At 39.8% G+C, this 288,358-nt stretch overlaps 3 protein-coding genes and 2 long non-coding RNA genes across 10 annotated transcripts; 3 read left to right on the top strand and 2 right to left on the bottom strand.

The window, feature by feature from the left end:
* Positions 1-22,670: 22,670 nt before the first annotated feature.
* LOC116784385 lies at positions 22,671-54,333 on the bottom strand. Of its 3 annotated transcripts, none has more exons than XR_004356039.1 (3): positions 54,187-54,333; positions 23,676-24,070; positions 22,671-22,867 (listed from the first exon to the last, which is right to left on the bottom strand). It is a non-coding gene; the product is annotated as an uncharacterized LOC116784385 (long non-coding RNA). The 3 variants fall into 3 exon arrangements; XR_004356040.1 differs by lacking the exon at positions 54,187-54,333 and adding an exon at positions 49,350-49,375; XR_004356038.1 differs by lacking the exon at positions 54,187-54,333 and adding an exon at positions 27,036-27,139.
* A 445-nt stretch (positions 54,334-54,778) lies between these two features.
* On the top strand, positions 54,779-68,164 carry MAP10 (microtubule associated protein 10). Of its 4 annotated transcripts, XM_032682775.1 has the most exons (3): positions 54,779-57,688; positions 58,643-58,747; positions 64,700-68,164. In XM_032682775.1, exon 1 carries the CDS (start codon positions 54,863-54,865, stop codon positions 57,314-57,316), a length of 2,454 nt encoding a protein of 817 aa, XP_032538666.1. In that variant the 5' UTR covers positions 54,779-54,862; the 3' UTR covers positions 57,317-57,688; positions 58,643-58,747; positions 64,700-68,164. The 4 variants fall into 4 exon arrangements, with proteins under 4 accessions (XP_032538666.1, XP_032538667.1, XP_032538663.1 ...); XM_032682776.1 differs by lacking the exon at positions 58,643-58,747; XM_032682772.1 differs by having other exon boundaries at positions 54,779-58,747.
* A 45,747-nt stretch (positions 68,165-113,911) lies between these two features.
* Positions 113,912-127,314, top strand: NTPCR (nucleoside-triphosphatase, cancer-related). The gene is made up of 5 exons (XM_032682777.1): positions 113,912-114,003; positions 116,586-116,748; positions 117,852-117,945; positions 120,682-120,891; positions 125,437-127,314. The coding sequence occupies exons 1-5, from the start codon at positions 113,970-113,972 to the stop codon at positions 125,503-125,505; spliced, it is 570 nt and encodes a 189-aa protein (XP_032538668.1). The 5' UTR covers positions 113,912-113,969; the 3' UTR covers positions 125,506-127,314.
* A 2,318-nt stretch (positions 127,315-129,632) lies between these two features.
* LOC116784165 lies at positions 129,633-143,067 on the top strand. The gene is made up of 3 exons (XR_004355984.1): positions 129,633-129,809; positions 134,106-134,110; positions 142,943-143,067. It is a non-coding gene; the product is annotated as an uncharacterized LOC116784165 (long non-coding RNA).
* Positions 131,672-285,246, bottom strand: PCNX2 (pecanex 2). The gene is given in 35 exon segments (XM_032682450.1): positions 131,672-133,299; positions 135,352-135,800; positions 141,472-141,659; positions 142,662-142,936; positions 143,284-143,514; positions 144,536-144,680; positions 152,118-152,221; positions 154,389-154,622; positions 158,996-159,249; positions 170,286-170,501; positions 172,837-172,895; positions 186,940-187,069; positions 191,730-191,838; positions 204,011-204,188; positions 207,649-207,790; positions 211,525-211,675; positions 212,174-212,266; positions 218,921-219,017; positions 221,341-221,450; positions 230,879-230,970; positions 232,209-232,319; positions 236,665-236,836; positions 243,034-243,066; positions 243,161-243,314; positions 244,645-244,787; positions 247,777-247,912; positions 260,391-260,484; positions 261,706-261,851; positions 262,020-262,167; positions 272,287-273,576; positions 273,911-273,947; positions 276,279-276,393; positions 278,817-279,016; positions 285,095-285,222; positions 285,225-285,246. Coding segments are annotated over 35 exon segments (6,360 nt in total). The 3' UTR covers positions 131,672-133,125.
* Between the last annotated feature and the right edge of the window lie 3,112 nt (positions 285,247-288,358).

Raw genomic sequence — 288,358 nt, 5'->3', positions numbered from 1 at the left:
TCTTGGTACATCTCTGTGTATCTGAGTCATGAACTGGCATGAGAATCAGAAGTCGAGGATCCTTGACTTTTCCTCACCCACTCTTCTGACTAGAAAAACCAAGCTTGTACTCAAACTGCTCTCTGCAGCAGGACCAGTTAAACTCTTTCTGATAATATTTGTGACAGAGGCACACTTTCTTTATTCTCTGTAATGCAGAACCAAGGCCAAGGCCAGTCAGTTTCTTTATCTGTCTCCTTGCTCTCGGTGCCTCCCTTGTACCAACACCAGTGTTGGGCAAGTACATGCAAGTGACCTGGCAGATCGTACTTTCAGGTGAGGCACTTTTCCATTCCATCTGTTCTCTCACCTGATTCATCATGAATCATATCAGCATTCATGTCACCACAAAGGAGGTATCAGCAGGCACAGGTAGTTAGTAAGGGTTACAAGGTGAAACATGACCCCATGGCAGCCCATATGGCAGCACAAATGGCAGCACAATTTCATGTCAGATTAAAATGATCATTTAAAGCAACATGCTCAGTGAAATCCAAACTTTTTTCTTTTTAATTAGCTTTTAAGACAACTTCTATTGCTATAGTTCACATACTGTCCTAGAGAGACTGAGAAATTCCTCCATTCGGAAGTTCCGCAGCAAGGGCATTTCTTCTGCTCCCCTCCAGGACAGCTGCTTGTATTGTGCCATTTTAGTGGGGAAAATGCCAATGAATCTCATGACAGTCTTTCAACTTCTCCCTCCCAGTTCTGGCTGACAGACCACAAATTCATAGAGCTAGTCAGCCAGAAAGTGCCATTGCCAAATTCTGTACCCACTGCTACAATCTGAACTGATTCTTGTATTTTAAAGAGGAATTTCCTGCAGGAATTTAATATGAACTATTCTATTCTTCTGTGTCTCTCAAACAACACCACACATTAAATAACACCTATAACAAATGCAATTTCAACTGAAAATTGGTGTGCATGGAATGTGTCACATATAAAAACAACTAAGATTTTAATTTCAACTTCAAAAAGCCAGAAATCCTATGGTTTATTTATCTTTGCATTGCAGGCACATCCTGAGGCAAATAACTCAAATGAAGGATTTCCAAGAGCCAGCCCTTATCTAGAGGACATGAAATGGAAGTGCTAATAGCACCAATATACAGGTGTTGGTGTCATGGCAATAATATACTACAAGTCAGAGACTGACACTTTCATAAAAGAAAGTGTCAAAACAGTAGAAATCAAGGCTGTGAAATTCTCTTCACTTACAAAAACAGGTCTCAAACAGGTATTCAAATGTTCAGCTGGAATTTGCAGCTATATTTAAGATGGCAATTAAAACTGGCCTCTTTTCACTAAAAAAAAACAATGCATGGAATTTTCATGCTAGTATCATCAGGACAGAAATAAAAGGAATAAGTGCAGTAGGCTTATCTGTTCCAGGTGAGAGGTGCTCATGGGCTGTGAGCCACCTGTTCTCATGCTACAAAAACTTCAGCACATTTGCAGAGCCCCAGAGCTAAGTTACTGATGCAACTCATTAGCATGCCACGCTATGTACATCACCTCCCAGAAACACCATCAAAAGTATAAACTAAGGAAGATGACTTTTTTCGTGTATGTCTCTAGCTGGATGTTCAGAAAAATGCAGACAACCCTCACCCCATCACTGTGCTTTCTAATTGAAGAGTGCTTGTGGAAAAATGACTCATTCATTTAAGACCCTAAAGGACACTGAGCGCTTTCAAAAATCGAGGGAATCCTGTTGTAGGCTAAATCAGTCAGACTGGAACTAATGAGACATCCATTTCAATTCAAATTTCATGTGCAATTAAAGAAGTCAATGCCAAGAACTTTGATTAGTGCAGAAACGGGGGATCATCAGAAGCGTGGTGTGTTTTGCAGGTAGCAAAGGCCAGTCTGGCCTCTGCAGCGTGGAACAGACTGATGCTTTGTGTGAAGGTGACACCTTCAAAAGCAGCAAATGGAGAACTGCAAGTGTAACTCCTCACTCCCCAGACCTTGCTCTGTTACTGCACTGGTGAAATAGGATTTATTTATTTATGGATGCATTTCTAAAGTGAGAAGTTGCTCTTTCATTTGAATATATATTAGAAAAAAAAGCTGTGAGTGGGAAAAACTCCCTAATGTTCCTCACACTGCAAATGGCCATTAGATTAGCTTCCAAGGATGCAATTAAGTTTCACCTCAGTCTGTTTTATAGTCAAAAATTCAATCCTGAGGTTTATTTAAATTTAATCTTTTTTCCCCATCTCTGAATATTGCATCTCTGAATCTGCTGTAATTCTGCAGATTAAAATTTTTTTCAGTAAGCACAAAGTTTAGTTAAAAAAAAAATTGAAAAAAAAGAAACCACCAAAAATGGCAGGGATTTTCATAGAAGTGCAAGCAGATATTCCATTATATTTGGGATTTTCTATGGATTTTAAACATCTCAGCACCTCATAAGGATTAATTAATTTATCTTTACAAAACCAAGTGATGTAGTCTGGTTGACTTGGGCCTTTGTGTTCATCTTATCCCTTATAGCAGTTTTTCTGCTTTCCCTCTTATTTATTGCCTCCTGCACCTCAACCAATACACAATTTCAGCAGGATCTATTTGCTGGAAACAAGTTACCCTCTGTGAACACTCCTGTAAGTCAGGGCAGAGTTCTTGCTCACAACAGTCACAGAGACACTGACAACTTCTCCAAGATCAGAAGGAACCTCTATGGCTGCGGCAGGAGTTACTTTGTCTCTCTTGGATCTCAGTTCAGTGTTTTATCCACAGAACTCCACTAAATAATCAGAGCAGTGAAGTATGGAGAGAGAACAGTGAATGTCAGCCTCCCAGGTGCTGACTGTACCAGCACCTCTCAATCAGAAGAGGACTGTATGGATGACTGTATGGGCTTACAGATTATTTTATCCAGTGTCACAGCTCCAGAAAAATAAACTGAACACATTTTTACTGCTGTGTGCCTATATGAAGCTCTGCCCTAAATAAACTGGTAGTGTCAGTCCAATACAAAGTAGATAGGTGGTCAAGATGCAGAAACTACTGTCACAACAGGTGCTCCCTGGCACTGTCAAATGGTCACTTAAGAGGACAGGGGTGTGTGGATAATGGAAAGTGGTGACCAAAACCAAAATGCTAGGATGGAACATGGAAGCCTGCATCTATGTGGCCAGTGTCACAGCTTTCTGTGCATAAATAAAAGATCAGTATCATGGACCAGGAAGCACAAGTATGAAGTTCACCCCAGTAGAAAAAGGAAAATTGAAGAATTTAAATAAACAAACCAAAGAAGGCAAATCAAAGCCAGTGAGTGCCAAAGCTGAACGAGCTTCCCAAAAGAACTGCATGCAATGATAGTTTGGCACTAACAATGCAAAAAAAGCATTAATTTCTTAAAAATCAAACAAATATTCTTTGAGTGCTGCTGTCAAGATCTCTGTATACAAAATATCCAGTGATTTGCACAAAGTTAAACAGTCATGCTTTTGTCTTCCTCTAATTAGATTGTCCCAAACCTGAGCACAAATCTTGTTTTCCTTCTGAGATGTGTGCTTTGATTTCTCAGGCCTATGTTATTGTATTTTCTCTGCCCTTCCTTCCTTCTAAGCTTTGGTCCTTTTCAAATCATGTAGAAGAGGCATCATCTATAGTAGAAAAATGTTTAGCTGCCATTACTATCCAAATGGATAGTAATAGTTAAATCAGTATGAGACTCATTGGCCTAAAAAAAGGTATGACTTATAGCAGTTGAAACACAGTCTTATGTTTTGAGACTATCAAATACCATTTCTAAATCAATGTGTCGTTTAACATTTCCTACCTCTGTTCAAATACATGACCTACTCTGTTGCAGCCTGAAGGATTGCAGCAGTTGAACATTTATTGTGATTTTAATGTAGCAATGCCCAAGGGCCTCTACCAGAATCAGGATCCTGCTCTTTTTAGTGCTTTTAAATGCACAAGAAAAGGAAATGGGTCACAAAAAGCTTACAATCAAATGAGTAGGCAACACCATCAGGCTGTTCAAATGAGTGAACTGGGAAGCATACCAACAGTTTTCAGGCTAAGTTTGAAACACCATTCCACTTGGTAAAATGTAAAGGAGTAGGAAAACCTGCCAGTTCTTTTAAGCAATCATATGTACTTACCCCAAAAGCAGAACTTTACACTCCAACTCAACTTACTGAGTAGAAAACTCATGAGTAAAAAGGATAAATTAAGATGTCCTTTCTCTCCAGGATTGCCCATTAAGTTTCTTATGAAAAATGCCAAAGTAAAATAATTATAGCTCAAAATAGGAAGTCCTACTGGTGTGAAACATGAGGATCTTTTAAAAGGCAAGTGTTTCGATGGGAAAGAGACACAGAAGTTAAGGAATTTTGACTAATATCTGTCAGCTTCCCCTGGCATGTTCAAGGTACCCACTAATATGCACACCAATACAACAGCAACAAGATCACACTGACCTTCTTTTTAAAGATGTAGCTTAGAAGGCGCAAACAGTATCAAGAAAATTTTGCACAGTTAACTCTTTTTCAGGTACTTTTCCCTGGATTCTAGTAGCATCAAATACCTCTGTATCCTATCCTTATGAGGCAATAAAGCAAACAGCTTATTCTCCTATACTTAATTTTATATGTCTGTGTAGCTTGATTTATATACAGGGAAAACAAGACCATTAAGGATGAAAATAATTGAACACAAGGGCAACAAGGAGGAATGATGTAAACTCACCTGATGGAGTGATTTTTCTCTTACAATCCTTACCACTTGCATGATATTTATGAACTTGAGGAAATAATAAATCTAAGGGTGCAAAGAGACAGGCTACTGGAAAGAAGAGGAAGAAGATTTAGATCCCTTGTTGCAAAGGCTAAAATAAAGGGCATAGAATCAATGATCTTATGTGTTATTTTTCATTTTCAAAGGGGTTTGAATCATTGTCTTATTCATCCTCATTACCACCTTCAGAGAAAATAATAGTGTAATGTGGTTACAACAAAGGCTTTGGACAATTGGTTCCAATGGTTTCTCCATAATAATAAATAAAACTACCGTCCACTTACTGCTTGTAACAATTTGAAATCATTCTACCTACAATGCACTATTTAATATCTATGAATGTTTGATAGGTTGGAGTCTGAGTGTTTTGTTCCACAGTCTGCTTAAAGGTGAATAAGTCATGTCTAAATCAATGAGATATCACTTCAACATGTAATTTAAATATATGCCTGGCTTTAAGTTATGTACCTGATTCAAACTGGGCCTCTTGAAAGCATTTTTTCATGTCACCTGCTGGCTAGAGAAAATTCAGCAGAAGGACTGGGAAAATTGTAGGAAAGTACTTCATAGCAGATGAACATTGCTATCTTACTCAGGTGCAGGGATAGGGAAGGGTCCTGGGACAAGAGGTGCACCTCCCTTAACCGCGGAGTATTGCAGTGTAGACATGCACATCTCAACTATCCTTCAAGGTCTCTCTGTAGTCAATGGAGAAACAGGTTTTTGTAAGTGCAGCTGTGATCAATCTCATCCTAAGACAGATGATAGGACAGGGAAAATCAATTATGACCCTTAGACCCCTCTTTCTCTCTACTTACAAAGGAGGTTATCCCAAAGGCAGATACCTACACTGCAGTTGTCTAACATTAGGTAAGATTAGATCCACTTTTTCTCTGCAGGAGGAAACTCTTACACAAAGACCTGGAATCACATTTGTCTTTTCCTTGATATAGTTTCAGATTCTACTTTTGTCTCTAGTCATCCATCTTCTTAGGATCCTTCCTCTGATCCCATGCCATTAAAGATATCAAAATGTGAGCCTGACACTGGCAACATGTACTTGACCACTCTTTCTTTTGTGACAATGACACTACTAACTGCGGCAGCTGAGACCAGATGTGTCCCCAGTGTTCAGCTAGAAATTCTGCAGCTGCAAGAAGACTTGGTAAAACATTTAGAAATAAAATAATTGTCAAATGCAATGAAGTGCTGCATTACTTGTATGGATTACTCTTCACTACCAAAAATGCAATTCTGTCAATAAATAAATAAACAAATAAATGGCCAATTGATTTCGTGTGATTTATTCCTACTTAAATTCAAAACATTTATAGAAGCGTCTATTGTACTTTGAGTATAATTTATCCTAGACATTCAATTCGCTCAATTTAGTCAAACAGCATACGTTCCTTCTGGGATATGATTCATTTCCCAGGAGAGGTAACATCTGATCTAGAGCTGAATGGAAACAAGAACCCAGCCTTTGTGAGGTTCAGTGCCGCTTTTAAAATATACATTTCTCAACTTGAAAGTTTAAAACTCTGGCTGGCCAAAGACTTTTACAGGTTCTTCCCTGTATGATGGGCATCCGTCTCCAGAGATCTCAATAAGATTGTGCACAGTGCCTGATGTTAATTGTGGGTATGAATCTTGTCAGATTGGGTCTAGATACTCAATTCCACAAGGTTCTGGCCTTCTGGCCCTAGTTTATCAATCAAGAGAACTATTCATGTAATCTACTCTTTTCACTGAAGTACAAAGAACTAATAAGTACAAAAAAATCTGTTATTTGAGGTATAGTATGATTTGCAGTGTAGTCAAACAGTAGCTTAGATCCCATCCTTTATATGGTAATATTTTCCTTCTGCAGAATTAAAACTGAACTGTATGAAACTCAGGTGAATCAATGAGATGAATTGCTAGCAAAACAAACCATGCATGACAATGTTTATTTCCCAGAAGAAAGTAGTAAGCAAGGGTACTATACTCTGGTACTCTTTCTGTATTCACTGAAATTACCATTTTATTCAGTACTCTGTTGGGTTTTTTATGCCATAGCTGAACCAAGTCTGTTAGAGTGAAGGCATGTATTTTACAGACAACTTATTTTTACTTCTGCCTTGGTGGGGATATTAAGTTGCATCCTGCCAATTTTAACATAACTCATCAGCTTCATCATATGCAAAGCACATGATAATACACAGATGCACAACTATATGGATGCTGATTGTGTTTTTTTTTTTTAAAAAAGAGGGTCAAATGCAGTCATGGGAATTTCCTTTAAAACTATATAAGGTATCAGCCATATGCAGTCTTCTGTGGCAATTTTATGCTATATCAGAATTTTTCCCATGTCTAAAAAAGCCTACGGAGTACAGGAAACATCGTGTTCTTTTAGCACTGAATGTGATGTTACTAGCAATTTGCTGAATTAAGGCTGATTTGTCAGTTGTATCTAATTTCAACAGCTATTCCCTTGTTCTAAATCTGGTTTTGGCACTTCCTACAAACTAAGTATCCTCAGCTCCCCTTTGCATCCTTAGAGCTATCAAGAGTGGGATTCACCAGACCTTAAGGCATCTGTCAACATACATTTACAACTGGGCTAAGCTAAGCTAGGTTCTCTTCATAAGCTTTGGAGAGAAATAAATAGTTTTAGGGAATGAGTCATCCAATCAGTTTTGGATATATTAAAGGAAAACTCTTCTTCTTTGACTTTAAAGAGAAGTTAAGGTTACTAACTCAGAGATGCCTATTCAGAGTAGCTATTCCCTAGTTTAATTTATGAACTACCTCTATTGATTTCTAATAGCCCAGCACAAGCTGAGATTGATTACCTAGAAGATGGAATTTACTTTCCTATAGACACATGTAAAGTGACATAGATTCAAAGAAGACAAGCATCCAGTCTATAAGACCAACAGCAAGCAAGACTATATCCAGACAAGGTAACTAAAAACAAGCTAAAAAGAAGGTCAGAAAAAGCTTTCCTTATACTGCCTACTATTTCTCTCTCTCCTACTTTCAAGACCCCTCAGAATGACTTTCAGGTCCTCCTTCTTTGCCTTCTGAAAAAGCTGAAGTTTCCATGATTCAAATGTGCTTTTGCCTCAGCAGAATTCTCAGCCTCAGAAAGAAATGGCAGTCAGAAAATGTCAGAGGTTGCAGAAATTTGAAATGTTCAGGTGACACCGGAGATCAAAGGGAGCACAGGAAAATGATGGCGTCTCTACCTCCATTGCTAAGAGCAAGGCAAAATTATCTCCTTGTGTGCATAGCTAACCTGCATTGAACAACTGTCCTCCTAAATAAAAGTGAGTTTTCAAACTGAAAGTTCTGCTAGGCTTTTGTCAGTAGTTATTTCACTTTTTCATTCTCCTATTTGACAAGGAGAGTCTCAGAAACTGTGCGCATAAAAACGTTCTGGAAAAAACTCTGGAAGGCAACAATAGGTTTACTCCAGAATCCCAAAGTCAGTTGGGGAACTAATGAAACAAACATCAATTCTTTATATGAATATTCAATAATGCAACCATCCTGCTAGATCAAGTACCATTCAGAATCAATGCCAAAGGCAATCAGGCCAAATATAATGTAAAGGTGTTTTACAGAAAGAAAAAGAAGAAGTAAGTCTTGAAAACAGTTAACCAAACAACCCAAGTGCTGTGTAATGGAGACTGACCTCAGAAGCTACTTGCTTCTGAAGCCAAGGGGAGATCAGGTAATAAGAAAAATGAGGACTACTAGGCAATAAAAGAGTTACTGCACATTTGATATTTGTAGTGGGTTTCTGTGGCTGGGTTTTGGTAGTAGGGGGTGCTACAGGGGTGGCTTCTGTTAGAAGCTGCTAGAAGCTTCCCCTATTCCATGGACCCAATGCCAGCCAGTTCCAGAATGGACTTCCTGCTGCTGGCCAAGGCCGAGTCAATTAGGAGTAATGGTAACGCCTCTGTGATAACATATTTAAGAAAAGAAGACTGTTGCGCAGAAGAAATTCCAGCCAGGGAAGAGCGGTGTAAGAACATGGGAATAACAACGTAGACACCAAGGTCAGTGCAGAAGGAGGGACAGGAGGTGCTCCAGGTGCCGGAGCTGTGGCCCCTGAAGCCTGTGGTGCAGACCGTGGTGGAGCAGCTGTGCCCCTGCAGCCCATGGAGGACCATCGGGGTGCAGAGACCCACCTGCAGCCCATGGAGGAGCCCATGCTGGAACAGGTAGATGCATGAAGGAGGTTGTGACCCTGTGGGAGGCCCAAGATGGAGCAGGGTCCTGCCAGAGACCTGCAGCCTGTGGAGAGGGAAGCCCACACTGGAGCAGGTTTTTCCTGGGTAGGACTTGTGGCCCCTGTGGGGAACCCACACCGGTACAGCTCATTCACGAAGGACTGCACCCCATGGAGGAGTGACCCACAGGACAGCAGTTTGGGAAGAACTGCTGTCCGAGGGATGGACTTACATTGGAGAGGTCCATCAAGAACTGTCTCCCGTGGGAGGGACCCCACAGGACCAGGGGAAGGACTCTTCTCTCTGGGCAGTGGCAGAAACAATAACTGACCGTAACCCCCATTCCCTGTCCCGCTGCACCACTGGGGGGGGAGGAGGGAGAACGTGGAAGGAAGGAGGGGTGGGGGGAAGGTGTTTTTAAGACTGTTTTATTTCTCACTCTTTAGCTCTTATCCTGTTAGTAATAAATATAAGTACTATTCCCACTTTAAGTCTTGTTTTGCCCATGAAGGTAATCAGTCACTGACCTCTCCCTGGTCTTATCTCTACTCATAAATTCTTAGCTGTTTTTTTTCTCTCTCCTCTGTCCAGTTGCAGAGGGAGAGTGAGAGAGAGGCTTTAGTGGGTACCTGGTATCTGGCCAGGGTCAACCCACTACAATATTTCATTTAAATTATCTTCCAGCAATGACCTCTTACTCTTTTCAATGGAGAAACCCATGGATGCATCAGTAGAAGACTGGCCCCAAAGAACCAGCTGCTGTGCAAAAACTATTCAGTTTCTTCTACCCAAAGGTATGGATGCATTTCCCACTTGCATTTCAATTATTTCCCTGGGTATTTACAGATGAAATACACAAGGCACAGCAACTACTTTTTGCAGATTTTGTTTCCTAAGGTCATTCTCTAAAAGCCATCTTTCTTTTCCTCCACATTTATCATCATTTGCCTGCAGCGAATCTGAGATGGAGGTATGTACATCTGTATATACTCTAAGTGTGGCTAGCCCTCTTGCTGTAATGAGTGAGCAATAAGAAAAGAAAGAAAAATAATCTGAAAAGCACTCAACTTCTCAAACTAGCAAGTACTTTTAGACTGGGACAAATGCTTGTTTGCACAAACTGGTACCTGAAGTAGCACTGCCAGTGTGTTGTGGCTTTATTCCAGACTTACATTACCATGAAATGAGAGTGAATTCTTGTGCCCAAAAAAGTTGAAAAAAGTGAAGCAAGCCTGAGGCTCACGTAATGTGCTGAACTGTTAGAGTACTGCACTTCAGAGGCATTGTACCAAGGCGTACCAATAATAATCAGTCATCAGCAGGGAATATCCATCAACTTAAAGCTTTTAAGGCCTTGAACTGGATGGCTCAGTGGTGCACATTGCCACAGCTACATTTAGTTCAGTGAAATTGCACTGACTTGTGCCACCTTGCCGGTCTAGCCTCTTCTCTTTTATTGCTGATTCTTAAATCAAGGTACTGAAATGAGCCAAATTCCTAAGGGCAAGCAGGTTTCATATTTGTTATTGGTTTCTGGATATGGTTTTCAAGAGCTTTTTCAAACCTTTCAGCAGTTTGGATGGCAAGAAGCAGTGTGTCATACTCCTCAGAACAGGCTTGTTCTATACATCGTGGTAATTTCCATTACATACTTGTACAAGGCTCTGGATATAGATGTGGTCCTTTATCACATCCCAAAGGAGGCAAACATGCACAGGTACCTACCCACACTCAGTCTTCACACTGCTGTCTGCCAAGGCCTTCGGGCACAGACCGATTACTGCCACCTACGGCTCAGACACCACAGCTCACTGAACTGCACTGAATCCTGCCATTACAGGACAAAGTGCACCCTCCCATATGCCACCGTGATTAAAGAGAATACAATGAGAAAGGTAGGCACCCCTCAGAGAAGTATTTTTGCTCTCCCAGTTTAGCTCAATCCATAGTCTTCCCAACTACAAAAGGTACCTGAAAATTAACAACACTCCAAGCCCTGGTCATTGCAAGTCAGGAGGAAGTAAAGATCTAAAGATATTCCTCAGTATACGTTAAAGCAGATACTGCTGCTACAGGATTACTTAAGGAACACATCTCCACTCCAAATTCTTCCAAAAGAGCTGCTTGCAAGCTACTAGGAGCAAGTGAAGTTTTTGAATGAAGCCCAGAAATTGTTTATGAATTGTGCTTATCCTTGAGAGAACTGGATGACTGATAATGGTCTGCAGATAACTCCTTAGGGGTTTTATCAGGACTCCGTAGAGGCTCCAGGGGACAGCGAGGGATATCTGGGGTGAGAACACCAAGCTGCTGCCATGGACATCCCATTGCCAAGACTGGCGCCTTCAGGACAAACACTTATTTATACAATCAGACGTAAAAGTATGACTTCCAAGATTAATTTTTATAGCATGACTCTCACGTTGCCATTTCACCCATGGGGTGGCTCTGTACCAAGAGAACTTAGGAAGCTCCTAGACTAAAATTATTTTCACTAAGATAATGGGGTTAGAGTAGTCACTCAGAGTCCACTGGAGACACACAGGTCCTGCTTTGACATCATCATAAGTGAAAAACTCAGGCAAGCTAAGGCAGCGTAGTGACAGAATCATACCAATGTGGACTCAAAAGCAACCTTGGAATTCCAGTTTCTGAGTCAGTGGTGACTGGACACACTGGGCTGGTAATGTGCTTCTTATCTAAGGATGAGCTGCCTTTCTATTGCAACAGTCCAGTGACTCATACTGAGAGTATCTGCACTACTGTTTGTCTAGCAGGGAATGCTGATAGTTTGTGGGGGGAAAATGGCCTTGTTCCAAAGGAGTGAAGTAATGGTACGATAGTAATAATAATTTACTTCTGCAAAGTGCCTCTTATTGTGAAGAATCACTCAACAAATTATATACGTGTATATGTAGGGATCAATCAGCCCCTCCACAGGGGACGTGGTAACCATTCTGCATCAGCAATGCATTTTAGAGGAGAAGTGAAGAACAGCTTCTCCAAACAAGCACACAGAAAGAGGGTGTTGTGCAATAAAAAACACCAAGACACATTTGTCCATATCTTTGAAGAGGAAGCTCTCTTATCTTCTTTCCTAATTCCAGGGCAGTGTCAGAGCAAGGCTTTGTGTGAGCTTTAAAAAACACCCGGGACATGCAAAAAACCCGAGGCACAAAGGAAAACAATAAATACATGCACATTAGAGAGATGAGAGCCCAGCAGCCTAGCCACACTGTTACATTCAGTCTCACCCCCATGGAACTGCACCCACAGTGCCAATCACAAAGCCTTGCCTTGACAAAACATGAAGGCATTGCAGTTTACCCCCTGCTCAGAGGGCCCAGTTAGATCAGATCAGCAAAGCGGGAATCCCACGTGTGAAAATGTGCCTTCCACCCATGCAAGAGTGGCCACCACCTCTCTCTTGCACACTTCCCCCTGCTGCTCAGCAGTGCTGAGTTTCACACAGCCATAAAGAGGCATATTTCAACTCACTGAGATGGGGTAACTCCTCTGAAATTAGTAACTCCTAGTAACTCCTCTGAACTGTCCCAAGTTAGGCCAGCTGACATTATCACATCTCAGCTCTCACCAAATACCAAGGGAGGAGCCCAAGCAGCCCAAGCCCAAGCCCAGTCTCTGCCCATCCCAGCAGTTCTCTTAAGTTGGGACCACTCCACTGGGGACCAGGGTCCTTCTGCACCCTCCCATGCGGTGCCCAGGCTCCTACACCCTTGATAAACCCTACTTTAGCTTTAGGGCTGCTGTGAAAGGGGGTGAGCCTACCTTCCTTCCCACCTCACCAAACACCCCACTCCCTCCTCTGCTCTGCCATTTGTGATCATCTGGCTGCAGGGTAACCAAGGAAACAGGCAGATCCAGCTGAGAAAAATCAAATAAATAAAATAAAATAAAACAAAATAGTTGTAAACTCTTTCAATTCCCCAACCCAACTCATAGTGCTGAGGTTCTTATGCTGACACAGCGCAGCCTCTGGGACCTGCCCTAGTCCACACATCCTGCTTTACAGCAGATGAGCGAATCCACAACCCTTGGTCCATTTCTTACCCACACCTGAGGAACCTGCGAGGATAACATAAGCAGGTGCAAGTCACCACTAGATAGTGTTAAAAGTGTCTCAAAGGAGGGTTATTTCATATCTTCATGACAAACTGCTATTATCTTTCTTTTCACAATAATCATACAGGAAAGCACAGTAAGATTTAAATAACTGTGCTTATTAACTCTGGGCAAGGTATTTCATGAACACTTTGCTGTGCTAGCAGTCTTTTGAACCACAGTAGGGCCAGCAAACAAGTCCCATACAATTTAAAAGTTGGCCTATTCCCGCCCACTACAAGTAGGCTTTAGAATAATAATTACTGCAGTTACATATGTAAGCAACCCAGAACAAAGAAAATGCATCTGGTTTCTCAAGACAATGCCAGCCAAGGAAACAATAGATATACCCAGTGTGGGAATTCAAAGACAACCAACAGTGACCTAATTGTTCACCTATCAAAGTCTATAAGGGTTTTGCTATTGATTTCCAATATAGCTACTGTTTGCATAGGTTGAAATTTAACAGCAGTGCCTCTACCTTCAGTTTTACAGACTCTCTTCCTGTTCATAACTATGCTTTTTCTTATGTCAGCTCTGGAACTTTTTTATATAGAAAAGTCATAAACATTCAACCATATTGAATTTTCTCTTGGTTCAGTTTGAAAGCTGGAAGCGAGGCAGGAAAACTTTTATCATAGACTCAAAAAAATCAGCAAACATTGGGGAGTCCCTCTGCAGAAAATCACATCTACTGTCTGATACACATTCTTTTCAGAGTGTTGCAAGAAATTTTAATCTGGGAAGATATAAGGTTGATTCAAGAAATGTCTGACTTGTTGGGCAGAAAGAATAGGTAGGAGCCTAGACTGTGATGCTATAGTAGTCCAGGAACCATCAAGACCAAAATCCTATCTGATTAGCAGTGTAATTTCATTGACATACACACACTCACCTTTAAGTATATGGGGCATCACACCCCCAAAGCTCCCATGAAAGCATATTAGATATTCATATTACAGTACTGGCTAAAAACTGTCAGCAGTGGTATTTTTTAACCTGTTTCCTGCCAATAGTAATGCTGTGCTAGATGGTACACGAAACAATCACCCCACTACAAGTAAAGGCAAAGACAAGACACCTCAGAAGGACAAGATGAGCAATTGAACAACATTTAAGTATTGTGTTTTGCTACCCCTCTGTTTGCACAGTACAGCTCACCACCCACCCAGCAGACATTTTTCATATGTTATTTAGAATATGTCAACAAATGCATGTTTATGTAAAAATGTTAAACATGCCAATGTGAAGGAAGCCAAGATGATATCAGCTATCCTCTCTGCACCTGCTTTGATTTTGTTTTCATTTGTTTCATTGAGTTTCCTCACTGTGAGTGGCAGGGTAGCTGAGTCTTAAAAGCACACATGATGGATCTCTCAGACTGAACTACCCAGCAGTCTTTGTAGCGAAGGTCACATCTTAAACCATTCCCTTGCTCGTAATCATGTCAGAGTCAATAAACATTCATATCTGAATACCAAATGTAGCAGCGCTGGTGGTTTAGATTAAGGAGGAAGGAACACAGGTCAGGCAAAGAGACCGCTCTATTGGTTTTCTCTGCCACAATGTCTTTGATCAATACAACTAGCATCTCTCACCACCTGTCCCACCACCATAGTAATATCATTCCTATCTCTGCAGAATAGCCTGCCTAAAGTCTCTCATAAAAAAAATGTGATTACTCTCTTGATATTTTTACAGAACCTTGAAATGTGATCTGTTCAGGTCTTTCTTCAAGGTGAGACCTGATCTTTTCAGCCATGAATTTGCAAAGCTAACAAAACAACTCAGACATGTTCATGAGGCTGTTTCCAATGTCACCAGGACAGATCATAAATTTTGTCGCCTCTGCCAAAACTAGGAGATAAGCTCTAGGCTAAATTGCAAAGTCAGAGTAGTCAGCTCAAGGCTGAGCCTGAATGCTTCTGACACCCCCATACATATGTTGAAGTACTTGTAGTTAGCCTCTGGCTTTCAAAATTGCATTTAAGTAGCTAGAGTTTGTACTCCTCTGGGTCTCAAATAAATTTTACTGAGTAGAAAATAGAGTAAATTATTAGTCCCGATATTTGGGTAATTAGAAATTTAGCCAATTTATATCAGCAATTGCAACAACAAACAGAATGCTGCAGTATGCCTTCTGCATCTTGCCGGACCAATTGGTACCTCACAACAGCAAAATTCAAGGTTGACTGCTGACAAACCAGTGCTCCCAACTGACAGCCAGAACTTCTATGATTTTTCTGCCAATGCTATTTGCAGGTTGTTTGAAATCTCACTTTTGTGGGAAACTGGGGGAAAGGAGGGACTCGTGACTGACTATTATCAGACTAAATTTTTTCTGAAGCAACATCTGCTTTTAAGTGGTTCCAGTCACCTACTCAGTCACTGGTGGGATGAGTTCACTGTGGCAGAACAATAACAGTTTAGGAAACAGTAAGTTTCGGTAAATTTTGAGTACCCTTCTGTGTGTCTTTCCTCTAAAAAACTGGTGATCTAGATAGTTTTAAAGACAGAAGTAGAGAAAAAAGAGTAAGCTGAGTTTAAAATTCCAACGTGGTGCAGTGCCCATGTGTAATCTGGGTGCACCAGACCTAAATTAAATGTTGTGATGGCGCAGCCAAATTCTTCACTGTCCTGGACTTTACAGAGATATTAATGTCAAGGAAAAATTTTAAAAATTACTCTCCCACTTTGCAACATCATACAGGATCCCTTCTATGCCAGTAAAAATACTAACATAAAATACAGAGCAGTAGCAATCCAGGCCAGTTGCAGTGATGGCTGTTCACCTGAACTCCAAACATAGCTCATCTTGACCACACACAACTCTGCTGTAAACTACTACTTACTCACAAGAGAGTCCATTTCACCTCAAAGCTTGGGAAGCCCTGGAAAAATTGACCAGTGCTCACTCTTCTATGCTGGCAAAGACACCAATGACACCTGAAGTTACATCTTCAGCTGCCTTGAAAAATCATACCTTGTGAGGATTTGCATCCATGCCCTCCCATTACTGGTGTTTTTTGATTTCTTATGCTCTTCAGAAAGTTTTACCCATCAGCACCATGTAGTTCTGTTAAACAATTCTACCCCATGAAGTAGCTAATTTGAACACCATGAAAATGTGATATTTTCTGCCATGCTAGTAAGAGCTGCATTTAGGGGAAAAAAAAAAAGGAAAGAGAGGAAAAGAAAGAAATTAGAACTTCCTAATTGATTCACAAACCAAAAGGATCAAGAATGCTTTGGACTATTTATTCACAGTTAACGATTTATCCAGCCCTAATTACAACCGCTAGAACATTTTCCTAGCTGCAATATTAATTATACTTCATTCATGGCTGCTATTTATATAAGCAGAAGATGAAACATGCAATTAGGTGATCAAATGCTGCACTGGTATCATTGATAATAATTTTTTTTACAATAGGTATAATTATCTCCTTAAAATCATGCTACAGGTTGCTTGTAATTGTTGCCCATCATTTACCACAGAGTTCAGAGAGAGTTCCAGAAGAGCCTTTATGGAATCAGAGAGCACAAGGCATCCCCTGTCCCACAGGCAAACTCAGGTCTCCCTAAACAGACACGGGTGCAGAAAAGTTTCTCTATTTGCAAAGACTTGAATATCAATTACAAACATGGAAAGAAACAGAGAAGCTAAAGGACAAGGCTGCCAAGAAACACCAGATCAGAGTAAGGACAACACTAGGTGCACAGTCCTCAGAAAAACTAAAACAAAGAAACTTCTACACCTACATGCTGAGCCTAAAGGGACTCAACACTGCAGGCAAGGGCACCAACCAGCTGGAATCCCTGTGCTGTCAGAAAAATAAGACTCTGTCTTGACAAAGAAGGAGAAATTAAAAGAAACCCTTGATTCCATCACCATTTTCTCCAGCTATGGAAACAATCTATCATGGCACTTTATATTTAGCTGAACACTTGCATCAGAAAGGATAAAAACAGGAAGAGAACTAATATCTTGGTCTTTTATATTGCTCCATGTATACTGCTTTTCATAGGAGGTAACATGCTATTTTCATTTTGTAGGCAGTAAAGTTGAAGTGCAAAAGAAAATAAAAATATGCTAAAGCTTACTGTATGATGCAACAGAAGAAATAATATTTCCATTATAGAAGCTCCTATAAAATCTATTAAAGCAATAAGTTCTTGAAATGACTTTTTATGCCATGTTAAAAAAGGAAAGAAAAAAAAGGAAAAAAGCAAATAAAGCATATTTAATTCCATAAAATCCTGGAGAAAATTATCCGTGTGAAAAGACACATATTAATATTCAACAGAACACATACTGGCAGTATATCTGCTTATTTTACATCTCCCATGCTTTGCTCCCATAAAGATCTTCTTCCCCAGAGAAGAACAGAGGAGATGTATCCCAGGGCTTCAGTTTTCTTACCTGCAGGTTTGAGGAGGGGGTTGCAAACTATTTTTTACTCCATTCTTTCATCAGAAGTCTATTTTGGTCATTTCAGTGAACCTGGCTTTGAAGGTTAGTTGACTGTTCGCACTTTCTGTGTGGAAAATGAGAACACTACCACAGATTCAAGGATCTCCTTTTAGAAAGAGAAGTATAAATATGAGAGGATTATCACATTTACTATTTAAAGTCCCAGTAATCTGCAGGATTTCTTTCTGTGAGTGCTGCTAATTGTCACACTTATAGGAAACAGAGAACTGTAACTAACAGAAAGGAAGCTGGTTAGCTTGTGTTTTGCTCTGAGAGAGAATCAAGCCAAGCCAGACTTTAAGTTATTGCAAGTATGGACAAGTTTGAAGGCCTGAACAGACAACCTCTATTTGCAGAAAGTAAAACAATTTTGGTCCATGATTTACTGCTCTGGAGGGGTAGCTGTGAGGCTGAATCTCAAACTGGTGAAAGGGCACCTAACACTTGCCCATTTGTAATCAGAGTAATCGTGAGCAGCCAGATTGCTGGTAAGAACACCCCAAGTCTACCGTGCACTGGTAGGACACAGTTATTACTCTGGTGTCGGTCATAAAATATTTGGTGGGCAAACTTTCCTTTAAAGTTTCTCCAGAAGTGAAACTCTGAAAGGGAATGCAGTGATTTGGAACAAATTACATATAAGCAAAAGCTTAAACAAATAATTTCCACAGCTTTGCAATTACTTCGCCCATTCCATTTTGGTAATGCAAAATTGGTTTTGTTTTGCAAAAGTGTTTACATTTAACCTGATTATTTTGGCTTTCTATTAAAAATACTAAAGCATTATGTTTAATAATTGATATTAAACTATTGCAATGTGATCAGAATGAGATGATTAAATACTTTCAAATTATTTTAAAGCAGGAATTTCCTTTTAAATACTTTTAAAACTTTTATTCTTATTTAGAATATCAATTTTCAAATACTTGAATTTCTATTTTCTAACCAATTTTTGCCAGTGAAAGCACCCCATGGCACTACCTAATTTTCACTGTTTCTTTGTCCATTTAATAAATAATATCTCTTCTTATAGCTCATTCAGAATTTATTGCTGGAAGTATATTTCTGTAGGGAGTTCTTTTTTTATGGCCATGACACACTTCCTTCCAAAATTTAACTTATTGAATTCCTTTGGTTTTCTTAGCTGACCTGGGTTTTCCAGGAAGAAATATGTAGCTTAATATATTTGTGGCAATAAGAGCCCTCACACAGCTGATGAAGCAGCAGCACTGGCTAAGGTTAATGGAAAGAAACAATCCCCTTAGAGCATGCTTGGTGTGGTACCATGGAAATCAGAATGATTTCGCTGAGCAAAGAAGACATTTTTCTTTGAACATTGCTTCCTTCAAAGTAAACTAAACTCCAGTCCCTCTCCTCAGAACCATGCACTACTTTCTAAGGCTGAGACACATGATGGATGGCCCACATTGTTTGAAGACAAAGCTGTTTATAAATATCTCAACCTACAACAAAGGGCCTGATCTCACTTATAACAATTTTAGCCCAGCTTTACATTAGCTTATGTGAAAGAAGATCCGTACCATTTAAACTCTGGAGAGTAAAGTTTCTTCCAGAAACGTGATCTGCTTCCTGTATTTAAAAGATATTTATGCTCCCCCTGTAGCAGGCTGAAGTCTGCAGAGATTTTTTTTCCTGAAGAAAGATTGATTTATGATGCTCTGTTCATGTTGCTATGTAGTCAGTCCCCTCTGAATTTAGAAGGTCTTTACCTTTTTACCTTCACCAGGAGGACTTAGCAAATGCATATAGAAAAAGGGGATCACCAGGATGAGGCTATCACCTGATGACACCTGGGCCAACATGATATCATACACATTTCTGTATCTCAAAACACAGACTGTGAACAATAAGAGGTATGTTAATAAAATACACCCTTTCCTCATTTTAATGAAAATAAGTTATTAAGATATCTTCTCTATTCCTCCTTCTACACCCTTGCAGCTCGTTACCTGCTTGTCCTCCTTTCCAGGCTTGATGAGAAATATCTATAGTTTCTCAAATATGTACCAGTCAAACTGATGGACTCACATGTCTCAAAAGCAGCGGTGAAGGCAAGCCAGAAGATTAGAGAAATGCCGCAGTAGGTCATCCAGAAGAATCAGCTCTGGAGGGGAAAGCAGAGTCCATTAATAACAAACTTGCTTCTTTCCACTTCAGAGCTCTCAAGGTGCAAAGTTTCAGATGTGCAAGACTTGACAGGCCTGTAACACTCACAATTAGGAAGTGCAGACAGGGGCATTTGGCACCAATGAGATGGTTCATGAAGAAAATGTACCATTTCAGTCATCTGAAAAGGGGAGCATTAGACACTTGTCATAGGCAGAAACTGGAGGAAGATGGCAGCTGAACGAGGGCCAGGACACTTGTAGCCAGGTCACTGAGAAGACTAGAGTTTAGACAGTAGGAGAGGAGTGCCTCAGTGATCAAAGACCCAGGGAAGCAGTGCATCTTAAGAAATGCTGCAGGCAGCAGCAGTGCAGTTGGAAGAGCAGTCAGTATCACTGCGCCAAAATACAAGACTTCTCAGGACCCAGAAAAAGAGTCAGTGAAGTCAAAGTTGAAAAGAAGCAAGCTCCACCATGGCTAGACTTAAAAGAGTACAGAAATCTGGTGAATTTCAAACCTAAGCAAGGGCTCAGCTCCTCCATGGGTGAGTCTCTGAGTGGCTGACTATGGAATGTGAACAGCCCATGCAGTGCTTGGCTCCTGCACCCACTCATAGGCAAGCAGCACTAGGGCTCTGCAAGAGGCAAGCAAGCAGGGGCAATGCCTGATTAGTATGGGACTGATGGGGCTGGTTTCTCCAGTCTGAAACTCACTCTTAGTAAGTTAGTGTTTAGCATTTGTTGATTCAAACAAAAAGAAAGGCAGAAAGTTCACACCTCAGACATAAGCAACATAAGATTACTCAGCTTTCCATCTGAAATACATTGTAGGATGCAAAAAGCTTAGGAGAAACTCACCAATTCAATTTTCGTAATTAAAAAGAAATTAGACCACTCAGTCAAAACAAACAAAGCCTTTGAAATTGAAATTGCTTTCTTATTGCAAATTATTTCCCCCTTCAGCTCATGGGTTTTTTTTTTATTCCTTATTTCAGTGTGGCAAGAACTAGAATTTTAGTTGTGGTTTTTTGGCTGGTTGGTTGGGGTTTTTTTAGGTTTATAATCTCTGCAGGGCTAGATTATTATATGACCATCCACACTAAGGTCCTGTTGGCTTTGTTGGTCTACAAGTAGTCAAGTTTACTTTACAAGAGAAATCTAGCTTGATCCTGTTCTTTCACAAATATTAACAAGTTGGCTTCATTTAAGTCAGCTGTCTAAAACTAGCGAAACAAGCAAAGGAAAATAAAATGTCTGCATTTCTACCATTGTTTGTTCTACAAAACCTTCAGAGACTGAACAGTTATTTTCTCCATCATTTCTACTTGAGCAAAATGTTCCTAGCCATCCACCTAAAGCTTACCATTATGTTTGCTTTTTAACAAACTACGTCATATCAAGGGTTAAAAACCCATCTCTTGAATTGGTTTGGAGCACAGATTTGACTTCTATCTGCTCAAGACTGCTTACTTTAACATATCTGGAACATGCTGGTAAAAATACATCCTGTCTCAGGGCAAACAAACAGCAAAAGACTAGCTGTTGATTTTATCCATGTAATGAGTTAACATAATATGCATGGTAACTGTATATACAAAAGGATTTCCCAGAGAAATGTGGATTTATTTTCCTACAGGAGGAAAATAAGTGAGCATATTAGAGCAGTCAATGTGAGAAACATAGATTAACAATGTGCTTGGCACTGAAATCACACTGGTGTACAGCTGATTCACTTCTGATTTACATTAGTGTAAATTCAAACTGGTTGTGACTTTCTGGTTAATGTGATGGTAAAACTCTCTCCTTAGTCACTGATCTGCAATGTTTCCCTTGAGGCAACTGTGACAGAGTGATGATTTCAAGAAGGCTGTTATCATTATGGCTCTGTCACTGTCCATAGAACAAAATGAATTTCGGAAACATGAACTATTCATTAAACTAGTGCAACATGGAACTGGAAAAAAAACATTGTATGGAGAAAATAACACAGAATAAAAGGCCTTTCATCTTTATACAACTCTGTCCTGCAAATAATACAGAGTAGGAGCAAGGCAGTGTAAAATCAGACCTCTCCATTAGTAATTCAGACAGTTTTCTTGACTTTCTTTATATTTGTTATACTGGCGAATCACTTCTTGCTACGTACTCTTCAGTAATGATGATGTAAACTACTGCTGCAAGTGACAGAAAAAAAAATATTTTCTTTCTTTAGACAAAGAATTTGAGTCCTCATGGAAAACGAAAAAAAATCTGATTATTCGGCACCTGCAGCTATGGCAACCTGCCAAAATAATCATATAGTAAAGTACAGAGCAGTGGTAAACCTCTATTGCAGTCTGCCCAAATCAAATATTTTCATCACAGAACAACATGTACCTAAATCTCTGCCCAAATTTCTTATTTCTTTCCACTGTTTCCTCTCTAGCTGATGCTAAGTGCACCCCGGATGATTCCAATCACAAACCCAGCTGGGAGGCAGCTGGGAGTGACCCCCACCTACCTCTGCTTCACCCTCCCCATCCAGCCAGCAGCAGGCAGCCTGGCCTGCAAATATCACCCAAGTGCACTGCAGGCTGCACCATGGTGCTGAATTGGAAGTCTATGCCAGCAAATTGTGCTTCAGTACATCAGCGAATGCTTTTAGAAACATCCTACTTATCAACTGCACTCCTCACAGTAATTTTTATAGGAAGCCAAACATGGTGTTACAGAATAAAAGTCTTTAAAGGTTTGTTTTACTTCAGAGGTTTGTCTGCCTTCTTCCTCTGCCACAGAAAACCTAACATTTCCCCATATATTTGTCATTCTCAAGGAAAACATGCACATTTGGTGTACTCAGAATATTTGATTTAGAATTCATATGCATAAAAATTCACTGAAATCCCATTTGCTTTTACTAGTTTTCTTTTAATACAAGAAAAATATTACTGATACTATGAAGGATGCGAATGGTTAAAAAAAGTATTTCACAGATGCTACAATGCCATTTCTTTGTCTCAAGCAGAAAGGTTTGGACTTTTTCCGTTGGAGTGAGATGTATAGTATTTCAGACACCTCTAACACCATTTGAGACCTCCTAGGACATCCAAGCCACATCTGATGCAGGACTTCTGGGAGACCATTGTCTGCTGGAGAGAGAGGTAGGAGGTTAAGAAGAATGCCGTTAGAGCATCTCAGATGATGTTAGATGATTGAAAATTGCTGAATGGTTTCACAAATATTGTTTCTTCCAGTGAAGAACAGCAGGTAGTATCCTAGTATAAAAAAATCTCTGCCAATTATCTCTGGAGACTCCATATCCAACCCCTCTCTCACTCTGCTTCATTTTAAAGCCAATTTTATGCTAGGGACAGAAGAACATTTCCTTAGCTGCTAAGTTCATTTGTGTGTTAAAAATCTGAAAACCCCTCAGTCCATATAATTTAGTTCTGAGCTGCCACTGAGGCCTTCACCCTTAGAAAAAAATTAAAAATCTTAACAACCTCAGAGAGATAATTGCCTATAAATGTACCTTCTCAAATTTACGGATGCATGTGCAAGAGTTCTGATGGGTCTTGGATCCAATTTCTTAGAGGCCAGGCCATTAAGAAATTAGACATCTGCCGAAGCTACTTATGGGTGCCCAGTATAATATATATATATACATATATATATATATATATATATATATATATATATATAAAATATATATATGTATGGGTGTCCAGCCTTGTATATCCAGATAGTCTTACTATAAAAAAAGCTCTGTTGAAGCTGAAAGCAAATGTTTTACTTTCATAAGCTGATGGTTCCTGGATCTGAATCTCACTTATTCACAGCTATTAACATTTCTCAAGCTTAAGAGTATAACAATGTCAACGTAACAAGGCATAGCAACTAACAAACCAATTTCAGTGAAGCATTTATAATGACAGATTGTTACCAGTTTTAAAATACCTCTCATACTTCCTTATGTCTGGAGTTAGAAGATATCTTCACAGGCTCCTTGACAGATTTAACAAAACGCAGATCTTTATCCTTGTGACAGCTGCCCTGAGTCTACACAGGCAGCAGAGCAAAAGGACACTTGCAGGGCATGGTGTTGCTGTCCTGATACAGGTGCCAGGATGGAGCAAACAACCTGAGCCATAAAAGGGCCTGTTTCCTCCCTTAACAATAACAGGTGTGCAAGGTGATCAGCTCAGCTCACGGAGACTGGAGATTTTCATGTTCAGCAAGAAGAGTCCCACTGGGGGCACCTGCTGCCTTCATTTTGGTAATGGCCCCAGGCGCTATGACAGATTGAAGGGGAAGATATGCAAGCAGAAGTCCAAGGTCTTGGCCTAGATTATCTGAGACATGGTAAAGAAGCAGATTATACTTGTCACATACATTCTTTTTCTTTTTGAAAAGCAATAAATTAGTGTTATTATTATTTTTTAATGTGGATCCTTTCCCATTACCCTCAACCAAGCTGAGAAGGACAGCTGAGGGTGAGCAGTTACACTAAAATATAGGAGGGCATCCAGTAAGCAAGGCTGGGATGTTTGTAAACAGGAAAACAACTTTGATTTATGCTGTTCGGGAAAAATGTCTTTGTCCTTAAAACTGAAACTCTTTGCAAATCAAAATTTCTGTGGGTAAAAGTAATTTTTCACTTTTTCATCAGACACGGAAATGAAATGCCTTTGAATCATGTCAGCCTTGATAGAAACATCTCAGATGAATTTGTGGAGTGTCAGTTCAACACTAAGCCGTGTCCAACTGAATTGCTGCAGTGCTACACACAAGACTGCAGCACAACATAGGCATTCACATAAGGACACTTTTCATGCTGCCCCTTTGGCTGAAACATTACACATAGGTGGGCAATGCATGGCTGTGGTGTGGCCAAGAAGGGTCAGTCCAATCAAAACACTCAGCCTGGGGAGAAAAATTGAAAGCAGAGGAGCTGGAAGAAAATGTCCCACATGACTCATATTCTCAGTCTTCTGGACACATTGAAGGTAAAAACAAACAAGCAAACAAAGAAAAGACTAAAAGAAGCCTTTTCTTTCAGCACTAAACAAGTGCTATGACTAATTGTGAGACTGGAGAGTTTGTGATTCCCCCAGACTACCTCAACTTTTCACTCCAAGTCATGAGGAATTAAAATTAGCAGTATCAGAATTTTTCAAAGGATGGAAACCCTGGTCTTATGCCTGCCTACAAGAATAACCTCAGGTTTTCTGCATTTAAGATGGATATGGATAGGAAAAAAACTGAGATTTTTCTTTCTTATATTAGTATTTCGATTTGTAAACGATTCATGAAGAATAGAGTCTATTGATATACAATCAGAGGCAGCTTTTTCAAAATAAAAATAGCCAGCTTTTCTTTTTCAGATGAAAAATGACATTTAGCAGAAAATAAAAGACAGAAATCCTGCAGTATGCATTTCTAAGAGCTATAATTATAGCTCACCTCTCTCCAAAATAAATTAAATCCATGATTAACAATACTTTTTCTAAGAACCAAAATGGTATTTAGACAATCTTATGCCTGAAATCTCTTTCTTACCTTATTACATGTCTGATACTTTTTCGCATGTGAAAGATTCCTAGCAGGACAGGTGTTTATAATAGAAGTGACAATGAGAATTTGATGATTTTCATGTTAATTTAACGAGTAATGTGCAATCATTAACAGTAATTCTCTTTAATTATAAAATAAGAACATACTTTTCCTTTGATTTTGAAATAGCACAAATAGAGCTGTTGCTTTAAATTGATGCTTCAGGCAAGCTCACACATTCCCTGATCACCTTAACAACTTATATACAGGTGCTATGCACATTTACTTGCACTACATGCCCAAGGGTGAAAGTGTGGTTCAGGCTGCACAATTAGAGTTATCAAATATTTATATAGATGTATAACTCTGCTGGATATGTTTTAAGTGCTTCAATGCAAGAAACAAAATATGTGTGGAGGAAAACAATCTGCACAATACAAAGGCTATCCACATGCAATAATTCCTGAGATCTTTGTTAAAATAATACTACCCACCTTCTGCCTTTTTTATCCCAGGCTATCAAAGAAATAGTGTTAGTGAAAAAAATGAAAGTAGAAGATCCTAGATTTCTGTCTCACTTAATTCACTCCTTTCTAAACATCTGTATTCTAAAGTGGCAATGCTTTTCTTCCACTTCCTACCGTTGTAACTTGATACAGCGATTGCAAATACAGAGATAAGGTATTTAAAAATGTGCTGCCTTGATCATAGGTAACTTCATATGTCTTGCCAAAGGGCAAGAGGTTTCTTCCCCTGGGATGCAGAGTCATATATAGCTATTTCCAGATAATTTATGAAACAATTTTACAGTCTCAGGATCCCAAATTAAGGTATAATGAAGTGGAGGAGGTCTATGTGCTATCACAGGATTTTGTGATAAGTAACCTTCAAAGGAATGTTAGATAAAATGGTCAGGTGTGTATTTCACGTACACCATCTCTGGGACCTATCCCCAATTTCCCACGTCTGGAAAAAAGCAATGGGCAAATAGCTTGTAAAACTTACTAATTAGCAGGAACTAATGCCTGGTTAAGGGACTTTCAAGGGGCACCTCATCGTGTAGTGGCTTTCAGTCTGGTATCTGCAGACCTGGGGTATGTGAAAGAGGAAAAGCTAAGGAAAACAAGGCTATTAACAAAAGAGGCTTACAGACCTCAGTACCTTTACTGGAGGATGTGTTTGTCCCATCAAATCGGAGTAAAAAGCCCTCAGCCTACTCTAAGTCACTGTGTAGAACAGCTCTATCTTATAAAGTAGAAGGATTGCCTCCAAAAGAGATAGAAAAAACCTGACATTTAATGACATTCATTTCTAACATGTTCTCTAGAATTACATCTTTCATATTGCATACTCTTCATTGTACAGTAATCTTGTCGCCATTTTTATTTCAGAATTAACTGTGCAAATTTACTCTTAATCGTGAGAAGTGATGGATGTTTAATTTTGGTGTCTAGCTGTGAAGGTCAACATTCTCTGAGTGAGAATCTCAGATCCTTTCGACTTTGCACAGCTTAGTTTACAATCAGTAGCTAGACTTCTTTGTGACTACTATGTCTGCCATAATCCTCAATATCATGACACCCACTTTGTTTTATAAAATGCACAGCGATTAATCAACTGAATACATTTTCTGGGCTCTCCACATATATAATTGAGTTTGCATCTCACCCTTGAGTTTTCACTTACTTGTTTTTAGGGTAATTGCCCACTTAGCTGTCTGCAAGCAAACAAAAAGTCTAAAGACAGAGTCACTCTGGTATTTACCACTACTGGGGAGCTGTGTTTGACGGGGCCTTCGTACCCCCCAGAGCAGGGTAGCTGGTGTGATCAGGTCTGAAGAACAAAGCTCTGCTTGGGTTTTCTCACAGCCACAGCTGGATGGAGAAGGGGACTGGTAAGGGATAGAAACCTTCTTCCACTTCACATCTATTTCCCTTCTCTCTCACAGGGAGCATAATGGGACTTATTATCTCTATCAATAATTAACAAACCCAAGGGACTACTGAACAAGTGTCACGACCAGCTCTGGTAAAACCCAATTGTAAATCACTTCTGCTTGGGCTTGCACCAAAACTGGCTCTCACATACCTTTATGGGACTAGTTCCTGAGAGGCAGAACTGAAAGCACTGCACATATCTTCTGGAAGAATCAACACCTTACAGAGTATGCAGAAATGTGTTTCTTTGCCAGAAATTATACAGCACCAGGTTGGACCAAAAATTCCTTGTTGCTATGGTTGCCACTTGCTCTAAATCTTTTTACTACTCCTTGTTGAACAGCAGCAAAGGAGAATAAAAACATATACAACACTTGTAATTGCCTGGTGCATATTTTAACATTTGTCTTTAGTGGCTGCTTTAAATTATGCAGTAATATTGCTGGCATGTTTCTCCAGTCCCTCTTCCCTAAGAGGATACATTTTACAGTGCTGAAATTGGACACTGGGTGTAAGAATCACACATTTGAATATTTTTTTCAGGAGCAGACATGTCACATGCAATGTATTACAACTCAAGCTGTAAAAATTAAGTGGCATTTGCATTCATTAAGCATACATGAAATTTAATTCCATTAGGTCCAGCAACATTAAGGTCTGTCTGTTGCTGCTGATGTTACAGCTTAAGGACATTATATCTTCTGGCTAGATTCTGTTTCATAACCTAATAAAGTCAGGAATTACATCCTGGCTTGATGCCTTTGTAAATCCAGCTCAGCAAACATACGACATGAAAGCTGTAGATGTAAATTATTTATATTCATCATTGTCCAAATTATTAATTTACCAAAAAAGGTTTAACAGATTAAGAAAACTACAGGCACTGTGCCCAGAGCAAAACTAATTTAAAAGACAACAATACGATCTGCTGAAGCCAAACCTCACTTCTAATCTTCCCACTTCGTTACAGATACAATACAGAAGAACTGTTAACATTTCATCGAGGCTACTTAAAGAATCAAAAGCTTACATTACATTTCAGTCAATTTACCAGAAATGTTGATCTGCACAATCCCCCCAGAAAATCATGAATACTTTCCTTTTTAGATTTTTGACTTTTAGCTGGAATTGAATTTAGAAAGAAAAGGAAGGTAAAGTATAAAACTATTTGAATTGCAGCTCTTGTAATTTGTTCTGCTGAAAGGATAGTCTGGGTTCAATACAAGCTCAAACTCAGCAAATAAACATATTTGGACAAATTTCTTTTGTCTGTATGCAGTTTCACAGAAGACATCATGACTGAGAACACAAGGCTGCCCTCCTAACTACTCCAAAATGAAATTTATCAATTAAAAAGCAAAAAATGAATTTTTATTGGCAATTTATGTGACATGAATCCAGGTGCCAGTATAAGTTTTCATCAACAGTCATTATTTTCCAACTATCAAACTAATCAGCGTTCATGAAGTAAAAGTTCTTACCTTCCAAAGTCTTTGATTTCTTCTGTGATTCTTAATGGCATTGTCAGGCTAGTCTTTCTGTTGGAAGCACCAGAAAAATGAGATGAACAACACATATATTTCCATGGAGATGTGAGGAATAGAAAATGTTTACTTAATTATGTACAAATGATGCCTTATTTTCCTCTAAGTAGGTTTCCAGTGGTCTAAGATGTTCTTTTTGCAGAAATCAAGGTTCTTGACTATATCTACAAATCATTTCAATGACATAAATGTTCACCACAGGCAACATATTATCATTTTTGCCTTTTCAAAGATTCTTTGTGGGCAATCTCATTTTTGTTTCCCTTGAAAGCATGCTAAGTGTATATATCTTATTTGTATATAGTTTACTTATGTATGTATATAAATAAAAATATAAAATTAAACTAAATTCATGGGAGCTATACTTCCATTTCCAAACTATTCTGTCCTCTCTTTAAAAAGTGTCTCAAGCTACCAAGATAGCCTTTGAAATTCTTCAGGTCTAAGCTAAGTCACCAAGCTTCCTTCATAGCCAACGGAGAGAGACAAGAACCCTCAGAAACCAAATTTCATCCTAAAATAGATGGCTTAGATAAGAGAGCTAAGCCATTTTGTAGGTTGTCCTCTAGGAAAGTATACGTTGAACAGCTTAGGTCACTAGCTCTTAGAAAGCTCAGCTTAACTGAGATCTCACTTGTTATCTACTTTAACTGGAATCCACTTTGAGAGTACAGTCTCAGCAATATGTTTTCTATGAATTTATTGTAACTTCGGGGGAAGAAGTTCAGAAGCTGTACATCTCTTTATTTATGAGTCAACATAGACTGTTTCATCCATAAGAAAAAACACATCAGGGATGACTTAGCAACAAATGGTCCAGACTGTCTTGTATCCAACTTAGAGAAAAAGCCATAATGTAATGTCTCAGTCACATTTAGGAAGAAATTGAATAAATAAATTTTTAGGAATTTAAAAAAAAAAAGTGGTATTTCATTTTCTGTTTTCTAGTTGTCACATTTTCACATTGGTGTCTGTCTGGAACTTGACAGATCACAAAATATGAACCTATTTCTCTGACACTTAAGGCTGAAGAAATGCAGAAGGCTGTGATCAGAGGCCCCAGTTGCTTTGCACTGCAGAAGTAATACAAAATGTGCAGAAAAGGCTCTTCAGGGAAAGATGATTTTACTCCTGTCTACAGCTCCTCTGCAGAGTTTATATGCATCAGCTGATCCCAACCTTTCCACCACAGCACTCTGTGTCACACCTGTGTAAAAACATCCACCTCGCTGCAGTAGGACTCTGAGCTGGGAGACATATCGGGCCAAGGTGGTAGCAGAGGGGATGGTGATTTTTCATGGGTGCTCATGACTCAACATAGGAAACTGCCCTTCATTTTCAGAGTGCACTTACCTTCCTCTCCTCATCTCTCTAGCCCAGTACAAAGCTCCTGTCTATAACAAGAGAAGCATGTTTTATGTAAATCACTTCCCAGTGGAGTCACTCATTATTAATGTAGACAGCTCTAAAGAGAGAAAATCATGGCATTTAGCAGAAAGAACTGTTAATGAAAATGTCATTAAATAAGTCAATCTGCAAGCCACAAAATGGCCTCTCTACCTTTTTCTTCTTTTCCTGTCTTCCACACCTCTGCATCTCTCGGTGCATTTCACTCAAGTCAATCTTTTTTAGCATCAAGTCACAGCTTTCCCTGGAGAGGGGTATCACTTTCTGGTAAACTGCTCATATTTGAGAGGAGGTGCTATTTAAACATTGTGGAAATATGTCAGAAACACACTGGGTCAGTATGGGACTAAACAGCAAGGCTGAGAAAGAGGAGACTCCAATGACTGGCTGTAGATGAGGCAATTTCCAGTAACACTGATCTGAAAAGTATAATGTAGCCCCTGCTTTGCTATGTATTTTATAGAGTTCATGACTGAGCCTTTCACTCGCTTATATCTTGCAAGTGCTTCGTGCTTGTAATTTCATATTGTTCACTGGAATATCTTTCTGGTCACACGTATGTCATAGGGACCTTAGATGATCCAAAAAGCCTAATCCAACAATTCTGCTAAAAATTTCCCTACTCCTTCAGACCATTTATATTTGAACATATTAACCAGAAGCAACTGTCTGATAAACTGACCCAAACTGGCAGTGAACATTCCTTTTTCCTTTGTTTACTGAGGGCTTTCCACTTCCGCATCTGAATGTTGAGGGTTTTCCTCTGGAAAAAGCAGCTATTGGTATCAGGGAGAGGTATCTCTGGTACAGATGCACATGGCTCACATTCCTAAGTTATGAAGGGATTCACCTTTCTCCATAATTCTGAGGGGTATCAGGATCTGCACTGTAGGCATGTGCTTATATTAAGCCAAAAATTTTGTGTGGATTAAGTTAGTACGTTTTGTTAAAATAAGTACCGTATTTATAGAAATGTCCAATATTTTAGGTGCACAGAAGGTGATGAAAGCATGTATCCAAAATTCTGACCATTTTTTTTTCTAACATTTTTGGTCTATTAAAAATAAAACTTCTCTACTCACAAACCTTTTCTCCCTTCTGACCTGATAGAATTATGGCTATAATAAATAACCTTTAGACTGTAATCACAGGATCATAGAGGGGCTGAAGTTAGAAGGGACCTCTGGAAGTCACCTACTCCAACTCCTCTGCTCAAGCAGGGCCACCTAGTGCTGATTGCCCAGGACCATGTCCAGATGGCATCTGGATATCTTCAAGGATGGAGACTCCACTACCTCCCTGGGCAACCTGTGCCAGTGCTCAGTCATTCTCACAGTAAAAAAAAAGTGTTTTCTGATGTTCAGACAGGATTCATTGTTTAAATATACTGTTTAAACTGTATATCAACCCTTATTTGTGCTCAGTATACACCATCCTGAGTGGATAGTACATTCCTCTTCCCATCAGCTTGGAAACAGACTCAGACTTTTACACTTCAGTATTACAGCCTAGCAGTGGAAAAAGGGAAAATTAAGAGAGTCTGTTTTTTTCCCAGCATAGAGCAGCAATTCAACATGATGTGGCAAAAAATGGCAAAAGAAAGAGGCATCATTTCCCCGTTCTGCAAAGAAGTAGAGGCACAGAGAGACTGCTACCAGCCTAAGCCTGTTCCCCCTCCCCTGTGACTGTACTTGGCAAGAAGAAGGAAAGAGTACTGAAAATATTCATACCAGGCAATAATAGACAGCCAGGGAAAACAGGGAAAAACAAAGCAAAGCTGTTTATTGCTGGAGTGTTAGGAAATAAATGAAAGTCCAACAGACAGACAAAACGCAACCAGCATTTCAGGACACTGCTCTTTTTGCCTTTGAAACTTGAACCCCAGTTTGACAAATGGCACTGGGGGAGGCCACTAGCACATCCTGACTGCTGTGGGAGGCCCATGGGACAGACAGCAGTGCTGTGTGATAGCCATAGTGATTTGCTGTGGATCGCCCCTGTATCTAACTGCTATTTATTGTGCAGGACACATATAACATTATGCCTCAGTGGATGTACTTCACTGTCATGCCTGATCAAAAGTGTTGCCTTGGAGCGATCTTAGCTTGAGAGAACCCCAAGCAGTTTTAAAAGTGAGAAGTCACCCCAAGGTGACACTTGAGAGGAACAACATTAAAGTGTACTCATCTCTCTTGTGTCCCTGGCTACTTCAGAAGCTCACAAAGAAAGCTTAGCTCTGCTAGCTCGTACTCAGAAAGCAAAAGGACCCTTATGCCCTTGTTCATATTTTATCAGTGCTTCCTAAGTGGAAAACTAACTAAAAATGCTGACTCTAGTCATGAACACTGGAGTTTTGAGTAAAGACAGTTAAGTGAAAAATTTGTTTTAAGGATATTTAAGTAGAGATAAAAATATAAGCTAGTGATCTCACTCTCAAACACAGGAAGAAACCAAAAGCACAGAAATGACAGTTCAGGCATGATCTCAAGGCACAAAACAGATTAGTTACACACACAACAGTCATATACCCATGTCCATATGCAGGCAATTCCCTTGATCAATGCAAGCTACAGTCCCCAAAGGATTTTCCTTTAGCCCCAAGGAAATGCCTCCATTGTGCAGGGAGGTGTGCAGCAGAGATACCTGAGCTAGCTCAAGAGGCAGCAAAAGCCCAGGGAGTACAGGGCACACAACATCTGTGCTAATGTGCCTGGTTGACACAAGCCAAGTGCCTGTTTCTCAGGCGCAGGGCTGAGGCACCACCATGCCATCTCTGCACCACCTGTTCTGCAGAGAGACAGTCTCAGTGTGGGGAGAAGGAAATGCTCCCACTTTGAATCCACTGTATGCAAGCAGTCCTTTTGACATATCCTTCTAGCCAGCACTTACAGCACTGCTGCCAAGACCACATTTTCTTGCTCCTTGATTCAGCCTGACTACAGTATCTTCACTGTTCCACCTAAACTAATTTTCTCTCCATTGGTACAGTATCCACAAGCAGACAGGCAGATTAAATTCTCTTTATGCTTTTCACTTACTAGGCTTATTCATAAAAGTAAGGCTCAAGCATTGTTTTACAGCCCTCAGTCAGCTTTGTGTTGATCTGCTGAAATCAGGACCACAAATCCTCTATGACAGTCTGCAGCCAGCAGCTGAGAAGGGGTTAAGTGACTCCCTTGGGCAAAATGAAAAATGCCACTTCTCAGTAGCTGAGATAGGACTTGTCTTGGGCAAAAGCACTTGGAATGGGGCTGCCAGTGTTATTTATGTCTTCAGTCTGACAAAGAGTTGAAGGGAAGGATTTTTTAAAGATTTATCAACATTTCTTATTTGTTTAAGAGCTGAGAAATCCCAGACAGGAGCTCTCTGAGAAGACACGTCTCTTCTGAAGGCAGAGGAGAGCCTTTGGGTCAGAAAACGAGTGGTGCAGCTTGCTTAGGAGCAAGAAGAGCTACAGTAGACCTTTACCAACCAGGTCAGCACAAGAACCCCTGGTCTCTGCTATGCCAGAGGTCAGCACAGGCACTAGAACAGCCTCTCTGCTTTTATAGTTGATGCATTTTTAATCTGTCCACGTGAATGCTAGTAAAGCCACCAAAATTATCATCAGCCCACCGAAATGCTTTTGTGGCATCAAGTACTCTATTAGATTTCTCTTAATTTGCTGTACTAAAAATGGGAGGAAATAGATATTTCCTCTCACTTTTAATCCACAAAGAAGTGTAAATTTTTCATGATTCAGAAATTCTCTTTCTTTATCCTACACAGTGCAAATACTATCAAGTCATAAAAAATTAACCACCCTGAAAAAAAAAAGGGTGTATGAACATCTACCAAAAGACTTTGAAATCCAAAATACAGTAAAATTCATTTAATTTTTCTGAGCTTCTTGGAAGATCCAATGCTGTCAAACACTTTGAGATAGTTCATAAAGTTTTTCAGTGAAATGTTTTTTAATCAGAAAGTAGAAAGTGACTGAAACAAGCGTGCATTTTGCAGGCAAACATAGCGGCATTGCCAGAACTTTTGCCAGGAAAGATTTTTCATCTCTAGGGTGTGATTTACGGTCAAAACTCAAGAGAGGCTTAGAATTGACAATAGCCTGAAGTCCTGGGTTCTCACAGACTTGAACTTAGGACCCCAGTGTACTAGGCAGGTACTATAAATCACCAAGCTATTAACTACCTACCAAATCAGCCTCTGACTTTCACAGGTTGGCACTGTTCCATTTTGCATTTAAAAAACAATTGAAGATTGTGAAGGAGATCCTTAATATTTCTGTGGTCACAGAATTTTTCTGGAATGTGGGAGGCGGGCAATGTTGAGTCTTTTTCACCTGAAGTGAGTTGATTAATGAACTGTTTGCTATGCTAAGTGAGGATCTTGCTTTGTTTCTGCATTTTTTCCCATTAAAATAGAAAGATCTTGGTTTCATCCCTATACAGAACAGAAAAGGGCTTGAGGTTTTTTTAAACTTCAAAGTTGTGTACAACTAGAAAATCATGTCTCCCACAGCTGTATGAGATGACTCATCCCTGTAAGATGGCTGTAATTTTCTTTTGGGACACTCAATAGCTTCCAAGTGAGCACACAGCTTCAGTGCAGCACATAATGGGCATGCCCTGAACTGTAGGGGCTTCTAAAGCAAGCCCAGAGTAAATGAGGCTCCTTGGAGTTTGGGAACAGAGATACAGGTTTAATACAGTCTTGGAGAAAGCTGCAGGAGCTGAGAAGTTGCAAGGTTTGTACTTTGCATGTCTTTTTACCAGAGCTCTACTGCTTCATGCTCAGTGAGGATCAGGATTCACGAACAGGAGGGTTTTTTAAAGCAGCCTGCTTTGAATATGGGCAATGAAATGAAACATTTTTTGCAGAGAGACCACACAGTTTTGCAGTTTGGGTGGATCTAGGTTCCATTTTAACCTTAAATCAACCTTGGGATATAACAGTTCATTCTATTCTAGTGCCCCTGCTTTCACCGTACCACAGGTTAACTGGGGGCCATCATACAACCAGTTATTGTTTCATGTAACCCGCAATAAAACTACCTGTCTGGATCACTGCACACTTATATATCAACATGATATAGGAGTCCTTGGTCCTGCTGTTTCAGAAATGAAACTGCAATGAAGTGTATCCACCATGTCAAAAGCTACTCTTAGGGCCACTTAGCTGCGCAAAGTGGAGTGTACTCAGATTTCAGCTGCACGTATCCAAACTGGCTGTTTCTGAGTTGTGCCATTACAAATACAGTCTGCATACATACTTCTACACACATCCAGCTAAGTGATGTGGGAACAACTGCCTGCAGCCTGGAATTTTTACCTGTGAGTATCCCAGGATTGCTCAAAAGATGGTCAAAAGAAGGCTACCTTCTGCAGCTCATGGGCAACATGGTATCTGTGCAGTCCAATTTGCTGTGGTTTCCCACCTGAGCAGAGCTGGAGGACTTTGTAGCATTAAACTTCTCACAGCTCTTCCCAGAGTATCTGAAATCTCCTCCTTCTCCTCAAGCCCAGGCAAATGTCCCTCCCCAGGCCCTGAGCAAAGTGCCTCTGAAATGGTCAGGTCCAGGAGGGAAATGTCACTTCTTCTGCAGCCACTCAGCAGACATAAGACCATATAATGCCTGGATGTATACTGTGACTCTTGTCCCTTCACCCTTTCACCCCCATTTCCTCAAGCAGTCAAGATTTAAAAAAAAAAAAAAAAAACCAAAACCCAACCAAACCAGTAACTTCATTAAAACTATCTGCTTCACTTGTAGCAGGAGTATATTGTACTGAGAATGTATTCCCTTTGCAGATTAAAAGTCAGCTGCACAATTCTTTAGGATAGAATAAAACCAAGTCCCCTTCAAGTAAAAATGTGCCTGGGTGTCTGGGGATCTTCTGAAAGTCTCCAGCTCGTCAAAGACTGAAATCGGCAGAGAGCTGAGAGAAAACACAATGAAAGCAGATGCTGATCTATCTTTCCCAGTCAGTGCTCACCTACATCAGCCCCAAGGAAGAGCATGTAGCTGCCCTAGCATTCCTCCAGCAACTACTTATCTTTTTCTTGAAGACCTCAGATGGCTGAAGGCACACCATCCCTTTGAAAAGCTAGTGACAGTTGTCCTTTCCTTTCCATTCCTCCAAAATAACATTTTTAGATTGGCTCTTACAAACATGAAATACCATTTTTCTTCTGAAAACTTCCTGTGAACACTCAGTAACTCTTAAGACCTGGGAGTTGGGCAGAAATCCTCTGGGATGTACACAGTGCTGCCTTCATTTGAGGTGTACTGGGTGGTTGCTGACACATACAGACAGCAAACATGAAATAATAAAACTACATTTATCTGCACATACTGTTTAGCTTGTGGCCATCACCACAGTAGATAAAGCTTGCATGTCCCATTTGGAGAGATAGGTAAACAGATTTAGCTTAAAATACGAATATCAATACCTATAGCATTTCCTGTGTGACAGATTGTATGTGGTTGTGCATATATGTATGACAGACAGTGTTGGAATATTTTAAACACTAAATTGCTGCATCCAGAGATTGGTAAATTAAATAATCATTCATTAGTTACCATAGAGATGCAGATGCAATCTCGGTGAACAAAGAAGGAATGGGTCAGGACAGACACACAAACACAGAACAAATGCTGACAGAGGCAAGGCCCTGCATTGATTTTTGTTAATATATTTTTATGTATTAAAGTTCCCTACCTGCAAGATCTTTTTCTTATTCACTGCTGTTTCACTTTCCTGCAAAGGGAGTGGCATATACTCTGAAAGACTCAAATCCTGAGCTGGAGCAAACTGGTATCGCTCTATTGACTTCGGCAGAGAGCAGCCAGTTTACAGCAGCTGGGAAATCTGACCAAAAAAAAAGAGCATCTAATTCTCTTTAGCTTCTGCAGCAACTGAATACTACTGCATCCTCTGTTACTTTATAACTTCTTACAGCAGTACTCTCCTGTAAACAGACAGGGAGAAGCTGGCTTTCCCAAAGCTGGCTGGCAGGTTCAGGCTTGCAACTGTCATTAATTTCAATGGCAGCTATATAGCTCAGCCCTGAGAATCTCATCAATAATCCCTTTGCCACTGACAAGAGAAACAGCATGGGATTAAGAATATCATAGAATCATAGAATGGTTTGGGTTGGAAGGGACCTTAAAGATCATTTAGTTCCAACACTTCTGACATGGGCAGGGACAACTTCCACTAGACCAGGTTTCTCAGAGCTCCATTCAGCCTCTCCTTGAACGCTTCAAGGTGGGGAGCATCCACAACTTCTCTGGACAACCTGTTCCAGTGCCTCCTCATCAGACAGGGTTTAAGCAGGGGGGATCTGACACCTCGCTCAGGGCCTTCAGTCCTCCTGCTCATAGGTAGTGCTGCACTCAGATGCATCATCCAGACACCTGCAGCAACCATGCATGAAAGCTGAAGCATCTATCTGCAGGAGGCTAAATGAGAGAGAGAGAGAAAGATGACTCAGCTCTCCTGCGGGTCACCAGCAAACATGTCCATGGTCAACTGTCTGATGATAACACCAAGTGACTGGCCTTCTAAAAGGCCAGTTAAAACTTAATCTATTTTTGCACATGCATTTGGGTAGAAGAGAGTGAGCTGATAGATAGAAACTGTGCAGAGACTAATGTCAAGGTGTGGGCTAGAGGACAGGGTCTTCCCCAAGCCAAGGCAAACCACTTCAGCTTTCCCCTCCATCATACGCCCCCTCACCCCAGCCAATGGCAACAGGCAGATGAGCACCTGGCCTGTGCTACCCTGCACAGTAAACCAGCAGCAAATATCAGTTCACACTGAAACATCTACACAAGCACCTGATGTAGTTACAGATCTCTTGGTTTACTTCATCACCATTTTTTGGCTGGTGATGTACGTGACAGAGGAACGGGGCTGACTCCTGGGACAGTAATAGCCCAGATAAAGCAAACACGAGGACACCAGAGCACATGTGTCAGTCATGGAGTGGTCTTAGAACAAATCCCCACCACACTCTGAGTTTGTTGCTCAAAGTTTGTGGCTATCTTGTCCAAAATCAGTCTAAATCTCCCAAAAGCTGTGACTAGAGTCAGCTTTTGGCTAGTAATTCTCTAACGAAGTCCATGGAGAATGGGTGATGTATGGAAACCCCTCATAGGAGGTCAAACAGATCTCCCATATACCAGAAATATTATGTAGACGCTTCAAGAAAAATTATTAATATCTTAGAGGAAGAGATGAAAGTAGGAAACTGCGGAGCATTGTGCTAGGTCTGCCTGCAGTCCATCTTCACAGTATTTGAATATCTAGTGGCTATCCCTACTACTAATGGTGTAAGAAGCAGCTGCAACTACCCCCATCATCCTGCAGCAGGCACTTACTTGCAAACAAGCCCCAAGCCAGAGGTGCAATGTGAAATTCTGTGCAGTTAACAGAGGCTGTCAGAGTATGGCTGATGAAGGCACACTATTTTCTGCAGTGTGAGCTAGACACTGGGAGCAAAGCAGTCTTGTTGCATTTTGGGTAGCAATTTCATCCTTTTTCTTACTCTATTAGCCAAAGACATCTGCTCAGTAATGTCCTAAATACCTCAGCATCACACAGCTTTTGTTAAAAGAGCCAGAGTCCTCTAGCGCTTTAGGTAAGTAAGTATTATATCTATTTAGACCTCTTGAATACAGTAAATAATGGCCATCTTTACACAGAAACCATTTTGAGGGGGGTTATCTGGGAGTAAGAGAATCAGTATTAAGCTTTTTCCTACTTCAGCGAAAAAAAAATAACAATTCATTGCAATATTGTGAACTGTGAGAAGAGAAAAGCTTATGTTTACAAATCATATTTTTGCTACATTTTAGCTGATTGTAAAGACTCTCCATATATACTCTGTGTCCTGTAAGCAGACCTCTGTGAAGAATAGTCTGAAGTTGCTAGTCTGCACTGTTTTATTTCTACTATATGTGTAAGTGGTTAACAGCCTTAAAACAACCACTTTGCATGCACAGCACTCTGAAAAGCACAAAACCTTGAAAATATGGTTCGTCTCCTCTCTCACTTCCACAGGTACTAACTGGGAGTAATGCTGTTGAGTGCAAGAGGAAAGAAACATTTCCCTCATACTGCTGCAGCTGCTCTGCCCCCACTGTCCTGTGGGCACCATTGCTCCCTGGGGATATGGCCTTTTACCAAGACTCATACCTCTGGCAGAAAATCCTCCCTCCTCTGCGTCAGATTAAATGGCTCCTCATTTCCCTTTGCAGCAAAGCAAGTGCCTCTCCGCAGACAGGCTCCATCCACAGGACTTGCTGTTCTCCTCAGGCACCAGCAAAGCTGGGGCTGTGAACACTCCTCCCTATAAGAGACATGTCCTGTGTTCTAACCCTGTGAAGTTTTATAATGGAACCGCATATGGGAAGCACATTGACATTGTTAAGGTTAATGGTATAAGAACAGAAAGCACATCTACAGGCAAATGGACTATAATAATTGCTCAAGAGAACAATAAGAGCAATAATTGCAAATGGCCCTCTGGTGTGCTTTAGCAGCATTGTTGTCATCATCCTAGTCTCACAACAGGTAGTACGCTACCTCTGATCCTGAGGGACGCAATACTTTCCACAGAGACTCTCTGTACGTAACTGCTGAGCACATGCAATACCAACACGTGCTCTATAACTTACTGCATACCCTAAGGCACTGCTGGGTGTCCCTCCTGCAGCTTTGTGGCATTCGGTGAAGGGGGTGATTCAGCTTCAGCTTTGCATATGTCTTGCCTTTGACTTCCCAGCCAAATGGTCAGCTACTGATTGCAGGTGTTTGGCAGCAAGAGGCCTTCCGCAGGAATCCAGTCAGGCATTAACTGGTTTAGCACCGTGCACTGAGGGGGCACAGAAAATATAAAGTGACTAAAACAAGAGATTCCCCTCCCCATTCAAAACCCAAGGTGGGGCCATTTCTTGACTTCTTAACTTGTCAGTCCTGTCTCTGGATCTTTTCAGTAGCGGTCATGACTTTTTAATGGTTTTGTGTGATGAAAGCCTTTGACAAGAGCATGTGTCAACGAAAGTGCAGTGGTGAGCCATGGTTTTCATATATATGTTAACCAGCCTTTATAGCATTATGGAGCCTGGGTGACAGAAGAGTAATTCAGTTAAGCTGCAGCAAAGTACATGGATTCTGTACTACGCATCAGAAGGTAGAGGAGCGTGGGACTGAAAGGCGAACAGCCAGAGAGCAGCCACTTCTGTGGCATTCCACAGCACATGGTTAATGTGGAAATGATGCTCTGTGAAACATGTGGGACACACTCTCCTGGGGACAGTGCTGATGATACCACTGCACTGGGAAAGCATGCTGTGAAGAAAAGCCTTTCCTGACAGACAAGTGTTTATGCACAACTTAACGTTGAAGTGAGAATTTGGGACAGCTTGGAGCACTAAAAACATCACGTTTCTGCTGCAGATAGCCAGATTTGCCCACAAGCAAAATTTGCTCAGAGATATATACAAAGTGTATTTGCTTTTCCTCCCTTTCTCTGCCCTCTCCCCCTTCATATAAGAGGAATCTCTAGCTGGCGTAAATCTGCCTTTGAATGAAACTCATGCCTCTAAACTCCTTATGAGTTGTTTTGAAAATGTGACTTAAGCAGTCCCAGTTTTCACCAAGATAACAGTTGTCTTTTTTAGAAAATGACAATGGACTCAGTATCTGTCTACATTTGCAATCTCTAAGTAGAGCTACCAAATAAATGCAAGTATTCTGCTTTGTTATTTTTTTAGTTTAGTATTTTCTAGAGAGGCTTAAAAAGCATCATCTACTCTAACACAGAATCATAAAATAATATGAAATCAAACATTTCTGAATTGAGCCATTTATTTGATTTCTATTTCTAGGCTTCAATTAGAGTAACATAATTTGTAAAATGGTGAACAGGTAATCAAATTGCAATCAGCAAATCTTCTTAAAAAAAAGAGAAAGAGAGAGAAAAGATTTAAACAACAAGCATTACAGATAGGACAAGAAAAGTAAATTCACATCTATGGCCCCATGGGAAAATCTAGATGTAATCAGTTCAGGGTAAAATTTAATTAAAAGACTGAGCAATAGGATGGGGGACAAAATTCAGGTATATAGGAAATCTTTGAGAAATACTCCTGTGAGAACACAGTAAGGTCATTATTATTCTGCTCATACAATTGAATCATATCAGTAAGCAATCCGTATACACGCACTATCCCACTTGCAGGGGAAAAAATATATTCTCCCCCTATGCAAATAACTCCCAGCTTAGAGGGGTTAAAAGACCATAACAACTGCTTGATAGCATTCCAAATATTTCTGTGCCTATCTGTGTCTATCCCCAAAATAGAAGCTGGTTTATCAGTTCTGCTTTATCTAATTCTTAACTGCTCACTGTCCTGCCACGTTGTTTTGGTTGAAAACAACCTACAAATTACAGTAACAAAAGAGAACGAGAAAGACAATGAACACTCAAGGTTTTCTCTAACTAAAACCCAGTATTGAGCTCCCTGGAAATAAAACTGATCCAGTAAGGTACCTAATTCATTATTAAAGACATTTTGTAACTCATAAGGAGCATTAAGTTAATGTACAGTACAAATAGCAAGTTATGCATTAACCTTATAGACCTATTATAATCAAAAGATTTTACAGCTCCCTTAAAAAACACTTGGGAAATGCTAGTCCTTGGAAGATGGTGTGAGGAAAAGACATAAAACATAACAAAAATGGAAAAGCATCTGATGTAGTTCAAAAACTGTTATATTTGATTTGAAAAGCATGCAAAAATTAAGCATAAAATGCCAAGAAATAAATTACTTAAATCCTTTGTTGCAAAGTTCAGATTATATACTGCATTTATTTTTATTTTTCTGCCAGGACACTGAAGCACATGATGGTCCAGACACTCAGCCAGTGAGAATTTTACAAACCTGTGACTCAGCTCAGGTACTGGCACTGAACGTGGGAATGCTGAGAGTGGACCAAAAAACACATAAACAGCTCTACCAAGAGCATGTGGAACAGGAACAAAAGGCACCTGGCAAGTTGGTCAGATACCTCCAGCAGTCTGGAAAGAGCACACAGCACCTTTGTGGCCATGCTACAAGTCCAGATGATGGCCAAGCAAAAAAATTTGGTGTTTCAAATTTTCACCTTAGCAGAGAACATTTTGTCAGTAGAGTAAATATGCATTTTGTCACTCATGGTAGCGAGAGTGAGAATATGCAGGAAGATTTTCACAAGGCTGGTTTGTTCTGCCAATTGTGTGAGGTCACTCAGTGTGCTACTCCCTGAGGTCTCTTTCAACACAGAAACAAGTACAGCCAGTGGTCCCAAGCCTCTACAGTGTGGCATTCTGTGGTCACTGCCTAAAATATAAATAGCCCCTATCCATCCTACCACTCCGTGCAGGCTATTAAATTCTCAGTGATCTTCCTGAGGAACTTCCCTGATCCTTCCATGGTATATCTGTGACTTTACAGAGGCCTTCAGGTCACACTGTAGCATGCAGTTGCAGGAGGAGGGAATCTGTGGGTGAGAACTATCCCTGCCCACATCAGACCTGTTTTCCAGATAAGTAGAGAGCTGTCTAAAAAGTAACCACCAAGATTTTCAGATAAACTAAAAAATGAAACAAAAAACCAGCCCTAATTTCAAAACAGCTTCAGTGCTGTACACCTGTGATTCCTGCACACATACTGGTGCTGTGGACCTCTCTGTTTAAAACTGGCATGTGCCCTTATTGTACAAGGACAGGTGATGGGCTGTAGGCAAACCTTGAGGCCAGGCAGTGAGAAAATCATTGTCAGAAGGAGGAAGTAAAAGTGGAAAACACGGAGAAATCTATCTCCCTAAACTCTCAGTGAATTTCATGCCATCCCTGTAACACTAGGAGGTAAAACATTTCAGGCAGAAATATAGATTTCTTAAGTCAAGAGCATTCCTTCAAAACTCTGTGTTATGAGCATAATGAAGAGTCTTCTGTTTGTATTTTCTTGGCAGAGGTTTCCAACTTTCTGAAGGGAAATGAGAGAATTTGTAGAAGAGAGATGAAAAAGTCTCACATCGATAGATGCAAGGAAGACATTGTTCTGTTTTGTTAAAATGGCCTTTATAAAATGTTCATTGCCTATCAACTGATGTATTAATTATTGATAGGGGAAAATCAGCAGGCAGCACTGCACTCTGACTGAGGGTAGGCAAACACCTTGGCTTGTCACAACAAATGCAGAAAGTGCCTGATTCATAGGAAGCTGTCCCAAATGCAAAATCATTTTTAAGGTGAAATTTCTACATCAAAGGATGACACTTGTAAAAATAAATCCTCTTCCTCTCCCAGTCCCACTTTCTCTGGGTAAATGCCTATACTAAAGGGCTTTTACTTGAGCTGAAATGGTGTATTGCACTAGCATGCTTTATAAACTCATATTCTAACTGCTAGGAAGACAAAAGTGAAATGTTAAAAGCACTTTAAAAAAATGGACATCAAAAACCCTAACACTCAACAAGGGTTCTAATAGGAAGTACAAGAAATACACATATAATGTAGATATATACAATATTTGCTGGAAGCTAGCTGGAATTACGGATGTGGTGGAAAAGCCACAGTCAGATTTTGCTTAAAATCAGATTACTGTTCAATGTGTTGCAGGTTAAATTGTGTGTTACAGAAACCTCCTAGGATTTTAGGACTAAATGAAAAAAATCATGACACCAGCTATATATAAGAAATTTTGCCACCATGGCAAGAAGTTCAGCTGAATAAAAAGTTGAAGTGTATGCTGTGTGTGAGCTGGATAATCAGTGCATATTGGCCCAAACCAAGATGTGTTTTGAAGTTCACTCCCAAAGACAACAATGGTGATGGTGTTTCTTCCAACCTAAAAAATCCTTCTATTGATTTTTTTCTTCCCTTTAAAGAAATCACATGCCTACCACATTTCAAAGGAAACTGTCCATCCTGCAAAAGCTCTTGTTTTTCTGCTGTTGCTTTTCCCTGAGTCTCAGTAGGGGTGCAGCTACACACTTAAAATGTGCATATAGCAGGCCAGCACATTGCTCACCCACTGTACAGTCAAAATCCCAGCAGGGAAGCAGGCAGGCTGGCCTTACTGCTAACAGCAATTGCAGAATAACAGATTCTGAAGTGCTAATGAAAGACCTGCTGAAGAAACTGAAGAACATTTCAGACGCTATTAGAAAGCTATCTGTAATCAGATGTATAATTACACATCAGGGTTCACTTAAGAAGTCCTACCTAAACTTCTGACCTTCCTGTCCTTGCCTTCACCCTAAAATGTTTCTTTCTTCCTTTCCCTTTTCTTCTTCTACATGAACTGTGCTCTTGGCCTTCTGAGTAGATTTACAAGTTCTACTCCTGACCTACTTTTCCATTGTTACTCCTGCAGCTCTTGTCAAGAAAGTTGGCAGAACCAAAAGGCTTAGTAGCAAGGCAGCAAAGTCCTCTCTAATGAGTTACATCACTGAGCAAACCTTCACTAGCCTCATCCTGCCCTTGTTTCAATTCCTTTGTTATTCAGGTCAGGAGCAAGCTCTCAAAGAAAGAAGCCTGATCTCCCTCATGGAGCAAAGACTCCAGAACTAAGGTCTTGAATTTAACCAGAATAGCAGTCCACGGAGGACCCTAGGAGCAAACAAGGACATTTTTAACTTTCACAAAAGAAACCAAAGTTACTTGTCTCATTTGCAGACTTACAGCTTTGAGCAGAAATGTCTGATTTGGGGTACCACTCTTAGAAGCTGATAACATGCCAAAACCTAACAATAAATGCATAGATACAAATACAGTCAAGGACAAGAAAAAAAAGGCAATGTGGTTAACCTGGATATCACACTTGTCCAAAGAAACAAACAAAGGAAGTGACAAAAAAAAAATGAGTAGTTTTGTGTTTCCTTCTACTCTTTTACTTTTTGCATCTGGCAGAACTTTGTTGCTTTTCACTCTGTCAACTTTCAGCTGTTCTCCATCCCTGCAAGACAACCCATACATCAGGTGCCTATGTGTACATACAGCTCCTCCAGGGTTCTGACAGGTCTGTACACCAGCACAGAGAGGCACCCCATCAGCCAGCAGGCAAGATTTGCAACATGATTAATATGTTTCACCCTTGATAAAATGGTCCTTTACAAAGCTCCACTGACCTCTACTATTCCTAACTAACAAAGGAGGGAAGAAAACCTAAGAAACTGAAAGGAATTTTAACAAGAGAAGTCAGTGCATGCTCTTTTTTTACACTGTGTTATATAAGACATGGAAATCTTTTGCAACTTAAGAAGTAGCTAGACAAGGAGCATAACCAATACCAACACTCCTCACACTGGGGAAGCTTCAATTCTAGATCCAGACTTCATCTCTAGCCTTCACACCTCCCATTACAGCATCAGGGCTCCAGAAGGTACAATCACTTCCACAATATAAAGGAAAGTTTTGGTTTTCTGGGCAAAGTTGATATTTCCACCCTCCCTAGTATTCTTGCTAGGTTACAACTATAAGTACTGTTTAGGAAAGAGAAGCCCTTTATTATGAACAGTACAGCATACTTTATTTTCTTCAAGCAAACACAGAGTATGTGAAAGTGGCTGAAATTATTGCTTCAAAAGTTCAAGTATATTTTCATCCACAGTATAACTAGAGTCACTGACACCATGAACTGCACTTGGTGCCTAAATTATACTAATATACATTTCGACCCTGACACAAAGGGAGTACCTCTCAGTGACGCACAGAATTTTTGGCCAGCATGGTCTATAATGATAATTTAGCTTGGTCTTCTGAACAGCACCGGCAATGCTCATTCATCCTTTCAAGAATACTAGCTGAGGAACCAATTAATTTTTTTGTGGCAGCAGTGGCTGTTTGCAGAAAGCCACCTCTTGACTACTAACAACTTCAGAGCAGCAGCCCCCCTTCTCTGAGGCCAAGCCCTTCAAGTCCTTCTTTCTCTGGTGCCAAAAACAGCCTTTTGATACCAGTGATGGAGCTACAGAGCCACACGTGAATCTGTGAACAGCTGAAAATCTCTGTAGGTAGTTACTGGTTCCCTGTGTGATCCAACATGTTAGTGACCAAAAATCATAATCAGCATGTTTTCTCTTAGCTGGTTTAAGTACCTGCAAACTGTGATTCCCTGTTCTAGAAAGAACATATAACCACGGAGCTGTTAAGCTGATAGCCTTGCTTATTTAAGCTCATACTGTCTCCTTTTTGCCTGTGTGATTTCAGAGGAGTTTCTAACACACTTTACCCCATCTGCGCAACTATCCTGCCACAAATTACGTTGTTGATGTATCCTCCAGCTTGCAGATCAGATAAGATCACAGCACATTGTTTAAAGATCTGCCTTTGTATATTATACAGCGACTGTGCCAACGAGCAGTACATTACAAAGCAAAGCCCTTGTTTATTAAAGGAAAAAAATAAACCCCCCACTGGAGATCTTGTGTACATGGAAAACTATAGGAGTAAAATTAGAGTAGTATAGTTTAATAATTAAGGATATATTTGCAGGGCCGACATTTTTCTTGAACTCTTTCCCGATCCCCTTTATCTTTTTTTCACAGGGATTTAACATGTTGGATCAGTTAAGGGTGTAAACATGGTCACTGAGAGATGCAAGGTTCATCATGCTGCTCCTTGAGGTATCAGCATCCATCAGCTGCCTGTGCTTGTTCACATGCTCAGGGCTGAGCTAATCACCAGATTTGGAACAGGAGAGCAATCCCTTTCAGATTAGCTCCAGAGAGACTGCTGGATTTTGTTTGTCTTTCTCTGCAGCATTGTGCAGGGTCCAGAAGCATCTGCAAATGTCACACAGCAAATCTCCTGCTAGCTGGGAGGACTTAGAAGTGCCCTTGATCTCTCCTGTTCTCCTCCTGTGACACAATTATTGTGGCATTTGGTCTTCTAGCACAGACTTAGAGTCTGTTGAGAGAAGCCTGGAAATGTACAGCATCCTAGAGTGAGATGAGCTACAGAGCACATAACTCTGCATCTGCAGCAAGGCTTTCTGCATTTTGAGAGGCACTGACTGGATGACTCAGGTGGTGTCATTCAGTCTTGTATCTTTAGTTCACCTGTGTGCCTAATGCCTTGCTTTGGAATGACTGCCATGGAGGGAGCTCTGCAGGTATTGCAATTTACCCACATATCTCTAGATATGCACATGACCACCCATGAGCTATTGGCTCTAGGTTCATTTATAGTGTGACAAGTGAAACAGAATCTGTTGGGGTTCATATCTTTTCATCTCTATGTTCAGTCTGAGTTTGGTCAGACAAGCACCACCTGCAATAACAGTACCATTACAGGCTCCATCTCAAATTCCCAGTGTCCATGTGCTGGGCTTTGCTTTACACTCTGGTTGTGAAAAAGACTTTTAAATTAGTGTAAGAAAAATAAAGCAACTGACTGCTCTGTTTGCCTGCCAACCTTACCAAAAACTGAAGTGTAGAGATCAAGGTCACCCCACTCAATTGCAGACATTTAAGCAAGCCAGCTAAACAAGTCTTGGTTCCTGTAAAACTAACAGACAACAAGAGGCTCCTCAGAGAGGGAGTCTGTTCATCTGAAGATCTGACACCTTTGGAAGAACCTCTCTTTCCCTGCAGCAGAGGGCTAATGTGGCTAGGTTGCCTCCACTAAGCAGGATAAATGCAGGCCTTAGAGCAGAGATGAACAGGAAAGACATAAAAATGAGAGGTGTAGAGAGTGAAATGAAAGCTGCTGCAAAGTTGACATCTGTTTTGTGCAGCAGGTTTCTCACACACAAATGTGAGGTACAGGTGTAGCAGTTTGCTCACCCCTTGCCAAGAATCACACGCAGACGTGCCCTCTCTTGTGGGCTGTCCCATCAGAGCCAGGCACTCTCACACCATTTCGGGTCACAGCACCATCTGCTCGGTGCACTCAGCAGAATAAGCCTTTTTCCTATTTAAGATCAGCCTACAGAAACACAGCTGAGTTTTCAGAAAGTATTTTACCCCCGCCTGCTTGCAATGATACAGATATCTTTCAACAGAAGTGCGAAAATATTGGGGGGAAGGAATCTTCCTCTGAGAATTTCCAGTGTTAAGGCCTTCATGAAAGATATCATTATAAAGAAATGAATGAATGCATTTGTCAGCCTCTGGGAGGTTTCAGAGTGCCTTTTATTTGTATCTCTTCTTACCCCTTGAAGGAACTGAGAACTAATATTTGAGATGCCTGACTGAGGATATTAATGTTTTCAAAAAGCTCCTATTCCTTCCAGCACAGGAAACAGAGTAACCTGTTTGGGCTTTTTCACTGGTTTGTTTCTTGAAATGAAATTTTGGTGACTGTGTTTCCAGTAAGACGTGCCTGCACAACCATCCAAACCTATTCCTGTCTATTTATCTGGTACTGAACCTTAACAAAACTGAATGATGTGCGATCAGCTAATACATGTTCAAAATACACTTATTTTTCTTTTCTTGAAGTATTTTTGCTATGCTGTGCACTACTGTTTAGTCTGAACTTACAGACAGGCCAGAGACCACAAGTTCATGTAAAATCATATGTGTTTACTTAAGATAAAATGCTGAGCGGAGAGAAAAAGAAAAAAGAGAATGAAGAGGATGTTTTCAGAACAGAAAAATCTCCTGGGTAACTGTCATATTGATACCAAACCCTCTGAGTGTAATGATGTACTTTCCTGGAGCAGAAATATTTTTATTTATAGTCAGCAGAGTGGGAAATCATTAGTCCAGTTACTGGTACATTCATGCCTTGGTGCAAGTGTCCGCAAATATAAGAAGGCTTTTTGAAAAACCTTCACCCCCTACTGCAAGACTCGATGAGACTTGTTTAAAAGTCTGTTGATGTTGCATTTGATGAAGTAGATAGGTCACTGCTGAGCACACATTATTACCTTGCCAGAGGGTGAGTGTATTGTCAGAGTGACACTTCTAGCCTCCATTGGCCCGACCGCAAATGATCACAGTGGAAATTGAGACCGGAGATCCCATCAAAAGGAGATGTCAAAGAGCTCGCTTCATAAGGTTATATTAAGGACCTTTCCTTTATGGAGCAAAGATTTCATATATATTTTCATTCATCGTGTTTCAAATTTCACTCTTCACGACATGAAACCATTACCAGCCTAGTCACACGTTCACTGTCTCAAGACTTACCATCAAGAAGAGGACAAGTCACTGCACCTCTGAGCGACCTAGCACAGAAATAGGGCAGGCTTGCATTTGCAGAACTTTTTCTTCATTATTATTTCCCCTGCAAAATTAAAATAAGCAATTTAAAGGCAAATTTGAATTAGCATAGTGAGGAGAGTTTATTATTTATGAGATGGAAATCAGGATCTTGGATGACTGAACTCATTAAAGACCCTTTGGAATAGTTCCCATCTATTTCTTCCATGGTACCCTCACAACAAATAATTCACACAGTAATTAATGCCACGTCTTTCCAAACAATACATGCTTCCGACAGGAACTGTTCAAATAGGAAGTGCAAGAAACTGCACTAAAATAGCAATAAGCTTAAAATATATACCCATGAAACCAGGAAGCTTTGTGTTAGGGCAATCACAGATGCTTTAGCTGAACTTACTTGGCCAAAGACATCCCTGAATCAGCTCACTAAAGGTCAGTGGAGTTAGCAACAAGGAAGTTTGGCCAGCCAGGCCTCTGCAATGGCACAGCTCTCATCTGACCATGTGTCAGGGGCTTACAACAGACAGCACTGTGTCTTCCTGCCCATGCAGAATACATGGTGTAGCACAAGAGAAACAAGCCTATTTTCCTCCCTAGCTGTAGCCCACGGGGCATTTCGCATTGCAGTGAATTAAATACTTTTCCAGCACATGATTACCTGTGAAAAGTTCCTACAGGCACAGCTACACTCTGCAATGGAGTGCAGTGCTGGGATCCTCCAGACAGCACCAGCCAAGGAACCGGCAGCAGGACAGTTGTGTCAGCACAGTGCCGTGCCTGGACTCGCCCTCTCAAGAGCCGGGGAGATAATTAGCTCAGACAGGATGCCACATTTTCAGGGCCTAACAGCCCTGCGTGGCACCACAGGGAACCTTGTAGAGGCACTGGCCTCTCAGTGCTCCCTTGTGCTGCAGTGCCCACTTCTGAAATGTGGGAAAGAGCTGGTCGGGTCTTGCCATAAGGAATTGCTCACTTCCAGCTGCTCTTCACTGCTTGTGAAGGGCTGGTAGTCTCACTCTGGGCTGTGGTACTGCATTTCAGAGGCAAGCAAAACCAGGGAAGGGGCCTGCAGGGCTGGCAGGAGTGCTGCAAATCAGATATTTGTTCCCTTCCAGGGAGTACTTATCCACTCAGCATCTTTGTGAAACATTGGTCATGTCTTATGAGAGGAATTCAGGCACAGAAATCTTCCTAAAGAAATCTATGTCAAAAGAGAGAGTTGAAGTTAGATCTCCAGATTCTCACATTTATCATCCTAAAATACAGTTTATTCTTTCCTTCTAATCACTCAAGCCACGTAACAGGCCATGATTTTGTCTGTCCCCATATATTCAAGTGTCACATCACAGCCACCACCATGGTAAGTCAGCAAGTTATAGACATTAGCAGGACACCAGTGGGAAGTACACCATGCTTGCTGCCTGGCAGAACGAGAGTAAGGACAGAAGCTTGAAGGGATAAAGCATGAAAGAGGGACATCACTGTTGAGATCCCAGGAACACAGCTGTTAACCAAGAAAAGGACCTCAACTTTTGAGTGGAAATTCCACTGCCAGGCAAGTCAGGCATTCATTAGAGAGCCATCTCTCTCCCAGTCTGCCTTACTGAACCATGGGACTTCAACCACGTCTCCCTGGAAAACAAGAAGGGACATGAAAAATACAGGGCTAATTGATGCCTCTTTTTGCAGCCTCAACAAGCAGGTTCATACCTCCAGTTCACTAAGTGGGATAGAAATTTTCTGTCTCCTTTATACTGGGCAAAGGCACTTGGCTATCACTCAGCCTCATGCACATCCGTGAGGAGAATCTGGTCCAGCTCTGAATAGCAACATTCCTGGCTCTTTTGTTTTGCTCTCTCTAAAGGAGAGCTCTCAAAACAGTCAAATTACTTTTAATTTGTTTTTAAAGGGAAAAAGAGAAATAGCATAAAGGTTGAAAGTGGGCACCGAACAAAACAGCTGTACTGAAAAAAAAACCTCTGAAAAAACATACTTTACAATGGTAATTATGACAGACTAAACAATGAGTGTCATCACCGTGATGGCACAATGCACACAACACTAGCTGTTTCCTACTCAAATATTTGCAGACATCTTCAATTTTTATTTTAATGAAATCTCATCTAACTATTGAACTGACTTTAAGAACCATCCTGAGGCTCACAAGAGCCTTCTTGTCAGAAGCTCTGTCAGATATTGAACTGCAATTTGCCCCCAACGGTTCCCAGCTTTAACTAGAGGAATGCTGTAAACATAACCTTTTAGGAGACGATGAGTCTGAAAAATCACTGCCTAGAGAAAGAATGTCTGTGAGAGGGGCCAAGGACCTCTCCTCCTCTGCAGTTGCAACAGGAATTGTAAGGATCCCTATACCTTGATGAAAACTTCTGCTGCAGGTTTTGTCTGCTTCTCAAACATATACAGGCATATGTGCAGCTGTGTGATTAAGCTGTCCTCTTTGGATGGCTAAGCACCTGGAATCCTTTCCTCATTCAGTATATATGTGCATAACAAGTACAGGCTGCAACCATGGAGCCAAAGAAAATAAATCTATTCCTTTTGAGAACTTTTGAGAGCTCCACAGCTATTGGATGGGGAGTAACACAATTTAAACAATGACATGTTAATTAATGATAAATGACAGCGTGTGAACACATGGGATTTCCATTAATATCAAATGAGTTCATGATGGTTTATATAAAATAAAAAAATTAATAGAAAAGCCTCTATGTGCTCATGACACCTACTTATTTAAGGAAATTAGCTTTGCATGTTGTTGGGTATTATGCAAAGAAAATTCAATGAGCTGAATTCCTGAGATTGACCCTTCACTACTGTTTTAAGCAAAATCATCTATTGCCTTTAATAAGAACCTTTTTGAATAAAGGAAATCACCTCATATGTGACCCTTATGGATATGTCTCATTATTATGTTCAATACAGTTGTCTGAGCTCCTGTATTTGTGACATTCTGCTTCCTGTTGGGTCTCACAGTATCATTCTCTCTCAAGTATTTGCCAGATTTTCCGATGTTTCTTTTAGGTGTCTACTTGGACCAAGTTTCACTGGATCTAAGAAAGATGATGATGACAGCTCAGTACAGAAGGAGAAGCTGTGTTTTGCCGCAGTCCCATTAATCCTCAAAGAAATTTGGAATCAGAAGACAAGCTGGCACAGGTTATATTTTTAAGCTGGCTGTGAAAGCCACAGATTCACATGCATCTCAAAGGCCAACAATTTCCCCCACCCCTCCACGAGGTAATGAGAAAACAACCCTGTGTGCCACCCCTGCTGACTTTGTAGACATAGTTCAGCCATAAGCCGTAACTCTCACCACTCTGAAAAAATAAAATACTAGGGACAGCAATGCAATTTTGTTTGCCAAATGTCTGCCAAATGGAGAAGCGCCACATTACTAGGCAAAGAATGTTTATTTTAACAGTCCCGACGTCTGCTAAAGATAGTAGAGAATGAAAATAAACGTGAGAGCTATCACACTGAAGTAAGAGGAGTTAACAAGCATCTTTAGGGTGGCAACATGGAGGAATTTTGGAGCTGTATGTCTGAGTAAGTTCTATACCAGCTGCTCTGACCACCCAACTGATGGGGCACTTTGTGGATAGGAGGGTACACCCTGAGAAGCAGGGAAAAAGCACAGTATCCTTCATTTTGATAGGTATCAAAATGCCTATGCCAATAATACCATTGCAACTGTTCCTAGACTGCTCCATACATCACTAGATCTGGGTCAGCATGAAATTAAGGTTCATAAAGTAGAATCGGAACACAGGAAACATCAAAGTTCCCTGAAAAACTCTGCACAATATACAGAAACATACGTAAACAGTAATTTCTGAAGAGATTTAGGTTTCTTATTTGACTTTATTCCTTTTCAAAACCTTTTCTAGAGTCTTCAAGAGAGAAATCTAAATATATTGCAAAAACCCTCAAATGCCTTGCCTCTGTATTTCATAAATTTTCATTTTTTTCTGAACTGAAGAAGAGAGTTATCGAAGGCTGCCATGCTAATTCCTGAATTTCTTCCTGTTTATTGCCTTTTCACAAGTGGCTGACTCAACAGACAACTGAGAAAAGACTAAATAAGTTTTCTCTGGGTGGCATTTTAAGCTGGAGTATTTTAAGAACTGCTATTATGTTGCAGCTGAATATTCCAACAGACTGTCTGACTCCTTTCTGAATCAGAGTGCCACCAGGCCAAATATTTGCACAAATTCCAAGCATCGCCCTGCACATTCTTCACAGAGAAGAGCAATTTTATATCCAGGTGAACAACAGCTCTTTACTCCAGCATTTGAGCTGTAAAAAATGCAATCTTTAGAACAACACCAGAATAAATAGATTTAATTGTGAATCCAGAAAAATTCATGTTTTTCCAAGATCTCCTTTTTTTGTCATACTTCATCTATAAACAGGTATGAAACTGTACAGACATATCTCTTTGTGTTGAGACACTGATAAATCTGAAATTGTACAGGAATTAAGGGAAGAAAAAAGGCATTTCAGAACCTTCAAAAGATAGATTTAAACCAAAGTTGCTGAGTTGCTGCTAATGATACCAATTGTCTGGGTTGGGATTTTTTGAGACAAAATGTTAGTACTTCAAGGTACGAACAAAGTCATTGAAAGACTTCACTGAATCAGCAAAATTCCTCAGTCTTCCAGTCTTTGAAAAAAAAAGGCAAAAAATTTGAAGTCTATTTCTAAGAAAGGAAGACTGAGAAGGGCCAGAGCTATTTTAAAAAGAATACTAAATGTAACTAATGGAGATCCAAATACATACCTGCGGTATTTGGGGTGGTAGCAGGTAACGAAACATGGCTCCATAACCCTGCCTCTGCACCATGCCTGTTTCCTAAATTAGTCTTCTGTAATATGCAACCTAAAGTCTTATCACCAGTCTCCTTTAAATGGTGGCTAGTAGAAACCAGGATTGTTGGAAAGTAAAATGCTTTTTTAATTTCTGAGTTGCAACTGAAAACCAAAATGTTGGGTTTTGTTTTGAAAAGAAATATACTCCCATGACCAGGGCATAGTCTTAATTGTGCCACGGAGGTTTAGGCGGGACATTAGGAAGAATTTCTTCACAGAAGGGGTGATTAGACCTTGGAATGGGTTGCCCAGGGGGGGTGGCTGAGTCACCGTCCCTGGAAGTGTTCAGGGAAAGATCGGACGTGGCAATGAGTGCCATGGTCTCATTGAGTTAGTGGTGTTGGGTCACAGGTTGGACTCGATGATCTCAATGGTCTCCCCTTGCGTTGCGGGGTGACGAGGGGGCTGGGGTCCACAGTACAGCCCGCGCCTCCCGGGATGCGACGGACAGGGAGCGGCGACGGAGAACAACCATCCGCGAAGGCTGAGCGCCCGCGGCGCAACTCTCGCGAGAGAACGACCGCCTCGCCTACGCGCCTCACATCACACAGACAGAGCTCTCGCGAGAGGTGTGCCCGCGGGCCGGCATGGAGGGGCTGTTCGCGCTGGAGCTGCTGGTGGAGGCGGTGCGGGTGGCGGGGCCGGGACCCGCGGAGCACCCGGGACCCGCGGAGCACCCAGCCCCCGCGGAGCACCCGGCCGTGGCGCTGCGCCTCTTGGAATTCCCTACCCTGGTGCTGCGCCCCGCCGCCACCGCGCCGCCCCTGCGGCCGGGGCAGCCCTTCCCCTTCGGCCGCGGCAAGCGCTGCCTGTTCCGCTGGCGCCGGGGCTCGCTCAGCGCCGCGCTCCGCCGTCGCCCGCTCCGCGCTCTGCTTCTGGCGCTGCCCGCCGGGCTCGCCCCGGGGCCCCCCCGCCTCCTCGGTAGCTGCGCCGTCCCCCTGGCCCCTGCCGCCGCCGAGCTGCTGCACCGGCCCGGAGCGCCCGCTTCGTACGGCCGTCGCGGCAGCTTCGCGCTGCGGGACACCGCGGGCCGCCCCGTCGGTGAGCTGGTCCTGGGCTACCGCCTCACCTGCCTGGAGGCCGGCAAGGAGCCGCCCCCGGCGAGCCCCGCAAGCCCCCGCGCTGCCACGCCGTCTGCCACCTCCCCTGAGCCGGGGGACCAGGAAGAGGAGAAGGAGAAGGCGAATGAGGAGGAGGAGAGTGAGGAGCTGGAAGCCAACGTCTTTTGCCCTCCGCTGCTCTATTACAGCCGTGAGCCGGCTGAGCCTCAGCGGCCCCCAGCAGCGGCGGCCGCGGCGCAATGGGAGCACGTCGAGGTCAGGAGATCGCAGGAGAAAGACGAGGGCCAGAGTCCCCCGCGTCCCAGTGCCGGGCCCTCGTTGCTGCACCCCGCCAGCTCTCGACAGCTCCCCAACACCCTAGGGCAGCTGCCGCTACTCAGGGCCTTGCTGGCGGAGCTGTCGCTGCTCACCCACAGCGCTGTGCCTGCTGCTGCTGTCCACCCACATCTTGCCTGGCTTTACCAGGCCCCGGGGAGTGGTGGAAGGGTCTCACGGCCTCCCAGCCCCTCTGCTGCCCTCAAGTCTGCAGAGGCACCTGTGGGGCCTGGTAGGAGCAGTGGAGCTGTGAGCCCCCGATTCAAACAAGGTAGGCAAGAGGCCACCCCACCAGTATCTTCTGGTGCTGGGAGAGGACCTAAGAAAGCTGTGCTTCAGGGACAGCCAGCTGCTGAAAGGAACTGCAAAGCCAAGGAGAACAGACCTCCCAGAAAGAAATTGTTGTATGGGCTGACAAATATGTTGAGGCTACGGCTGCAGCAGACCAACCCCGATAAGCTGATAATTCATGAAAGGAGGGAGAAGTACAGAAAAAAGCAAATGGAGATGCTGAAGGAGAGAAGCCCCTTACTCAACAGAAAGCTGCTCAGAAATGCTGGAGAACAGCATGTGGTTTCTTGCAGGCATTGTAGCAAGAGAGGCAGTTCAAAGCGGAATAATCAGTTGGATAAAACTGTCCAGACTTCATTAGAAAACAGTGTTCTCTCAGAGTCCATTTCTGTGACAGTAGATGTGTCCCCAGACCTGCAGGAACAGACTATTGCAAATTTACGGAGGAACGATGCAATTGCAAGCAAGGAGCATCCATACAAAGTAACTACAGCCCCCTTACCGGAGGAAACTGTGTTAAAATCTGCTCAGGAGGAAAAGTATGCAAAAGCTCAACTCCTAGCAGCGTTCCCATCAGATGCTAATGCAAAGGGAAGTAACGAGGAAGCAATATACTTAATCCATCATGAAACTACAGAGCATGATGACACATCTCGTATAAGTGGTCATAAACCCAGCCTCAGCAGGAGTGTTGAAAATGATTCTGAATTCATATACTCGGATGACTTTGTTGCTAGTCCTGAAAACACAGTTTATTCCGAAGATTTCAGCAGTGCTGAGTGTACAGACTCAGAAGCTCTTGACAGCAGTCCTGAACCTCTGTGTCTTGAAAGCCCAAAGCGAGGTAGGTCAGATACAGAGCCAGAATCCTGCAGGTCTAGAATTTCAAAGACAAGTCAAAAAGCTGAAAGTACTTCAGATCTCGTGCCAGTTGCTTCAGCTTCATCTCCAGTCCAGTCTTCGAGGAGAAACCGTGACTTTAAAACCAGCAAAAGAACTAGTGCTGAATCCTCTGACTCACTTAACCTTGCTCAGATGGAGGCATCGTTATTAGATGAAGAGGAGAAAGCCCAACAGATCAGTAAGGAAGAGAACAGGGGTGATCAGCATATTAAACAAATATCGACAAGCAAACAAGTTAAATCTGCTACTGATCTGAATATAGGAAAGGGGCAGACCTCTGCAAAAGAAAAGAAGTCAGTAACTAAAGTTAGCTCTTACTTGCCATCTAACATGTCTGATCTTGAACTTAGTGTCCTGGAAAACAGTATGTCAGACAAAAAGGAGGATTTTCTGGAACAACTACTTGCTCCTAATCAGTACAAAGACATTAGTGAACTTGTAATAAACAAGCTCCCAGGATACACAATGTAATTACAAGTTTTCACTGTCTGGATTAAGATATGATATTTAAACTTTATGAGGCCTGTTACATTTAGCTGCAATATATACAAGATAATTTAAGACTTTATCATGCACATTTAACACATCAGTGAATTTAGTTAAGAGGTTTCTAAAATAAACTACTATTTGAATCTCTGACAAATGGCTCAAGTGGTACCTACAGCCTGATTTAAGTGTCTTAACACAAAAGTAATCCAAACAGCACAGGAAACATAACTTATTGTCAAAGCAGAGATGAAGACAGAAGCAGCAAAAGCAGTCAGTACCCACAAAACTTGGCCATGGTAGAAGTTATACATTGCTACAGAAACAGCCAAGTACAAAATTCCTTCCTAACCAAATGTAAGTTTTTATTCCTCATGAAAATACTTCCATGCTTCATTTTCTTTACAGGTAGTTACTTAAAACATAAGATTCACAGGTCTATACATTATTAGCTAATGTGTATAATGATGTATTTGCTTCCCTGTTCTATCACTAAATATAGTGACCAGAACTGTATAAGCCCTTTTAGAGTTTCTTAAATTGTTAGATTTTCCCAATTTTTTTATAAAATAGTGTAAGAATTATTGGTGACAGTAAATCTATATAATGTGGGAGAGTTTAAGAGGTGGATGGAAGTTACTTGACCTTGAAGATAAAAGGTGTGCAAAGAGTAGGGAAGAGCACAGTAAATTTTCAATGCTTCACAACTCCCTGATTGCATTCTCTGACACTGGGGAAAGAGAGGGGGTCAGCACCCACAGTCCAGAAACTTGGAACAAACAAGCGTATTATGTCATGATTTAAAGATTCAAGAATAGGAGGAATTCGCCATGTTCCCTTTTCTGTCAAGATGGTTGAACTATTACTGATGTTTGCTTTTGATTTCTGGTTTGGTTTTTATGGCTTCCAATTTGATCATTGAACTTAATGCTTCTGATTAACTACTGAGGTTTTCTTAGAGCCCATATCCCTATTACAAATTTTAGAGACGTTCTTTGGCTTCAATCTGAAGAGGACTAAAAATTCCTGCCTTTTTAGTCTCTTGTACACCCCTTTCCATTCTCTTTGAGTAGTACATCTGTGTCAGGTTTACATTCCTAGCTACCTCATCAGTTAGAACATTTATCCTCAGGGTTAAATGACAGACTTATCCACTCCCCTTTTCCTTATAATTTACAATCTGACTTTTTCCACAGCTTTTTTCATTTCCACTGTAGTTTTCCATGTACTTTGCTGCACGTACCCATGTTTACACTTCAACATCTTGGAGGGATTTCTTCCTTTCCATCCTACTACGTGTTTATTTTGTAGGAATGACAGTACCTCTCCTATTTAAAGTATGAACATCTGTGAGGATTATTCAAGTATCTAGTGTTGACTTCTGAGAACACCACTTCTAAAATTTTTAATCTAAAGGTAAGCAGCTGAAATTACCCATATATCAAAGGAATCTATGGCCAGAGCAATTCTTTTATGTTATTTAGGGTGTCTCTTTCATCAGCTACAATTCTAGACCAAAATATTATTTTTCCTTTTTCTTCCAATGCCATGGAATTCTTTGATACACATGGATTCAGCCTGTCATTTGCAGATGGCAGTAACTCTGATTTTTTTGATGGAATAATGTCTTGCACTTCTTATGGGCAAAACTGTCATTAAAATACAATGCTGACCAACCATTTTTATAGTGTGGCTATTTAAATGAGTTGCTAACACTACAAGTCCATGATTTGAACAACATTATTTAAGAAAAGTTTATTTTAAAAATAAAAGTTTATTTTCAACCCCAAGCGGGTTGAAACTGAAGGGCAAGTTTCCAGTCCTTTTTCTATCCCCTATCCCATCTTCACTTTTCAATTTCCTGAAGCAAATATGGTAGGAACAATATTTCTTTTGTTTAAATAATGAAACTATTCTCTTTTCAGCTTATTTTATTTGGTATAACATTTCTAATGTTTACTGTGTAGTAGCATTTATAATTTTATTGAGAGAATGATAAAAATGCATACTAGGAAGACAATAGGAGACATTACACAGGAATAGAACTGCAGCATCGTGCTTACATGTTTTAGTTTGTTTTTTTATTTTCAAATATAGACTCCAGGTAGTTAGTATTGCATGGAGAGGTTAGCAGATAGTTTCTACCATTAGAGATAATAATCTTTTCAGATATTATCTACATTATTGTGAGAGTAAATTAATTTTTACTCAACATTCAAACAGCAACTCTCAGTGAACAAAAGTGGGAAAGAACTTTTTGTCACTACTTTATTATTGAAAACTCATAAACCAATATATTGGCAAGACATATCCGCAGAAGACAAGAGGTTTCCATATGTCAGCCCAACATAACAAAACAGATATGTTTGCTATCAGTACAAAATAAGAAAAAAAATCTAGTAACAAATTCCATTTTGTACAAATCCTGTAGTAATCTGCACTCAACAACATTATACTAGCTAGCCAATTTTATCATTATAACTTGCATCCTGTATCCCCATTATCAGGTTGTTAACATCAGAGGCTTAATAAGAGGTTTCTCTAATGGAAGTATTGTACCATTCTTTCATAAAGACATAATTTCTAAACTGTAAGGGCTAAATTTCATGGATCATGTTTGTGCAGGGGACATGGCAATATGCTGAGAGAAGCAAACAATAGTAGCATATACTCCACAGTTCTTGCACAACCATCCCAGAACTAGCATAAATATTTAAGAATACGTGGTCTCATTGACTCATTGCCTCTAAAAATTTCCTTGCTCCACACCATTAAACAGTAAACTATGATTACTTCAAGTTTTATATTGTTGTAAACTTTAAAACTTTAAACTTTACTATAGTGAAATTAAAATGTGAGAAGTAATTACTTAATATAGATCCTCACTAAGCAAAGCCATCTAACTTCTTACTTTATACTTGTTACTTTAGCAACTTTAGCTCTAAATCTGTACAATATTCTAGAAATAAGGTAGATGGGTGGTCAAAACCATAAATTTGTTGCTTATGTTAAGGGTTGTTAAATCATATAAAACTGAATTTCATGTTTTACAGCAAGACCCAAAATGAGAAATAAACTCATGGATATACATATTAATTCAGAATTTATGACCCTAAAGCAAGTTTTCTATGACTGTTTTTTAAACAGTTATTTCAGCGTCCTATTTATTAAAATGAATTTAGGTAGCCAGTGCTATATAACTGATGGTGCAATGAGAAGAGCAGGATACCAAACACTGATGGTTTCTGCCACTTTACCCCTTCTATTGTAACCTTCCTCCTGCTGGCAAGTACTTCTTCTCAGTCTTAATACTTGGTGACTAAGAACAGTGTTCAGAAGTCCCAGCTAGTCATGTTTCGTCCATTTCTTTATTCCTCAGCTCTCAGTTCTCTGATTAGAGGACACAATTTCTTTTCTGTTTGTGATTTCTCTGATGATAGTTCCTACTGTCTATTTTACTATTTGTAATCCCTTCACCATTTTGAAAGTCCCTTTCCTCAGTTTCCTGAAGTTACATCCAGGCTTGGTAACTGTGCGATTGAACTTGTGACTCATTTTTACTGCTTTCATTTTCCTAGGTTCCAGTATTTTATGATGCCTGGTATCGTAATAATTTTGTTTCTCTTTGTATAAGTGCTGCTCAGAGTTAGATGCTGATTGTTATTTAGAAATCTTTGGGACTTTGCTTTCGTTGTCTCATCATTTGTCACCATTTTAATACTTGCTTAGCTTTGATTGTCTAGAAAGAAGTCAAATCATTGAATCTCATATTCACATCCTTAAAAGGTTTTGTTGACTTCTAGGTGCAGGACCTTCACCAGCTCCTATGTAACACCACTCACTCGGAGCTGCAGAAAAAACAGGACTGTGAACATTTGCCCATGGTTATCAGACATCAGGTTTCTCTAGCTCTACCAAACCCTGCCATTAATCTTTTTCTAAAGTTTTGATTTCCAAATTAATCTTTCTTTTAAGATGACTGAGGCCATATCTGCAAGAACAGATGCTGGCTTTAATTTAACATGCATTTAGAGCTAACGGCACTCACATCTGCTATAGCTAAGGTTTGCTACCAGCTAGCTACTTGCATTTTCTATCCTCGTTTTCAGTCAGTATACTGCTTGATTTTAATTTCAGTTTTGTTCACATTCAGGTTCTTCCCTCATTTTAAATTCCTTGGATGCATGCAGTTCTGTTGTGTTGAAGTCACTCAGACAAGCTGCAGCTTCACTGCCTTTTTCTTGTTTGGCATTGACATTCACCTGTTTAAAACTGTTTTTTGTTTTGGCTTGGCTTTTGTGGTTTCACTTGCCTGAATTTTATATGACAACTGTAATGTAAACCTCCCCCGACTTTACGGAATTGTTTGCCTTTTCCCAGAAGGGTAGTCAGTGTTCTCTATTGTTTCCTAGAGGATGAATTTGAATGTCTCATGCCGGAGAAAAGAGTATTAATCTTCAATCCTGCGGAGACCTCTGCAAGTGATTAATTTACCACTTGTTTAAAATAAAATGGCTTGGCAGAGGAATGTTTAAATAACATTTGAAATACACTTTACTCCTAACTAAATGAACATTTAAAGGATTGATTCAGGTACAGTTTATACAAAAACCCAAAGCCAAACAAACCCACCCTACCTCCTCAAACAACAGAAAAAACCCACAAAACTAACACGTTAATTAGAAATATTCAGATGTCTATTATTTATATTTATTCTAATCATAGACATTTTACAAACATTCTGGATGATAGCCTATAAATTTTCATCCATGCCTTCATGTTCTTTATGTATCTATTAACGGTAGGTAGCTAGGTGTTTTAATGCAAGTAAAAGGTATTTAAAGTATCAAATCCCCTGAAATTCCATGAGAATTAGTCACCTCAAAAAAGGTTGCAGAATGGAAACCCATGCAGAGGACTCTAACCATATTATCTCTTGGAATGCAAAAATGTTTTTGAAAGTAGATAAGTCATGCCTCAACAAATATTTTCAGAGGCATTTGGAAAGATTAGTGGTATCATGATTGAAAGAAACTCCCTTGGTGTCAATGAAATTCCAGCTCCTTTTCTCTTGTCTTTAACTGTTTGCAGATTCAGTATTTTTGTGTCTCTTATGCTTATGAACTAAGAGTATATAACCTTTGACTCTTCCCTAAGTTTCAATGCCAACAGGATATCCAGAACCATATTTCAGGGACATCTCCCACTGCCTGCCCCGTTGTGCCTTTCATCTTGATGCCTTGCCTGTTCCAGCTTCTTCTCATCACGTATTTCATGCCATCTTTAGAATTCATCTTGCCCTACTTATCATTCAGGAAAACTCCAGACACTTCTCAGACACCTTCACTGATTTGTTCTCATCTTTGATATGAAATTAAAGTCCTGCCCATTGTCTGCTGGGCTCTGCATGGTTTATCCCCTTACTGCTTCTATGAACCTTAGTTTCCTACTCTCTACCCATTTCTATGTAATTTTAACTTCACCCATCTTCAAAAAAAAAATCTAGAAATTGCTGTACATCTCTGTTTCCTTCCTTCATGTCACTCCTGCTTTTTCTGCCTGTGGGTAACTGTATTGCCTAGAGTTCTTGTCCACAGGAATATGCCAGACATAAAATTTAAGACAGAAACCATCAGATCATGGTCTGACCTTCTCTACATTGCAGTCCTTAACATTTCTTATGCTTACTCCTGATTGCTGGTGTCAGCAGTGGGATAAGACTAAGCTAATAATAATGCTGATCAAAATTTAATGTCATACGTAGTGAAGGAAACTCTTCAGGATACAGGGTCAAACCTTGCTAATATCAAACACAGTATGAGGGAAACTGATATAACGTGGGATGCAGTTTTAATTTTCTTATCCACAACTCTAACAAGACTCAGCAAAAGAATTATTGTAGGTAAGAGAATCTGTTTGTCAGCAGCCTTTTGATTGTTGTAGGTCTCTCATCTCCTGCTGCTTCTGTAATGCTACTCTACAGCCCTCCAGACATTGTGCATTTTTATTTGTACAGTGGAATAGATGCATAGGGTTTCTTCAAAACAAGCATCCAACCAGTTGTTCAGGGACCTTCAACAGAAAGGCAAGAACCCAAACTCAAGGTACTTCAGTACATTTCCTACATACTCATTCAAAGCCTTTTATCAATAGGAAATCTGGTTAATTTTCAATGAGATCAGCAGATTCACTGACTTGCTGCTTCCCTGGTATTCATCACTGTTACAACACCACTTTTTAACTGCATTCTTTTTGCAAATTTTTAGCTGTTGATTAAATTCTGTCAAATCACACACATGCCATGTGGATTTAGTATGGGTTGATACAGTCAAGGGCTGCATCCAGGAAAGCACTAATTGCAATAGTGTCCTAACTGAAATTTGCCTTCTGTTTTTCTGAAACCTTATAGCAGTACAGTAGTCAGCTAAAGAAACATCCCTTGTCAGCTGCTGGCATTACATTTATATGTCCAGAACAATGAGTCAGGGCCAAACTTAGAGGAGTTTGGTGTCAAGTTGAGGGCTAAGTTTCAGTTGTTCCTCTGAAACTTTATTTGCTTCTTCTAAAGTCTTAAAATGGAACTGAAATTCTATTTCCCCAAGCTCCATGAGATTTCTAAAATACAAAAGGGAAGACAAAAACTAATTTTCTAGAAAGTGTCCCTGTCTTTTTAAACACACACCAAACCTAAGCACAGGAAAATTATTCAAGGAATGTTTGCAAAAAACATTTGAGAAATATTTCTAAGCACTTTCCCATTCCACTTAGCATACCAAATAATTTGAGAACAGCTTCCTTCACTGTATTTATTACTTCTACTTCTAATCTCAATAGGAAGAACTGTGAAGATAAGCATTTTGTTTTGTTTTGAGTTTAGCAATAATGTAGACCCCAGCAGTCCTGCTTTTACTGGAGCTGTCTCACACAGGTCTGCCAACAGTTCTGCAACTGGAGTAAATACCAAAGTTATAGATCAGATGTACAGCATAAAGCAGAGTAAAACTGTACTGATGCAATAACAGCAAGACTTTGATCCCTGCACTCTGGGTCAAAAAAAGTATGTTTTTCTGGAATAGCCCCATAGGCCTTGCATTTTCACCTGCAGGACATTAAAATGAAGACAGACAAGAACAGGAAGGAGGGAGTAAGTTTTAGGGATGAGTCCCTCTTGGACAGAACCTAGTTTCATTTGCTTCTCCCCTGGCTAACTTTAATATCTCAACTTGTCTTTCAATTACCATCCTGATTGTACAAGGAAGAATTTGTCTTCTAAGATAATCTGGATAAAAATTACTTATATATCAGAAATTACATTTTTACCATCCCTACACAAAACACAATTTGCTGATCTTTTCTCTTTCTTTTCAGTTTGGGAGTTGTTCTCGACAAAAAGTTAAAAACAAGCACGAAAACACACACACCATCAAATACCCTTTGATACTGCAGTTAAAGACAACAGAGTAAAGCAAAAGCAACCAAAGAAGCAAAGAGGAAAGCCCTGCCACTCTAAGTTTAGAAACTGATATACAGTCACCAGCAGTGACAGGGATTACTTGTTCTCTCTTTTTTATCACTTCCTGACAGGCATTGGGGAACATCAACAAGACTTTTAGGCACATCTGGCGGTTAAGTGCAAAAATGTCTCATGAAATAAATGAGTTTCTCAAATGCAGCAGCTACAAAACCTCCTGTCCCCACTCCAGCAAGTGGTCAGGCAATCCATCAGATACCATATCATGCATTATTACACTCTATTTTCCAAAAGTTGTCATCATGATTGTCCTCAGTGCCTGTCTCTAAGTAGGCAGCTGGTTCTGTCTTTCAGTACCCTGCTCATTACTCCTGAAGAGACCTAAATAGTTTTGTTCATTTCTGCATGAAAGCTCCCTCTCGCCATTTACTCAGAGCACGCCAGGTACCTGCTCTCAAAAGAATCTTCTGCAATCACTTTACCTCCTACTCCTTCATTATTTCACATGCAGACACAGAACCAGCTACAAGAAAAAGGCCAAGCTACCACTTCTTCACATATATGACCAAAAGGGAAAAGACCTACAAGGACACAGGGAGAGAGGGAAGCAGGGTCCAGCCCGTGCCTTCAACTTTAATGGGCTTCAGTGATCATCTTCCCTTTCTGTCATGGACAGGCCTGGAGCTCATGACACCACACAGTTCTTCTAAGCCCAGTACAGTAAGTATATTTCTAGGCCCAAAAGGTCCTAAGCAAGAATTTCAGAAGTATGAAGTGGATCAACAGATGCACATCCTCTCAGTGTGTATCCTTTCTTGCCTTCCATAAACCTGTGATAGTCAGCAGATTTTCTTCATGTGTTCTGTTAACATCTTCTACTCTAACCTCCCAGTTTGGGTATCCTGTCCCACAGTCTGGAAAGTATTTGCCTCAGGATAAGCGTTCCTTACGTTGCACTTACTGATATGATGAGACTGTGTGATTTGAATTACCTCTCTGGTTGGATTACAGCTTTTACAGTCTCAGAAATTCTGATTTTTTAATAATGACGCACTAGTTTATTGTGGTTAAAAAGCTGTTAGGGTCTTGTGGAAGTTTATTACTTTACATGGATTAGTAAATACTGAAGCAATTCTTTTTACATTATTTAAAGACTAAGATTTGTATAGTAAACATTTGCAAAGGACATGTAGCAATTGTCCCAGTAACATTAGCACAAACATAGTCTGCTGCAATCCAGAACAGAATATGTGGACATAACAATTAGGAACCATCTGGTGACCTGGCACTTGCTGGTACAGGAATAAAATTTTAATTAAGTTGTATTATCAGAAAGTGTAAGTGACAGCTCCCACTTGAAACCCTAGAGCCAGTAAACTGTCCAAATAAAGAGAAGGATGTCACCCAGTTAATGGTTAGATCACACTACTTGATTACATACTTTGTAAGTAATGTGCTTCCTTCCCATGTTCTTGGGCACAGACTACTTATGCATTTGGATTTTTAAGAAGAACTGGTCATATGGCAGGTAAATTGGGAATTACACTGCAATTTACTGAGAACAGGACAATGAATCACCCATTTCCCAGGTTTGACAAGCCAGGACTGCATCTTGTGCAAGATAAAAAGAAAAGCCCAAATGAAAAGCTGTATTCTAACAAGGCTATGCCAGCTAGCACTGCATCTGCATTTGGCTTTTCCTGGAGCTGTGAAACAAAGCTCAGAAGTGCAAGAAAAATTATTCTCTCCTGCCCCAACACTCGCCTTACTATCAGTGATTCAGATGGTGGTCTTCAGGGTCCCAGAGTACCAGCCCATCAGCACTGGATGAACAAGCCCTAGATTTCCCATCCTCTCTTGGCCATTGGTAACTATTATTGCTGTGATTGTTTTCTTTAGCATTTAGTATATAACACTAAGGGTCTGTCAAAAAAAAATATCAGTCACCTCATCCCAAAATTCCTCATCTTTTCTACATTACAGTTGAGTTATAGTTCTAGTTCCATTAAAGACATCAACTCTGCAGGTACTGACCCATGAAAGTTATTACAGATCTCAATTTTGTAGCCAATAAACCAATTTGTGATTCAATCACAAGCACCTGGAGAAGATCTGGTCTGCTTCAACCATCTCCAGTTGTCTAAAATAATCAGAATTTACAAATAAGAAAATTAAATCCAGATTGTGACCCTTTGCACTTTGAGTTAATCCAAGAACAATTCCACAGATCCACTGTATTGAAGAGAGTTACAGTCTCAGTCTTTGGAGAATTTCTCCAGTGCACTTTCACAATATGCGGATGCACTTGACTTTGTAACATTAACCTTAAAGTATCCATCAGCTTAAGATGGAAAGCAGAGAATTTCTCTGCATTTGTTTTTAAAACTTCAGCAATTCTCTTCTTTTAGTAGAAGTGACTGCACAGACAGGAATCACTGCCATCCTCCACCCAACCAAACAATCACAGCCTTTAGACTGAGCGTCATTGCATGAATAAAATATTGGTTATTCTTTATACTTTTGGGGCATGTTGTGTTAAGTAATGTATTTTTCACTCATAAAATTATTTCTCACAGACTTTATGATTGTACAAAGAGAAACTATTTTCAGTGTTGAAAAACCCAACATAAATTGACTCCACTCCTAAATTCAAGCAAACATCAGTAGCATAATCCTTTTCTCAGAGTAAGCTCTACTCGGAAACTAAATGGCCAAAGTGCTCCCAAGGGCAACAATTAATATTTTAGCCAGTGGATTCATTTGGGGAGACTCTTGTAAATTTAATGAATTCCCCAGTAGCCAATCCATCATAGTCACTAATATGCTGGCAATCTTGCTACTGATAATGTTTCCAATACATTATAAGCTCTCATTTATTGCCTTAAATTTTAATTCAATGAATTCTGCATGTGAGCTCTTCTCAGATGGTGATACTTTGTGCTAATGCAATCATAGATGGGCCATTTGGGAGCATAACAAGACTGAACTTGGTACACTTGGCACGATGTCACTGGGAAGGCAGGACATTTCTCACCCAAGCTTCTGTTCTTTATCTCTTACCTCCCTAATATTTGTGCCTCTAAACTAACATATAATTGGATCTACCCCTTCTGGGCTTCATCTTACGGATTAGAGGAAAACACAGGGGAGAGGTCAGAGTGAAAACTCAGGCTCCCTATGTATTCAGCCAGCTTTTGGACATGAATATGGAAGTGCTGAAATCAGCAGTGACATACAGAACTACAGGCAATAGTGCTTGAAAGACTCAAGAATTCATCTAACCTATCCCCTTGCCCTAAGGCAAAAATCAACTTGTAACTATATCAGTCCTGACAGATTTTTGTCTAGCTCATTAAAAAAAACCCAAACAGTAAGAGATTATGCATCTTCCCCAGGCAATATGTCCAGTGCTTAATTATCCTGAATGTTAAAAGTTTTTCCCAGTGTCAAACCCCTGATACGATTTAAGTCCATTATTTTCCATCTTACACACTATAGACAAAAAGAATTTTTTCCCTTCCTTTTTAAGGGAGCTTTCTGTGTACTTGCCATTCCTCTTGGTTTTTCTCTGGACCAAGCAAGCACAGGTCTTTCAGCCTTCCCTCACAGGCCACTGGTCATTCTTCTTGTTTCCAATTACAGCTGTACCCATCTTCCTTGGGATACAGTACCCTGAGCTATACACTGTCACTTCTGTGGAAGTTTCCCTAGGACCTAGTAGATAGGAAGCACTACCTTGCACATATTTCAGTCTCTCCCTGTTTACAGTTATCTGCAAGTGTAATACACATGCTTCCTCTTCTATCAATTAGCTGTTAATGAAAAGATTAAGTGTGCCCAGAGTCATAACAGATCCTTACAGTGCCTCGGTACTGCTTACCACCATTTGGTCAGTGACCTGTGGGGAACTGTGCACTGAGAACACAAAACCATGAGAAATTTCACATCCAGAGCATGTTTCTCCAGCTTATCTGCAGGAATGTCAGAGCATCCTAATGTCAGGGCTCATGACATCTATTGATTCTCCCCTATCAAAACTGCCTGTTACATGGTCATAGAAAAAAATAGATTAGTCTGATATAATTTGTTCTTGACAAGTCCATGCTGGCTAATACTCATTTCCTTGTTAACTTCCAAGCACTTACATAATGTTTATGTGATTATTTGTTGCAACATTTTTTTTCTTGGATTTCAAAAGGAAAACAGTCAAGCAACATGCAGGTAATCAGTAGTAAGAACATTATGTCCAGAAAAACAAATTTTGAGTAAGGGAACAAAACATAACTCAGTGGCATATGTCTATAAGCAACCAAAATTCTAATAGGTCAAAGTGCAGTTGAATGGAAAAAAATACAGAATAAAGGCTTTAAAGTGAGACTAAATAAATCCTTTTATGTTCCTTACTCATCTTTAATCATTGTTAAGGTAAACCCATCAGAACACTTAATAATGATAGCATTAAGCCATAGCAGTATGATCAGACTCCTTCAAATCCCTGAACGACTTCACCTTAACAGGATAATTTAACCAGTATAAAGCTACAAGACATGCAGTTCAAGAAGCTCTAAAGAGAAGTAAGTATTTACATGAGTCAGAATAGAGGTTGTATTTCCACTAATTAGACAATGCATTTCTATGTAGGCTGGAAATGACTTCTTACCATTTCTTCTTACCAGATTTCTTACCATCAGTGCTTAGGAAGAAATTTCCTTCTGGGTGTGGTCAGGAAGAGCATCAGCTCTTGCTGGTAACAGGAAAACTCAAATCAGAAAGGAATTCAAATGCTTATGGGGGCGTAGTACTTAGACTATGTCAAAAATAATACACTAAGCAGTGCCAGAGCACAGACCTGTGCCCTGGTGAATGAACAGCCGTGCTGTTTAGCAGCTTGCACCTCACCAGCTGGCTTTAGTTGCACCCAGCAGCCCTGTCCCACATGTGCAGGCTTGGGCTGGGGGCAGTATGGGCTGGGGGCAGCTCCCAGAAAGCAGACCACATAAGACTGTCCCTGTCTAGAAGAAAAAGAATCTGAAGATATTGAAATGATCACGACTCTGCCACTGGGCTGGAAGATGGAGTAAATACAGCCTGTTGTATTTACTGTTAGATATGTAGCCTTGGAGATCAGCCTGGAAACAGAAAAGGTTTCCCAAAGTGGTATAAAGCACCTCACTGAGAATTTGGGACAAGCTCAGAGCATGTCTCTACCCAGTCCCTCAGTGCCATCTCGATGCTGTACTTTTGGTTTAGCCTGGAAGTCGCTTGCTCTCTGCTCACCCCATCAAAAGGCCAGGCTGGGCATCCAATGGTTCATGCGGAAAGGGCAGGGAAAGGGACCCAAATCCTTACAAGCCTTGCCCATGGATCCTAGTGCCTGCCTGGGTAGAGTAGTACACCTCCCTTTTCTTCCCCATTCAAGAACTGCATATTGCTCTTCAGCTTATCCCAGTATGCAGTCTAGGAGAGATTGGTATAAACCCATTTTCCCTATGAGAACATATCTCAAGTGATCTTTCTTCCCAAAAGGATAGGGCCCCTCCAAATCCCAGCTTTCATGGTAGAAAGTCATGAATGTAGCTGAAGAGCAAACATTGCAGGTCGTCACATGAACTTGAGAAATAAAGCAGAAGGTGAAACTAAAATGTTCATGCTTCCCGATCCCACTGTCTCCAGTCTTCACCTCTTTTTGGATCTGAAACCTCCATAACTCCTCTTCATTCCACCCAGTAGAACCAATTTACTTAATCATTGATTTGAACCTCCCTCCACTATTTCCTTTCACTTTTGTATCCCTTGATTACATTTTACCTTCTTACCAACATTTAAGCATCCTATTTTCAAAACTGTACAAGTGCTTTCTGAATTTTCACAGGTGGACTCGGATTATATTTCCCCCAGATAAAAAGCTGCATCATCCTTTCCTTTTTAATTTTTAAAACTGTTTGGATTCAAGACTGCACTGAGTCACACACCTCATGCAAAAGACAGAAGCTTTGCAAAACTTCTGAGTTTTACATTCCTCCATTTTGACCATGCAGTCAGCACTTTCATGCCTAGAAAATAATTTTTAAAGAAAACATTTTCAGTTTATTTTTATCTGAAAAACTACTATGTATTAAGCGCCAGTATGAATAAAGTTGAGTGACAGACAAGTTGATCAAAGGTAAAAATTAAGTTTTATGTCTCAGCAAACACTGGTGGAGTCTATAAAACCTAAAAGAAGATTCTTCAGAGTGCAAGGAGAGTGTATTTCAAAAAAATTTTATTTTTTTTTTAATAATCCAACATTTAAACAATAATATTGTTAAGAAAAGCATATGGCATACAACAGATGGACTAACATTTGCATTTCAGTAAAGGAATAGAGCTTTAAAAGTTATGGACATTAAAACCAGCAGCAGAATTTGCAAAGCCAGAACAGAACTGCAGCATGCCTTCCTTCATTGCTTATGCATGACTCCAGCATTAGCAAGCTTAATAAATCATTCTGAGCCTTGTATTCATACTGAAATTTTAAAAAGATCTGTCAAATAGATAGTTCTTTAATTCTGTATTTAAAATTAATTGTGCTTTAACCAACCAAAATGTATCCTTTAAATAGACACTTAAACATGGAACTATCAGAGTAGGAACTGCAATTTTTAATTTTAAATATGCCCCACTATGATATCTGTCCATTCCTGTTTCACAATAAAAAAGACAGTACTACCCATAAGTGTACTTTGCATTTGCTGATTCAGTTTGATTTCACCGTTCATGGATAATTCATTAGATGTGATGCAAGAGCTTCATATGTTTTTTCTTAATACCTTCCCTGTAGAAAGCTATTCCACAGCAGCTGTGTTAGCACAGAATACATTCCTGTGATGTGCTCTTTTTTCATGGTCCAGGATAAACTTGGTTTCTGTTCTCAAAAGAGTGAAGTACAATGAGCCAAATCTGAAGCAGATTTGCTCGGGTGGTTCGGGATTTCAGTAAGTATTGCTTTAAGCATGGATATAGAGCTTATAATACAGTTCCTGTTACATTATTCAGGCTTGAATCTACTATGGAAAAGTGAATTTGTAACTTGTAAACAAAAGATTAAAAAATTCTTTACTAAGTCAGATTTCCCAAGTGCTTGGATTGGATGCTCCTTGCCTTCTGAGTTCCTCTCCCTTAGGCAAAAAGAGATGAGTTGCATGCTTTTACAGTGTGGAGATACATTCATTTGATGTCAAGTTCTAGCTGGAACCTATCAGATTTAACAACAGAAGCAACTTTGAATTCCAGGAGTAAGTCCTTACTTAGTGCAAGCAAGGAGGAAGGGAGGTGCAGATCTCAATGTTACAGATTGGCAACAACAAGGAGAATGTCATCTTACTAATACATTTAATAAGCATATTTTTCGAGTCAGCTATTCTTAGATTAATTTCCTTTGGATGCACCACATTTAAAGGTGTTAGCCCTCAGAGCTAAGAGGTTGTAAGAAGTTGTAAATTATGGAACAGATCTCCCTTCAACAGAGGACAAACTGGAGAATTTATCACAGAGCTAGAGCACAATGAAGCCTGTCTTTCAAAGATAAGCTGAAAAGACCTTTCCATTGGGAACTAACCACTTAGTGAAATAATGATATGCCAAATTTTAAAACCTGTTTTATCTGGGACTTCACAAAGTGGCTGTATGGGGTGTAACTAAAGGTCCAGTAAAAACTCTAAGAAAAGGTCACATGTACAGTTGCCCTTCCTCAGTGTACTCCCAGCCTCTGCTGGATGCATTGGCCCAACAACACATCCTGACAACATGCTGATGATTCCTGCAGTGCTACAGTAATAATTTCAGCCAGCTGCACCCCAGACACCCTTGCTCCATCCTTTCATCCTGTGGGAAAGCACACATGGGATTCTCTCGGATCCTGCTGACTTCCTTTATTTTCCAAGGGCCTGTGGTGGAAATACAGCTCTTCTTCCAAAAGAGAGATGGCAAAAGCAAAGGATGATTTACCACACACACTTTAGTTACAATTTTGGAAAAGAAATCCTATCAGGCTAACTAGATTATAGCACTGGAAATACTTTCAGGCTGACCTAATGGTCAAGTTACCCCAGATCAACTAGGAAGGATTATAAGTTTAAATTAAGTTCTTTTAAATGATAGTTATTGTTCTCAGCAATCTACACAAACCATTACTCAGTCGTTATTTCCAGCGCCACTAAGGTGAACTTTGGAGCTTGAGACCACGATATGGATGCTGGATGAACACAAAGATAGGTTGGGAGCCTGTTAGTAGCATCCTTTTCAGCTCTTTCGGCTGATCAAGGATGGCACCCCGTCCATCTCTCAGGTGCCAAAGGCATTGGGCACACAGTTAATGTTATTTTTCTAACTCACTGATTCTTTTCTTAAGCTCCTTCACTGGCATTGGCAATGATGTACATGCCAAAAGGACAATTGCTTCTCCACAAGCTCAACTGAACATGCTCTCCTGAAAGCAAGAGGAGCTCATTTATACGGATGAGCCAAGCAAATGAAGACCTGGAGCTGCTGACAGTGTGCTGGTTTTAGAACAGCTGCTGGCAACATGAAGGCTCAGTGATCAAGCACCTCTATCCCTATGCTCCCACAATGCCCCAACTTGCAGTGAAGTTGTGAAAGGCTGTGAAATGTTGCAAGACTAACCAAAGGGGAAAACAGATCACTAGGCCTTTAAAATGTCTTCATTTTTCTCTGTTTTTCAGCACTAGTTATACAAATAGGCAGAATATATAGTTTTGCCAGTTTCTTTTGGCCCCCTGAGAGTCTCTTCCTATAAAAAGACATTTATTTTTCCCTTAGATACCTCAGAGTTCAGAAACAATACAAGTTATTCATCATTGTCAAGTTTTGAGCTTCTTCCTCTTTACAGTAGATTTTCAAACAATAAATATTCATTTATTGACCTAGAAAATCTGACTTTTTGCAGGCTTTCTCACACATGGCAACAAAATCAAATACTGCATTTTCATCTGCGTGTTCTCCACCCTCAAATATCCATCCTCTAAAAATACTACAGGTAACAATAGTAATAATAAAAAAAGTAGTCTGAAAAATAATTCAGATCCTTGTGTAACCTTCAACAAATCAAGGCAGAAGGGTTACTGTGGGAAAGGCATTAGACCATGAGGGACCAAAACCAGGGTTACTGTGGGAAAGGCATTAGACCATGAGGGACCAAAACCAGGGTGGATGGGATAAACCTCCCTCGGGCAAATTGCCCCACATGGTTACTGAGTCACAAGGGTTCCATTCTTAACTCATAAATTATATCTGGAAAAACAAAAAGCTTCATAGAGAATGTAGCTGTCAGGTAAGCAGAGAAGCAGAAACCAAACACTAATAAGTCCTTTTCAAACCAAACCAAACCAAGCAGCATAATTCCCTTAACTCTCCTTCAGTTCTCTCAGTACATGGAAACAAATAGCCAAGACCTACAGAAACATCCACTAACCCTCCACTCCAGTGGCCCATTGTGCCTTCACTCAAAGCAGTGACTTCTTCCCTGGGCTTTGACTGTCACCATAGGGTCAAGCCATGACCTCAACACAGTCATGGAGAGCTGGAGACCAGCAACACTGCAACATGACTGGAGCAGGAACTGACGGCCCCAAGGGCTGAAAAGTGGCTCTGGGCCATGGGTAGGGTGGTCCCAGGAAAGGCTTATCAGGGCCATTAAGATTTGTGGGTGCCTTCAGGGCTATGATACTCTTCCAAATACCTTTATCCAATAAAACATAGATCTTACCACTGCCAGGACATCTGGTGTCAAATTCAGAGCCTACACTTTGGTGTAGTCTTCCTACTGCCTTTCAAGATGAGATTGTCTAAGGGGTCTCAGGTCTTTAGCCCCATCCACACAGCTCTCTCTAGCATTAGATGCCCTCAGCCATGTGATGGGGAGCAGCTGAAGATCCTTCTTCCCCATCCAAACCTACCTGTGGCTGCATTTACTCCTGGTCTTTCTTTGCCTATTCTGGAGAATGGAGCCAGCACACAAATTCCCCTTCACTCCTCCCCTGTCACCCAAGATAGGGTATGATGTGGCATACCAGCCACAGGCACTTGTCAATGTACAACAGTGCTGACCCATGTAATAACCTGTCTGCAGACTGACCCTCTCAGCTTCATCACCACAGCATTTGGCATACTCTTTTTTCATAGCTTCCCACAAACCCAAGCAGGGGAACAGCAGTGACAGTACCATTTGCCATCTCATGGTACCAGGGGGTTTCCTGCAAATACAGTTTACTTAAATGCCATCTGCTCTCCCACACAGTCAGGAATGTTTTTCTTGAGTAAGGAGTTATCCTGGATCTAGTTTACGTAACCCTCTGAGGCACGCTAAGCCCAATGCCTAATTGTTTTTGAGATTAAGATATATTGTTTAGACAATCAGGGTCTAAAATTGTATGTTCTGAAATGTAGTTGTGGTTAATTATTAAAAAAAATAAAAAGTAGCAAGAAAAAAAATTCTGCTATTTTCTTCTACCTTCGCCTGTGACTGAACTCCCCCAGTTTGTTTGTGCTAGCTCTCTTGTTTATAGGCAATGTGAATCTCACAATGGGTTGTCCCAAGATGCATTAATGATTTCAAAGCATTCTGTTCCTCTGTGTATTCCTCACTCTTGCTAGAAGAGTGTTATTAATCACCTAACAGTCCCATATGTCTCCAAGCTGAAAAGCCCCATCACTCCCTCCAGCAGCACCTCCCTAAAGCCTCACGGGTGAGCCTGCCCATCCTCCCTGTGCCTTCCTCTGCTGACCCCAGAGTATGTACACATTGTGCTGACTTTTCGAAAGAAACGACTGCAGGTGCCTAACTCTTTGTTTATTCTGGCAAGGCTGAAAATAGCAACCACTAACAAATATTTTGCCCTTCACAAGGCTTCTCACAGAGATGCAGCTGTTATCTCATCCAGTAAAAGTGCCAACCCTAAGGGTAAAACAGACACTTAATTAGCTTAGGATGAGCTTCAAAAAGGTGACTATCTAAAATTAGTACCCATAATTCTGTGTGGGCTCAGATCCTTACACCAAATCCTCATTTGTGTGGTAGGGAAAAATTATTTGAAGGTTTTTTTGTTTCTCATGGATTGATGGCTCTGTTTAATCATCAAAAGCAGCATTTAAGAGGAAAAAGTATGGCTTTGTTGAGGTGGACAGACCCCCAGGACATAATGTTAAGCTTCTGGGGAAAATATCACCCTCTGAATTCCTGAATTTACAAACCTGCCAAGGCAAGGTGCATACACAGAGAGTCTGCTGCAGATTTTACAGTGACATCAATGTGTTATGCAGAACTTCGGAATTTTTGTCTGCATCCTGTGAAAATCCACACAACAAATGAGACAGCTTTTCCTCAGTAAACTTTAGCACCCTAACACAAGGAGCTTCCTGTAATTAGGGACACAGTAGTTAGTGCCAAATTTTCAAGGAACAAATTCAGGTCAGATTCAGTTATTAATACACATCCCAAGATATACTGGGATTTGGACAAATAGCCTCCAAAGTGAGATAAGCAATTTTATATTCTGAGCCTCTACCATCCATACTAAAAGGAAAAGTTGTTCAAGTATATTGCAATTTTTAATGAAATAACAATTAAAATAATACTAATATAGAACACAATTTGTTTTGGAAACTGAGCCACATATGAGAGCCTCACTAAGGAATTTCTATCTCGCTATTCCGCTGCAATAGCGTCTACAGGAAAAGTTGCAACAGAGACTAAGCAAAAGGTCATATCAGAATGTTTATAATGTATCACAAAGCTCCAGGTACAATCCATTAATCTGTTTTTGCAACACCCCATCATCCTTTTTTATATATATTCAAGAAGAGAGACATAAATCATGGCCTCCTGAATTCTTTTCTTACATTACGCCTGCTCTGAAAGCAGGCTTGAAAGCTTGCCTCAAAAGTTTAGAAGGACAATTAGGACAGCCTTTCAAGACTATGTTTCCCTGCTCACATATATGAAACTATTTCTAAAATTATGGGGTACTACAGTCTGGTTAAGGGGCAAAAGGGATCAAGCCTGATTTAAAACACTTGAGGCTAAACAATGTTTGATATTTAAACAGAAATTGCCTTCCTGGGATTTCTTAAGGGGCACATCAGTTATATCTGTAGTTTCACGTAAGCACATAGACATACACACAATAACTTACTGAAATTAAAAATAAATACACCGAGTCCTTGCATCAATCCTTGGAAAAGCAATGTAAAGGAGACTACAACCAAGAAGTTCTGAGTTGCTCAGATATTCTTTTTAACAGCTTTGACTATTATTGCATAGGTAGAGAGAAGATTAGAAAGCCAAGAACCGACATCAAATAAGAAAAGACATCTCAACGTTCATCTCTAGCTTTTGATTGTCATCCTGTTTTATTTCAAACTTGCAGACTTCTGTGCCCCGCTCTTGCTTAAGAAAATGCTTATTGTAATAAAGATGGAAATATTCGCCTGCAACTGCACCACGCAGTGTAAGGAAATAAAAGAAATTGCCTTCTTTTCTCTGGATAGATTCCAGCCTCTGTACATTTTTATAGTTAAAACAACAATAAACATTCAGGTCCCTCAATAAAATGAATCATTAAAATCCCACAGATTCTCCTCTCTCACCAGGGGAAGAAAATCAGTCTGAAAATAGGCATTGTTAAGGAAGATCCCAGGGTATGTATAGTAGCTTCTCATCCAGAAAATTTTTTGTAAAGTGCTCGGGGCCAGGGCCATGGCTCTGCTTTTTTCATAAAAAGCATGCAATAGGAAACGTGTGGACAAGCGGTCAGGATCTAGGGCCACAGATTACAGAACTGTAATGTGCATCACAACCATCCCTTCTGTAACACTACAGCTCAGTCCATCAGCAAGGAGGGCTGGAAGAAGCTGTGGCTCAGAGCTCCTTCAGGCCAAAAGCAACACTTGTGGGTTGCTCTGTTGGCTTAGAATGTACTGGAAGATAGCTCATCAATAGGACCTGTCTAGCCCAGTTCCTACTGCTGTTGCAGATAGCAACCCAGTGCTCTCTGCACTGTGTTCCAGTTGCTCCAGTTAATGCTCTTTACTTTGTTTCACAGTGCTGTGATTGATAACTGGATGGAATCCAGAGTTCCACTTGTCCATTCTTACAAAATAATCAGCAAGGGCTGTTTCAGGCGTTCCTGACTGGACTGACTACCAGGCATATTAAGGCCACCCTAACAGTTCTGTTTAAGGGCTCCAAGCATGGTCCATACTGAGCACACTAGGGGAAATAACTCCCCTGCTTCATGAAACACACAACTGCAAAGGCTTCTGTGCCCAAGGACAGACAGGTCCTGATGTTATAACTCCTCAGAGAGCTAGGCAGGACACATCTGTTTCAGTTTTCAAGGACATACCTTGAAGAAATCACCACGTCACAGAATTTGAGAATTTCAACAGCAAATAACAACTCAAAAGCACTTATATTTACTTCTACCAAGGTGTGGAGGGCTAGAAAATAAGCAAAAGAAGAGCCTTAAAATGTTATGCAAGAAAGTAATCACTGCTAAATCTTGCCTGTAGAATATGCATTGCTGCAGTCAACTGACAACTTCAGTCACAAACCTTACTGAGTCTTTTCCCAAAACCATCTCAAATTTCAGACTTCACAGTGAGAACAGCTGAACTTTGCCTAATATCTAGTTTTTGGCACAATTGTTGAAGAGCTTTAGTTATCAGATGCAAATAATTATTATTTCAAGGCAAAAGGTAACATGTATATAATCATTCATGTTGCAAAAGTACAGAAGTGGCTAGAGTTACACTGGGGAACAGTTTGACCCACCATCTTCCAGCCTTAAATTATATGAGGAAATTTCCCATTTTTATATTTTTCTTTTACAGCTCATTAAATAACAATGTAATTGCTGCTCTGTTTCCTTTCTAGAACACGAATTCTAATTAATAGCATTGCAGTAAGTTAATTCAATATGGTAATAGCTTCAGAATAGCTTAATTGTTGTCATTATAGAGCACCTGCAGATGTTCAGCCAATCAGCTCATTCATTATTTGACCATTCTCATGTATCCATACATGGAGAAAACTTTGCCTGCAGGAAGGGTAATGGAATGTTTCCAGAACTACTACTGGAAAAAGCTTTGTCTTTTCTAAGGGCAAAAGGTCTAAGGGGAAAAGAGGTTGTTGTAGCTATATAGAAGAATTTTTTGACATCACTGACATTTTAGGAAATTGAACTATCTCTCAATGTCTGTAGCCAGGATGTCATATCCTATACTGCCTTCCACCTGCATGGCTATTATAATTGTTTCAATTCAGCTTCATGTTGCAGATGCCCACAAGCTCTGTATAAGTCAAGATTGGGCCAATTCTGTATCATTTCAAGCAAATGCTTGTGTGGACATGACTGGGAATAACCAGATGACATTATTCTTGCTCCTCTTAATGGTGCTTACCTAGATGAAAAAGGAGTTATTTCTGGGGACCTAGAAGGGAGAAACTGACATTTCAATTCACTTTATAATTTCAATCCCTCTCATCAAGAAACCTTTTTTATTTAAAGTGTGACATTAGTGTCAGGATATTTGGATTACTGGCCTCCCATGTTTTTTCTAGTATTTGCCTTCCTAAAGACTGGTGTTTCCTTTATGACTTGTATACCTTCAAGCCCACTCTGGAACTAAAAAAGTCAATAAAAATGAAGGACACAAGTTTCGTGGAAATAAAATACTATTTCCAATATGAAAGTAAGGAAGCAGAGGGAAACAGAGTGAAATGACTTTCCACTGTCACTTTAGTTGGAAACAACATAAGTAACAACCTGGAATCAAAGAAGAATTGGGGTGGGTATGGAGCTTGTCTCATTCAACATTCCACTCCCTGCAGGGACACCTTTAAAGTGATAGCAGGTTGCTCAGGGCCTTGTCCAGTCAAACTTTGTGTACCTCCAAGGATGGAGACCCTTCACCTTCCCTAGAAAATGTGTTCCCACGCTGCATCCTTCTGGCTGTGACATTTTTATCTCTGTACCAAGCTGGTGTTTCTCATTGCAGTGTGTGACTGGTGCCACTGCATGCCTGTCACTGTGTACCTCCGGTAAGATCCTGGCTCCAACTCCTCAGCCCTCCTAGCTGCAGGCAGCAATCAGATCTCCATGGGTTTCCTCCAGGCTGAACAAAGTCCCTCCATGTCACTATGCACTGCAATTGCTTCCATTCAGAAGCAAGTGTGCTTTTATTCTTGGCTAGAGCTTTACAGATTTGCCTGTCCTTGTTTCCACATCAGCGCTGGTAGCTTTTCAGGACTGGCATGCAAGACTGTACTTTGCTTTCCTAAATTAGAGACTCTGCATGCTGGTAGGAAGCCAGCAGGAGATGCTTCCTCTTAGGCGGGTGACAGTGCCAATCAACCTACAAGTAGTACTGGGTGTCTGTATGAATGTGTGGCTCCTGGCAAGTGTAGGACCTGGGGCTCCTCTCGTTCCCAAATACTGTCTTTCCCAAAATGCTGCAGGCCCCAACTCTTTTCTCTGCTTGGAAATCTGCCTGCAGTTAGTGCTGCCTGAGCTGTCTCAGTCATAATGACTGAAATAGATGTAACCTTGTTTCCAAGGCATGCTGCAGTTATGTAAAGCATGAAAGGACTGTTCATCTCTTTGTGAAAGGCAATGGGAGTTCTTTACAATTTATTCAGGTTCTTACTCTGCAACTTAAAACTTACAATGTTAATAGAGACTCTATCCCAATAGCCTTTAAAAAAGAAGGAGGATAGATGACCTTTGTGGCATGTGCTAAGTTTCTGCAGTGCAAGAAACATTACAGCACCATTTTTGGGAGAGAAGAGATGAATTTCTGGCAAAGGAGCAAGACTGAGTGAAACAAGCTGCATATGCCATGAGATCTTCTCTCCTCAGTAGCAGAGACCTGATTTTGCTCTCCGATTTGTTCAAATACAGTAAAGTAACAGCAGAATCCAGCAAAGGATAGACCCTTAATTCAGTAATATAAATGTGCCCTTTATTCTGCTTCAGTATAGATCATCCTTATTTATATATTTGACATCCAGGTTCACTTAGTCCAGGGACCATTGTGTCAAAGAACTATAAAAGAACATTCATTGTGATTTAGTTTTGTAATTAATCTGAGGTCCTTGGATCTAACTCAAGGCCATCTCGATCTCTAAGTTTTTAGAGGAGTTGTTCCTATTTTATACCAGCATGTGTTAAAGAAAATATTGGCCTCTTTTCCTGGAGCTGGACATGTGCAATGCTCACATGTAAAAATAATCCCACTGAGATCCCCTTAGCTGCTTTGATTGCAAAAAGCCAAATGTTCCTATCTACTACACAGCAAGAAAAGGAGCAAAGGGCTCTGCAAACTAGAAGAAAAGATAAGACAAAAGCACAGATGAGATGGGAAAGAGCTTTGCCCCATATTCCTGGTGAGTTTGCAGAATTTCTTCCATATTTACACTGCAGTTTCATATCTGTTCAGAGGAGCCAGCCAGCAGTCCCTGGAAAAGGCATAACCCTTAACAACCAGCACATATTTCAGTCCAAGTTAATGCTTCTTGCAGCAATGTTAGCGGCACCTCAGTGCAGCTGCAATTGCCCATTGCAGCACAGAGCAGCAGCAAAGCAGCTCTGGCAGAGAGGATTGTTAAGGGCAGGACTACCACTTCTTGGGACAGTGAGCAACAGCAAGACAGTGACACTGCCACGATGGACTGCCACAGCCCTACTGGCTGGAACAGTGCCCTTGAGCCAAGAAGAGCCTGTGCCAGGCTCCATGGCTATGGGGAGGTGAAGCTGAAGTCTCCTGAGCAGCCGCAGTGCACACTGTGTACCCCAGCTTATCATTAGTTGCTGCAGGGAAGTCTCAGATTTGCAGCATGCGTCAGCTCCATATCTCTCACGCTATCACAAACCTCTTCCCTCTCCAGGAAGGTGCTTTGGGTTTATGTCAGTTTGCAGAGAATTTCAGATAGCTTCTCCTTTCTACAAAGGTAGAAAGGTAGGAGGCATTTCACCAAAATGAGCAGGCACCAGCACAGAAGCAGAGATATGACTCCTCACATTTCCACAAGTACTGTAGTCTGACTAGCTTTTGGCTGGCAACTAGGAAAAAAATGAGAGAGATGTGCTTTCTTTGCCTCATTTTGCTCTCAGGAAAGATCTTGAAAGATGTAACTTCAGTAAGACTGGAAAACTGAAGAAAAGAGACAAAGGAGGTAGAATAAAGATGACCCCAAACTAACTGTTCACTCTCTCCTCTGATTCATTCCAAGTCACCCATCTGACCTGCAGACAGCCCCTTCCAGCAAGGGGGGAAAAAGTCTCTTTAAGGGACATTTTCCACTGAATGGAGAATGCTCAGTCATCTACAGTTTCCTCCCTCACTGTGTGAGTGATTGCAGTCCAGAATGGAAACATGAGGCCTGTCATGGCAGGGATGGTGAATAGGGGAAGCTATCTGCTACTGAAACAATTTAAAAAAAAAAAAAAAAAAAAAAGAGAATCTACCAGATAAGACATGAACACAAGAGTCATTACTTCTCCGAGAAAAGCTACCTGTGTTTCATCTGCTATCTTAGTAATGTCTGAACTATCTCTAAAGGAAAGGATGGCGTGTTAGCATACAAACAAGAAAAGGATTAAGCTTTGTGTGACAGAAATAGGAGACTCAGACTTTGATGCCAACACGCAGTAGTGACAGTCCTTTGCAACTGCCCTGTTTGACATCAACCCCTATGTGTGGTCTGCCCTGTGTGTGGACATCACTAGCCAGCTGGCCATGAAAGGGGGCTGACAGCCAGATGTATCTCCACTGTAGTGGCCTTTGCAGAGGTGGCTGGAGCTGGAAGGAATGCACGGAAGTGGAACTGCTTCTTCTTTTCCTTAAAAAAACACAAACAAAATGGGAGATGTTTGTCTTCCTCTCCCTTTTCTGCATCTGGAAAGAGACAAAGGTAATATAAAATCTGGATCAAAAGGATAAATTTTCAGCTCCAATGAATTATCACTATCATGAATGTCATTATTTTAAATTAATGATGCATCTGAAAGAAACTTCTAAGTGTGCACATTAATCTCTGTTAGTGCATGTGAGTGCATGTTAGAAAATAGGGAATAATCTAGCCAGTCTTCCTTAAATTTATAAGTCTTGTATTTGGAAAACCCTTCAATACTCTGAGCTTCTACATGCAGACTATAACATTTATTGTACCATATTGTATTTTGCTCCATCTTAACACAGTTCTGCAGCAGTCAGCAAAGAGTCTATTCAGAGATCTTCCCAGTTACAAATTTTCCAAAAGGAAATTCATTTTCCAGGGTCATTTTAAAAATATATTATATTCCAAGCTGTTAGAGGATATTTTTCTTTGAACTGATTTCAGTCTTTGTTCTCCAGCAGCCAACCCACTTGCAAAGAGTATTTCCAAGACTTGTTATTCACATGCGAGATGCCAGCAGCACTGCAGAACCCACCAAAGATGTGTGATTTGGAATTGCTTCCCCAGGAGACTGACCCTGCCTCCATAAACGTGCCATTAAAGGTAACTAATTACATCCTGCATTTAGCAATCTGCACACAGAAGGAATGCTAACCTTGAAGGTTCTCCATTTTCTTCTCTGGGAATATTTGAGCAATTCTAATTTGCAGCAAAATTTCAACGACTGTGGAAAGATGCATACATAGATTAAGTAATTGCTCAAGAGCTAAGACTGTTTCTTTTCATTCTCCAGTCAATTCTCAGACCCCTTTAAGTGACGAAAATAGAGTTGCGCCTTGGGATTTAGAATTATACCACATGATGCAGATTCAGCTAAAAATGCTTTAGCTGCTGGACCATGATGTCATGTAAAGCACACACCAATTCCCTGAACGATTGCTCAACCCTTAGACAGGACATTTCTTTTTCTAACTGTGATAACTGACTATGGGCAATGAGTGATTCACGAAGAGAGCAGCAAGCACTGTGTCATGGCAGCAAGAAAGGCTAAACCTGTTTATCCCATGGATGAGTTTGTTCCTTTCTGCTATCTGCCAAGGGTGACAGATGAAACATTGTGTTAACCTGATGTAATTAAAAGATAGACCTAGGGGGAGACAGTACAAGCGACAGCTGTCAAAACATAGTTCAGGCACAATATTTAAGCATCTCTTATCAGTGTTTATTCATTCATAGGTTGTACTAATAGAGAAGAGCTTGTGTACAGCTGTAAATGCATGTCTGTACTTGGGAAGACAAACAGTCCTCCCAGGTTTCTCACGGAGCTGTGCAGCGCTTTGGTGCTGGTTGTTAACACACCAGCTCAGTACTTTGTATCTAGGACTGCCTCTACATAGTGTTTTATATTTGCAGTGTGATGCATCACAGAAGTGGATCCCAAAGATTCTTTGCTCAGCAGTCCTGTTTCTCCATCGCATCACTTACACATTTGAGGACCCAACGGACTTCAGTCAGCAAAAGTTGTCCCTTTGGATATCTTCAGCTTAGACAATTTCTGGCTTGACAGTGCTGCCTTTGTAGTTAAATACAAGTACTACAAATGAGGAGCATTTGGTTGGATTTTACTCTTTGTAGCAGGGACGGTCAGAAAAAACATTGCCCTGTCTTACAATGGTAGCTTGGGTGATTACTTGGCAGCCATCAATTGACAGGATTCATCTCAGTTTCTTCAAGCTCAGTTCTTAAGGAGAACTATAGGATTCAATCCATATTGAAAATAAGTCTTCCACACTTCAGTCTGAGGAACAAATTGTAGTGTCTGAGCCACTTCTGTGGCTCCAGTCACAGGGAATCCTTCCAGGTACCCTATACAGCCCAATACAGGGAAGTGATATGTGATCCACTTACAAACTGCACGTGACTCAGCAACAACAGGTTTGCCATTCCTATTACAATTCTACTCTGTGACAAAAAAGCCATAGGTTATCCTTAGATGGATGAAGCTAAATGTCATACTGAGCTATATAAATAGATTGAAAGAAATTTCTAAAACTTCTGCTCCATGAAATGCTGGTAAGGCGAGGTCTGAATTATTGCATCCAATTTTGGTAGTCCACTTCAAGGAAGAGATCTAGAGAAAGTGTACAGCAGGTTATGATCAAAGGGAGGGGAGATATGTAATCTGGAAAAGAGGAGGCAGAGGGGCAACTCTAAGCTTCATGTGCATAAAATGCTACTGCAAAGCAGGGAACTGACTCTTCTCAATGCCTGTTGCAATAGAACAGAATTAATGGCTTCGACTGCACAAGGGAGATGCAAATTTGACATAATGAAAGCTTTCTAGTGGGAAGGTTAGTTTAGCAGTCAAAAACTGCCTGTGGAGAATGTGGAGTCTCCATCAGTGGTTTTTAAGAAATGATTAGACAATCACCTACTCAGAATAGTTAAGGGGAGTGGATTCAAGAAGCCCTCAGAGTCTCTTCTGATCCCATATTTACAGTCTGAGAAAAGGGTTTTTGGTTTGGTTTAGTAACAACTGTCTGGTTCAAACTCCTGCTGGCAGTGATGACATTCAAGAGAAGTGATGGGTAAAATATCTCAAAATGGGTGTTTCTACATTTGCTTGCATACTACTATGATCACTGAAACTCCCCAATTTGGTGTTTTTCATTTAAAACCTGTGAGTCTGTAAGTGGAAGAAGGTATGGATGTTAGGCATAATGAAACCTCAATCCTAGAAGCTCCTGAGTGGTTTCCCTTTGATTTTGTGATCACAATAAGGTTTAGACACACACACATACACATAAGTATGATACAGAGGGAATTAATTATATGCTTTTATAGCACAAACATTTCATTTGAGCACACACGATTCACGGTTTTCCTCATAATGATCTCAGTTCCATAAGCCTTGCTCATGCAGGTAATCCCCTTAAAAGTAATGGTACAGAACCCATGAAGGAAACAGCACAGCTCATCAGAACAGGAGTCAGGACTATAAGATTTGCAAGGCCAAGGGACCAGTTCATACCAGTAAGCTACTACTCTTGCATGACATCCTTGTAACTACTGGCAGCTGGAAAAAGGAAGATGCTATCTGGAATGAAAATCAGAGATTACGCAAAATTTATTTTCCTGCTGCCAATGAAAATACCAACATAGGAGGCCAGATTTAAAAAAAAGAACATGTGTCAATATGCGGATATGCATGTGTTATCTTTTAACACTGGGTATTCCCTGCTGCTGTATGTAATTTAAAGATCTGTTGCCATCAATAACTTATCTATCTAGTCTTGCACTCCATTACATCTTACTGTTCTTATTTTCAAGGACAGTTTCACATTTTATACATATTTTTGTAAGGGAAGTCCCTGCTGTACTTTTCCTCTAATGCTTTATTTTCTTCTGAACTTTTGACCTAACTATAAAAGGATTTTAGGTTACAATATTTACCGCATGTATCATGACAAGGTCTCATCTGAAACTTCCTCATCATTCCTTTCCCACACCTGCTCCCCTAGGCTCCACATAAGACATCAGGATTAAAATTTTTGTACATGATAGTACAAAGTGAGTCACTCTTTGGAAACTCTTTCTGCAGTGGTATAGAAGTTCTAATGGTAGTGTAATGTGCCTTCACAAAGGCCAGACCAGAGGAATCTCTGGTTTATGCCTCCCATTTGCCCATGCAGCACACGTTTCAGTATGCATTACACACTGGCAAGGGATCTTCTGGTCTCAAAGCGTAATTCCCACTGTGGGCATTAAATGAAATGAGCAGGTGGCAAGAAGTTCAAAGCAAGTGCTTGATGATACAATACGTGGTTAAGCTGCAAAGCATCCTAGCACAGGAAAAAGTAAGTGTATGTATGTTCAAAACTGGAAAATTCCTAATGAAAAATCTGTTAAGGATTCCTGAATACAAAGTTACCACCATTGCCTAAGGGAGTACCTGAGTCAAAAATCTCTGGATCCTGGGGGAGAATTCTGTGGAGGGATCACTACAGGCTTGCTCTGTTCTTACATTCCTCCTTAGGCTTCCCCATTTGGCTATCTCCAGCAACAGGAATAGGTGAACCTTTCATCTGACTTGGGTGGCTCTTTGCATTTTCTTACATAAACTGCCTGTAGCTGATACAGGATGGACTCTGCCCCATACATTCTAGTTTCCCACTGGCAGATTACTGTCAGCTACAAAGCTGACAATATAATGCAGACCCAGGGAAACTCAGGTACCAAGCATAGGACCTACTTTGTGCCAAGAGCGCAGCCTCTCACATGCTTCCAGCACAAAGCCACACCTCACTCACACCCCCCCACAGTGCATCCAGCCAGCCTCAAGGGCAGTGGCTGTGCTGAGTGGTTCCACATGGCATAGAGTCATAGAACCATAGGTTTGGGTTGGAATGAACCTCAAAGATCATCTAGTTGCAACCCCCCTGTCATCGCTGGGGGTTTGGAACTATACAATACCATGCATTGGGGGTTCCTGGAGCAGCATGGACACCAGGATGCTGCACTGTAGGACAGGAGGTACCTTGGCAGGGAACATTGCTCAGGAAAGGCACACAGCAGTCAGAGGCACTCTCCCAGCTGCAGCCTAAGACATGTCCCCACCTTATCATGTAATCCAGTGTGATCATTCTGGAACCCCCTAGGTCCAGAATCTGTGCCTTGGTTTCTCCTGAAAGTAATGTAGACACAAATACTTTGTGATATCACCTCTTGGACTTGACATACTTTCAAAGACATTCAGAAAACCAAACAAAAAACCCTTGTCATAGCAACTACCCTCTTGCTAACCCAAAGCTGAGGCTTTTGAAATCTGTTGTTCCTGGGTATTTTGACTTGGTTCTAGAAATGCTGTGATTCCTACTGATGTCAACCATAATCCCTTAATTCAAAGTCATGCACAGACCATGCATGGTGGGTAGAGAGAACCAAGAGAAGAAGGTCTCTGCTAAGGAAACAACCAAGCCATTCCTTCAGCAAGTGCAATGGGTGTGCCTCACATAGTGTAACTAGACAGATCTGTTTAAAACACAGTGCAGAGATTAAACAGCTGCCTACCGTGCTGGTGCTTGCTTTTTGCTACCTTGCCTTCTCCTCTCTCTTATACAATGAGCACTGTGGAACAAAAAGTGCAGCCAAAGCAAACATCAACTTAGAAAAGAGTTTGAAATAGGAGAGTTGAAAATGAGGCTCCCAAATTCACAAGAAAACACCTACCAGATCTTCAAAAGCACTACTGTGATGACTTTTGCCTCAGCCTATAGACAAGGAACAACCACAACCACCAGAGTTACTGGCCCAGCCTTGAGATGAGGAACCTGGTCCCCATCACTGGGTCTGTCCTGCATCACATCCTTGGGAGATCAGCAGTGGAGAGTAAGCACTCACCCCAAGAGCATCTGATGGCTCTTACCGGTGAATATATATGAGACCCAAATTACTAACTTGAGATGAATGTCAGTGAGAACAGTTAATGCAAGCCCCTGTGACATAAGTTGCCTTTATCACATTAGGGGAATTCATTACTTATATTATTCTGGGTATACTGTGTCAGGTTGTGTTCAGCCTCAGATCCCTGTGCCCTTGTCAAAATAGGCTATTTGGAAAAGCCAATTTCAAAACATTTCCTAAAGAACAAACTCTTATTTGTGCATATTTGTCCAAACAGACTTAAAATGAATTCCCAAGTCTTTGCAGACTTCACACAATTCATCAATTTCTCATGATCAGTGGGGAGGTGCAGAGGAGGCTCATGATACTTTCATGTTTTCTCATTAAAAAACACCCATTGGTACATTAATAAGACAAGAGCATCTCAGCAGGACATATAGCTATGTGACATTTCAAGCCTTTTGAAGAAAATGCACAGAAAGGAAATGAACCCCAGCAGCTAGAGCCAGCAAGAAAACAAGTAAATGAGCTTTTCGTGTGGAGAACAAAGAGGTAGGGTGCCAGGAATGGAAAAAGTGAAGATATGACAGAAAAGGGGATATCATTCTGCCTGAGAACCTCATTAGTATCAACAGACTTGAAAGAATGAAAGATTTCAGAGGCCAAACTGTTCTGATGCGTCCACCTTACTTAGGCTAGGATAAAAAGCACGATCCTGTTCTTTCCAGTGGATCACACTCTGTACTGAGCCCCATTCTGAAAGGGTTAAACAAACTGTTTACATTTATGTATTACACCCTGTTTATTTTTGAAATTTTAGCTTCAGAGTAGCCCTGTAGAGTAGGAAAAAGATGGAGTAAACCCCATCTCATAGGACATCAGAGAGCAGTATTCCTCAATTTTGTTATATCTCTCTTTTTTTTTTTTCAGACATGCCTATCTATTTGGGCCTATCCACCCACATGTGTTTATCCTTCCCTTCTTTCAAACAAACTTCATCTGAGACCACACAAACCATGCCTACACAGTTATCAGCAGTAAATCCCCTGCTTTGATGCTACTGCCATGTTGACCAGCCCTTCACTGGGAGCAGCTGTTAAGCCCCACCAGACTGTGGGAGCGAAAGGCATCTGCAAACGCTGGCTACAAGTCTAAACACGGACTCCCCTGCTCTAGAGCATGAGCAGCTGCTGGCAGCAAAAGCAAATAAATGCATGCTTTCCAGAAATATTTACTAGTAGTGAAAAATTGTTTTTAAAACATAGATTCAGCTGTTCAAGATTGCCTTTCCATGAACCCCACAGTTTGAGAACTATAAGTTTAGTGTGTACCTAGCCTAATGCATTCCCTACCACACTGAACCTGTTTCACCTTTATTACAAGGGCATCTCCCTCTAGCAAAAGGAAAGCAGAAGCATTTTTACGTAGTCACTTCAATAGTTTTCACTTATTCCCATGTGCTTGACAGCCATCCTTCTAAGTAGCTCCATACTTTGTTAGCATACTGGATTTATTAATCCCATTTTACAGTTTGCCAAACTCTCCCTCTATCCCCTCACTTTGACCAAGCAACTCAACTTTTACAGTCAGAGGTAGAGAAATATCTTAACGTCTTATATTTTCCATCATATACCCTCAGGCCTTTTAGATATATTTGCATATTTTTGGCATATAAATTTTGGGGGAGTTCCCATAAAACACATCATAATCTTGATTTTTTTTTTCAATGTAGGAATAAAATGCTCTCACAGTATGCCATATATCATAACTAAAGCTTCCAATTTGTTGTACTGTTTTGGAAATTTTCACTCAGCGAACTGGATAGTATCTATTTTAGCTGCCTAGAAATACTCAAGTACAACAGTACAACATACATTTCCAAAACATTTTCATACTGATCTAAAAGCATCCACATTTAGTTTCTGACAAAGTACAGGGTATTTTACTTGCATGACTTGGTCAAATTACCTTCAGATCTTTAAAAAATGTTTAAAAAATGCTTCAGTTAATGTTAAAAAGGCTTCAGTACTATAATCTTATAAAACATACCTCAATAAACAAATTTTAATACATGTGGATACATTTTTTTCAAGTAAAGGAAATCAGAAACTGAAGTTGCTGGAACTTGCCATAAAAACAAAACCATAAAAAATAATTAAAGAAACTGTATTGGTAAAAGGTAAAAATACAAAACTTTTAATTAAAAGACCTGTTTTTCACCTCAAAGAAAATCCCTTCAATAGTTTTGGGACTTGTGACCTTTTAGGGTTGTTTGATTTTCATAAAAATCAAGCACTTTCATTTATCAAAATCTTTTCATGAGGAAAATAAGCAATTCCCTTACCAGTTCTTTGAAGCATCTTGGATTATCTATCCATATTTGTCACGTACAAGAAAAGAATAAAAATATCCCACAGGTGGCTTCTTCCATACTGACTGTAATATTAGCAGGCAGATGCAAATAATTAATTTGTGAGCTGATATTTATTGTCTTTTCAAGGTGATTAGAAATGTGTGTGTGAAGTAATGGAACTTACTAGCCTGAAGGAACCATTTGGCCCACCCAGCCCAAAGTACAGCACTCACATCCAGAAAACCCAAAAACAACTAACAGAAAAAAGTATGAATGGGAGGCATTTGGAAATAGTATTCCTATATCAAAGTTAAGTTGAAAGAAAATAAATATACACTTGTATTTCAGTATGATACTAAGAAACAAAGTGATTTTTAATACAAAATGCTTCAAGTTGAACCTTTGGTGTTCAACTGCAAATAAACTTTTGTAAGGACTCCCACAAATCCAGGATTATATTTGCAATAGAGCTGACAGTCAGCAGAGCAGTGGTTTACAGTTTGCTAGGCTGGCAGACCAGAACTAGAGATAATAAAGCAAGCATATTTCCAGAAAACTATAACCCGCAAAAAGAATGGTTTAGGTAATATCTAAGCTTGTTTTTCTCAGAAAATACACAATCAGAAAATACTATTTCCTGTGCCAGTTCTTAGAGAAAAAGTATTCATATTTTTCTTCTTTAAAGTTAGGCTAATCAGGGAATGTATTATTAATAATGTTCTTCGTACAAAATTCTGATTTGCTGGATTGTCACCAAAAACTCTCTATAGATACCAAACATGCCATTGGTTTTGATGAGGAATCAGACTAAAAAGTTCACTGAAGTGTTTTCTTTCCATTAAAAAAGAAGTGACTTTCATGATAGTTTAAGGAAGCTGACAGTCCATTTCTACTCAACAGGTACAAAGTGAGCAGCCTCCACATCCCTGGTTAATGGCAAAAACCCTGAGAAGTGCTTCTATTTTTAAGCAGAGAGACTGAATGAAGAAATTGTCTACGAGGGTGCCAGGCTAAGGAGAAACTGCTGGTAGATTGGACATCTGAACAAACGCTTTCAAATTGCTTCCCACCTAGGACTAAATGGCACTATTTGGATAGTAAATTGGAATCCAAACCACACCTATTGTCCTTCCACTGTTCTGAGCTTTTTATAATGTCCCCCTTCAGATACTGAAAGCACACATCACTTCCTCCAAGAAGCCACACCCTATATGCATTATTTAAATACCCTCGAATTATGCTTGTGGCAATTTGAAACTGCTGCAGAAAAAGTCCAGAGCAGGGATATAATGAAGGTAGTTAAAAACAAGGAAGACAAACACTGTACAATACCACACAGCCTGCTCTGGTGAGCAGCACATCTGGGAGGAACTCCATCGTGCTGAAACTACAAGCTGAAATAGTAATATGGTGCTGTCCCAGAGAAATAATGCATCAAACAGCAAGAAGGAAAACAGGGCATGAAATCATATTGGTCTCAACTGCTGTGTGCTGAGAGTACTGCCGCTCTCTAAACCACGATTTTCTGTAGAAATGTTTTATGGCTATTTCCCTATCTTTGTTCTTTATTTTTTAACTGTTGACACATGGGAAATTTGAACTATCCACTGCCAGTTTCCAGAGCCATCTAGTTTACATTTTGAGTCAGGCTTTATATATGTATCCTATGTATGTCCTCTACATAGCTTTGCAATGCCTTGGACAGTTTAAACAAAATTTGACATAGATGCTGACAAACAAAACCAAACAGGCCACTGGGTAAGGGAAGAAGACCACCAAGCGTGTGATGACTGAGGGAATGGAGGTCAGGCAATTTCACATATTAATGGCCACGAGGAAAGCAAATGGGAAAGACATTCTTAGTGCTCCAACAAGGGCAAAGTCTTAACTGCTGCAGTTGCAGTTCAATCACAAGAAACAAATCCAAGGAGCTCCCTTTGAAACCAGACCTCAGTTTATGGTTGCTGGATTGTCAAGTGCCACTGAGGACACAAAAGGGGGGCTTCCACATAAACACTCTTGATGTGTCTCCTGATCTGTGCTTGAAGCCTGGACACAACCATGGAGAAACTTTCCAGTAGAACCAGCAGTAAGGGAGGGCACTAGATTATGCTTTTATCTCCCGTCTGTGCTCTCCCCTTCACCTCACCCTATGCCATTCCCTGGGAACCTTTGGGAGGGTCCGTGCCATCTAAGTTCAAAGTACCATACAAAGTTTCTTCTTCTCCCACGTGTGTCATTCCACAGTTGCATTACTGCTTTACATAAATGTGTGTACAAGAATTTAAAGTAAATATTCATATTTATATTAAATACTAAATATTAAATAACAAATATCTGGTCAGTCAGACTCCTTGTAGGCAAATATTTTAGTACATAGTATTGGGTGGTGCTTCACAGTTCCCTGCTGTCCTGTTGAGCTCACCAGTCAGTAAAGGTGGCAAATCCTTGTTAATGAGGGGTCCCAATATAGAAAATTCGATGGTCCAATCAGAGCAGAGAAAGAAAGGAGCAATCCACATCCTCTAAATATGTGAGATGAAAAATCAAAACATCAGATGTGTCTTGTAGTCCCAAAATGAACAGAAATGCTTTTCTTCATTCTCAGAACCTCCATTAGTGGGAATTACTACAATTGTCTCAATATAAACAAGAAGTTCTATGGGCAGCAAAGCTACTCAAACCTATTTTACTATGAGCTGGTTTTTTGTGGTTGGATTTGCTGATATTTGATAGGATGGGAGAGCTGCTTATATAATCTTTTGCCATCATACTGTTTTTCTCCTGTGTACTCTCTGGTGTCTAAAATGGCACAAATCTGTAACACAGTTTTAATTTTTCTTGTGGAGACACTAATAAGGGCTCTCTCTCCCCTCTTCTTTGGCTTCCTCCTGAAGCTTGTAAGATCACCCTCCCGCTAATCTGTCTGAACCTGTTGGTCTGTCTCAAAAGTTGTTCACGGGGCAGATGGCCATGATTCCAGAAACCTGCTTGACTTAAAAAAAAGCTGTCAGAAGACAAGACAGTTGTGTCTATTTTTGCAGCTTCATTAAGAAGTAGAAGATGCAGTTGTACTCCTTCACACTGTACTGAAATGTAAAAGAAATCCAACACCAGAAATATTTTCAAAATACACTCCAAGAAAACAGCATGACACAACACTTGTGTTCCCAGATGAGAAAACTCTCTGTAGATTTTCCTACAGTCACGCCATTCGTGGGATTTATGGTTGTGTTTTGTGGTTGCTGTGAGATACCAAGAAGTCAGAACTGGCAACCTCATGGAGTCAAAAAACAAAACACCCACATCTACCTCCACCCCCAAACCACCAGACTTTTGCAGCGGGATTGAATTGTTATTTCTCAATTAACTGCAGGACTCGCACTTTCTGTAATTTGTCTGACATTTTCTTTGCTATTTACAGGCACCCATCTTTGATTTCACTTAAACAGTTCCTTCCCTGGCTGAAGGGGCAGGAAATATTTCTTAGCAATCTACATCATCCTGTTTTTCAAAAGCTTGATAGTGCAACAAAAATTGAACCCTAAATGATCGGTATTAAATGAATTGGCAGAAGGTCTCTATAGTACAATACAGTAAATCAATATGTACTGCATGACAGTGACCCCAGAATTGTGGAAAACTCAAAAAGTACTGCAGGAACTTTCTGACAGCTATATGTATAAGCAAGGACTTTTTGTCCACAGAGCTAGAAAAGCCAGATAAAAAGCCACTCCTTCACAGACTCAGGACAGTGAGAACCGGTAAATGTAAATCCTCTGTACCAGAATAGGGAAGATAGCAACTCTTTTTTTGTTTCACATCCTCACTTCATAAGAAAAAGCATAGAATATTCTGACTCTGTTGATAACACCTACTGGTTTGAGGACAGTCAGTTTCTATTAATGGGAATGAACTCACAGCCAAGCAGAGCCAGCTGTGTGCAGTGCTCTGTGGTGTTGGCCTTGCCTTTGAAGAACACTGGTGAAAGTCTGGTGACTAACTGTTTAGCTATTAAATGCTTAAAAGAATGGGGGAGGAGGAGTTCTGAAGAGCTAACATTTTGGTTTATGAGTCCTGACAGGTCACAAGCAATACTGTTGCTTTGTGTTTTTTATAACAAAATTAGACCTCTCAAGGTAGTCAGGGCACATGTTGACAACTCACACTGGGAGCAGTGGGCAGAGATGCTGAAGAGAGAGCAGAGCCCTTACATGCTCTGTATCCAAGTGCAGTGCAAGCATGTCAGCACTGCAAGATACCTTCCTGCAACTTAGAGCCTTACACAATACAAAGACTGTGCTGTTTTTCCCCTCCAGAACTATAATCTGCACATGAAAAAAAGAGAAAAGATAATACCAAATCAGGTCCATGCCGTACTCAATTGCAATTGTAGAGATGTATTCTCTGAGAGCTGCTCAGTTCTCAGACAAGCTCAGCCTGTGATTTCACAGTGGGGAGAGAAGAGCAAGACTATCCACCGAAGGAGACATCATCCTTTGACTGCAGCTGAGACCACTGGTAAGTAAGAGATGCAAGTAACTTAGAAACTACAACATATGTCAGTACACCCATGAAGCTGAATGGATGATTTCCTCCTCTCCTGCATCAGAGAATGACAGAATAATCTCAGTTGGAAGGGACCCACAGGGATCATTGAGTCCAACTCTTAAGCAAATGGTCCATATGGGGATCAAACCTGCAACCTTGGCATTATTAGTACCATGCTCTAACCAACTGAGTTAATCTCAGGGTCTGCATGATCAGTCTTGAAACATGATTAAAACGTGAACTGAACACAACACTGAACAGTACCGTATTAAAGAAAAAGGGAAGAGTCTCTTTGAGACCCTTTTCCTGAACCCCCTCATTCCAAATGTTCAAAGGGGAAAAAGTGACCTCTTTTACTGCACCACTCTCTTTTGTGATTCTGGGCAGCCTGGGGAAGCTACCTCATGCAGCTTTGAGAATTAATGCATTTCCCTGTGTTGCAGACCTTACCAGAAACAATTTCCTCCAAACCAAACTGACTGAAAAAACACTGCTTTTACAACCCAAACAAACAAAAACCTTGCTGTGATGAACCACCAGCAAGTTAGTCCAGAAACCACAATATTGAAATATTTATGCTACTTTAGTCATTCATAAAAGTAGGAGAGATTACTCTGACAGGGAGTAAAGTGGTTACTAAAATTATAGGTAATAAAATCATTCCCCTCACAGGTATTTTTTCTGTGAGATGGAACAGATGCAACTAGAGTTGCTACAGTAATGGATGCTTTGGTATCTTTAGATGACCAGTTCAGCCAAGGTCAGGTTCAGACTGATCCTACCAGAGCCTCTTCTGTGCCCAGTTGTAACTGATGGGGCATTTTCTTGTGGGTGGCATCTCTTCAGCACAGCAGGCAGAAGTGAAGCAGAGGTGCAGAGAGTACAAGTCAAAACAAGGCAGAGGGTAGGGGGGGAAGGGGAGAAGGGAGGAGGGGGAGAAAAACAGTAGTCCTATGAAACACAGTCCCTCTTGAAAAATTGAGCAGGATTTTTATATTTTCCTGGAGCTCCCTCTTGCACTGTTGAGATGTGACATAGGTCACTCCTATCAAATAAAAACCTATCTGTGGGAGGAATACCATAGGGTATATTATCCCCTCACCATTACAATCCCGTGCAAGTAACAAAGGTATCATAGAGCAGAATGTGTCCCACAGACATCCATCTCTTTGGGATGAAAGGGGTTACTTCCCCTCACCACTCTAAGTTATGTGTGCTGAAGTAACTGCAGCATTTGCCAGCAGTTTGTTATAGCCAGCTTTGAAAGTATTAGAATTCTACACTGAACAGAAATGGATTGAAATCTACAGCTATGGAAGATCTTAAAAACGAGAAGAGTCAAAACAACCTCTGAATAGTACAGAAGAGCTGAACAACCTCTCCTGAATTAGCAGCATCGAATTCTTCCACAGCTGCACAGTTTAAGAGGTTTGGATTTGATCTCCCAGTCCGTTACATTATAAGTAGCATAGCAGCATTCAGTGGAATTTACAGCCCACAAGGGCTAAGAACAGTCCAGGGAATCACTCTCATGTGGCCAATTGTTGCTGAAAAATAGTAGCAAGAACCTGGTCATCTGCCAGGTCTCACTGGAGATCCAGTGAGGACACAAGTGATCAGGATTAGGAGAGATGACTTTAGAAAAGTAGTGCTGCCTGAGAGTCAAACCACAATGAGGGAGAAGTGTTCCTGTTCCATAAGTTCCTGTGATCTGCAGTTTTAAAGGGGGTTTGTACTTTTAGTAAAATTGAACCTTGGAACTTTCTGCAGACTAGAACTGTACATCAACTCAAGTAAGTTTAAAACAGAAAACACTCATCTAACCAGAGTAGACACCCTCACACAACAATTCCCAAGTCACTTTAATAAGCTGCAGTCAAAACTAATTGTATGGAGAAGTGCACAATCAGATTTAAGGTCTTGGAAGTGATGGAAAATCCATCATGACTGCTGCGACCCAGGAGCTAATTACCATCCTATTAGAAAATCTGGCACTCTATTTCTAATATGAGTTGGTCCAATTCCCCTATTACAGCTCATTAAAACTGCCCTCCTACAAATCTTCCTGTATGTATTAAGATTGATATGTCACCTCGAGTCACCTCAATGTGTGAATTTGAGAGTTTACCTTTTATTCTGGGAGACTTAATGAGTTTTCTACACCACTGTTCTCTTCCTTCCTAAGTGTATTAACACCAGCACAGGATAATAGAGCTCAGTAACAGGCACACTAATGCTGTATAATGGTGGAATGTGCTTCTCCATCTCTGCTTTGGATTCCTTCTGCCACACTGCCAAGGACCGTGCTAGCTACTCAGCCTCAGTGTAAAAGTAGAAGCATGTGTTCAACCAATTACCCCTCAACCCCTGGCCCTCCCCTGTTATTTCTGAAGCTTTCTTTCTCAAGATGCAGCCGCTGCTATGTAAGTGGGATCTACATCTTTGTGCTTCTGAAACATGAAGCCTTTCATTTGTCACGTGTAAATGCACCCAGTTCATAATGCAATAACTTGTTCATTTATTTCACTCCACCAATTTTTTTATCATCTGCAAACTTCCATGCAATGGCCTTATATTTTCTTCATGCTACAGATGAAAACTAATTCTCTAGATGAGGCATCAGTACTTTCTTAATCTCAAGAAACTGCAGGCAAGACTGGTACCTTTCCTGTACAAAAGATGGCCAGCAGCATAAAGGAAATCAGTGTTTCTATTGACACAGACATGCCACAGTTCCACTAAGCTATCAAACACAGCACAAAAGGTTATTCCTCCCTTCACCCTCATAGCTCATTTCAATTACATATTTTTAAACTCAAGCCTCACAGTTCTTCCTTTGGCTGAGGACACTGCCAAAAGTGGTATTTCGTGGTTACAAGCTGCGATAAGGATACAAAATTCCCAGACAATTTTAATTATAAAGACTTTAAGTTTTGGAGCTATGCTTTCTCTGGTATTTACTAGGACCACAAGATATCTAGGAAAGAGGTAAGGGGAGAAAAATCACTATCATCTTTATTATGGACTATACCCTGAAATAGCTCTTCTATAGGTACAGACTTCTCAAAATCACATGAGCTTATACAAAGGAATATTACTATTTCTGTTGTGCTTTTGTTGTGATTGGGTTTTGTTTGTTTGTTTTAATGTGCATTTAGCAAATCCTTTTGGCAGAAAGTTCCACAGGAAACTCCAAGTTGGTCTGTATTTTTATGATAGGAAAATACAAACAAATGTATAGAATTTATTGTCCATCTGCCATTAGTTTAAATGTATCTTGCCACCAGTTCTCTTTCAAACTATGTCCCCTGACACATGAAGAAGGAGGAGCAGAATGAAATATAGTGATTATTACAAAAAGTTGGCTTTAGTGATGCCATAAAATGCACAGGCTATTACCAGGCATAAGAGAAGGAAGAAATTTTTAAGCTGATTCTGTGTGAAAGGAGAAATCAAGGAAACCAACTTTTCCCACACCATAATTATTCTGGGATTCCATAAACATCCAGTTCACCGTAAACTGTAATTGTGGAATAAATTATAATTCATGGCCTTGTTAATTTCTGAGCACGGGAAGCTCTCTTTTCTTGTACCCTCTCCTCTCCTTGCTCCTGCTGTTGGCTGGGAGATGTAGTGGGAGAAGCAATTGAACACAAGAAGCATCAAAGGAATAATAAGTCAGAGTTCAGTGGCTTTTACAAGATAATCAGTGCATCACACTTGCTAGAAACAAAGATAAGAGGATCAAAAAAACCCACTCCAAATCCACAGTTTTGAAGTGGTAACTAGTTCAGAAAAAGTTACTTGTGGAGACAGAAAATCATTTGGAAAAATTTCCTCCCATGTGTTTTACTGCATGTTTTTGGGTTCAGCATCTTACTGAGAATCCTTTAGGATAAGAAGTCAATACCTACAACTCACAGGAAGATACATCTAAAACTTTGGGTACAAAATTAAAGATTGCACTTTTCAGTAAGGAAAATACAGCAATCCAGCAAGTTTTAACAGTGCAAGGGGCAAAAGACAGTTTAGTTTAAGTGGCATTGAGCTATTCATAACGTCTTTAAATTGTTTAAGTATGTGCAATACTGTAGGGGTTATTCTGGCAAAACAGCAAAAGGCTCAGTAACACCTACAGATTCCTTTTTAATTATTCTTGATGCCCATAAAGCTAAATTGAATAATGAGCATTGTTCACTACTCTGTGATCTGTTATGGATTCAGCCCAATTTATATGTTATTGTGAATTACTGACACACTGTAGCAGTAATTTTCTGTTTATGATAAAGATAAAACACAACATGTAATTTGTTGACTCATTCTCAAAAATCAATTAATCTTTTTAAATGCTGTTTGCTTTGGAGAAAAAGTGTCAAGGAAAGAGAATAACATCATGATGAGGTTATTCAAGTATTAGTGACACCATTATGGAAAAAGTGGTCAAAATATATTGTCTAATGCCCACATCTGCATGCAAGTGCACCTACAACTATGAAACTTGACTGCGTAGCGGCACTGTTACAAAGTTAAAAAATTCTATACATTCAAGGAAATAATTTAGAATATGCACTGCTGGCTCAGTCCTGACCTGCGAACCTCAGACTGTACACTGAATGTCTCAGCTGGAAAAATAAAACTCTTAATTAGAAAATTAACTTTTGTAATATTGGCCCAGACAACCAAAAGAGGTTTAAAGGAACTTGTTATCTCAAGAGAAATAAGGAGCTGAATTTAATGTGTCTTCAGCGAGGAGATACAAATGGAAGAGCGGCCTACGGACCTTGTGTGCAGTTTGTTCATTGTCTTGAGGATTGGTGTCTACATTGTTAACACTGGGAAGTGGGATAGATCTAAGAAGATCCAAGATCTATATGCTGAGAACTCCTAAGAATGTCATGTATGGAGTGGAGAGCACTGAAGTTATTTCCATTTTATTTTACTTGATTGTATGATATGACTGTGTTCTTTCCTTTAAACATTCCTTTTCCACTTCAAGCAAAACCTTCCAGCATTCTGAACCGTAATACTCCTATGCAGATAATTATATTCAGCATATTAAGAAAGTTTTCTCCTACTGACAAGATAATCCTCATCAAATCAAACTGTTCTGATGGACTTCACAAGCCAACTAGGATGTCACATTAGTCAGACTTCTTAAGGGGAACAGAAACCTTTCAGTCTACCAATATTTCCATCATGCCTCACCATAGCAAAGCAACTCGAGACACACACTGCAAAAAAGAGTTAAATTAATTTAGGAATTCACTTAGACTGGTAAAGAATATTTTTTAAACTGTAAACAGACATCTGTTTTGATACTGACAACCATTCATTAAGCCCTGGTGTTTGCCAATATAGTGCAGCAGATGTTATTTTCTTCTTGTATATTTTCGTAAGATGTGGTCATTGTTTAAGCTACATTTTAACAAGGACACAGAATTAAATGGAACTAGTTAAATTAAAAATGGAATGTTATTCTCCAATGTGAATTAATTACAATGTCACATTGAAGTGAGAAGAAATAATTCATATTCCGCAAATAGATGCAAAATGGCTGCAATGTTAACATTTGTCTGATCTTTATGCACAAGTGGAAATAAGAGTATTCTGGAAATCCTTGTTATTGTGTCCCTGAGCATTCGTTTATAACATAGATGTGTTTATAAGTAATGTATATTTGACAGAAGCACATATATATTTGTACAGTCAGGTATTTAAACTCTGGATTTTTGTTCAAGCCAACATATTTAGTGGGAAAGGACAAAATAACTTGAATAAACAGGAAATCTCTGTCCTTTCTTTGTCTCTCTAAACTGAAATGCAGCCCCAGTGTGTTAAAGAAACACCCCAGGTTCAGATGCTTTACTTCCAGTTTCTGTTCTGATACAATAAATGGTGAGATGCAATGAAGAAATTTATTCGCATGCTATTTAATTTTAACAGCACAGGATAGTAAACCTATGTATCATCTCCCTAGATTTGACTGCTTCATCTGACAACAATCTGAATGCTCATTTGGACTGAATTTTAACTCCCTGAAGGTTCATCTATCACCAGCTTATAGACTGCAGGAACAAGAACACTATTTACTTTATATTTTGTTTTTCTTATCTTTCTTCGTCCCCTCCCCCCAAATTTGCTACTTGTGAAAGGTCCAAAATTACTGTAACTGGAGAGTAGACTGGATAAAAAGATATTATCTTTGTCACCAGAAAAACTGCCCTTGTTCTCTCACAAAAACTTAAGTCTGAAACTTAAAACTAGCTGCCAGATTCTGAATACTAACATGTCTTTCATCATTGTGCATTTAATAGAAACTTTATGGCCCAGTTTGAAACTCCCTGTTCAGCATTCAGGGAAGTCAAAATACATAAAGAATTCTACAGCTAAGGACAAGACAAAGCTTCTAGGTCAATGTTACTTATTTTATTAGACCAACAGGTACAGCTTTTTGAAAAACCTGAATAAGCTTTTGGACATTCAATCCCTTCTTGGGGTATGAAATACACAATAGAAGAAGTCTACTTAAGAACTATATAGCAATGGAGAAACCTGAGAACTGTGATAATTGCAATAAAACATCATAAGACCATTGAAGGCACTAAATTGTGCTATTTGCAATTGAGACTACACAAGATAAAGGCAGAAGCCAAGTTAAACGTGACATCTCTTTCCTAAGAGACCATAGAGACACTGCTATTAGCCCTACAGTAAAAAGCATGTGACTAAAAGCTAGTTCATGTCCCAGCTGTGCAACTATGCTATTCTGTTACTATCTGCAAAATTGTAGTAGCAACTTTCTACCTATTCCACCAGAGCAGGTTCACCCCAGTTACATTAATATGTGTAAATTACATCTAGAACTTCAAAGGAAAGCACTGTAAAGTACAAAGGATTGTATAATGAATAGCACTTGAAAGAAAAGCACTAAGAACATACACTGTTAAGCCCTAAATATTCACAATTATCCGACCACCGGGTTTTGCCTCTAGCTAGAGTTCTGCACAAAACTTTAGAAGAAAACAGTGGAAGCAGAAATCATGGATGACATAACAGGAATGGACCTTAAGACCATTTCATTTATTGAGATCAGTGAGTCCTGCTGAAACTACAAGATCTGAGTCAGTACAGGTGAGAAGGGGAGAGAGCACACTTGTAGTTTAAAGAGCCTTTTCCCTTCCAAGGCCAGCAACTATATCAGCCTATTTGGAGCAAAGGGGGGCTCAGACTTGCAAGCACAGGGGCAGCAAGCCTGCTGTCTCTCATGCTGATGGGATGTAACTGCAATCACCCAGAGTTTCCAGTCCTTGAGGCAAGTGGCTCGAGTTTAAGGTAAAGCCCATCCTTTGGTTTGATTACGGTTGCTGGGAAGGAATGAGTTTCCTGCAGTTTTATTTATAAGGGAGGAAGGAGCAAAAACAACAACAAAAAACCCCAAGAATAAAAGTTAAAAAACGCAGAAGAGGGCAATAGGAGGCAGGAGCCAAGAGACAACATAACAAGTTATAGGAGGACAACATGTAGGATATATATGTATGTGTGTGTCAGTGCCTGTGCAGTACTAACCCTTCCCACAAAGTTTAGCTATGTGCCAGAACTTGGCTTACTGTTGATCATGATAATTTAAGACATCAGTGACTGGTATTCTCAGGGGACATTTAGTATCACTGTTCACTAGGCATGATTCCTAAATGTAATTCCATCCCTGGAGGAATTATATGTCAAACTTAAGATGTATATTACTTTAAATAGTGATATATTCTTTGTATGCAGCTTTGATTGATATAGGCTTTAAAGCAGCTAATAGCACCTGCCGGAAAAGGCATTGGGACCAGTTTGTGCTGAAAAAATGGTTAGTTGTTAGAGCCAGGATTCTGTTTATTCTCCTTAAATAAAAACCCAAAACATTAGGATTAAACAAAAGCAGGAAAAGCACTGTAGAACTAGCACTACCAGCAAGGAAAGGGTGTCAGAAGTATATTTAAGACTCTCCAAGCAGCATTCCGGTTTTATAGCAGTAGCGATAATTATCTTACACTTACGGAGCATCTTTCATCCAGAAGGATTCATTTATGGGCTATGTGCATAACATGGGAATAACTGTCCTCCTTTCTGCCAGCTGACACAGTGAAAAGCTGTTTACACCTCTGGAGGAAGGTGTTGTGCTATGCGAATTGCTCCATCACAACCAAAGTGGATTAGGACGGGCAAAGCCAAGTGCTACAACAGTCAAATACAAAACATAGTGGGGAATTTGAAGAAACAGAACATAAATAGTCAAAATCACGTTCTGGTCAGGATGGTGAGATTAACAGAGAAACTTCTAAAATGTATCATAGTATCAGTCATCAAACCTTTGCTTTGAAATCCCCACTGGACCTTTTGGCTCTCAGTTTTTCTCAATGTAAATTCATATAGGCTGCTCTCTAAAACATTATCAACCAATCAGCTGGGCCTGACAGGGTTGCTTCAAAAACTTAAATAGCTACATTACATAGAATAGATGGTAATTGCTAGCTTTTTAGTTGTACTCAGTGTAAAACAAGAAGGATTTCAAATCAAATAACATGAACAAAAAGCATTTATAGAATAGCATTTATATTTTAAATGAATTAGGATAGTTCTCACTAGGTTCAACTACTCTCTTTAATTCAATCTGTTTCTGACTTAGTCCCATTATCTTTACTTACAGGAGTTGTTTTTTCCCTAAAGATGGTAAAGAACAGGACTGCCCACAGAGATAACAGGAGCAAACTCAGGACTTCTGCAACAGAAGAAAGATAATACGAAAATTATGTGGACTGCAACATTGTAATTAAGGCTGGGGTAAATTTGCACTTGTCAGATTGCAGTGAGGCTTTGTGGGAATGGATATGGGCTGAGGCCAGGGCCCTCTTAATGCATAAAGCAGAGGCTGCACTTTGTCACACAGCAACCAACTTCATGGTAGAATAAGTAGGAGACAAAAAGCTCAAATCCAGTCTGAGCTCCTTTTGCTCAATCTCCAACAGAGGGAAAATGTTCTATTTTCGTATAACAAGAAGGAAGCAAAGCCACAACAAAGCTTTTCTGGCCTCAAGTCCAAGCAATCCAGGGTTATATCCTTCCAACTAACCAATCAACCAACCAACCTACTTATAAAGGCCCTGCTCTCAGGTTAGAAACTAAGGACAAGAGCACAGACAGAATGGTTCTTGCTATTCAGCACAACACTAGTCTACAGCACAATCCAAATAAATAATGTAACCATTGATGTTTTCAATGAAGAGTCTTGGTCAAGAGGTTTATGACTGAGGGAAAAGAGAGCATCTTAATGAGCCTTAACCATTTTCCCCACCTCCATCTTTTCTTCCTTTCAAAGTCCCTCCAATTAAGAAAGTACTTTTGTCACATAATCTTCCATTAACTTAACAAGTCAGAGCAGTCAGCTCTGACTTTTGACACCAGATTGCTCAGGTGAGCTTTAGATGTTACTTTCCCAAATATACTTTCCAACACTTAACTCCAAGTTAACATAGATCTTCCCCTCTATGGAATAGGAATAATACTAAATGGGGAAATCCTTCCTAGTGCAAAGGTAGGTATTTTCAAATTAAATTGGAAGGAAGGAGCCTTCCATCACCCCTAGGAACAGACCATGCCATTGCTGGTCCATGAACGACTAACAATAGCAAGGCTGAATACAAACCAAAGTGCTTTCAGAATGATGGCCAACCTCTAGCACAAGGTCATAAGGCAGAGATCTATTCTTTGTTATATTTTAAAACGTTACATGTGTTGCTTTTTGCTGAATTTACCCACTTGGTGTTGATCCACTTGCTTCACTCACAAAGGATTTTTACTTGAAAAGCACCTAAACTACAGATGGACTCCAAATATCAAACATCAGTCATGCAGACAAAGCACATATTAAAAACAAGCAAATAACAAGCTTTTCTTCTGGGAAGAAAACAAATCCTCAGTTCCTGGCAAGGAGGCAAACCACTGTTTCCAGCAACCAAGACTTCAGAACAACAATCTAAGCTGATGAATCAGAATTCATAATGACAGAAACAGAATTATACACAGCTCTTAACAAGGGTTTATAGGAGAAATTAAACATAACTACATTACCAGTAACATGACAAATGCAGCTAGGCTAGAAAACACATGATAAAAAATGGTAACTAAAGCAAATGGTAACCATGAAGATGGTTTTATAATTTAAAAAATTAATTTCAACCATCTGATTGCTCAAATTGTATTTTTTTCCCAGTAATATTGAGCTGAATTGGCTATTTAGCAATGTCAATACCATTAACTGCTAATGCTGAAATAGGGTTTTGTTTTCCACATGAGGCAATAAATGATTGACAGCCATGCCAGAGTTTGTATAGATTTAGGCACAGGAGAGACTGTTTGTTTACTCTCTGTGACTTTCCTCATTGTGACAGGGCAAAAAACATGGTGGCACTAAGAGGAATTTATTTAGCAGACAGAATTTCTTTCCTTTATTTCTTTTCTTGGTGGAAAAAGAAGGAATAGAAAAGTAACTACCATTGACTGAATTTCTTGAGAAAATGTGTTTATTCTTATAAAAGGAGCAGGGGTACAGGATGTCCCTTAAACTAACAACTAGGGTGAGGAGGAAGATGTAACAAGAGAAATGTACAGGCATTCCTTTGATACTGGCACAAATGTGAGTACACATAGTATCAGATAAGTAGAACAGCATCCAGGTTCTAAAATAGACAAAGACATAGCAAGATTCACTGTTGTAAACCAGAAAAATCTGACCAGAAAAAGAAATGCAAATTTTAAATAAAGATAATGAACCACTGGGATATATTATTGAAATGTGTTGGTAGATTCCTTAGCATCCCACTTGGATAGCTTTCTATAAGATAAACCCTCAAATAACAACAGTGCATTAGGGTTCACACAGAATAAGTGGGTACTGGCATCTGTTATAACACAAATATGAGTAGATTTCCATAATGGTCTCTGCTGACTCTGAATGATGAAAAGCTCTAACCTAAAATCAATATACAAAAGAACAAGAAAACTGTGGGGTTTGTTTATGTAGCTTTCCAACAGCTTCAGTTATGCTGATTAGTATCTTATTGGATAATAAAATCTAACTGAAATAATTTTAAGGTATCACTAGTGTAAGTAAGACTGGAAAAATAGGAAACTTCCTGTTTTATGGAAATTAGATTTTGTAGTTATGCCGTCTCTCCATTTCTTCAGATTTTATAACTTTTGAAAGTAATAACTAATTTGAAAAATTAATGGGACACTAAGTGTCAGCAATTAAATTCTTGAAGCTGACAGACGAGGCATATAATTTGCTTTTCCTCATTGCCTTCAAGAATCAACCTATTGAGATACTGTACTGGGTTTCTGTGGCTGGGTTTTGGTACAGGGGGGCAGCTACAGGGGTGGCTTCTGTTAGAACCTGCCAGAAACTTCCCCTCCACTGAAGCCAATGCCAGCTGGTTCCAGGATGGGCTTCCTGCCACTGGCCAAGGCCGAACCCATCAGGAGTGACAGTAACGCCTCTGTGATAACATATTTAAGAACAGAAAGGTATTGCATGGGAAGAATTCCAGACAGGGAAGAGTGGAGTGAGAACATGCGAACAACAATGCAGACACCAAGGTCAGTGCAGAAGGAGGGGCAGGAGGTGCTCCAGGTGCCGGAGCTGAGGCCCCTGCAGCCCATGGAGGACCATCGGGGTGCAGAGACCCACCTGCACCCCATGGAGGAGCCCGTGCTGGATGCATGAAGGAGGCTGTGACTCCGTGGGAGGCCCAAGATGGAGCAGGCTCCTGCCAGAGGCCTGCAGCCTGTGGAGAGGGAAGCCCATGTTGGAGCAGGTTTTTCCTGGGTAGGACTTGTGGCCCCTGCGGGGGACCCATGTCAGCCCAGCTCATTCATGAAGGACTGCACCCCATGGAGGAGTGACCCACAGGACAGCAGTTTGGGAAGACCTGTTGTCCAAAGGATAGACTCACATTGCAGAGGTCCACCAAGGACTGTCTCCTGTGGGAGGGACCCCACGGGAGCAGGGGAAGGACTCCTCTCTCTGGGCAGTGGCAGAAACAACAACTGACCGTAACCCCCATTCCCTGTCCCGCTGCAGTGCTGGGGGGGAGGAGGGAGAACATGGAAGAAAGAAGGGGTGGGGGGAAGGTGTTTTTAAGACTATTTTACTTCTCACTCTTTTCCTCTGACCCTGTTAGTAATAAATTCAGCTAATATTCCCACTTTGAGTCTGTTTTGCCCATGATGGTGATCAGTAAGTGACCTCTCCCAGCTCTTATCTCAACTTATGAATCCTTCACTATTTTTTCTTCCTCTGTTTTTGTACTGTCCAGTTGCAGAGGGGAGCGAAAGAGTGGCTGTAGTGAGTACCTGCTGTACAGCCAGGGTCAAACCACTACATACACTCTTGTCTGGAGACTTAGTACAAGCATATGGTGCCTGGTCCTGGCAAGAAACCAGTCACATTTCACAGATCTCCTAGATTTTGTTAGAGTATGTGGAAATAGATTATCTGAATGAAAAAGTTCATTTGGATTTCCAACAGGCCTTGAAAGGTCACTCACATAAGGTCTTCAAAGAGACAAACTGCCATGGAACAAATTCATCACTAGATGACCATCTGCATCTACACTAGGGGCTATTTTATTCAACTTCATCATAAATTATACATAGAAGAGTGAACAGTAAAGTGACAAAGCTTCCTGTTGATGCTAAATTATTCAGGATAGAAGAAAAACTGAATGGCAAAAATTACAGAATTATAGAATCATAGAATTATAAAGGTTGAAAAGACCTTTAAGATCATCAATTACAACTGTCACCCTGGTATCACCACCATCTTCACCATTAAGCCATGTCCTCAAGTTATCCACATATTTTTTGAACACTTCCAGGGATGATGACTCCACCACCTCCCTGGCAGTCTGTTCCAATGCTTGACAACCCTTTCCACGAAGAAATTCTTCCTAATGTTCAACCTGAATTACTGCCTAATGCACTTGTTTTAGTATAGCAGCTTGTGCCAAGCACTCTGCCAGCTATCACTCAAAGCAGTACAGAAATTCACTTATGTTCCTGCCTATTTAAACCAACAATCACAAGAATGACATTTGCTTGACAAAACTGTTACACCTTAAAAAACAGCAATTGAAAAATTTAGCAATACAATCAAATTTATTCTCTGTTGCAATTATGTTCTTTCTCAATTACAGATTATTCCATTGACATCTGACATACAGCAGAATTCAGCTGAAATTTGAAATTTTCAGGTATCTCTGTCAAAATAACAGATTAACACAGTAAATTTGTTTTTATCATCCCATAACCAACCATGCTGTTTTTTTTTTTTTTTTCAAGTGAATGCATCTTGCTATTTCTACTAAAAATATAAGTGTACTATACAAAATGTCATGCAGTTTCAAGGACACTATTTTAGTTTTCAAGAAGTATGAGATGGAAGACGAAAAGAGCAAACAAGCAAACTATTTCATTGAAAAATGAAATTGAAACCTGCTTTCCTATGGATTTATGCAGTGGATTGAGCTCTATGTGACTTCTTTCCTGCCTAATTAGTACTCTGTTTATGCTGCATAATTCCCCTCAGATCATTAAAAGGGTCTTCCTCTTATATCCAGCTATGTACATTTGAAAGAATGTATCGCAACTTATTAGATTTTTTTACTTTTTCATCTCTGGCTGCAATTGCCCAGAGGGTTCAAAATGCTGTGCTGGAAGAGACAGAGGACCACGGCTCTCCATTTATAGTAGTAAATTCAATTTCACAAATATACCCCATATAAAGGGTATTTACAACATTTGATATCATTTCTTTCTTATGGATATTTTCAGGAAACACTTTCCGGAATTTCTTCTGTTTTGGGGAACACAACTATTGGTGGAACACAAAGGATTTCTACTGCATGACTCACACAAAAAAGTTCTATAGGTAAATCTCTGATAGAGGGAGTACCCAAGCTTTCATCTAGAGGAAGCCCTGCATGTAGCTAATGGTTTATCTCTCTGGGAAGTTTAAGATTAAAGACTAGTAGGCTGTAGATGCTCAGTGTTTACTCTCAGACACCTGTTGATGCTATGATTACTCCAGAGGTAAAACAAAAGTCAACTCAGAAAGACCATCACTAATATCATCAGATGGCCAGTGGTCTACAGCTAGACTCACTATCTGTAAGTCAGAACATTCTCTGCAGGTGAGAACAAGGACAAAATAAGGAACTCTCTAAAATGAAATCTTATTTCTAAAAAAAGTGTACTTCCCTATCCTGATGTAAGCAAACTGCTGTAAAAACTTGAGGTACTGTGAATCAAAAAGACAAGTTCTATTGGAGAGAAAGAAAAGGGTTTCAACCTAACCATTCCCTCTTCCATCAGTGGAAAAGTCTCCAAAACCTAACACCAAATAAACCAAGGACTAGAATTGTAACAAGGTACTGTGCCTTCTTTGAGGCAGTGCTGAAATGTAAACTCCTGCCTACTGAGGCAGGTCAGAGATGGTAGATTACACTCTCATTCCTTCCAGCTTCTACTCTAGGGAATACCATAAATATCATAAATGACCTCTTTTCTTAGTCACTGGTCTGGAAACTTGCAGTTAATTAATTTTACCCCATTCAACATAAAGGTCTAGGACTCTATCCAGGTTTTTTTTAGTGAACATCCAGCAATAAATGCAAATTTCCCCAGGCTTAGCTAACAGTTTGTAACAATGATTGGCAGCTCCTCTGAAAGTCTCCACAGTCACCCAGAATCAGATCCTGCCTGTGGGGGAAGTCTTTTTGTAAATACTTCTTTCATGGCCTTGCCCAATCATACAATTCATTTCATCATGAGCTGAATTTTACTGACACTCACCTAGCAAAACCAGAGTCTAGATAGTTGATCAGGAAAATATTTTGAGCTAAGAATCTCTTAGGAATAAGTAACTACAAATTAACCTCCCCATACCCGCAGAGGAAAAGCTGGGGTTTTCTCTCCTCATCCTGGAAGGAGTAAAACCTACTTACTTATTTTCTTTTAGAGTTATCTATACTGCTAGGGTATGTGCTATTTCTACTTATTTCAGCTAACCATCTCCAGCCAAGCATGCAAAAATCTCAAGATCAGGAGAGCACACAGGCTGGCTCCAAAGATTACTGGTCATAGCATACAGGTACAGAGAAGACAATATGCACCCTGCAGCTCGTGCTTCTTGAACAACCTGCATCTTCTATGCAGTCACTGGATTACAGAATAAAGATATCAAAGGGAACAAACTTAAATGGTAAATCTTTGACAAAACATACATAAAAATTCCAATTCACTTAGCAAACATAAGGTCCTCCTAACAGCAAAACTACAAAAGCACAATTGGCATATCTACTTCCTGGTTTTGGTGCTTTTAAATGACTTTGACCTAGACAGAGCATCCAGAAGGAGAGAACATTTTATGGTAGAAATTACTATGGAAATCAAAGGGAAATGCTGACTAGTTAAAGCCCTGGTCCTGCAACTACTTTATTCACACATTTGTTTGTAAGACGAAGGTCTCAGCCCCACAGTGAAATAACTCTCAGAGTCCTGTATCTGAAAATAGGATGAAATAGTTCTTAGAATATGATACTGATGCCTAAAAGTGCTAAGGAAAAAAAAACTCCGAAGCAGTTAATTGAGGGTGAGATAAGGAAAGGGTTTAATTTGTGCCCAGACATAGATGTTACAAGACGCCCCCCGGCCGTGCCTGAGATGTTACATTTTATAATACTGCCTAACCAATCCAAGTTTTGTCCATCCCGCAGCTTTTGCCCTGGTCCACCCCCTGGCCCACCCCCTGGGAATTGGGTCTGTGGGCTTTTGGGACCACTTCTTCGTCACCTTCAGAGCACAAAGGGTACACAGTCACCTAGTTCCTGACAGTGTTCTGTTGTTTAGGCCACGATATGAGTGTTCTCTAAACAGCGTAGGCCTTGCCTTGACAAAAGACTAAACATTTCTACTGAATTCAGGGGGAGGATTGATATGGGGAGCATGGAATGGGGTAAGAGGGTTGAGGAATGTGTAAACTAAAGGGTGCTAAAGGGTGAGGGATAAGGGCTGCAGCTTCTAAAATCTACTTCTACTTCTTATAAAACTTATAAAGCTTACAAAATTAGAAAAATAAGAAACTAAAAGGGTCTTAAGGCATCAATACCAGAAAGCAAGGGTTCTGTCAAACAGTAGCGATAGCCTTAAAATTCTCCACATGCATTTCTGAAAATGAAAGGTTGATTTGTAAAACCTAGTAAAACTCGGTGTGGAACAAAACAACATTGTCTGGGTCTCTTAATATGGCCTGCCTGGGCGACTAGCCAATAAACTGAAATAGTTCAATATTATACAGAAAACCTACCTGTAAAATCAATCACAGTAAGCTCTGCACAGGAAGTTCAGGGCAAGGGTGAAGTAGCCAGTTATAAAGCGTTGTTTTCGTGTTAATAATCTATTAAATATGCAGTTCTTCTCCATGATTCTTTCTTTAGATTAAAGATGCCCGACAAACCCCACAGGAAGCTGTAAGTTAATATTACGATTTCATTGATTCTAAAAAAATCCACAAAACCAAATACTGGAATGAAAATACAGTTTTCATTTTAGACGACAAGGGAAACTGCCTTGTTACCTCTCGACCCTGCAACCCCACAAAAGGCATGCCAGAGTTGTCCAGTTTTTTTAATTAAGTATTAAGGATGAAACATGTTCCACACTACTCATGCTAAATGAGAAATAAAAGTCATTATGTTTAAGACAAAAATAAATTAACTGAATTGAATCATTGATGAAAGCAGAGAACAAGCAAATAAGAATTTGGAGTTACAATCTCCTTTCTGAAATGACCTCTGGCCACATCCAGTGAAACAGTTAGGCCAAAAAAATGTACAGATGTTCTAAACTATGGTAAGAACAATCCCTGGTCTGCTCAGAATTAACACTTGAGTTTTGCTTCTCATGACTCCCCAAATTTTATGTAAACATAAGTATATTGATTATATCTAACATATCCAGTGAATTGATTATATGTAATATATCCACTGACTGTACAATGTCAATGAGGGCAGAAATTAGGTCTTCCTTCCTCTACATTAACATCTTAACTGTGCTCTGTCTGGCCCAATCAGCTTGAATATGTGGCTCTACTGTGTCTCAGCCTTAACAGGTAAATCTGGTTACAAGGATACTCTCCTGGCATATGGACAATATGGATTTCAACTCCCTTAAGGCCACAGTTGAAGAGGATGCATGCTTTCTACCACCTGACTAATACAAGGAATAGTAGCCATATGAGATGTACACATCAAAAATATTTTGTTCAATTAATGGAAATACCCATCTATTGTGATGTGCAGTCTACCTGCTGATCTGCATATGTCATTTGGCTGTCAAGGATACTCATTATCTTTGTGAAAATGATGAATAACCATTACCTCCTCAGGAAATTACTGAAAATGAAAGCCAGACAAAAATGTGCTGAACCTGAAGAGATCCATTCTAGCTGAAGCAAGTACAAAATGGGATGTATCCTTTTCATAGCCCAGGATTTTTGGGTAACCATTTTAGTGCTTATGGCCAGGCAGGCATCAGTACATCTCACTGGCAGGTCATCACTTCACCCAGACAGTGTACCACAGTCATCCCCACATAAATCCTTTTCCCTGCTCTCTTACTGTTCCCCACACCCAAGTGTAAACAAATACAGAGGCCATAAGCATATAGCATTTGGGGATGCAGATGTCTGTCAGTGTCTTAGTTAAACCTGCCAGACTTTTTCATTTGTGACTCAATTCTCTCAGCTTTGTAACAACCCCAAGGTGTATATTAACCCCCTCTTATTACATTTGGTGTCTACACTAAGTTATCAGACAAACCGTTCCTCTTTTAATTGACGCGTTTGCTGCACCTTCGAGCACATTTCTTACTTGTAACAGGTAAAAAGCTCTAGGGCGAGTTCATTATTATAACTCTACTTTCATGAAACCCCACCTGGAGTACTGCATACAGTTCTGGTGTCCCAAACATAAGGAGGACATAGAAATGTTGGAGCAAGTCCACAGGAGGGCCATGAAGTTGATAAGAGGACTGAAGCACTTCTGCTGCAAAGACAGGCTGAGAAAGTTGGGGTTATTCAGCCTGGAGAAGGTTGTGTGGAGACTCCATAGCAACCTTCCAGTACCTGAAGGGGGCCTACAGGGAAGCTGGAGAGGGACTCTTCATCTGGAATTATAGTGATAGGACAATGAGTTATCAGTTAAAAATTGAACAGGGAAATTAGGTTAGATATTATAAAAAATTTTTTACTGTGAGGGTGGTGAGATACTGGAACAGGTTGCCCAGGGAGGTTGTGGATGCCCCAACACTGGCAGCGTTCAAAGCCAGGTTGCGTAAAGCCTTGAGCAACCTAGTCTAGTGGGAGGTGTCACTGCACATGGCAGGGAGGGCTGGGATGAGATGACCTTTAAAGTCCATTCCAACCCTTAACATTCTATGATTCTGTTATCATACTCAGCAACGTAACAGGTCAAACTGACTAGACAAAGAAAACGCTGACCTCATTTAGGAACTAATTAGGTTGTTTTTTTTCCCTCTCCCCTCACGTTAAGTACGTCAATATCATGGGAAACACCACAGCACCCGCCCACTCTTGGGCCACGCCTCCGAGGCCGCCTCAGGCCGGGAACGGCCCGTCGTGCCTCAGCACTCACCCCCCGACCCTGGGGTAATCTTCTGCTCCGGGGTTTGGGGCTGGGGCGATGCCTGGGTGTGGGGCGGGGCCGGGCCAGGCCGGGGGCGGAGCGGGGGCGGTGCAGCGCCGGGGCGGGGCGAGGGCGGGGCGAGGGCGGAGCGCGGCCCCGCCATGTCGAGGCACGTGTTTCTCACAGGACCCCCAGGTAACGGGGGCGGGAGGAGCCCTGGCAGCGGGGCAGGGGGAGGCGGTGCGCTCGCAGGGCTTGCTCTGGGGCGCGGCACGGCGCGGCCCAACCCGGCCTGGCCTGGCCTGGCCTGGCCTGGCCTGGCCTGGCCTGGCCTGGCCTGGCCTGGCCTGGCTTGGCCTGGCTTAGCTTGGTTAAGCCTGGCCGGGCCTGGCTCGGCTTCGGCCGCCGCCCTGCACGATGCCGGCGGGGCTGTGGGGCACTTGAAGCCGGGTCAAGGCACCTGCTGCCGGGCCCCGCCGCCGGCCTGCACTCCCAGGTGCCCCGGGAGCGCCTCCAGCTACAGCGGGGCTCGGCAGCTGCCTCCAGGGACCCCCGGCGTGTGGGCCCCGAGGTACCGCGCTCCCCCCGTGCTGGGGTCAGAGCTGTTCCTAATGCACTAATTAGTTTGTTCCTAATGAAAGGCAATGTTATCTCTCCATCCAGTCCCCTATGTCATTTACTTCTCCAGACACTACTGATTTGTCCCTGGTTCCAGCCCTGCAGTTCGGTGTTGGGAAAAAACCTCACCTCCCGGACAACTAATCCTGTTTCGTGTAAACTGCATCCATGAATAATTTCTGAGAGCTCGTGTTTTCTGTAACTTAATTGTAGTGATTTAGCACTTGCAACCTAAGTGATGTTCAGATATAGGTAATAATTGATATCCCAGATGGACAGGCTTTGATTGAAGCACTGGAGTAGTTCATCAAGGTAGGGGAATCAGATTATTGTGGAGGCAGAGTGGGGTATAGTATAAGGGTTGAACTATATGGTTGATAAAGAAATTAACCAGTTATTATGATTGCAAACGTTTCTTTTGTGGTGTGGGAGTAAAGCACTGGACCTAATTCTCCTTTCTGTGAACCTCTTGTAGATGCCTGTCTTGCCTGCAATTAATTTAAAATGCTACTGCTAGGCTGAGATAGGGATACATTCTACCCCCTTCATTCTGTCTTTCCATCCACTTGAATAAAGGCAGCCCTCTGGGAGACTCAAAGGTTAGGCCTGCTTAGGCCTTGTCTCTTGTCATTTATCTGAAATTGAATGTGCTGTTTTGATTAGCGAAATGTATAACTTCAAGCTTTCTTAAATTTAGTTTGAATCATTCTAGCTTTCTTCGGCAATTTACTGAATGAAGTTAACCAAATTAGAGATAGCAAATCCACTTAGCCAAATTAGTATAAATTCGCTTATAGAGACAAGGTCTTGGAAAGATGTTAGATGCTGAGGGTGCCACATTTGTTATTTTATTGTTGTTCAACTGCCAGAAAGCCCTTTTCTTCAGTTTTGAAAAGTTTGTTTAAGAGTTTGGCTAGATGCCCTTGAAGGCACAGTGTATTTTGTCATTGATACTGACTGTTAGGAAAAAGGAGAAATTTGGTGTGTGTGTGTTGAAATTATTTCTTTTGGCATCTTTAGGCATCTCACATTTGGTCTGTGTTCTTCGTCTCTGGGAATTAATTCTGCAGGACTGTTTTCTATCTTCAGATTTTTTTAGAGCAATGATTAAAAATGAAGTGATAGCACTAAATTTTGTGAGAGGTGATAAAGATGAGTTTAAAAGGAGATTGTCAAGGGATGGAAAGGAGAAGAAATAGCTCCCTTGGGGGACGTGAAAGGATGCCTGGGACATGACCAATGTTTACACTGTAAAAGGTATATCAGAATGTGCAAGGAGACATCAGGTGGTGAGGCTTTTAAGGACCTGTCTTAGGGTAAGAAAATGGATTAAAGAGAAGGGTACCAGGATAATTCATGTAAAAGGAACTTCGAGAGGTGTAACAGAGGGTCAGCTATGAGGCCAGACCAGGTTGCTCAAGGCCATATGCAGTCATGTCTTGAAAACCTCAAAGAACATGAAGACTGCATGGCCTCTACAGGCAACCTGTTTCAGGCTTCATTGGCCTCACAATAAAAAAAATTTTCCCTATGTCTAGTCAAAATGTCTCTTGATTCAATTACCAGAAGAAGAATTTTTCTGTTGTTGGGAATACTTTTTGCCATGTAGGACCTGGTATCTCACGGGCATCAAGCACTTCTGATTTCTAGGACATCAGGGAAAGTAGTGTGTTCTTTGCACCAGTTAGGCTTCTGTTAATAGCTGTCTGCTTTGACCTTTTGATCTAAAAAGGGGGTAAACTTAGCTCTGTTCTTAAAAAGTAGTGAATATCAGTGGTAGAAAGGGAGATTCATCAGTCAGTCTTCCAGCAAGCTTGGATATCAGTTGTGTAACAGTATGGCTCTCATGTATTTACCTGTCTTGGGGTAAGTTTTGTGGCCTGCCTGTGTGCTATCTAAGCTATTTCAGTGGTAGCCTGGGATATTTTTACCATTCTGTTGTGAACTTCTTAAATGCTAGTAAAACTTTACCGTTTCAGTACAGGATGAACTTTAAAAGGCGCTTCTGTTCTTTCCTACCATTTAAAAAAAATAATTTGCAAACTTCAAAAGTAATCAGTGTTTCTGCTGAACTGAATCATTACTGTGGTGTTTAAAAATGGGCTTTTAGTGCAGAAGAAGATTAATGCTCTGTGCTTTTTTTTCTTCTTTATTTTCAGGGGTTGGAAAGACTACTTTGATCCAGAAAGTCACTCAAGCTCTAAAATCCTCAGGCATTCCCATTGATGGATTTTACACAGAGGAAGTTAGAGAAGGTGGCAGGAGAACAGGATTTGATGTTGTCACTTTGTCTGGAAGCCGAGGACCTTTATCTAGAGTCAGGTACTGAGATTTTAATAACTGTAAGTGGCTTATTGTTTTATGTGTCTGCTTCATCCATCAGCATGTTAAATGCTCTTCCAGAAGGTGATTTCCAGCACACATATGGCTTTCATGGTCAGGTTCATTGTTTAGTTCTTGTGTCCTGACTGATACCTTTATTGTATATGCAGGCAGTGTCTCTGTTGCATACTGAAATATTGAAAATGTGCTGGGGGGATGTTCTCTCTTACTGCTGATTTTACACCAGATAAAGAGTAAGCACTGACGAACCTTTTATTATGAGGCCAAATCTGTTTGGAATACAGTTAGTAGCTTATTATGGGCTGGGAGGAAGATTTCTGTGTTTCCACTGGCTAATTTTTGGAGACAGAAGTAGAAAATAAAAAGGGAAATTGCCTATAACATTGTTTTAAAGAGCCATTGACTGGCCCTCAAAACTCACATGTGAATTTGAAGAAAAAGAGGGTTTCAGAGCCACACTAAGAGAGGGGCCTCTGAAGTGCAGAGGAGCTCACAGTCTCTCCTGATTCTCTAACCTTAGATTTTCCCACTTTGAGCAAAACTTAGTCCAGGTCCACGTGTGACCTTAGCACCTCATTCAGACAGAGTTGATCTGACTAAATAATTTACATTCTGCTAATAACAGAGGTTCACCTACGATAGTGTGGCGCAGCACATGCAAACTGAGTATTTTTCTGAGATTGTTTAAGTGTTTCTCTATACTGAGATTTGGGCTACTGCTGTGATGCTGTCTGTAGTGTTACATTACCAAATTCAAAGATCTGAACTGCAGACATGAGTTTTGATTTCAGTGTAAAAACACCTGCTAACTTTTAGATGTCATTGTCCTTCCTTTACACTGTTCAAACTTGAGCTTGCATAGCTGTGAAGGTAGCTTATGGTATAAATATTATCTAAAAGCAAGCTCTCTGCAATATGACTTAATCATGGTTTGCAGAGTTTATTTCCCATCCTTTCTTAGAAGAATTGAGGGCATTTGATTTATTTGAATAAATTCCCATAAATCCACTTGAAATGACTGCAGTGAATTCTCACTAAACTCAGTACTGAGAAAGAATTTTGTGTCTCTTTTTCAACTTCAGTTCTAATTCTACTTCAAGATGTGAATACCGGGTTGGACAATATGTTGTAGACCTTGTTTCCTTTGAGCAGTTGGTTCTACCTATGCTAAGAAATGTGAGTATTCTATGAAAGCTGCTGAAAAATGTGTGTTTTACGATGATCAGTGTTACTGGAAGGCCCTTCTACAGCACTAGTTTTTGATATTAATAAATGGCCTGTTTCTTGGGTTTTGCTGATTCTGATTGACTTCGGGATGAGGAATCTGGAGGAACAAATCTGGCTTGTTCTCCTGTCATTACTATGGTTTTGCAGAGATTGCAGTCTCTTCTTTTTCTTGATCTGATGTCATCTTGTGAACAAGACCTCCTTGACCTGAAGAGGCAGCTAGTAGAAAGTTTCTTCCTTTGCCACTATCTCACATATTGGAAAGCAAACAAAATGTACTAATGGCTTAACATGGAGAATTGAGTCAGTGGGTGCAAGAAAAAGGCTTTTGCTGCTGCTCTTCTTTAGAGCCCTTTTTCCCCACTTCTCATTCTCATCGTCTTCCAGTAGAAGCATTTGTTTCTTGAATCCGGTGGGTATTTTTGATTACCACTGTATAAGTACCTGCAGACTTATAATAAGCAGCCTCATTATTTGGGATTTAGCCTGCTGCACAAGGAGTGCTCTGACTGTGACAAGACTTTCCACACAGTCTTTTTCCTATCCTTCTGCTAATATTCTGTTACTGCCTTTTTCCTTCTCTTTCCTCTCTCACTCCAACCTTTCACCTCTCTAAAATTAAACGAGAACAGATCTGATTTTGGCAATAACATCACAAACAGTGTGCAGCAGCTGCTGAACTGTACTACTAAAAAAATCCTATTGTGATTTCTCTACACTGCCAAAGCTCAAGGGGACAAGGAAGAAGGGACTTTTTTGATGAACTTAGAACAAAAACCACAGAGGTGCAAGGAGCAAAAATAAGATTGACGATCTGATTCTTGTTTTTGTCAAGGAACATTAAAGTCTGACAGTAGGGAAACAAAGATGTTGAGGCAAGGGAGAAAGGAAATATTAATAAAATGGAACGAGTTTTATATGTTTAATTTCACTGCAACTGTATTTATGATGTTAGTAAGTACAAAGATAGTTTAATAGAAATACTTCATTTAGCCAGTACTGCATGTGGAATCCTTTCACTACTGAATTAATATGAAGTCCAGGAGAGATCTTCCTAGAAAATTGTTAGCAGTGTTGAATTTTTCAGTTTCTTATATAGCTTACTGCAAGTGCAAGAAGGTGAAGAGAAGAACTGGGGCCAGCAGAGTTACACAGTGCATGATCCTGTGCTCACCGGAGGCACTGTTTGTCAGTAGGAATGTGGTCATGCATGCAGGTGGCCCAAAGTGGAACAGGAGAGTGAGGAAGATCACAGAACTGAAACAAGAAGAGACAAATGAAGAATGAGGTCAGGAGAGTCATAGGTATGGTCTGGTTTGATCAGAGAGCAGCATGAAATGGGCACATGCCCATTTAGTCTTGATGGCTGCTCTTACGGCTTTATTCACTCCAGTGAGAATGGGGTAGATTCTGCAATGGAAGATCTCTCCAGTTCTGCAAACTTTACCAGGCAGGACTGATGAAGTTTTTTCAGTTTCTTTCAGAGCAAAATGCTGTGTTTCTCAGTGTGTGACCTCGTGTCTGGTATTGGCTTTTTGGCTCACTGATCTATGAAAGGATTTTAGATAAAACAGCTACTCAGTAGGGACTCAGCTTGAAAAGATTTTTACATTTTATACAGTTCTTTTACTTTCCTGGAAGCAAACATTTTGCCTTCACAAGGGAGAATACCTCTATTTTTTTTTAGGTTCTGTGTAATATGGCTTGTTTTGGTACATATTTACAGATCTGTAGTGATGTTTTGAATTTAGCTCAGTTCCTCCTTGCTTCTGTAAATAATGGAGCACACTTCTGAGTTACTTTTACCAAAACAGGGTAGGCATTGCACTTGTTTTTCTGTTGAAGAGTTCCTTGACTTCAGGAATGCTTTTTCCTCAGTAGCAGTCACCCATCTTTTTTTGCAGACTTCACTGCTGCTTGCACCAGCCTGCAGCATGGTACTGTTTGGCACAGTATTCACTTCATGAAAAAAGCAAACAAACCACAAATGTGGTTAATTGTTAGTATGATGTCTCTCCTACAATCCAGGAAGGTGGCTAGGACTATATAATAAGATAGATCTCAACAAAGAAATGGAAGAGGACTGTTCTGATGTGGGAAGGACTTGCAATGGCTTGGTTGTTATCCAGGTAGCTTTGAAGAAAGCCAGTTGTTCTGAGAGAAGTGCTCCTCCTTCAACCCAACTGAAAGAGAAGAAAATGCCAAATCTAGAGTTAATGGAAGTATATTTTTTAAAATACTTGTTTTGTGTGACTGTTGATCTATTCTGTCTATTCTAAATGCATAATTTGATGGGAAGAATAGAGATTTTAAAGATTGGTGAGCCTCAGAATGATTGAGAGCTGCTAGTAGGCAAAGTGTAGTTCTTAACTGTCAAATAGCTTGTATGGGAACATTGTGAGAATTCTGCTTTGAAGGAAATCTGATATTATGGATATTTCCTATAGCAGTTGGTATTTATACTGTACATATATTTTCATCCTTCCAAAAATCTGTCCTGAAATAAAAATAGTAGATTTCCAAGTCTGTCATTTGCCAGCAGTAGCTTTGACTCTTCCACTTTCCCCAGTATTACAATTGAATTTATTTATTTAGGAGGTATTTCTTTTATCAGCATAGAAATTATTTCTGTTGCTTTTTCTGAATTCTGTTTTACTTACAGTCTCTTGATGCATTTTTCCACAGGTAAACCATGGCAGTGGCACAGAGAGAAGAATTTGTGTCATTGATGAGATTGGTAAAATGGAACTCTTCAGCCAGGCTTTTATTCAAGCTGTTCGTCAAACACTGGCTGGCTCAGGGACTGTGGTGCTTGGAACTATTCCAATACCTAAGGGAAAGCCACTGGATCTTGTTGAAGAAATAAGAAGTAGGAAAGATGTTAAAGTGTTCAATGTGAGTAATATTTAATATCCTTAAAGAGCCTTCTGTTCTAGGTTACTATTTTGTATTTGGCTCTGTTTAAAAACTGTTGCTACCAATTGATAGCTGTGGGTAGCTTGTATGAAATAAGCTTTTTAGTTTCCATTTTATTCTTAATGGGCAGGTGCTCACATTATTAAAAAAAAAAATCCCATTTGGCACTTGATGTAGCAGGCTCACACAGCTGGCTTTGCTTGTGAGGGGCTGCAGAAGTAATGATATAGTTGTGTTAAAAGGTTTTCTTGCTGTAGTATTATTGCTGCATAAGTATTCATTATTCCTCAGAGTTAAATCTTTTAAAGTACAGTCAGATTTTTAAGCTTTTTTTTTTCCCAGACTGGCTTGCAGAAGTATTACCAGTAATCGTATTCATAAAAAAAGGCAGCAGTGGAGTTTGCAGAAATGATTTATAGAAGAGAGACACTTGTAAATGGAGTATACTTTCTCTGGAGTCAGTGAACCAATTTTGGAATTCATTATGTTATTTTTACAGACATAATTTTCAGAATATTAGGGCCTCAAAGTGCATTTCTGATCAGTTACAGGGAAGGTCTCAAAAGCTTACCACAAGCTTTGGTTCATAGGAATACGTGCACGAGGTTTCTTTAACATCTCTAAGTGTCCTGGATACTTCACAAAATCAAGCTAAACACATCCCCCACTCCTTTGACCTATGTTTGTTTCCTCTTCAAAGTTAGGTTAAAAAAGCTGCAGTGCTCAGAAAAGTTCTTCAGCTTTCTTTTAGTTGGGGATCCCATCATCATCTTCAGTTTCTGTTTTTACCTTAAATGCCAGTTTAATTAAGTGCTAAAGCAATTGTAGGAGCAAAGTCGAGAGGCTATTCCTTTTCTTTAATAAGCATTCAACTCCTACTGTTCCTTTCAGAGATGAAGCCCCAGGTTTTCTACTACCAACCTGATGAATGTTTGTTGTCAGGCTATTGAACAGAGATGCACATGAAGATGAGCTCAGTTGGTTAAAGCACAGCACTAGTAATGCCAAGGTTGTGGGTTTGATCCCCATAGGGGCCATTCACTTACCGGTTGGACTTGATGATCCTTGTGGATCCCTTCCAACTTGGAATATTCTGTGATATGAATATGAATTTTGTATGACTTGCTGTACAGTGATAGGACTGGGGAATAGAGAATGGAGAAGCCTCACTGAAAGCAACAGTCACTCAGTGCTTAGGCTGCAGTCACAGCAGGAGAGTAGTGTGTGCGTTTGGTACTCTTGGGAGGAAATGGAGTGCTAGAAAATAGCATTTGGCTTTTCAAGGAAGCTTTTGAGGCTCCTGTTGTCTCTTTTTATCAGGTGGTGTTCCGAGGGCATGTGCTACTCAACACTGGGTTTTTAGCTGTGTCAATGTTCTGACACATCCTTCTCCCAAGTACTGACTGCAGCCAGAAAAAGTATTTCTGTAAATTTCAACAGAGCAGTGTTTTCTCTAGCTAAAAAATTTTTGCAAAAAAAAGTGACCCATCCTGTTTATGCTGCTGAGATTAGGACATGCAGGTTTCTTTGATTAAATAGAGTTCTCTGGTGAATCCATTAGCCAAAAGCACGGATGTGAAATGTGTAAGAGACTGCTGTCATTCCCTGTGACACAGACCTGCTATGCTGAAGTCTTGTGCAGGAGAGCATCTGTCTCTCTTGCTCCAGCGACACACTATATGCTTTTTCCCAACTGGTTAAAACATGTGCATGGCCAGGAACAGAACTGGCCTGTGGGGAGTCAGAAGTGTTAGTAGCTGAAGTGAATGTTGAATCACCAGCTCACATATTCTTCGAGGACTGTGGCATGGGGAGAACCTGGGTTGTCCAAACAGTTCATGGTCAGTAATTTCTTACTAACTGTTATGGTGCCTGGAAGTGTACAGAAGTAGGAGACTACCTTCCGAAAACATGCTTGCTGCTTCATCACTTAAAATGGAGATTGGCTGCGTTCAAGTAGCTCAGCAAAGTTTTTTCATCCTTCTCTTAGTGTCACAAGGACAGTTCTGATGTTTGATGCCAAGAGCACAGAGACAGCTGTTTGGGGTTTTACAGTCCCTTCTGTCTTGAAAGCTTATTTTGTTGGTGAATGGGCCCAGATGCCCTAAAAGCAGTTGAACATTTGTTCTCAAATGTTTAATTTATTATGTTAGGGCACTTAACGATATTTAACACATTTCTTTCCATTGTTGCCCAATTCCATTTTACTGAGAACTAAACTTTACAGTGAAACTACAGAGGCTCTTTTTGCATTGCATGTGTCTGTGTAGTTTTGCAGACATGGTGTCATGAATAGGATCAGGTTATCCGTAGCAGCTGGCAGATACTAATTTTCTCCCATTTTCCCCATCTAGTAATTTTGCCTTCATGAAACCCATTAGTGAAGTTTGGTTGCATATGCCTATTAAGAAAGAAAATAGCTGAATGGATGAGACAAAAAGGTTCCATTTGAACAGATTGTAGATGAGCAGTTTCCTTCACAGTACTTATAACAGGGGAAGAAGGCTTTTGTCCTCTGCAGTTGCATGCTTGTAGTCTAGGTGGTAATTTCCTCCACATTACCTAAATGCTTAGTATAAGCAGCATCTACAGGTTTTTTTAACTCCCTGTCTAAAATTGTACCCATCTGTTTGTACATTCAGTACAGATACTGGGAGATTTGTTCTTTCTGGGAAAGCTGCCTGCACAGAATGTCTCCAGATCTTAAGAGGAGACTTATATCTATAAAGCAGCGTTTGTAAAACAGTTGTGAAAATTTCCCAGTGCTTGGCACTGTCCCTCTGCTGCTCTCACTGGACTTCTGGCATGTAGGTATGGAAAAGGGATAGATAAAATGTAGTATCGTTTTTGTTGGCTGTGAGAGAGTGGGAAGAGCTATTAAATGTGCAGAAGGTCCTTTGAAAGTCAGGATATCAGTACACTTGCTGTGAGATTTAGAGTTTGGCTCATATGTGCTGTTTATTGTTTACTTTGGGGTCTCTCAATAGCCTTACTGAAGAGCATTCTTTGTTGTCTTGCTCTCTTTGTTATTGTGAGGGTTTTTGTTTATCTTAGAACAGGCTTGGAATGATTCTCAGTAAAACCAGGGACATTTTCAGGCAGATCTTCCCTTTCATTACTCCCTCCCCTCCTTTTTTTTTTAATGTCACTTATTCATTAGTCCCATGTTGATCTGCTGTCTTGAAATCAAGTGGGGTAGGTGAGGCCATTGTCTGTAGCTTTTACAGACAACACAGCTTTTACTGTGTTGGTTTCCAGCATTTGGATAGGATGTCTGGGACTGTAAATAGTGGTAGGCTCCTAGGGTCAAATTCTTGAGGTAGGGTTGTCACCTGTTGAATAATAATAATAACAATATTTCCTCCTGTTCATTATTGACTGTAGTACTAGGAGGGATACAAACTCTTGTGCTCACATCTTAAATGCAGATAACAGGGAGTGCGGTGAAAACCTTGCTGGTAGAGAGTTTTATGCTGTGCACAGTGTTATGTCTCTCCTTTCTTGTCAAACAGCTTTTCTCCAACTTTATAGGAATGTCCTTACTCTTTTTTTTTTTTTTTGGCTCATCTGTCTTTGTCTGATTTTTTTCCTGCCCTCTCTGCAGAGGTCTGAATACTGGGGAAAATTTCTTAGACTTTTTAAAATGAGGCTTTTGGTGATGCTTCACAATTGCTTCTTAACCCTTTACCATCCCAGTCATCTCCCAGGTTTTGTTTGAGTTAGTAATGCATGGGTCACTGGGCTCTGGATCAGGACCTGCTCTGTCAAGAAGGGCTAATTTACACACCCAGGGCCCCCCCCCCAGCTCTGTGCCCCCAGGAGCTGAGCTTACTGGCAAGCACAAGCATTTGGTTGGCAGTTTACAGTAATCTGTATGTGCTGGAAAGCAAAAAGACAGGGCACTGGGCTACATGGATTTTCACATATGCTGGTCTTAAAGCCCAGCATTCCATGGACTGGTCAACCGAGGCTGTTTCTCAGCATGCTACAGAAGACCCCAGCTTTCTCAAGTACTCTTATTTCTTTTTGGAGGTGCTTCTATCCTGCAGTACTAAGGTTTCTCAGACTGCAGAGGTATGCTTCTAAGCCTGTTTTAAATTTTTTTTTCTTTGCAGATGTTTTTGTCTGGGTCTGTCATCTTAATAAATACAACCCTTGCAAGTAACGAAGGCATAAGAACACTTTATAGTAGGAAAGTTAAATTTGGTGGTTGAAAACGATTCTAGTAATGACAAAAGTACATGCTAGTTCTTTGAGTGATTCTTGTTAGTTATTCAAGCCCTGAATAATACTGCAAAATGCCATGGATAATTAAATCAAAAAGATCATTGAATATTCAATTATGTGTGTTTGTGGGTTTAGCATATTGTGTTCTCAGTAGCAGAAGAAAGCAGGTGTTTGACACTCAACATTCCTGCACTGAAAAAGAAACGCATTTGAATTTCTCCTTTGATTGTTTTTGAAGTAAACACTGGTATAGAGGCTATTCATCAAATTACATCAGTTTAATTTCTCTTTCTCTAGGTTAGTAAGGAAAACAGAAACAGCATTTTGCAAGACATCTTGGCAGCTGTGGAATCCTGCAGAAAATGAAGACCTTTTCTTTCCTGTAAACACTAAAGCTTTTATTTCAGCAAAACATTTTGCGGATGTTTTAGAGTCTGTCTTTCCTGCTTTAGGCCCTGGAGGCTTTACTGGAGCCTTCAGGGTAGCAAGGTAAAGCTGGTAGTAATCTAAAATGTGAAAATGGGATAGCGGGATTTGTATTTATTTAGTTCACCAAATTCAAAAAATTGAACAGAGTTGTAGCTAACATCCGGTTCTAATCTGGGTGTTTGGAAGTGAAGTGGTCTAACTCTGATCTAGGTCACCTCATGTAAAAACAAGTAACTGTAAAATCTGCTTGAGATCTTAGTCTTCCTGAGTGTGTTTGGGCTGCTCTGCCTAGAGAGTACTTCAGTATCTGGAACTTAGCCCTGGTGTAACAGAACAGAACCCTGTCCCAAATCTATGTGTGTTCTGCCTGCCTTATGTAGAAATGTCTTTGCTGTTGGCAACCCAGTTCAGGTGCATCCAAGTGTGTTTTAGCATGGGTGCTGACAAATCATGAAGTAGAAGGAATAAGCTGATGGTCTCTCTCCCTCTACTTCCAGACACCCTTCCCTGCAGTTGCAGTATAAGAAGGGTTAACTAAAGTTTCAAGAAAATTTCCTGTAGTTCCAAGTGACATTTACAGAATTCCACTTTGGGTGTAAAAATAACCAACTCTAACCTCTCCTGCATGGCCCAGACAATAGTTGCTAAGAGGCTGCATTTTGATTTTATTTTCAGTTTTCTGATGGTAATCCTGTCCACACCCCTTGTAAAATTATATATATGAAACTTCAAGTCTGTGAAGTTCAGTCAAATATTGACTTGTTTTTCATGCAGAGCTTGTTTAATCAGGATTGACTTAATACTGCATTTATCTGTATTTGTTTTACAATCTGTTATGTTTATTGATACTTCTTATTTGTTTGGGTTTTTTTTCCTTATTCAGTTCTGTTCATGTGTAATGGTGAAATAAGAAGTGTTTGAGAGTATTAAACAATGTGTTTCCCTATGAGGTGTGCAAATGTGTTCAGGAAAAGTGCTACCACTTAATCAGTTTTGCATGTTGTGAAAACAGAATTCCCTCCCAGGTGCACACTGTTCATTGTAAAATTTATAGTCATCTCTGGTTGTATAAAGTTCTTAAGAATTCAGTTGTTGCTTAACTTTTTTCTGTTCAGTTTAGTAACTTTTAAAATCACCAAACTATTCAAAGCCATTTTCAAATATAATTTTATTTATTAATATCTGTAGAACTGACACCCACAGTTGTACAGGGCTGGATGGGGACAGGCATTTTTACAGGTGTCCTGCAAACAGCTGGGAGCATGGAAGGAATGTCCTTTCTCTTTCCTGTATTCAGAACAAGGGGGTCTGGTACAAACATTGCCCCTCCCCACATAGTAGGAGGTACGTGCAATGTTGTAGGATGCCATGGCCTCATTCCCTTCTGCCCAAATCCGTTTGGATGGTAATATCATTTTCATCATATTTGGGAAAAAGAAAATTCCTCTTAGGGTCTCACTCCTTTGAGAATGTACAGCTCCTGGCTGCTTTTTGCAAAATAAGGTTGTGCCCTGGAGATATCACTAATCCTTTAATTACTTCAGGCATCTTACTCAGACAAAACACCTTTTTACAGGTGAAGGACTTGGGACCAGTGTAAACCTTTTCAGGGCTGTATGCCATAGATTTTTGAGCAGAAACCTTAAATATTGGATGTTCTCCTGTTTCAATGTCAAGTCTCTTAAGCTGTAAAATATGCTGCAAAAGAACAGTTCATTCAATGATTAAATAAATAACCAAAGTCTAGCAAGGTTTTAGTGGGATTGCTGTTAAGTCTTAAATGAGGATTGACCTTTAAAGCTAAATAAAGTAGAGAGATTTCGCACTTCTCTGTTAGAGGCTGGGGAGGGAAGTTCCTTTAGGAATGATGGCAGAATTGAGTTTTCCAAATTCCAGCTCAGCCAGTCTCATTGGGAGATCACTTAGAGTGGTATTTGTTCCCCATAAAAGTAGATATATTGCCTTGCATATAATGGTATGGTGCCTACTGTAGTCTCATCATATAATAGAGTGGGGAAAAAAACCCCAAACAATTATAACAACACATTTGGGAAACCTGATCAGTACTTTTAAGCCATTGTCTCATGGTGCAAGGAAGACCTTTTGTAGTGAGGCAAGATGGCACTGGAAAATGCAGGTGGATTTTTTCTTCACTGTAACTGTGAATGAAGTATCAGCCCTTTTAAACCAAAGCACGTTTGCTACTGACATCAGTGTCTCTTGTTTTCTGCCACCTATCTCAAGATTGGTGAGAGTCTTTAATTTGGTGTTCATTTTTTTTTTTTTTAAGTCTATTTTCTCTCTGAACTAGAGTGCTTTTCAAGAGAAATAAAGAGAAATTTTGTAGTCTCTGTTCAGCAGGAGATTGTAGATGACCTTAACAGTCATGTCTGGCCTTTAAATGTGAGGCACTCCTGAAGATATGATTTGCCTCTTTCAAATATACTTTGAGTGACTGAGGAAGTAGTACTTCCAACTGAACATAAGTTTTTATGATGACCTATGTTTACTTTAGAGGTAAAAATTTATTGTCTGGTCTTGCACTAGTAAAATACTTGGAAGGCCTTCAGAGCACTGTAACAGCAAACAGAGCATTCACAATTTCCCTGATGGGCCAATTTTACTAATAGCAGACATTTGGTGAAAAGAACCTCTGATGTACAAGCTAGATTCCAGATGACAGCATTAGTGCACCTGCAGGTTTTAATTGGTGCAAAAAAGGGGAGAATGTGAGGTACCAATTACTCTCTCAAAGCCCGAGAATCAAGGATGTTTTTGGCAAGGAGGCTTCTAATTCCAGCATAAAATTGCACACAGCATGGAATAAACAGGGCCTGCATTATTTATCATGCATTAGGCAATTTTTGACTTGTAAAACTTTGAGAAGCTGAGAGAGGGGAGTCTTTGACACTGGACCCACTGCAAAGTTAATTATAAGTGATATGTCTGTGTTGCAGATTTAAGGATGTACAAGCACAGTGAAACATGGTAATTAAATACCAGCTCCCAATTCTGGGAGTAATCTAAATATGGCAGTAATTGGGTAGTTGAAAAGAATGCATTGATGAGAAGATGATTATTACATGCTAGAAGATCTCCCTGGTAATTTTAATCTTCTAAAATGAGCTGCACAAAATTCAGCTAATCTTTAACTTATATTTTCCAGCATGAGAAGAGCCTGGTGGGCTGGAGAGAAATGCAGATGACATTTCTTGCCTTATTCTAATAAACAGTTTTTATAAAAAGCTGTGAATGACATCACAGAGAGTCCTAAGAACTTAATAGTGTAAGAATGTCATTCATAGATATTGAGAGTATCTGGTCATCATGTCGAGGGGAAAAGACTCACACTGATAAGTCCTTTTTGTTGAGATTTGTCTTAAACACCAAGATTTTCTGCCTGTGGGAATGAGGTGAGACTTTGCAACGAGAACTTCAGTTCCTCACAGAGAAGTTTGCATGACAAAATGGAGGGAACAGCCAGGACCTCTGGCTTTTATTTTTGGATGAACAGGAATGGACTTTGTAGACTATGGCCCTCACTGGTTCCTGCTTGCTTGCTGTGGTGGCGAACAGCCGGGCTGAAGGCCAGGCGGAGCTTGCCAGTTTACCCGGTGGATGTGAACAGTTCAGCAGCCTGTGGTTGGCTTTGGTAAAAAGTTACTGAAAGTCATTTTACCAGATCTTCAGGCCATGTTTCACCATTAGGAGTGTAGCACCTGGCTTTTACTGTAGGATGTAAACAAGAGCCTGTTAGGGAATGGAAAATTTAGGAAAAAAAACTGGGAGGGAGGTAAGTATCCCATGTTTAGTGCAAGGGCTGAAGTACCGTGTTTCTGCTTGTTTTACCATATGCTCATTAGCCTCCTTCCTGTAACCTGCTGTACTGTCAGTGTTCCTCTCTGGTTGGGAGGGCCCTGCTGAACTAGTGTGGATAAAATAGTTCCCAGTGTTTCTTTTCAACAATGGTGATGTTATCTGAGGTTAAACTGGGGAGAGGCATCTCTTCATCCCTTCTGACATTTCTATGAAAGAACTGCATGTACCAAATGCTGTTGTGGATTGAGTACTTGATTTCCTCAAAGGATGCATTCAGCTTGCTAACGAGATGGGAATGTCACCATTTTCATGTTGTAGAAACAAGAATGTTCTGGGCTGGCTGAATGAACTAAGTGGCCTCTGCACCTCTGGAAAAATCAAGCATAGCACCTGACTCAAAAAACTCTGATGGAACTCCTTATGTGTTGGTGGTTGCCCTCCTTCCTGCATCCCAGCTGTAGTAAGAGATCAGCCGTGCAGGCAAAGTGTTAAGCCTGAGCAACTTCAGGGCCAAAGTTTTAACAGTGTTTTGCATTGTGAAACCCATCAGCAGTGTTGAAGATAACATAAAAGCAGTGAAAGTTACCTTTGCTTTTCATTCAGAGGCCAAAACTTACCAACAAGTGGGGTCCTGAGGTGTCACAGTTGCCTCCATTCTTGCAACTCTGAGGCACCTGGAGTGTGAAGTTAAGTATCAAGCTGCTTAGGTCTTTCAGGAATAAAGATATGACTCAAAACCTTTATGTGTATGTAGGCATTGGTGCTGAGAACAGTATTCCTATGGACTCGGTGCCTTTTGGTGCTATGCAACAGCTGTTCGGAGCAGCTCACTGTTGAAATTAGGTCTTGTGTACAGGTTAGGTTCCTATTTGTTAGCTTTGTGTTCATCAGAGCCTTACATGCATTTTCTGTCATGTGCAGAGTAACTGGGTGTATCTCTACCTCATGCAAAAATGGAGGAGGCCCAATATATGTTTAATCAATACAGCCTCATACCTAGTTGCAGGTTTTATTTCTAACCATCATGTCTGATTATTCAGTAGGATTGGCTCATATTTATAACCACTGCATATAGCAGTAGTCTTATTAATATAAGAGCAGACTGTCTCCAAAAATATGGAGAAATGGAATGTGGGAAAGTTGCGCTCATTTTAATTTTTTTTTTCTGTCTTTGCTATGCTTGTTAGCAGTCACTCTTGGGTTTTTTCAACCCACTAAGCTAAAATAACAACTGTAATGCAAAATAAAAACTCTGTAGGACATGGCTACAAAATTTTTGAATCTTACCTTGACTCCTCCTTTGCCCTGCTTGCACACTGTGCCTCAGCAAATGAGTTGCAACCTGCCTTTTGTGGCAGCCACCCTGTGCAGCAGGAGGCTGGACTTCATGGCACACTGCTGTCCCCAAGGAGCTATGCTCCAGGGGCCAGTGGCTTGAACTAAGTCAGGAACTGTGAGGCAGCAGCAATATTTTAGGATGCACAGTACCAGAGGCCATGGTGATGGTAGTCTTGCAGAAGTTGTGGTGCAGGGGGAAAGGTGGTGTCACTGGGCCTCAATCCGTGCGAAGCAGATACAGTGGCTTGCTATTGAAAGGATTTCTGCACCCATTTCCTGATCTGGTTTAGTATGCTTGAGTTGGATACACAGACTAGTTTAGATTGATTGGGACTAATGGAATTACTTATTTTTGATGGAAATTAATTCAAATTTAAAGATGTGAAAATTGGAAGCCTAAGTGAGGCTAAGTGAATATGGGAGAGTTCTTACTGCTTTCCACAGCCCCCTGTTTGCCCTGCGTCCATGCAGGAAGACAAAGCTGTGATGGTTTGTCCTGTGGACTGCCATGCAAAAGCCCCCAAGGCAGAAATGGGCTGGTGGCCGTTAGTAAGACCCTCCACAACATCCAGCCTTCATTTGTAATGAAGCACTTAATGAACAGGGTGGTGGGACAAGAGTCATTATCTGCCAAAGTGGTCAGAAGGGAGCAGCTGAATTCAATTTCCTCTTCAACATCACATCTGGACGCTAGAGGAGACAGTAGTAGGACCTGAACTGCACTGATGACCATGTGTCTCAGAGGGCTGTACATGAATACTCTGCTTTTGCCCTTGTGAACATGGGCAGAATTTTTCCTAGGTTGTGTTGACCTTTATAAATAATCAATTCACCAAGATCCGAAGTGAAATAAAAACAACAGATTTCTTAATTTTGTAAGGCAGAAAGCGAGTGTAAACAATTCCAAATGGAAAAGAAGACCCAAAAACTGCTGTCACACAAAACGTACTTGAATCATTTTATTTTCACTTGGTGTTATTTAGTTCTACTACTCAGATCTCAAGTGTGGCACAGTAGGAAGATCAGAATGCAACTGAGTATTGCCTAACAGTAATGAGACTTAGCTACAGCATCTCTTGTTGAGTCGTTCTTGTTAATTGGGACAAGACAGCCTGGCTGCACGTCGTGTTGAGATTTAGAAACAATCTATGGTAGTTACAGTAAAAAGGAACAGCAAGATGCTGATAGCTGCAATTTTTTTTAATTAAAAAAAAAAAAGAGAACACACCCGTGTGTGTTTAGACTCTGTAGTACAGTAAGGATTTGTTGTAGCGTTTTGCCTTCCAAAGTAGTCATGCATTCCTGTAAATCAGTGTTTCTCAAACCTTGTGAAAGCGTGGCCTTCCTTTTTGCATCATCTGTCTTTATGGCCCTATAAAATTGGCAGCAGCTCAGTTTCTATGGGGCAGGGAAATGAGAAGGTTCTGTAATTACTGGCTACAAGTGTTTATGGACACTGAGCTGTGTCCAGCAATTAAAGGCATTTAACTGTTCCCTTCCTAACACAAACACTTTCAGACAATAATTACAGCCTGCTTTGCACTTTCCTGTCCTCCTCAAGGATTCCCCTGGGCCCTTTTACAACTCCTAAGGGTACTGTTGCTTGGAATTTGAGAAACACTGCTGTAAATCAAACAGGAACACGAGATAATACCTAATTTATGCAAAGCTGCTTTGCAAATAAGGTGCACCATATGCTTTGAAGACTTTCCATGCACTGGATACTTTCTTTTCTTACACTTGACTTTTGTTAATCTGTGTAGCATGGCTCGTTCACACAGTATTTCAGTATGGCTGCATGCAGTATATACGTCTGTGATGCTATGTTGCTATTCATCATTAGCACCTGCATAACATGTTAAAGAAAAATAAGAGACTTGCTGTTGGAAAAAAAAATCAGATTTAGCTCTAATGTTACAGCACTTTATACTGTCCTTTTCTGTATTCCTTGCTTCTGTTCATAGTTGCCTTTTGCTATATGTTACATATCAAATTTCAGTTAGTTTGCATGCAATCAGCTGTTTAGTTATGACAGGAAAGAGATGTCTTGTGTGCTTTTCACTGAGTTGTATTAATATTTCCTACTGTATTCATTTGTGATTCTAACCGTTCCAGGGGAAGGAACGTTAAACTGGTTGTATTCATTGTTCTAGGATTTACAAGAACCTGAGATGAAGTGGCACTGTGTGTTTTTTAGGATATCTTCCAACCCTACCCATGCGAAGGCCATTAGCTGAAGAGCATCTGCCCCGTAGTATTCTTGTGTAGAAGTTAGAAAAATAAACATTTGAAGGTTGCTTATTACATTTGAGAGAACCTAAACCCGTGTGCAGCTTCCTGACCTAACTCTGTCTTTATTTAATCCTAAGAAGCGCATGGCCCTTCTGCTAGGAATGCTCCCTACTGCTCCTCAGACAGGCTTTGCTGAGAAGCAGTGTCTTCCAGAGCCATATCTTCTTGGCTGGCCCTTCTGCACTCCAGGTTCCGACTCATGAATACGGCATGGACCGGACCTGCCTCTCGCTGTGGTCTGGGTTCTGCAGCATCGGTTGCTTCACAGGTCTCAGCGTGTTGCTGGGAAGAAAGAAAGAAAAAATCAACTAGTTTAGGAAATTTCTAAGTAACACTTCAGCTATTTTTTGAAGTGACAGGTGAAAAAAAAAGTTAAAAATTGATGTAGGAATGTCATTCTGTGAAACTCCATGGGATTCTTAACATGCATTATTCACAAGGGACTTCTGAAGAGGTACTTGTCACACTTTGTGTAACGCATAAATTTGGAAGGAAAAGCAGACCAGGAGCTAGAGGTTTAGTACCACAGATGTACGTGTATAGAGAGCTGTAAAATAATTTGGATTGAAAAGGACTTCTGGAGGTCATCCAGTCCAAACTGCTGCTCCAAGCAGGGCTGACTTCTAAGTTGTTAAATTGGGTTGCTCTGGGGCTTGCTTTATACACCAAATTTTAAATCCAACTTACAAACAAACCTTTTCATCAAAACTTGAATGCAATTATCAGCCTGAAAACGTTAAGCACAGTGCCACCCCACTGTAAGGAGTCCATTGGTATAAAAGCATTCTAGAACTGTGCTGTGCTAACATTTAAATAAAACACTTCCTCATTACTGCTTTGAATCAAACAGGCACCTGGACTCTGAGCAGTTACTCTGGCCAGGATTCACCTCATCTAAATTTAGCCGTGTAACCTTAGTGTGTCATTTAGGCTGCCAGTGGTTGGCAGGGAGATATGAGTCTCCCAGGGGAAAATTTGTTCCTAATAGCTCTTAAGGATGAAGTGGATTGGCCTCTCCATTGAATACAGAAGCCTCAACAACAATCTAGTGAGACTTCATTCCCAAATTTTAGATGGCTTAAAGTAAGATAAGGTGAATCCTACAATTAATACTTAGTATTGCAGACTTGGCTGAGTTCTTGCAAATTAGGTCATAAACTCTTGAGAGCCAGAATTATGCCTTGTCATTTGATATGTTCAGCTGCACGTGTAGAAATACTATTAATGCTTATTACAGTAACAAAGCAGGATGGGACCCAGATGAGTGATGTTAGTCAACTCCTGTAGAAGTTCATGGAAAAACTCTAGGGAACTGTACCATACATGGTATTTTTGGGTTGAGAGCAAAGTACACACAGGCTAAGGAGCTTTTTTCACTTGAGGTTTGGAGAATTATTTGGAAACTAGGGAAGTTATACACAGTTCAGAATGATAGTAACGGAAAAGTGAGTTGGACTTGGATATCCACAGTCTTCCCTTTTACCAGTTTGGTTTTCATTTTGATAGGCCAAATGTGAGTGTCTAATTGTGTTGTCTAGTCACAGTCACCCTTCATTCTCTAGCTCATCTTCTCACGTTTCTGCTCTCTGGTGCTCAGGTCAAATTTTCAAAGTTCAGGGCAGCAACTGATGTCAGCCAAAGTTAAATGAATATACGTACATAGACAGTAAAAGGATAATAACTACTATGTGCACTGAATTTTCCAGGGAAGATGGGAATCAAACTGGGAGCCTACTGGGAAGAAGTCTGGAAGTTCTTTGTGTGTACTGTTTAATCACAGGGCATGCAGGTTTCCTTTGGTAAATAGTTCCTACATAATTCCTTTCAGCAACAAGGTTTCAGGTCCTGGATTGAATTTCTGGTCAGAGAGGGGGACAAGAACAAGTGTCGTGTTCAGGGGGAACCGTTGTTCTTCCTACAAATAATTTTAATTCCTGCATAAGCAGGAAAGGAAGGAGCTATTTAGTCTGCTTATGATGGTACTCAGCACTTGGGCTGCAGAACATGGAGATTTAAGTCCCTGGTTTGAGTGAAAGAAAGGGACTTTGCCGCAGTTTGCAATTTCAGGTGTGTGAGTAACAGCCAACCTGTCATTTACTTACAAATACGCTCACTCTCATATATATACACACACTAATATTAAACAGTCTCATTTTCATTGTGATGCAGCAAAATCCAAAACAAATACCAAAATCCTGGCATTGTTTTGGAAAAAACTATTTTCTGACCAGTGAGAAGGAAGAAACCAAATAGTGGTGAGGACAGTTGAAGAACAGGATGGCAGAGCAGTACAGGAGCTCACGCTTAGGGCTGCTGTTTTGGCTTCAGCCTTACCCGAGCTGCCTGACTTGCTGCTCTAGCAGAAGGACCCATGGCAATATTCATACTGCTGGATGACTGGGTGTCACTGGTGTTACCTCCATCTGCAGCTGAGAGCCCAGAAATCACCAAAGCACTTGAAAAACTTCTCTTGCCGAACAGCAGGCTGAGAGTTGAGCTGGTGGAAGAGGCCAGACTGGACCTGAGCATTGCTGCTGCTCGGTCCTGCACAGTCAGCTGGCCAGCAACAGGAACAGCAGGGGACTGGGAAAACACAGATGTTGCTGAATTGTGGAATGACAGCTGACTACTAGAAAGCCTTTGGGCAATTTCGTGAGCAGATGTAGATGTTTGGATGAAAGGCTGGCGGCTTTCTACAATTGGTCCAGAGTGACTTGAAGCTGGGGGCCTTTGGTTTAAAGCAGCGTGTGCCTGGACAGACTGACTCCTGGGTTTTCTCCTGCCTGTAAAAGAAAGATTAATATAGTTAAGTAAGTGGCATTCTGATGAACTCCATGCTATTGACAGTGTCCCATGTGTACATATTACTGTTGGCATATTACCAGTAGTTTACCAGCATAAGAATCTCAAGAATAACAGGAGTAACATACTGCCAAATCTATGAATCTTTGTGTTTTCCACTACAGGGGTTCAGAGTTTTGGTCAGAATAGCCGTAGTGGTTCTGTACTGCGTCAAAAGAGAGGGAAATGAGAAAAGACCCCAGGGAAAGTACTCTAATGACAGGCTCACACCTATTCTGCCACATACATTTTAATAAGCCCAGTGAATGATTATGCATAGCTTTGCTGTACCTGCTCCCTTTTGACAACCACACTAATGCTGAATATCTACCTTAAATGGCTTGGTGTAATTAAATGCAACAATAAAACAAAAAAATTAAAACAATGCTGCATTAAAAAGAATTATTCCTGCATATGGGGAGAGAGAATTTGAGAATTCAACCAAGTGGAAGAATACAGCATTCAAGCCATAAGACAGTTTTTAAGACTCTATCTGAGTTCCAAGAGAGATATTTACAGTGCACCACAGATTGAAAAGACATGAATGCTTCTAGTTAGGGTAGACTATTGGAGGTCTGAATGAGACCCACATAAGACTCTTGTCCCATTCCGTGAAGCATCTCAATGCAACCACTACTGGATAGAGAGTAGATTAGCTATGCTATTCTGACAGGCCTAGACAAATTCTTCCTGTGCATATACATCCCCATAGTTAACATTTATATCAACTGACATTCAGGCAAATAATTTCTGCATTTCTTATGCTAGCATATTTAAATAGCCATAGAATGAAAAATCATAACATACTGGCCAGTGAACCCACCAGATACCTGCCTGTACCCAGGTGTTCTGCAAATGGCAGGCAGCGGGCTGGCATGTGCTACAGGCCCCAGAAGAGTTTACTGTTTCTGCAGACAGGCTCTAACCCAGGCTTACACAGCAAATACCCCGTCAAGGGTATTTGCCAAGCCTGCTTGGCTTTTTTGTTTTCCAGAAAACTCCAAACATTAACAGAAGCTGGCATTTTGGTTTCCTAGCTATAGTTGTGGGGTAGGGAGTTGATGCCAGAAGATCTATTGAGAGCCATCAACACAGAAACAAGTTTTTCTGGCAGGCATTTCCAGGCTGTTGATAATATTTTTTTTTTGCTTTGGTTTTCCCCAATACTCGAACTGCTCCAAACACTGAATTTTTACTGGCATAAAGGAATATAAATCTCACACTATCTTCTAGAAACATGACGGCTGAATTCGTACAGGTTCAGCAATGCAGAATTTCATATCCAAGCTATTTACAGCATATAGCTGAAATACGCTGTTTTACTTCCACAGACCTCCTTTCCAGAGGCTGGTATCGTTATCCCCATTTTTCAGATGCTGAAGCAAAGAGAATTTAGGTAACTTGGCACGGAGTCAGATAAGCAGAGCTGGGCTACACATAACTGGAGCTCTTTAGCTGGACTAAAACCTAGTTGGTTTGGCAAATATTGAACACTTTCACACCTCATTTACAATGTATCTTTAGTTCTACTTTTATACTGCAACCAATAAAATAGTAATTTTCCTAAGATGGCATGGAAAGCAGCGTTCTCTGTAATAAGAGCCCCAAGATCTCTGCTTGAGAGCGATGGGACAGATGCACATGGCTCTTGGAAGTGCCTGGACAATGCTTTCAGGCACATGATGTGATTCTTGGGGTGGTCCTGTGCAGAGCCAGGAGCTGGACTTTGATAGTCCTTGTGGATCACTTCCAACTCCAGATATTCTATGATCCTATGGCTCCTGTGTACCACATTGCCAGTGTCCTCTGCCCTTCACCTGTGACCAACGGGGGGGGGGCCGTGCACTGTGATGGGGGTCAGGCCTGGCTGCCATGCTGGCAGCTGGTCTCCGCAGGGATTCAGGTTCTTCAAACCCTGGGGTTTGGTTTAAGTGCTTTGGTTTCTACATCTGAAGGTTATTTTAATATGTTACCTTTTTTAAATAAAAAGAACAGACTGGAATTAAGAACAGAGGGGCTGCGGTGTGTTAGTTTGTGCAGGGGCTAACATGGCCCAACATCTGTTTGTGATTTAAACTGCCAAGCTGACCCCTCTCCAAAAGTATTCTATATTCATCCCAAAGGCAGTGGTTACAGCATTGGACAGGAGACCACCCGCATCTACACATAAATAACCCTGTCCTTGAAAACACTTAGGAAAAACAAAGGCTGTTTTATAAACTGCATCATGAAATAAAGACACTTTGGGGGAGAACCCCACACATTTCCAGTGCTCCTGATTTTGGTCGCACTTTTATAAAGGGCTTTCATTGCATATTGCAGACTCAGTGGCACCAGGCTGCAAAACAAAATATGAAATACAAAAAAATTAGATGCACTTGATTCATAGATTATGAGTCTAGAAAGAATTGCTGTGATCATCTAGTCTGCTTTCCTATATAGCATGGGCCACAGAACTTCCTGGAATTAATTCCTGTGTGGTATTATTAATTACTACTGTGATTTTTAAAAATGCATCCAGTATCTCCAGTCATGCAGAATTCACCTTAATCCTTAGTCACTTGTTTCACTGTTTATTTACTCTCTCAGTATTAAAAATGTGCTCTTGATCTCAAATCTGAATTTGTTTAGCTTTGTTATATCCAAGTCTGCTCACCTTTCATTGCCCAGGTAAGTACTTACAGACTATGATCAAGGCATCTCTTACAATACCAATTGTTTGAAAGCAATGAATCTTTCACTACAGGACTTATTTCCTAGATCTTTGATCATTTTTTGGCTCTTATTTGAAGTGCTTCCAAACTAAATTAGGGCACTGGAACTGTGCGAGGTAGCCCAACACTGTCCTGGACGAAAGTCAGACTGACAGACGTGCACTATGCAGATCACCCTAGTCATTCTGGTTTTTAACAGGCATAGCATAAGTTCTTTCCCAGTGCTCTGGTATTGCCTTAGTGTCCTGATGCTTACTGAAGATCGAATACACCTTATTTTTCAACCAGCTCTCCTAAAAACCTTCTTGAATTAGTCACTTGGATTTGCTCAATTAAGCTTTGATAGCCACTATTTCATGTTCTTTGTAGCTGTTAGGATGGATGGAACTGTTTAATGATCAGATCATAGAAACTGATTATCTGCATTTTTCCCAATATAAACCAGAAATTTTTTTTTTCATTTCTACAGATTGGCAACTCTACTTTTCTATATAGTGACAGATCAAGACCACTGTTAGGATTTCTTTTGCTTCTTAATACTCTTTAAAAATAAGCAGCCACAAACTCACTTTAATCTTTATGTCCCTAATGGTCCTAGCCAAAACCAACTTCTTTCATTCTCTGTAACCAGTATCTCAGGATTGAATACGGATTTGCATTTGCTATTTTCCACTTCCTTTCATATGTTGTGCGTTTCGTCATTTTACCCAAAACCAGGTTGCTTTTCTTAAGCAAGTGTGACTTTCTCTCTTGATGGTGGTTTTCTGGGCACCCAATATGTTATTTTAGACAACTCACAATTAACTTACTTTATTGTGCTCAGGATCATTATTTCACAATTAAGTTTGCTACTCTGATTATTGTGGTGTCAAGTTATGAGTATGCACATGGGGATTCCTCTAGCATTAGACTCAATTAAAAGCAGCAGTTATTTTATTCTTGTAATATGATTTATATTCAGGGTAAGATTTTTTCCACTTCTGTCCATTATCTTTAATGATAGGTCAAAATAATCCAATGGGAGACAAAGAAGTGTCATACCCCTCTAGTTCTCTGCTTTAATTTATACAGTACTGCCACAAACTTGTTGAAAGGTAGAGTTAATTGGCTTTACATTACAAGTCCTGATCCCACAGTGGTAGATCTCAGAGTGACTCACTGCCAAACTTAGAATCATAGAATGACTTGAGTTGGATGGGACCTTAGAGATGGTCAAGTTCCAAATCCCCTGCTGTGGACAAAGACACCTCTCACCAGACCAGTTTGCTGAAAGCCCCATTCTGGCCTTGAATACTTCCAGGAGTAGGACATCCACAACTTCTCTGGGCAACCTGTTCCAGTGCCTCACCACTCTCACAGTAAAGATTATTTTTCCTAATATCCAGTCTAAACCTACTCTGTTTAAAGCCATTCCCCCTTGTCCTGTCACACTACATGCCCTTGTAAAAAGTCTCTCTCCATCTTTCTTGTGGGCTTCCTTCAGGTACTGGAAGGCCACAGTTAGGTCACCCTGAAGCCTTCCTTCCTCCAGGCTAAACAAACCCAATTCTCTTCACCTTTCCTCACAGGAGAGGTGCTCCCTCCCTCTGATCATCTTAGTGGACCTCCTGTGAACCTGCTGCAAAGGGTCAATGTCCTTTCTGTACTGGGGACCCTGGAGCTGGACGCAGCACTCCAGGTGAAGTCTCACCAGAGCAGAGGGGCAGAATCACCTCCCTCAGTCTTCTGGCTGTGTTCCTTTTGATGCAGCCCAGGACATAATTGGCTTTCTGGGCTGCAAGTGCACATTGGTGGCTCATGTCCAGCCTCTCATCTACCAGCACCCCCAAATCCTTCTTTGCAGGCTACTCTCGATCTGTCCATCCCCCAGCCCATATTGATACCAGGGGTTCCTCTGACCTAGATGCAGGACCTTGCACTTGGTCTTGTTAAAACTCATGGGATTCCCATGGGCCCACTTCTCAAGCTTGTCCAGGTCCCTCTGGATGGCATCTCGTCCCTCAGGTGCATCAACCACACCAATCAGCTTGGTGTCACCTGCAGATTTGCTGAGGGTGCACTCAATCTCTTTGTCTGTGTCATTAATAAAGATATTAAATAACACTGGTCCCAGTACGGACCCCTAAGGGACACCACTGGTCACTGATGCCCATTGGGACTGTGAGCCATTGACTACTACCCTCTGGATGTGACAGTCCAACCAATTCCTTATCCTTACTACTCAACATATATGTGCAATGTCAAGGCCAGTAGTTCTACCCTGTGAATATGTCTGAAGTACTTTTGAATCCATAATTTGAGAAGGGCTCAGCTGTTCATTGACAGAATCATTGGCAGCATTTAATTTTCTCTTGGTAACTGCTGTACAGACATAAGAAGCTATTTTCCATTTGTTTGTTCTCTGCATGTGCTGATGAACAGCCAAACCAATTCCTCAAATAAATTGTCATGGTCCTTCCAAGATAATTAAGATTGTTGTATACTTTCATTCTGCTATTCCCAGCCAACGGTAAGCAGAGGTTCACTGTGATGAGGGTTCCCTGCATCTCTCATGTACAGTCTCTCCCATCTGCATTTCTCTTTCTGGCATTCTTAATGGCACCTGCTAGTCCAAAAATTATACATAATGGACTTTTGACGGGAAGCTTTGGTGAATCACAGTTATCTTACACTGTCCCAGTAAATACCTGGAACAGTATCAGGAAGCCATCTCCTACATGTTCTTGGTCATCAGAAAAGACAAAGTTGTGGTAGTCTGAGCTACAATCTCGAACCATGACAAAAGTGCTCTCTTACTGAAATTAGTTTTCCACTGGATTTGAGCATGCCCCTGAGACATCTGCCTATGCAGCCCCTCAGGAGAAAGATATAGAAAAAGTCAAGTAGACTGCACACATACCTGCCCGCTGGTGCACCTCTTGAGATGAAGCTTGTAGCTGAGGGGTTCCATCTCTTGTGGGCTGCGAGCTACTGCTCTGGCTTGAATTGCCTGTGGAATGGTTGCCAGATGAAGACCCCCCTCCACTGTCCACCTCTTCAACGTTACCTCTCTCGTGGTGAGCTGCTGCATGGCAGTCCTTCCGCATTCTGTTTGCAGGAACACACGCATGGTCAGCCACTTGTTACACGTGAAAATTTGTCACCAGTGTTAGGTGCCCTCAAAAATGTGTAATTGTTCTCTCTTACGCCAGTGCAGTCTTCTGGCATTTTATGAGATGACAAAGATGATATAGTAAGCTTACTTGGAACAAAATTGTATATGACACAAACCAGATCTTTCCTTGTCTGTGCTAAGTGGCTTTGGGATGCTGCAAGACCTTAGGGTTCTTTACCTAATGTTACAGTGGTCTCTAAAGATCAACTTCTGCATGAAGTAACCAAGTAGCAAAGAGAAATGGGCTGGAGGGAGCTTGAAGGGATGAGCTGGGTGGGAAACTAGCATGGGAAGACATGAGATTTAATCTTGACATTTTAACACAGGTCTTAGCATGCAAGCTGGCTCCCATAGTCTTTCCGTGGTGCTCTGCCTTTCCTCAGCTCCAGTGGCAATAGGGCAGGTGGAGGGAATGAGACAAGGGAGTTACTGCTGTACCAAAAGTGCATGTAGGAACAATGTGGCAGGTACTGATCATGCATGCTTAGGGGAAGTCAGGCAGTTTTGCTTGATAGCAAGTATGTTTTCAGATGTGTTTTGGTTAAGAACAATGACTAGGGGATGATTATGTATGCTGCCAAAGCTTTGGAGCTTAACCCACCAGCATATTTACTCGTGTTCTGACATGTCAGAGTTATAGAAAAGATACCCTTATTTAGAAGGCATAAACAGTAAAATTCCAAGGAAAAAGGGAAATGTCTGTAGTGCTAAGTGATTTGAATGAATCTTGCTGAATGTGTAGAAAGCTTTGCCGTGAATGAGTTAATGAATTTTCTTTCTGCTCTATCTGCAGTACAATTTTGTTACATTTTCAGTTATTTGCAATTCATTTTTTGCTTATAGATAACAATACAGAATTACTCTCTTTTAACAGAAAATACAGTGAAACCACGACCACAGGGTCTCTATTGGCATAGCCAAAATTTAACACCTACCTTAACCATTTGGATTTGAACCACTTTTTAATGTTGTCCAAACTGACAGGTCCCCCCCAAATGTTCCTCAGTTGGCTGTGTGTCCCAAGGTACGAGGTGGTTAAAGGGGAAACATACATTGGATATCCCAGTGGCTGATCACATGAAGAATTAATTAAGTTCCGCAAGACCTGTTTATTGTTCTGGATGCTTCCTCTCTCCGGGTTACGATTGCGTAAGAAAATCAGTTCCTGCTGCTGCCCAGCCCAAAGCCCTCTGACGCACTCCTTGTTGACCTACAGGCAGGTTAAAAACATGCAGATCATGGGAAAACACTTGCTACTTAAGATGCAGAACTACAGTATCCAGCTAGAATGGCAGTGGCTGTGTGTGCAAACACCTCATGTCTTTGCACCAACAGCTTTTATGAAGGTTTGCAGCTACTCCCTGCTAAAGCCTGGAATTTCAGATACACAAACATGTAGGTGCAAAATGGACGTCAACTGAAGAGAGCTCTTTCAGCCTCCAGTCCCTACCCTGATAACTACATTTGACTTCTCTTTTTGACCACATGACTCAGAAATAATATTAGTTACCACAGCCCTAAATTACCGCAATATTAAAAAGATGTTATATGTTGTACCTTGATCACCTTGAAGCTCAGGTAGCTTTTGTGGAGCATGATAACTTTATATTCATCTGCTCCTTCATCTACCACATGTCTCAGGGTCAGCAGCTCCTCTCGGTTGGAGAGCACAGCGCTGCGCCAGGCTGGGTCCCCTTCGTGACAGATCACAACCTTTTCCTCAAAGGATTGGATTGCTTCATACAAAACTGCTGGGTCCTCGTACTCATCTGGGCAGGTGAACTGGTCCTGGTAGTACAGGAAAAAGTATCACAAAGTCAGGTGTATCTGTGAACACACAAAAACTATTAACAATAAACAAAACCCTGTTTTTCAAACAGTTGCCAGCTGACCCCCCCAGTGACTTGCCATTTGATAGCATGTGTCTTTTGGCAGGTAGAGCAATTAATTTAACGGTAACATAGAAAGGTATGATTTTTGCTTTATTGTAACCTGTTCTGGTCTCATGTCTCCACTGGACAAAAACACTCGGAGAATGCCACCTTACTCACTTTTTTTTTTATGAAGTGCGAAACCATGGGAGACAGAACTTTTGGGTAACCTGGAGGGAGATGGGAATCATTGGGGCATTCCACAGTTCTTGTGGAAATCCTTGTTTTTATTCACAAAATCCACGAACAATAGCTGGGACTGGGAATCCATCAACAGATACCACAGTACTGTAACTTCAGCTGTCCCGCAGCACCATGGCCAGCGAAAAATTATTGTGTCAAAGTATCAGATCAGAATTCACAGCAGTTCAGTAACATTCAGAACAATTATAAATATAATTCATTATAAAGGCATATGATACTAAATCATAACATGCCAGAGCAAGAATAAAATCAACTCCATATTCTATAGGGCCTGACCTGAAATTAGCAATAAAATCAGCTATGAAATCAGTATAATCAATGTATTTCCTTTCAATCTAGAAACCATATTTATAGTATCTGTGCAAGTAAAACATAACAAGACTGTCAGTTTTGTTTTGATAAAAAATGCAGGGTCAAGATCTCTTAAATGAATGGTTTCAAATGGGCAGCTAGGGGATACAGAAAAGAAGATCAAGTGAATGCAAAATAAATGCCAAGGTTTTCCATCTTGGTGAAGGTGTTTCTCAGAAAAGGCAACAAGTACTCCATTTCCCTCCTTTCCCTCCCCCCCCCCCCCCCCACTTTGGACAGTTGCTAAGGTTTCCTGCATTCTCCTAAGAAAACAGATACAATAGTAAAGTTAAAATAAATAAGTAAATAAATAAATATGCTACCTGATGTAGCTTCAGCGACATTCGGATTGCAGGGGCAACAACCTTATGCAAGAGATCCATGTCTGCAAAGACCCACTCATCTTTTGCTGCTATCCGAAAGTCTCCTTTGAACAGTGCATGGAGCCCATAAAGAAAAGAGTCCAAGCTGTAAGAGAAAGGCAGCAGTCATTCCCAGAAGTCATTCCCATCTCACCAAACAGGATCTGTCAGCCCCACCCACATGCTGATTTGTGTGGTGGCCAGTGACCCTCTGGCACAGGGTGAAAGCTTGTGGTGGGCATAAAGCATCACATATTTCTAATGAAAAAGCATTCCCTGGGGTAGGTGGTTTTCCTTCTGCTTGTGCTGTAAACGCAGCCACGAAATGAATGTGGCACTAGAATGAAAGATGGCCTCAGGATGGGTGACTGAGTCACAGGGTGCCTCAGGGCTCTGCTTCTTTGCAGCTGTGCCAAAGAGACCAGGTCAAAGAGTGCCAGCTGCACTCTCTGTGCAGGCAGCACAAGCTGCTTCCTTATTTGAAAGTTTATTGATAAGTTCTGTTAGCAGTTCTTGTAAGGTGAAAAATCATAATTTAAAAAAAAAGCTGTAAAAAATATTTTCAGCAAGACTTTGCCGTGAAACTCAAACCTAAAAGTGAATATTAAAGCAGATGTACTGAGAATACAGTTTCAGGAACTGTGCAGCAAACCAGTTGAGAGCACAAATCAAGCAATACACATTTCATACTGAAACAACGAACCCTAAAGCAAATATGCACTAAGTTTCTTTTTTCCAGTCTAAGAAATGAGATGTAACCAGTTCTGCCAGACCTTGGATGATGGTTTGCCTGGACCTGAGACTTAAGCATGAAGTAAAAATTGAAGTAGTTGTTAGAAAATGATTGCATGAGGGCTTTGTGAAGGGAAACAACCAACCTTCAGCTCCAGTCTGCACCCCAAATTATGAGCTTCCCACGCCACCACCACAGCCACTTGTATAATGCCTGTAGCAGGGCTGCTGACCTAATGCTGCTCTGAAGAAGTGATCTCAAAATACAGGAAAACAGACCCATCTGTTAAAAACAGGACATAGTTTCATCTACCTGCCAAGATTTTAGTCAGTCTTACAACAGTTGCTTTTTTAGATTGTAAAGGCTCTGAGGAGAAGCTGCATTAAGATGTTAGTGGTTTTCATTACTGCCCAGCCATTCTCTTGAGAACACATAATCTTTCTACATAATTGAGCTTTCTTATTTTAGAATAAGAAAAAAATCTTAAATGTTTTCCCTGAGAGGGAAGAGAGAGACTGGGAGAATGCTTGGCCTATCTTCAGCTCAAAGGTATTCTTATTTTGCTCTTGGTGGGTGGCATGTTTTAGAAATTAAAATGGAAATATATATGTTGTTACCAGAAAAACAGCTGGATACCGGTTTTCTCTGCAAAAGCACCATGTAATACAAATCAACTAATCAGACCAAGGCCAGGGAGGAAGGCAGGGCTGCTGTTGCTGCTGGGAACATGAGGAGTACAGGGAAGCTCTTGTGAATTCTTAAACTGATTTGCATTTATTAGTACCAAGTTACAGATTAAAACATGCCTATACGAGACAGGCACTTACACTCAGATCTCCAAAACATTCGAGCACTGATTTCAGTGGGAGTTATTATGTGTCTTTGAGGACTGGGTCCTGATCCCCACTGACTTTCAATCGATCATCTCCACAGTTCAGAAAATTATTATATACTCAAACCCTGCTTAATAACTAGGAAAGCCCTAGAATAAACCATTAAGGGGGAGGGAGAAAATGGTGAATGCAGCCATTGTGGTGAAATATGTGACTATCATCTCCTTTGAAAAGGCTAGACATCAGGAAGGGTCCATTCACTTGCCCACCCCCTAAACAACATCAGCATACACAGCTCAATTCTTGCCTGGAAAAAACATTTCTGTACTTAAATATTCTTCCCAGGATGAAACTGTAAAAACTACCCTGAATTCTGCACCTAATGGTGATCTATAGTATAGTATTTTCCCCATATAACCATCCCTGTATTTGGTCTGAAAAGTTGGCTGGGAGGAAGGGAGGAGCAGGCAAGAGAGAGAACTGATTTTTACATCATTAGAGGCTCTCAGCGCCAAATCTGAACACCAGAGCAGACAAAGAGTTTGCATTCACATCTAAGTGTCTTACAGGCATCAGCACATGCTAAACAGGCTGGTGTGAACAGCAGTATGTGCTGAAAGCACAGCCAGGACTAGGACAGCTGTGCAAACTGCAGCTGAGCATCAGCAGAGGGAGTAGAGGGAAGCACGTACAGCTCACACTGGGCTTAGTTAGGGGAGGCTCATCCATTTCTCATCCCTCTGCATAATAAGTTCTCTATCCAGCATTTTTAAGAACAAACATGACTGCTACAAGGAGCAAATCAGTGGTAGGCTGAGAGTCAATTATTTAATGTATCATATTTTCCACCAGAGCAGTCTGGAGGAGATTGCTGTATTCACAAAACCATGGACATCTTTTATTCTCCTGCCAATCGTAATGAGGCTTTTGGGTACATTCTGCCTATAATGTGACACTATCTCAAGCCATTTCTTCTGTAACACGCAGCTCTTAATCCATATAAGATACAGCTCTCGTTATTCTTCCCATTGTTAAACTCTCTCCTGAAGACAGTAATGAGATTATAACAAATCTGTAAAGTCAACTGCTTTGATCTCAGGCCTGACTCAAGGTTGTTGCTGCCATCTTGGCCCACTTTTAACATACCTCAGTTAGTAATCTGCTGCAGTTACAGGCTCGTTCAAAATATTTTAAAAACTAGTTAAGGTAAAATCACATGTCAGAGAAACAACATTAATCTGTAAGAGACGTAACTACTATTTCTGGCAACATTTCTAACCCTCTGAGCTAACAACCTGAAAAGCTGCTGTCACGACTGTGAGCTATTTTAGAACAAGACTAGTAGGTGCGTGGGAACCGTCGGCCCCTTGAACGTGCAGAAGAGAGGGGATTAAGCAGTGCCACAAATACCAGAGGGAGGGCAACAGTGCCAAAGCAAATACTCCCTCCTACTGCATGCCTTACACTGCTCCAAGATCTGAAACTATAAGCATTTAATGTAATCCTGAAAACAGTATGGATGAAGACTAATGAGCTGATGAATATCTCTGTGTGTATTTTGCACATCAAACCCCATCCTCTGTCTGTAGTTTGTAGACCTTCTCCGATGTTAACTGTAGGTTTATTTAAGGAATAAAGAAACATGCACATCTGAGAGCTGGCAATGACCTGAATGTTGCAGTTCAACTGAAATATTTTTAGTGGTAGCCCTTCTAATTTGATATTTTAGATGACAGTGGTTGTGAGCTGAGACTCAAACTTTTATTCCCTCTTGCCCTGCTCACCTCTGGCAGGCATCAAGCTACACTGTCTGCTTGAACTCCTACTAGCAGTGCAGCATCACCAGAAACATTGTGGCACCATGTCCCACTCCCTCTATATCTTTCTGTCCCCTTAGATGCTGGGCAGTGCAATGGGATGCCCAAATGAGAAGGAACAAGTGGGGGGAACTGTTTCCTTGGGCTTCAGCATAAGCAGTGGTTCCTCCAGGCAGAGGCATTTTCCTTGGAATGACTCTTTGTCCACACTGAGTGGTAAGACCCAGAGAGAGCTAAGGGAACCTGAGCAGCCGGGCTTGGTAATGTTGGAAGTATCTCATGAGAGATTTTTATATTTTTCCAAATTTGAAATGTATACTAAACATTTATTTACTAGTAGATTTGGTGTCTGAATAGAATTATTCTGTAATTTTTTTACAAATACACACCTAAACATATCACTCATATTTGAATAAACAAATGGTAATGTCATGTCATTCTTCAAATTGCATTTTGTGCAAGATGCCTTCAAATGACAGTTTAAAAGAGCAAATGATTTGCATAGCAATGTTCTGCCTTCTTAATGAATGCATTTATTGTGTAATCTAGTGGTAATGTTAGGTTTCTACTGACATTTACATGAACAGGTACGCTGAATAATTATTTACATACATTACATAAGAGCATTTAAAATCTCGGTTTACACAGTGACATTTACTGATTAATAGATTAGACAAAATCATGTGTAAATGAGTGCAAATTGGTAGTTTACATACACAGTGTAAACTTGACTCTCAATTCTGCAGTGCACAGCTCAGTGTAACACTACCCTTCCTTTACTATTTCTGCACAGCAGTTGGATGACTGTCACTCCTCCAAGACACAGCAAGGACCTGCCTTAGTCCACAGTTTCCTACTACCTGCATAGTCATCCCTGAGAACAAAATATGAACTGCAGAGCACTGATTCTTGGCTAGTTTGCTCACACTGAACACCTGAAAAGCTTCATACAATGAGGAGGAGAAGAGTGCACCACCTATCTGGCCATTACATCTCAAACTCTAGCGATGCTTTGCAGACAGAACGTGCTTTGCACACAGAATTAATGGAAAGTCCTGAGATGATGTTCAAGGTAATTCCTCAGTGCTCACCAGAGTTATCTACATCTGCATTTTTGCAATCCAGCATTCGAGTGTGACAAAGTGTATGTTAGGAGCCCTGACCTCTGACAAAATGGGCCAGCTCCCAACAGCCATTGATTCATAGAATGGCCAAAATAGAAGGGACCTTAAAGATCATCTAGTTCCAACTCCCATACATGCAGTACATCCCCCTCATGCACACAGCTGGCTTTGGGTCTGCCTGCTCTGACCATTCCTGCAGAACAGTAAAACCCTCTTTAGCACCAGCAGGCTCCAAGAAGGTCCCCAAAATATCATGACACCTTTTTAAGGAAGACTGTGAAGCATCACCTAAGGAATGGTTCTTCCAGCTTTTGAGGACCTTAAGTACTTCTCCACCATCTGATTGAATGCAGACTTGCAGCAGCCTGGGAGCTGAGGCGAGGACCAGCAATAATGCTCCCAATTACCCTTAGTGAGAGTTGCTGTATCTCTGTCAAACACAGGGAGAGGGGAGGGAGACCTAACTTCAGTGCCTGAAGCTAATTCTTGGGAGCTAATTCTGGCCTCATCAGTGTTGCACATGTTGGACAAAGTGTCCTTCCCCTGGCATGCTGTATAATTGTATTCCTGTCAGGGTCGCACTGACTTACTGCTTCATTGTGTTTAAACCACTTGTGAAGAACTGTATGAAGCAATAAACACAGTAAGTAGGGTTAGAACTTCCCTCCATGCTTAAGTGACTGTATTTGGGGGATTTCTGTTGATAAAGGTCTTGATGTCAAGGGTAGCATACCCACCTTGCTCCTTAGTTAATAATTTCTACTAAATTGGTTTTGTATAGATATATACATTCTCTAAGTCAAGAATAAATGTATTTCACCAAGATAAAGTCATGTTTTGTAGCTGCAGCAATTTATAACTTCAATTGTGCTACTCAGATTCCTTTTCTATTTCTCCAAATCTTTCTTACAGTGGAAACGTATTAAAGGTAATTTAACCAGGTGGGGAAGTGACACAGTTTTTCCACAGTGAAACTTTTCTAGGGAAAGCTTTTGTGAAGTAGCACTGAAAAAGATACTGACAGAAGGTTCCACTTAATCCCTTCTGTGTCACAAAATACATTTTAAAAATACAATGATTCAGTACTGCCCTGGAGCACTTGTTTAATAAAAAGAAAACCAGGACTTAATTAAAGATAGAGGATTATATAGAATAGATTCAGAAAAAGAGGGACAGAGCTGTTCACCTCCTATGACTACCCCATTTTTTGCCTTTCTACAGACCTTTTCTCCTCAAGAAAAATATTTTTAAGTATGGAGTGTCAACTCACCAAAAGATAGGAACTAATTTGGTTTATTGGTAATTTGCCAGATTTTCAAAAGACTGCCTCCTTATTGTTAAAATCTTTACAGAACACTTTGCAAATAATTATCCTCAACATTCATACTTTCCATGTTAAGCTCTGGAAAATCTCTGATTTATTATCCCTTTGCATTATCTGCTAATCATGTAAGCCAATACAAATAGGTGACATTGTTATTGTATCTGTACTAGTGCCAAAATATTGTAATGAAGATTTAAAGATCCAGTGGAAAGTACATGCAATGTGCTGACAGTTTGAGGAAGCTTTTGTGATATTTTTAGATGCATTTCTAATATCGCTGTGACCTATCTATTGCACACCCTGATGAAAAATTACTTTAATCTTTTCTCAAACAAAAATCTTAAATGCACATAAACTTTTCCCCAGCTCTAAAATCTGGATCATCAAGGAAAAAAAAAGGACAATGTTAGAAATATCAATGACTTACTAAACGTCACACTGATTTGAGTGAATTGAAATGAAGGGAGAGGAAATGCAACCCAGAAGAAAACTGCTACAGGAAGGGAATGTGCAAGGACTAGTAGAAAAGACACGACAAAAGGCACTTCAGAAAACAGAAATCAGCAGTGCACCAAGAAATAAGCCATGTGGACCACAAACATTTTGTGTGACTCTCTGAAAGAGGAAGACATAAAACAAAATGTTACATATGTCTCAACAGATAACAAAGTTAGAATGAATATTTAAAAGGACTGTTTTATCTTATAACAAAATGCATTCAAAATCACACATGCTGTCTTTCTTTGCTTGTTAGTAAGACAGATCCTCTCTAAGGAGCACGTTGATAGAGGTCTAGGTAGCTTTGCTCACAGTTCTGTGCCAACATAGCAAGGTCACTTAGAAACTGTGTTTATTCAACTTCTCTATGGTTACTAAACTCCTGTGAACACAGGGAGTTCAAATAAATCTAATAAAAATCTAAAATTAGGTGAGAAGTTAAACTTCATGAAAATTAGGATTATTACCTTGATAAAATGCCTTATCTATAGAACAGCGTAAATTGTACTGTATAAAACCCAAAAAACTCACAAGTCCTAGTGAAAATGGAAGAATCCCTAAGGAAAATAAAAGATGAAGAAGATATTCAGAAACAATCTTAACCAAACATATTTTAATTAACCAGACTTCCTAGGGAGAAGTGTTTTGAATGAATGAACAAATGAGTAAGGTAGACTGTGAACAGACAAAGCTGTAGTCTCAAGAGATCCAAGGTTCTGCCTTCCTTAGTTGCCAGAATGAAGTGGCAAATGAACAGGAATACCACCCTAAGGAATACAGAACCCTTATGGATTTATTATTATTTAGCTAGTTAACAGTTTTATATATATATATATTTATATATATATATATATATATATATATATATATATATATAAAAAATAGTTCCTCTTCTGGAAGTATCTTCCTTTTACTGGAATGCTGCAGGAAGGAAGCCAGCATTCCAATAGCCAGGCATGAGTGAACACAAGCAATAACCATTGGTACCCATTCTTTCAATGAAAAATTCTGCTTCGGTCTGTGAAATAAAGACTGATATTAGCTATTTAGCCAACTACAAAGTAAAAGATGATCAGGAACGGCAGAAAACAAAGTATTTTTTGGAGGAATGAGACTTTACTTTGATCTATTATTCTCTTGAGATTCCATATCACGTGAAAAAAGACAAACAGGTCTTTGTTTTAACATGAGGATAAAGGATTCCTAAAAATTACCTGATGGCCATATTGTGAGATGCAGTTCCCAAAGCTCTTCGACCCAATATACACAAGGCAAAGGAAAGCGTCACTAGAGGAGAATCTTCATCACTGTCCAGGTGCTACAAAATTTTAAGGTTAGCATGTTACTCTAAATGAAAATACCATCTTTTAAAGGACCACAATACTACAAATGGTAACATACATAAAATTTGCATGTAGCTGGACCTACTCACAAAAACATTCTTTGCAATTAAACAGAACAAGAAGAAACATCATCACCATTAGAGGCTTTCTGCAAAATGCAAGCTTATTTTGCCCACTGGCTAGAGACAGAACATTTTGTTCTCCAGTGGTGAGATCCCAAGGAAGTGCAGCTTTGAGGGGGTGGGTATTTTTTTGTAGTGTTTTTTGTTTGGTTCCACTCCTCCCCACCATGACATTCTAAACCACAGGAGGTTCCTTATTGTTGAGAGACACTGCAATTGGAGACAGCCAAAACCCTTCTCATGGGATACAATTCCTATGAAACCCCGCCACAGATTCTAGAAGAACAACCTATTTGGAAAAGTTTGGAGGCATACACTTTTATTGAATAACAATATCTATCTAAATTGTATACCATTGATGACACTGACATCACATTTTAACAAGCAGTCAAAATATGTCATTTACATTTACTAGCCTTTTATTGAAATTTTCATAAAGAAAACTTTGCAATCAAGTAGGAAGAAAAAACTGAAACAACCCCTCATGCATGTTAATTTTCAGGAGGATATAGATTATTATTTCAGGTTATGCAATGAGTGATTTCTTATAGCTTTCTTTGACTTTAAAATTGAAAACAATTATAATGGAGAATGTAGCTCCTTCTAGAAAATACACTGATTTTCAGGGTTATGTATACAGTGAAGTTGGTTTTTTTCATCTCATTTCCTACATGAACTTTACCTCTCTATAGTCAGTGAATTAAAAAAAAAAGGTAAAAGATGTAAAAAAAGAAAGGGGGTGTGTGCATCAGTGCAGGCATTCATTTGCCTTTTTAAGTCTAACTTACATGTTTCAAGTCTATTGGCATCCCTAAGTCTGTTATGTATTTGAAAGTTTCAGCAACAGAACAAGTGAAAAGACATCATTTAACGGTGCTTTCCCTGCACTGTGCAATTCTTTGTGTGTCAAACTTGGGAGATGAGACACAGAGATAAGAAAAAAAAAAGAGGTGAAATATACCCAGTAGGAAGAAATGGCAGGGAAGGGCTCAGATGACAATCCGGTGAAAACAATACCAGTATAATGATATGCAGAGGAACTGGTGGAATGGTATTTGGCATTAGAGACATGAGAAGGAACCAAAGTGGAGAAAAAACATTCAGTGATGTTACAAGAAACATTCAGTGATATTATATCAGCTGAGGTCAGTGGTAGCAAACGGGATGTGCAGTCTGTGATCCTGAGCAAAAACCACACCAATACAGTGCATGGTGGCCAGGAAAGATACACCTCTCCATTTTTGCCATTATCAGCATTAATCAGAAAATTAGACTGAGGCAATATGCTTGTTTGAAACTGTATTCTCCCCCTGGGCTATTTTGAGTATTCCATGGAAATACAGTAGTGCATTTCTGACAAACGACTGCTGACATCAGTAATCTTAGTGGCTCAAAGCATGCAAATGCACAGCTGTAAATCTGCCTTTGACCTTCGAGAGCTGCGAGGCAGTTCCACATGGTTTTGTGGCGTGGTTCACATTTGAGTTACGAGCTCTCAGAGGTGACCTATGCTAGCAGTGAGTTTGCCATGCACTTCCTACCATTCTATAACTGTACCCAAATAAAAGCAAAATGTTTGAAAAGGATACACAGATATCACAAATGTTTGGCAAATGTACCCAATCACTGGCAACACTGAAGAACAGTAATTCTCTAATGACATTGCCTGAATGGAGCCAGCTTTAGCAGTACTTCTGCAAGCAATGGATATATCCATGCTTTCTAGAACTGACAAAATTAACCTTGCTGGAAGTGTGCAAAATAAGGAAATGGTTCCGTATTCAAAGACTACCGCTCCTTAGAACTCTAGCTTTTGCACAAGGGTAGTCTCCAAAATATGTTTTTTTCATTCCACAAAAACATATATTTTCCTTTTATTTTAAATGTAAAAGCTTAAATAAATTTTTTTCTACTAATCCTGAGCAAGCAAAAGAGTAACCATGCATCATTTAACTTCTATTCCAAGAATTAAAACTACTACTACTACTACTACTAAAAAAAAAAAAAAAATGACTCTTACCTCTACTCTTTTTCTAGCACAGAACTGAATCCAGTCCAGATAAACACTGCAGAAACTAGCTCTCGTTATTCCTTGGAGACAGGGAACATAATCTTCATCTATGTTAACATTAAACATTGCAAGGTCACGTTCAATATAATGCCACTTCGCATAAGGCTGCAGTATCTTTTGGATGGATTCATCTTTTATCCAGTCAAGGATTTTGGGAGAACTTGCTGTAAAGTATATTATACTCTGTTGACAAAATGTGCAAACATTAGTCACTCTCATCTCTGATTAAAGCAGATACATTTTACACAGAAGAGAATAAATCAAATGTGATCCTAAATTAAATAGGGCCACATTAACTAAATATAATGGTACATATTTTTCATATTTTTTACTGCTTGGTATCATTGCTTCACAAAAGTGTTCAAGTTAGAAAGATGATAATAATTGATATCTAAATAGCAGACAGAAAAAGAAGTAATATTTTTAATATACTCTTCTACCTTACAGGAAAATTAATACAATTATAGGAACAGAGAGTTCTAGCATTCAAACATCTTAATTACAGAATACTAGTGGGGTTCTAGAGTCTATTGCCAAGAAGGCAATATTGATAACAGTTTAGGCATATTTTGAAAAAACAGTAGTAGATGATCATATGCTCAAAATAGGGCTCTTTTTTCCTCAAGGGACTTACTGTTTTATGGTGATGAAGCTTTCCTAATTCTCTAACAAAAAAAACAGCCCCACCACGATTTAACCATACAGCTAAGATGTCACAGATGTGTATGACACAGGTCTGAAATGCCCTGTTTTAATTGCTGTTTTCTTTTGGCATTCAGTAGCATCAGTTTTGTTATTTGTCGATGCAGCTGGTAAAGAATAATGGATTTTTTCTTATATGTCAGTTTAAGAAGCTGATAACTGATATAATTGAGTTTACTTAAAGCACTGAAGGAGGAACAGCACTCAGCAGGAGCTCTTTTATCAAATGCATAAATATTAGAAAGCAGCAACACTCGTATCTCATATCTGTGCCTGAGTTTCTAAGTTCTTCTAACCACTGTGTCTGGAGACATTAAAATAATAATAAAGAAAACAGTAATTAAAAAAAATCCAAACAAAACTTAAAGCATATTTTCAAAAGAATATGAAGCTTAAGAAGAGGTTCCAATGCTTTCCATCAACTGGAAAGTCCCACTTTAATGTTTTATGAGTATAATATTAATATATTAATTTAGAATTGGATTCCAAAGCAAACGAGGAGCAAGTGTACACAAATAAAGAGGATGTAGTTCTACTTTACACAGTCAATGGAAACACTACTAAGCAAATAAATATATAAAATGAAAAAAGGATGGATTATAAAGGGCAGAACCACTAACAGCCCTTTTAAAACACTCAGATGCTCTCCACAGTTTATTTTTCAAATTGTACAAAAAATATACAAGTAAGAGGAGAATTAAGCTTCAGAGGAAAAAGACAAGTCAGACAGACACAGACTGAGGATGGACCTTTAATTTCTTGGCAGGTGGAGAAAATACACTCTTTAGAAAAGATTCATGCAGAAACAATAGGAGCTGAAAATACAGCACTCAGCAAATACAGACTTCTTGAATACTAAAAGATGTTTAAATAAGAATATATTGAGAAGAGATGGAGGAGGCACAAGGGAAAAATATCACAGTAGCTGGGCAGGAAATGATTTCAAAACATATGCAGAAGGGCTACAGGAGCTGACCCACTTTATTTGTGGAGAATAAAAATCCTTTTATAAGAAGAAATATTTCTCAGCTGTCAGTGAAACTGCAAATGAAATAAATATGACTTAGGAATAAGATGCTCAGTGCAACTCATTGTTTAAAAGACCAATATGGTAATTATTCTTGAAGGATAGAAGAGCTGAAACAAAGCATACATTTTCTCCATTGATTTTCAAGATAGAGTTTGCTTTCTTTATTATTCTCATCTGTGTTTACAAAGAAGCCAACTCAGCTGGGGAAAAAAATCAGACTCACAATCAGACACAGAAACAGCGAAAACTTCTGTCACCTAATTAAATTTTGCTCTTGGTAACTCTTCCAAGATATGTTTTGTGCACAAGTACATCCTCAGCTACATTACAATTAAGAAATAATATTTACAATATTGTAAGCTACAGAGAATAAACCAGGAACACTCCAAATGCTCAGTGCAATGGAAGTGCAGTTCCTGCAGAAACTACAGCGTGTTTTCAGAGTTTGTGATAAGGATGTGACCTGAATACTGCATTATCTGTAGTTCTTCTTACAATTAGTTTCCTACACCAATAAAAAGGAAGTGTCAGGGCTTTAAAATGTTCATAGTGAAACTGCATAGGGTCTTACTCAAGATTCCCCCATAAGAAAGAGCTGGGAAAGTAATGAATTCTCACCTCTGCTTCTAATACTGTTTGTTTGGAGGTAAGCATTAAAGAAACGGGACAAAAGCTGATTTCATACATAACAATCTTCTCACCTTCCAAGGCTGTACTAAGGAATTTACCAAATCTTTTTAAAGCTCCTGTTGATGGAAGAAACTAATTAATTTAAGAATAGGAGAAGACAATCTCCATATAACTTTCTTCTGGGGAGTGTCATTCTAAAGAAAAGATCTCCTCAGCTCACTCTCCCTTCACTGAAGGAGCCCCAGCTCAGGCTAATATTGAAGTTGCCAACAGGTTATTATTATCTTTTGTTATTATCTTCTGTTCATCCTTCCCTAAGAAGAGAAGTAGACTAAAGGATCAACACCTTTCTGAGAACACAGATCTGTCAGTGCAGTGTTGTAGTACTGGCTCAACTAAATCCAAGAAGAAGAGATTCAATTTTCACACCTTGGGAGCCCTCAGTCATAAACATAAAGTCTTCATATGTTGGAGATGGAGCGACAGCCACACCTCAGTGGTGTGGAGATAATTTAACCCACATCCCAATTACTCAAAACAGGATCAACTAACCACACCTGTATCACATGAAAGTTTGTCTAAGCCATCTTACCTTTGTCAGCTGCTTCTCAGGTGTGTCCAGAACTAGAAGCCCTAAACTACCTTTCAGTTAAGTTTTACTTCCCATGTGATGAACCTCACACTTTCCACAAGTCCTCTATATATTAACTGATTTAAAGGTACAAAAAAAGTTCCAGTTTACAAAGCACAATTCTTCACTGCTGTAAACTAATAAGATGCTCTTTTGATTGCAGCTTAGACTGGGATTTTTTTCAATCTCATTCACCATCAAAAGCTGAGTCATATGTCAGTTTGCATCAGTTTATGTTCCAGTTATTCAGGTTACCTTTTAAAGTAAAGCAAAGCAATAGTAGCAACATACTAATTTACAGTTTAAAGAAGGGTTGGTTTTTTTTTTTTGTTTGGGTTCTTTTACCTTATATACCTTGCTTTAAATTAATTTAGAACCACAGAACCCACCTGTAAAATGAAAAAATCATGCTCACATGCAGCTTTGTTTCTAATTAGTTAATTAAACAAGCAGGTTGGTTACCAGGCTGTACTGCCTGGAAAATTATTTATGAAATCTCAGTCTGCATTTTACAAAGTAATCAACTGCATGATCAAAGCAGTTTTGTAAGGTAATGAGCTTGCTTTTTACTACATTGGCTCATTTGCAAAAAATGGTGATTAACTTATTTACAACAGGTCTCTCTCTGAGGTTGACAGATTGGTACAATTGCAGAGATATAAGCAGAAAGGAGATGTCAGGGATGGTTGGGAGCTTTAATAACTGGCTTTGTGGCAATACCAGTGGCATAGGAAGCAGCATTTGGCTCTTGCTGTTTCAGTAGAAGACTATAAAACCCAACAAATTCTTCATTTGCTGGACTGGGAATTGTTTTGGCAGAGGATGAAGATGTCTTGCTAGATTATAAGGTTCAATTATTTCAACAAATTAGTATCTGTGTGGTTATTGTGGTCTTAATAACAGTGCAACTATAGAAGTGATGTAAATGAACTGCTGTTTAATCAGTGGAATAAACCAACTTCAAATGTATTGTGCTACGTATGTAAAACACAAGGTAAGAAGGGAGTTTGCACTACTAAAAAAGTACATTTGAGAAATAGCTCTTCAGATGTTTCCCAAGAACTTTATGCTTGTTAATCTCTTTTTTTTTTTTCCCCAGAACAAAAGAGCACTGGAAAGGCCAAGGCAAGAAGAAATAACAAACTGTCAATGAAGTTTTTTTAGAATGCAACAATGTAAGTAAGAACGCTTCCTCTGACTTTTTCACCAGAGGATGTTTACTCACCTTGATTTCTGCTGAAGCACACCTGAGATTTTCTGTACTAACTGTAAGTGATCAGAACTAAATTTAGCAAAGGGAGATATGGATTTATTATCCCTATTCTAGTGGAAGGTGTCCCTGCCCACGGCAGAGGGGTTGGAACTAGAAGAACTTAAAGATCAACCCAAATGATTCTATGGTTCTATGATCTAACATCAAGTCTGTCCACCTGCCAGAGTGTTGTGCAGATGAATAAACATAAAGCCAAAAATTTCAAATGCTCTTTCTCCTGCAGACAGCCAGCATTTCTTCCATTTGACAAATCTGCCTAGGAATAATGTACACTTTACCAAAGTGTTTACCTTGATATAGTATCTGATAAGTATTCTCCGCAGATCGAACACTTGCAGCATTGTTGCAGCGTTGTTATCAATGATGCTGTATCCTTCCAGGATGTACTGGGTTCGTGTTATTTCCCATGTCAGCCATCGGAGGTTAAAGGCTGCATTACATGATAACAAGTGAGGCAAGTGCCCAGGCTTACAACAGCAGCAGCCTTCGTTGTCTTCATCTCCTTCTGTTATAGCTTCCACTTCTCTCTGCTGGCAATATGTCCCTTGGCAGTGAGAAAGAGAGAGTATGCTGCCAGTTACTGGGGGAGGAGGAAACAAAGGACTTCTTCCAAGCTGAAATTCAAAGTATGTTTGAAGGCTTTAAGCACTTAGCAAAAATCTAAAAGAAAGAGCCACGGCAACAAATTAGATGTGCTAATTGATCCATGTGCAGCAGCAAATAAAGAGGTGTACATTATTTATTTACTATCACCTAATAAAAGCCAAAAGGGCCTGATCTAATGTTCTGAGCGTTGGGTTCTGAGCTGAGCTAAACTACAGACCACAGCTTCTGCCTTAATAAAAACTCACCAGGAAGCAACACTAAAGAGTCTCGCTCCATAAGGCACATTAAGCAAATTGATCCAAGTCTCAGTCTGCTTCTTCAACTAACATTAAGAACACAAAGAAAGATTTTACAGTGTGTCAGAGTACTTGTAAAATCTGGGTTTTAGCAAACTATCTTGGAAAGCAGGTTCCAAAAATAACATCTACTGGGTTGTTCTCTCTCCCACTGGAGTACAAGCTACTCTGGATCAAACATCTCTAATGAATAGCACTAGTGGCAGTACATCATGAGAAGAGAGCAGCTGCCTAATTAGTCTATTACACAGGCTTTAGATCAGAGTAAATTTTTCTAAAAAAAAATATGTTAGCTCAAAAAGAAATCATAAGGCAGATGCAGAAACAATAATGCAGACTCTGCATTTCTAGCTTGTGCTGCGCACACTAGATAGTCAAGCTGAGCCCTTGGGGATTTGAAATCTAGGAATGTGGCTTCTATACCATGTACGGCACTACTAGTAAAAGCTGAGGCAGACTGCCATGTGCTCCCCCAGTACTCTCAAAATACATGATTTTTATGTTCATGATTTCTGCATCTTTTAAAAATTACTCTCTGTAGGCTGTTGCAGAGTTTGTACATAAACCATCTTTCAAGGCCATCTCCTATGATGCAGGTTACACATGTCATGCACAGGCCTCCTGCCAGCGTTTGAGTATCACCCCACGGACTGCTGAGCCCATCAGCTTCCAAACAGTCTCAAAAGAAGAGGAAGATGCTACACGCTGTGCTGCAGTTTAACAGTTATAATTCCCTCCCTACCAGGACCCAAAGAACTGTTATGTCACTGTAAATGGAAGAAGAATTTAGCTATGTTCATCATCTGAACATTGGACCAGGAAAGAATACAATGCCAGCTCCAATTCCCTGCAGACTGCCAGTACCCCAAAAGAGAGCATGGAGCACAGCAGCATCCCAAAGGCCTTTCCATAGAGCATGACAATTGCTGGGCCCTTGACTGTCTATCCTAGTCCCATCACAACTGTCTGGTCAACAACCTGTGAACTTTAGTTTGTACCAACAGAAGACGCATTCAGCATATTCCTTTCTCCTCACTGAGAAAAACCTTTGAAAATATAACAAAATATGCTTCGGTATTGCCTATCACCTTCTCTTTTTTTGCCTGTACACCTTCTAAAATGTATGCAAGCAAGCAAAAATATACAAGAAAAAAGAACAGAAAAATCTGAAGGAAATGTGTGAGAAAAAACAGGGTTGTAGTCTTAAGAGATGGGGGAAAAAGATCCAGTATATTCCAGTGATCTCTGTTTAGTTTGCTGTGAATGAAAATTTATACTGTGAACCCAGTATTGTTTGCACACTGATACACATTCCTCCTTAGACTTCATGGATAAACAATATGAAAAATTCTGAAATATCTTCAGGTCACTCAAATATGAACATCTTTCCTTTTTGTCACAAAGTACAAAACATGACCAATTAAGCTAACATTTCCAGTTGGACTGGACATGCACTGGACTGCTTCTGCTTCATATTTCACATATTTCTACATGAATTAACACTTAATTCCTCCACAACAAAAAACCCAAGAACTGCTCTGGGTCAGCGAATGCTTCTGTGAAGTCAAGTCAAAAGACATCGTAGTCAAACTGAAGTAGGGAAAGCATACTCCTTTGTACATTGCTTGGCAGAAGTAAAATAACTACTCCATGCTGGTACTGTTACTGTTACGTTTATTTTTGAAAGTTTAAAGGTCTCTCAGTATTACACTGAATTTAAGAGAAGATAAATCTTCATGCCAGGTGCTAAATTAAGTATTGCCAAATATTTATAAGTGATGAAAAATGAAAAACAGAAGCCTAATGAACAACTGCCACTGATCCCCTTACAACCTCAGGAAATAAAGATGGCTTTGCTCAATCTGTGAAACCCTATTCTTAAATAATTTTTTTTCTTTTGATATGGAAATATCACATTATATTCCTATAGCTATTTCTATGTGTTCTCTGTATTACCTTTATTAATAAATACCAAATATTATTACTGCAGATTCTGTAATTACTACTTTTCTTAGAACACATATTTTATAAAATACAGGGCCTAAAGAGGCTTCAAAGGTAAATAAAAGGCAAATTCAAGAGACCCTCGATGTTTAAAGGAAACTGTCATCACATGCATAACAAACAGAAGATAATGCCAGAACAATATTTGCGTTCTCAGCTAATTCGATAGGATAAAATGTCTCTAAGTCATCTTTGCTGGGTAATTTTAATCAATTAAAGTTAAAATTATACTACAGTGGGTGCAATCAATGTTGAACCTCAGGAGCAAGAGACATTTTAAAAGGGACTCTGTTATTACGAAAGCTCTGGGAACCAATGAAACGAGTTCATGTGTTTGTTTTATGGATTTATTCCAAAGAATGTGCTCTTCAACATCTGGCAAACATGCACTTGATTAACAAAAGCTGTTTGATGGACTTGGGTACTACCACCTTGGGGATTTGGTGTCTTTATTGCTTGCACAGCTTCTGAGGTATCCCTGTTAAGTTTAAAGGTATAATCTGAGCCATGGCCAGTGCTCTGACAAAACACCAAATCCTCATTCCTAGCATCATCTGCTGATTAGCATTTCCAAATGACATCTAGTAAAGGGACTCAAGTCTGCAAAGCCAACATTCAGGCTTGATGCTCAAGTACATGTTGGTTCCCTCCCAGTTTTTGTAGTCAGTTCCAGAAAGACTGCCAGTAATTTTCTCTCACCTTTAATGAAGCCTCTCTTTAATCCATAATGCACTGGCTGGACTTCAATCTCAGACTGGCATTTTACTGAAAAATTTCATTTACCAGTGCCTACATCAATCCTTTTTGGCTCATTACTCTAGACTCTGGTACTACAGAGACTAAGAGCATGTGCTCAGCTTCATGCATTGAGCCAGAAAGGACAAGACACATTAAATGAAGTTAAGCATTTGTGTACATCTTTTACAGAAGGATGACCCTAAACTTTTGTGTATATGTCATAAACTGATGATTTAAGTGACAATTTTTTATATTGCTTCTCAAAAAATTATCAAGTTCAAGCACCTCTGAGAGAATTATTCATAATACCAAAGAGCAGGGAACAGAACGTGCACTTCAGTTCTGCAATATAATTAAGTGTAGTACCATTAAATATTAAAATACAGGGAAATGTTTTCACTGGTAATTAGTCATTTCTAAATCTGAGGGAACACTTTTTTTTACATTTTTTTCTGCAGTAGAAAGAAAATAAGCTCATGAACTTCACTGAAGTTTAGTCATTCACTCTGACCCTTGCTAGTATAGATAAGATCAATTCATTTGTAAAGTATCTAACGCTGGATGGTTGCCAAAAATCCATCAGTGTAAAAAACATGTGCCAGCTGAATAAAGCAAGGTCAGCCTTTGTGAGCTGAGGAGAAAACCAGGGTGAGAACTTGGAGCTCTTTGTATTTTCCTGACGCATCAGGATTTGAGGACTGACTTGCGCTCTGCCAGAGTGATCTGACCTAAATGGAAATGGAAAATTGAAACTGAAGACTGTAATCTTGCTCCAAGAGGATACATAAAATACACCTAAATGAATGACCATCTAGCCTTCTAGAATTTAAGGCTGAAACCATAGTGTGTGCTTCTGAATTCAATTTTGAAAACTCAGTGAGTGAAAAGCATTTTTCAAGTTCTGAAGGACCAGAAAGAAAAATCCGTAACACAACCACACAATTCTAGGAGCAGTTTTAGTTTCCATAAAACACTTAAGTTTAACAACATCCAGAATGGGGACTAATTATTGTGGCTGAAGGCAGCGATAGATTGAGCACTGAGGATTGCTGACATATCAGCAACTTTGGTGCAAATGTACACAGAAAGGGCTCAGAGGGCTTCTGCACCAACCTCACCCCACAGACGTTAAGATCATCATGAATCACTCTCCTGCACTAGGCACTTTAAACTCTGTGATCCCAATATCCAGTTTTGGGCTAGGGAATGTAACTAGGTGTTAAGCCTGAGAGATGGAGCTGGATATGGAAATGGGAGCCACGAAGAAGGACTGAAGCCCAGGGTAACTCCTTTTGTAGGCCATGCAGCAATCTCTTCACAGACAACTCCACAAAAAAGCCTGGTTGTTCACTATTTGTTTGGCAAAACCACACACACAAATATTTTACAAACAAATGCGTTACTGTGGAATTACATGACTCTGCTCCAACAAGCTCTGCAGCAGACATGAGTATTCCCAAATTCTGATGGATTAGGCTCACCCAACATTTTTTTTCTGCTCAGGATAGCAGCTTAATAAGCATCAAGTTATGATGCAAAAGAAGCACAGGGAGCATAATTACAGCCATTGAAAGGCCATCCTCTCCTGAAATACACATCAGATATAGTTCTAGAAACACAAAAACCCAATACTTCCAAGAGGAGTGAACTGAGCTCACAAATGGAAACTTATGAACCCCAGAACTAGACACATGCTGAAAACTAGTGACTTTTTTGGTTCCTTCCTGCTCTTTTTGCTTGTGGAACTGGGATTAAGAACAGTAATTTATAGGCTCTGATAGTCTCAGTTTGTTTCAAAGGAAAATCTCAGGATTTAAAAACGAGTATCAATTCCTCAGACATCAAAGCTGCTAGTTATAAAACTGTGGTTTGGTTTTCAACTGTTTCAGGTACTTGTACGCCTGGAAAATAATGTGGTTTTCAAACCAGATCAGTTGCTCTTATAACAGGCATCCTCTCTCCTCAGAAACCTTTCCTTTCCTTGGTCCACAGAGACACGTTAAGAAAGGCCAGGTGGAAGAAAGCATTCTCCAAAGATGTTGGTTGTTAAACTTGCAGCTATGAAATACCACAAAAACCTCTCAGGTCACATCTTTTGGAGTGCAATCAAGATGCAATATTTTGTTTCTGGCAAAGACATTTTCTCAATAAAAAGACTGCAGTGCATCTATTTTTCTTCCTTCCAGAAGTCTTCTCCAGTGCACCCATATATACATATAAAATTGTGGAAGGGAGGAAAGGGAAAAAGACATGAAATATTTATTCTAGTACGTGTTACAGAAACTATTCAAAGCCTATTTGAAATTCATAGACAGCTTCCACCATTGCAGCATCACTGTACACCTAGGAAGGCTTGTACACCACAGATTTCCTGCGTTCAAGATAAAGTATCCTCTTTCCTGTTTTATGCCATTCTTCCCAATTAAATCACCAAGATTAAAGAAGTCCCTTTACATCCTTTCTGTCCATGCCTCTAGTATTTCCAAGCATTCTGTCTCTCTGTCTTTGTTCTTTCCCACAAACACTGTACTTTTGGGTTTTAACCTTCTCTCCCAGGGGATGTGTTTAAAATGGCTGTTTTTCTCTGAACTCTTTGTAATTTATCAATACCTTTTAATGGTCTGGTACATACATTGAACATACCTCAAGAGTGGTCTCAGGAAAGACATGAAGGTGGGCATTTTTATTTCCCAACAGCAAGAAGTGATTTGTACAAAGAAATGAAAGTTGCAATCACTCTTTAAATAAAGAATGATTCTTTATTTACATATTTACAGATTTACAATGATTCTTTATCTACAGTGCCTTCAGACACAAAAATCAAACACCAATAAATATTCCTTGCACTGGTAATGTATTTGCTACTTTAATAAAACTATGCAGCATACACATATGCTGCAGAAATGAGCAACTGTCCTTATTTCTTAGACATCATTACTGTGTCTAAAGCGTATGTCCTAAACTGGCTTCCCATTTTGCGTGGGAAATAAGCTAGCAAATGCAGAGAAAGCCCCATAGGCGATGCCATACTGCTGCCACAGCTGCCTTCCACTATGTACAATTACATCTGTCTCTGCCCTGTGCTTCTTGCCTTGATCCATCTAATGAAGTTCCAATGAAGCATTGATATTGCACGTGCAACATGCAGTAACAAAAAAATCACATCAGAGATTTAGAAGTGTATTACAAGACTGAAGGATACTGTGCATGAGTTAGAAAACTCCTCAAGACTTCAGCAACACCACCAGTAAGTAGTTTCTTCATTACATTAGGCATTACATGTAATGCCTAACTGAATATTCTCCAAAAGGCACTTTGCAGACACACAGACTAAACAGGAAAACATTTTAAATCTTCCTTTTTCTACAGGGAACTCATGCGAGAGAGAGATTTTGACATTCTTTCTGCTTGTTCCCTGATTGTTGGCTTCCCCATCTCTTCCTTTCAAATTAAATGATACATTATGTATTTCTTCTGGCAGGCTGCTTTTAACATACTCCTGTGGTCTAACACAGACAGCAGAGTTACCGAAGGGCTCAATTCCCCCGCACCAACCTGCAGCTCCTCGGAAGCATTACCCTAGTCTCAGCTCATTACTACCTTCTCTTTGTTTTCCATGCAGGAGGAGTCAGGCATTTCCTCTCAATGCCTGGAGGTCTTGAGCCTCCCCCTGGCTTTACACTCAGGATGAATGACACAACGGAGGCACATCCCCTCCCTGCCCATAGAATAGGAGAGTGAAGAACTAATTCATACAAGGTGCTTAATATGAACAGGACTAGAGATGGATGAAAGGAATTCCAGCTTTGCTGACTCTCTTCTTTCAGTCTGCTCAGTCTGCACCTTCTTACCCTGCCTGCAGGGGTTTGGTTGGGTTTGTTTTTTCATTTAAAAGCTGAGACAAATGCTTCTATTACATACAGCTAGAAAGGCATCTGGATCAGTCACTTATAATGCGGACTCTCTATTAGGTTGGACTGCAAATGGAGGAGGCTGTAAGTACATCCTGCCCCTGTACACTTAAATTCAGAAGACTGAAAGATCCCTTCTTCAGGCACTCAGCACTGCCAGCACAGCTTTTCAGCTACCACAATGAGAAACACCCATAGGAAAATCCAGAGCTCCACAATGCAAATATTGCCTTTGGTTTAGTCATGAACAGAAAACAGTCACAGGCACAGAGAACACTGTTGTGATTCACTCGTTTCCAAAGCAAACACAGATTTCCTATTTAAGGAACAGCAGATTTTTAGGGCCCTCAATTAAAATTACTTGTTTGAAATTGAAGTTAAGGAGCCAAAGCTCAGAAATTACAGATTTCAAGTTCCTCCTCTAGTCCTTTTTCCCCCTTGTGGGAAACCATTCTGTACAATGAAAGGAATCAGGGTCCTATGTAAAAAACAGTGCATGACCAGACATCTAAAAATAGAAATGCAAGATGCCCAAAGCAGAGGAAATGAGTCTTGTGCTTAACAATTGCTATTTGACTTTATAAACCATCAGGTTCTTCCAGGGCAGTTCCATACACTCTTTCCCACTCCTGCAGAAAAAAAATCCTACAGTATTCAGTCATACTGCACACCAGCCATTTGCAAGATTTGAAATGGGGAAGAATGTGCCTAGTCCTCACAGGACCCTCAATTAAAATTACTTGTTTGAAATTGAAGTTAAGCAGCCAAAGCTCAGAAATTACAGATTTCAAGTTCCTCCTCTAGTCCTTTTTCCCCCTTGTGGAAAACCATTCTGTACAATGAAAGGAATCAGGGTCCTATGTAAAAAACAGTGCATGGCTCTCGGTGCTGCTTTGAGGAAGCTTGCTCTAGTTCCTGCCCACGCAGGCAGCAATTCTGCTCAAAGGAAGGAGCAAAGAATGCCTTGCAAGGAAGAGTTTAAGTCTCAGCTTTCAGAGAATTTCCTTAGAATAGCCTTGGTTCCCCTTATGGAACTTCTGAGTTCAGTTCAGCCCTTCTGGCTCCTTTCACTCAGAGTCAGTGCCCGAGTGCCTGGGCACCCTTGTGGCTGATGGCCCCAACCAGAGCAGCCCACCTCCTGGTTGACACAAGAACCAAATGTCTTACAAGAAAAGGGTGGTTCTGCAGAATAGTTTAACTAAAGCACATCAGCCTTCATGGGTTACCTGGAGACACAAACAACCCTCTGGTGTCAGCACACCACCTCAGCAAGTCTCCACTGGGCACACTGACCATTCACATTTTGGCATCCATTAGGCTTTTATTACAGCCTGCATCAGGCAGATTCATCTTATCTGGCTTGTGCCTGGTTCCCCACTGGGCTCCTTTGTTTCTCCTACTCTATCCTTAAGCAGGCTTGTAATTCATGTGGTTTCTCTGGCAGTGGGGTTCAGTTGGTATGTTAAATGCTACTTCTTGGAGCTGTTCTTTTCTAAGGTCAATTCCTTCATTCAACCCTACAAGGCTTCTCTGTTCCAGGCCAAGCAACATAGTAACAACAATCACATTCCTAGTTTCTCTTCCCATAACATCTCTACAAAATATTCTGAATGCTGGAGAAAACTTCCTTACATAGCATGTTGGAGAGGACACAAAAAATAACTACATACTTTCTCTTATTCTTGGAATAGCATCATCGGGAGAGGGGAGGAAAGGGGAGAGGGAGAAGGAGGAGCGGAATAAGGGACTAAAGACAAGAAGAGATCCCAATTTTCCCACTCCTCTCCTCCTCCTCCAGTAACTGATATGTGCTTTCCTGTTCACAGTTTGCTGTCGCTCTCTTGACCAGGCCCACTGAACATGCAGGTAAGAAGTGCTCTTTGCCAGCCTCCTCCTGAGGACTTCAAGAAAGACTGGGAAAGAGGATATTCCTCATGAGAACTCAGCTGGCTCTAAGCAGCAGCCCATGAAAGACATGAGAGGCTGCGGAGCTCAGTCCCAGCTGAACTTAAGGACCTGCTGTGGTCGGCAGACACATTGGATCTATTCACAAAGTAAAACACTGTTAACTACAGTTAATTAACACTGAACAGTGTTGGGCCCTCTGCATGGAAAGGTCAATTTTCAGATACATTCAACTACTTAAACTGTGATTTTAGGTAATACAGAGATGCCTTGACAGGTGGCACACTGCAATTTTTGAGCTTTGCTCTCAGATCTAAATGCCAAATGGCACTCTTTGGCAGTGAATGATCCTGGCTCAAAGTCAAAGAAAGTCTTCCCAAGCCACTTTACAACAAAACTATTCAGTTGTTCCCTGTTCAACTTCCAGTTCATTAAGACTGTCTGCTGGGCCCCTGATCTTGTTATCCAGCTAGCACGTGGCTCATATTGTTTCATCTGTTTCCAAGATTTACTTCAACTGCTTCGGGATGGTGATGACAGAGAGAGACCCAGCAGTAGGGGGCAACTGCATAAAGGAAAAAAAAACCTCAAAAAGCTCACATAATTTAAGTGGGAGAGTGAGGTTTCTTTCTTCTGTTTGTTTCAAATCCTACAGTGATCTATTTTAACACAAAATGATGATCAGCAAAGATAATTTTCAGAAGGTAGAATGCAAGTACCTATCTCTGATACAGCAGCACCATTGTTCACTTTGGAGGCACACAAGGAGAAGGTAATACTTGCACAGATGTCTTAGAAATTGAAGCAAGCCTCAGAACCACATATAGATGATCATGTATCCCTCAACAATCATCATCATCATCAACAACAAGAAATTATGAGGCTGATGAACAAATTCTCCTCCTTTCCAGCTGTTTTTTCTTACAGTTTGCCTTTGTACTGAATAGGTATCTCCTCAGATATTACAATACCAAGCTGTTTTAGGTATTTACTACTGTCTTCTTTCTACATAACTCTGCTTAGGACATGGGAGTGTTATCTTCATCCCCACCATAGAGGAAGGAAAGTGTTTACCACAACCTATTCAACATCCAACAGAGAGTCTTGTCACAGAGTCGAGCCTGGAGCCCACACATGTTATTTCCTAGTCGAATCCTTCCACGTCTAAGTGCTTTCAGAGAGCCAGTCACCTGTTTTCTCACACTCAACCTTGTTGAACAGTCATGTCGATTATACTCTCCTCTACACATTGCCCATTAGATGCTCAGCCCTTGAGCCTGGGAAGCTGCTTATTCCAGTATTGCAAAACTCCCATCACCTGCAATTGCAAAGTGGTATCTTTGAAAGGTTACAAATCCAACCAACAAACCCAGGCAGCCAACATACGTAGCATGAGCAAAATTTAAAAGCGGTTTAAAAGCTTTGTGGTTTTACTTTCATTTTGCTTCCTACTCTAGGGACAACAACAACAGCAACTGGCCCCACAAAAGCCACACCACCGAAGAAGGGGATGCAATTGCCATTCCTTAAAGACGAGTGTCCTGACAGAGGAATACACTGAATGGTGAGAAAGTGAGGTCCCTTGTTTAACTGAAGGGACAGCGTTTCCTAAATAAGAGAAATATGAAGACTTGATTAACTTGCTTCTCTATTGTTCTACTGTGATAGAGACCATGTCAGCATGGGCTACTTGCATGGCCTGACACATGCAAAGATATTTTCTGTGGAAGAAGTCTTATTTAACTTTTTTTTTTTTTCAAAGACAAGCTTTTGGGGGTCAAAAAATTTTAAGAACAACTTCGATTTTCAATGCTATAGAGGAAAGGAAATAATCTGAAAACATAACTAAGCATTACCCAAAGGATCTGTGAACTAAGCAAACAATTCAACAAGCCTTCTTTCTGAAGGTCTTACAGTGCTGTAGAACATGACTCCAAATTTCTTAACATCTAGGTTTCACAGCATCATTCAAATAATGATACAAAGAAGTACCAAGCTTTTAGACAGACAAATATCTATAAAAAGAGAAAGGTCCTTAAACTCTATGTCCTACTATAGTTTGTGATAAATTAAAAAGACAGAGTAGATTTGTTCTTATTTAAATCACCAGGGATCCTTACCTCGAAATTCGAGCCCTCTGAGCTGAAAGGTGACAAGGCCATTTCCAATTTCGATCAAGTGCACAAAGGCATTTAAATAATCCGATGCCAGAATAAAACAGTCTCCTGTGTTGTAGTTTCCCCAGCGGCCCAGAATCAAATCTCCACAAAGAGACTCCTGCAGAGATCTTGTCAAATGCTCATAAAAAATGGAGTTGAGATTATTGTCATCATTTCCTACAACCAGAGCAGCACACATTTGTAAAGAATGAAATTTATGGTATACAAAGCCATTCTGCATAAAATTCCATGTTCATTTTCATTCCTGCTTAAAGTCTTCCTGATATGTTACACAATCTGTATTTCCTAGCTTTCCCTTCAGAGAATCAGGTCTGAATTTTTTGTTTAATATGAGCATTATTGTAAACAAAATATCAAATTATTGATAACACATTTTTCAGGCTTACTCAAATAACCTCTATCTTTTACAACAGAAAGAATTTTCTGGCCACATAGAAAGCCTCTGCAATGATACGTTAATGTCTACATACTGTTCTTAATTCAAAGAAACCAGAAATCATTATTATTTCATTACATATGTTTAAATTTGAATATTTTTTCTGAGATTTTTAAAGACTTTGGTCACACATCTTCCAATGATTTTGTTGGGATTTTTTTCTTTTAGACCTCCAGGAATTTTTCAAGGGTTTTTCCATTAAGTATCTGCTGGTACTTTAAATGAGGATACTTACTTTAAAAGAGTTTACTTAGTATATTGGGTAAGAATGAAACATTCACCACTAAAATTGCTACCACTTTAAAAACAGTAGCTGTCCAATTACACATTGCTTGGACCAAATGTCCAAAACACCCCATCACAGTCTGGAAGTTTCATCTCATAAAGGTCTATGTCATTTAACTGCATTAAAAGGATCACTTTATGATGGTGATTTGTGAAAGAGATTGAACTTTCATAAATGCCAAGATAGTGCCACATAATCCACGTGGTGTTGTCTTGTGTTTGCACTCTTTTACATAATATATACTTGACATATGAACTGTTTTTTTCTTCCATAATGCATCAATGTCTCACCTTCAATACTTTTAAAATGCTGGTGCATGAACACATGTACAAACCAACACCTCGCAGGTTTATTGGTATGACGGTGTATGTGGATACATATGTACAGGTACCCTGTGCATATTTAGGAGTAGATCTAATGTGGAGGAAAAAAAACCCCAGAAGAGGAGACTTTCAGAGGCTATAGCTTCCTCTACAAATTGCTCTTCAATGCAAGAGGAGGAGCAGGTGTGTAACTATGCTGGTTTTCATCCCTGTGGCCATTAAGCAGCCAGCCCTGGTATGTGCGTCCATGTGTGTGCGTATGCCCATGCAGATAAATTCAGCTATACACCTCCTGGAGTACATGTGGTCAAAATTTAAACAAGTCATAAAATTAATCTTTTAGGCACACACACAAAAGTAATGTTCTGCTTGAGCTACAGGATTAAAAATAGAATTAACTTATCGCATTTATAATAATGCTAAAGGTTATTGCTATCAGATGGCAGAATGGCCTTGGGAAACATCCTAGCTCCCTGCCTCGAAATGATAAATAATTAAAGAGCACTATATATGCTTCAAATTATTAATACCTCTCTTGCCTACTTAGACACCCTGGATTTCACCCATTTCTGCTTGAAGACATGTATTTGTTCATGCTACTGATGTAATGGATAAAGGATAAAGGGGTGGGCGTAACAGCAATAATTAAAATGTAAACATCTAACTTCACAATACAAACCCCTGCCACCTCAGCAGCAAAATAAAATCAGCCACAGAACACTAAAGCAGAAGAATCCCATATATGAAACCTTGGCCTCTCTCACTGAGACTGGGATTTGGTATGAAAGACTGGTATCGGTTTCTCCTGAAAAGGGCTCTATCCCACCATGCACTGAAGAGTGCCAGATGAGGTACCACACACTCTCTGTGTCCACTGACTTGCCAAAAAATGCTCTCACTTCCCAGTCTCACAGGAACAACTGCTGTAGCCTGGGGAGGTGCTTTACACAGCCATGGATTGGTGCTCATTTAATGCAGCTACCCAGCAGAACAGCCCACCATCTTTCCTACTTCTTTCTCTTGCAAATTTTTCAGTTTCACTTTTCGACTTCTCCAAAAAGGTTTCTCTCCAGGGAAGAGGAGATACCTGTCAGCCCAAACTGCTCAGCAGTAGGGGCACCACTAACTTACTGCTTTTTTCCAAAGCCTTTCCCTGCCCACAGCTGACCTCTGAGTCCAGATAGGGTGTCTGCTGCATGTTCCACACAAACAGCAATGTTACGATTAACCAAACAATTCCCAGCCCAGCAACACATAACTGAAGAGCAAATTTACTTGTCAGGTCACACAACTTAAACTGGTGCTCTGCTAGATTTAAAATGCTCTGGTTTGTTCACACAACATTTATACCCTTTGCATCTCTTCAGCTTCCCCAGCAAAGCCTTACCAGTGTAAATACATCACATTTTGCAAATCAAACAAGACACCCAAACTCCCAGGCCATACCTGCATCCTTTTCGATCTGAATTGCCAGTCTGGTGTTGGAATGGTCCGATCTTTTGGTGCTGGAAATAAAGACATGTTGTACAGCCAATTCTTTTTTTTAAAAAAAAATACAATTCTCATAGTAAACACATCTATTTTCTTTTTAACATATCTCCTCATTTTGTGTTTATATCATTATGCAGTTCACACTCTAATCCATTCATCAGGCATACATAGTTATTTCAGGTCAGTATTGCTACTGATATTGGAGCTTATCAGCACACAGAAGTGTCTGTGGCCTCTGCTCCTTTCCCTCAAGCCCTTTCTGCCCCATTTTCCTTCTTGTGGGGCACAGTACATTCAGAATTTGGCATTTGTGATAATATACAACACTATGTACTTAAATAATTGAACTGGCTTCAGAAACACATCAGTCAGGTGCCACCAAAACAGCAAATAGAAAGAATATTTAATCAGTCTTTCTTTCCTTCCAAGCCTTAAGGGAAACAGTTGGGCTCAAGGAGCTTTCTTTGTGTGAAAATGTTTTTGTGGATGTGTAACATTTATGGAAAAACAACAACAAAAAAATCACTTTACTTAGTTTGATATTTAGCTAGGCAGCAACGAGTGTCCCTGATCATTCTTATTGCTTGAAAAAGAGTAAATTACAGGGCCTTAGTCCACACAGACAGTAACCCTGTCTCCCCTATTAATGGCACATTCTCAATGCAGTATTTTGATTGTAGTGGTGGAACAAAAATACCACAGGAAAAATGGTCACAAAACAGAAGGAACTAAAAGGTAGATTGGATTGAGCTTTTACTACTACCTGTAACAAAAAACACTAATAAAGTCTGAAAATAAGGAATGACTAAATCACTCTGGACCCATATGTGTTAAACAGAAGGGAGTGATTTTTGTGGTGACCAGGGATATTCAAGTCCAAAGCACCTCCCAAGCCTTCAGGGTACAAGTGAAAGTCTGGCCAACTGAAATGCTATAGTAAATACAAATTTCCCTGAAACACTGCTCTGGCAGGAGTGTTTAGGGATTTTGGGACACTTCATTAAGAATATTGCCTCAAGAGTTTTGCCTTCAACCACTAGCCTTAGCAGAAGATCTATCAATCAAATATGTAAATATTATCATTCCTTGGAAAATGAGGTTAAAGCAAAAAACAGAGAAAGACCAAGCTCTTTGTCCCAAATAACAGTCAGCATAAGGTTACGTGTGACAGTGGCAAGAGTCTCATCTGTTCAACAGCCTGTAAGCACAGGGGAAAAGTGCCACAGCAGCACCTCCCCTAGCATGGGAACTGAGGGAGACACCCAGGCATGGTCCTCATTGTGTCCTTGGTTGAATGGTGATGAGGATGGCATGGCTAGGTGGGACTGGCTAAGGTCTGGCTCAGGAGGATGGGGAGCACAGGTCATAGTTGAACAGGCTGATGGCTGGCCAGTCAACTTAAAAAGCCTGAATTTAGCTATTCACTACGAGAAACTTAAGACATGCCCCAAGGAGACTGCACCAAAGAGGATATCAGTTACATGGAAGGTTTTCAAACACCTTAAATAACACTGAAAAAGGATGGCATAAACCCAAGTCTCTGAAGCACAGCAGAGACTCTCTGAGAGTCTTCATGTCCTCATCTTAGTACTGGTTCCCAGGACTTCCTGTGTCAATACACAGGTTATTTAAAAGGTTGGAAGTTTCTGAGCTGAAGCTATAAGCTCATGCTGAATCCAACTATGGGAAGGAGGCCACTGATGTCCCTAATGTTAGAAAGCCTTTTCATCCACTCCCTACAGTCTCCCCCAAAAAGCTGTGGAAAACTGATCAACAGAAAAATCGCACACAGGGTTCCATTTAGTAGACAGAAGAAGAATAGAATTGCTTTCCTTACCAAAACCAGCTGATTTCTGCTCTAAAAAGGCATGTTCTCTACTTTGAAAAAAGCACGATTGGAGAAAATAAGAGTCTTAATTAAAATTATTTGTAATTAATATTAGGATACTATCTACATATATTAAAAACTTATTTGATGTATTATTTATCTGCTGGCTTCCGGTTGGTTCAGCTTATTGTAATGGCAATTTTCACTTCCTATGCAACAGAAAATGGCAATGGGGGAAGGGCCTTCTAAGCAGTTTGAAATTTAGAGAATGATTTTACTTCAAAAAGGTTGTCAGAATTCTTCCACTCTGATACATATCTACCTGCATATGCAAGAGTAAGCATAAACATTATGTTAGGGAATTAAATCGACTTTCTATTCTCAGTAGAGAAACACTGCTGATTTCCAAATGCATATGTTTTAACATTATGAGACTCTTTATTAACTTTCAGTCCCTCTGAAATCAGTGCCAATATGAGGTACATATTAATACTGTTCTTTACCCCCAATTTTTTACCAACTTATAAAGCATTTCTGTTCTTGAGACATATTGAGTCCCATACAAATCAACCAATACCCCAGAAAATTCTGATCTGTAATACACAGGAATCCTTTTGCCCAGCATGCAGCTCTGGCTCTATTTCTTTTCCCCCTTTTTTGTTTAGAGAGAAAGATGCATGAAATAATCAGGGAAAATCACAAGTGCTTCAGACACTCCAAAACAGATAGTGCAGCCTGACTGGGAAGAAAGGAAGGAAATAGAAGATCTCACAAAAACAAAACCAAACCAGGCTCAGTTGAGGCTTTATCCTCCATTCCAAGCACAGTAACAATTGTTTAAGCAGCTAAAACATGGGCCTTGGGACATGAGACAAGATTTACCTTTTCAGACACTATCAGAAAAACACAAATATTTATACAGATATTTTGAAATATAATTTTATTCCATTTTTTGAAGACCAAGGGTAATATAGGCAGTTTGTAAAGCAAACTTCTGTCCTAAAATTCAGTTTAGTTGAGTAAATGCAGTCAAGTAATCCATTTTGGATTTTGAAAGTCTCCTATAATTATTAGTAACCAAAGCTATGTTTATATGTTCTTGAAGGCCATGGGAATTTGCATAGGATTAAACTATAATCCTCTGAGCCTAACAATCAAACCAGCAATGCCTTTACTCCGGGGCTTTTCTCTCTCAACTAGGACCTCTCAAAGTGAACTTCTGGGATTAGTGGGTGATTTGGGCTTTCCTCCAGTGACCTCTTCCTTTAAATTTGGTTGTTACCACTCATCCAATGTGATAATTAGTTCAGTAATTGAATTTCTTCCTGAATTGCATTATTCTTTGCAAACCAAGAGCAGGTCCTTTGGCAATTGCCCTAGAGAGCAAGTGACTGTGTTTGAACAACTTCAGCTATGTCTTCAGCAACTTTAAAGTCAACATCCTGCTTAGTTCCTGAAATATCTATTTCATGACCTTTTAATCCACCATTTACATGGACACTGACACAACCCACTGGTTTGGGTAGCACTGTTCAAGCCATCATAACCATTGCTTCCCTTTGCAAAAAGAAGATCAAGTCACTTCCTATAATCCCTTATCCAAAAATACTGCCTGGAAAGATTTTCTTCTCCCACTTCAGTCTCCTAGTTTCCTTAGAAAGGTAGAAAAAAGGCTGAAGGGGATTTAGGCAGTCTGAGGAACATACAATGAATGGTGAGCATCAGGCAAACTGAGGGAAAAAACCAAATAAATCATTGACGTGTTTATTTCCAGAAGATCAAAATAAAATTCCACCTCTTTTATCTGCCTTGCTGATGCTGAGTTTTGCCCCAAAACACAAATTCAAGATTTCTAGGACTCCTGCTGTGAAAAATGGGATCCTTACTTTGAAAGAGAACAAAACAAAGAAAAGCAGTTCCCCTCCGGGAGATGCAAACATGCCTTTCTAGGGTGGATCCAAAATTTTTCTTTGTCTGTGTCCAATGAATTTTAATCCATCTTACCATGACATCTACCAGGCAAATCTAACAGAGAGAAACTTTACTAAGCTGCAGCCCTATGATTATTCATGGGAATCTGGAAAAAAGTCCTCAGTATTTTCATGTGAATGTCTGATGCTGCTGGCACTATAAACAGAAGGCTTAGCATTAAAAACACAGTAGCAGTAGGCTGTGATGTGAGGCTGGGGGGAGAATGACATAGCAGAATAAGGAGGCACCCACGAATATCTGAATGACACCAGAGGCAAAAATGATGGTATTAATTGGAAGGCTAAGGATACCCAAATAGTTTTAAATCAATTTAATCTAAAACACAGAATGATTTCATTGTGATTATAACAGCAAAGGCTGACAGCCCCTTCGTGTGTAACCATTCTCAGGTTTTCTGGGCAGCTGAATGAAAGATACACCTTAGGTTTAACTCACCTTAATAAAAAAAGATCTCTTAAAAATGAAAAGCAATTTCTCCTTCCTGATCACTCACTCTGTTTTTTATTTTTCATGCTTTCTTCCTCCTTTCCTGACTTGGCCAGTGTTTCATCTAACAATAATAAAAAGTGGCTTTCATTGCACACTAGGAAACTGGGGGAGGGCTAAGGTATAAGAAGTCCCACTTGTTAAAGACAGCGCTGTTGAAGCATCCTTGTAAAACACAGAAAGATCTTATTATCATTAATGCTTCTTGTTCTTAGGGTTTCTTTATTTTCTTAAGATTTTTATAACTGATTCTGAGAGCTTCTTGGGTTTACTTGGGGATTTTTTGTGGTTTTTTTTTTTTTTTATGTTTTGGAGGGGTTGGTTTGGGGTTTTTTTGTTGTTGTTGTTGTTGTTGTTGTTGTTTTTTAGTAGGTGCTAAAACTAGAATTGAGGTAATTTGCTGAGATACTACTCTGCATGTTTTTTTGGCATATTCTAGTACCTTCCCTGAAGATGAGGTTTCTGTGCTCCTGCAGCAATACAGATGAAAATGCAAGATGTAAATTTGAGATCAAAAGCTGAGTGCCCAAACATGCATTAAACAGTGCATCTAAGTGCTCTGACATTCAAAGGTTTAGCTGGGGAATTCACCTCTTATTTGTAAGTCAGGTAATTTAAATATCTGTGTACTTTCAAATATTCACTAATGCTTTACCAAAATGTCACCAACATTTCTGCATTTGTCTTATTTAGCTACTGTGCTACTTAATTTCTTTCCCCTTGTCCAAGTATGCTGCTTCTTTTAAAAGGCATTTAATCACTATCTTCAGATATTTTATACTAAGCAACACAAGACGCTTTATAAGTGGAAAGATTACGCCAAATGCACGGAGACGTTTATGCTCACGCTTGCATAAGTGGAAAAGGTCTGGGGACCCTGATGCTTCTATGAGGATGGGGCTTAGCACAGGACTCTGCATCACAGCTGGACCTTGCTGTCTGCAATTTAAATTTTAATTTAAAAGCAAATGTGTTAACTACATTACACAAAAACATGCATCTGAAATAGTGCGAGTGAGTGTTATTTTTCTGGTTGTCCCATCATGAGCCACCACAAACATTACAGGAAAGGTACCACGTTGTGCCCAGCTCTGGGCAAAGTGCTCTGCAGGACTGATTCACCTGGGCCTTGCACTGGCTGATGAGCCCATGAGTGAAGTGGCAAAAGCCTGAAAAACTGTAAGGACCTGGAAAGTAGAAAGGAGGTGATAAGAAACATCCTGTTGAAGTTTTCACCAGATAGAGAGCAAGAACAGGGAAAAAAAAAAAACCAAAACAAAACAAATGTTGAGAGCTGATTCAGCAAATGAGGCCAAGATGTTTTTCCTCCTTGACTCCACACAGAGACACATTGTTTAAACATCATAAAAGGAGGAAAGGACAACTAGGCATTACAGAATCCATTCTTGATACTCTTTACTGCTGATAACATGTTTTCATGCTTTTTCAGTGTGCAATACTAAAATAGCATATACTTAAGATATTTTAATCCTCATTTTCAGACTAAAAGTGACTGCTTAATAATAAAATTAGGAAGTTGAGATGGCAAGAAAGTATGAGGAAAAACAAGATTAAGACAAAGACTGGTGAATGATGTCTTTCAAAGAAAGCCTATACCAGAAATACTATTTAAGTTCATATAGATATTTCTCACCAAAATACGAAGAGGGGCAAAATGAAAGCTAACCAAGCCATTTCAGTGCTGTAAGTCTGCAAGTGCAGCATCAGTGACACTACATTAAAAAACAAGAAAAATTTTACTGCTACTGTGCAGTTGTACAAAATCCAGTCTAAAACAGGGATAACTTCTAATACCTTTTTTTTTTCATTTCAAGGACTGTTGAGAATGTTAATAATTTACAGCAGTTGTTATGGTAGCCTCTACAGTACTCTTCAGACTGAAAACACCTCTGGTATTTTGAGAGCAAACAATTCTAGTCAAAAGACTTAAAAAAAAAAAAATCCCCCTAGCATTCATCCAGTATTTACCTAGTCCCAATGAGCACAAAGTTTCAGAGGCAATTCTAAATGTAATGGTGACATAATTCTGCATCTTGCATTATCTCAGAAAGAAGCAAGAGATAGTTTACATTTTGCTCTTATAACCCCCAAGGCAGTCTGGGTCCAGTGCATACTCTTGTACACTAGAGGATAACCAAGGCTTGAGCACACTGTAGCATGAACTATTCCCTGCAGCTATCTGTACACAACTTACATATCACCTCTGTTAGGATAGTTACACTTGCTAAACTTCTCCTCTGTGATCTCAGCTTTACTAGTTTTCACATTTTGATAGATGTGGCTTGAATAAGCATTTCCTTGACTGGAAGGTTTGAGTTTAGTACTCTGAACCTCAGCTTGCCCCTAAATGTTTGATTCATTAAATCTAAAACAGGACATGGATCTACCTTATCCAAGTGAATGGGATGAACACTTCCTGAGAACACTTATTCTTACAGAAATTCAGTCAACCCATTTCAAGAAGTTTCCAACATTCAACATGCCAGAAATTTCATGAGTTAAACTGATCTCATTAGATTTACATAATTTGGAAGCTAATCTTTAGATGAACAGCTTATAAATTTTTAGTGCCACTGTATATCCACAGAAGCCCTCAAAATATAACATGCTTCCTATTTCTGATCGGAGTCCATTCCCATTTTTCTCTTATGTCCTGTTGCTGCCTTCCTTCCCAAATGTCTTTAAAAGTCCTCTTCTATCATGCTGATGACTTTTTTCCCTCTATAGGTCTGAGTTCTTGATTATCAATGTCTGTTGCATTACCCTCTTAGACTTGTCACTGCATGCCTTTTCCTTTTTTGCCCATCTCTTTCCCTGTTCATTTATCCCACTTATGGTTTTGATCTCTACTTGTGTTCCTCCTGATCTCAGCATGCATTCCCTTTCTGATGTCTCCCTTCTGTCTCTATTCTGTCCTCTTAGAATGCTTCAGTGACTCTGACTTGTGAATGCATCTTTAACTCGGCAGGGAACTACAGAGCACTGAATCAGAATCCGCTCCCAATTAATTATCACACATATGGCTCCTATTCAATTAGCCTCAATTTGTTTTACTGATTGCCAGGGGCAAAAATTTGAGAAGAGATGTTACCGGTTAGAGAGATACTGCCAAACAGTTAAGCTACATCTTTGAGTTTTGTATAGCCTCCCTTGAGTGTGAAACTCTGGGCAACTCAAAGAACACCTACTTTAATACCAGACCTATTTGACTAAAGGTGCCTTGTTTTCCTTGCCTATCCTTTCTCACCTTTTCCCAGTTGAGTGTGACTCCACACACCGAGTCAAGTGATGAGCTGAGGGCTGGGTTGGAGAGGAGGTGTGAATATCACCATGCTACAGCAAGAGGCCAAAGGGGCACACATGCACACAGGGTCACTTATTCTAGGGGGAGTCACAGCTCAAGACACTGAGGGGAAGGTAGTTTCTAGCAGGGCTTATTTTAGGCTGAGGCTGTACCTGAAACAACACCTCCCACACCTGAATGCTGTGGCTCTGTCACTCCACAAGGTCCTACATACCTGCTGAAAGGGATTAAAGACTCCCAAACCAAGCAAGTGTTGAAGGTACAAGTCCATGGGCAATACTGGTGGTGTGCAATGTGAAGATATACAGTGGTTAGGCACTACAGCAGGGAGGAGACAGGGAAGGGTCTTGAGAAGACAGTCAGATGAGTAAGTCTAATGAATAACATGTAACTTCAGAGAGCTCATGAAGAACTAAGGCTGAAGTACAGACAAAGACGTTCTTTGTTCTTCAAACGTTTTGGTTTTCTCTATTCTCTCTGCCAGTGCCAGAACCATGGCCACAAATGCACCTGGAGAACAGGGCACAACTTCCATAAGACCAGTTTATACTCATTGTTTAAACAGAGGAGCACTTTTTCCCCCAAAAAATTCATATTTATTGGGAAATCTGCCAGTTTTAAGGGAAAAGCAATGAAGGAAAAATAGCAGCAGTTGCTAACATTTCAACTTTTACACCACTGCCAGCCAGGGAGTGCCACTACAATCAGCATGAATGCTATACACAAGGATACACAAGTCAGCCCTCAGTATAGGCTGGATTCTCAAGGATCTAAGTCCCTTTGAAGTCTCCAGAAAGACTCTCACCAAATTCTACGTGCTTTGTAAATAGGACCCGTCAGCCCTTCTCATTCGAAGACAACACCCCAAAATTTCAGACTACAAACCGTTAACTCATTGGTTCTATGTTTTGACTTTTATGTCCAAGGTACTAATAAGCACCCATTTTGGTTTTATCTACATGCTGATACTTATTTATGCTATTTTTGCAGAGTTCTAAATTAACTCAACTCTCAATAAAAGCCTGTAGGATCCCTGAGGCCAACTCAGTGAAGACCTCTCTTAAAAGCACCGCGGTCATCAAAGGAGCTAGCATCCATAACTGAGTAACAGCTCTGAACAAAGGCACTAGAACCTCAGTTCACTCTAAAGTCGTGCAACTCAACTACAGTGCTTCTTTCTGGTCAGTTCATAAAAAACAGTACAGGAATAGAAGCAGACAGAGAAATACAAAAATTAGCAGAGAAATAAAATCAATTTGGAAAAAACTAAAACAATCACAGTGAAAAGTAAAACTGGCTTCAATGAGGCTTTCATGCCAGCTAGTTGGAAATATTTAGGAAAGTCTGAACCCTAAGTAAGTTTGAACCATTAGTAGGGCAGTGACAATAGTCAGAACACAATGTTTCTAGAGTGATATTTGAGGAAAAAAGGTAAACAGTATCTCCTGTCAACTAGAGGCAAAAAAGGTTCTCCTGTGCTGAGGCTTTGCTATAAATGTTGTCTTCAGAGGTTCATGTACCTTTCTTGAAAGTATTCATTATAAATCAATGTCCAAGCCATTACTGAACTATAAACATAGCTGCAGTTGTTCCTCTGTAAACATCACTACTATGGAGGTCTAAGAACATGTGAAAAGTCAAACAACACACCAAGAAAAGACTAAAAAGAAGAAATCCAGTCCTAAAAAGAACAACTTGAAAGGTTTGAGTGTGCAGAATGCAAACAAGGCCCATGGACAGTTCTGGTTGAATGATATTTTGTGTTCAGAGCAGGGGTTTTAACAGCTGTAACAGATGAGCAAGCTCGCAGGGAAACCAGATGCACTAGAGTGTGTTAACAATAAGTGGAGGGCCTGTTATTTTAAGGGAAAAAGGGAGGGAGCAGACAGGTACTTTTCACAGCTCCTTTCCCCACACACGTGCATAATGTGGGGTCTACTCAAATTACGGGTACACTGGGAAAACTCTTCCCATTCCACCTGCATGTTGTTCACAATGGGTAGGTTAAGTGAGCTGGTAGGAAAAGGGAAAAAGCCATCTGCACTACATCTGAAGCAGGGCAGGTTTTCCTCACCCTCCATTTCCAGCTGCATTAACCTTACCGGTGGTTATTTTCCAGACCACAACAGCTGGAACAATAACACAGTGACACAGTTTTTAAAAATATGGAGAAAAGAAAGGCTTGCTCACAGTCTCAAACACAGAGAGGCATCCTGTAATGCCAGTCTGAGATAACTGGCAATTTAATTGCAGCCTCTTTAGAGACACCTAATTAATTCGGTTACATCGCACTGTAATTCACTCACTACGCTTCAAAGCAAATGCAAACTGTGCCTTACCCAAAAATAGGCACTGAACCAGAAGAATAGAAACAGGAAGGTGCAGGAGAGATGAACAGCTTGTAAACAGCGAAATCTCCAGACTCCTGGTGGCAGTTTGCTGTTTGTGGGGACAAGTCACAGCTGCAGCAGGGAACAGGCTGCTTGACGTGATCCAGCAATTAAACCCACTGGGGAATGAAAGTAAACTTCCTACTCTATTCTGTCCATTGTCATATGCAAGATATAAAGCAAGATAAGAGGACGGGAGGAGAAGGACAGAGTCAGGCTGCAGCGTGACAAAGTATTTGAGGAAAAAAAGCAAAGCGGGGGAACTGAACAACAGCGTTTAAACAAACACTTTATGCTTTCAAGTGCCTTTACATTAAACAAGATTTACTGCTATTTCCTTTTCTCTCTCTGACATCTATACCCTAATCATTCCAACAGCTGTGAAAATAAAGACTAAAACAGTGCTCTTCAAACTGGGAAGCAGGACCCAGGCTAACAGCAGGGCAAAGCCAGTGTTGCACCAATCTTTAAAAACAAAACCAAACTAAACCAACAAACAAAACCAAAACCAAAAAAAACCCCAAACGACCACAACCACAAAAATAAACAGAGAGGGAGAGAAAGAAAATTTCTCATAGTCAACTCCCACAAGGTGATCAGTTCATGAGGAACAGGCAAACCTTCACGTTTTACACCCCTCTCTTTTCAACAATGGCAGCAAAAGCTGTAAAACTGTGATTGCATGAAAAGTTGTTCTATCTTAACTTCCTTATTTTTTCTTCTTCTTAAAGTCACCCTTCCTTTTACCCCCAAAAAGATCCCTGACCTCAGTGATGTATTAGTGTGCTAGATTCTGCATGCAGTGAGTACCAAAGTGCACAGTAAAAACAAACAGCATCTGCTGATTGCAGGGAAGAACATCCATGCTCTGTGCACACACTGCAAGAGCACAAACAGGCACAGTATGATTCCTGAATTTTGAAGAGCCTGTTAGGAATTTCACAGTTTGCCTACTATCCAAATGAATCTCTTTCTTTTTTTTACCCACTTGAGTTCCTCCATCTCCTTGAAAAAACAAACAAACCATCACCTTAATTCTCTAAGACTTTCAGCTCCAGCTTACATCATCTAGAGCGGAAGAAGCCCAGTCAGAAACCTGAGCACTCAAAGTCCTCTTCAGCCAGTAGAAAAAGTGGGACTAAAAGAAACACTGGAAATGCAAGATATGTATGTGTGCACTCAGAAAATACCAGGCAGAGACAACCAAACCAACACTTTAAGGAATAAATGGAGCAGTTTTTAAATTTTTATTAAATTATAAAAAATATAACCCTGGAATTGACAAACTCTAACTTCATATAAATGTAAATGAGGTTTTTTGTAGTGGTCAATATAGCAAGGAAGTGTTTGGAAATGAGTATGCAAAGCAGGCAAAGCAAAAAAGGTATATAAAGTACATTGAAGGTAGATTTCCCCTGAGCAAAAGTTCCTGTCAACAACGAGTATGGAAACAGAAAAAAAAAAAATTCGAAAGCTTCTGTTTTGTATGAGCTTATCTCATACCTGTGACTTTCCATGAATACCTTGAGCTGAATTTGGGAAAATTAACTGTCAAGGCACTCCAAAAAGGAAATCTGTACAACTTTCCCTTCTGTTTGTTCTGTCTTAGATGACCTTAAAATTCAGTGCACATCTGGCTGTAAGGAATTGCAGTACAAAGACAGTGCAGGAGCCAGAACAACTTTCCATTCTAGTTCAAGTTCCTGATCCTATTTAACTATACAGCTCCAAAAGAAAGCAATTATGACATTCTTTTGACTTTTTAGATCTTGAAAGGTCGAGATTCAAAGCAGTAAGGCAACGCCCACTCAATTCAACTATTTTAAGTATTTTGTAGAAAATGTCATTATTCTCAATAAAATATCACTCCCTCCCGTTGATTTTTTCTGTCTTTTCACTACGTCCTTCTAATAAACCAGCAGGTTTTCAGTCCCACTCTCACTCACTCTGGTTATTTTCTCATGTGAGCAATGAAATACTGAAATGGAAGCAAGGTAAAGGAGAATCAGAAGTGTTAGAGATAAAATGAATATAAATTTAGGAGTCATCATTATATGTGCATATTGTGGGATGCCACAAGTTCAGGCAAACATTTATTTCACTTTGACAATCTGAATCTTCTACAAGGCTGTTTTCTACTCCTGAAAGGTTTTTGACAAGTAAGATTGTGGGCTTTAAGTGAGATCCTAAAAGATACATTAAAATTTCTAACAAACAACAAAGCGTGATTTTTTACAAAGAGTAACTTAAGCCTTCATGTTGAATACAAACTTGTAGTTATTGCTTATTTTGCAAGGACAAGCAGTGGTGGATTAAAGTATTAAAATGGTTTGATTTTTTTGCACTTGGGGTTTTACAGTTTATGGGTAAAATAATTACCTTGCTTTCCAAATTTATTAGCACCAACTTCTTCACTTCCCTTAGAGGGAATAGCAGATGGGTGCTACTGATGAAAACAAGACACCAACGCCCACCCCACTCCACCTCCCACTCTCATTAAAGTATCAAGCATCAGCCATTTTTTGATATTTCCTTTGAGTATGTCCTGTTCATTTTGTCCCAAAAGATTAGACATACCAAAAGCAAATACAAATGATCCCCTCTATTTCCTTCTACAATAACCTAGAGACTCAACACTAACCTAGCTATTTGGAAGTGATGTGCCCACAACTGAGTTTGATTTTCTATTTGGTACCTAGAAAAGAAACCAAAGGCCTTCAAAATGCTCTGGTTGAAATAAAGTGTAGCAGATGCTAAAATCCCCACTTCCTACTTCATATTGTTCAAAGTTTTCGTCCAAAAATGTAAAGCTGTCTGTGGGATTAGTGGTAGCTTCCTGCCTTTCCATAACTGCCCTCAGCTTCACTCCCTTGAAATAATTAATCTGTTGACCCAAGGGAAAAAAATGTGTGAGAGAGAATTTTGTTAAAATCTGGCCCTAGTGTACAAAACTCAGCTCCCCTTGAAAGGTTTCCACAAATCTCATCATATTCAGAAACAAATACAAAGCCTCTCTATATGACTTGGCTCTGTCCAACTAATTTCTTTATAGATCAGTACCTATTCATTTGACACAGGTCAGAATCAAACAAAATAAAACTCTTTAAACTAAACAGGTCCTTTCCCCTAAAAGATGGAAAATCAATCACTGTAATTTCTAGTTTTGAATTCTCTTGAGGTTCTCAGATACACCAGCAGCACCAATACAAGAAGTATGGCCAAGCACATAGCACTTCTCACGGGTCTGGCCAAGCCCTGACTTGGCCAGTATAATTTTCACTGTGAGTCTCATGTCACTGTTCTGTAGCTGCAATAAGTTACTCTGAGCCTGCCTACACATTAGTGGGGGGTGAGTAGCTCATGCACTGCCCAGAGCACAGGATTCAAAGGACTCACCCTGCCCACTCACTGAATCCAGCCACTAACGTCGCAGATGGTCATCCCTTGCAAAAACTACCTCTACCTGGAAAAAGAAGTGGTTCCCTGTCTCCAGTACTCTTCTTGGGAGCCCATTTGATCCCAGTTACAGAGAGCTTTCAAATCCTACTGGGCAGAAGAGGCAGAAGAGGCAGAAGTTATTCAATCTTTATGTCCTTCTTAAACTAAATGAATGGCAGCTAAAATCTGACAACCAATTCTTGAGTCAAGCCCAAGATCAGACATAACAAGTAATGACAACTTACAATCATCATCACTTTGCTGCGAGAGTTACCTGCCCCATCCCAAAGGGTAACATTTAATCAGGCTAGTTAGTATAAAATGTATTCATGCAGTATGACTCCTTGTGCCAAAGGCTTTACAGATTTAGTTGCTAACACTAGCTAGCTGACAGCTGAGAGTTTTACTGATTTTTTTTTCACAGCTCCCTTACTGTATGTCTGTACAACAAATGCAACATCTGTAACAAACCAATAATTGTTTACATACATTTTCAGAAATAACCAAATAACCATGAAATAGTAATACCTCCAGAAATGAAACTAATGAGAGCAAAACCTTTAGAAATAACAAGTATAGAAAATTTTGAATAGTCTTACTTGTAATTTTTCTCCCAGAACTTGATCGGTCTTGCGTATGATGCAATAAAGATGACACTACCCAGAAATGGACTTAGTGGTGTAGAAAAGACTGAAGTGGCCAGAGTTTGAAAAAAAAGCATAGCAGAGTCTGAAAATTGCAAGTTAAGGTAACACAAATGATTTCATTATATTTTAAAACACTCTTTGAACCACTTTTTTTGCTGTTGTTTATTTTACCAAAGAGGTGGTAAGTAAAGGAAAGGAAGGCAGGCAGTGCCAAATTACCCATTACTAGCATGCAATCTGTGGCTCTTCAATGCTACACAGTTGTAACAGAGCTGACATGTCTGAACAGAGTACATTATTATCAGGGTGTCCCTGCCTAAGCTCTGCCTCAGGACAGATCCTGAGCATAGGCAGTACAGTTAAGTGCCCTTTTCCAGCTACCTAGTGTACCTTCTATAACACAGGAGTGCCTCTCCAGAGTCTGACACAGAGTTCAAAAACCACACACACAAAACCAAAAAAATCACTTTCTTGGAAATTCTTCGTTCTCTGCATTGGAGTCTTGCTCTCACTGTGTCCAGTGTTCCATTCTGTGAGTTTCTGCTTGTTTTGGAATGACCTAATATGTGGAGAAACTATGCCTCTATAATCCAACCTGCTGGTTTAAAGTCATGCTTTCATGTTAATTCTTACTGACAATTTAATATCCATGCTGACCAAAAGGCAAAAAATGTTCAGCATTTCATACTTTTTGAAATATATACGAAATGAGAAGGTGAGGACAGGGGAATAGTAAATATTACACGTAAACATCACAATGAATGCCTGAATCCATAGCTTACTTTAAATGTAAAGTCATATTTCAGACTGATGAAAAGCAAGTTAGAGATGGATAAGGATACTGAAAAAGATGCAAATCAAAAGAAACATGATTAAATAAATGCAAGCAAATAAAATGTTAGGCTTAAATTCTTTGTTAATTCACACCACATCCACGAAATCTAAGAAAAAAAGACCTCCAAGTTGGCATAAGAGACCAGTTGTCCTTCCTTACACCTCTCTTGGGATGCAGGTGCAAAGTAAAGAAGCCATGAACTAAGGAACCACTATCCAGGTACAGTGATCAAGGGCATCTTAAACTAAATTTCAGGTTAAATCACCCAATAACCACAGTCTTTTAGCTTACCCTCTTATAGCAATATACTGTATGTGTCTCCCACAGTCTCTGAGACCTCACAAAACCCACTTTTACCCATGTAGCATCATTCTTGGTAGAGTATTTCCACACAAAGGCTAGCTAGCCATGCTTTCAAAGACATTTGCAAAATCTAAAAACAAATGTTGGTCAAAAGATATCTCAAATCCCTCAAACTCACTAAAAGAGAGTGGTCTGGAATAGTGTCTTTGTGCATTAAAGAGTTTGAAAAATGATCTGCCCTCAGAGTCTAAAGTTTAAAAAGTGACAGAGAGCACAGAACAGAAAGCAAGCGCATCAAAAAAGTTAAACTGTCACATTACACTGTAGTCATAACCAAGCACTGGTGTGAAAGATGAACAAGAATTTACAAGTGTCAGATAAGGGAAAGAGGCACAGGAGCTGAAGAGACGAAAAGAGAACAAGGAGGACAGATAAGGACAGCAAAGCAAGTTGCCTTTTTTAAGGCAGGTTATAATATCATGATTAATCACAAAAAATTGCCACCATCATAAGTTAAGACATTTTGCACTCCACTGTTAACTGTTCATGTCTAAGACATAATCAGTAGCATCAGGGTTTTTTTCCTAAAAGACATAATACTCTACTAAATGGATGATGGAAGACATTTCCCATTTGACTTGTGAGGAGTGATTTTAACTAACTGTTTCATATCTGTAAGTGTGCCACAAGAGCAAGTTAAAGCCTGACTCTCTTATGTATAGTTGATGTGTGCAGTGGGCAATTATCTGTCTTTGGGGATTTTTTTATTTGAGGGTATCCAATTTGTTTTTATTAGGTAATTTTTTTTAATAACAATGCTTTAATTATGTCTAAGTAAAAAACAGGAAAGAAGTGTCAAAAACTTAGAAGCATACTTTTTTGCACAATGTCCCAAATGAGGTTTCCTGTGTACTATCTTTGTTAGGCTATACCATCTAGAAGCAGAACTTGTTTCTTTGTGAATAATGGATTTTCTTTTAAAATGGCCAAAATCAAATTTTGAGAACAAAAAAACCCAAACCTTAAAAAATCTTCAACCTGAAATAAAGCTTTGTATTTGGAAGATTAACTCTTATAATTTAAAAATCTGTTTAAATTCAAATTGGCTTCAAAACGAGTAATTGAAAGACTGACATTTTCAAAATCTTCCACCCCCTTCTTTTAACACAAAACTATGCAATAAGGTCAGCCAAAATCCTCCGTTTCTCAAACCCCACATTTTTACTTGCAATTTCTATAGGTCCCTGCCAGGCACACAATCACCTAGAGAATGGGAAAATTAGGTGTCACAGGCCTTCATTTTCTAATGTTAAGCTGTAACCCTGAAACAACCAAAGCAAAAACTCTTCTAAACAGGATAATCTTGAATACAAACTCCTTCCCCCCCTCCCCCAATTTCACTGTTCATTTATTAGGTAAAATCCTCCTTTGAACTACAGATTACACTGACTTTCTCAATGTGCTGATATTTATACATGCATAACCTCATCTTACCCATTTAAACACTAGGAAAGTTGCAGATCTCTCCTCAAGCCAGAAGCCCATTCCCATTCCCATTCCTGGTCTTCTGGGATTAACAGGAACTTCGAGGGATCATCTATCAGACACAAGCAGGATCAGCTAAACCTGTATGATTCCTGATAGACATTCATCTAAATTCCTGAAGATCTCTAATGGTCGAGTCTCCACAACCTCCACCAGGGAAAGCTCCACACATGATGCCCTTCATGCCCTGCACGCTGGAATCTAATGCATTGAAGCATCCTGAAACACTCCTATCACTGAGCTCTAAGGCAAAAGTTCACCAAGGCACTTCAAAATTTAAACATTTACATCCTGTTTGCAGATGTGATTGAAGCAATCAAGAGCCACAAACAATTAACTCTGCAAAGAAATGGCAGGCTTAGTGCCTCTGCAAACTGGAACACACATTCAGCATTACTGTTTGCAGGGTTATGATAAGAACAAATAAAAATAATGTGCAAAGAGGCAGAGTTATTGTTGCTGTGGGAATAGTAACTTCAGCATTTAACCATTTAACTTAATTGCAACATTGCTTTAGAAGACATATTTGTATTTACAAAGCATACTACAAATATAAATAATAGAAAGCTAGGCTAGATCACCTTGGCAATAGCTCTGTAAACAAACTAAATCCTGGTTTAACTACTTTCCATTTTACAAAACTTAATCGGTACTTTTATCGAGAGCAAAGTTACCACTGCACAAAATATTTGTGACCAAAGGGAAACCTATTGAAACATAATCTCAGTTCTTAAAGGTTTTGCTAAATAACTTCAGATACACTTCTCCTGGAATTCACACCTACAACAGAGATGAAAATATTTTTTTGTTGTGAAATTCTGGAATGATTTGCTACAAATCACCTAAAACTCTTAGATCACTGCTTTCATAATGCTTTTCTTCCATAACTAGATAGTTTAAAGCTTTCCCTTTGGGAGTTATTCTGTGTGCACTTCCTTCTGTCTGAGGCTCTTACTCTTTATTCTTCCTATCTAGAAACATAAACATTGTTAATCAACACTGCATATGTTTCACAGCAAAGAGCAGAGGGAAGAAATCACTCAAGGGGAAGAAAATCCCAACCCTGTGGAATGAAAGGGACAAAGACTTAAGTGTGTATATCTAATAAACAGTACAAAGTAAACTCTTCAGTAAGTCTGAATTAAAACCACTTTGTCAACTCTTCTTCCACAACTCTGGTTAGCAGGGAAGGAAGAAATTAAAAGTTAGTATCTGATAATGCATTAGCTGTCAATAAACTTAAATTTGTTCAGTTAAAATGCTTTATTTTGCATTAATTTTTTTCTGTATTCAGTCAAGTTTCTAACTGAATCTGACTTTAAACAGAATGATTTCTGTTCAAAAAATTCAATATACATTTTTTTAACCCTAAAGAAATTTGGGGGGCATTGAACTCTGTGTTTTACTCCCCATGCTCACAAACCCAATATTCACAGCCCTGTAACAGAACGAAAACAGACTTCTTCTGAAGGACTGCTTTAGTGTTGATGAATATATATTGTTACTCATAGGACAGAGTGGAAATGTTAGAAAGGAGAATGCTTCTCAGCACTCCAGTGAAAAATTTGCATTAAAATGTTAAAACCCCTCTGCTTCTGAAATAAAATTTAAAAAAAATCAGGACAGTTGCAGCAGAAATTGGCTTACTGAAATCTGAGATACCAATTAGAGGCAACTGAGAAAGGAACTAATATTTGAGAGCTCAGCCAGCCACGAGCCCAGCATTTCACAATATGTCCATCACAACATTTCTTTCTGGATACATCAAAAGTCAGTGCTGAGGACTAGGGAAGTAAGTGATCTGCAGAATGTGGCTGGGTGGGAAGTGAGCAGGGATAAACACACCAGTTTGAGTCAGAGTTCAGTTTCCCAGTTTCAGATCCTATGCAGGGAAAAAAAAAAAAAAGGAGAAAACTCTGTTTCTCAGAAGGTGTTCTAAGCATTTTCACATTTTAAAATAAGTTACCTAGGAATTTCACACCTTGTTCAAACACTGTAAATAAATTACATACATGAAGAAGAATTTAAGAATAAAGAAAAACTAATTTACAAAGGATATGAGGTATTGCAAAGAGCTGAGCAAAAACATGGAACGATGATCCCCAGGCAATCTGCCAGGGAGCAATGTATGTCATGATGAACTGCAACTTCTGCAGTAGGTCCCACAGCTGAAAAAAGAAAAACAGAAAAACATGGTAACTTTTTAGGCACCAAGACAGTTTCAAAACTAGTATCTGAAAGAGACACTTTAGAACTGTGCCCTGGAACAAACATGAAATAAATTATATTGTGTTATTAGCTTTCATGGGTATAAAGGTCTTAAACTTCATTAAGGCGTAGAAGTACATTCTTCATTCAAAATTCAAACTTGCAATGAAGTATGTTTTTAACCACCATACTGAAGTAGTTCCCAGATTACCTTTAAAAAGTATGTCTGCTCTAATTAGAAAGTGGGAAAACAGGTTCTGATATTCACTGAATATAAATCACCGCAAGTCAGATGGTTACAGAAGAGGAGACTCCAGGAGAAACTGGGTATAGTGAACAGAAAAAGTTCAATGTGTAACATAAGCAGCTCTGCACATTGAAATCTGACTTATTTCTCAAGAAAACAACATTCTTATTTGTTGACTTAATGGGAGAAGCCACCATGATGTAAGCATAGGCATGGCATTAGTCATGAATTGTAGCTGCATTTTCAAGACCATTGTACCATAAAAACATTGCATAAATATGAGCTTTTATTGTTGTGCAGTAAAAACTGAAAACCACAATGAATTTACTTTTGCTTTCTGTAAAATATGCTTGGCACTGCAACTAGCATTTTCTGATTCAAGAATGATGTGTGCTTATTCCCCAGAATACACTTTTTTCCCCTGCCATTTCTCTTGGCATCAGGCCAAAACAGATCTTATGTCTCATCTGCATCAGGCCACCAAATTCATATTGCAGAGTGGGTTCCTGACAAACTGTCAGGAAAGATTTGGCCATCCACAGACATTAGTGCTCAACACACATACAAGCTGACAGTGAAACAGGAGCATATGCGATATTTCATGCTTATACAGCAAATACACGTTGAATTTCTTAGAGTAATTTTTTATTTGAGTTAGTGAAAAACAAGATGCTGCCACCATCCTGAAAGACACTGAGACTATATCAATACTTGTACAGTAAAATGCCTCCAGGAATGTTCCCAAGCACTGCTATTGTACGTGTTTTTAAATTGTTAGAAAGGTTTCTGGGAAGGTTTTGGTCTGGCCCAGCTAGCACTCTTCCAAGCAATCCCCAAGAATCCTTTTGAATTAAAACCCTCCACTGTCCATTTTGCATACAGGCTGTGAGAGTTCATTAGCACAGACACAAGCTTCCCCATGACAGCTGGCCTCAGGGTCAGAGCATGGTTCTAGGCACACTTAATGTACCAGTGTGCTGACAGTCAGAGAGGATGCACCTTCTCTGGCCATCTCATGTCATCCCTTAGTTATCATGCCCAAAGTAACACTTGGCTGTCTGGATCAACAGTGGCAACGCACTTACAAGCTGTTTCACTGAGCTGCTCCATGAATTGTTGTAAGTACTTGCAAACTAACTGTGAGGAAAGTAAGAATGACTAATAGCATTGACCTGTTTTGGTCTTTGTGCTACCAAATGATCAGAGAAGCAGCTGCTAACTCCAGTTATAACCCGTGTCATGCTATCTCCAGTTACAACTAATAAACCTTCCAGTTCAGATGCAAGCAGTGCTTCACATGCTTTCTTTGCTTTGGCATGACTCAAATTAGCAGCAATATGCAAAGTATAGATTATATTAACTTTGCACATAGATATACTATTTAAAACAAGCGAAGCCCTGATAGAAACAAGCTGTTGCAAACCCTTCAAGGCATAGCCTGGTTACCCCTACTTAGTTTGAGAAACTCATATCTTGCTAACTTTGTTTTTTGTCAAAAATACTACATATGACTTGAAAACAGCTGGAAGAAGAATTGTATCTGCTAAAAGATTTAAATGAAGGGCTGGAAAAAGCTAATGACTTGCATCTGAAACCTCAGAAATTCAAAACTGTAGCACAACCCAGTGAAGTTCTGCCTGTTACAGACTGTAATCACAAAGCCATAAATCACCCCAGCTGTGCTCAAAGCACAGAGTTCATCAAAAGGTTTTCAAACCTCAAATAAAATTCAGGTTTTGCATTTGCTAGGAAACCAAATCCACGAGGACACCCTTCTGGCTACTTGTTCCATTACATAATTTTAAGCATTCTTTAATATTTATACATTCTTGCAAAACAGGCCATGGAGCTCAAGTTCTCTGTTTCATCTAACAAGTCCTACTACTTCGGCATTCACCACTGCTTGAACTTGCTGTTGTTTCATTCAACACTTGCCTCTCTGCTAACACTTCTACAAGACAGGCAAAGGAGCTCATTTCCATTCACAAGAACATGAATGCACGAAGAATGCTTTAGTGAACCTCTCTTAGTTTTTGAAAGCCTTACAACACCACAGCAAAAGCCTGGAAATGTGTGATTTTCAAGCTACTGCTTTCATTAAGAGTTGTCAAGCGCCTCTATTACCTCTTAAATCTCTGCTTCCAGGGCAGTTCTGCAAATCACCTTTGGAGTAACTTGCCATTAGCATTTTACATATATATTTTACAACTATTATTGCTAAAGGTGATGTCCTCTAACAAGTATAACACTGAGATTTAGGGAAGGGGGACTTGGCTTCACAGTTTCTCTTTTTCATTTTGCTAGAACCATCTGAAAAAATATTCCTCCTTATCAGTTTTATTCAGTTTAAAATATGCTTTCTCCTATATCTAACACAGGAATTCCAAGGAATCACAAAGCTTTTCTCACAGAAAGAAACTGAAGCTGCTAAAAATTGCCTTCATAAAGAGGGGAAGCTTGTCCTCAGAAACAGCCATTCTCTAAATGTAGCCATTTTGACTGCAACTAACTGCGTTTCAGTCTTCAGTAATCTGAAGAAACTAGCTAAAGAGGAAAACCCTCGTCTTTTTTAAATTGTCAGAAACAATACAGAATTAATTAGAAAGAGATAGGAAAGCCAAGGCCCATCTGGAGCTGAATCTGGCGAGGAAAGTAAAAGGCAACAAGGAGGACTTCTACAGTTATATTGAGGGCAACACGCAGAATAGGAAAAAAACACGTGGATCAGCTGATGAATGGGGCAGGGGACCTGGTGACAAAGGGCACGGGGAAGGCCAAGGTACTTAATGCCTTCTCTGCCTTGGTTTTTACTGTTAAGCCTTCAGGAGTCACCAGCCCCTGAGACTTGTGAGAAAGCATGGAGAAATTAAGATACCCTAAATAATGAAGGATTAATTAAGGGTATATTGAACCAAACGCTTCCACAGAACCTGATGGGACACCTCAGCCCTTCTGTGATTCTGTGGGACACACAATTTATCCTCAGTAGAGTTTTGTTTGAATGAGAGTGTGAGGTATATTCTTTGCGCTAGATACAAAGAGGGAAACTTCCCATACAAACTAAGAGTGGGAAAAAAAAAATCTGCACTGAGTTTTAACCCTCTCTTTATAACCATTTCCTTAAACAAGTATAAAAGATTAATTTTTATTTAAGACTTCTGCATTTTAGTTTAGGATGATTTATAAAAGAATATTTGTTTTAAGCCTTATTAGATCATCAATGTTTTCTACAGTTCATTAAACAGAACTATTATATGTGATATATTATTTAGGGGGCATAGAAGTTCTAATATTCCTAGATATCTTTACTCATGTGACAGTTTTGCACAGTAAACAGTTTTTAAAGTCTTTGACAAAGAGTTTAAATTATGGTATGCTCAGTGAATTTCAACCAGCATATTCCCACCACTGACGAGTGAAAGTGCAGAACGTGCATCCATCTTTCATATTTATTTTATGTGGACAACATTTTATCTTAATCATCCTTAAGTCTTCTATGAGTTCTGAAGCCTCTACAGACTTCTGGTGAATCAGCTAGTACTCCATCTATATATATCTACAAACAAAGCAAAGGCAAAGACTAATCTTTTCAGGACTTTAAATCTGGTTATTCTTAACCAAAGTCAAGTAACATTACAAACTGGAAGTTAATGGAAATTAGTTAACATACATGAAAAAAATAAAAGATTTCAGGAGTCTGAAACATCACTAAAATGGGATCTCCTTTTCTCAGTTTGGTAGATTTCAATAAACTAGGCAAAGATTAACACTTGAATTTAAATGACACAATGTGAGATGCAGACTACGCAATGCTTTCAGCTTTTGGCAGCCTTTCTATATGTTTAGCATCTGTTGGGACTCTGTGTGGGCAGACTTCTTGGCAATACTGGGACTAAATAATGCAAAAACATTAACATTTTCTTGCTAAGTTTGAATTTTGCTGTGTTTTAAAAAAACTGTATATATATATTGTTTTTAAACAAAAATAACTGTCATATGCATATGGTTATATGTTCTACATGCAACATAAAATTGAGAGAATTAAACAGTTAAGTGCAGAAAGCAATTATTTCTCCATTTCAACAGGTATTTCTTCATATTCCTCTTTAGATCCTGAGAACTTGAGACAATTTGAACTCAGATTCTGAGAGAGGTATTTAGTTTTATATGTTAAGCTAATTCTGGTCAGTTGGTAACTCCAACTCTTGGAATTAAATCCTAATATCTACTGGTTTTTGGGGGTTTTTTTGATGGTTTTGGTTGGTTGGTTTTGTACGTCAATAAAAATTAAGATACATAAAGAGGGTAAAGTTGTGAGTAGGTATATGTTTATGGATATGAAATTAAACTTAGGTGGAATAATTTTACTCTTGTTAATGACTTTGCTTTGCAAATCCTTGACTTTCTGGTTTTTATTTAGTACCATTTAAAGCAAACTTCACCTATGAAATCCTACAAAACAAGATTTAATGGAAATACTAAAGATTTTTAATGTTTATGTCCTAAGTCATTGTGACATTCTATTGGAGTATTTGAACAGCACTATGTTTGAATCTACAACAAGTACTTTCCAGGCTGTCTTTACCTGCATATGCTTACAGACATTTGAAGACTTTATATTGAGGTTTTCAAAATCATTGTCTAATACAATATATACAAGAGGATCAAAACATAATCAGTCCAAGGCTCTGTTATGAAACCTTGGACGAAGGAATATATTCCTGAAACACAGCATTCAGCACTTAATATCAACAGTGTACAAAACAGGCATGTTTTAAGCAGTTTGAGTAACAAGCCTTGGAAGCCTTACAATTGAGGTTAAATGTTAACCAGATGTAAGTATGATGAGGATTATAACAATAAGATGATCATAAAACCTAACAGCCCTGGATCTGCTCATGGCAGATGCTGCTTCTTCCTACACTGTCAGCTGATAGCAAGAGCCCAGGGAAGGAGGCTGCAGCACTGTAAAAAAGTAACTTCCATATAGCCAAAAGGGCAAAAAGGACAAGATCAGAGCTCATCAGCTTAATATACAGAGGGTCAGACAATCAAAATAAATGATGAGTGCACTCATCAGCTGCACTGATCCAGCCTTTTCAGCAAAGCCTTCATAGGCATGGCTTCTGACAACACTATCTTCACAGAAATTTCCTTTACTAAAGGACTAGGCCAGTGCAAACCTCATGAAGTTCAACAAGGCCAAGTGCAAGGTCCTGCCCCTGGGCTGGGGCAATCCTAAACACAAATACAGGCTGCTAGGAGAATGGATAGAAAGCAGCCCTGAGTAGAAGGACTTGAGGGCGTTGGTGGTGGTTGAGAGGCTGGACATGACCCAGCAACGTGCACTTGCAGCTCAGAAAGCCAGTTGTATCCTGGGCTGCATCAAAAATAGTGTGGCCAGCAGGTCGAGGGAGGTGATTCTGCCCCTCTACTCTGCTCTCATGAGATCACACCTGGAGTACTGCATCCAGCTCTGGGACCCCAGCATAAGAAAGGCATGAACCTGTTAGAGTGATCCAGAGTATGGCAAATAAGATAGTCCGAGGGCTGGAGCACCTCTCCTATGAAGACAGGCTGAGAGAGTTCGGGTTGTTCAGACTGGTGAAGAGAAGGCTCTAGAGAGACCTTAGACAGCCTTTCAGTACCTAAAGGAGGTCTGGAGAGAGGGGCTTTTTACAAGGGCATGGAGTGATAGGATAAGTGATAGGATAAGGTAGAATATTTTTTAACTAAAAGAGAAGAAATTTACATGAGGTATGAGGAAGAAATTCTTCCCTATGAGGGTGGTGAGGCACTGGAACAGGTTGCCCAGGGAAGCTATGGATGCCCCATCCCTGAAAGTGTTCAAGGGGGGGGGTTGGATGGGGCTTTGAACAACCTGGTCTAGTGGAAGGTGCCCCTGCGCCTGTCAAGGGAATTGGAGCTAGACAGTCTTTAAGGTCCGTTCCAACCCAGGCCATTCTATGATTCTGTGGTAAAAGTGGACATAAGCAAAACCACAAAGTTGTGCACTGAAATGCTCAAGATTTCTCTTTCAGTCCCTGCATCAACAGACACAGAGCACACCTCTATCAGCATGAATGCACATGAATGTGGTCTTCAGTGACTAGTGAGCCAGACTGACCCAGGAAGTGGGTGTACATCTCCATGAACCCCCAAGTCCATTTGTCCCATTCTAGTTAAAAAAAAGAACAAAACACACACACAAAAAACAAGAGAGAAAATTTAATTTGGGAATAGTGTAAGGAATTAAGTCTGACAAAGAGGTCCGTGATGGAAGGCTGAATGAAAAATCAATTAAACCATTCCTTCAATACTAAAAGGAAACCTGAACTGTACAGTGCCCAAGAGAGTTAAGGAGTCTACAGAAAATACCACTGGGATTATCCTGCCAAATATCAGATGTAGCCTTGGGTGTTTTACTCAGCAGAAAGGGTCTTAAAAGGATTTATATGCCAGATATCAAAAGCTGAGGAAACAGCTGTGAGCCAAGAAAGTACAGATGATTAAGACATTGGATTTCAGTATGCACAAATGGCAAGGAATGGATTAAAATATGAATTAACAACTTAGTGCCAAAACCTTTGAAGTGAAACATCAGATTTAGAGAAGGATGAAAAATCTGAAGGGGAGAGGAAAAAGAGTGAGGCTTCTGACTTATAAGTAAATCAATGGGACATGCCAACTAACCGAGAGTTTTATTGCCACAAAGGCAATAAAAAGATCCAATAGGTTAATTACTTGACTTCAACAAAGCACCAAGAAGGTCAATGCACTTGGCAGCACTTTCTCATAAAATGAAGGAAAACAAGATGACACACATAATTTCTTTCCTGTCCAAGGGATTGTGTTGTGGATGTTGAAAGTTAAGCCTGATCAGCACAGGTCTGTCGAGTTCTTACAAACTGGCTGCCTTAGCTGGATCTATTTTGACATAAATATCATCTTTCAGAAATACATGGTCTTTGATACTATGGTAGAAAGATGTATACAGATAAGGGAAAAAAATCTTATAAAAAATAAAAAAAAAGTAGGTTCCTTATTAGCTGGAAAATGTATTCTGGGAAACAAGAAAAAAATATCAGACAGGGAAATTGTATACTTAAGTGAGCTCAGCAGGAGTAAGAGTACTTAGGCAAATGAATTCAGTGTTAATGAAGGCAAATTTAACAAGCTCTGCTTCTTTGATTTTTTTGCCTTATTCATGAAGACAAATTCAGAACCCTCAGAGGGCTTGACAATAAGAAAATATAAGGTGATTTCATATTTTTGTATTGCTAATTAGTTCATCCACACACACAAATTAAGAGGCCATTAAACTGCCTGACAGTAACATGTAAGACACTGAAAGAAATAAGAAGTTGTAGTCCTATACATTAGAGGGTTAATGATACTGGATCTTATCATTCCCATGCAGATCCATGTAGTAGATGAGTGTAAGCTATGGGTGGCTCCCTCTCTAGCCCTTAAAGGAAGCTACACAGATTTTTTAAAAAATCCATATTCCAAAGTACAAGTATCATTTCTCAGTTGTGCTCTACTGATGAAAGAGTTGCTGGTAAAAGAGACACTTTAGTAGTTTGGCACACAGGAATCTCCAACATGCTGCTGGTTGCTCCCAGTAGTGAAGAGACTGGTAAAAAAATCCTACCAGCCTTTTGTAGTAGCCACAAGCATACTGCAGCCAGAGGCATCCATATTCATACTACCAGCTGGCTTTGCTCCTTCAGCTCAACATCAGGTCTGCTGGAGGTTCCAAAAGCAGTTCAGGGAGATACTGTGACTCCTCTCCACCAGCAAAATACAGAGGATGCCTGGGGCACTGGATCTAATGGAACACCACATCTTTAACAGAGCACAGCAAAACAGCTGGGGACAAGTCTTGCCCTGAGCATCTTTGTTACCATTCAGCCAGTTCCAAATTGACATACTTCTTGTTTGAATGATTTGCATTCATTTCTACTTCACACTTAACAATACCGGTTCATCTTGACTTGAACAATTGTTATTTCAGACATCCTTTAAAAGCATCTCACACATCCGCCAAGGAGGGCAGTGTTGGGTATATTCCTATTTTACTTTATTTGTTTGCCTGAAGAAAAATGGACTGGATGAGCTATAATATGCACTTAACCATTCCTATGCTCTTCCTCTCATAAGTTTTGCGTGCGTTAGAGTTTTTCCTAAGTTAAATATTGTCAGTAGACAGCAAAAGGATGCCAGAAAGGCCCATCTTTTCATCATTCCCAAATAGTTTATTCAAACCAGCTAATACTTCCACATTTTTTACTCTATTACAGAAAAAGTCTGAGGTTTTTTCTACCTTTAGAAGTCTAAGAAGAAATCTCTTGCGTGCTATTATATATTCCACTTTTGCTACACCTATGAAGACTATATATTCTGTTTTTTGTGGGTTTCCATTTTCACCTGATATGAACATTCTTATTAACCTTTGTAGTGACATTATCTCCTAAAAAGTCTGGGGAGAGCAACTGGCTCATTTGAAAAGTTTACACGGAGTCACGTAGACTGTCTTAATTATCTGGTTTGACTTGCTGTAGAATATACATCAGAGCATTACACCCACATATTTTTAAAAGGCATTCAGCTCTGATTTAAAGATTATAGACAACAAGAGTTTTGGACAGGAGAATCCCAGGCTGTAGCCAAGGACACAATCTGGGCTGGCTACGTGGAAAGTCTTGGTGTAAGAAAGATGGAGAAGTCCTGTTCCACTTGAATTGAAAGCTGCAATCATTTTCAAAAACAATTAAGAAAGACTTTCCTAAATGTTTATCTTGCTCCCTTCCCAAGGCAATTTGAAAGACAAAACAGCACACTCTGCATATGCCTAATCAACTTTTAGTGTTTCCACATTCTGCCACTTGTCAAAATGCAAACAGCTAATCATTTTTAATATAGAAATTAATTAACTGTGTCACATTACTAAGTCCTAGACGTTAAAAAGACAAAAAAATCTAAGGTGATTAAAAAAATCCTTAGGAATAAAACTGAATAGACTCTTGTTCTCTGTGTTATCTCAGTGTGGGTGTCTTGGCTATTTGCAGACAGAGATAAAAATCTGTGAGCAGCAACTTGGACTTCTGTGTCCCAACTTGTTCAGGGAGAAATAGGCCATTTGGAGCTTCTGATTTGACTAAATTACGTTAAATCAACATCACAACAAGGAAAACAAAGGAAGCAAAACCAGTGAGATATTTAGAAATACTCTACTCAACACTATTAGCAAAGTTTTATTCCATATAATCTGCATCAAGAGTCACTAGTGCAGTTGTGAATGTTCTTTAGAGCTTGGCAGAAGAAAAAAACATTACCACCGAGCTTTGAGAGCATGCAAAATTTTTTGGAGTAATCTTGCTTAAAAATTACCATCACTATGACTAAGGCACAGCACTTCTAGTGTTCCCTAATTCAGAGGGTTACAAATTGATGTTTTCAATGTGCAAGCAGAAATTAGTCATGACTGTGTAATAAATTCTGCATAGCCAAAGGTGATGGTTATAATAGAGACTATTTCAGATTTTGTTTTTATTTGTTAAAATAGTTGCAAATATAAAAATGACTGAACTACAGACAGAATGTGTGAAGACCCATAAAGCTTTTAGGAACAAAGGCGGATACAGCTTGCTTAGGGTCTGTAGTATGAAATAAACACACATCATCTTTATCCTCAAGTGATCATATCCTTTACTGAAGTTTCACAATACTGAGCTAATTAAAGCTCAAACCTTAATTAGGGTAAAGAAAACTTATGCCCCTTATGATTTGAAATTAAAAGGAATTTAATTGCTATCGTCTGTAAAGCTATTTTTCATATTGGCTCTAATGATCATTGTGTAACTGTGCATGTGCTTTTGTAATATAAATAATTCAACCACTCGACTTCAATTTTTTTAAATGGAACAAGGACAATTCCACTTGCTGAAATAATGACCTGCAAAATTTCAGATATTATTAGATATGAAGATGGCAGACAAATGCTAAAACTACATTTTCCACATATGTCTGCAGTATAAGCTTTCAGTCTAGTAGAGCAGTAGTTATTCTAGCAAACATCTCTGTTCAATTTGATAAGCATGCTTTGTTATCTTACTCTTATTGCTAATGCTAGTCTTTCTACTGTGAACAGTAGCTTCTAACTACCCAAGCAATATTCTAAAAAAAAACCCCATTGAAAAGACTTTACATCTCTTTCTTACAAAAGCATGCAATAATCCACTGCAGTATTTTGTGATGTGCTCAAAAGGTCACCATTTCCAAAAGAATTAACAAATAGCAAGACTCTCAATTTTGGTGTGCTAATTTTTTGATCCTGTAGAGAGGTTTTTGGAGAATGAGTTACAGGACAAAGTAAGCCATTATCCAGACATGGGATGTCGACTGATGCACATCACTGACAAACTTCTCAGGAGATACAAATCTACCCCTTACTCTAGGGAACATGGTAATTGAACAAATACTGAAATCTGGCATAATGCTAGCAAATTCTGCATCTCTTTCACTGGTTATCTTTCACTCCAAGATAAGAAGGTTTAAAAATTACTCTAACCCTAAACCCTACTTTATGATCACAGGAAGGAGATTCTTCTTAAAGTATAGCTTTGTATCATCTCTTCTACTACTTTTCTTCTGCCCTTCGTCCCCTACCTTTGCCTCCTCACCCTACCAGAGAGAAACAACAGGTCTGAGGGCTGAAGGCTTGAAGCAGGTGAAGCTCCTACTGGAGTGTGGTCCAAGAGTTCAATGAAAAGAGTGAGCTCATCAAGTTGCGCTTTATTCTTTCTCCTCCTCCCTTACAGCAGCGCAGAAATAAACTAGAAAAAGCATCTAATTTCTCCTTCACTCTTTCCCTGAATGACTGTGAACTCCCAATGGAACACCAACAACCTGGGCCTCTATTTAAGAAGCCAGAAATTTCCAGGTGGGCATGGACAGCAGTATGAGCTGTTGCCCCTTGTGCAGAAGGCCTAAATATCTCCACAGCACATGCAGCAATTGATATGAAACCATGTCTTTCTCCTCTCCGAAAATAAGTGATGTTAGTGGGTCATACTTATACATATAGTAAGACTATTTTAGAAAAAGAAACCAACCAAACAAGCCTGACAAAAAAACTAAAATATACCAAACAACAAAAATAAAAACCAAACACCTTACCAGAGTTACCCTGGATCAACACTTTCAAGTCTTCAGTATTTTCCCATGTTTTACCAAGGTATCAGTTAAACCTGCTTCTTTCAGTAAAACAGCACAGATTCCAAACTAAGACAGGATCTGATCTGATTCATGCAGAAAGGGCTTTTTTCTTTTTTTCAGTAAACTCAAGGAGAGCACACTTCAAGAGTTAACAATGTAACAGAGAGAAAGGAGCTCTGAGGTTAAGGTTAAGGGCAGCATCACAAGGATAACAGACCAAAAACAGGAAAAGAAAAATGTTAAGGCTGACATTAGGAAAACATTTATTATCATGAGAATGATTAGATAATGGAATAATTTCCCAAAGGAAGTTGTTGAGTCAACCACTAGAGGTATTCAAAGGAAACCTAGATAAAAACACCAGGGCGATTGATCTGGAGGGCAGTCCTGCACTAATGACCCAAGAGGCTCTTTCCAATTCATTGAGGATTCTCCTCTTGACAACAACAATTCTGAACTTTACAGAGAAACACGTGAATGAAAAGTAAATGGAAAACATTGCAAAATCTTGTTTTCATTGTAATAGATTTTTTTCTCTATAGTACCAACAATCTGTGTCTATATATGCATACATTACTTCCAAAAAATTCTAACACATTTTGATCAGCACAGTAACATAGAGAAGATATATTTGCCAAAGACGTTACAGGAGCTATAGAACTTGCCTTATGAAACACAATGGACATCATGAAGAAATCCAGCAAGAAATTTTCTGAAATGTCTCTGTAGTCAAATCGGAAGAAGATTACAGTAAAGCTCAAAGTAACAAACTGATTAATAGGATTACAGAATGAGGAGCGGAGGAGTTTCATCCCGGCAACTGTTATCAGGATAATGTCACAGCTGTAAGAAAGGCAGAGAGAAAAAACTAATCAAGTCACAAGGCAATAAATTATTAAGCTCTAAAATACAAATATCTGTATCAGATGTATTTTAGATTGCTATGTATATCTAAATCTACACAAATCTTATTTATTAAAAGAGCATAGGATTGATATCAGAAATCATCACATTTATTTTACCTACATGCAACTTTGTGATTTTCCCTTATCATTATCACACACTTGTAAGCTGTAATAAAAAACAAACATTGTACTAAAAAGAGTAGTACTGACTACTAAACCCCCAGAATCTAGAACAGACATTTTTATATACCTTTAAAAATAAAACCTAAGTTTGGGAAATATCCTGGCACTTTCATTAATACATTACTGTAATTTGAAAAAAAAAAACTTGAACGTAATTTTTTTCTTTTACAAGAAATTTCACTTGATTACAGAATTTATAATTTTACTCCTAACCTCATTACACATTGCCAAAATTCTGGATAGAAACACACATAGATGTGAAGTGCTTGAAATTATCATTGTTCTTGATTGAATGGTTGAATACTCTATACAGTAATTCATCAGATGAAAAGAAATCGTGTTGCACCTATGTCTTGTAAAATGCAGGAACTTCAATGTATAATGCCTTACAGGTCTGGCATTTGCAAAGCACATGGAAGGTTCTCTTTCATCTTGCTGCGAACCAGGAGAATACCTGTTGCCATGACTGATACTTGACAGGCCAGAAAGCTCTAAACAGGTTTTCATCATTCTACCAAGGTTCATAAGCCTGTGCTTTTCCAGGCTTATTTTATTTTATGTGGCATTTATTCATTATTGTCTACCTCCCATAACGCAGATTCAACTTTATTAGAGTGCAGGTCATTCTAAGGGATCACTGGGACCTCACTGTTGGAATGAAATGCCAAGCTTACCTTATCTTCCACCTTGTCAAAGCTGTTCTTTTCAATCTGCCCCAGATTTCTGACTGGAAAACCTAGTGACTACGCTAAATAGTCATTACAATACGCTAGATTCTGAAGTCACTAGAAGCCATCTCAGTGTGATACCAGCCATCCTATGTGAACCAGGTGAATCTCTCATTCTTCAGAAAGAAGAAAATTTTTGCAACACGGAGGAATTTTCACATGGAAACTTACAGATCATAGAGCAAAAGGAAGACTTTTTCTCACCCTGTTAACATGCAGAAAATGTCACCAAAAAATGACACGGTATAAAATAATGCCCTCAGAGGTAACAGAAAATAATTTGCTCATTATATCTCTTTAAAAATACTGCCACACAAGATGCATTTCCTGGGGCTTTAACTCCCAGCAGAGAGAAAGTAAGAGAGCACGAGAAGGAGGGGCTCATTTCTGACACCTCTGTGGCAGGTAACAGGGGCAGGCATTTCAGCTTGTCAGCATGGGTCCCACTATAACCAGCACATCAGCTTGTAAAGCTCAAGCAAATTCCTAGGTATGAAGGAGCTGTTCTGCCTCCTCTAAAAGCAAACTATTTCAGTCATTTAAATCACAAAGCAAGACAAACCTTCTTTAAAAACATATTCAATTTGAGAAAAACACTAACATCAAATCATGCAAAACATACCACCTCAGACACTTTTGGACAGAGTGGGGATAATATCTTCCCTTTTCTACAGCATGATGAGATCTGATCCTTGGGTGGTCAATAATAAGGAATGTTCCAACAACAGAAATCAGTATTTATGCATTAAAGCACAGAAAGTACAACCCTCAGTAACACTGTATATGAAAGCAGCAAGGAGAATCCAGGATCCCTTATGGGCTTATAGAGTTGAGAAAGAGGTAGGATCTGAAGATGAATGCTTCGTATGTGTAGGGAAAGCATATTCAAGAGGAGCACCAGAGGAGAAGGGCTACTGGGAGCTTTGTGGATAGACCACAGTTACAAGAAAAAGGAGAAAACACGGGTTTTAAATCCAAGGTGATCACACAGACACAAGGGGGATGGGGAAGGAAAAGGACTGCCACGGTATTCCCCCACAGGCCAAACAATCAGAGGCAGACAAATGTAATTACTTTCTTTAATCTCAAGACTTCTGGGGGTCTGACTCATTCCTTCTGAACACTTGAGGGAGGTGATACTTTAAAGTGAGATCTAGTTTGGAGGAAAGACTATGTAAAAATAGCACCTTCCTAACCCCTACATATTTGCTCCGTGCATGTATTCAGTCACGTCTTCTAACTAGTAACAAATGACGTTTTGATTACTTTTAATTCTCCCAGCCTTGCAGACCTACATAGAGGGATGAGTTGTGGACTCAGTTTCACCCTGGACAATACACCTAAACTGTTGAAGCATCTTCCAAGTGCCTGAGGGGGAAAAGGTCAATGGGGAACTAGAGAGGCTATCAATGAGTGACTGGTGAGAGTCTCTCTGGAAAAGTAGTTGTCTGGGAGAAATATGTAAAAAATTTGACTAATGCCCTAGTCCAAGTTTCGGGCCCTAAAAGCAGGGGGCACCTCTTCCTTATAGTTCTGCAGTTCCTAAAGCTGTGTTGCTCCTCAGGAGAGACGAATAATTAAATTAACATGCAATTTTTCTATCAAAGTTCATTTATCTAATACTTAAAATTAAGAATCTGTATTATTATAAACACTGAGGAACTGTCCCCCTACACCTCCTAGCAGTTTTTCCTGCTACTGGAACATTCCAAGGCTGTTTCTTTGTTTTATCATCTGCATCACTGTCATTCTGATAAAAGGACTGCAGAAACTCTGCTCACTGGGGATACTGCAGTCACTAAGCCTGCTGAATATCTGCAGTAGGCAAGTCACTGACTAAAATACTTACCATAAAAGGCTGTCTGCAATGATCACACTGTGAGACCACGGATCAGCATCACCAGTTCCGCTTAATATCTGAGACATCAGACTTCATCAAAACTTGTATGCTTACCTTTCTCAAACACTCAGTGCAGGACTACCCACTATTCTACACTGTTTAATATTTTATTCAGTCTTGCCTTAAAAGACTTTTGTGGTGAAGCTTCTGATAACTCCTTTGGGAAACTACAGCATAGTGTTAAAAATCCTCAGATAGGAAATGTTTCCTGATATCCAGCCTAGATTTCTCATTATCATCTGATTAATTCCAGTTACCCCACTGAGTTTATGCCCATCAAACACCTGCAGCCTGGTATAGTGTGCCTTGCTTTTAATTGACATTTAGACGTTTCATATGTATCTATATATAGCTCTTTAATCTTTTAATTTCACTGTCTCTCACTGGAGTCATGTCTTAGCGTGTGCTAAGGTAGTTTTGCTTTTTTTTTGCAGCAAAGCCAGTTATTATTGTATACTGAACTAATACGCGTGAAAGCAAACTGCGACAAGATTATAGGCTTATTTAAAAACAAATTCCATTTCTCAATCTTCAGTCTGAAACCAAATATTCTACTAATCACATGCTTTGAGTTACAATCTACTTACTGTGCACCAAGCTTCTTGTATTTACTAATCGAGAAAGCATCAATCGTGAGTGCATTCAGTATTATAGCTGGATATAAAATGTATTTCTCAAAGCACTGTAGCCACACATAGAGCCTTTCAAACCACATCAAATGAGCAGCATCTGAAATAGAAATTCAGATTACAAATCGTCATCAAATTATGAGCATTTTTTTGCACTGCAATACCATAGAAGACATGAGTTAGCTCGTATTTATATTAACTGCATACTTTTAGTGATGCAATGACCCTAGAGAGGCCATCTCCAGCTCTGGCACTGACCTGGTTAACGACCTAAGGAACCCCATTTGACCTCTGTGCCTCTCCTTCCCCATCTTATAGTGGCCAAACACTGTTCATTAGACTGTAAAATATCACTGACCTCAAAAATGAAACACCCCTTGAGATCTAAAGGCTGAAGAATTATCAGAAACTGTCATAGATATTTCCCAAAACACTTAAACAGCCACTGTAAAAACTATCTGCCAGGATTACATCATTCCTCAGTAGGGAATAACTTTTTTTGCAGTAGACTTTTCAATACACAACAATACCACAGTTCTTATTATGAGTATTAACAAGAACTGAATGCTCCATGCAATTCAACTGCTATGAGAACATGGGTGAACTGAGTGCAGAAACACTTGAGTACAGACAAAAATAATGTCTTTATCCTCATGTGAGCTCAGCTAGACAAGGTTATTGGAAAAACAGTGAATTCAAAAAGGCAGAACTTGCTATTGACTCAGAAATAACCATGTCAGTTACTGAAACCCCAATAATCTTCCCTGCAGAAATGAAAACAATGATGCGTACACATCCCACTCTCCTATATACACCTTCTCAATGACAGGTAAAGAAGACATGCTGTATCAACAGATTTCTATGTTCTGTAGGCACAGTTGTATATTGGATAGGCTCTAAAAGAAAGATCTAAAAACAATTCTTCCAAATCATCTTGAAGTCGTGCTTTGCCAATACCTTAAGCTAAGGCAATGTCTTTGCAAAAAATCTTCCTTCAAAAAATGTTTCTTGCTATAACATAAAAATATTTTGTCCTCTTACCACCTAAAGGTCACCTCCTAAAAGTTCCTACACGAAGCAAAACGTCCATTTTGGAACCCAGCTGTTTTCATCCATTCCTCTCTCCTCCTCCTGAACTACAGATTGTTCTCAGAGTTTCACTGACAAACTTCATCCATGTCCAAAGCTGAGCTCTGTGTAAGAACTCAAGCTTCAGTAAAGAGATATGCATATCACACAGACCAAATAGAAGGTAGCTGCATGAGCAGAGAGAGATCTGTGCAGACAATGCAGATAGAAAAAAGAGCTCGCATTCAGAGGAACTCCAGGGAAAGATGTGGCTGATTTGAAAATGGCTTACATGAATCTGTGTGGCATAAAAACAGCAGTGGCAAGGAAGGAGAATAAAAAACAGCCTAGTGTACCAGGGTTTCTTCCTCGCTTAGTCCTGCATTAGTTTCTACACATCTATTACACCACAAGCTCATACATCTTGAACTCAGCCTTTCCTCCTGCAGCCAGGCAAAACAATGACAAGTAATAACTGAGTTATCTCACATGGGCATCATGACAACTGGTCCAATAATTGTTATTCTATGGATTATCTGAAAGTTTGAGCAGCTCATTCAGAGTCTACGATAAACAAAGGCAGGAATAAATTTGTGGAACTGTCATTACCAGTTGCTCGTCTAATTGGAAGCAGTAATTTGTCTCCCCCATAGCACTACCCTTGTCAAAAAAATAGAAAGCTGAAAAATTAAATTCTATGCAGTAAGAGCTCCTCACAGACATCTTGTTTTGTGTACTTGTCCTTTCATTGTCCACTCCTGACCTCTATGGGATATTACTATCCTTTTTCCAAGCTTCTCTTTCTATACAAACAAGGACCATTTAAGTTCAGTTCCTATATTTTTATTACAGGGCAAAAGCAAGAAGACAGCCTGTCAGACATATCTATCAAAGGGATTACCTTTTCCTCAGCCTGTCTCATCTCAGAACATGATAAAAAACCTCTGCACCTCTGCAGCAGCCTAAGGGACTGAAATATATATTTTTTTTACTCTTGTTTTCTAATACTCAACACCAGCTACATTGTAATAATTCTTAAGCCTCAAAGAGCAGGAATGGACCATATATAAGTGAGGACTGCAAAAGAAGGAAAAAAGTCTACTCCCCATAGCAGGTAGCATGAGAAATGCAGCTGGATCTCAAAACAGAAGGAAACCCATCTGTGGAGATCAGTCCCACAGGTCTCTACCTTCAACCTTTTCAAAAGCTGAGTCACCGCATTCAGGAAAACAATGTTTTCTGACAAATGAAGACAGACTTAATCAGGACAAGGCAAAGAAATCCTACAGTAGTCTTTTATGATTAAGTGATGAAACAAACAATAAAACTTGGGTGTTTATCAGAATTACTGGTTATCATGGACAGGAAGTCCTGAATACTGCTTTCAGTTGGGCACGATGCCTAAAAAGATTTACATTTCTATTACACTCACCTAGGCGTATTGGAGGAAAAGTTAAAAGGCAATCTTCAATCAAGTCTCTTGGGTACTTTTTTCATACCCAATCCTTGTTTGGAAAGGAATCATTTTGAAATACATGACTTTTTAAAATAAGAGAGATTTAAATCCTTAATGTATGGTTTTGCAGAGAGTGATCTAAACTCTTTTGTTGTCTCGTTGAAGAATAGACTACAGCCCCTCAGCAGACTGTGTTCTGACAATGCTGTCTTCAAACACTTCAGGAACATATACTGAGAATTATTAAGGCACGAGATCCATCAAGAAATGACAAGCAAGCTTTTGGTTGGTAGCAAAGGCAAGATGAGAGCTGGGGCAGAGAGGGGAAGCTGTGCTTCTCAAAGCACACTGCCTGCTTGCAGAAATAACTGTATCAGAACGGGAAATCAGATCTCGACATCCTAAAATATTGACTGATACTCGCATGTATCAGGGCACTACCCACTGAAGCTAGCAGTCAACAGCAAGAACAAATTTTAAAGAAAATGTCACCATTTCTTTCAGCTGTAATGTTTCTCTAGAAGTGTTACAATTGGAAACAGAACTCTAAGTTGCACTACGCTTGCTGGTATGACAGAAAGTAGAAAAAAATCTGCCTCAATTTCATCAATCTTTTATGTTTTTAAATTACACAAAATGCCAAGAGATGAACTGTAACATATTAAGCAACACAGCAAGTAAAAGTACTGCAATGTAAAAACAAAAAGCAGATCAGACAGTGGCTCATGAAAGATCACAAAGGGCTGGTAAAATGATTAAGGGACAGGAGCATTTGACATAGATGGAGACACTGAGAGAGCTGAGATTGCTTAGCCTGGAGAAGAAAAGCAACAGGGAGCATCTTATTAATTCCTGATGGGGCATTAAAACAAAAAAACATCCCAAACCAAAAAAAACTCCCGCAAGTCAAAGCAACCTTTCTTAGTATAAGGATGATAGAATGCTATTACAGGTTGTCCAGAAAGGTTGTGGAGTCTCCATGCTTGATAATACTAAAAAGTCGACACGGCCCTGAGCAACCTGCCCTAGCTGACCCTGCTCTGAGCAGGGGTGTTGGACTAGACAGCATCCAGAGATGTCTGCCCAGCCTCAGTTCTTCTGTACAGTGGTCTCAGAAGACAACTCCTATAGGGTCACAGATCTGTTGGCGATTGGGTGAAAAAAATGAAAATGACTGGCTATGTATGCTATTCAAAAGTAAAACCATAATTTATTCTCCCTGCTTTTTCCTTCTGGATTTTTTTTTTCCTGCAAACCCAGACAAGCTGAAAGTCATTGCATCATTGTTTAGAAAAGACTTTATTACAAACCTCTCACTTCCCGCTGCTGGTGTTCTTTGCTTTTAAGGATGGGATGGGAGATCCACAGCCAGGGGTGATGCTTGCGAAGCTGAGGAAGTAGGTAATGTGTTACAAATCCCACGGTCCATGCCAAAGCAAACAGGACAATGCTGAGAAATGGCTGGGCCAAAGCAGAAAAAAATGAAACATAGTTATAATTTGCAAACAACATTTTTATATATATATTTTAAACATTTTTTAACAGTTTCCATGATTGTATTTTTGTACAGTTAGTATTTATTCCTGTGTTCAAACTCTGACTTCACAGGTGAATATGGATTTTTACATATGTATTTTGCACACACAGTTAACCAATTTTTTCCTCCATGACTGAAGGAAAAAAAGGCAAAAGATCAGACTTGTTCATTCTGTCCCCTGGGTTCCATATCTTAAGAGCTGTGGATACGCAAAGAGACATTAAGTAAGTAATATGAAATTAATACAAATATCCATAAACTAACAGCCTTGCACATATATAATAATGTTATAATGACCAGTAAATACATTTGCACTAACTTATCTTCCCACAAGCTCTATTCTTTCCAGTTAAGCACCCTGTGATCTTGCATAAAAAAGATAATAATACCTTAAGGAGAAAAAAAAAAAGACAGATACACACCCTTAATGATAGAAATACAGTACTGGCACTGACAGCAAATGACAGAACAGCAGCCGCTGTGCAAACAATGAGATCCGATTTCAAGATTTCTTTCTGTGAAAATAATTATTTTATACAAAATTAGTAAGCCAATACTATTTTAACCAAAGTAAGTTACTCTGTTCTCAATTACTTCCGCTCTGCATTGTGATAAGGCTAATCAGCACTCCCTAATACAAAAGTATTTTCTCCACTCTGCTTTGGAAAATTATTTCTTCACACTCAAGGTTTGTTGAAGTAATCACATTTTAATTCTTCACACCTAATTTTGCACTATATTTTTAAATAACGAAGTTATAATACTGGAGAAATGAAAGCAATACATTTTAATACCGACTCTGCTTAGGGAATATAACTCTTTTACATTATGACTTTTTTATATTTGGAAATGAAAATTCTGGTTCCATTTCCTATTTGCGAGTATTAAGATTCCTTCAAATTTCCTTTCTCTTCCATTACCAAAATGACTCACGCTTTTCTACAATGTCTTCCAAGACACAATGTTAATACATTTTCTATGTTCTAAAGTGACATGTCCCATTCTCTGATTTTCTGTATTGAAAGTCAAATTTCAGGAAGATTTTATGGATTTTAGACAAGGCCTTTTTCTAGTGTCAGCGAACGATAATGAAAGGACACGCCTGCTTTTATGTAAAGATCTATAACTAGGGTAGGAGTAATCTTGTTTCTAAAGATTGGAAAATATCATTGTCTTTACAGCCCATTTTTCTTGTGATTAAAATGTCATTCTCAGTAAACAAATAAACAAGATAGCTTGCGATCTGTGCGGTCTTCTGAATTGTACTTCAGAGGTCACCCAAATGTTTTTGTGAGTAAATGAAAATCTTGTCTCAGATTTATGAGAAGGGCATTTAGGTTCAGAACTCAATACTGCTGCTAAATTACAAAATGAGTAACAATCTATAGCTCTTGGTTTAGAAACTGACTTATGCTTTAATTCAAAGACATCTAGAAACAACATGTGAAAAGCAACAGTTTTGCTAGAATTAGAAGCTCATCTGATTTCCTGGTGCTGCAGTCTAGGTAGGCTTCATGTATCTCATCAGAGAAAAAGAAAGAAATCTAAAATAATGAGAGGAAGGCAAACCCATGAATAAGGGAGATAAAAAGAAAGCAAGCAGAACAAGTGAACAACAGAAGGGTTGCGAATTACAGGGGAAGCTGGTAGCAACCACTATATTTAGGCTGCCTATCACTCCCTGTTATGAAAGATTCTTCTTAGTAAAAGGTCACCAGCGTCAGCACTTCCACTTACTGCAGCAGCCCTTTGAAACGCAGCAGAACTAAAAAGCCTTCAGGCTCAAGAAGTACTTTCGTTTTGTCCCAGGAAACTCCAATCCGATTTAGCTGAAATCTCAAGCCACCACCATTGTCCTTTGCCTTCCCAGGCTCTCAGGAGTATGTATGCAACTCCAAAAGAAAAGTGCTCCCTCTGCTCTCAGAGCTTTGCCTTCTCCAGACAGCTCTGTACTCTATGTGAACTACATGCCATAGTCCATGAGGAAGGTGTAGGAGCAGAGTTAGGTCTTCGTAACTCTTCCTGACCATCTTTTCAAAACCTACCCCCGCTAGCCTTGCTCCTTGCTTCTTGGCTGTCACATTCAACAGCAAAACCACAACATAAGGGAGCTCATAGGAAAAGCCTTCTCTTCCCTGAACAAAACTGTGATCCCTGCCTGTCCCCACAAATCCTCTCCATTGTTAAAACCTTCTCTCACTAGCAAGTTGTGTATCCATCTCTAACTCAAATGGTTTTAGTATGTGGAGCAGTACTGAAAAAACACAGTCTGATAAAAATTAATAAGGAAATTATTACCAATGGAAGTTATTTTTTTAACCTTTCCAAGTATTTTTAAAGATTACTGCAGATATTTAGCTTCTAAAATCTGGCATCTGAGAAAGTTAAGCTGTGTTAAATTTATATGGTACCATTTCAGCCCTTCGGTGAATACATAGTATGAAAAGTCTTGATCAAGTATCATTTTCTGCACAGCTGAATCCAACTAACTACTCAGTCTAAAACAATCTTACAAGAACAACAAACACACTCCAATCATATTCACACATTTCTGTACAATCAGAAAGGATTACTATTAAAATGACTGACTTCTCTCACAATCAGGTGACAGAAAAAGCTGCCATTTTAAGAACGACATCAAATATTAAGAATTTAGCTGTAAAATCAGCAGAGGTGACAACAATGGACATTTTGGGGAGAAGTAGCATCCTAACTTTCCATTCCGTGCTAGATCACCAAAGAGAATATTTTCAAACATTACATTCAAAAGAGAATTAACTACACAGATTATATTGCACAGGACTTGTATTTCCCACCTTTTCCATATTTCATTTTGTAACTGTCCTTTTTATAGTGCTCTCATTGCTTTCAACACATTAACAATCCCATACAGAAAATATTTTTAAGGACATTATTATTATTATTCAGATATTCAAACCCAAATTTGACAGTTGCATTCCAATTCTGGCAATATCCAAAGTGTTGAAAGTATCATATGCGCCCAGGCTTGTCCTTTTGCCCTTGCACTGAATTGCTTCAAAATATAAATGTACTGCTCAGCTGCTGACTTGCACAACGGTCCCCACAGGAGCTCCTTCTTGATGTGGCCAAGGCTTTCAAACTTCTCACAAAATTCACGGTTTTTTCCTTCTAAAAAAATCTGAGCAGTGGTTCCTTTTGTTTTGTGTCACTGCATAGTGGCCAGTGCCCCCCAGGAAATGGTTGACCCTGGGCAGTGATCTCTCTGGCTGAGGGGCACACAGAGCTACCTTCCAGGAGAAAAACTTGGGCATCCACCAACACCCTGCTGTGGGTGGATCTGTGGCTTCCACCCTTCCTGTGGAAGGCAGTTGGCTCCTGCAAAGCATGTGCTTACACTGGATGTAACTCTGTTCTCCATCTTGCCTTTAGACCCAACTGTCTAAAGCAGAATTTTGGATGCCATTCCCAAGGCCAGGCACTTAGGAGTTGAATACTGAATAGCCCTACAACATGATGTTTGAGTCCATCACTGCAATTGGTCTAAAATGGAAAAATTAAGCTCTATTCACAGTTTAAATCTCTGCAGTGAGAGATAATGACTGTTATAGCTTGGATTGAAAGCAGGTTATCTTTTTTTCTCCATTTTACACTTTAGGAAAGAAATAACCCCCAAATCAACATTGCTACGTTTGATGCCTCAGAGATTTCATAAGCAGAAATTATTAGAGTGGCATTTTTTTTTTTTTTTGGTTGTAATTATTACCACAAAATCATAGAATTGTTTGTGTTCGAAAAGATGTTTAAGATCAGCACATCCAACCACTATTTTCAATTATGTTTTTGGAGCATTGTACAAATCCTTTTATTAGCTATCTAAATGTTTGCATTAAAGACCAGGAAGGATGCTTGAGTTTTAATGTAACACATTATCACCCTCAGGCCACTGCTCAATCTAGTAATCAGCCATGTGGATGCCTACAGAAATTAATTATAATGGTAGGAAGCTCCATTCTCAAAGTTGAATGGTCAATTATCCATCACAGCTGCTTTATAATTCAGGCTTCCAAAACTGGCAATTCTTACACAGCTATTCAAGCAAAGGAAAAGAGTAAAGGTCATGTAACTAAACATTGGAGATGCTGTATTTATTATTCCTAACATTAACACAAAGCCACTGCAGAATACAACACACTAATTTTCAATATTAACCTTCTTTGCTTTCAGCTCCTTGGGGAGGTGATTTGGTTCTGTATGTTTCAGACTTTCTGATTAAAATGGGTTTTATTTAAATGGCATGTTACGTAGACCCTACGTTTGTATGTAGACCAAGACAAGGCTGGCTGTTGTGTTGCATCCTGCCATCTCTTGCCACTGACAGGGGGTTAGGAATACCCTTCTCGCAGAGAAACACCTCAAGAAAACCTGAACTACCATCATGAAATCTCCTCCAAATACTGACATATTGTTTCACCCAGCTTCTGAACTGTTTGATGATCCCCTTGCAAAAGTTCTGGAAATTACTTAAAATTGCCTTTGAAGAGTCAGCTGACTCCTACATCCTAAACACGACTGCTATTGCAAAAGCAAGTCAGCAGAGACTATGGCTTAATTGTGCTCCTCAAACCTGATGTACATGCATTTTCTCCTGCCTTAATTCTTCCCTATTTGCTCTACTAGCACTGCACTGCGAGATAGCAGGGGGAGTCTCCTGGCAAACTGGTTAGTGTTTAACTGAGACAGAGGTACCAGATAACAGAGGGGTTAGACAAGGAGCCCACATTAATCAGAAATTGCCCTCTCCTTCTTTAGGAGATCTCCCAGCGTGGGGGAATTAACACTGCTAATTGACATAACAAGCAAACACTTTTACTTACTGTTTTTATAGATATTAAAGGAAGCCCAGACAGAAGGAAAAGAAAAAAGAAGACAAAGAACTGGCAAGCTCCAGCAACACTGAAGGAAAGCAGCCTCTTCCTAACAGCAGCAGCAGCAGCATGGCATACCAAATGTACAGAGCAGAAAAGTGCCAATTCCCTAAACCAGGTACATCCTGGAAAGCAAAAGGTGCCAGGAATCCCATTTAATTAATGCTAAAAAAAGTGTGGCAAAACATGACAGGAACGAGATGTTGTAAAGCGATGAACTGAAGTTCTATGTATGGTAAATCCCACTGCAGTCCTCCCTATGCTTCTGCATCTTACACCCCAGTGGTTCAAGGGCCCAAGTGCAGCTGAACTGTGTTAGTACAAGACAACAGTCCACACCACTGACACAAAAATAGTTCGAGAGTCTGAAGTATGAGTCCATTCTGAAAATACAGGAAGGATCTTAGATGCAAATTTGGTCATTCTTTTGGTTATTTTTTTCAATATATTGAAGCCTTGCTCAAGGTTTCCCTCTGCACTGTAAAATGAAACCAGTTAAGTGGACAGCTGCAGTTACTGTTTCAGTCCTCTGGTTGGGCTCCATCGGCAGAACAGATGAGATCAGACTCCGTACCACTCCTAGAAAGACACTATCAACAAAAGACAGAACTACAGGGGAACAAGAAGCTTTCCATTACATCTGCTATACAGTCCCCATGTACAGGAATGGAATGTCCATGAACCATGGCAATAACCTACACACCAGAAATATCACAGAATACAGCAAATATTTAACATAAATATTTTATGTTTACTCTGTTACAAGATGGACATTTATATTCCAGTGTCATCCTGTTGCAAACAGTTTAGTTTGTAAGGAACTGTAGCTTAATACAAGCAGCAAAAAATAGCCATATCACTTAATCTTAGGTGGGCCTTATTAGAGTAAGCAGTTTAAAATAACATTACACATGGCAAAAATGACAATCTAAGCAGCAGCTTAGCAAAGAAAAGTAGAAAACATTGGTAGTGCAGCATCAACTCATACACTGAATGTAGTCTGTGTAATACTTTATAAAATGCCTACGGAATGATTTGAGATGTACAGGAGAGATGCATCCCTTTGAAGTGACATCTGGAAGCCAGGCCAGCTACCACACTAGGCACTATGGACTCTTGGGACATGTCCACGGGTCAAAAAAGGCAGTCTATCTTTCCAGAGACACTTCCTCAGTGCTCCTTGCTTTCGCAAGAATTCAGAAGTTTAGGAATAACTCTTAGACTGCAAATGCTTGGATGCAGGTGGTCGAGATGTGGTCAGGAGGAAGGGCTGTCTGACAGCCAGGAAGCAGGACAGTTCACATGACTCTCAGAAATGTCAAACACCCCTTAACATTACTGGAAATTTGATGATCTTCCCACATGAACTCCTTATAACATCAACCTCCCCTGGTTAACAGTAAACTTTTTTTTTTTAATATAAAAAGACACAAAAAGGAAGATGGGGCACTTCAGATATTTATGCTGAGGTGGGAAATAAGCTGACACAAACTTAGAACTATGTGCCAGACAGTAGTAAATAAAAACCCTGCCAAGCAAAGAAGAGGTGATGAGATGGCAGTGCTTGGCACCAGGCATGTACTTCCCTTTCCCATACTAGTCCAATTTTATACGCTTATTCCATCTCTGGATGCCAAGTCTGACAGTATGCTCCACCTGGCTTGGCTGGGGTGAAGGACACACAGTCAAGGGTACTTCCTGGTACAGAAAAAGGCATTCCTGAAAACCAGGTCAAGCTCTAGTAATAGAAAAATAAAGAATAAGAGCTGTTTTAAATACAATTCCGTGGACCAAATCCTGTTCCTCTCCAATGTAGACAGGGAATTTGGCAGGACTGCTCACCTTTTTGAACATTTGTTGAACAATTTGTTCAACAAATTTGTTCAACAATTTGTTGAACTACCTTGTAAACACCAGATTGCCAGACTGTAATTCCAAGCACAGAACCTGCATTAGCTCTCTGAGTACCAGAACAAGAGATGTCCCATTCCCCAAGCTCTAAGAGTGCATGTCCCATCAATTGTATTAAAGAATCAATGTTGCAGAGCCCTTCGAAGGAGCCCTTCAGAAAGGAAATTTGTGTATGTCCCCCTTCTCGCTCCTGGCCTCACCTTGAAGAAGATCTAGAAGAACTTCTCTTCCCATTTTCTGCACTTTTAGTAATTTAAAGTACTAAATGAGACTATTTAAAAGGTTCCTCAGTGGGCAAAATGGGTAAGAGAGAGAGCTTTGAACAGAAAGTAATGAAAGAAAAAGTCTTACCACCGATTCTCTCATTTTTTCTGGGAGTGGATCTGCTGATGAATCTTCAAATCGTTGGCGTAGGTAGTGAGGGACATATTTGCATTGAATAAGGGACCTGTTTAAAAAAAAAATCCTAGTTAGGATACTCCTGAACATGCCTAACAGATACAAATGTTACTGGAGGGTAGAGTAGGAAGAACAGCCTCAGATTTCCTTCCTCATGTAGGTATTAGCTATCTTTGTATAGTCAGAGACTGAACAGAAACCAGCTCTACCTGTGATTAGGGTAGAAATTCCTCATCAAAATGTCGAGGAGTCTCAGCAGCCCAATCAATGTGTCTCAGTCACGTAGAGGAGTAAGCAGAGAGGGTTGTTCCATTTATGCCTTTTATTAATGTTTCAGCTAAGTTGAAACTGAAATGAGAGCCCTTTAGACCCACGTTAAAAAGGTCAAGGAAACTATTTCTGTACAAACTGTATATTAATCCTCTCTTCAAGATTTATGTGCTACCTCCTCCTTCGTCTTGAAGTTTATGCCACAGGCCATCCCTTAAATACTGTTTCCAGTCTCCTTAACCTCCTTTAAAGAAGTTCAGAGCTGTTTAAAAAAAAACTTAAATCTCTTCTTTTTAAGGATTGTACATTTTTATGCTTGCACAATAAACATTTGATGCTGATATACACGTATTCTTAATTTTAAGATTTTTAACAACCATTTTAGCTGTTGAAGATTTCATGAAGAATGTTATAAAATTAGTAACTAGATTTACAAGTTAAAATGGATTTCATTGTTTAAGATTACTTCCTTAAAACAAAAGTTTCAAGGAAGACAAGTTTCTCTTTTATTAAAGAAGTTAATGAATTGGTGTGTCCTTCCTGTGGAATGGGAGAAAAGAATACACTTAAATTACCGCAAAATTGAAAGAGTTCTCAATTCCATGCTGATTTGCAATTTACCTGTGAATATTTTACTCCAAAGCAAAGAAATATCCCTAATACAGCACACAGCTTCACCTCCTTTTGTACCCAAGTTCCACACTGCAATAGTCAATGAACTATTGATCCAGTTCACACGAAGTTCACACCTGATCCAGGTCTACTTGACATAAGTGCCAGACACAGTAGGCTTTGGGTAAAGTTAATGACAATAGATGCAAGCAATTCTTGTTGCTTTATCACACCAAAACCTAGTAATGTATAAATATCAGATTCCCTCCATCTTTTGGATGGTAAAGAAAGAATTTCTCAACTCTTCAGTAAGACTTACTGAATTGGGATTCCAATTTCCTACTATTGCTCCATATCCTTTCCTTCCTCATCAGTGTTGTTCTCCTTTTCTCAATTTTCTCTACTCAAATAAAATACTGAATGCCCTAAAAAGCCCTCCACTTCCCCTTCCTTTCTCCTGCATTACAGAACTGTGCATCCTACTGCACTGACTACAAATGCCTATTGCACTGACTATACGCCTACTACAAATTTTCATGCACTGAAGAGCCTCAGAATCACAGGTAGTCACAGAATCACAGAATATTCTGAGTTGGAAGGGACCCACACGGATCACTGACTCCAACTCACCTCAAGACACATACAACACACCTCATGAATCAAAGGAGAGAATCTGTGGGTTTCCTCATAGGTCCTCTGCACTGTTCTAGGATAAAACCAAGCTGTCTGTGAAGCAGAGTTCCAGATGGCACGGTGATACTGGCTGCACAAACCCCACTTGCTTGCTTAACCTCACAGCCACATATGTAGTCGTGCAGCTGCTTGTGGACCACCACAGCCCTCCTAACAGCCATATATCGCACTTTCCTCTTAGGAAAACTTGCATCTGCTGCCCCTGAGCTGTGGATCTATGGGCCTCCCTTTCTCTCACATCATCTCAACCCACAGATCACAGTGTTGGGACTTCTCCCCTGGACCTCCCTTATTTGCAATGTCAGCTCTTAACACACACTTCCTTTCCTCAGTCTGCTAGAGCAGACTGTGTCAGAGCAAAAAAGGAAGGAGTGAATCTCACACAGAGAGCCATAGTAACCCTCAGCAAGAGCTGGAATTCAGCCATCTTCCCATCAAATGTCCCTTCTCTTGGTCACAGTGCTACTCAATGCACATTCTGCAAACCCAGTAGCCTGAGCACCCCCTAAACTAAATCACTGTCTTCCAACCTGGCAAGCACACAATTTCCCAGAGGGGGAAATCTGCTTCAGAGAATTTGGATAGTTCTGTTTAAAGAGCACCAGCCTTACTGGTGCTTTGACGGCAGCACTTAATTTATTTACAGAACTGATGCCAACCATGCAGATGTGGAAAGGAATTTCACCTCACCACACTACTTTGAGGAGGCAATCCCTGTGGTTCTGAAACCCAGGCATCACTCTGGTAGTGTGCTGTACAGAGTAATCAATGAATAACATTTATTGATGGCAACTTACATCAGTACAGATGGGTCACTGCTTTGTCTGCTGAGGTGATAAGAAAGTGCAACTAGCAGACCACAGAAAGCAGAGAACAACGCTGGAATGTGTTGTGCATCCCAGGGTTCCTGAAGAGAATGAGAGAAAATAAACTATTTGTAAGTTAGGAATGTAGAACTTGAAAAAGAAAAATAATTAAGTAGGTTAAGCCACACACACAACATTAAATGCACGCCATCTAAATTTGTACAACATCTACCATGGACTGAAAATCCTTTTTCATATCAAAGTTTATTATTGTGGAAAAAACCCTGCAATTAAAGGCATGTTTTGTGCTCATATTATGTAACTCCTCTATAATCAGCAATTAGCTAGGAAGCCATATGAAAGGCAGGTTTTCTTTCCTCTTTAATGAAACACTAGAGGAAAATTCTCATTAAAATGAGATCTGAGTGAAATCAGCTGCACTGTACTTATCTAAACGCTACACTGATAATGCAGTTACTTGACCTGTAGCCAGATTACATGCAGCAAATGACAATATCACCTAGATCACGCAGTGGGGTAGAGTTTTGGCACCTTTGACATCTTTCTGCTGCTTTGCACATTACATCAATGCCCCGTCTGGATGCTAACACAGTGGAGAGGGAGAGCGCTCACCACTGCACCTGACACTCCCGAGTAGGAAAAGAAGAGACAACTGACACACTTGCCAGCACACTCTGATGAGAAAATCTCTCTGAGTGACTTAAACAGCTGGAAATTGGCTAGAAATAACAAGAGAAAGAATATGAAGCTTAAGGAATATTTATCAAGATTACCTTCATCTGTGAAGTCCTCAGCTACAAATTCAGGATCCTAAGACATACTTGTGAGTCCTAACTGTAAGGAACACAATTTTTGTCTGTGAAAGACAGAGAAACTTGGTGGATCAAATCCATAGCCATTTCACCTATTAAATGTGTTCCGAGCCACCACACAACTTCTACCTGATCAATCAGGTGTGAGCTCACCAGATCCTGACATCAGAGCTCTTTCTGGGTAGGTTTTGAGAAACTGTGCTTAAAAGATCAGTGAAATTTTAGGCTAGTACAAAAACAATGCATCTTCTGCACCATATCTCTTGCTTTAAAAACTTCACAATTAGTACAGGACCAATATTTTCAGAGGATAAAGTAGGTTTATTAGTCTTATTTTGCCCAGTGATATGCATGATTTCTTAGCGAAGCGGACTCACATTAAGAAATACTCAATTTCTTTCAGGCACAATGAATACCTGAGTAAGACAAAATAATTTTAAGCGACAAACATCCCCCCGATTGCAACACAGGATTTTGGAATTTAACTATGAAATTGTTGTTATCATAAAAGTAGTATCACAAAAGTGAAATTTTAATTTCAAGAATTACCTTCTCCTCATCATAATACTGAACATCACAAAGCTTAAAGACAGAACCATCTAGTTCTACGAAACAATCCTACCCAAAACAGTCATTATAAACAAAAGAGAGATTTACACGGTATTATTGAAAGAATCCAGCACCATCTATTTGACAACTTTACCATCCAATCCCACCCTTCACGTGACTGCTCCCAGTTTGGGGGCCAAATATATTTTGGTCAAATTCGGGCCAAATACTTTTCCCATGCTTAGTCTCTCATCAGAAATTCATATTCTTCAAAACACTGAAGAAAATTAACTGAAGCCAAAATATTCTGAAAATGGCTGAATCACAATCTAGCCAAACATCCATTGCATTTCCAGGGCAATACAACTGTGTACAGTTCTATCCAGCAGCTTCTAGTGCATGACTGCTTCTCTTCGCTGCGACTTCTTTTGAAAGCAAAATACTATGAAGCGCCAAGCAATATTTCAGGTATTGAAATATATCAGATGCTAGTTCAAAATATCGTTCTGCCCTCTTTCTACTGTAAAATTGTACATGGCTGAATCTCCATATTAATATCTTGGGAACTCTTTATTTCCACATTTTCTGCATATTACCCACAGCTTCTGCATTTGACTGTGCTCCAATTCCAAACTGTCATTGTCCCCTCAAAACTCAGACATCAGGGAGCCAGGAAGGCAGGTAGGACAGGCATAATATTTGCTATGTGCCTAGAGAGCACGATTTTCCAGAAAAAAGCTACACAGGGTTGTACAAAAGATGAGAATGAACAAAGATGCCATTTCTCCGATATCGATGTGATGTACCCTGCTCCATTTTGTCATTTTCCTCCCCCTCTAATGACACCTGGTAGCTTTAAATTAGAAAGATGAAAAAAACAATACAGCTGATAATTGGACAATTATTCTTCTCAGTGGGAAAACAGGAATGATGGGTTTTAGCCTTGGAAGCTGGTATTATCTGTCATACTAGACAGGGAGTTTGACTTCCTAGTTTACCTTATTGGGTTGAGGTGACATGTAGTGCTTTCGTATACAGTTTTGACTTCAGTGCAGACACTCACGTAGTCATTTTTAAAAAAAAAAGTGAAACAGAGTTACAGAGTGAAGGATGAAAGCAATGAATTACAACAGACCTAGTGGTGGGGGTGTTCCATCCCAATCACAGAATCACCTAATCCCAAAACAATCCACTAAAAAGGAAGATAAAGGTGTCTTTGAACTTATGAGCTTTTTACCACTGCTAGAGGCGGGACAGCAAATGTATTTCCCAAAAGTGGTGATAGTAGTTTTCTGTCCTATGTTATTTATCCTTTTTACTTCTTTCTTCCCTTAAAAAAAAAATGCATGTAGCACTCTTATCTTTCAGAGATATTCTCAAATCATTTGTTCTACTCCAGAGAGAAAAAGTGCTCTGAAGTTATGTCTACAGTGCAAGGCTGCAAGACTATGGCTGAAAACATCATTTACTGAAATGTGGGGTATCTGGCAATACTCTCCAAAATTAACAGCCCTAACAGCTCTTGTTTGAACCTCAGGGGTCTCTAAATTGTAAAGAACACAAAATTGATGAGCCCTGCCTTCAAAACCTATGGAACTGGAGACAAAGAAAAAAAACAAAAAAACTGGAGATAAAGAAAAAAAACAAAAACCCAAAAGAACTGGAAGTATTTTATGTAGTAAAAACAAAGCTGCCTAGTAATACTATACTTCCATGTTTGGTCACTTAGACATCCAGGAATTCTGTCTATACACGTGAGCCCGTTCAGTACTGTTTAGAAATTTATTTGGGCAGTCTTAGCAGATTGAGGGAGACATATGCTTGCAATTCTTTCCCACTATAAAACCTGAAGACAAATATTTCAAAATTATTAGGACACAGATGCAGACTGCATCACTGAAAATAGGAATCAAGAAGCACTGTTATTCTGATTAATGAGTTTAAAACTCATTAAGCAAACTAAACTACATCAGTGTGAGTTGAGAACAGTTTAAAATCCACACATGATTTTTAGTAACTGTTCACTGAAGTGATAAATAAGCTACCAGAAAATACTGTCTTCAGGTATGAGGTAATGGAAACTATCTAACTTACATTTTAAAATATATACACTTATTGGAAAAAGCAAACTGTGCCACATATGAACATTCACATCAGTTTAATTTTTCTGACCCAAGTTGAAAAATCTGATTTTTTCCCAGGCAGATTAATATAAACTGCAAGTTCCTTAAAAAAAAATGCTGTATGACAAGTAATAAACTGGCTTTGGATAAGTTTCAAAATCAAGCCAACTGATTTGAACAGAAGGCAGAAGACAAAGACTGATTGATTCCAGAAACATTCAAGGATGTGCTCTTCTGCCCCACAGCAAAACACTGGAACACTGGAATGCTAAAGACTGATACCAGGATGGCTAAATTCCAGATTGAATATTTGTGGAAAAAGTGGGAGGGCATACCTGATTTTTTTTTTTTAAATATCTCTTAAATATTTCTGCACAGACCACAAAACAGATGGAGTAGGAGACAAAAATCAGCATACCATGCAATTCTAGTCAAGTGAAAAAGATAGCACAAAAGCTCCCATGTCTCCAATCTGACAGATGTAGCACCAGAAAATAAAAACACCTTCTCCGGGAAAAAGAGAAAATCCTTTTGTATATCAAAGCTAAGGTAGCTATTAGAGCTGCCAATTTCTTTTCAAGATTACAGGACCAAAGACAAAATCAGAAATAAAGCCAGGCTGAAGAGAACTCAGGTAATTTTAAACTAAACTCAGTTACACAATAGCTTCAAAAGAGTAGTGAGCTGAAAAATTGCTGCTATTAGCTGCAAGAATCCAAGGAATGACCAGAAGAGCTTAAAAACTATGCTTATGATTTAGAGCTTTGTATTACACAAAATTAAACGGAAGTTCATAGAGGACTTGGAGAAAACTCGAATAAGGAGTGATGATATCATTAAACAGAGACCTGGGAGACAAAGAAATCTCAAAGCAAGCAGGAGAAACTCAGGTCTTTGTACTTCAGAAGTTAAGACATTTATCTACTTGCTTGTCTGAAATCAGGTTCACAGTATTATTGTACTTAAGGTTGGATAAGCAGCTGGTGTCTTAGCACTCATGATAGGGATGTGTCATGGGATAATGTGTATGACAAGATGCTTCACAGCACCTGAAAGCTGCAGCCAAACCACCTTTACATCACTGGGATAATATGACTGTAAAACAAAAATCTATCCATGTGACTTCACATCATCACCAGAGGGAACAACTTCTGCTCACCACCTCGGTTAGACAGACTTGTAAACCTGCTTCACTCACAATACAGTGTCCTGTCCATCAGTCCTCAATGCCTCAAACACAGAGACAGAGATCAGGTTTTTTGTGTTCAGGATTTTTCTGGAGAAATTATCTGTTATAATTTTAGATGCAATACTCGTTACTTCCTACTGTGAACAAGTTTGGGCTTTCCTTTTTTAATTTGACAGCTTTGCAGAAAAAGAAAACTGATCATCCCAATAGTAGCATCACCAGAGGAGGTCCTGATAAGCTGCAGACCCACAGCTCCTCCACACAAATATCAAGCGAAGGCAAAGCTGCTGAGGAGCACTATGAGGAGGGGATCCAACTGCCTGGCCAGAGCAGCTGGGACCCCTTCACTTCCCAGTTACCTCTGAATAACACATTCCTCTTCCTCCTCCAAGTGTCCGAGTAGCACAACTCAAACACAGGTATTATCATATTGTGAAGAGTTTGTGCCTGACCCTGGTAACAGACTGGCCCTTGTTTTAGTTGTGTGGAAAGCGCACATTTGGCCACATAACAAACACCGTGGGTCTGCCAGGTGAGCAGTGTGCAGCCACTCCCCAGAACACATCATATGCTTCTGATCAGGTCTGGTGATGGGACACGACAGCAGCCTGCCATCTGATCCAACCCACACATTCACTGCTCAGACAAGACTGGAGATCTGTCCATCCTCTTGTAGATGGTATGTGAATTTTAGCCATGAGAGAGAAATATTTCTGGTTATGCGATGTCAAATGTGCTGCAAGGTCATTCAGAAAGAGTGGCAAGGCCAGATTAACTTGTCGGGCATGCCAAACTTTGTCTGCAGGTCACAGCATGAACTCTCAACTGAGAATACTGTACAATAATTTTCCTCGGGTAACTTATCTGAACAAAAATCCAGGACAATTATTAAGTTAAACTAATGATACATCTATGCCACAGTTGCTTTTTTAAAAAGACTCTCGGTTTTGTACAACATAATTCAACAACAAAATCAGTCTGGACAAGGCACAGGATTTCAGCACAGGCCTATTAGTCTCAATTCTCAGAGTTTATATTCACATGCTGAAGGTTACCTGGAGTAACACTGTACATTGTTCTGTGGACATACCCCAAAACCATTCCTACGTCTTAATTTTTCTAAAATTGAAGTTCTAGAGCAAAGAATTAATCGCTATGAATTTGCTATTCTAAAATAATTTCAAAATCTGAATGCAGCTAAACCAAAACATTGTATGTATATATATAGTTTATGATCTAAAAATGAACATGAAAAACTTACTTAAAAACACAGATATATTATAAAATAAATGTATTTTATTTAAAAAAAAAAGAAAATCATGTGGTAAGTTATTTATTCTTCTAATGAACTTCTTCAGGAGTGATATTTTTCCTTTTGGAATAGTTAATGTACAGAGAGAAAAGAGGCTAGACTATTTCACCCTGCAAGATAATAATTAGAACACAAGAACCACTTAAGGAGGGAGAGGCTCAAGCTCGATACCACTAGAATGGTCTTCAGCCTGGGCATTTGATGTGAGTAGTTGTTCATCAATAAAAAGCACAAAACCACTTAGAGATCCATTCTGCTCTGCAATTTATTTCAGGAAATAGAACTCTAGTAGTTACACCTGCTGAGCTATAAGATGTTCTGCCAAGAAACAGAGTTTACATTTGAGGATGCTGCATTTCATCCAAAAAAGAAGCATTACAACCCAGAAATCCTGTGCCAAGTAGAGTCTGTCATGTTTCCCTGCCCTGAAAATTTTTGATTATAATGATTTTTTTTTACCTCCATAAATACTGAAAATTGTGCTCTCTTGGTTTTGCCAAACTGACTAAAAGTGAAGAGTAACATAAAAATAAAAAACAGATAACAGCTATAAAATGCAAGCATGTAAGAGATGCTATTTCAAACACCTCAATGAAAGAGACTACAGAATTTGTTCAGTTTTGAGGTAAACTCTGCAATTTCTAGTGCACCAAAAATCCAAACTTTCACTTGATTAAGATCAGAAATTGCTGCTCACTATATATCAAAACAGTTCTAGTTACTTACAGGGGTATTAGACCACCCTTCATAGTGGTGCCTATTCAGGATCAGATTAAGCCAATTCCTACTCCTCCTCCACCAACCAAAGAATCATTCTCTTGCAACATTACAGACATCAGTTCAAAATAAATAAAAAAATAAATCTCTGGACCTGACTGAAGAACAAGGAGGGTTAACACAAATGCTTATTTCATAACTTCTGGAAGAAAAAATGTATGAAATTTCAAGCACCCCAGTAGACTGAGATTATGAGCTGAAGCAAGAGGAATCATCTTTACATGCTTTAAATTAACCTCCTCAGAAGAGCCTTCACAAGAACGGTGCCATTAAAATTCAAATTAACTGTAATTTCTGTGTGAACAGAAAGTCTGAACTTAATATTGGTAATTTACAACAAATATCTTGTAAATCTTTCACACTACTCTACAACTTCAGGGTAGCATTAAAAGCATATTTCTAAGCAGTCTGAAGCCTAATCCACACGGAGATTGCTTATCTACAAAGCCACCTGCATACTGTAATTTAAAGTATTATCCTGAGAAAAGAGTATGTAGACTATTTTAAGTAGCTTTTCTATGGTTTACAAAAAAACTTTTTTTGAAGTATCCGCCACCCTCAACTAGTGAATCACCCTCTGCTAACCCTAGGGGAAAAAAAAAGATCCTTTCCCCAGATATTTGCCTGTTTAACAGTAACTCAACACCTCCCTTCCATATAGCTATTTCCTTTTTTGTCATTGTTTCTCACTCCCATTATCCATTTTTTCTCATTTTATTCATCCTTACAGAGCGCCTCATTCTCCATCCCAGCTGCCAGTTTCTGAATCATTAATACAGCCAGAAAACAGTAGCAGGAATACTAGTTACTTTAGGAAACTGCACAAGTAGCAGTTAAACTTTACAGCATCACACAGGCAAAGTCAGGTCTAAGCAGTACAACTGATACACCAGGTGAGTCAGGTGACAGGAGATTCCCCACATGGGATTACACCACATGTTCAAGGACATTTAATTTCAAGTGTCTTAGCACTGTTCAGTAACTGAGTTGCTGTAATTTATTGTGTATGGACTCAAGTCACCCAGGGGCAAGATAAAATGATGGTTTAACACATTTTACCTTACTAATGGGAGTGGTTAAGAACACGCAGCCAGCTCTTATCACCTGCAAGTGACCATTAAGGCATTATAATTGTCCTTTTTTTAGATTTAAGGTTCCTATTCAAAATTTTAAGTGAAAAATTGTTAAAAGCCATTATAGAAACGCTAATGTTCCATGAAGAATTCCCTTAAAGAAACATGTGATTGCCCCTCTCATTTCTGTAAATTGACAGCCTGAGTGTTGACATGATAAATCCCTGGCTGTTGTGGAACCTCATATTGGGATCTCTGTGTGTGCCATGCATGTGTGCCACCACAAAGCATCCTCTGACATGTGCCCTGAAGGTGTCAAGGGCAGCTTGTAAATCATGGCACATCCTGCTACATCCCTCCATGGACACTGACAGTATCCAGACTGTAATGAAAGACTGTCCCTTACAGGGCAAATTTTATTACACGTCTAACAAGTTTAGTACAAGTTCTGGTCTTGCTGTGGTCACCGGGAATTTTATAGCAGACTTGAAGGCAGAGAAAATTTAATTGCCAGTTTTAAAAAAAAAAAGAATGCAGAGGACGCAGACATTAACTTAGAAAAGCTATAGATTGAATATGGCCCAAAATGCAGCAAAAACACCCTCAACATTGGGCATCACTGGTAAGGGAACCAAGAACAAGGCAGACAGTCCTTTGCCAGCATACAGAGTTGTGGCACAGCAGCATCTTGAGCACCATACACACTTACTCTCCACATCTGAAGGTCACAACAGAATGAGAGAAGGCAGAGACCTAGCTGCTTCTGAGAAAGCAGTTGCCTTATAAGGAAACACTAGAAAGGCTGGGAGTGTCTAAAGAGAAGATGGCTGAGGGGAATACAACTGATGCCTACAAAACTGAGAAGGTAGCAGATACAGTGAATGCAGAACAGGTTTTTCCACAAATCCTCCAATACCAGGCATAGAGAAGAGTTGGTGAAATTAACAGATCAGTTTAAAACCAATGAAGGATAGTACTGCTTTGCACTGAGCACAATGAACATCTGGAATTTGCTGGCACAAAATCGTGGTGACAGACAGGACCAGCACATTCAGGAAGGGACTTGGCAAATCCATAGACAACAAGTCGACAGACACCAAATGAAATAATCACAGTCTCTAACATCCCTAATGTAACAGTTGTGGGTACTAGAGGAATACTAGGGAAAAGAGTGGCAAACTCAGTCATCTGGCTTGCACTAAATTCCTAAATCGCATTTCCTTGCAGATGCAGACACATTACTAGGTTAGATGGCCCACTTGTATGCTCAAGCTGGACATTTAAGCTCTTAGGCACACTATTATGAAGCAACAACAAAAACCTTACTAGGAATTTTAATCAAATTCAGCCTGGCTTGTGCAGGTCAATAGAAGCTGCAGTTCTTTAAGTCAAGGCTGCTATTCGTCCTTGTAGAGAAAATTCAGTGGATCATTTCAGACTGATACATGTAAGAGGCAAACAGTCACAGCTATTAGACACACATTTACTTCAGAATTTCTACTATAGTTTCAGTCTATTTCAGTATAGCTAACAGGTGGAACCTGAAGCATGGCTTGCAAAGCTTATCTTGATAAACAACGGCAATGTCAGACCAAACAATGCTGGTCTCCCTAGACTATATGAATTTTCAGCTTGAAATTTTGAATTTTTACAGTGTTGCTTTTTTGACTTACCTTCACTGCACTGAAGCAGAAAGCATATAGGACAATCAGAACAACAAAGCTTCGGAAAATGCTGTATAGTGCAGATACGAACCCAGCGGCAGCTGAAATACAGAAATTACACGTTAGTTAATTTCTTCTTAAATGAGAACATGCAATCAAAAGAAAAAATGAAACAGTTCTTGCATTACTAGAGGTATAGAGATTTAAATCAGATATCATAAAGCTAGATATTAACACCTTCAATGCCCCAAATAAGCTCACAAAACTGTTTACAGCTGAGACTGAAAGGCCGATGCTACAACACTACCTGTTTTTTCCATTTTTCTGAGGTCCCATACTATTCCCTGTTGTTACTGAACATTATTTTGCCAAAATATCAGTATGCCTCTTCATGTTGATACCAAAGAGGAATGCAATGATCTACAGAACTGGCAGTTTTCTAATCAAACTCCATGTGAAGTTTTCCTCCTTCTCTTTGCTCCTGAGGAACAGGCTCTGGTATCATCTAAAAGCATCCTAACTTGCTCGGTCAACCGTGCTTTGCACCATATCAAGACACATAAATGAATATAGAGAGAGAAGGATGCCAGAAGATCTCTTGCTATCACCTCCTTCGAGGGCTTCCAGAAGCCAGGTAGGAAAAGTTGTCAGACAGAATCAGGAGTTCGGAAGTCTCAACAATGGAGACATAGGGGCTGCAAAACCATGCAGTAATTAGGGTTCAACATACACTGGAATCATCATTATGATGATGAACACTTTATATGACACATATGAGAGGTGCTAAGTAAGTCATATCCATGATATACATGTTTGAGAAGCCTTACTGAAGACTGTCCCTAGTCTGGTCCCACAGACTGTATGCTCATTAGTGTTCAGAGTGCAACAGATGCACCCTACAGTTTCATCCAAACGAAATCCAGTTTGCATATTCTGCCATCATTCCACGATGTAAAACATGTGGTAAATGGGAAGAAGGAGGAACTTCGTTTCTAACCCAAAATAAGATAACAGTGTAGATGGATCTCAGTCATCTCTGTTACTTAAGCCATAACGAAAAAAAAACACCACACTACCAGTAAAAAATCCCAATGCATCATCTCTCAAGGGCCTTCTTTACTCTCTGACTGAAATAACATCAAAAAAATCATCACATATCTTGTCAATATGCCTTACTGTGGAAAAATGCAAACTTCGTTTTTATTTTCTAAATGGAGTCATAACAGAAAAAAAATTCAAAGGTTTAACATGCACTGTGCTTTGAAAAATGCAATAATATATTCTAATTTAAGGTTATAAGTCCAGAAAGGGATCACTCAGGCTTCAGATTGCTACTTACCAGAACCGCCAAAAAGCAACATATCTATTTGTTCCAAAAGATATATGCAGAAAGTGTTGATTTGAGGGAAAAGTCCAAGGAGAGAAATTGCAGGAAAGCAATATAAAAACACTAAAGGAAAAAAAAATATTTTAGAACACAGTCATACATCTCAATATATGGAAAATAGAGATACACGCATCTTACCAGAATAAGAAATTGTTGACATAAATTCTGAAAACTTTTCAAATGAGCATACTTTTACCTTAGCAGTGATTACACTTTCCTTCTCATGCATTCAAAACAATGTTATTTTACACATAAGAAACTAAAGCTCAGGGGTTAACTTTAAGATTTAGTTTGGATAAAAGCAGTGGCAGAGAAAATAGCATTATGTAGCCTCCTTAATGCTTCTCAAATAATTTCAAAGTTATATTTGTTCCTTTTAAAGTACAGAAATTGTAATTTGTAGACTTTGGAACTTCTTCCTTAAATCTGAGATTGTTTACGTGCACCTATAACAATTCAATATAAACAAAGAAAAAATACTTTAATGGCTAGGATTCTAAATACCTTGGCTATCACAATATCTTGCCTCTGCCAGAAATTGACAGCAGACACTTATAGCAGCCCATAAAAATGGGACAAATCAATAGTGAAACTTCCCCAGAATATTGCCCCAGCTTCCAGACATATGGACTTTAACTCTGCAGTAGGCAAAGAACACTAAAAACAGGAAAGAAACTCAGGGGCAAAATCCAGTCTGAAAACATTACATACTCTCTTTCTAAACAGAAATGCTGATTTAAATGGTTGCCTTACAGTCAAGAAAAAGCAGGAGTCATAATTCTGTCTTTTGTTCTGTTCATTTTCAGCTACTCCTCCTTCCCGTCCATTTACTCTTAGCTCCACCATAGAAAATGCTAAGCAAGGCTGTCTAACAGAGCATTTAAAAACACACTTGACCCAAGTCTCCAATACTGTAAACTTTCAAGGATGCATGCACATGTTTAATCATACCCTTACTGCTTCATTACACTAGTTCCAGAATGTTCTGCGTGCTGATGGACAGAGATGTGTGTCAGTCACTTTCTTGTAAACAAGTACGTGTTTGTTACTTTTTATTTGTTAGGAAGACTGTATCCTATTCATTCTCAGAAAAAGTAAATTAAACAAATCACAAGTACAACTTATTCCCCTTCCCCCCAGTTAGATTTTTAAAGGTAACAATAGGATTTATGTTCTTTGCTGAACGCTAATTTCACATTTCCCAGCTCATTTTACTAATGAATCTTGTGCTAAAGGGAAACAATGCACCAAGTTTGATCTGACAGCTTTTATCTTCCTCTTCTTATATACTACTGCTATCTAATATTGTAAATCTTGCTGAGGAAGTCAAACACAGGAGAAAAAATGACTTGCTCAAGTGTTTTAACACAGACAGTACTCGCTTAAGTATACTCACATTCACAATGCACCCTTAAACACTACTTCCTGCTGCTGACACAAATTACACATATGTAAGAAAATGAGGAAATACAGTCATCTCAATCTTTTATATGCAAATGTCAACATTATTTCCTCTTCCTTTATTACTCTGCACTTTTTTAGATATTCCCCCAAACCACACCAAGCCAAACATGGACCGCTCTTGAAGATGGACAATGGCATGACAGAACAGAAAATTGCTTAGCAGGCCATATAGAACTTGCCATGGGATTAACTATCCCAAAAACTCACTGCTGAAACTCATAGGTGATCTTATTCCTCGGACAACAGACTAGCAGAACTGCCAGAACTCGTCTTATACTACTGACTTACAGTCCAAATGACTGCCTTTGCTGTAGCAACCTCAGAAAAAGTGGAATAAGAGCAGTGGAAGGAAGGATGAGATTAGACAGTTCAAGTACACCAAAATACAAAGAGACAAATGTAAACAAGGAGGGAAAAGTTAGTTGACTATGAAATTGTCCTCAGCTCACCCTCTCTATATTAAGACCTTGAACAATCCTAACAACTTCTTTGGCTAAGGCAGCTTTGTTTATCTCATCCTGCACAAAGGAGGGCAGAGAGGAAAATAAACAGTTTGCCACCTACAAAAAGATGGAATTTAGGAGCATTAGCATCCTTTGTGGGAAAGAGACAATAAAAGTAACTGAGTAATCCCTTAGAATTAGAGAATTTGTTTAAGCATCACACATTTCCATACAGAACACCTTGAAGACCTGAACCACAAAGAGATGCTTATGTGACCTGTTGGCATTTAATACCCCAGTTCGAAGGTTTCCTCAAGATGAAAACCATAGGTAGAATTAAAGTCATGACTTCCTAACTAATGTAATTATAAATCAATAGCAGAATTACCACCAATTTAAAATAAAACAGAATCAGATCATAAGTAGGTCACTTGCAAAGAAACGGACCTGTTAAAAACCCCATTTGTAAGTAATTAGGTTACACATCTAACAAATTTCCAATTATTTCCTTTTATAATCTTGTTGCAAGACTTTTATCAGAGTATGCTATGCAGCATCACGTTAGTTCCGTGGTAAGTTCTTTATATGTTTTCCATCCCTTTTGCTTCTTACCATAGTAAACACACGAAATAGAAGACTTTTCCTTTCATTGGTATTTGTAATGTACAGTCAAAAATCCCTTGATTTCCAAACATATAAACTCTGAATATGACAATAAATTTTGATAAAAATATAAAGTAAAAAGTCACCATAACATGATAAACAAACAGAAAGAGATTAAAAATACCTAGCGAATAGGCACAAATGCAAAACAATAGTAACAGTTCATTGGTATGCAGTAGGACTGACTTCCCCCCTGATTTTATTGCCCAAACCAAATACTTCTATACCTTCATTACCTAAGAGATTCTATACTCAAAGTGCAGCAAGATGCTGGAGGATGCCAGACTGCCATGGTTTACAGAGGTAAATGCACTGTAAACACTTTCAAGGATTCAGGGCAGCCAAAAGTTGGGGCTCCCATAAAGACAAAGCAAGGAATAGCCAAAGCATGGCACCAGACATCACTTGAACAAACATACCTTGAAAAACAAGAACAGGGGACAAGCAAAGGGAAATGGTTTCTTCTCCCCAGATGCTAGCTGGGGAAATGAGCCTGTATTTCCTCTCTCCCCTACCTCCTCCAGGCTGCTTCAAGAACATGCTCTGCTATCTCTTTTGAGGCCAGCCAAAATTAACACATTTATAACCACATTTCATTTTCTTATACTGGTTGCTATAGTTTTTCATTTATATCTATCCCAAGTGTCATCTAAGATTCTTGTTGAATTATTTATCAGCAGTTTTACTGCTAACCTTTGACAGACAGAGAAAAGAAGATTTAAGAAGAAACTTTAATGAGACCAAAGGAAATGAAATAATGAAAGAAGCTAACTAAAATAAGTGAGATGCAGGTCTTCATATTCCCTGATTTCTGGTCTGAAGAATTGGGAGTCAATGTAGCCATATAAAGGACGAGGAGGCTTTCCTAAAATGGTATGCCTTTCAGAGAGTAATAGTCTGACTTGAGTACAGCCAAATGCAAGTACAAGAGTCACAGGTGAACAAAGACTTCAAAGGTCATCCACTCTATATCACAAAAAGTTTTTTCTTCTACAGTAGGTTTTCCAGGTTCTAAATTCACAAACCAACAGGCAATCTTTGGTACACTACAACACAGCTTTTGGGCAATTTTCATCACTTTAACATTAAACTTTACATCTCCTACCTCATACTTTAACAGTGTTGCACTACTGACATGAGTCCAGTTCAGCACTTGTATCTGTGACACAACTGGCGTAACATTGCAGTTACAGACTGCAAGCGTGGTGTCCAACAGGAAGAAGTGTCCTGACAGAACAGGGTAATGTCAGCTGTGGCCACTCCAAATTAGTGCTAAGGGATTGCCAGACCTGTTTTAGGGTAATATCTGAATATCCTCAACGACCTCAGAAGATGATTCCAAACGGAAACAGGTTGAAAGCTATTGCAGAGTGGCTGCTTCACACCATCTGGTCACATGGACAGTATGATTAAACTAAACCAAGAAAAATCGTGTTCTTCATGAGCAGAAGAATGTCCACCTGAGGACTGGGCATGGATTAGCTTCCAGGCATTACATTTAAAACTCAGCTTATTCTGCAATAACTGATCCATACAGACAAACCCTTACAAAGAGTAACTGCATTTCACAGATGATGTCTTTTGCTAATAACATCAGTGACTGTTAGTTTTCTATGGAGACATTTCTATGATCCTCATTTCATAAAGAATTCCTTTTACATGAGGGAAGGCTGCCAGCTGCCCCCATCCCTGTCTTAAGTAATTGCAAACGTTTCTATCAATTTGACTTGGAGTTGTGCCTTCATAAACGCACATTTGATTGCCAACACAGGAAAACAGAGACTTCCCCAGCTAACACTTAATTCATTTTTATAGTCCTAGGAAAAATACTGACTCACCTATTACATGGTCTCTGGCTGACTGGAGAGATCTAGGCGAAAAGAGCTTCAAGCCATACATTGTATAAACAGGAGGATCAGTGTCTTTAGATCCAGCATCTAGCAGCAAAATAAGGCCACACAGTATACAAAAATATACAGGTCTGCTGTAGATTATGATTTTATTGTGTCCCTGGAAGAAAAAAGAAAGAATCTGAATTTTGTATTCATTCTCCTATTGTGCACACTGCATTGAACTAGAGAGAGGGTCAGGGGTCAGACAAAATATTTTAATGACTTATACATAATAATTAGTAATAAAAATGCTACAAGGTACTTTTTCTTCTCCGGAGAAAACTTTCAAAGGTCACAACGAGCAGTTAAGACTGACTTCAGCAATCACTTATGCTTTTGAAAATCTTATCTTCTGGACCTTTCAAAACATACTAATTGCAGGAGCCAAGTAAAAAACAAAAAAAATAGTAGACCACCTCCTAGGTGCAGTGTGAGACACGGAGATTGATTTTTTTGCATCAATACAATTTAATGTTTTTGTTACTTTTTTTTTTGTTACTGGACAGCAAATCAGCATCCCCTCTGGAGGGAGTGACACTTATCAGCAGTTTCTGGTCTGCCCCTCATGAAGCACTTTGAAATGATGATCCAAAGGAATCAGGATGTGAAAGGATTCGCATCTGATGTCTTTCCTGCACATCTTTCACACAATTGATCCTCACTAATCCTACAAAACACTGCTGTGGGGCTATAGGCCAGGGAAACTAACAGACGCTTAAGAAAAATCTAAATAGTTCTCCTGGTAGCAAGTTAAGGGTAACTAGACATTTTAAATGCTGGTGAGCGAAAAGATTCCTTGAGTGTGAAAATCCAGGAGCAAGCGACCAGAACCCGAGTTTGCCTTGCTAAAGCTGCTGTGCAACTGTTCTTATTTGTAAAATGCAATTCAAGTGAGTACAATAAAAGATTATGTCTTTTTTGAGTCCACTTACTGACTTGAAACAGCAGCTGTATTTGTTTGGCTGTCAGCCAAGCTCATGTGTTAGCATTGCTATTAACTGATCTGTACTGTCTTTTGGGATCAATCAGTTAACAAGGTGGCAGACTACAGGGAACTCAAGGGCTTATATCACACCTCACATCCATGGAATATGAATCTAGTCAGAGACAGAAATCCTTGCTGTTTCATCAGTTTCAATTTTATGAATGCCTTTTTTTTTTTTTAACAGGGTACATGTCCATGAAATAATCCATGGAGAATTATAAAAATAAAAATCTGACCTTAAAAAAGAAAAATCACTTAAAATATTACTTTCTGGTATTTTTTAGATTTCAGTTCATTTATCTTAAATATGATCTGTGCTTAGGAAAAGAAACCAATAAAAATACACCTAAACAATTGTTTAACGTTTTATATCCTGATGTGCACTCCAGATCAAAGTCTATTTTCTTGTGATGTTACATTCTTATCTTACCTCTTAAACTATGGAACCCAGTTTTATCTTTCCATGGTAGTTATTTGAAGGCAGTTGGGTAAGACAGAGTTGATGATTAGAAGTCCAGAGGTTTAACTCCACACACCTAGCAGTTCCACACAGAACACTGACACACTCAATTAGGTTTACAGTGTATATTTGACTCTTACTTCTAAAGTAGTTCATAGTGCATTGGGTGAAGAACTGGCTGAAGGGCAGGCAGAGCTCAAAGAGCTGTAGTGGAAGGGGCCACATCTGGCTGGTGACCTGTCACCAGTGGAGTTCCTCAGGGCTCAGTTCTAGGGCCAGTTCTGTTCAATATATTTATCAGCAATCTGGATGCAGGAATGCACCAGTAGCAAGTTTGCGGAAGACACCAAACGGGGGGTGCTGTTGACTCTGTTGAGGGTCAGGAAGCTTTGCAGAGAGAACTAGAGGATTTGAAGAATTTGGGCAGTGTTTAATGTGATAACATGCTGGATTCTGCACCAAGGATGGAGTAATGCTGGGCACAAGTATAAATTGCGAGAGGAGTGGCTGGTGAGCAGCCCTGCAAAAAGGGATCTGTGGGTGCTAGTCAGCAGCAGGTACAGTGTGAGTCACCTGTGAGCCTGGGCAGCCAAGAAGGTAAACCACCTCTGATTCATCAAACACAGCATAACCAGCTGGACAAAAGAGGGGATTATTCCTCTGTACTCAGCATTGGTGTGGCCCCACCTTGAGTGCTGTGTGCAGTTCTTGGCCTCACAATTTAAGAAGAATGTGAAGGTTCCTGAAGACATCCAGAGGAGAGCAACAAAGCTGGTGAAAGGGTTGGAAGTAATGTCTGTTGAGAAGCAGTTAAGGACTTAGGGCTTGTCTAGTTTGGAGAGGAGACAAGAGTGAGGGGCAACTTCATTGCGCTCTTCATTCCCCTCCCCTGAGGAGGGGAAATGGAGAGGGAGGTGCTGATCTCCTCTTCCTGGTAGCCAGTGATAGGACATGTGGGAATGGCTCTGCTACCTCTGTCAAGAGAATTTCTTTACCGAGAGGGTGGTCAAACACAGGAACAGGCTTCCTAGAGAGGTGGTCAATGCCCCAAGCCTGTCAGTGTTTAAAAGAGGGATTTGGACAATGCCATTAACAACATACTTTAACTTTTGGTCAGCCATGAAGTGGTCAGGCAGTTGGACTAGATGATCATTGTAGGTCCCTTCCATCTTAAGTTAGAATAGAATAGACTAATTCACTCACTCTTACCATGCTAACTATAATAACACTAATTCAGATTGAGGAAGCAGCTTCCAAAGGTTTCCTGAAAGCTGCAACATGTGAGCAAATACTACTTCCCTATTTTTCAGGTGGTAGCGGAGAATGAGACAAAATCTTGAAAAGGAAATCTTCTCTATGATCAGATCAACAGGAACAAAGCAATGCAGGAGCAATCCTCTCAGGACAGTGGCTGCACAGTTGTTGCACTGCTTGGGATGCCCTGGAGCTGAATGAGCTTCCTAGAGCACAACAAATACTCCAGTCCCTACCTATGACATCACTTTCATTTACATCCTTCATTTGAGGGACATTACATTTCATTTTTTAAGGTTTTAGAAACAAACAAGCAGAGAAATAGGAGCAAACTCCTCTTGTGCCTGCCACTGACAAGCCAAGCTACATAGCCCTTCACCAAAATAGCATGTGGTAGCACAGTTTGTTTCAACTAGATATTTTAGATATTAAGGGCTTATTTTGTTTTACTAGACAAGCTCACTAAATTTTGACATGCAAGACTGATCTCATTTTGGTGAAATTACTCCATTTTGCATTCTCCTTCAGAAGAATTTAAACAATGAAGCACAACTCCTTTTATATTTTACAACTCATTTGCTGAACAACATTTTTTCCTTCACTGATAAAAGTTTCAGTAAAAAATCTTCCTTTCCCTAAGTCTGATAAAAAGTGTCACTGGCTTTTTCAAGTCCATATTTCTCATTAATATGTTTCAGAAACATATTCATATCCTACCAACACAACACTGGTGCACATCATACTTTAATAAAAATATTAAGACTTTCGGCAAAGACAGAATAATTTCAAACACTTCAATTCAGTAAAGCAGCAGTTTTGACTGCAAAGCATTTTTAATGGGAAAATTTTAGAAAGATCTAATGATATTTTTTTGTTGTTGTTTGTGGGTGCACACATGCAAGAGGAAAAAGATAGAAGGTTTTTTATATAAAGAAATGTGCATGTGCTCAGTTCTACAGAAAAGCTTACAAAGACAAATTAAAAATACTTTTAAAGCGCCTTATGGGATTTATGAAACTGCCTATAGTAGCTACACAACTGAGTTAGCTACCTGCTTTGGCAGGTAATGGGACCAAGACAATGAAGTTATGCAAGAGATTCTCTAAATCTTGTTAAGAGCATGACTGCAATCTTTCAAGCTCAAATGCCTTTGTAAGCCTGAGCTAGATCCTGAGCTATACAGGTCTCTTGTGAGGGACTTACAGACAATCTCTCCTGATCCTTCTATATAGCCATTTACTAAATGTAAAACCTTGTCAAGGCTTTGCCTAAAACCCTGAAATGCACATGACAAGGATCTATTGGATCTCTGAATTTAATACCCTGCAGTCACTGGGATCTCTCTTCTATCATGTCATTAACAATAAAATATACCACACTTAGGATGGACTTGATTTTATTCTCTCCATCATTCCAGTGAGGAGGCTGTTCCCAAGCTTCACCATCCCAGAACCATGTACCCCTGTGTAAACAGCAACTAAAGGCCACCACCTACCAACGGATCAGAACTGGAAAGGCTAAAGCACCAGTTGACAGTAAAATTAGACTCTCATCTTCTAGCAGCCAACGGTTCAAAAGCAGCAAGTGAATATATTGGCACTCTGAAGGAGTTTAGAACAAAAGCTTATGCGTCTCTTGGCACTGTGTTTTCTGAATTCACTGGATGCTATCTGAAAGCAGTCTTTCAAAATGGTACAGGCTAGAGATGACAAACTCACATCAAACAGTAACAAACACTGCATGTGAGAGATAGGGAAGAAGCTTGGAACCTCCTCAGCAGGCATGGATAACATAAGGCATCAGCAGCTACTCATGGATCCACAAACAGAATTTAATTCAGTGTGCAAATCTGAGGATCATGATGGTTTGTTTCACACTGAAAAATCTCATCTGCATTTTCATTCATGGGCACGGTACAGTTCATTCTTTAATCCCTCTGCTGTTCTGCATCCTCACATTAACATCAAGAGATGTTACACTCTTTAATTTTAATGTAGTCACATGAATTATGAAAAAGTACATGGAGTATCTTTTCTCGCCTTCGTGTTGTCCTATTTTTGAGGTGCTTAGCAGCTCAAGCAAGCCTTTAGAAATACCTAGGGTGTTAAAGAGATACAATGTAGAAATAGCTAATCTTCCATTTTACCTTAACCCCTCCCACCTTTAAAACTGTTAGTGGAAAAACTCTCTAAATTTTATTTCCACTGGAGTTTGCATGGTGCACCAAAAAGTTTGCAAGAAAGTACCCCTGATAAAGTTTTAGGAAGATGGGAATAAACCTATTGTTACTTCACTACACTGCTGCATGACTTACAGAATACAATATGGTGAATAACACTTGTAACAATATAGTGGGAGCCTGAAATCCAAACCTGGATTCTGCAAAAAAACCTGTTCCATTTAAACTCTAGTTTATGTTCAATACTATAAAAAAATATGGGCTAAATAGGTTTATAATGAAGTTTTGATTAAGCTGTTTGCCACCCATTTTAAACAAATGTACATATTACTAATGTCTGATTAAGTGCAAGTTATTTGATTACAGTTCACATAATTATGTCTAGACGCATGCCAGTTGGACTGACAAATAATATTACTTTAGTCACCAAAAACCCCAACTTTTCACTGAGACTGGAATATTTCTATAATATATTGAAAATATTACCCTACAATGTGCAAGTTCCTGTTTATTAGCTTTCCCTACTTTTTATGCAGACAGATGTTTCCTGTGAATGCATTATAATCAAAACCATCATAAGTTCACTCCGTAATAACTGGAATGGAAAAGAAACTGAGAATCTTCTGAAATCCATCTTAGTGAAGTGTGTAGCAGACATTTGTAAATAACCTCCATTTCAAGTTCAGCCTGTATTTCTAGCCTTTAAACTGACAAAAATAATTGCTCCCTGCCAAAGGGAAATGATCCAAAAGACCTGAACTTTTCAACATGCCAGTTTTGAACCCTGAGGGAAGAGAAGGTGCCCTCAAAAACATTCAAAGGGCTAAATAAGAAATGTGAGCAACTAAGCATCCAGTGTAAAAGCAAGAAAGGGACTTTATGACCACTGAAATGTCTTCCAAGATCCTCAAACCAAAAATGCTGAGACACTGTGACAGGTGAAGTGGTAAGAAAACACCTGTGTCATTTGATGAGCTAAAAATACTATTGATGGATACATATGCAATACCAGATTTAAAAATTAAAAAAATCAATCTCCCCACAAAAAAAAAAAAAAAGACCCAACTGGCCAACAACTGAGCTGCTAATCTGGACCTTTTGCTCTTCTGCTCTTTTCAGTTACTACTTCTAAAGGAAAGCAAAGAAAATCCTTGTCTGATGCCACAGGACTGAACATTAGCAAACTACTTCAGATGAATTTGTTTTACTGCATATTTCAGCTTAAAGAAATAGCATTTGTCTAATATGAGTGATAAATTCAAATACCTTAAAAATAATTAAACCTTGTACAGAGTCTCAAAATCACAGGCAACATCTTTTTCATTTCCACAAATCATGCAGAACAGCAAACTACTAATACTTGTATTTTACTTAACAACCAACTGTTTCACATTACACAAGTGATAATAAAGACTTGTTTTACTGGCTGAGACTTACATGTATTGGTGAAGCAGGATCAGGCTGAACACTCTAAAAACAAAACAGAAAAAAGTTTGCTTACAGACTTTTGCCTTCAAAGAAGTTAGAAGAGAATTCAGCAATTGGCTATGAATCTGTGTCCTACCTTTAGAAGAGAATACTGGCAGCTGGCCATCACAAGACAGAATAACAGAACCCAAATGTCTTTACAGAAGCCTTGATTCAGAGTCAGGAATCCAAGAAGTGAAACAAGAACTACTAGAAGGACAGCAAATACATTTTCCTTTACATCTTCTGTCCTATGTGAATAAAAGTGTTGGAGAAGTACAAATATTTATAGATTCATTAGAGCAAGGCAGGTGCATTCGTAGTTGGTATGAACTGTCAGTGCTGCATCTACCAGAATTTGCAGGATCTGAGGTTTCGCTTCCATAACTACATTTCCATGTTCAATGGCATTTCACCCCCATGCCAAAAACCTTATCCAAAATGACACCTAGAATGTATAGAAAAAAATAGCATATGCACTGAAGTCCAATATCACCTCCAAACTCACTGCCCAATTAGAATTCCACAGTGGAGCTGAATTTGAATGTAGGAAAGGATGTTGATAAAATGCAAACAAACAAAGTCATTGAAAAACAAAACCAAAACAACAAACCCCACAAAACCCCACACAAACAACCACAAATAAAACCACCCAAAACACTTTTAAATGAGGAAATAAGACATTCCATTAATGAAAAACATATGTCTGACAACAAAGAATTGGATGAAAGACCAAATTTGTCATCTGATGTTTTATTTGTTTTATCTGTTCTAATAGAATATGGAAGCTGAGATAAAAAGCAATGCTAATATTCAGGCTATAACAAAAGAGCTTATCAGCAGATGTTTTCCATGCAATTGAAACACAGAGAGAAGACACCAAACATAAGTAAGTATCTTCTCTGGGCTTTTAGCTCCCTGACATGTAGCTTGATTTCTGTAGCAGGTAAAACTGTCATCCGAAATTTGGCATAGCATCCCCCCCAAAAGCAGAGACAAGAAAGTCAGCAGCCATTACGTATGTAGGCCAACACGTCTGAAAGTCCTAATAGTCCAGCAGATTACCATGCAAGATCTAATAGCAAATAGTACTGCCTGAAGAGTGATGCCAAGACAACAAATTTTCTCTAAACAAATAAAGTTGCACTGGAACAGAGGCAGCAGCTGAAAGATCTCCTCCTGAACACCACTCTATAAATTATTTTCTGTTTTTTAAAGATTAGTGTACTTGGTTTACAACAGCCTAATATCCTTCCACTTCTGATTTTCTCATCAGAAAGCTCAGAAGCACTGAATCTAACAGCTGTGAGTCAAATTACAGGCTATTCTACAAGGCTCATGCTCACATGAATCAAAATCTCTGCTTGAAGATAAAGGGTAGGAAGAATCACCAAAATCAACTCTGAGGAGAAACATTTTCTTCAACTTAAAGAAAAATGCACTTATCTACTCAACCTGAAAATAACGACTCTAATAAAAGGCTCACTTTTTCCTTCTCTAGTGGTCTGCATTGCTTTTTGAATATGTGGAGCCACCCACTGTAATGCTACATAGAGCAGTAGTAAAAAAAAAAAAGCTTACCTGTCCAACAATGCCAACAAGGTAAGTCGATCATACCAGACCTTAATCCATTTGCCAGGGAATATAACAAATCTGTAAAACTGCCTGTTCAGCTTCCGTTGTGCTGAAGAACATGAAGAATCCTCAGGGTCCTGGTTGGGTTGCTACAAAACCAAACCAGAAATACACAAAGATCTCTCACACTGACATATAGCTGCCAGAAAAACAGATGTTTAAAAGGCCAAATTTACATGAAGAATTAGATTTTTTTTTTCTAGCATATTTACTTTCTTCATTTTAAATTAGAAACAAAAGTATCACACCAGCTTAATCACTGCAGATGGACAAAAAATACACCAGTTATGGAGCTCGACACTGACAACATGCTTTAAAAATGAATACTAAATATTAATTTAAAAATAATTATTTTTTAGTCCCAATCCAGTGCTTGTCTAAAGTTTCTAATTGAAGATTTTTCACGTATCAGGCTAATTACAGCACAACACAAAAACACACATGACAGGACAAATCCTTGGTTTTAAATAAAAAAAAAAAATCAAGTAGGCTTTAGGGCCTAGAGATATGAGTTATCAGCTCTCCTTCCAGAACACTGCTTTGTTTATCTTTCCTGAGATGCTTTAAATACCACATCAGGTATGCCTCCTCAAGAACAGCAAGAGGAGAAAAAAATTGCAAACAAGTACAAACTGCATAAACATCCCTAGTTTAAGAGCCTCTAATCTTACTATCACAATCATAAATCCATCCTTTTGAATATCGCTTCTGTCAGATTCTAAGGCCTTTTCTTGTCTGTTTGAACTACAGTATTTCAGATCTCCCCAAACTCTACACCTGCACTCCTTCACCAACACTTGTGGGGAGAGAGGCTTATCTACAGAACATTAGCCAAGCCTGCAAAGCTAGACAACAAAAAAAAAACACCTCTACAAAGCAGTGATTTCTTTCCAAGGTACACCACCATTAACTGATTTTATGGAGGGGGGAATCACTTATTCTTCCTTCAAGAAGAAGAATTTGAGATTTCAAATCATTGTGAAGTCTAGTGATTTTCAATCTCCTTCTAGGCAGCCTCCTCTTTCCCACCCCACCTCCCCTGCCCTATTAATGAATCAATAAATAGAACTCTAGCAATGTCTACGTTAGAAAACACAGTTTTTTAAACAACTTCTCCACCTCCACAAAGCAACTGGTAATTTTTTTCTCAGACTTGGAATAATTCTATTCTTCACTTTTCAGGAAAAGGAATTTTACACACAGTTTACACATGACTTAATGCATTGCTGTGCATGGCAAACATGACGGTGAAATGGGATAGAGTAAGCTTTGGAGAAAGAAATTCAAGTTTAGGCATTTTATCTCATGCCTCCAATTGACTAAAAGTGTACAACCATGCAGAGGAGCTCAACTTCTACTAGTGCAGGACAATAACTCATGTTTCTGAGGATTGAAACATGCAGGGGGATGCTGGACTATTTGGCATTCTTTCATTTATTAACAATTCCAAGTTATTTAAAAGCTGTGAGACCAACTGGAATCCTTTTACTATGCTGATTTTAAAATCTAAAAGTAGTTTATGTAATCCAAATTTTAATATTTTTATTAACACTTTAAAAAGTAACTTAAATATGGGGTTAGGGCACTTTTAAAGAAAAAACATGTTTTAAAATATTACAGTTGCTAATACTGGCATAGTTTTGTTATTCTTGGGTCCTCTTACTCAAGAGAAAGTAAAGTGAAACTCAGTGAACCACAATCATTAACTTCACTGGTCTAATGTAGATCGGTCACCATAACTAAATAAAAAAATCAAAACGGTGGCAAAGACTTCATTAAAAACACCCGTGGATCTGATTGTTCAGTCTTCAGAACAGCTTAACGCATATTTAGCTGAGTGTGTAAGAGAACATTTTGGCTCCTGAGAAACTGCAACCTTTGGATGAAGTTCACCACGTGAGGCTTGCTGGAGTTAGACTTTTGAGCCGCATTTGGGAAACTCAGATTAGCCCTGAACAAGTCACTAAAGTCTAACTGTGCCTCCTATCAAAAAAGGGCTTATGAAAATTCACTTCATAAATTTATGTGGTGTCAGAGACAGCCTGAAACCCTAGCTTCACTGAAATCAATAACAACACTTTTCCTGACTTATGTCAGAATTTCATGTTTAATTAAAAAAAATCCAGAAACCAAGAAGTTCTGAAATTACTGCCTGACCTTGCTGCAAACTTGCTATGTGACCTCCAATAATACATTTTACTTTTTAATGGAGCAGTTTTCCCAAAAGAGAAAGGAAAAAAAAAAAGAAAAAGACAAGCATGACAATTGTTCTCTAATTTACAGGCAGTTTACAAGATTATAAATATAATCTGAGCCTTTAGATAGAAGACACTGTCCAAATCTGAAAGACGCAATTTGGGACAATTTTCTGATTTTTAATTTAAAATACCTACTTGATTCAAGTTACTTCAGCTTTACATTCCTGTGCAAAATCTAAGATGAAATTTAATTGTCATTTTAATGTTACTCATAAATATCAAACTAGAATTCGCTGTGGATGAGAGAAGGGTAAAGGAATTCCTTTTATTATAAAAGGAATTGTAAAAACAGATTACACCCCTAAGCCACTGGTCAGAGACCCCAAACACTGTGAAGTTCATGTTCAGATAATACCATGCAAAATGAAGTCTGAGGGCCTTTTTCTTTTGCTGTATTGAGGAGGTGGCTTCGACATTCCACAACAGACATTCAGAAGTCTAACTGTCCAACTCGGAAAAGTGAAACCAGACATAAGGTTTTACGATAGTAATGAATATGGAATAAACACTTCATACTATTAAAATCTGGTGGTGTGTCTAAAATCCTAAGAGCTTGTGTCCTCTTCCAAGTGAAAGAAGACTGAAGAGAGATCAACTTTTACGGTGATAGAGTCTTTAAGTACTCTCCTAGGACACTACTCAGTATCAGTAGGAAACAGCTGAGTTGCATCCATCAATATAAAACACATCTTCTCCCACATGCGCAATACCAGGAAAAGTAGTATAGAAAAATAAACAAAATTGTCTCAGGAACAAGCCTGCAGCATTTGTTTACAGAGCAGTTCATCAAGATGCTAGAAATTCAGATATTACAATGTACCCGTGGGCTTTCTGAAAGGGTCCTTCGTGCCACCATCAGTAGGAGCTGCTGCTGAAGTGCACTTGCTGCTTGATCCCCAGAAGATGGCTCTTGGCTCTCTGAAGTGGTAGTACTAGAGGAGCTGAACTGTATTTCACTGTGCACAGAGGAGAGAAAGGAAAGCGACTGTTTTAAGCAGCAATATTTTCCTAGTATTTCTGAAACATTACAGGAGAAACCCTGTAATTACTGGTTGGCTCACAGGGCATGGGAACCTTCCATGTCCATATCTAAAATCTGGCACAGGCCCACAAAGCAATTAACACCCAAATTCAGATACACTTGGTTTACTACATCCATCACAGAAAAGGAGATACTTCTGTATCACAATTTTTCTCATCCTGGGATGAACACCTGCAATGAATCTCACTTCAGAAGTGCCTTTTTCTGTCCACTGACAATAATTCAGGTTTAGAGCTGCATATCTACAGAGCAAAACTGCAGGGTTGCTACTGCAGAGATCCTGGAACAGCTTTCCAACAAGCTCACTTAGGTACCAAGCTAGTCTAGTTTCACCTGCACCAAATTCAATGAGTACTAATTTACCCTACTGAGAATACAGGTTACAAGAACTTCCTTCTGTCCTAGCAAGAAGACAACAATACATGAGCTAATTCACATAAGGCTAGCTCTGATATTTTCCATAGTGAGCATGAACTCAATCTTTTTACTGTTTTTATCTTGTGTTTACTGCTTTATGGTGTAGGTAGAGCACTTAAACACTTTATTTGAGGAAATCTGCACTTACAGCAGCAGTGCCTGTTGGGTTGCAGAAACAGTGTGTTACCATAACATGACTGACTGGGTTTCAACAAGAACTGTATTGAAATGAAATAATTATTACTTCAGGAAAAGATCTATTTTGAATACTTCTTTTTAATACCCTTCCAAATGGGGTTTATACATCAGGTGCTCTGCTCCAAGCTCATTACCCCCCTGACTCTGGATACCTGCCTTCAGCTCTTAGTCCTTTTCTACCTACATGAGGTGAAAGCACCTCAGTGCTCATGCAAGGTAGAGAATACCTGTTGTTCCTATTTTCCATAAAGACAGGCAGGAAAAAAATAGAGCAATATGCACACAGTAAGCCTGGAAGCTTGTGGCAGTGCAAAGATTAAAACTCTCGTCTTGCATACCCTATGCCTGCCCCAAAGGCACCTTATTAATTTTAGGTAACTCATCCTTCTTTGCCTTTAGTTGGCAATTCCCAAAGCTTGTCACGTAACCCTTGCTGAGGCTTTAAAATTGTGGCTGTTCTGCACATAACTGGCTGCTAACTTAAGCTGCAGTGGTTGGCATTGTTCTGGGATAAAGTTCAGTGTCTGGACAACTCAGAAGCAGGGCTGAAGTGTCACACCAATAGCTTGAAATGCACACACTCTCTCCTTCTTCCTTCCAGGATTTGCTAGCTCTGCCTGGACCAACAGGAATACCATCAGCCTCGAGATGTCATCAGAGGAGCAATCCTGCCTCTGGTTTCTGAGCCAGGTAGTTTGTGTTTTCAAAGCCTTGATTACTATCAGGCTTGGATTCCAGACCTGATATTCACCATCTGCCACTCCAGCAAAGCTATCAGCTGAGTAGAAATGAGAGCACCTGATCCTAATGGCTTCCTCTGCTCTCCCCATTCCTCCTGCTGCAGACAGCAGCATGATCTGCTCCACAGAGTCAGGACATCTGTTATGTTCCCTTTGGACAGTACTAGGAAATCAGGACATGGTCCAACACAACCCACTTGATGTCCTAGCCACAAAGAATCCCTCTGTAAGAACTATCTCCTTTGTCAGCAGTCATTAACAAAACAGTACAGAAGGGTTGGGCAGTAATCCAAGATCCTGGATGACAACCAGAAGATGTAGGCAGGAAGAAAGTAGAGGAAGCCTAGAGGCATGCCTCCCGGGAGTAAGATTCCCACAGACATGGACTACAAAATATGTCTTTTGCATATTTTGAAACGTCCTCCTCAAGGGCAACCTTGTCCAGTTTGAAGGAAGGCAATGGATTTGTTTGTTTGTTTCCCTATGATGAGCTACCCTGTTCCTTGTCATTGTGGGTGCAACCCTGGGACTCCCTGTCCACGGCAGGAAAAAGGCAAGTGTAGCCCATGTTACACAGGAACGCTAAACTGGGAATTGCCACTCAAAAGGCGACCCAACGAAACAGCAGGGGAATAGAACAGTGGTTGCTCATGCCTTCCTAAATAAAGAGTTAATTTTCTCTAAATTTCTGCATTTTTATCTGTATTTCTACAAAAGCCAAAAATATTTCTAGATTGGCCCACATAATTTATCCCACATTCATCAAAAACAGAAATAGCAAAAAGACAGAGTAGAGTACCAAGGGAGTCTTATTAGTTCACAGAAATCAAAAATCTTTTACTCACAAGACTTCTTCTCAGAATAAACTTAAAAGATCAAACCATCTCCCATCAGACTTGAAGATAATCAAAAAGCCAAGAGTGCCTATAGTCTGTTTTCTGTTTACAGAAAAAATTCATAGCTCCACCTATCAGCAACTGGCAGAAGAGTCCACAAGCAGCTAGAACACTGACTGTGGCGAAGAGCTGGAAGCTTCATAAGCCTGAAAAGACAATTAGGGCAGAGAAGCTGGGAAGGCAGAGCTAGTAAAACAACTATTACAAAATCAGAATCTGTCATCTGGCCTTTATCAGTCTCATCTCTCTGTATCTTCTTACTCTCTCCTCATCTTCCATTTCCTTCAGCTCCTGTTTGCTGGTTTTTAATCCTTATCCCTATTTTCCACACAACCTCCTCCTGACATTCACTTGCTATCTCCCAATGCCAAATCGCTTGCACAGCTACTTAGAAACTGTACATCCCATTTGATGACATTGCTATCACAGTGACAGCAAATACTAGTAAGAAATGCAAGGTGGTGTTTGTGTTTTTGTAAGCCTATAAACTAGATTCTATAAATTTATTACCATATATAAATAGGAGCAAACACTCTCTAATCATAAAATCATTATAACGGAGCTGATCGCAGTATAACATGGAATCTTGCTAAATAGAAAATCTGTTCATTTGCAGAATCAAATTAATGTTATCAAGATCTGTGACAGTAAACTGCACTGCTAATGTAAGCAAAGGTGTAATTGAACTAAATTTTGAATAATAAATTATTAACTAAAAATAACTAAACATACAACCCATGCAGATCAAATTCAAAAGCTACATAGCACCCTCTACAGATAACTGGATATAAAATCAGAAATTTTTTTCTGGCTCATAATTCCATTTTGTAAGAAACTGAGCAAACACAAGCTAGTGAAGCAATCATTTAACACAGAGAATGGTTTAATATAACCACATAGGACTGGAAAAAAAATCTTCCTTCTCCCTCTCTGATTAGAATCACAGAATACGCTGAGTTGGAAGGGATCCATCAGGATCATTGAGTCCAACTCCTGGCCCTGTGCAGGACACCCAAGAATCAGTCTGTGATAGTTGCCTTATACGACAGATAATTTGGCCTGAGCCATTCAAATATAACCCAGCCTAAGTCATCCCCTTTGTTAGGATTAGCTAGCCTTCAGTATGAATACCTCTCAAGGTAAGCTCATTATACAGGCACACCTCAAAGAATTCCCTGTTAATAAAGCTGTTTTGCAGGTCTTGGCTAAATTTCATTTTAACCTGCATATAGGAGAAAGGACAGGGAACCATGTCACCAGTGTCACAACAGTCACAGTAACAAAGCAGCTTCCTCTTGCTCCTCGTGTACTTAAAACCAGAAAAATCCCACAAGACTGCTTAATACAGCTGTCTGGGTCACTACAAATTTTACCAGTGTGTAATAAATATCCACAGCAATAAAAAATAATGTAGCTGAAAGCTGTTTGTAATACTCCCTAAAACACTGCCTTTAGGTGGTGATAAGCAGCTATGGCTGTGAAGTCTGAAGAAGAGCCAGAGAGCAGCTCAGAGTTGGGAATCTCTGGTCCTGCACATTCAACAAGCAGTCACTTCTGTGGTATTGATCTGAGGTGCATCCAAAGTACTTGCCAAACTGAGACCCAAGCAATCTGGCTGTACAAGAACCAGCAAGTACTAAAAACACAGTAGGAACTCCTAATACCCACATTTTTGTGCCCTTTCAACACACTCGGTTTGCAGCTCAAATGTAACTGTCTGGACTGACATCAAGAGTATTGGATCAACAGCAGCCCACAGCTCACCAGTGGCACCTCTGTTACTCAGTGTCATTCCTGGTGTCTTCTTACCACCACCTCAGCAGCTTTGCTCCTTGTCACCTAAAAAAGTCTCCCTGCCATCTCGCATCCCAATCTCTTTCAAAACTCATCACACAGGCTTATCACTACATCTCTACTTATTGCTTGTTAGGTCTCTACTAGAAAGCTGCCAGCACTAATCTGACCAGAGTATTGCACAATTCAGGACTGACACTAAAGCCATTAGTTGTGGATGTTGCTTCTTTTAAGCAGCACATGACTTAGAGTTCCCAAATGTACTACTGAATAAGAAGACAAACTCAAAAGCAATTTAAAGCATACAAGAAGATTGAAATATGCCAGCGATAGCCACATTAAGACTGGATAATTATGTGACAAATCCAATCATAGCAAACATAGAAAAAACATGAAGAGGAGGCACTGTTCACTTTTTTGGTAAGATATTAATAGTTTCATAAAGAATACAATTAATTCAGAATTTATATGTTAACTTTCCTCAGTGGTTACATCTGAGGAGAGCTCAAGCTAAGGACAAAATCTCTCTTAAATCTGGTTCATACTTTGCTACTTCTACAAACATGAACCCCTACCAATAAAAAGACAGAATATCCAAGTTTACAGACTGGGAAAGCTGGATGTAGCGATGTACTGACATAATAGACAGAAAGGATATCAAGATCACTGTTAAAGTTTTGCAGTAGACTACAAAATGAGGAGTGGTATATATTGAGTCACCTACTGTAGATGGACAGAAAGGCCTTACAAAGCATGTTCCCAGTGGCATTGTGGTCAATATGAAGGCAGGTGTTAAGAATGGGGTTCTCTTGGTACATTCTTACTTCCCAATATTCAAGTATTTTTATTTTGCTAATAAGCATGTAAATTGATAATATGCAAGCCTATTACATTTCAAAGTTAAGATAAATGTACTAAAATCTTTAAAAACAAACAACATGTGTTATCTAATAAACTAAAGGATGCATTTTGAGAAGGTGCAGCTTTACTGGAATAAATGCATTAACAGCACCCAGGGTTCCATTCTCTCCAGAGTACTTAAAAACATCCCTTTTAGCTCTCCTTATGAAAGGGCAGGGGGAGGGAAGAGAGGCCAGTCCCAAAAGCTGAAGGACTCCATAAACTCCTAGTCCTGAGCAGGATTTTGCTGCCATCATGCGGCAGCATAGCCCTCTCACATCTCCGAGTCTTAATGTGCCAAAAACACTGGTATCCCTGCCCTGTGTTCAGTGAAAGAAGGGCTAAAAACCCGTACACAAATACAGGAAAGGATTTTAATCGGCCAAGCCTAATACAAGGGTTTCCTCCTGTTCCTTGCAAGCCAGGAGGAAAATGCTACTGAGTTTGTAAAGAGTTCTTTTCAGAAAAATCCATGGCTCCACTGTGATCCAAACATTACCATTTTCAGTGCACACACGCAGACACCACGTTCATTTACGTGTTCAAGTAGCACTGTGCCCAGGGGAGTGGCTCATCTGAAATCACTGAATCCCAAAAGGGACCATATAACATTTTTGCATCCATGCAACGTGCTTGGCTGCAGAACTGCAAAACCTGACAGGCAGCATTAAGAAATCTTTAAGATTCAGCTGCCTATTACTAGAGCAGTGAGAGATTTTTGTTATTTGGGTCACCTTGCTGAGAAACACAAAGATGTTTTAGTCATACACTATTTTGTAATTCTAAAACAACACTTTGAAACACCAACAAAACAAAGAAATCTACTCTTAAGTTTACTCTCTCCTATGAGGAATAAACCTCAAAGGTTCAGGGGATTTTCCAGCAGTGAACATACTAAAGTATTAATGGATTTATAAAGGAGACATACAGTACCACTAAGGCATTCAGATAGACTTTTGTATAGTATAATGCACTCAAGTAGCTTATTCAAGGACGTGAATGTAAATCAAATAAGTTAACTCATTGATTTGACAGAATTCTCTCTTTTGCCCAGGGCCAGAAACATCAGCACTCAGCAGGAGTACTGACAGGTAGCTTAAGTTATTTTTTTAATACTTGTTAGTCACTATTTTGCTGCAACTACTTTTTTAAACCATTGGTCCTTCTGATGCCAAAAATAAAAATATTCTCAAAACAAACAAAAAAGGTATGCCATTTTTTTAAATGGAGGTCTTTATCTGTACTGCAAAAGATTTTAGACTCTAACTATAACATAGCCTTTTAGAAAGCTTGGTTTTAGTGTCAGAACCTCATCTAAAAAAAAAGAAAGTAAAGAGTATAGAGGATCAATTGCTCAGAGAGAACAAGCAAAGTCCAATATGAATGCATGATTGTACTGGTATGGTTGAACCATGTGTGGTAATGAAAGATTTCAAGTGAAAGCCCAAGTTTCACTTACGCAGCAAGGAAATCTGCACCTAAGATAAAGGTGCTTTTTACTAAGAGCTGGGCAATCATTCTTTCTGTTTGTGTTGGTTTTGGTTGGAGTAGAGTTAATTTTCTTTATAGTAGCTGGTATGGGACTATGGTTTGGATTTGTGCTGAAAACTGTGTTGATAACCCAGGATGTTCTAGCTATTGCTGAGCATGGCTTACACAGAATTAATGCCTTTTCTGCTTCTCACAGCACCCCATCAGCGAGGAGGATGGGGGTGCACAAGGAGTTGGGAGGCAACTCAGCCAGGACAGCAGATCCCAATTGACTACAGGGGCAGTCCACATCATATGGCACTCAGCATATAAATCAAGATGAAGAAGAAAGGTGGGAATGTTTGGAGTGATGGTGCTTCTCTTCCCAAGTCACCATGACACATGACGGAGCCTGGCTTTCCTGGGGGTGGCTGAATACCTGCCAGCCAAGAGAAAATGGTGAATGTATTCTGGGAGTTAACAACTTTATACCTAACAGCACTGGGTTTTGATATCACATGTTGTGTTCACTGTTTCTTCAAGCATTATTTCTTTCATTACAAAGAACACAATTTTACACATGGAAAAAATTCGCATACATTTTTGATAAGAGCAAAACTACATAAAAATTACCAAAATAGTAACATTTGTTACATTAGTGCCCTCAAGTTTATTGTAAGCTTATTTTTTCTGTCTTTCACAATGTAAGTGAAGGGAAACAGATACGGACAATACATTCAGGCAGTATATATTATTCTATAAACTTGACACCTGAGAAAAGAAACTGCAACAGACTACATTATTCAGAGTTTTTCACAGATGTGAAACCAGGAAGGACAACCTTCCAATGCATCAAGCTCGTATATTCAAATAATTTAGAAAGATAGAGCAGGTTTTATACACGTGTTGAAGACAGTTACAGTACTGAGCAGCAACAAGCATTGACATGCTTTTCTTCAATATTTATGTACACACACGCTGGAGGTGCTCAACGGGAGCCCCAGAATGCAAAGAAAGCACATTTAGAAAAGTAGTTAAACATTAAAAAAACTTATTAGCCTTGTACAGCAAGTATGCACAAAATATGATTGCTGTTAAATTTATATACTGGCATGGATATATACTTTATGGCTCTTTCAGCCTCCTGTACTGGGGACAGATCATGCAACTCATGCAAAAATCATTAACTATACTACTATAATATATAGTGTAACTTTAGGGGTTTCTGCTTTCACTGATATTTATGAACCAAGATAACATGATAGCTCACATATATCTTCTTGACTGCTTATCAAAATTAACTGTTATTTAATTGCAAGACATTCGAGGTAAAGAAATTAAAGATCTGCTTTCTGTCACAGAGTGACAGAAAAGGTATGGCAGACTGACACCTCCTTATTCGTAAGACAGTCACTAACACCACCTTGTTTCTCCTGAGCCCAGAAGATAACTGTATACCTCTAATAATGCTTTAACTTATACATCCTTTCAGCTCACTTTTTAAAGGGTGTGTTCTTATTAATGCTCATGGGTTTTACTTAGTATCACCAATCTTATATGAAAAACTTGAAATTCTAACTGTTCTGTATAGGTAAGGTGAAAATTTAGAGGCCATTTGGTGAGAAGTGAAACTAACCATGAGAAAAGGCAGTTCGGGCTTATACCCAGCACATGCTTTACACAAATGGGAACTCTCTTACCATTATGTGCCTTCCCAGAAGCCAAGCACATACTCAAAACACACAGCATAGAAACATAAGGATTCACTGTAAGAGAGATGAAGGCTGGTAAAGAACTTAATGTAATGGGGCAGGAGAATGGCTTTCAGATGCAAAAGCCATTTCCAATTTCTCACTCCAAAACAAATTCAAATGGTCTTTCTGTACTAATTTCTAATGTAATCCATGAGCTGAGAATACAGTTTACACTTTGTCTTGTCAAAGCCTGTCACAAAACAATTTATGGCTACAGGGGACCTTGGCAGGGTAATGGGAGCATCAAATTAAGAATCAATTAGCTCAGTGGGGAACCCATTCCCCAGGGACTGCTGGCAAGAGGTGTTGCTGGCAAGAGAACAGCCAAAAGTGGGGTCAGGGTACTTGCATGGACAATAACTGGGGAATTGATTAGCTACCTGCCAATGTTTAAATAACTCACCAAACTCAGTGATAAGAATGTCTCACCAAAGTGGGGGTTAAGACGGAAAAGGAATTATCTATTTTTGTTGATCATTACAACACAAAAGCCTCCTTGAAATTTACCTTGGCCAAGTGTTTAAATATTTTAAAAGTTGCACTGCTAGACCAGCGAGAGACAATTTGGTGAGACACAAATACGGAGACAACCTGAAAAAATAATAATTTTTAGTAAGCTTTGGCAGAATTAAGTGATCATTTTGGAAATTATTAAACCAAAAAAAAAAGTATTTATAGTACATTTAAGAAGCTCTGAAAACTTCCCAGGATAAGGACTGCAGGTACAGGTAATATCTGTCATTAGGACAACTACTGTAGTTGCAAAAGACAACAATAAAAATAAACAAAGACAAAAAATAGAAACTGGTAGAATATATATTAACATTGATAAACTAGAGAATACTCCAGTGATAATCTCACAACACTGCAGAGGCAAAAAGAGGTGATGGACCACTGATATTTGACAAGAAAAAGTGTAATTCCCTTTAACAGTATTGCCTGCCATATTAAGGAGTCTCTGAAGGAAGAAATCACAGACTCCTTTAAACTCGGACATCTGCTTCCTCTGGTACATTGTAATCCATTGTTGTTCACCTATTGCTTCACAAGCAAAGGAAAAGCAGGAAGCATGCCAAAGCACAGAATAAAAATAAAACCATAACATATCCTCACTTCTGTGACAGAGTGGCATTGTTAAGATTTTGCATTATTTGTGAGAAATTATCAGAAGCCATGCTAAGATGATAAAATGTTTACAGATCATAGAAATACTAGTTTAATTTCAAATCCTAATAAGCTGATGTGAAATGCCATACAGGTTAAGACTTTATTAAAGGAGCAGACAATAGTAGGACTCAACAGACAGAAACAGCAGGTTATAATTTGAATTTAAGACCATTAAACATTAGTTAGCCTGCCTCAAGGCTTTCTTTAATGGCTTCTTTCGAGTTATATTTAAATGCTTTCTTCAGTTTTGCATACCTTAGTTAAAAGGTAGTTACCCATGGCCATTTCATTAGGCAATTATCTTACTCTCGATAAACCAGCCAGAGTTCATACCCTCTTCAGTCAAAATTCCTTCCCCTTTCACAACTGCAGTGTTACCCAGAAGGGTCACAGCTCCCAGCACACCAGCGACTGGCTTGCTGACTCTCCCAACACCACCCCCAAAGCAAGAGGCCTCTGTCTGGGCCAACTCTCCTCATAAAGAAACACATCAGGGCACAGTCCACTCAAATCCACATGTTACTCCACTGGCTCAACTCAGTTTGACATTTTCCCTTTAGGAGCAAGTTAATCTTAAAAGTATAAAGCAAGTATGACTGGTGAGAAGTGTTTTAACAGCTCATATACATATACTGCAAACCTATGTATTGTTCTCTACGCTTATTCTAAATTCTGAAATCTGGGCTTCCCAAGATCAAAACTCTACTCCTACTATTCAAGGAGAATGCCACTTGTTATGTCAAACCATTAATATTCTCCTGCATCCTTTGACCTCATAAAATCTAATTTGGATGGCTCATTAATGAATTCAGACACCAGCCCTCAAGCTGCACTGTCTCAATTGCTCATGAAGAAGTACTGTCAAAATCATTGTCTTCTCTTTAGTTAACTTTCCAGCGGGCCGTGAGATAAGCCGAGTTCATCTCTGAAGTGGTTACCCTGTCTCATGCTAGCATCCTTTCGTAACAGCAACATCTCCTGTTGGTATAGGTTACTCTCATAATGAACACTTCTACTAGAGGTAGGCCCACCCACAAGGGAATAACTTCTGTCAAGGACTCTCCACAGTCAGATACACAGAAGAGACTAAGTGAAGAAAGTACCCCTTGTGCTTTCTTTTATTCTATTTGCCTTTTTCTTCAGTAATAAAAAGATCATTAGTTAATAATGGTGATCATGTATTTTACCTTTAACCATGGATAGGAAAGTAACCTGACATAAGTGATGTGCAAGCCTGTAGGTGGGGACAGGGGAAAAGGGGAAGGAAAGATGCCTCATTCCTGAATTATTCTTAAAGCACATTTCCCCCTCTATTTTCTATATGCTGTGTTCCATACTGTCTAAATACAAAATTACTTGATAGTGAACACCTTAAGAAACAACAAAACCCACTTCCTTCCCATCATGCCCTCCATTCTATGTGCAGATGGTAGAAACTTCCCATTGAACAGAGCTCTCATCAATCTCTCTGAACATATTACAAACTGCCCTTGCAAAAACCAACTTAAACCATACTTAATGCTTCCCTGCTCCCTTTCCTTATTTTTCACATTAACTTCTGCTTTGCACTTTCGTTCATGCTGCTCTGCTCTTGGAAAAGCTCTTGTGTTCTGTCTTCCCATTCACTCCCATAAAGAAACAGTCCTGGGAACTCACTTGTCTTTACTGATCTATTCTACTCCCCAGCCTAAACTGTCACTGTACCCTGAGATTTCCAGCAAAGGTGGTGATCTTTAGAAATTGCATGCACATAAATGCCTGTAACGTATATCTAAACTCGCTTTTGTTAACAAGATTTAGTAGAGCCCTTAAAAATAATTCACATCCCTAGAAATCTGCAAACCGCAAACTAAAAAACAGCACTTAATACAGGAAGACAGAGATGTCAATAAGCATCTATCAAAGGCAGATTCAGCATGACTTCTTATATGAGAAGGAAGATTGTCCTTCCTTTGACTAAAAACAAAGTCAGAGGACAGAAAACTATTTCTGAATTTAGGACAGATTCAAGTTCATAGTTATAAGAAGGGGGAGGAGGAGAGTGTTCTGTGCAAGGTGAAACAAAGACAGTTGCAAGAGTTAAATAGTACCAAAGTAAAATGTTTCATTTTTCAGATCAACACTAAACTCTACCAAGTCAGTGGTTTTTTATTTTGCTAAAGACAGATCAAAGATTTCTACTGTAGATGAACTCAAATTATTTTATTTTACTCGTTGCCTACTGACAAATAACAGCATTATTCTCATGTCTCTCATAATAGCACTCTACCTGAAATGCTAACACAATTTTTAACATGGTCCCAAGTTTTTCAAGTCTCCACTGAAAGTCAAACACTTGAAGAACAATATTTGCTATTAACAAAGACCATTTTCACTCCCTCACTCAACTTGTCCAAATGCTGTAAAACAGTATGAAAACCAAAATTATTTCATAAAAATACTTACGAATATTTAAAATTCTTTTTACAGATATGCAAACAACAGATCATGTAGAAGAGCATGCAAACCACAGTAATGAACACAGTATTTGTGTGTATCACTCCAAAAAGACCTTTGAAAAATGGATACCTTATTAGAGTGCCAAACTATCACTAGGGATTTAATGCAAGGTGAAAGGCTCTGCTGCTAGAATTGACGTGAAGCAGTGTCAGTGACTGATACTGACACAGCACTAAAAATCTTCAAATGACCCAAGAGATATGGGAAGCAAACAAGACAAGGTTTAGAGAACAGCTGGTAACAATCCCACTTACTTTGTTTTATTTACAATCTTATTTATAATCTCTACACTTGACTTTGTCTATTCCCAGAAAGTAATGAAAGCACAGTGGATAGTTCTGGGTTTCATTTTCACTTTCTCTTTTCAGTATTCTTATAAATCTGTCACTGTTTTTAGCAGAAAACAAAAACCAAAAATTCACGCTTTGACTTCTCTACAAGAAGTTAGCACATATATTCTCCAATACCCCCCCTTCATGTGCATCTTTCACAGCTACAGTTTCATAGTTTCTAATGATGAAAACTCTTAACATTTCTAAAAATAAGGGCTTACTTACTGAGCATTTGACATACAATCACAATGTGATAGCTGATGTCTAAAATTTCCTTCCTTCTGACAGCCAGCTTTTAAATAGCAGGATCTAATTTCCCCTTTAGAAAATACAGAAGGAAAAAAATCAGTTCAGTGACATGATCATTTGCTTTACACACAAAATTTATAAAAAATACATTTTAGGGCAGGCATATATACGAATATATAGTTCTCAGTCTGTGTACTAGGCTTATTTTAGACTTCAAAAGCAAATTAACATTTGAACAACTGAAAACCTGAGACAAATCAAAAAAACACAGAAGTTACAGTGAATATTTAAAAGGTAAATTAAGCACAGAGCCCATTGATCAATGTAAGTTCACTGTAAAATGTGAAATAATCAGATTTTTCTCTTTCCATTCACAAAGGTGAGGTCAGAAGGTACACAGCAGCAAAACATTCTGCTACAAGTGTAGCTGCTGCTACTCCCTGCTCACACACATGCAGCACAAAGCCAAGGGTCACTGCTCACTGACCTGGAGGCCATGCCATCTGCCCGACTGGCAGCTGCTGCCCTTAGCCCCACAGCACGCCAGTGGCTGCAGCCAAGGGCAGGAGGAGCTGGCAGAAAACCAAAATATCTCTGGGGTCATGAACCCAGCTACCATGAGCACTCATTCCATGCTGGTTTTGAAGGCAGCTTCAAAGGAAATAGGGCTTGTGGGACAGCTGCCTTTCAGAGGTATGAGCCAGTACCTCACAGGGGTACAAGAGGCTCAGACAAACCACCACCAAGTGTACTACAGCTTCAGACTCTAGGAATAGCTTCAGAGCAGTAGCATTCCCAGTAAAGGCATGGGGCAAGACTAGGTCACTCATTAATTCTCTTGGAAAGGGTAGCAGACCACAACTCCAAATGAGAGCAACCATCACAATTATCAGAGATCAGTCTGAGTCAGCTGAAGAAAAAAAACAGGAAAAAGGATGAATGTTTTGCCCCATCAAGCCAGTGCAAAACTCCTAGTCAGGTAGAAAACACCAGGAGTTCTTCTGAAGAGACAGAAGTAGTCTGGCCTAGCCAGAAGACTACTTCTTTTGAGGATGATGTTAAGAAGGCAAACTTCAAGCAGTGTATAATGCTCAGATCTATGATGGTCATTGGCGGATTTTGAAAACTCTATTTATTGCTGATCTGACTTTAAATTACTAAACCCTTTTCTTTCCCCCACACAGAAAAACAGGCAATAGATAACAGACAAGAGAAATATCCTTCCATGGCATTTAAATTTTTTTTAGAAATTTCCTCATGCATTGTAATTATCCTAGCTACATAAACTCACCATTTTCATCTATGAACACGTGCATTGCATCCACGGAGAGCTCATCTTGCACAGATGCCTCAGGTCCACTTATTACTTGCAAGACAGAACTGTCTTGCTGAGAAGTTACCCGGTAGATTATCTGCCTTTGCCTGCTGCCCTGGTAACTTGACACAAAAATGTTTCAAAACTACTATGAGGAACTTTTTTCTTGTTCTCAATAAAACAAAAAGAAAGAGAGGTTAATTAAAAGTTTATGTCATTTCTACTCAGTGAAACAAAACATCTTACATCATATCTTTGAAGTACAAAATTGTAAAGTAAACTGGCCTTACAGTGCTGCAAATTTGGCAGACTCTGGTAGCACCGGACTAGTACTAGCATGATCTTGGCTTTGCACATCTGATCTTTCCTGTTTAGGAAGTTGCTCACAATGCTTTTCTGTTCCCACCATTTCTTCTTTTCTCTCCGTCATCTGGCTATCTGGAAAACAGGGCAGTGAAGTGGAGCCACTCTCCGCAGACAACTTTCAAGAGTTTCGTTCATCAACTTCTGAACAAGAGCATCTAAAAAAGAAAAATCTAAAACACTGCCATACTTACAAGTTTTATGGAAAGCATTACAGTTACTTAAAACAATACAACCACAGAAATCTGGATGAGGAGGTACTCTGATTTGAGGAGTCTGTGTGAACTGGGTTGTTTCAAGAACACACTGTGTGAAGCAGAGAACAAGAGAGAATTTCTGCTTTGCTTCTCCTATTGTTTCAGAGGGAATCAACCTGTTCCTAACCTAGAATGGTAAGAGGCTGCTTCCCTGGGGGTCATAATTTGTTCCCAAGCTGTGTATACTGGCAGTGGAAAAGCCGAAGCACTGGCCCATTCCCTTCTTACAAAAGGCAAAGCAGCACCTCCAAAGGAAATAGAGCTATTGGACAGGAAAGCAGGTAGCTGCCTAATCCCTCTTCCCCACTGGCCACACACCTGATGCACGGAAAACTGTCAAAACAATTTTTCAGTAGATTTTCCTATGCGTGGAAAATACAGAACTATAGATTTTAAAATACACATGAAGTATTTTTCTGATTTCTACTACTCTGAATACCAGTTATATCAATGTTCCCTCTCTACACACACGTCATTTACATGTATACATGTACCACTTTCGAGCAGTACTCTCTTTTAGTTAGTAATGTTCATGGTAAACAGTGAAACATTTTGCAACTGTGTTTTGTGTATAAAGTAAAAAAATTATCTGTTAGGATTTTAAAGGGTAATTAAGTGATTTCATCAGCACCATGTGCAGTTGCACAATTAAATGTTTTAAATGGAAAGAAGTTCTTTTCTGCTGCTTGTTGGAGATGCTTCATTAAATCCTGTAGCCTTTTGCACTAAGCAAGGCGTATTGAAACATACTTATTCAGACTTCTTGCAAGACCTGCTGTTTAAACATCTTAGGAATTTAATCAAGCAAAAACCCACAGAAATTTCCCTACATGGAAAATTCTGTTTGGTAAACCATACTTCTCATCACTTTCTAAATCATATTTCTTACAATTACCATTCACAGAATCACAGAATCGACTAGGTTGGAAAAGACCTCCGAGATCATTGAGTCCAACCTATGACTGAACACCACCTTGTCAACTAGACCATGGCACTCAGTGCCACATCCAGTCTTCCCTTAAACATCTCCAGGAACGGTGACCCCACCACCCCCCTGAGCAGCCCATTCCAATGCCCAATCACTCTTTCTGTGAAGAAGTTCTTCCTAATGTCTAACCTAAACTTCCTCTGGCACAGCTTAAGACTGTATCCTCTTGTCCTATTGCTTGTTGCCTGGGACAACCTCCTTTCCCGTTTCCCCTGAGCCTCCTCCTCTCCAGGCTAAACAACCCCAGTTACCTCAGCTGCTCCTCATAGGACTTGTGCTCCAGACTCTTCACCAGCTCCACTGCCCTTCTCTGAACATGCTCCAGCACCTCAATGTCCTTCCTGAATTCAGGGGCCCAGAACTGGACACAGTACTCACGGTAAGGCCTCACTAGTGCCAAGTACAGGGGAAGAACCACTTCTCTAGTCCGGTTGGCCACACTATTCCTGATCCAGGCCAGGATGCCATTGGCCTTCTAGGTCACCTGGGCACACTGCTGGCTCAAGTTCAGCTTCCTGTCAATCCAAACCCCCAGGTCCCTTTCTGCCTGGCTACTCTCCAGCCACTCTGTGCCCAGCCCGTAGCACTGCGTGAGGTTGTCGTGGCCAAACTGCAGGACGTGGCACTTGATCTTGTTGAACCTCATACACTTGGATTCAGCCCATCTGTCACTGTCCCTCTGCAGAGCCTTCTTACCGTCCAACAGACTGACACTCCCCCCCAATTTGGTGTCATCTGCAAATTTACTAATGATAGATTTGATCCCCTCATCCAGATCATCAAAAAAGATACTAAACAGGATTGGCCTCAACACTGATCCCTCAGGGACAGTACCAGTGACTGGCCAAACCTAACTTGCAAGAGTCACCAGTTAAGAAATGGTGGTGTCATACCTAAGATGGTCTAAGGATAAAACAGATTCAAGGCTTGTAGAGAGATGCAATCCTTTTATTAGGTCAACTGATAAAATCGAAAAAAGTAAACAAGCTTTTTGACATACAGAGCTTTCAGATCATCTGTCTTGTTTTCCTCCAACTGCATCAGCTGATGTACTAACACATTACTTCTACAAACAAACTTACCCTCAGGAGTTAAGACATTTGTACACCAGTTTCAATTTGCAGGACACACCCCTCTAATATCCTAAAGCCTCAGACTTACACTTAACAACTTTTCGCTGCAGACACTTCACTCAATTTTTTTTGGGGGGGGGAGATAGAAGGGGGCAGCATCCAGAAGCATAAGAACAACTTCAATTGTAGCACCACATCTTGTCCCAGTAGGTCTCAGCCCTTAATATGAAGCACGAGAAGCATCATCCAGCCTAAAGAGCCTCAGTGGAGTCCCAGACACTCACCAGTCCAGGTTCCAGAAGCAAGAGGGCAGCAGAGATAAAGACACCATGTAATTCTTGCTTGGAACAGCAGTGCTCCTTCAGCTTCCACAAAGAGGGGGAAAAAAAGGATCTCACTACAACACTGTCAATCTTCCAAGTCTCCTGTCCTCTTTCTATAGCACATGAAAACCAAGGATCCTGACTCTGTGTGCAACAAATAAAGTGAAATGATTGCAAATCTGATTTAGGGAAATATTTTGTATCTGTTAGGCATGGAGGGAGGCATAATTCAATAGGTCTTTCAGATCTACCTTCATCTATTTAGGAAAAAAAAAAGTAGTTAGGGGAACAGACAACAATTTTTTCCTTTCCTAATTAAAGATTTAAATTCCAGTTTAAGCCATTACTGAAGCATCTCCTTAATGATGTAATTATAGCTGCAGGAGGTGATGGAACCACAGACACCTAATCAAAAACACCTTTCTAAAGGCTTGGGCTGTTCAAGCTGTAAGAATAATTGATAGAGATCAGAAACTGTGGTTTTAATAATCTAATTGGTCCCATATTGCCCCAAACTAGCTCTGGGGCTGGAACAATTAAAGAGATTTTTTAAAATTTCATTATCTAGTGGTTTTAGAAAATGCCTCTCTCTTTTCCATTCCAAACCACAAGCCTCACAGACTTTTTTTTCCTGCCGTGGTAAAGAGTCATAATAATAAAAACCTAAACATACTGCTTCTTACAGGCTTTACATGTGAAAACACTATGGTGATGAGTACTTCCAGCACTGGAAAGGTGGGCCATGATGGGTTTGTGACTGGCTTTCATGATTATTAGTCATCTTCTTCCAAGTGACTTAGACCTTCAGTATGTAAATGGAGATAGTGATGTCTAGACTAGGAGTGTCCTGCCAGGGTACGTAATCAGCTCTACGTCACCCAATGCTCCTTGCATGGAAATTGTGCTGGCAAAGCTCAAGTACTAAGAAAAACCTCTTCCAAGAGCAAGAGCGGACTAAAAAGTACAACGTGGCAGTGTACTTGCACTTTCCCTGTGGTCTCCTAACAGACCCATTTACCCTGCTCCACACATCTACAGTGTACACATGGCTGGGCTCACAGAAGTTTCAAGCTCAGACCCAGGCTCTGCAATAACTGCAAAATTTGTCTGGAAATGATATGCCACATGACTCAGACATGTGAGGTGTAACTATTAAGACTCATGGCTAAATCAGTCATGGGGCAGGGTGATTCAGAAGAGTCCTGCACAAACAGCCAAGTTTCGGTCTGTACACCATTTTTGTATTTTGCTTGAGCAGAAGACATATCTTTAAGTTATCCTGGTAAAACACTTATCAAGATGAATATTTCTTATATGTTCCATATAGGTATAAGATACTTCCTATAAATATTTTTGTCTGCACTGAAGACTTTTAACAGCATAGCAACATTACTTAAAAACATCCCAGTGTTGACAAATGAGCTCCTAAATTAAATGCAGTTACACTACCAAAACTTTCTTTGTCACGTAACTTTTTCATTTATCGAACACATTTTAAGCATCCCAAATTATCTTTATAGACAAACATTTGGTTAACACCGGGAAGAGGCTGAAGCCAGTTTTACAGTTGAAATGGAACAGCCTTTTTACATATGTAAATACAGTGAGTCCAGAGGAGGGCCACAAGGATAGTTAGAGGGATGGAATACCCCTCCTACGAGGAAAGGCTGAGGGAGTTGGCTGGGATTTCAGCCTGGAGAAGAGAAGGCTCCAGGGACACCTAATTACAGCCTTTCAGTGCCTGAAGAGAGACTACAAGAAATCTGAAGAGGGCTTTTTTACAGGGGTATGTAGTGATAGAACAAGAGGGAATGGCTCTAAACTGAAAGAGGGCAGGTTTAGATTGGCTATTCAGAAGAAATTCCTCACTGTGAGGGTGGTGAGGAACTGGCACAGGTGGCCCAGAGAAGTTATGGATGCCTCATTCCTGGAAGTGTTCAAGGCCAAGTTGGATGGGGCTCTGAGCAACCTGATCTAGTGGAAGGTGTTCTTGCCCATGGCAGGGGTTTGGAACTAGGTGATCTTTATTAAGGTCCCTTCCAACCCTAACCATTCTACGATACAGTAATCATGATAACCAACTATCAGTGTACCTCAACTTTAAAGCTGCTTTATTATTAGGTAATTAGAATGAAATTTTATTGTTCTGTAACTTTTCACCAAAACATTTACTATTTTGTGGCCCCTTACCAGTCTTGCAGACCTTCTTCCTCACCTTTTACTTGCATGTCCCTATCCCAATCTCCACAACTCACTCCTGTAGATTAAAATGCCACTGCTGTCGTAATTTCAAATGCCATCTGGTTTGAAATCTGGTCAAGCAAAATTAAGCTAATTAATTTCTCCCTCTTAATTAAGCTAATTAAGCTCTCCCTCTTCTGTTCATTAATTGCTTTCCTGCAAAATCCACTTTATTCCACAACGTTATGCTCCAAAATAGCAAGTTTTACTTTAAAATATATTTTTTTTCCTGTTTGGCCACACAGATAATTGAGTTCAAATTGCTCTGTGCTTTTCTTAGTACCAGCATGAAACAAAAGTTCTACAAGTTTTGAACCGTCCCATTCATATATCTGGAGAATGTCTTAAGGACATTCCCAACTTTTTCTTCATCAACTGCTTTAGCAGAAACATCTATTTTATGTACTTTATTCTCAACCTATAGATTCACCTATTAGAAAAAACTGACATTAAAGCTGGTCATCCACCAAACAACGGGAGTGCCCAGGGAACATCACACAGTCCAAGAATTGCTATAAAAATTCAACATGGGCACTGAAGAAGCACATCCATTAATCAGGATTACCACATTAATCCTGAAGCAACAGGAAAAACTAGCAATAGTCATTGTACCTGTAACAGGAAGTGACTTGCTCAAAACAATCTCCTAGGTCAGCAGCAGAGCTGGGATTAAATAATCTAATCATTATACCTACCAATTACATCAGAAAACAGACCTCTGAAATAACCCCATAGTTTCTTTGCAGATATCAGACTTGTTCAAACATAGTATTGCTTCTTCAATTTAAGGACTGAAATTTTAAAACTTCAACCCATCAAGCCTTACACACTGAGTATCAGATTTAGAGAACTGAATTCTACAAACCATGTCCTCCATATCCCAAGAGGGGCATCAAATGCCATGTGGTCCCTCTCCAGCACAAGAGTCAGGGACGACACACAGCTGCTCTTAGTTCCTACCCACCTGCTAGCAAACTGCCCTGCTGTCACCTCCAACCACGACTGTCACCTGGACTCAATGCACAAGATCCCTCTTCCCCATGACTATATGGCAGGCAATAGCCCTCTTTCTCCCATGCAAGGGGAAAAAAAGGAGAAAAAAAAAAAGAGGAGTCTAAAAATATCCACAGGAGTATGTTTTACTTTTTTATAGAAGGGTAATTGCTTGAGATCCAGAACAACTCACTCAAAGTTGTGGTTTGTGCTCTGCCCAGAATGATGAGTACCTTTTCTAAAAAGAGCCTGCAAAACATCTAAATTCAGGTCATGCAGTCCTGGTTTAGAGTCTCCTGCACCAGTCCCCACCACTCCCACGGCAGGCTTTGCTCCCTGGATGATAATATTGCCTGTCCTAGATTACAAGCCAGCTGTGCCAGAGGGGACATACAGGAGGCTTTGCCCTCCATAAGTCTAATGCACAACTGCTCTTTCTTAGCTGAAGATACATCAGAGGGACCAAGAACAGCCAATAGACCCAGCTTTCCTCACACTTCTCAAAGATCGAGGAAAATTTACAGTTGCTCTTCAACACACTTTCATTACGTGGGTGGTACAAACTGGGTTCAAAACTGAAAGGACACTGGTCTGAAAGTAATTTTTAGCAACAGTATCAGTGGTACTTTCTCACAGTCTAGAAGAGGTGGAATGGCTAGAGAACAGCTCCTGGAGACTTTATGTCCTGTATTTTAACACATTAAATCTGGCATCCCAAGCAAAACAAAGCAAGACTTTAATTTTCCTGTACTGCATTTTACCAAGCTGTCTACTGGCAAAGGCTTACATGGTCAGGACAGTAACATTTCTGTTTCCACAGAATTCAAAAGTTCTGTGAGGGACCACCTATAACAGAGATCCATCCATGACATTCACTCACTTGCAAGACTGTTCCGATAAGCAAATTTCCCCACCTTCTCCAAATTATGCAAAATACAAACTTTCTTATGCACAGCTCTGAGTATACAGCTTTCCAGGAATTTGCCAAGTTTCTCACATTGCCTAATAAACACCTTTGTGGGGTGCATTTCATGCTCATTTGGACCAGATATCTATTTTTAGCTTTTGCCAATTAGACAGTTTGCAAGGTTAAAAGAACAAAAACCAAAAAAACCCAACCTCCTCCCTCAAAACAACTGGTGCATAGCTTGACTTGCTCTGTATTCACACACACTTTTTTTTTGAACAATCACTCTAATGTGGGAATAATGTTTATTCAGATCTGTTCCAAGATGCTATTTTGTTAAAGCATATTTGCAATTGCAAAGTTGTAAACAAATTAAAGGCTTTCTCATTCCTAAAATTCAGTCTTGCTGTGGGGAAGCTCTCAGTAATGACAGTAATTTATTTTAGCAAACAGCACGTTCTGACTAAGCTAGAAAACAAAGCCTACTTGCTCTTAAAAATAACTGCCTTTGAACTACCTCTGCCAAGCTCAAGTTCAGATTGAGTCTCTTTTTTCCCACAGCAAGGTGCATGAGTCACAGACACCATCTCTGCTCCTGCAGGGCACCCCCTTCCCAGTCCCATTCCTGTTCCAGGGTGACTCTTGTGGGGTCCACACTGGAAACAAGCAGGGACGCTTAATTACACACGTATGCAGCTCAGCTTCACCGTCTCACAAAAGCACAGACTTAAGAAAACAGGAATATAGGAAGGTTTAGATTAGATGTTAGGAAGAAATTATCTACTGTGAGGGTGGTGAGGTACTGGAACAGCCTGCCCAGAGAAGCTGTGAATGCCCCATCCCTGAACGTGTTCAAGGCCAGGCTGAACAGGCCTTTGAGCACTCTGGCCTAGCATAAGGTGTCCCTGACCACGGCAGGGGTTTGGAACTAGATAATCTTTACGGCCCCTTCCAACTCGAACCATTCTATGATTCCATGAAATTCAGTTCAAATCACTAAGAGATTGGTTTAAGGGAAGAGTAGAATCCTACTGTTTCCTCAGGATCTCATATTTCAACAACAAGAATCTTGTTTGCCAGATCTAAAGCACAATAACTACACATATATTAATAAAGTTTGGGGTTTAGGGTTGAGTTTCTCTGGTCACTATGGAATCTGAGTCTGACTTATTTTGATTGCCCATTGCTTTCTTTTATGCAGCAACCTTGCCTGTTCATATTATCCAAGGATACATGTCCGAAAGCCCTTTGCAGATTAGCTGCATGCTTTCTTTTTTCATTTAAACTTTCCCCTGAACTTTGATTATCATTTTCTAGCGAAGTCACACCACACAGAAGTAAAATTATTGTGTAAATGCTCCTGTTTTATGATGGAGGAACATAGAAAAAATCACAATCTACTTGCTACACCCCTCATATTGCTGCATGCTGCAGCATGCTGCATGCACAGACAGGTGACCCTGCAACCCAGGGACACATCAGGGCTCTCTGGGCTCAGCAGGGCTCTCAGTTAGAAGCAGGGCTTGCTCAGCATATATGGCCAACCATAGAGAATAGACTGGAGCCAGCTAGGCAGGCTGATAAACTTGACAGAGCGGGACAGAAACCGCTCTGAAGAATAAACAGTCTGAGAGGGTGTGAGAGATGGCTAAGATAGACCAGAAGAGAGGCATCAGGTCTAGGAGGAGCAAAATTTGACTGGGGCATGGAGAAGAGGGTGAGTACAGGAAAACTGAATGCAAGCTGTGAGGAGGCAACAGCTTTAGGCAGGCTCAACAGAGTGGAAAAGCCTGAAAAAGCAACAGTGTGGATTGCTAGGAAGAACACAGGAAAAGATGAGAGAGAACCAATATGAAGAGGAAGGCAAATTAGGAGAATGCACAGGAGGGGGGGGAGCTGCTAAACTGAGAAGGGATGAACAGAGAAGGAAAAGTACAGAACTGGAAATATAAAGTGGAAGAAAAATGGACACAAGTGAAAGATGGAATGCGATAAGGGTCTAATGCACTGGATAGGACAGACAAGAGGGCACAGTGAAAGGTATATGAAATCTAAAGGAAAATGACACATTGAGAAGGTAAGTCTACTTGTGTTTTTTCAACAACATAAAAGTACAGATTTCACATTAGTTTTTTAAAAAAGCTGACAAACTTTTAAGTCAGCTGTGAGTTTTTCACATAATGGAAGGTTCTTCCAGGAACAAGCCAGGAGAGCACGGAGCAGGTAAAATAGGAATGCCAAGCTGTTCTTCTGGGAGCCATTAAGTTTCTTACCTCCCAGGCAAACTAGGTATTGAAATGGCATACTCTTAGGCTGTCTTAAAACAGCTTATTATAGGATCTAATGTAAACCAAACATTTTGGAGAAGGGGAAAATACAGGTTGTCTTATTTCACTTTGGCCCAGATCTTCTAAACTGATCGTGCTGGTCACTTGGCAAATACCCCGAGATTGCATGTGCCTTCACTACACTGTATCTCACATCCTCATTAAATGCCCCTACTAATTTTGCCTAGAGAGCTGCTAGAGACACTACAGAAAATAGTCCTTCCTAACAGAAAGGGGCCACAGAGTTCAGTGATAACAATGAGAATCCTGATTAAAACCAGATATTTCTATAGAAGAGGTATAAATTATACCATATATATAGGTTTTTTAATTAGCTGGTTGATATTTTTTTATGTTTTAAAGTAAAGCCCTTTAATTAATTGGGAACTTGCATGCGAATATACTATTTTTCATTAAAATACTAGTGGCTTTCATTGAAAACACCCACCAAAGTTTCCTCCTTAAACCCCAAATAGTTTACTTTAAAGTAACTGAAAATCAAAACTCTTACCTATTGAGAACAAATACATGATTTTTCCTTTTTTTTTTTTTTTTTTTTTAGTTAAGCAACCCACAACCATGCAGGAAGTTTAGGCATATCTGCATGTGTGCACATATGTGTTATCTAAAAGTTGAACCATCACCAGTCACAATTCCAGTTTTCTACATACCTAGAGGCACACACAGACAACTATTCAATGTGCACTTGGTAAGATGGCCAAGGGCAGGTGTAATGCTATAGCTATACACATTTTTGCAAGATACTTGTGGTATTCCAACAATCCAGGACCACTATTCTAGTACAGAATACTAGATACATACTGAACACCTACTAAGCTTATTATTACATTTCCCAAAGAAAAATCTTTTCAGAAAATAAAAATATGAAAGAACTGCATCTGACACTATCACACTTTCCCTAAATCACTTTGTCCCACCATGTTCAATCCTACACTGACCCTATTAGCAAAACCAGTCTTCCTCTGAGAATTTGCCCTACTGCAGACGGCCAACTAAGGGCCTATAAATAATCTAACTAGTCACAACATCCTTTTTCCAAAAGAATTGTAAGCCATGCATAATACCTCCAACAAGCCCATTTTCCTTTGTCGTCTCCGTTTTGACACTGGACTGATTAGATGTCTTCATCTTTGAGGTATTAATGGATTCCAAGAGGGAGACAAATTCTAAAAAGTTAGATTCATTGGGCATCTGTCCTTCTTTAGCTTCTAGATCTGATTTAGAAGTTGGTAAGGTCTTTTCCTTGTCAGATACATCCACGAAATTCTTACTTAAAAGCACATCTGTCCCACTGTCTACACTCAACACCCGCATGTGCCTCTTTTCATGAGCAGTTCTACAGGACTGCGGGTCTAGGTTGTGCAGGTCTTCCTTAGAAGTTAAATCTACAGTCTGGACATTTTCCGAAGCGTTTTCCTGATTTGGCTCCGAACGAGTGTTAGTTTCTAAAGGTGTATTTGCTAGGTTGCTGTGCTCCTTTACTGCATCACCCGATTCATAGCCAGAGCATTGATTGGATGACAGCTCTGCCCTTAACATTTCTGGAGTTCTTTCGCTTTCACTAAGTTCTGGGCAAGTCTTACCTTTACTGTCATCAGACAGGTCAAAAGTGATAACGGGGATTCTGAGCTGATCACTAGTTTGCTGACTTGGCCAACCTGCTCTAACTACATCAGAATCAAGGGTTGAGCTTGTTTTCTCTGTTTCCAGAGCCTTTAAGTGGACAGATCCCGGTAAGTCACTGAGGGTGGTGTTTGGTGTAGTACTCATTGTGATGACAATTTTAATGGGCTCACATAGCTGGTCTCCAGGAAGTGAGCTGTCCACAACTGCAACAGCAGCCTCGCTGTCTGAGCAATCAAGGTCCTCATTGGTATTACTGGCATTGCAAGAACTTTCCATGTGCTCGTGATCTTTGGTTGCAATGGCATTGCACTGTGGGCAGTTACCAGTAAAGCCTGTCTGTGGTGATCCATCTGGCAATTTCTCTCTTTTGTAGCTTTTAGGATTACTCATATGGTCTGAAATAACTGAATTTTCACTGTCCCATGGCTCTGAAGAAACTCCAGTCCTTAAAATATCACCTTGCGATGAAGAAATATTGGAGAAGTTTTTAGCTCCGTCTCTGTCCACAAGAATATCTTGGGATCCATGCTGTCCACATGACTGTTCGTTCACTCCTTTTTCATTTATTTCATTACCAGAAAGTGTTTCCATAGCAGCTGGTTTTGTCACTATTGCTGATGTGGTGGCACCTGAAGTGGAGGTTGTATAAACAGGTAATATATCTGCTTTGATACACGGTGAGGTAGAAGAAACTGGTGGTGCAGCCTGGTCTTCTAATACCATAACACCTAATTAGAAAACATATGAACACTACGCATCATTGAAGTATGCACTTTAGCTAGCAAAATCTGATCCAGAGGAAAGAAAGCACAGATGATGTAGCTGCTTAAAACCATTCCTAAGCAAGGAGCTTTTTGCTAGCTACATGAGAAATACTATAAAAGCAAGATGGGACCCTTCCAGGTCAGGACAAGGGCAGCAGCATGTCTATTTAAGTTAAATAATCAAAATAGCTCAAGAAGCAGCTAGTATCAAAATGAAAATGTTTCACAGAATTATCCCCTCTTGTGTCAAGCAATGAGTGAACAATGGTTTAAGGGATTTATAAAACCTTTAAGATACCTCTAAGATCTTCAATAGTTTCCCGCGTTGGCAGCTCCTAGAAAAATAAAAGGAAACATACAAGGTTAGCATGGGCATTTATTACATTCTGCTGCGGAAAAAAACAACTATCAGTGCAATAGCTATCTAATCAAAGGTTAATTACAGCACTGGTACATTGCTTAACATCACTGAAATTTGAACATGTACCTTTCACAAAATGCAAGGGGTGGCGAGGGAGATGGTTCTAGAACAGTCATGCTCCAAATTGCATCATTGCAACTGTGTGTGATGCTTGGGGAGGGAGGGGAAAAGAAAGATCTGTTTTTCTTTTAAGAAAATAATTTTGTAGTGCCTAATCCAGATACATTTTTTTTTTAGTCATTAATGAATAGAATGTGTTCATCTGTTCCACTTTCCCAGCTATATGTTTCAAAAGCACTAGAATGAAAAGTTTGGTGTCTAGTCCTTGGTAACAATTTCTCAGAAGAAAACTAGAGGACAGAGACATTAAATTATTACAGAATCATTTAGATTCCAAGGAAGCCTTGGAGATCATTTAGTCAGAACCCCCTCTGCCACACACACACTCAAAGCAGGTACAGTTTGAGCAGGTTGCTCAGGGCCATCTCCAACAGAGTCTTGAAAATCTCCAAAGATGGAGATTTCACAACTTCTCTGGAAAACCTCTTCCAGTATTTGACCACTCTCTCAGTAGGGAAAAAAAAAAAACAACAAACAAGAAAACAAGTACACACAAAAGACATTAAATCTAATTAATCTGACTGTAGCGTTCTCCGGCTGCAAGTTGCAGCCACTCTTTCTTATCCTGTCACTGGGCACCTCCAAGAAGAGTGTGCTCAATCTTCTGTGTATCTTACCATTGGAAAGCTAAAGACAGCAGTAAGCTCTTCTTCTAGTTTTATGAACGGTTTTAGCATTATAATTGCTAAATCATCCCATTTGCCTGTCCTCATACATCATGTACCTCATTCTTCAATCACCTTGGTGGCTTCTGCTGGTTTCTCATCAGTAGGTCAGTGTCCAGGGGAACTAACTGGGGAGCTCAAAACTAAACACAGTACTCCAGAGGAATACGTCAGGAGTCTAAATTCAACAGCCTAAGTGCATAATGAGAAATTAAAGCCATTGGGAAAAATGAATGTGGCTCTCTTCTGACTGACAGGTACCAAAAATCAAGAGGAAATAATTATTATTTTTTAAAATTCCATGGTGGTATCCTGCCAGCATGAACAAGAGACTTCATTTGAAAAGACCCAATCTATATGTTTGGAAGTGGGAGACTAGGATAAGATCCCAAGAAGAAATAGGTTTGCAGAATGGACAAATACTAGAATACTGGAGACTAAGACAGAAACAAGGTGAAAAAGTATTTTACCTCATCAAAAACCCAAAACAACTATTAATGTCTGTGAATCATACAGATGCTACAAAAGGGTAAAAACACTCCAGGAAATGAGGAAATAGTTCTGATTCAGACCAAGATTTTAATAATTTGTAGTAAATCGGAATAAGGTGGGGGGTATGGAGGAATATGAAGACAGAATGAAGTATCAAGTAGCCACTTATTCAGAGATCACTAACCATCCTCTGCACTGACTGAGGCAGGAGTCCTGTAGAAAAAAATAGCATGGGATCACATAATTAAACATTTCATCACAGTATACATAGGGAGTAGTTTAAGATGACATAGTCAGCATTATTCTGTTTCTTAATTTTTTGAATACTTAACTGTTCAATCTTCTCATGAGGTTTTCCTGTTGTTTTCTTTAATAACATTTACATACGTCCCCTTCATCACTTCATACACTATTGATTTTGAAAGCATGGCCAATGGCATGGAATGCACATGCATATACTTTTAACCTCCTGTAGACATCTCCTAGATTTAAATGTTTTTTGTGTTTTTATGTTTAAATACTCAAGACGTGTTTGGTTCATTTTATAAGCATAAGTCTAGTTACACAAAATCAAATTATTAATGCTCCAGAAGCAGATCCTTTCAGAGGCAATGAGAGGCTGCTCTGATTGCATTAACCTCTCCCTTCTCTCAAAGCAGCCACAAAACACTAGTTGCTCTTGGCAATATTTACAAAGGCTATTTGCTATCTATAGCAGGAGCAGACAGATCCCTCTTAAGAAGGGCAGAATTATGCATGCCAGTTTCGGCTCTGCAAAACCAAACCTTCAGGACAAGGCTGACTGACAGCAGCCGTATACCTAGTAGATCCACAGAATCACCCCTTCTCCTTGGGGCAGACCCCCAGACTACGATCCAAGTGATCAGTACCTGGTAATACAAAACTCCGTGTAGTAAGCTATAGACTGCACAAAGTGAAGACACTGTTACAGAAAACCACATACTAACCATTGCTCCAGATGAGTTCTGCGAGTGCAGAGCCTGTACCCTCGAACTGTCGTGAATTGTTTGGGTAGAATCATTTTGGCTGGTCTCAACGATGACATTATCCCCTGTGTTATTGCTGAAAAGTAAGCAAATGAAAAATAAAGCAATGCTTCTTAGCCCAGTGGATCACAGCCTGTTTTAGGAAGTAGCTGAGGAGCAGAAACAGAATAGGAACAAGTAGCACAGCACAGTAAAGTGACAGCACAACTTTCCCCTCCAATGCTAAAAGCACAGGGCTGTAAAAATACTGTAACCCCCTTCTGCACCTCCCTCCTTACCATAACAACTTGATAAAAATAAATTAATAAAAATCCCTCAATATAAAATGATTCTGGTGTTTTCAGAAGTAGAGTTATGAGAAATAAAATGACATCTCTTCAAACTCCCTATGCGTATATCATGCCATTTAGCCTGCCTGACACACACACAGATTTATTGGCACAAAAAAAGACTGTTTGGGGCTTCTTATATAACAACCAAATCTTACTCCTTTCACAATTTTTGCTTTTTATGTCCTTGTGTACATATTGATTATCTAACTGCCTGTTTATTTACAAGCCTCCTATAAAACAATTACTTGAAATGCAGCACGATGTGTATTAATATAATCACTAGACCACAAAACAAAGTTTTTGCTCTGGTTTGGGCGAAGAAAACACATATCCATTACTAATCTCATATGCTATAAGGCAATTTGTTGATCACTTTCTTTGTGGGTGCATTAAAGTATCCACTAACTCTTTTTGCACATATTTTCTATGAACTTTTCCATGGATATAAGCAAGTATTTTTGGACAAAGTTTACTAATGAAAACCTACAAATGTTCTTTTTCTCAGGCATAACACAACAAAAATTCAGCTAAAAAGAAAACAACCAAAAAACCATCACAGTGAAATGTCAAAAAGTGTGGGATTGGGCTTTTCTGTTTGTTTGTGGTGTTGGTTTTTTGCAAAAAAAGCTTTTTTTTTAAAACCCCACAGCTGTATACAAGCTATAAAATTATTTATCTGGGGGTTTCAATCATCTTTCCACAATGTTTTTTTCCATAGTAAACTGGCTTCAAAAACTTGTTTAACCAACCTGCCAACTAAAGGGTCTGTTTAAAAAACTCTGTCATCTGTCTAGTCAAAATAACAGTAAGTTCTTTATTTTCTGATCAAGTACTAAATAACGGAATGTTGTGCATTCACAAACCAATCTAGGAGGAATAGTCATGTGATTTAACATGCAAGTTTTAAGTGATTCTACCTCTACTTCTTAGTCAAAACAGAGCCTGAAAGACATAACCCCATCTAAAATAAAAACCTTGTATGGTTAGTGGCACATATAAGAGGCATTTCTCAGAACAGTCACAACGCAGTCAGACCTTGACATCCCCAGCAACATCACTGCCAGGAGTATAACACAGATGAGCATGTGTAAAGACACCAAAAAGCAGTAGCACAAAGGTATATAAACAATCTCTATACTACTTAGCTGGCACAGAGATTGCAGTAGCAACTGCAAATACACCAAAAAACACCCTAAGTTCTTTTATACAGAGCTCTCGCTTGAAGCTTGACTGGTAGTTTTAACAGCTACTCAGTTTAAGCTTTGTTTAGACATTTCTGTGCTGCTGTCTCTACTGGATGTACCTTATTTCAGCATTTTTCACATCTGTTATAACATCTGAGATCACTAGAAGCCACTTAACAGCTTCATTTGTTTGTATGACTCAAGCTTGAAAAACCAGCAGGAAAGGTCTCCATTCATTCCAAAGAATGTACAGTGGTACATTCTACTTAAACACAAATCTGGAAAATGTCAGTACTAGTCTTCAGATCAATACTATTTTTAGCTTTAATACATCACAACCTGGATTGATTATTTGCAGAAAAGAGTACTTGGCTCCTCAGCAGAGAAGCTACAAATACCTACTAAACGCCCCTGAGAAATAAAAGTGGTACTAGTTTTCCTCATGAACAGGACACAAAAGCATCACAAGCAGTCACAATAAAATGCAAGGGGGAAAAGCAACTAACACATCTAGGGTGTGATCTAAGGAAGTTACTACAAGCACACAAAGGCAACATGAGCTCAGGGTTCAAAAGCTGTGATATTAAAGTGTTTTCTTTGCCAAAAGATGCGTGCCACTTCCTTGCCTCTTCCCAGAAGGTAAGCACAGCAGGAAGAGGAAAGAGCACGCGCGTGAGGCTTCCCCAGAAAACTTCTCCCAGGTTTTCTCCAGGATCTTTTAGCAGCTCCAGTACATGTCTCTTCTTATCACCTCCGTGGTACCTGGCTGCTGCTCCACCTCTGAATCAGGTGCAGCTCTGCCTGCTTCACCACGAGCAGGCTTCGGCTATGGAATATAAAAGCACTAAGCAAGTTTTTAGAAGTGCCATTCCTCACACAACTGTAAGGAGTTTTCATACAGTCAACAGACATTTCTGCCATGCAGGACCATAGTGCCAACATACATTTTACAGAATGTGCCAGCAATGCAATGAAAAGCTTACCTACAATTAGAGGACTGAACTGCTTCTCCTTTTTGAACCTCTTTACATTGCCTTCCATTTTGTCTTGAGAGCTTTTGTTGAATTACTTCGCCTTTATCAAACATAAGGTGCAAACGGTAGCTGATCACCTTTATTACCGTGAAGAACACTGTCACCAAGCTGCAGTACACAAAAACTGTAACTGCATTTGCTGGAAAAGCCTACGGAAGGAAATTATAAAGACATAATGATAACAGTTTGCTTTGAGAAGACGCTGCTAAAATTTTTAAATACACTACATAGATTGAGTTCTGCTCACAAAAAAAGGTCTAGAAGTTTCTTCACATTTCAAACCACTTCACGAGATCTATTCTTTTGATTAGCTGTGGTTATTATTTATTATCAAAAATCAGTAAATCTCACAATTGACAAACACTGTAAATTTTTTAAAATACTGCATTCCCATGTTAATGCAGCTGCAGCCTTCCCTACACTATGAATTTATAAAAATACAGAAATAAAATAAAACATTAGTTATCTACAAACAGGAAATCCCTTTAGAAAAATTCTGTCATCTTAGCCTGAATCTCACTTATGACTCAACAGTAAAATGCCATGGTTTGATGTCGTTTTTCTAACACCTCATAACATGTTCCCATGTATCTTACGGTATGAAGAATTTCAAATAATTAGTCAGGACTAGTCAAAACAAATTAATAAAATGCATTTGGAGGGGCAGCCTGCCCTGGTTTAGGCTGGAGGAGTGAGTATTTGGCTGTGTGGTGCTTAATTGCCAGCTGGGGTTAAACCGACACAACCTCTTTGAATTGTTTTTCTAAAGTAGATAATTGTTAATTTGCAGCTGTCTGTGATCTGTTTGCTGATCTGTGATGAGCATCATAGTTCTTAACCATTAAAATTAATTACAGTTCAACTATAGTCTGTATAGTTCTTTCACAGACAGGACATACTAACAACATTTTTATATATAAATGCTTCTTTACAGTAAAGGGCAAATCATAGCAATGAACACTCGCAGTTATAATCCGAGTTAGTCATTATAGTCATGGAACACCCTTATGTATTGTCACAACACAGCTGCAGTCTCACAATGAATTCAATCTCTCCTCAAGTTTTAGGTTTTTTAAACAGAGCTTTACTATATCCCTGCACAACAACAAGAAAAAAAGCCAAACAACAAACCAACCAACCCCAAAAAGTAAGATTTTCAATACTGAGGATTTGCTAAAAGCCTACTGCGGTTAATTTTTAAGAATGGTCTTTACTTTGGGAGTAAATCTATCGTTTTTTCAGATTCATAAATAAATCACACCGACCACACAGCTAAAGGATAGGGAACAAGGCATGCTTACTTCATCTTTAAAACAAGTCACTGCATTTATCTTCATGTTGAAATTAATATGTTGAATCATTTCTGTGTTGTTACAAGCAAGTGGGTTGCTATTCTGATGCTACTTTTGGCTTAGTGGGACCTCATACCCTCAAGATGTACATGTGAAAATTTTCAGGCAAATCCTTTTTTGTGACTATTCTGATTCAGATATAAAGAACCTATTGCACAAAAGTAGAGAAGCTAGTTAGAATGTATTACCAATGATCCCTAATATGACAGACATGACTTTCTACAAGTTGAGGCTTAGTCTGTTAAGAGTACTTCATGGTACTATGTATATACTGACACTCAGCATACCCTTCAGTCATCTAGTGAATCCGGGCCAGAAAGAGGATCCACTTGCAAGGTCATGTTCTCAGGGTATAAGGTTTGGTGAAGAATTTGTGGTTTATGACTAATGTTTTTGCAAAACGAGTTAGAAATTGCTTGGTTTCACAAAGAATGATATCCAATTATCTGTAATGACTTGTTTAAGAGAAATTTGTTCACCTTCCAAGGAATCTCTTAAACTATACACTACAAGGCACAGATCGACTGCTCGTTATTAAATAACAGCTCAGAATGATCCACTAGAAAAGAAGTACTTTATAGGTGACATTCGTAAAGCTTAATAAATATTACATGAATAATGTCAAGAGGACACAACAAAAATAGACTTCCAATGGTGCAGTCTTTGCGTGCATAGAGCATGCTACAAGACAGACTCAAAGGAAGCTCCTAGATTTCAAAGTGGAAAAGAAGGCCAGTTTTAGCAAATGCCGAGTGCTGCATGTCCTCATCCCTGCCTTGTGACCAGACCTACCGGAGCTGTGCCCTGAGCCAGCCTGTGGTCTCCCTGCCCATCTGTCCAAGATACACAGTGTTTTACCCACCTACACGCTGTGCATGCTCACAATGCCAAGCCTCTCAATGTATAACGAGGCCAGTACATCCTTAATATTCTGAATCTTGGGGCAAGTTGAGCAGTCCAAGCCAGCAGGTTGCTCCCTGTCCACATGAGGAATTAGGAGAAAGATGAAGCTGATAATGGAAAGCCCTCAATTTTCTGAATCAGGCATGACTGCAGTTGTTGTTCCCAGGTACAAACAGGTAAAAGTATCAAATCCACTTGCGCTAAGAAGGAATTAAGTTATAGACCACTGAGGAATTAGATGATAGAGTCACTTTTGATGCACTATAGTTATAATTAGCCTGGTTTCCTACGGAAACAAGGTTTTATAATCACACCATGTGTCTGTGTATTCATCATCTCTCTCCATCCCCTCAGTTGAAAGTAGCCAAAGAATTAAAAAAGTTATTCAGCAAACTTTGAGAGAATATGCCCCACTGGGACAAGGTCACAGCAGGACACCTCCTCCATTAATGAGAGGAACCCACACAGCTCTCTGACCTTTTGATGCCACCCCAGTGAAAGGAAAAGCTTCAACTGAGCTGACATCTTATTAGAAGCTAGGAAAAAAAAAATTCATTAGAAAGCAGGCTTCATGACTTCCCACAGATTTCTGTGGAAGCTGTAATTTTCTTTGCTCTCTCCCAATTAAAAACTCTACTATAATGTACTTTTTGTTTTCCAGTAGCTTCTGTTGTACCCTGCACCAGAATAGCGTGGGGTCACAGGCAGAAATGCAGGCTGGTGTTTTCCAAATGTGGCCCAACTTACTACTGCAAATGCAACAGAGTTGACCTGACTCTGTACGGAGTACCTTCACTTGGGGCTTCTGCCTGCCCAGGGGATGCTCCCAGAGGAACGACCACATTGTTCTTCACGTGCCAGCTAATGTTATTTGAGTAACACAAAGGTAGAGGTGGCTGAGGCATGCACTTCCTAATATCTTTTATTATTATGTGCAACCTTTGAACAAAATACCACACCTTGTAAACTGGGCTGAAAAATTAGTTGATTAGACCCAGAAGTACCCCACCCAATGTTCAAGCCCCTCAGGCATCTAAAGCAAGGCGGTGCTGCATCTGGTCCTCACTGTCTTGGTGTGCTACAGAACACAAATGAGGGACCTATCAAACAAATATGCAGTCAGCCACTACCATCAGGCTTGCAGAGATGTGAGTGGGAGATATAACACTGAGGCCAAAGATAAATATTTATATATTAATCAAGGTAAATCAGTACTAAGAGATGTCCAACTGTCACGCAGTATAAAACACGAGAAAGCAGGTAGCAAATAACATTCTAGGGGTGTACATTCAGTTCTAAGTACGCATCCTATCACACAATAAACACACACTGTGCAGTCTAGCCTACCTCTCTGCTGTGGAGATATATTTACATATATAGATAACTTCTACAGAGAGATAGAGCGGGGTAAAACATGGCCGAGTGGGACTGGAAGCAGCTGACACACTGCAAGTTTATTGGAGTTTACCTCTGAGTAATTTATGTGCCCACACCCTTATACTGCCATGTTGTACTTCTCCTATCACAGCATGATTTGAAGATCTAATGTGTAAGAAGTAACAATCCTCTAAGTTCAAGGGTTTCATGTCCAAAAAAAGGCAAGAGAAATACCCCGTATGCCATTCTGGGGACTCACCCAATATACTGTAAGTTTGTACTAAAGCTTATTGTAAAAGTTCTCTGTGTCACTGGTGTTTTACTGGGTCTCTATTCAGCCCAGTGGCTGAATACAAATAATTATCACTGTTTTCATGTGCAAACACCTAGGAACTCTGGACTGTTTGGTGGAATAAGATAACTTTAATTCTTAATCTATTATGAGAGTTGATATGGTAGGGTTAGAAGAGATCTCATTATAATTTTGAAAGTTGATTTTAACAGTAATGATGCTCCAAATAATATCCAATGTACATTTTAATGTACAAATGATAAATGAAAAAGAAAAGAAAGAGATGAAAACACAGATCTGTATTTTCAGGGGCAGGGGAGCTAATAAAGGAATCTTTAGTACCAAAGCAAGCTATGCTGACAAAGCTAGAGAAAGAAATCCTTGATCCATACAACAGAAACAACTTGATACTTTAAGCTTCTCGATGCTACTGTCAGCACGCCTCTGCTGAGCCAGCGTGAAAAATCTAAAAACAGATGGATGAGTTTTGCCATTTGATTCAAATCAAACTGTTTCAGAGAGACTTCCTGGGTCTGACAAAAGTGTAAGATTATCCCAAGCAAAGGAAAATTTTAAAAAGTAGTACTCTGATCTGTTTCGACTTTGCCCAAGAAACATCAGTGACTGCTTTAGCTGAATCCAAAACTACTGTTGTCAAGCATGTAACCTAAATATTACCCCAAACATTACTTAGTATTATAAACAAAATGCCCCAAAGAAAACCTTTAGTTAAAAAGCAAGTTCAAGTTTCTAAGTGGCAAGAACAGATGTCTTGCATAAAGTTTACAGAGCCTTAAAATCAAGCCACTTAAAAACAAGTAAACACTTAAGGACATAATTACTGTCAAGCAGCCATCATAATAAATGCATTATTCTTATCACGGACAAAGAATTCCCACAGCAGTACGTTAGCTCAAGAACACGAGTCCCGCATTTAACCAGATGATTCATCAGAAAGTCAGCCACTCTGCAGAAAAAGCAAGTCCATCTAGATAGGCAAAGATGATGCCCAAGAGAGTTCAGTAGATAAGTTACATTTTCTCCCGTTCCCTTTAAATAATGCCCTGGTTTTACCTTAGCTCTGATCTACAGTCCAGTGTTCTTTTGTGCAACCCCTTGGTAACAAGCCTTCGTCCATGTCATTAGTTCAGAAGTTTCCCACAAGGAAATACATATCTTTTCAGATACATACTTACAAAAACTTGGGAAAAAAGTTAACTTTCAATTTTTTTCCTTTTTAATCACACACAGACTTGGATAGCAAATCCTACAATGCAAGACTCTTCCTGGTTTGCATAGGAAACAGACCCTATCAATCAGAAGAAAGCATATTATTATCTTGGTTCATTACTCCAGGAGCCATCCTTACAGGAATTCACTGCAATCCATGCCACAAAATACAGTATATCAATTCATGTTTAAAAATACAAAATTTGCTTTCCACTGGGATTGCAGAGGGATTCATAAATGCTCTTTCCTTTGAAAATCAGGCCAATATCTGACCATGTAGGGTGAATAAACCTATTTAGAAGTTTCACCCAATCAAAGAAATTTGTACAGAACTTAGTTAAGAATTTAGTTGAGTCACTCTAAGAACCAAATGGATGGAAACTGCTTCCAGTGGAAGCAACCTTAAGCTGTAATCACTGAAGGACACATCAAAGAATAGATGCAATGATCCAGCAAACTATACTTTAAGCTTTTCTCACACAGTAAGAAAACACACAAAAATAGACCAAAAGTTTCAAGCTTTTCAGGAGAATAAATTTTAAATTGCGGCAAACAAACTCTAGTATTATTCATTTGCAAGTTTAAATTTCTGCACAAAGGGAGCTGCATGTCACAAAAGCCATGTGATTCACCAGTGACATTCAGCAAGGCGTGTTAATTACGTGGTATTTGAATTGTTCCATTTATTTACCCTTCTCAGCAGGTAAGACTGGAGCAGACTTGGAAAAAAAGCACCTGTCTCTAAAAGAGATTTTGAACAAATATCCCCCACGGTCATTGAACAAACAACCCCACGGTCATTCCGCACTTGCAGAGGCCAGCACTGCACCCCTATCCAACTCCTTCCAGGGCTAAGGGTCCGGCCCCTGCCTAGCGCGCCCGGCGGGACTCACCCCGTTAACCTCTAGACACGAATGCTCAGGTAAAGCCCAATATGCCCCATTTTCAAGCCCCCCAGGGATCAGTGTACAGTCCGTCCAGCGCACACGCCCTCGCCGCTGCTGCCTGCGGGCCGGGGTCCGCGGCTCTCACCTCGCGCCCCCCCACCCCTCTCGCCCCCCATTCCCTCTCACCAGGTGCAGGGCCATGGGCAGCGTCAGCAGGAACAGCCACAGATAGAGGTGGCAGCTGTTGGTGAAGGCGCCCTGCTCCGGGTCGTGGTACCAGCCCCCGGTCAGCGCCGCCCACACGCCCTGCCCACCAGCCGCGCCGCCGGCGACACCATGGCCGCCCCCCGCCGCCGCCCACCGCCGCCCCTCAGCCGCCCGCCGCCGCCGCCGCCATGCCGGGCGCCCGCGGATTCTCCCATGGTTGCCCCGCGACGCCGAGCATCCCGCCCGCCCCACCCCGGGCGCCGCCGCCGCCGCCGCCGGCGGGGAGGGCGCTGCCACGGGCCGCCCCCCGCCGGGCACAGCGCCCCGCTCGCCCCCGCCGCGGGCCGGGGGGCGCCGCCCCGCTGCAAGGCCTGGGGGACCGCGCGGCAGCGCACGGAGGCCGCGGGGCGCGCAGGGGCCGGGCCGAGCCGCGGCGAGGGGAAAGGTCTGGCGCGGGGGTGTCCGTCACCGCCGCGTCCCGCCCCGGGCGCCGCGACGGGGGATGCACAGGTGCAAAAAAAGCGCGGCAAAGGGGCAGCCCCGGCGGCCGCCGGCTGGGCTGCGCCTCGCCGGCCACACCCCCACCTCCGGGTGCTCGTCGCCGGTTACTGATCCTGCCCGACACATCACGAGTTTCCGATCCGTGAGCTCTGCCCGACTTTGGTGTTGCCCTTTTTGCGTGACTTGAGCTCTGTTTTGGGCGGGATGTGGGAATATAACATTAAAAAAATTTGGTTTCTTTCAAGAATGAGTTCAGGGTAAAACCCAGTCTGCCTTCGTTCAAGAGTTTCACGTAGCTGACCTCAAATTAGCGCAGTGAGGAGTTAAGAGAGGGGTGGGGGAAGCATAGGCGTGCCAAGTATGGGAGAGCAAAGCTGAAAAAATGATGGATTTAAGTGGAAGCCTTGAGCAGGGGAGGCCAAAGTCAGTGAAGAATGAGGCAGAAGGATACGGGCATATCCTTAAGGAAACCCCTGAAGGGAGGGTCATAAGGTTAGGCTGTGAACACTAGAGCTGATCATACATAGTGCTCCCCCTCTCCTACCCCTGACCATCAGAAAATAGTTCTATGTCTCTCATCAGTCCCTTTTAGGGACTTTTCCACATGTATACACCTTTGTTGCAGTCAATTTTGTGAACTATGTAGGTATGTAATGGAGGTAGCCAAGCAGCTTGAACATCACCAAATTCACCTTACATCCATTGCTCCTGACAGTGGCTCCGGTTTCATGGACCAAACACACCATTCCACTGTGCTCTGCATGGATTTTTTAGACAAAGGTAAGAGACCAAAGATGCTATTAAGCAATCGTACTTGTGTGATAATGAACCACAAACCTCAGCTCACTTCCTGATGTTGCAGGTGATGTGGCCATGCTGGATGCCTGTGTTGTTTTGATGGCAGGGATGATACAGCACTATGAACAAGCAGTTGGGAGCAGGGAAAGAATGGCATCGTGCTTCAGCAGCACTGGCACCCTTAGATGCTTCAGGACCTCCAGCCACGTGGCTAAGGTACTTGCTGGGTGTTACCTCAGTGAGCAGTGAAGTTTATTGAGCTGTTCTTGAGCTGTATGAAGGAGGCACAGTCCTGACCATGCCTTGTGCTACTGCTGTAAACACATCTTGCCCAAACCTCTGCCTTCTTGAGTGAATTTTCTTTTTTTATCCTTTGCAGGTTCATTACAAAGGCGACAAAGTTTGTTCATACAAGTAATGATTGAATCAAGTGCAATATGCAGCTATGAATAATATTTTGATGTGGTGATAATTAAAAACGTTAAGTTTCAGAAAACTATTGAACTAATTTTCCACAGGTATGCTGGCAAATAAGATCATTACATGCACAGCTCCAAAAAAAAGAAAGATGAGTAAGCAAAGGTTTTTTGAGACCTCTACTCTGTAGGTTATTGTGTGGAAGGCCCAGGTAATGCAGGCTTTTACTGCAACTTATATACTGCTAGGTGACTTGTGCTGGTTTTTGGCTGGTATAGAGTTAATTTTCTTAGTAGCTAGTATAGTTGCCGTGTTTTGGATTCAGTATGAGAATACTGTTGATAACACACTGATGTTTTGACCGTTTCGAAGTCGTGTTTATCCTAAATGGAGGACTTTTTTGTGTCTCATGCTCCGCTAGTGAGGAGGTACAAAAATGAAAAGAAAAGAAGCTGTGAGGGAGCATAGCTGGGACAGCTGACCCAAACTGACCAAAGGGATGTTCCATACCATATGACATCACACTCTGTATATACAGTGGGGGAAGAAGGAGGAAAGGGGGAATGTTTGGAGCAATGGCATTTGTCTTCCAAGTAACTGTACACGTGATGGGGCCCTGCCCTGCTGGAGATGGCTGAACACCTTCCTGCCATGGGAAGCAGTGAATTAACTTCTTGTAGTGCTGTTGCTTGTGTGTGCCTTTTGCTTTTCCATTAAATTGTCTTTACTTCAAGCCACAAGTTTTCTACCTTTTACCCTTCTGATTCTCCCTGGTGGAGGACTGAGCCAGTGTCTGCGTAGGGGCTGATGGCTGGCTAGGATTAAACATGCCACTTGTCCACACATCACTCAAATCTTTCAACTCTTCCTCATATTTGGATAATGTTGACACCAAATATTTTTTGGTATAATGGTACTTGCAGTTTTGGAGGGTTCCTGTAAATTCCAGGTCAGGTATGTGTTCCAGACACACTGTAGATGCACGCAGTACTGTAGCTACACAGTTGCAGGAGTGCCAAAGATGAAAAATGGGACCACTTTTCTCTTGAGAGATGCCAGTGAGGGACTGAGCCAAAAGCTTTGCCGTCTGTACGCCGCTCTTCTCACCAGTAACTCCACTAGGTGGTGCCGTCAGGAAAGTTAAGGGCGCTTTACACTGTTCGGGATCACAATATTTACATTATTGGAACTCCCAGAAACAGCAACTGTATACCAAGATCCTAGAGCCCTGGGTGCTGAAGAAACACTGAACAAAGACTAACCTGAGTGCAGTGATTGCTAATGGATAACAGTCCTTCAGACGGCAAATTTGGGAATAATAGCTCTAAATAAATATTTAAACATTTCACTGTACTGCAACCAATACCTTGTCTGACCCAAAACATTCCACACTTAATTAGTTCCTGCAGATTCTTTTAGATAACAAAGTACAAGGTGGAATTTGTGCGGCAGAACGCTTGTATTACAACATACTTTATGGCTTTTATAATAAGGCAAATATGCAGATAAGGGAAGGCTTGTAATTAC

Source organism: Chiroxiphia lanceolata, chromosome 3, assembly GCF_009829145.1.
Source record: "Chiroxiphia lanceolata isolate bChiLan1 chromosome 3, bChiLan1.pri, whole genome shotgun sequence".
Lineage (NCBI taxonomy): Eukaryota > Metazoa > Chordata > Aves > Passeriformes > Pipridae > Chiroxiphia > Chiroxiphia lanceolata.
The sequence above is the reverse complement of the archived record's forward strand: the minus strand, read 5'-3'. Positions and strand labels throughout refer to the sequence as shown.

Coding starts and splice junctions, on each gene's coding strand:
- NTPCR (XM_032682777.1), top strand. CDS start 113,970: ATGTCGAGGCACGTGTTTCTCACAGGACCCCCAG. Junction 114,004..116,585: donor GTTTCTCACAGGACCCCCAG/GTAACGGGGGCG, acceptor CTTTATTTTCAG/GGGTTGGAAAGACTACTTTG. Junction 120,892..125,436: donor AAGATGTTAAAGTGTTCAAT/GTGAGTAATATT, acceptor CTCTTTCTCTAG/GTTAGTAAGGAAAACAGAAA.
- MAP10 (XM_032682776.1), top strand. CDS start 54,863: ATGGAGGGGCTGTTCGCGCTGGAGCTGCTGGTGGAGGCGGTGCGGGTG.